General features: G+C 41.5%; 2 protein-coding genes across 3 annotated transcripts; both read right to left on the reverse strand.

Annotated features, from left to right (window-relative positions):
• Positions 1-14,070: 14,070 nt before the first annotated feature.
• Positions 14,071-242,981, reverse strand: caap1 (caspase activity and apoptosis inhibitor 1). Of its 2 annotated transcripts, none has more exons than XM_079580405.1 (7): positions 242,972-242,981; positions 16,119-16,237; positions 15,527-15,721; positions 15,292-15,376; positions 15,167-15,218; positions 15,035-15,099; positions 14,071-14,948 (listed from the first exon to the last, which is right to left on the reverse strand). In XM_079580405.1, the coding sequence occupies exons 2-7, from the start codon at positions 16,221-16,223 to the stop codon at positions 14,515-14,517; spliced, it is 936 nt and encodes a 311-aa protein (XP_079436531.1). In that variant the 5' UTR covers positions 16,224-16,237; positions 242,972-242,981; the 3' UTR covers positions 14,071-14,514. The 2 variants fall into 2 exon arrangements, with proteins under 2 accessions (XP_079436531.1, XP_079436532.1); XM_079580406.1 differs by having other exon boundaries at positions 14,074-14,948; positions 15,527-15,718.
• LOC306980995 (phospholipid-transporting ATPase ABCA1) lies at positions 62,672-239,104 on the reverse strand (the record flags this gene model as incomplete). The annotated part of the gene is made up of 49 exons (XM_079580541.1): positions 238,992-239,104; positions 234,171-234,264; positions 233,942-234,083; positions 232,613-232,740; positions 230,333-230,454; positions 229,672-229,869; positions 225,747-225,833; positions 225,468-225,657; positions 220,057-220,196; positions 219,841-219,957; positions 216,110-216,307; positions 212,552-212,757; positions 211,750-211,926; positions 200,949-201,171; positions 197,202-197,423; positions 192,745-192,949; positions 191,799-191,915; positions 191,001-191,172; positions 189,101-189,232; positions 188,201-188,340; positions 186,604-186,741; positions 178,425-178,633; positions 176,542-176,629; positions 172,603-172,805; positions 170,781-170,829; positions 169,018-169,119; positions 168,894-168,926; positions 167,160-167,299; positions 161,553-161,680; positions 159,489-159,590; positions 158,837-159,026; positions 145,051-145,145; positions 142,992-143,097; positions 136,204-136,278; positions 131,254-131,423; positions 125,279-125,456; positions 123,923-124,038; positions 122,607-122,751; positions 114,667-114,790; positions 109,509-109,638; positions 108,893-109,013; positions 96,190-96,252; positions 93,475-93,581; positions 91,688-91,829; positions 90,167-90,301; positions 87,305-87,408; positions 84,738-84,830; positions 66,464-66,707; positions 62,672-62,788 (listed from the first exon to the last, which is right to left on the reverse strand). The coding sequence occupies exons 1-49, from the start codon at positions 239,055-239,057 to the stop codon at positions 62,672-62,674; spliced, it is 6,723 nt and encodes a 2,240-aa protein (XP_079436667.1). The 5' UTR covers positions 239,058-239,104.
• Positions 242,982-288,358: the final 45,377 nt, after the last annotated feature.

Raw genomic sequence — 288,358 nt, forward strand, 5'->3', positions numbered from 1 at the left:
ACCCACTTTTGAGTCTAGAATCCCCGTTTTACATTACATAATATGACCAAGACACTGTTTCTCACATTTTTAGGTTGCTTTAACAGGTATTTGATCTCTTATTTACATAATACTATTTCTCAAAATCGTGGTGGGCCAGAGGTTCTGTGCTGGAGGGTCGGATTTGGCCCCCGGGCCTGACGTTGCCTTCCCCTGCTTTAATGGAACAGGCCACCGTCTTTACATACTGAGATATATTCTTACCTGAGCTTAGACGAGTTGATGTGTATCTGTTATATATGAATATAGTGGGAGAGGCCAAATGCTAACAACATCTTTGATCCACCTGCACATTGTGGCTGCACCTCCACAGACTTGCAACCCAAAGGAAGTGATCTAGCTGAACACGGAATGTTGGCCGCCTGTAGATGTATCTCGATGTATCAGACTGTTTCACGGTGCGCAGAACAAACACATTTACTGCAAACAAATAGCCAAAGCCCCATAATGAATATAGTATATGTACAATCGCTTTGGCTGAAACAACTGCATTGGAAAGAGACTTTACACTTAAAGAATACAAATGTGACTTGTCTCTTCACAAACAGGTTTTATTTTCCTCGATCAGCACCTCTGAGCGTGTGCTACTCTCTCGGCAGAGGTACAATTCATCCAATCAAATTGCAAAATGAAAGACGAAGAGCTAACTACGCGGTGGCGGCTGGGGAAAGGGGAAGGGAGATGAGCGCTCCCCGCCTTGGCTGCGTGTGATATGACGGCTTTAGTCCTGTGCGGCTGAGTTTTATCCAACACACTCCGCGCTATAATCGTCATTCGCCACTAAGCACCGGCTCCCCAGAGAGCGCCATCGAGCTGTGCCGGCGCCGCCTTGGCCACGTTACCACGGCAACGCTCCTGTGCCATAGCCCATTACAGAAGCAGACGAGTACACATCACTTTGGAGAAGAAGGGGGGGGGGGGGGGGGGGATTTACAGAGTGCTTAAACTTGAGGGTTAGTGATTTGGAGAAAGTGGACCAAGTCGTCTCCACAGGATTTTGGAGACTGTTAATGGCATTTTTTAAATCCATATGTTGAAGTGGTTTACGGTTATGATCGTCTTAAAGGCGTATCTGTCTTTTTTTTTGGTTCTATTTGGCATAGCAGTTACAGTATTAAATATGACAGACTACAGGAACATGGGCAAATGAAACATCCCACCAGTCCAGGTATGTTTAAGATGAGGACCAAACATGACTCTTCCACGTTTTCCCTATTTAAATACAGTTAAAACGTCAAAAGTTACACAATGTAGCTTCACAAATTTCAACATGTCGATTTTGTAAGCGGATAAAAAGGGGTACTATATTGTAAGGCGTAATAACACCTTAGGAGCACTTCGACTTCAAGAGACTAGCTACATTTTATACTCACTACTGCCGCCTCAGGTCTTACGTGTAACTGCAGCTTCTATATTAGGCTTGTGCATGACGGCACTTCTGACCCGAAGCAACAACTTTTTGAGTGACAGTGCAGGATTTTAGGGGCGGTTTATGGCGTCAGATAACTATCTTTAAGTTGAGGGCGCAAATAAAACATCAACGCGCGCATTACACAGGGATCGAGGGCGCATGCACTAAAAGTGAGCACAAAAACTATAACAGAGCACTTATGTGTCTTCATACGCCCGGGGTTTGCATTTCAGCACATTGTTTTCAGCCCACTGCGCCCTCTCTCTTCCAAAGTTTGACCGCTCGGTTTTCTTCTTCATTCAGCACGTTACGTCATCAGAATAAGGCTGACCAGTCGATCACAGATATAGGAAACAACAGTACAGTCTGTACTGAACAGATATATTTGACCTAATACGTTGCCTCAAAATATAAAAGTAGTAAATAAATATTATAAATAAAATGTGAAAAAATAGATGCTGCTACTACTACTGCTACTACTACTACTACTACTAGCCTACTACTAAAAATAATAATACAAATAATACAAATAATGATAATAAATGATGATGACAATGATGATGACGATGATGACGATGACGATAGGACAAAAAAAGGAAGTCCATGTTCTGCAATCTGATTGGCCAGTGCGAGCAGAGCAGTGTGATTGAACAGATTTGCTCAAACAAAGCTATATATTATAAGGATTAAATATTAAAATGAAATATTCTTAACTACTCCTCGCCTACAATACGTAGTTGTTGTAATAAAGCCTTTTTTGTGAGTAAAAAATCCAGTATGTTTGCGTGTTCAGTCCATAGACTGTATCTGCATTGTATATCTGTGATCGACTGGTCAGCCTTATTCTGATGACGTAACGTGCTGAATGAAGAAGAAAACCGAGCGGTCAAACTTTGGAAGAGAGAGGGCGCAGTGGGCTGAAAACAGAGCGCTGAAATGCAAACCCCGGGTGTATGAAGACACATAAGCGCTCTGTTATAGTTTTTGTGCTCACTTTTAGTGCCTGCGCCCTCGATCCCTGTGTAATGCGCGCGTTGATGTTTTATTTGCGCCCTCAACTTAAAGTCGTCTGAATGAAACAAATCCCAAAATATTAACTCTCTAGAAAGGGCCTTAAATTAAAGACTTTTCATGTGGGAAGAAAAAAACTTGACATTTGTGCGTAATTGACCTTTTTTTGACCCAATGCCGGTATGGGTGGTCAGCTCGGCGCCTTTACTTTTGGTCACGGTGGCCTCGACAACGCTCCATAATCAATAGTTTGTAGGTTTTCTTGTGAAAGGGTCCATCCGCAGTGAAAACCTTGTAAACAATTGATCCCGGAGCATCCTAGAGACCACTATGATGTAAAGTAAAGGCGCCATGCTGACCTCTCACAGCCAATTGGTCACTACAAGGTAAAATACGCACTAACATCAACTTTTTTTTTGCATGAAAAGTTACATAATGCAGCTTTAAGTTACTATAATACTAAGGACTGTCAAATAGCAAGTCATGGGATGGAATTTAATATCTAAACACAGTATACAAATCCGTCCTTGAGATAACAGTAGGCACGTAACTAAAAGAGAAGCTCGCGAAGCCCTGAAGTAATTAGCGCGTCTACATATAAACTGTTGTGTCATTTAATCAAGCGCGAATGAAAAGGATTAACAAAACAGCTCCCTGGCAGCCCCTCTCGTGCAGGCGCGCATGTCCTCCATCACCCAAACGAGCACCCTGATGAGGTTAAGCATGGCACTCAGACCTTCCTATTGTTCCCCCGCACGACATTTGACAGTGGGGGGCCGTTTCAAGTCTGCCCGCTTTTGATTAAGTCCGGTTTTTATGGCGACAGGCGCGCCAGGTAACGAGGCTGGCGTGAGCGCGATAAGGCTCCTGCTACATGGACTTGCTAAATTTGAAAAAAAATAAAAAAAATCAAAAATGGATAAAATGATCAAATAAAGCTGGTGATACTTACACATATGAGAAAGTCAGGTATATAGATACAGACGGCATCTCTGGAATCGCCCATATATGGTCATGCTTGAAAACAGTTAAGGGGGAAAACAATTGGCTTGTTGCACAATGTGGCTACGCTAGTTCCTCTGAGCTGAAGTTGTGGGCGCCAGTACTTCCTGTTCGTATTAACTTCCATTAAGATTAGCTTAGACACGTTCGAATCATCGTATTTCCTAAAGATTCTGTGGTGGACAGTGAGTTCCTGGTAGATGATCACTTCCTGCAGGTTAAAGAGTTGCTGTACAGTGTAAATATTTCCGTAGAGGAGACGTCTAACATTAATTTCATGCATTATACAATTTGAAATAGTGCTTTTTATTCCATTTTTTGATAGCATGTTAGCCTTTAGCTTCAAGACAAACTATCAATCCTTTATGATCACAGGCGTCTCCTCTGAACTCGTTACACACAGTAAATGATCATCTACCGGGAACTCACTTCCCACAACGTAATCTTTAGAAAATGTGATTATTATTCCATGAAAAGAACAGACAGGAAGTACTGGCGCTCACAACTTCAGGTCAGAGGAACTAGCATAGCCATACCGTGCAACAAGCCAATTTGGAGAAAAATCTAAACTTTCTCTAATTACTCAGAAACTACTCTATTTATAATTCAGCATTTGCTATAGCTTTCTAATAATAAAGAAACAAAGACATGGAGAGGAGCAAAGTTGTTCAACAGCCCATAAATACATAAAAAAAAACGGAGAATGCTAACTTGATGCTACATGTTAGCGTCGGGCTAATGCTAATGGTTAGCTAGCACGAGCTACAACTGCCGTTTTTTTCACTTGTACAGAAAAATTGGCTGTGAGAGAATATCCATAGGGCCCGCTTTACACCTGACTTTATTCATGTGTCATAAATGAGTTCATATTCCACCAGAAAATGGCTTAAAAGAGGGAAAATTGTGTTTCTCTAAAGATTCTATTTTCCCCCTCGGCGAAGCCACGCCCCCTTCTATGACGAGATGCCGTCTGTATCTATCGGTGCTGAAGTGCCTATAGCTCACAGCGCTTCAGCAGTAGAAGAAACATGACCCAAGTACTTCTCCTCCAGGTATGTTTCTGACAAGCCAACAATGTCATATCATGGTTTAACGCTCCCAGAAAGTTGACTCTGAATGAGACGGGGCCTGTAAACACCAGCACATCGCTCACAGTTGTACACGAGTGGCGTTGCTCTTGCCCGCGCACATTAGTTTCGGTGACAGATTGAGCCGAGTTGAGGTTATCAATATTGACGAGCGCTATAACGGGCGACCTTTGCCGCTGCTCTCCGCCTGAGTCATGATGGATCCTTTTGAAGTTTTGATTTTTTAAGTGACTCATCTCTTCTTGGATGACCTTTAATTGCGCGGCGCTGGTCTTAAGGGGCTCTGATTAGTTTGGGCTGGACAGGATCAGGCGACCGCTCGAGGAGACTGTTGATTAATGTTGGCGCCAAACTCACCTTGATGAATGCCTTTTGAAGTCATAATTAGGACGTCTGCAAAGACAAATACTTGACAAATTTTCCACAGGTAATGCGCTTGGCATTTTCAGGGCTAGAGTATTTGCACAACTCGGAGGCATGTGTGGAGTTGCTCTGGTGGACTTTGGAGAGTTGGACTGTTGTGCAGGATTGTTTCAGCCAATTTTCTAACCAAAATGCAAGATAGTGATGAAGACGTGGCATTATGTGTTACCAACGTGTCTGGTTTAGTTTAGACATGGTTAAAGCAGTACGAAGTAACTCATGCCCCTAGAGGCCATAAGCGCCACTGCAGGTGTCGTAGCATGTGACGTTTTTTAACTAATTAATTGTCTGTGAGAGTAAATACTACGCTGACAGAAAAGACAAAGGGACAGAGGGATATTGTACATCCAATTACACAATGGAAATCATTTTTTTCACTTAAACTTGGCTGTAAATACTGTTTAAGTTGCGCTCGCCCGCAGTTAGCTTTGCCTGTTAGCCTGTTAGCTTCTTCTTCGTGATTCCATTAGTGTGTATTGGGGCCTCCGACCCGGTGCAGGGAAAGCTGCAAGTGTGGTTTTCTCACCAGTGATAAAAGAACCCCATTCATCCCATTAACACGTGTATTACCCCCCAGAAGGACTACGTTAAGGATTTATTAAGGTAAACAAGTTACTTAGTACTGCTTTAACACCCAGTTTAGAAACAATTTACTTCACTTTAGAACTATTTTTGAGCCAATGTAATCCGGAATTGATTTTGATCTAGGCCTAGTGGTACTTGGAATATATAGTTAGTTCCCAAAGTGTGGGTTGGGACCCCTCGGGGGGTCGCGAGGCCTTGTGTTGGGGTCCACTGATGATTTTATTATGAAGTAGAATTACATTTGTCACTATATTTTTGAGTGTAAAACAGCATATAATTTGTCAAATCCTTTCAAATAGTCAAAATAAAAACACGCTAATCTGATTTTAAATTTTTTTTTCTGTCCTAAAGTTGCATTAGAAGGAAAAACATTGTGTAATGGGGGTCCCGAGTTGTTTATGCGTCCATTTTTGGGGGCCTAGCCAAAAAAGTTTGGGAACCCCTGGTATAGACGACTTGTAATACCAATACATACTGCATATAATATGAAAGGCATGCGACATAACCCAACATGCAGAATCACTCCCGTGCATATTAGAAAGTAAGATTGCCCCGTGCGAACTGGGAGCAGCAGGACAGCTCTAGTGCTTGAAGAAACTTGGACACGCCATCTTGCCGCCTCCCCATTCGCAGACTCCATTTCCCAGCAGGCCACGCCAACACCTGTTCCTGCTGCGGCACACATCAGAAGTGACATTTTAGCATCTGTCCGCCGTTCTCCCGTACGCTCTTGGCGCACATGATGACTTCACTTCCAAAGGCACAAGTTGAGAGCTTCATTAATTAGGCGAGCAAAATAGCCATCATTACCCGAGTATGAAAAATGTTGTCACGGTGAAGGGCACGCTGATCACATTGGAGACTACGCTGCTGACTGCTCGGGAATATGACTATAAACAGCTAATGAGGGACACCGATACTTGGACAATACTGCTAACAGCTGTTATGCTGGGTATGATTTGGTTTGTAGAATTTGGGATATCAAAAACACAGGACTTGCTTTTGTAAGTTTAGGGCAAAATGTTGTACAAATAGGTTTTTATAATCCATTAAACCTATTACATAACAATCATCGATCCAACTCCCTCAGAATGAAAGAGGACAGTATGGATGGACAATAAAGCAAGGCCAGTGCAGGAGAAGGCCTTCAAGTGTCTAAGCATCTTCAAACACATGAACTTTTATGTTTGTGTTCAAATTCTGACACCACAATGCACCATAAGGTACGAAAATAGATATAATCAAACAAGTCGCCCCGTAAAACCAAGTAAAAGAACATAAAAAGCTATATCCTCCTCTCCTGACAACCCTTTGACGATTACTTACGTAACACAATCACTCGCCAGCTGGTGGTTGGAAGCAATGTGACACTTTTATCACAACTCCGACGAAAGTAATTTACTCGGTTCAGTCCTTTTGTGCCTTCGCGGGGAAATAAATCATCCAAATAAAAATAAATAAAAGGGCGTCCCGCGTGGATGTGACACTGCAATGTCTTCGACAGCCCCAGCGTCGGATGGGGTTGACTTCACCGCCGCGTCATATAAAGAGGACTATTGACGGGACGGGCGCAGCGATCCATCATCCGTGCGCGGGACACTTCGGTGGTCTTAGGCGGCTCCTGGGACAGCTGGGACCGGAGAGGGGCAGCTGCTTAAAAGCTCTGCTCTTAACGTGATCAGGTTTGGTAATGAGGGATGGAGAGAGTACGGCCATATGGATATGACTGTAGACTGTATTCTAAACCCACTGCTTTAGGTGGCGAAAGATGAGTCTCTCGACATTGTGCTGCGATCGGCCAAGGTTCCTGAAAGGTTGCTCCAGCAGGATTGAAAGATGAGTCAAATGTTGAAATGGTAAAGGGATATTTCAGGATTTTTGACATAGGATAACTAGGAAATGAGGCCCTAAGTGTTGCTGATTTCTGGAGATATTTCTTTTTTGTCATTCATGCAGTCCTTATATTTGAAGAGGTACGTGACGCTAGGCTAGTGCAAGGCTAGCGCATTTCTATGGTATCAGCTAGCCTGCATTAAAAACAGTCTGACCCGCTCCACAGTGCACCTGACAGAGACAAATCACTTCTAACGCCAGACTAACCATATAAATGTCTGTGTCGATAATAATAATAACCATTTTGCATTTAAAATACCTTATATTTGAGCAGCATCAGCTTCGTGGTTGTAAGCTACGGAGCGGCGGAGTGATCTGCTAGAAAATAGTCCCGATCATTCATGTGATGCGAGGTCAGTTCTATTCCAAAAATGATCGACACAGACATTTATATGGTCAATCTGGCGTTATAAGTGATTTGCCTCAGGTGCTCTGTGGAGTGGGTCAGACTGTTTTTAATGCAGGCTAGCTGTTACCGTAGAAATGTGCTAGCCTTGCACTAGCCTAGCGCCACGTAACTTTTAAAATATAAGAACTGCATGAACTAGAAAAAAAAAAAAAAATCCTGAAATCAACAACACTCTGGATAACTAGGAAATGAGGCCCCATGTCAAAAATCCTGAAATATCCCTTTAATGACAAATATCCATATGTGAGCAATACATTACACATTAACTAACTAGAAATGAATTGCCATGACTTTTCATTTGTGAACCTGGTCAGTCCGACTCCTTGTTGTATCCACATTGAGTGTAGAATTTCCTTGGGCACAGGGAACAGATGCATCTAGAAAACAGTCGTACTCCACAGTTTAATCGCACATTTTCTTGCATTGGATTCTGCTCTCCTAGGGCTCTATCCTTTGTTACCCGCTCCCTTACAATTATGCACTGCAGGACAATAGCACTTGGAAACACCCCTTGTCTGGCAAACTGACAAAGTCAAGATGAAAAATAAGAAGCATATATCAAGAGTGACTTCCCTTTTTTTCATTCTTTTATAAGCATTTTTGGCTCTTGTCACTTTTGTTTACTGAATTTGTCCCGACACTAAACGGATTACTAGCATGAAACATGTAGCCTGGCTAGCATACCCGGAGTGTTTACTGGTCTGACGCTGAGCAGAGATTACACTGAGCCACCCTGTATGGTTTAACACACAGCGTATATGCATTCAGCCATCATGGGAAAATACTGTCTTGTTCATGTCGCAGCAGCTTAAATGTCTAAAGTCAAATTTACTCATTATTATGTACATCGGCCATTCAAGCAGTCTCAATAAGGCTAAGATAGTACCACATCATTTGAATGCAACAACAGCAAACGAGTGTTGTGCAATGCAAATGCTAAAACTGTGGAGGAATGAGTGAATGTGAAGGATGGTGAGAGCATTTATTTTCTAAATAACTCCCTCAATCACCCTCTCTGAGCTTGAAAAGGCATCATAGGTTCCCGATAACTGCAGGAAGAAAAAGACAAGTGTTTGGAGACAAAAGTGAAGAGAAAAAAATTAACAGATGTGAGGCACACCACAACCTGCTATTTCACATTCTCAAAGATCCGTGGACAACTTAAGTACTTCTTAAAAAGGTTTGCACTTAGGACTATTATGCTACACTATAGAAAATGACTGCTCACCTCTGCTTCTATAGGAACGAAATCAAGACATTTTCAACTGCGTTATAAAACGTGGCAAAACCGTTTGAATGGTATAGTACTGCATTCTAAAAGCAAAGCTGAACACTAGATATCAGGATAGTAGTAGACATTAACAACATGGTTTCCAGTCAGTTTAGTGGTTATTTTTCTCTACTGGAGTGAAATTGTTATGGGTTTGATTCCATACCACATGGGCAAACATCTCCTCGCCTAAACCAACTGAATACATTGTCACTTCATAGTAAGAAGGTCCCATTTGATTCTGTATGGAGTTTACATGTTATCCCATCAATCTCAAGAACCTCCAGCTGAATACTGACCATAAACCCCCCCATATGGAGATAGATAGGTCCCTGATTATGCTCCATACAAGCAGCCTTAGACATTTCAACCCGGAAAGACTCACAGAAACAGAGTGGAGTTTGGAAGGTTTTACTGGACATGAATCATAATGGGGCTCAGACCCCGGTGGAAGACTGTATAAACAGTAAGCGGATACAGATAGACGTATCGGTTACAAATAGCATTACTAGTTAGCGATATGTCAAACTCACGACGTTCTGGATCTTTTCTTACAGTAGGAAATGTGATGAGTACGCATGGTGGCTCGCATATACAACACTGTGAGGTTCCTTTATTGCACTGGACATACAAAACTTTTCCATAGACTGACTAAGCCTACGTGGACAGTCGCACTGCAATGGAGAATGAATGTGAACCTGGCAAATCGCCGTAAAACCACTTTAAGCGACGTTATAGTCACTAAATAACCGGTTGGTCTACTATGATAGTATGGTTTTAATGGGCTTTGTTGACTGAACTTTGAACTTTGACCGGAACATTACCGCGCATGCGTACTGACAATGCTGATTTGGCTTATATGATGATGATGAACGTTAGACAGAGTCTTGACCTGGAGCCTGGACACTGGTGGTGGTAGAGGATGAGACCCGGGGCAGCCAGTTGACAACGATGAGCAGAGCCTAGGGGAGGCCGGGCGGAGGAGGGTCGCAGCACAGCTGGGAAACAGCCGAGGGATGGACGAGGAGGCTTCGGAAGAGGATCCTTGGAGATGAATGGCTGAAGCAGGAATGAGAAGCTGCCGTGATTGGCTGTTGTGTACGTGCGGCTTGAGATGGGACTGTGATTGGATGACTGGTGAAGGGCTGCCAGTTATGCGGCAATGAATGAGTGCTACAGGTAGGTCTTCCAGGGTGAATCTGCGCTGAAGCTTAATATTACAAATATAATCATGAACAGGGTGGTTTTGCAAGAAATGAACTAATTTCTTGCAAAACACGTTCTTTTATTTAGAAATATAAATGTTTCATATTCAACTCGCACTTCTTCTTATGCTACCTTGAAAAAAACGTGTGGGATTGTCATTTCAAAGGAATCATCTGCGACCTCGTATTTTGTTGGCTACTTTTAATAAATACAAAAAGCACTGCTCACACAGGCCTGTCTGTTTTACATTTCTCGGTAAAACTCGAACATCTGAAAGTTGGAGAATATGGATGTGTCCGATGAGTCACTGCTTGAGGAAATCAATTCATTTAGTCATACAGAGGTGCCAAGTTATTTATTGCCTGTCAGTAGAGCTGTTAGTTCAATTTAATTTTGGCTGGCGGAAAGAAAGAAAAAAGAAGAAACAGATGCCACGGAGGAAATGTGAAGAGAATGACTTTATTTATGCAACAGGATGCGTTCGTGTGTCATCTGCATTTTTCAACATCGCTTTCCCTCTCACAGCCTAACACCTACAACATATTTTATCTCGGACTGACAGGTTATGTTCTCCACAATAGAGAAGACGCTTTGACTTCCTGCATCTGGAGGAGATTAAAAAAAAACTTGTGTCATGCTAATGAGCATCAAGGTCTCGGTCATAAATTTAGCAGCAAACAGCAAACAAAGAAAGTTTAGTATACTCATAGTACTTAGATAATGTGTGATAATTGTATTTGTTAGTGTTGTGTATTAAAAATCTGTGTGTAACATCTTGATACATCTGTAAATCTTTTGACTGAGGAGTGTTTCGTGTGGGCCCCAAGAAGTGTCGATTTTGTTACGAAAATGGCTTATTTGTAATGGCGTCATGGCGACGTGTAAACAGGCAGCAACCTCCCTCTCTCTTGGTACAGCTGCATTTTTCTGCAAGCTGCATTTTTTGTCTCTGTGTTCCACATTGTTTTACTGGATGCTTTTGTACGTCTTTGCCGTGTTTTTATGGGGTTCAGTGGATTGTTTTACTTTGAGAGTCCATAATTGTCCCGAAGAAAGCAGCTTTTTATGAGTAAACAAACAGCTAGCTTATGAGCTAAACCCATTTCAGACCTACAAATTTCTTCTTCTTCTGAGACACTGAAGAGGCACCAAGAGCCCCCCCACACCTGCAGCACAGTGGAGGCGTCACAAGAGGTGCTACAGAACAGAAAAAAGGGGCAAACAAGGAGGTATCCGGGAAAGACTCACAGCTAAGCCACACAATTTGAATGTTTTAATCTGCTCAAATCAAACCTCATAATACTTTAGTTACTAGTTAGTGCCAGAAAAACACGCGTTCCTCAATGAAAATGGTTCCAGAGCCCACATTGGGTTCCCGGCCCACCTGTTGAGAGCCATTTATAAACATATATCTGAAAAATCGAAACTTCTTCGATATCACGCTGTTGAGAATCATACCTTGCGGCGAATTCTAAACAGCAAATGGATTCTGCATTGTTGCCATTCTACCCCTCACTTCACCTATCCAAACTAGACTTTTAGCAGAACACATCTCTTGTTTACACTCTCGAACATCAAAGTTTTTCTTTTTTATCAGAAAAATATCTATTCCCAAAGTGAGAAAAGTAAAACAAGTCTCAAAGTCAACATAAGAGAAGACCGCTGAAGCTATTACATCGCTCCCACTTCACCAAAACAGTCCACAATATAACCTTGCAACAATCTCACGAGGACCCAAACTTTGCCAAAAACGCCATTAGACTCTCCTTTGGGCCTTGTGCTGATTGCTTAGCTACAGTAGAATTGAGCATTTGGGACTAAATAGTTTTGGCTATTTCCAGCTGTTGTGGGGAGGCTAATCCCTCTCTACTGCGTAATCTTGTTTTTGCCAACTGAAAAAGGTTTTGCCTCCAGATTTCCACGTCAGGTCAAACGTGTCATCCTTAAAAGTCATTTGGAAAGAAAACTTTTGCTTCAACATTGTGCATTCTCATCCCGTGTGCCCTTAAGTATTTGTACCTGGCTTTGTTTAGGGATGGTGTATTTCGGGGATTTTAGGCACATTCTTCTAACCAGACTTTTTTTTTTTTTTTGCCTTTTCAACACTTTGTCCTCAGGGGCCACCGTATCAACTGCAGTGTTTACCGCTCTGATGGCAGGCACTGTTTAAATGTAGCAAGAAGTTGTTGTGTTTTTGCAGCCAAGCTAAGTGCACTTCCATTACCCACGGAGGACTGTGACAGGCATTTCAAACCGCATTGTCGGGGAGAATAAAAGTATTTTCTGGGGACAGCAGTATTTTATATAATGTCGGGAAAGGTGACACGAGGCCAACGAGCCAAAATTTCGAAGGACTGTTGCATGCACTTGAATCATAGTTCCCTCCAGCTCAGCCAGTGTGCTCCATTCCAAAAAATTCCAACATGCCCCTCTTATCATTCAGATCACACTTTACCAACACAAGTGTCGTCTCACCTCGGAGTCTCTTTTTAGTGGAAAAAGCAGTTTATCTGCTCACAGCCCATAATAATTGCCTTTCTAAAAGCCCTAAATGACAGATAATACCCCACACTTCACCATCTTTGTATCTCCGCGCCTAAAGTGGACCCTTTCCTCTCGAAATTATCAATGATACCTGCAGGTAAAGCCGTGAATAAGTGACACGGTTAACCCGAGCCTCTTATGAAACGGAGCTCTTAGATGCAAAATACCCAGAAGGGAACAGTGTCTTATCACAGCTTTTATTGTTTCCCTTGGGCTTGTGGGTAGGAGCGCCGCATCTGCATATAATAACACACGATGTAAGCTCAGGCGGATCATACAGGCACAAGAACAAATGGAAGCAGATGATGTCAAGCCGAGAAGATGGCAGTAATTTAGACGAAAGTGTCAGGTGCCCAAAAGCTGAATTAGACAGCTGGTTTTAGGGATGGATTTAGGTTCCGCGCCAGAATACAGTCTACGTGGAAATGCAGAGAAGAACTTTTTATATATAGGGAGAGAAGAGAGTCTCACAACTGTAGTTAGAAAGACAGCGTTTGACACATTAACAATCTGCAGCAAAATGTAATGTGTCAGATAAAACAACTAATTCAATATCGCTACTGGCGGGGGGGGCATTTACTAAGCGTTTGCTCCAACATGCCCACAAAATGGCTTTAATTAATAGCACATTTAGCAACTGTCTTGAGAAATGAGCCGGTCTATGTGTTTGGGAGCGCTGCAATACTTCAGTCAAGTGTTATATAGCCTACATCACCTACATTAGGCACTCAAAGCGCTTTACAGCAAGAGTGAAGTGTCTTGGTTTGGTTTTCTTTCTGTGGCCAACAAAAATTGTCTGATGAAGTCGGTCAAAGTAGCAGGTAAAATCACTGGTAAAAGACTCAGCTGCAAGACCTCTACAGCCAAAGGGTCGTATGTAAAGCCCAACACATAATGGAGTGTCCTGACTATCCACTTTTTAAGGAGTTTAAAATTTAATTCCCTGTACTGGAACCGTCGGGCCAGGGCATCTTTTATTCCAGAGGCTGTTGCTGAGATAAATGATCTTAGAAAGGAAGCAGCAACACCTCAGGCCTTGTCCGATTTCCTGCTGATTGGCTCTCAGCTTCAGAGCCGGACTGATGATCTTTGTCCTCAACACAATCGTTGTCTTGCTGTGTAGTACGCAAGAATGAGCTCGAATTCATGCCGTTTACCGAGCCCACCAGTTGAAAATGTTCATAATTTGGGAGTTTCTTAATATTTATAGTAATATTAGGTAAGGTAAAAAGGTGAATTAAGTAAAAAACTGGATTGTGGATTTAGTTGCATTTTTAATAAATCATTAAAGTTATTATGTTTGCTGAAATGAATCCTGGAATCCAATCATTTTCCTCTTGGTCGTGTTGCAAACAAACAACATCAATCTTCAACACTGTCCCCATTTCTTTTAAAGAGGCTTTGTTATCATATTCCCAACATCTTCACTGTCGGTAACAACATTTACAAACCACATTAGGACTAAACTGTTATGAAAGAAGATGATCCCCTTTTGTGCGTCAGTTTCCAGCTGGTAAACCGTAGTGCAATACTGCCATCTAGTGACCGAAGACAAGAATGCACCTTGAAAACAGCCATAACAAAAACACTGGAGAATGAAAATGTATACAGTCTCTTGTTGCCCAAATGAAAGTCAGTCCGTGGTCTTTTTGCTCGCTTTCATTAGGGCTTTGATCGCTCGTGCTCTCATCTCCAGCTCCAACAGTTCCAGTTGTTGAATCGAAGGCTGGCAAACCGCTCCCGTGGCTGGGACACTCTGGGCGGCTCCGGTGGCCTGCGTTTGGTCCACACTTGGCGCTGTGGGTCCCGCTGCTGAGAACGACAATATCTCGCTCACGCTCTTGTCAATGTCACTTTGAATGTCCTTCTTCGGTTCTTTGGGCAGGGGCACGACAGGGGGTTCTGGGACTGGCTCAGGTTTTACCGCCGCGTTTTCACTTGGGGCCTCTTTGTTCGAATCGACAGTGGTTTTCACCGTTTTTTCGTCTTTGGGTGCCTCTATGTCGCTGTCGTAAGTGTCCGCGTTTATGCTGAGGACGTCGCTTTCTTCACTTGAAACTCCGACTTCTGTAACAAAGACATGGAGACATTTTGCCTTATTTACTTACAAGTTACAGAATACGCATTTTCACAAGCCATTATATTGATATTACCTTTCGTGTCCTCATTTTTCATGGCATCTTTGAGGCAAGATGTTGAATCCACAATGTTATCTTGTCTAAATTTAAAAGAATAAATGTTAAAGTGCATTATAGACACTCAAATAAATCGCATAATCCACTTACTGGCTTTCCACAGTCTCCTCTGGGGTTTCTTTCGAAGATGTCTGCTCCTCACCTGGTCATAGATTAGTAAAAAATGGACATTTGCACACAGAGCTTTTTATGGCCTAATTCAGAAGAGGATTTACCTGTTAAAATCTGGAGGAGGTTTCTCTCAGATATTGATTCCAGTTGCTCCCAGCACAACTTTTTGATATCTTCTAAGCCACAATCCTGTAAAGAAAAATGTTTCATACACACACTTTACATATTTGTCTCATGTTAAGCCTACACTCAACTAATATTACACTGCCGTCCCGGAAAACAGTTCTCTAATTGGAGTGATTTAAAACTCTAGGCCATACATGATCGATTTTACTGTACCTTCAGTTCATCTGGCAGCATCTTGCGTAGTTTCCTCTCCCCCAGGACCTGGAAGCATTGCTGAAGCATCTCTCTCTTTTCGGAGACGTAGGCTGTGATCGGCTGGAACTGAACGGTGAGGTCGAGTCCTCCTTCTTCTATGTCACTGCCGATTCTGTCCAGCTCGGCGTCAGCGAGGTCATCTTTGGACTCCTGCTTTACCAGGCGAAGACACAAAAGGTTACACGTGGGGTATCCATGTAGCAAAATATAGTGCAGTCTGTCACCTACGCTTATGTATTTATTTATTTATTTGCATGCTCAGGTTTTTCTTAAACACAAATATAAAGGATAAAACGGTGCACGAATTATTTTCGAATCTACGAGGGAGAATCACACAAAACAAGCTTATACTTAGGGATATCGAGTCTGGAACTGTTTATTAGGAATATTGTGGATGTGTGAGTGTCAAATCAAAACTCTATAAATCGCCTCCCTTTCCGTTACTTTTAATGTATATATTTTATCTGTGTGAGCTTTAGAGATGGATATTTCCCCGAGACGAATCTGTAAACAAACAAACGAGACAGTCGTATCGAAAACAAAATCTCACCTCTAATGTAGTTTCGGTGCTTCTCCGCTTCCGGATTTCATGCTTTTCCTCCGCTGGAACATGTTTTCTTTTCTTATCCGAACTGCTCGACTTCTTTTTCAGCATTTTGAAGCTTTTTTCACTGGTGAAAGCCAGATATGTAAAATGTGTCGCGGTTATATGACGTCACACACGCGTCGCCTTCTTCGTGGGATAAGGTGGTCGTTTTGGTTTTTACTGCCCCCTGCTGTTCTCTTGGTTTCATCAAACGAAATCATGAAACAAAGTGTGTTGTTTATTTTATTCAATATATCGATATAAAATGTGTATAGTTGGAAATATGTTTTATATTTTCTTTTAACCGTCTTGCCCACAATTATTTTCTTCCAAATTTTCACATCCACTCCATCCTAAAGCCCCAACAGCATAACAATGAGTAAAATGAGGATTTTAAACCTTGTACAAGCTGTTGAAATTATCAAATAGTATAGGTAGGCCGATGCTATTTTCGGAAACAGACGTTAAGAGATTAAAGTCAACTAGTGTCACATTCTTGTTACCGCCTTTCTAGTGCCTTGAGTCAATCACCGATCACTTTGATTGATAGGCGTCACCTGACTTGGCATCAAAATGGTGACCACCGGAAGCAGCCGCTAATCACATGTCTAAAGATGACATAGGCCTAAGCTATGTCCATGAAAACATTCTGTTGCAAAACTATACAATACAATATTTGTCAGTGATGTTTAAAAACGGCTAAGTAAGAAGATAACACTTGTTTAGAGTATAATGATGATCACCCACATAGCCAAACAACCTTTATTGGTAAAAAACATAGGCCAATCCTTCAGCCAGAAGGCTACAAGTGATTTTGACTATTATAGCCTGGCCAGACATCTGAAAATGAGGTTATTTGCTGATTAATGCCTTTGTGAGTAAATATCAGATCAGGCAGACGTCAACATCAGAGACCCCACTGGCCATGCATAAACCTATTCAAAATGCATGAAATATCAGAAATTGCACAATACAGAATCCATGCATAAAGTCGATTACACAGTTGTGCTGAGCAGTAAAAAAAGAAAAGAAAAAAAGAACATTGTTGTAACCTCTTAAATTGTATGCATCATTTTACACTTCAAAGCCCTGCTCAGAATCCAAGTGACAGTCAATCACACCTCCTCACAAGCTTCACGCGGTCACGCCTTCACCTCTTTTCCATCTGCTTCTTCAAACACTGTATTATATTCATAATCTTTGATGCTTCAGATATGGCATCTGGGACAGAAGCGTCACAGTATCGGGCTTTCATGGAAATCAACGCATATCAAGTGCCTCACTGAAGATACATGGGGTCGCACATGTTTACACAATATTGTAACATATATAACCTATCCCTGTGTTCAAGACTCTTATCTAAGCTGTGGATTTTTGGAGAATTAAGTTGACATATGTGAAACAATCAAATGCATCTCCTGTAAGTACCTCGGTTTGGTCTTTCACAGTAACTTCAAGTGGAGTGACCACGTGGACTGTTTGTGTGGAAACTAGCTCAAAGGCTACACCTCCTGGGACGCCTATGGCTGTTTGGAGTCAGTGCTAGGATCATGTCTGTGTTCTATAACGCCATCTTGGAGAGCTGTCCAACATATGGCATTGCGGTTTGGTTCGGAGCGCTCTCTGCAAAAGACAAATCAAAAATATAGAGACTTGTTGCAATGAAAACAGTTGGATCTGCTGAGATTTCATCACTCCAAGTGGTTTATGAGAAGACAGTCTTGGCACTGTCCAGGAAGATCACCTGTGACCCACACCATGTGCTGCACGGAGAATACGAAGCGTTGCTGCCGGGAAGGCGATTCAGAGCCGTCAGGACAGTACAAACCGCTTGAAGAACTCCTTTGTCCCAACTTCTGTTTCACTTCTCAACCATATATAACTCTTTTAAGTAGGACGCTGCTTTGGGACACTTTTTAAACAAATGTAATGGAGACGCGCAGGTCTTCATGCACCTTTTCATCTGGACCACAGCCTCCCTGCCTTCAACTAGAAATGCCAATAGCATCATGGCAACAGCTGTTTACCTAATGCCTTGTTGTTATCCTGATGCCCTTCTTCATATTATTCTGCAGACATGGCAGACATCACCTTAACGTCAAGATGTGTTTTCTTTGCCACCTGTTCTTCCATGTGTGAATCAAGAGTGGCTTGTTAACCATCTTAGGGTTATTTTCCCTAATCATGTGTGTCCAAATCTCAAAGTGTATTGACCGGAGAGCTTACAGCCAATATACCGGTGTGAGACCTCATTTGAAAGCCTTAAAGACCTTCTCGTTTCTAAAACTATTTGTAAGATCTGTGTGGGTGAAACACAACTTACATCACATTTGCCGTTCCTAGTCATAATCCTAACCCCTGACCCTAAACCCAACCTCCTGATCGTGGGAGTTAAAAAGGCCAAAGGGTGGAGATGGCGCTGTTGGGGGGGATTGGAGAGCTGTGAACAGTATGGGTTAGCAAATCTTGTCTCAAAAACATCTGTTGCACTATATAACGTGCAATTACCTTTGCTCGTTGTTCTATGTACTATGTAAAATATCTAACTTAAAGTGTTAAACCTTACTTTATTTCATCTAGACTTCCTTATTCCAAGTGGCGTAGGCACCAGGAAGCTCTTTCTGTCTGAACATGCTTAAAGATGTGTACAAACATAGTAAGTGCCTCAGAAATCAGGACTGCCCAGCTCAGGTTATAAAGAAGTACTCTAATCATATTCATTAATAAACATCGGCGAAAAAATCCAATATATACATTTCTTGAAACTGGTTTGGATCAGGAGTCAGTCTATTTGTAGACTCCTTCACTTTGATAAACAGCCTGAGGTTTAAACACAGAACATGCCAATAAATGCATTGAGTTTAAGTGTTGATTAGGCCCTGGCACATACACCTTATCCACCTGTCGGTGAGGCGCAAAAATCTACAGGAAACGTGTGGGTGCAATAAGCACTGAGCCATGGGGGTTTGAGGCGCTACTGCTTTTTGTGTGAAAATAATTATTGCTTTGAAAATTGAAAATGTCACAAAAACTTCTGCTTCATTCACTGTAATTATGGCCTAATAATGATTCAGCGCTGCAACAAATGAGTATAATTGCAATCACATTACGTGGAGCTGAACACAGAGAGAAATGGATTGGGACTTGTGTGAGTGTTAAATGAAAAAAAAAAAAAAAAAGTAACAAATATTTATTATTCTGACATCTTTCATGAGGTTCATTTTAAACATTGCAGCTACGTGTTATGAAGCCACTGTCGGCCCCTCTCCGAAACGGAAGCAATTTCAGCCCAGTAAGTGGGATATCATAGCAGGACACAGTTGTGCCCATAGATTAAAGCTATTAAAGGGTTGAATGCAATCATGTTTTGCATGTAAATAGAGCCGTCTCAAATGGGTATATTTTCCCTTATGTGCTTGATAGACTTGTTTGTTCTCCCTTCCAACTTTTGAGAAGGTGGACACTGCACAAATGAATCACAGTTCATACACTTAACATATCTCAACATCCCCTCGACGGCCAAATTAAACACCATGATACTGGCCTCCCCAGCCAGTATTAGGTCAACTAAAGCAAGGACAGTAGAAAGGTGTGGACTCTCTGTAACCAACAGCACAATAAGCCGAATGCTCATCTCGACTGTGCATGTGCATGTGGATCTCTATGGTCACAATAATAAGAACAAAGATTTTGTTTACTGTCCACTTCCTTATTGACAAAAAAAAAGAAAAACAGAAGGATTCTATGTTTTTATTTTTCATTCCAGTTTAAATGTATTGAATGTCGGCCACAGTTTCAGAACCGGGACTTTGTTCAAGGGTCAGAAATGTTTTTCTCACATAGTTGGGAAAATTATGTGAACAAGGACTGGACGTCACTTTTGAAGCATCTCTAATGACCGTTCAGTTTTTTCAGTTTCTGTCTATCTCTGTGCCGCAGCCCTGGTTGTAAAAATAGACTTTAGGCTAATATTGTAACAAGCTCCACGGCAACGGCTACGGCCGCGGCTAACTATCAATGTTTGGTAGTCAAAAGATTCCATTTGACAAAACTGACCAACGCACAGATTGTTCCAAACTTGAATTTAAATGTGTGATGATCTGGTTCAAGGTTACATGCTTGATCTATTTAGCCACAAAGTTCATATCTTGCAAATGAAAACATAAAAAACTGCAAATTGTACAGTGGTTGTTTGGGTTTATTGAGTCCCTTGTCGCAATGAATGCTTCCAGATGCAGATAAAAATCATAGATCAATGACTGCATACTATGATAATTTGTTGTTTGAAATACTGTATACACAGCCCGATAGGAATTAATAGTACAACTACATCTAATGGGTTTAAAACACCCATCACTTAGTTCAACTCAAAACCTCCCCATTACCTGCTAGGCTGCGATTGCTGTTAAACTTCAACAACCATTGTTCCCAGTGACACGGAGGTTCTTTCTGAACCAAATTAAGGCCTGCATGTACTCTGTCAATACAGAATAATGGAAGCTTGTGGTGTCTATTAAAAGTCTGTGTGTCATCTCGCGCTGACGTCTGGAAGCAGTGGGCCATAACGTGATGTGGAGACATCCTGCATGAGAGGAGATGGACAGAGAAATAGTTGGTAAAAGTTTTGGGGAACTACAAAAAGTCAAGCAGAGTCATAGTTAAAATCAGTGGGTTTAGGCAATGTACAGGGAGCAGACATTTGGATTGACATGCATATTGGAAAGCAAAAGAATCCCCAGACCTAGAATACCAAAAAAAACACTGGATATATTGAAATAAAAATGTAAGAAAGTACATTTATTTAAATATTTGGAGCTTCTTGGTATGAAATCCCCAATAGTTTAGCACCTCTTAAACAGTCAGTATAAGAAACCCTCTCGCGGATCCATCCACAGAGCAGCTGAGCAGAACAACTGAAAATGACAAAGACACAACTCAAACACGACGCACAGATTTCAGGAAGACACCGGGTGACAGCAGCTCAGGAAATAGAGCCGTTTGTCCAATATCCGGAAGGTGTCCTCAGGCAAGGCACTGAACCCTCCCTCACCTACCACCCCCGTGTTTATGACACATGCAAAAGAACTTTATTTGTGAATGCTGCCTTACTTGTATTAGATGGATTTTTCACATGATGTATTAATCTATTAGTGTGCGCATGTGTTGCATTATAAACAAGACATTAAATCACCGTTACATTTCGGGTTAGTTTCCATTTGCATAAAAACTAACCAACAAACCATAGTCAAAATAACCTCCATGATGAATAGTCACACCTAGAGCATATTCATAAGCAAGACATTGTTATACAGTGATAAGCAACAGCTTTGAGCTTCGGTCTCAAAGCTGCCTCCTCCTCATCCATGTTGCATAACCATTTTTGACAAGAACTTTTCTGAGTGACAGAAACTCAACGCCTCAAAAGTAGCATGTGCCTTCACTTTTTGTGGCTTTAGATCCAACTTAGGCTCGTTTTAAGACTTCATCCCTCTCCTCGTGAGAACCAGTGCACTTTTCAGCTTCATCTCTCCATCCTTTGCTAAAAATCGTCAAGAGAATATCTGTCTTTGCCTTATATTCCGCACTTTAGGAAAAAAAAAAAAATCTTTTTCACAGTTGACGTACTTCACATAAACCAGTCAAACGATGTCAGTCATATTCATATTGCAGATGGAGCCTCGGCTGGGGATAAGCCTCTCACACTTCTTAGCCCGTATAAGCCCGAGAAATTGTTTGGTAAATAACAAGATAAAAAGTGCATTCCTTCTCAGGATGATAACGTGGGATGTGGGAAAAAATGGAGGGGGGGGAAGTTACGTGTTTCATCTGCACATCTCCAGATGGGAAGAGAAGTGCGCAACATGTGGGGAGAGTGAGAAAATCTTTCACTACAGCAGAGAATGTCAATAGCTTTTCAGAATTTCCTGACTATATCATTTTGCATTAGCGACACACTACAAGGCTATATATAGTTTTGTTTTTTAATATAAATATATGATTATTTTCTAAATTACGCCCTCATGTGAATTCAATGCATTATGTTACAGGTACAATGTTCATGCTAATAATAATAATAATAAAAAAATCATGCATGAACTGTATATAATAATCACCTTTCTACCCTAATAGGTAAAATTGATGAAGAGATAGGATAATGATAAAATTGCTTTATCTAAATTCTTAAAACAAGTAGCCCTAGGATGCAGCCTTGTGGAACCCCTTGGTTTACATTCATGAAGTTGTTTGTTTGTTTGGTTTTTATTACGTTTTTGTTTGTTTTACACAATCAAGCTAATCTACTGACTGTTTTTTTTTTTATAGATGAAAAAACATTTAATTGCTTTTATATTTAGAGTATAAACCAAGAAGTTTATAAGCACCGAGTAAGTTTGTGCGAAAAGGTAAAAGATGTCAAAAGTCATCCTCATCACCAAAGAGCAATGAACTTTGAAGCTTCCCTGGAAAGCAACCAAGAGCTGGAATCCCTGGAGTGGTGCCTGGGCTGCATCCGAGCTGACGGGAAACAGACGCCGGATAGTTGGATTTGGTCTTCCTTTCGCTTTTGATTCAGTAATTGAGGGCTAAAATTGGGAAGCAAACCGACAGGCAGCGGACCCCCGGGGCCCACCCCAGCACAAAAGGGTTGTGGCCCCATACGTTTCTCATTTAAGGGGGAACAGAAGCCGGAGGGATGAGTTCATTGTTATCAGCTTGCTCTGGGATTGTCTAAGGCTGTACTTACCAGCTGGCCCTCTGTCTGCGGGAGCCAGAGTCTGAGAGAACGGGCTGAGAACACGGCGATCAGTTCAGACAGGGCAGAGCAAGGGAGACGAGAAACTGGTTCAATGACTCAAACTTTTGCAAACACTAGACTAAACTAACTAAACTTTATATTTTGATCAATGTATCTACATATCTATCTTTCTGACTTTAACTGTGTTTCCCACATCTCGTCTGGAAGATGATTTAAAGCAGCACTATGTAACTTGTGAACCTTAATAAAGCCTTTTCTTTGTCCCTCTAGGGGTAATACAAGTGTTGATGGGATGATTGGGGGGTATTTCATCTCCCCCTGATATCCTTGGCCAGAAAACCATACTTGCAGCTTTCCCTGCTCCGACCCGGAGGCCCCAATACACACTAATGGAATCACGAAGAAGAAGCTAACAGGCTAACAGGCAAAGCTAGCTGCGGGCTAGCACCACTTAAACAGTATTTACACCCAAGTTTATCTCCATTGTGTAATTGGATGTACAATATCCCTCTCTCCCTTTGTCTTTTCTGTCAGCGTAGTATTTACTCTCACGGACAATTCATGAGTAAAAAAACGTAACATGCTACGGCACCTGCAGTGGCACTTATGGCCTCTAGAGGCATCAGTTACTTAGTTCTGCTTTAATCACGCATTCATTCTTTACACATTGTGTCTACAGACAGCACATAATATAGGGTACAGTGTTAAATATTTGTTTTGACGCTTGATATTTGATGGGTCTGTTTGTAATATAAATTATGCAAGCTTATTATACGGCTATTCACAACGTAAGTAGAACGCTCCAATGATTTGAATGGGATTTCCCAACGTTCTACCGGTCATTATTTTCTGATAAAGGACCTCTGAAAAAAATAATGACCGCTGCCAATGGCAACGGAGTTCGTCCTTTCATATCACTCCGCACGTACGTATAGCAGACACTATCTGTCCCTGTCACTGCGAGAGAAGTTGGGGGAATTGCTCGTGAAGTTAGCGTGAGTCTGACTTTCAACTTACCCAGAGATTCACCACCATTCCTCCAACTGCGCCTTCAACTAAGTAGCTAGGCTAGCTACTAGCCTTGCTGCTTCTAGCCTAGCAAAACGCTTCCGAGCAACGCGCAAACATTTGGGAACCTTCAACCTTGTCGGTGCTTATTTTCCCGATAATGACCAGCGTTCTATACATTATCCCTTACACATAACATGATATAGACGACGAGAGCAAAATGTATGCAATTATTTGGAAAAAAATTATACGTATTTTCTTCTTCCCTCTCCTTTTCAAGCTGTTTTGTATAAAAAAACGTATTTGATACCTATACCTGGTTTTGTATGACCAGGTGATTCTGAAAAATTGTACATAAATGTATAAATGTTAATGCTTGAATTACCTGAAACTAAAACAAACAGGGCAGGAAATGCTGTATCCTTCAAAAACTTGAAAATAGCTCTTGCATTAAAGGCAATATACCGTTTTTTCTTTTCCTTTTTGACAAAATAACTTAGCGAAATCCAAATTTTCAATATGATCAGGTAATTTCCCGTCACGGTTGTCAAATCTAATATATATCTCTTTTTTATTGGAGATTGACAGTTTGGGTTGACCGTACACAACATTATCACAAGGCATTTCCTTACCTGGTTCATCTGTACCCAGACTCAGCACTACGTCCATTATTTCATAGTGTATGTGTGTGTGTATGGCTGCGTGTGTGTGTGTGGCTGCGTGTGTGTGTGTGGCTGTGTGTGTGTGTGTGTGTGCGTGTGTGTGTGTGGCTATGGGGAGGGGGGTGGGGAGAGCAGTGTTGTCTGTTTGGAAGAGTGGGTGGTTGGGTGGGCGGGAACTGCTTTTAATCTGTAAAGCACTTTGTGTTACAACTCTGTATGAAAAGCGCTTTATAAATAAAGTTTTGATTGATTGATTGATTGAACACGATGCAGTCTGGTCACAACAGGATTGTTTTTATAACATACTATTATGGGGCAAAAAGAAAAACGTCAGGTATACGGCTTCTAAATAAGATATACAGCAAAACAACACCACCTTTGGCTTTAAAAGTTCATGTACAAACGTGGAAAAACAGAGACGCTAGTCCCATAATAACTAGCTGTTATCAACATGAATTATATGTCTTGGGAAACTCGCAGCTACAGCTTTTGCTTTTAGCTTCTGGATGTACTAAATTTATAATTATCTCTCTCTTTTTAAATTTAATTACTCATTTTTTATTCCATTCGGTGGATGGATGCTGGAGGTGAAAGCTGAACGGTTCTCATCAGTCACAATGTTTATACTCTATATCAAGTACTAATTTGCATATCACAAAAACAATTTCTTTGCACGATTATGCTCCACGTCAGCTACGGCGAAAGTCATACAGTATGTTCACCAGGGTAACTAGTCATTCAGCACTCAGCTTCTGATCCATTACGGAGTTTTAAATCCCTCACGTTCTTAAGCGCAGTGCTGATAGTAGAAGCGCAGTTTGGTGGATCTGGAGGTAGCTTTTGAAACGAACAAGTCTTTAAGCATGAGTGACAGCAGCCAGCCTTGACATATTAGTGCCATTTCAATCTGACAGAGGGATATTTACGGCCACATAAGCCCCTGGATTTAACCACGACTAATTTCAAAACAGCAATTCTCCCTTCTCACTCTCCTCCAAATCCTGCAAGTCTGATGACACCGACTAAACAGCACATTTAGCCATCAATAAGCAAAAACATCACTGCTGGTCCTTCAGTGTAAATGGATGCTGGATGCGTTGGGCCTCTCCATAGATGGTGCTGTTTCATTGCAGAACGAGAACGCAGGAAGTTTGCTGCCTAGAAACAACAGTGCGGATGGAGTGTGTGTGATGTCATGTTGAGAGGGACGTGGCCCGGTCCAGGGGTCCCACCTGTGGACAGTTAAGATGAATTTGGTCCAGATGAACAGGTCTGGAAAATAGAGCATCGCATAATAGCCGCAATTTATAAAGATGAGCCACGCATGGGTTATACTCAAGAGTACAGCACTGTGGCTTAAATCATAGACATTTAGAGATAGGTGTAAAATAATTGAATACTTTGATAGTGAATGTTCAGTGTTTGGCCTTAAAGACTGTTAAACATAAAATGTGCAACAACAGCCTATGAAAAAAAACACGCAACGCTAATTTTTCATTTGAAGCATTTTCTTAGTGCTGTTTGTTTTATAGCACTTAACTCCAAATAGAAGCAACCTTGAAGAAGCTGTGCATTTATTAAGACTCCTTATTTATCATGGCCTTATTTCCATGCACCATGCATATATATATAGAAGTAGTTTGCACTATGTAGGTCAAAGCGAAGGGGCAAACATCAGAGAAAAAAGGCCAGATGTTTGTGCATTACAGAGGCGTCCTTGAGTGAGGTACGAAAAAGTACAGTATGCATACATTTATATAAGAAGACAATAATGTATGGTTGTATCAAAAAATAACTTGCAAAAATGGTATTTATCTTTTTTTAAAATTGCTGGCATTGACTATTTTACAATACAAATAGTTCATAGGAACATGTTGTTCTTGAACATCTAAAGACAGCAAAAACTAATCATCTAATCGACAGCTGATTGACAGTGGCCTTTTTATGCACTCGTAATCAATGCTCAAGAAGATAACAGTAAAAACACGGCCCCAGAGACGCATGTTTATGTGAAGAAACCGGCAAGTCAATGTTTAAGCTGCTCAAGACGTTATCATGCTACCGGTTAGCATTTAGCTTCAACAGCTCAGCTCTGACTCCAAGAGAAAGCCCTGAACCTGATTGATGATGGTTGCTAACCGGTAGCATGCTAACATCTTGTGCAGCTTAAACACTGACTAGGACTGAGACTATGTTAACATGACAAACTATAAAAATCACAGAGAAAGGTTTTCTGTTTCCTCTTTGATGTGTTCATTTAGCCTGAGAAGTGAAGCAGATCTTTAGTAAATCCTGCTGTAGCTCGACAGACAGTGTCTGTGCCACATTTGCTGGTTATATCACATAAACGTGCGTCTCTGGGGCCATGTTTTAACTGTTATCTTCTTGAGCAATGATTACAATTGCAAAAAAATGCCACTGTCAGTCAGTGTAGAGATATGGTTACCTAACTACTTTGGTATTCAAAGTGGCCGCCGGTACTATGCATGTTGTCATTGGAAGCATATGTATTCCTGGATTTTGTTTTATTATTTTTACAGACAAGGAAAGAGATCCAGTAAAGTAAATTGTTACTTGTGATTCGAGTTCATTCAACTTTCCAAACACATTTTTTTCACAGCTTGCAGGGTCACTTTTCAGGGTCACTGTCACAGAAATGTTAGAAAACTAGCCTCCATGTTGTTACAAATGTTGCTCCCCTCGCAAAAACAAGTCAAGTACTGTCTGGCTTATAGAAAATGTACCCACTTCACAATGTGTCTGGATTTTCAACCACGAAGCCAGGAAAAGTAAAGAATCTGTTCTTGACTGTAGGGTTTGTCAAAATGCACATCAACTGACTTGCCCATTCAAATTCACAGCACATAACACTTGTGCAGACGGTTGTATGCACTTCCACCTTTAACAGGAAAAAAAAATGTTACTGATGAAGAATGAGTGGTGCTTGTTCCGCACTGCCTTAGACACACCGCCGCGCACCGTCAATCACACAACTACTTTGAGGCCTTGAGTGAGCCGCCCCAAGACCGATTATACACGACAATGATCATTTCATAAAAGCTCTTTGCAGTAAATTTGACAAAGCATTTCATCTGGCCTTTTGCGACTTTGCGCCCAATCATAACTGCTGCGAAAGTGCAACACACAATGTGTCAACTACCCTTTTAACTATTGATGTTCCCGTGTCATTGCCTGGGCTCCATCTATCACGGGCTAGTACCTGCCTCCTCTCTCTCCACCGCGCACCTGTACCGCTTTACAAATGAGGTCCCACGGTGCGTCCCGTCTATCCGGCCGACATCAGCGCTTTTGCTCCATTCCTCACAGTCGACCCCAAAGAGTTGCAAAAGCTCAATATCCACAGCACATCGGCCCGATCGATAGCTCTGGGAAGGATATGAATGCATGATTATTGGGGCTACCATGGGGGGGGGGGGGGGGGGGGGATGAGGAGGGCATGGTAAAACTTATGGACATTTTGTAGTTCCAGATTTGGTTGAGAAAGTCAAGGAAAGTTTGTATTTAAAACAAAAAAATGGGTCTGGTAATGCAAGGATACATTTCTGTGTCTGTTTCAGATTTGTCTCTTTGTATCCACATGGTTGCACACCGTTGAGCTATAAGCCACCAGGGGTGTTGGGTGGTAGGTATGGGGTAAAGGTACCCAAGGCCCAGTGCAGGAAGGGCCCTCAATGAGCCATTAGTGACAGTCGACTGATCAAGAAACTGGCTTCTGCTGCTGAAACATTGCCACAGGCACATTTTAAAACTGGTCAAGTAGAGAATGAATTTCCCTACAGGCACAATTATGTCCACTAGTCTACTCACGATTAAACAAAAACTCCAAATTCCCAGTTTGCCTGGGATGGACAAATCCTCCTTGGAGTGAGATGTGAAGGGGTCAACACTGACCTTAGGATATCCTGCTGCGATACGTGCCCACATGCTGAAAGACTAAGAATTCAGTGACCAATTTGGACGGCCATTAGAGCAACAGCAAGGTGTAAAATGCAGATGTCTTTGGTGTGAAAACGGTTCTGGCAGGCACACGCCCCGAAGGCTCTTCCTGTGTTACCCTGACATCTCTCTCACTCACACCAACACCAAGTATGATGCCAGATCTACTGATGCATCCTCCAGGACTTTCTACTGGGACCAAATCCACATCGCAGCTACGCGTTTGATGCACTATATATTTTCTTCTTCCCAACCCACGTCGGTTCTGCCTCTCGCTGGACATTTACGGGGAGAAAGATTCTGTACAAACTTGAACTGGCTAAACTTAGTACATCAGTTTTGAGCAATGGCTATGTGGGAAAATGTCGACCAATAGATGAGAGTTGGCAAGCATCTAAAATATTGCTAAATGTTAATGTTTTCTTGTTTCTTTATTTTGACAAAATGCTCTGCTTCAGATGAATGTGGAAACATGCAGGCTTTGAAAAAGGAAGTACATTTGGATTTACTGGTATCACAATGTTGCAATAGTGGTTCCCAAGCTTACATAGACTGTGGATTTCTTTAAATGAGAGACATAGACTCAGGAAACATGTTGATTTTCTTGACGTTAGCTGTAAAACGCATAATTGTTGCACCCATTCCTAGCATACTATCTGACAGGACTGGATTTGTTGCCGTTCCGCTTGGATTGTATGGATCTTTGTTCACATTAAAGTTTAACAGTAGCTTCTCCATTCCCTACCTCACCGCGTATCTGTTTACTTCCTCTACTGTATGTCCCTATGCAGCACCGCGAGACATGATTGCATTTGACAGCCTGACAACTTTGGCATTTTGAGGCCACGGTTTGTTTGCAACAGACGGACGGATGGCATACACTCCAATCATCTGCAACAGGACAACACGCCAGCGACCAGTAGCCTATAAGCGCATATCATAACAAGAGCCAAGAGGAGCAGATGGGCGTGGCTCGACTCGCCTGACATGTCACGCGGCGTTTTGATGAAACAACTTGACCCGCGTGCCCGTGTCCTATAGGCCATTTGGCTGGACCCGCTCATTAGCAGCTTTGAGGGTCCTGAACCGCGCCATCTGTCCCGAGCTCAAGGTTCACTGCGGGGCCCACTGCTCCACAATGGGGCGCTGTGGACCCTCGCCCCGTCCCAAGAAGCAGAAGGTGACATTCCTAGTGAAAGTTTGCTATTGGGGATGTTCTGGGGAAAGATCCAAGCCTTTCATCACTGTAAGAGTGCGGTGTATGTGTTTACTTTGCTTACAATAGCTGGGTTCAGTGTATTCAAAGGGTGGTGGCATTGGTAACTTTGTAGGAAAATAGAGACTTTGTTGACTTGATTTAAAAATTGTAGGCTGGGTTTTTGACTTTTTAACTAGAGTGAGCGTCAATGGTTGAACTCTCTGACCAGTGCACTGTTTCGACAGGCTCACCCCAAGGTTCTGTTCTCTCACCCTTGTTGTTTATATTGTACACTAGCATGTGTCAGAGTGCCCATGAAAACAGAATCATCTTGAAATACGCAGAGGACTCAGTTATTGTACGGCTACTTCACAAAAATTAAAGTCAGCATGGCCCAGTTGTTGAGGACAAAACGCCCTGAATCAGCTGGTCAAGTGGTCAAGTACAGTCATCGGACAGCCTCAGACCAGTTTGGACTTTCTGTAACTTTGTATAGGAGAATAGAGACTTTGTTGACTTGATTTAAACATTGTAGGCTGGGTTTTTGACTTTATAACTAGAGTGAGCGTCAATGGTTGAACTCTCTGACCAGTGCGCTGTTTCGACAGGCTCACCCCAAGGTTCTGTTCTCTCACCCTTGTTGTTTATATTGTACACTAGCATGTGTCAGAGTGCCCATGAAAACAGAATCATCTTGAAATACGCAGAGGACTCAGTTATTGTAAGGCTACTTCACAAAAATGAAAGTCAGCATGGCCCAGTTGTTGAGGACAATACGCCCTGAATCAGCTGGTCAAGCGGTCAAGCACAGTCATCGGACAGCCTCAGACCAGTTTGGACTTTCTGCATAATAGACATGTTCCCGCTGCCGTTTCCTTGATGAACAAGAAGGATCTAATCGCCCCTGACACAGCTCTTTTATCTTTGTTACTGTCCAGTGGCTTAAATTTCTGCCGTATCTTTAGCCTTTGGTACATCTTGTTAGTATCTGGAGCACTTACAAGCTTTACACTTATCTTTGTATAATGTGTTCTAATGTTTTGACTAGTTCTTATAATAGCAAGACAAACCTAACCTAACCTTGCTGGTGTCTGGAAGGTTTAGGTATACAGGACTTGACAGAACGGGTGGAAAGTCATACCCAAGAATCGTGATCGTCAAATTCAATGATGAAAGAGAAATCAAGTTCAACTGTCAGCAACTAAACAGAACGAAGAATGCTGTAGAAGTCATTAAATATTGGCTTTATCTAAGTCCAGCATCCAAACCCATCAAAAAGCAGATGTAAAACTTAGTTAATAACATAAGCCTGAACTCATATTGGGTTGCTGTTGTTTTTTTTAATCTGTCAGGTCTATCGCATCGCTTCAAATCGCGTCCAAGAATTGTATTATGGTAAGCTTGGGACAACAAAGAGATGTTCCAATTTCTCTGGCGTGTTTGTTTTCTTTACTTACGATATGGAAAACACGCAGCTCCCGACTTTGAATACGTCGCCGTGCCCCTCACAAAAAAAAAGGTGCGAGGACGGTGTTGAAAATAAGTTGCTTTCTTCCCATTCTGTCGCTTCAAACGCCTCCCTCAAGCCGCCATCGATACTTGATAGAGTTGAGTCTGGCGCGGCATGACAATGTTCCGACTTGCGTTGTACAAATACATAGCGGGGGTATGGGGGAAGCTTTATATTGTGCACCGTCGCCGCCTGAAGCCACACTCGCACACCCTCCCATGTGTCACCCGGTGTGCAAATTAAAAATCTACAGCCAGTGTCTATAGCAAACTGTTAGCGCTCATAAATGAATTTTTGCCGCTTAATCACTTTTACTCGCTCGCTTCTCCAGAGGTACTGCTCCCTTCAGCCATTTTTCAGCCGCAAATAGATTGGATAAAGACTGATGTGTGTCCAAGGAAGAAAAAAAAAAGGAAAAAAAAAAAGCCTGGTTTAATTTCACCTGCTATTAGTTCTGATGGGAATAATTTATGTTTTGTAATGAAGGAGTTTGGTGTATAATTTTCTACAGACTTCCAGTAATTGCTTGTCATAATAAGACAAACATAAACAAGGCAAGGCTCTCTATTCATCCAGGTTTGGGGCTGGCACCAAGCAGAATTGCATTTGTTATGATGCTCGAATAGGGCTGCACAAAACAGTGTGCAAGTAAAGTTTTTCAGCCATGATTCTCCCAATTTCATTCAAATTTAGCCAAAGTTTTGATTGCCATTTATTATGATATTAAAGGTGCATTACGCAACTTTTTATGCCGGAAAAAAAAGCTGATATTTGTGCCTATTTGACCTTGTAGTGACTCAGCAGCTGTATGACTGTCAGCATGGCGCCTTTACTTTCCATCACTGTGGTCTCTACAATGCTCCAGGATTTACTGTTTTGTAGGTTTTCTGGTGAGAGGCTCCGTCAGCAGCGAAAACCTTCCAAACAATTGATTCTGGAGCGTCCTAGAGACCACCGTGATGGAAAGTAAAGCCGGCATGCTGACAGTCATACAGCTGCTGAGTCACTACAAGGTCAAATACGCACAAAGATGAACTTTTTTTTCTTCACATAACAAGTTACATAGTGCAGCTTTAAACTGTTTTGCGATAATTTGATGAAATAACAAAAAAAACACACACACACACACACATTTATTCACCCTCCAACCAGGCCGACATTTCAGAGCTCACTGAAGTACACACTATGTCCCTGACCTCCCCCTGTCCGATTGTGACTGTGGTCTATGCAGGAAGTGCATGCGGGGTAAAGACCTTCCAAAGCTAGAACCATGAACCAGCCAGGACTAGAACGGGAGCAAGTCAAAAGGCATTCAATTATTTTTGGTGGTGTTTTGTCAAAAATAGCTATAAAAAAAAAAAAAAAATGGGCTGTTTTGAGACATTTCTGACAAGCCCTAATCGCCTGTGCCCTGCCCTGTCTCTTATCTTTCTTTTTTTTGGCTTTTACACTCTACAAACCCCTCACACCAGCCAAGCAAGCGCAAAAAAACACACGCAAGTCCTACACGAGCTTCAAAGTCGTCTTTCAAGCCACGTCACGGCTTTAAAGATGACTCACTCACTCACTAACCTTTCTCCATTCTTCACTTGTCTGTTTAAAACCGTTGCTGTTGCACACTCCCCACTTCCCCCCCTCCACCACTAGGGGCCAGTATTGACACACACCGCCCCATCCTGCCCCCCTGCTTCCTCTCTCTTCCATAACAGTATGTACTCTGGCACGGTGCTCACAGCGGGACACATCCCCCCAAAACATGCTATTTCCAAAGTGATTAAGTGAAATATACAAAAGGCACAGTGAAGGCAGGGGATGTTCTGCGGATGGCTAATACTTGTAATTTATGGCCCAATCCTGCCGCTAATCTCATTGCAAACAATGCGCTGTCTGCTTCAATATTTACGACACACTCCCGCTAAAGGAAGCGATCCCCATCTCTGCAGGCTGGCATTGTGCGGGACGAATGCTGCGATCGGGGGTGGGGGGGGGGAAGGACAAGCGCGATAGACACCGAAAAGAAACCACATGCATTAGCGTCGTATCGTAAATAAGTCTTTCTTTGATGCCTGCAACGTTCTCCCTCACCCTCCTGTTTTTTTTAATTTTTATTTTGCCTCCGATGACAAACTCCAGCCCAAGTCCTATATGTGAGGTTTCTATAGCAACCGTCTCAGCAGTGAACTCATCAGTTAATTTCCCCATAGACTGACGAAGAAAAAGAGGAGAAGGCGTCATCGGGCTGACAGCGTGTGGGTGAAGTTTGGGACTATGCAATGTTTATGAAAAAGGTGTTAATGGTAAAGAGAATGGAGGTGGGCGAGATCGGGGTGCAATGCTGGGGGGAAAAAAACTTGCGATGTTCAACCATCAACTATCTTGAATATTGTGATGTCATTGCAGTTCTTCTCTTGGACATTTTTCAGACTGTACGTTTTATCAAATTAAAACGTTCTGCTTCAAACATTTAGCTTACTTACTGAAAACCTCAGCGATACGGTGCTATTGTAGGGGTTCATGTGATATAACTATTGCATTTGGTGGTATATTGTCCTGGGTGCCATTTTTCCATACTGAGATATGTTCTTACCTGAGTTTAGACGAGTTGATGGGTCCCTGTCTGGTCTTTGTGCGTGCGCTCAGTCACCCACAACGACCAAAGACGTTGCATTTGGCCTCTCCCAGCATATTCCTATGGCTCCAAACGGGGGTGAAGTTGGAAGCTACCAAGATCTTCCATGGGCACGCAAAAAGACCAGACAGGTACACATCAACTCGTCTAAGCTCAGGTAAGAACATATCACAGTATGGAAAAATGGTGGCCTGTTCCTTTAAGCGTGACACGAAATACCATTATACAGAAGAAAATGGGAATTCAAATGCTATTATGAATGCTTATTTTAATGGATGGGAGCGCTTCCATTCACTACATACTACGGTATACTCTTTTCCCATCGGCAAGGACACAACGATTGTGAATGTAGAAGCTGCGGCAACAACACTAAATAAAACGAGAGCGTGCTCAGGCCTCTCCGAAAAATCAATGCCAAAAAGCATCATAGGTTTTCTTTTTGGATTCACCATTGTTAGAACCGAGCCCACTAATGGAAATGCGGAGCGACACTGAACCTACTCCAAAGAAAACAAAAGAGAAAGCCGCATTGAGACTGAACATGTTTTTAATAAGTGTGAACTGTACCAATCACTCACCCTGTCGTCCAAGTCGTAATAACGGTAACTGAGAGTTTTGGTCACATGAAGGTAATATTTCCTCATAATTGGAGGTTGAAGGAAAGTCTAGGCCTTATTTCTTTGACATTCATCAAATCATGTCTAAAATTGCAGATGGTGTGTTGTTTTTGCTACTAAACTGACAGTTTACTGCTTCAGGATCTAAAGAAAGAGCCGTAGTGGTAGATGCTGCCTGGGTGAGTGCGAGTGCAGAGGACAGGGCACAACCTGCCTTGTTAATGTCTCTGTGTCAGCGGGGGAAGGCCTAATGTGGGAGGAACACACGCCGCCCTGGCATTGATGGGCATTCGAGGGGGTCGCTCCCACAGCATGAAATCCGGCAGCTTTTAGGCTCTGGCTGTGGCTCCAGAGGCCCTTGGAAATGTCAATCATGTGGCCCCGGGACGCACGCTGGGACTCGGGTTTACAGCTCACTCAGTCCGGCACTTCACCTGTCTTCACGCTCACAGGGTTTTGGCATCTTCACTTTACATTAACTTAAAAGCAATTCTCAGTTAATGTTAAAGTATGGAAAGTCAAAGTGCAGGTGTGAGCTTGGTCTGAAGTTGTTAAATTGTAAAGTGAAGGAATAAAACACGTGCTTAATATAGAAGGTGCAGTAACACGAATGACCTGAGATGGCAGTAGTGAGTATAAAATGGCAAACTTGCATCTAGCCCCTTTAAGCTCGTGCATGACGGCACTCCGGACCCGAAGTAACAACTTTTTGAGTGACAGTGCAGGATTTTAGAGGCAGTTGTGGTTAACAGGTCTGGGCTCATTCTACACATTGGGACATGGCTGGAACATGTACGGGGATGAAAATACATCGTTTTAACATTTTTAAACTCCGTCTAGTCCCTTTAAGGTAAACGAGTTACTTGAAAATATGACGATTCCATTTTCAATGGCAAACCAAAAATAATATGCCCTTGACTGCCTTAGAAAATAAAAAGTCATATTGCATCGCTATATAGAGTTCAGGATGATTTCAGTTATCATGGAGATCCGCCATGTTTGTAGCTGTTAGCATACATTTCAAAAGACTAACATTAGCCAAAAGCAGAATAAAAAGTGGAGAAAAAAAACTGTGGAAAAACTACTGAGTTACTGCTGGCAAATACTGTGGTGTCCAAGTGTGTTCGTGTGAACATTACTGTAACGCCAGTATTTTTACTTTTAAAATCTCCATTACTTTATAATTGCTGCTAATCCCATGACATCACATTCCCGAACTCTATAGGCTACTACACTGCCTGACCAAAAAAGAGGCTGTGTAATTTCACTGAACTGCCTATAGCTTTAAAGGAATAGACCACAGTTTTTCCATACTGAGATATGTTCTTACCTTAGCTTAGACGAGTTCATTTGTACCTGTCTGGTCTTCACGCGTGCCCTCAGTCACGTAAACACAGCACAGACGGCGTTAGCATTTAGCCTCTCCCCCTCTCCTCTATAGCTCCAAATGAAGTGAAGATAGAAGCTACCAAGCTCTTCCATGTTTTCCCTATTTAAATATGATTACGTGAAGTGACAAAGTAATGATAACGATAAAGTATAATTACACAAAATTAAACAATGTGGATTTTCTAAGCGGATTAAAAGGGGAACTATATTGAAAGGCGTAACAATACCAGGGGTAGTTCGACACAGTAAAGTGAAAATATTACTGTGCAGATGTCGAACTACAAACACAAAGGGGTTCATCACAGCAAGCATTGGCTGTGGCATTGTTTCAGTAAGCTTCTGCAATGTCAAAAGATACAATGCTGCATTCATTTTTCACCAGGATCTTGTATTGATGATGGGAGAGTGTGACCACTCTGCAAATCCTGACATTGTCATCAACACTCCCGTCTCATTCTCATTCTTTGGGCACATAATGCTAGCCAGAATGACGAAGAATACAGCAGTTGACAAAACCAAAAGACATAAAGAAGAAACAACGCTTCTATAATAAAAACAGCTATTCCGCAGTTTACATAAGCGTGCAGCAATCACAATTACATAACCATAAAAAATAAAAGGTACTTTCAAACTCGGCTCTGTAATAAAGTCTACCTGTAAAACCTCAGCAAAGTGGCTGTCAAACCCAAATCGCTCCAATAACCAAAACACAAATGCATCTCGCGCTGTTGTATCGATTCAACCTTGTCGTATATTCGTTTGAGCCACATCCCATTTTCCCATTTCCCCGAAGCCGACGAGAGCGAACGTTCATTTGGCCTTGGCTAATCAAAAAGCCGTCCATTTCCTTTGCTCATAATACAACCTGCGGTAACGAGATTAAATGCAACTCAATCATTTTATCTTTGCGTGTAAACATTTTTAAAGATCTGAGAAAGGGTTGTCAAACCAGGTGCGGGTCTAATAAGTTCAGGTGCAGCAGCCGGACGCCCCGACCAAGACATCGATTCGTGCTTCTAGTAAACAGCGCGGCTAAACGTTTGAGTGAAAAGAGCAAAGAGGGTTATTACAGCGGCCTCAATGAGAAGGGCTTTTACGGATGATATTTTCATATGGGAGATATAAACCGGGAAATATTGAAGGTCAAAATCACCCCAAAAAAGTTTAAGAATATGAATAAATAAAAAATAAATAATCCAATTCCAAGAACTTATATGAGTATTTTAGTGTGGAAAAAAATGACCAAAATGGAAGTTGTTTTTAATTGAATTTGCAAGAAAGAAATTGAGTTTGGGGCCACTATAAATGGACATAATACAGTGCAAGATTAGAACAATGCCTTGGCAGAGGTCTAGACTTGCAGAAGTGCTTACATTCAAGTACAATTGAAATGTCGTATTTTTTAAGTACATTGATAGAGTATCATTGCCATACATGCCTTTCAACAGTTAACCAATTTAAAGGATACTGGAAAAAATACGATATCGGGTATCGGCTACAAATATCCGATACCGAACCAATACCAGTTTTGGCTCTCAGCTTTTTACCACCTAAATCCTGAAAACCTGAATATGGGCATGCTGTATGTCATGGTAAAGCTAAGAACCAGGAGAATTCAATCGCTGAGATAGTTTTAGCCTTAGCAAATGTATTTTTGATCGCCGTGCAAAATTCTGCGGTTAGCAATAGCATGCTAAAGCTAGCGGGAGCATGCTAATACTAATGAAAACTAATCAAGGCTGGGGTCAGAAACTTTGATAGAAATACCAAAAATAACCTAATAAAATGAAATAACCACTGCTGAAGCCAAGGGTTTTATCTTAGTTTAAGAAATAACTGATCTCACGTATTTCTTAATGTGAGTTTTATTAATGTAACCCACGGATAATTAGTGTACAAAAGCCATTGTAGTGTCATGCTCTTCAACGTGAACATGAACAGCTACTAGCTACCAAAAGAAATCTTCGACGCGTTGTTGTTTGTTGGCATAAGTCGATACATAAGAAAATAGTCTTCCAGCCATAGATCCGTGTGAAAGTATATCCGAAGCTTTATTAATACAATTCGTTTAACCAATAAAATCCAGTGAATCCAACGTTAAAAGTTCATTAAAAATGTACCAAGGCCTATTTAACCCGCCTACAGGTGATGGTGCCCACACCCCCCCTGGTGGTAGAAAGCACCAAGCAAAACAAAAGGTACATAAATTGAGACCCGATCTGGCTCTAAAAGCCATCCTTGTTAAATGTTTATCCAAGAGTTTATCAATAGATATAATTCATAAATGATCTGTAACATGACAATAAAATATGAGTTTATTCATCTTACAATGAAGAAGACTCAATTAAAAGTCAATTTTAAGAAAGTCTCATTGGTATCGGTAAATATCGGATATCGGCAGATACTCAAACCCCAGTATCGGTATCAAAGAGCTGGATCGGTGCATCTCTACCAATTTATTTTTCTAATAACAGCTAAGCCCTTCGAGGCCTTTGTCAATCTATTTCACTTGTCAGGACATCCTTGACAGCCTCTCTTTGGGACTACAGAAGAAAAAACTAAAAGATTCACATCAATCTCATTGTGGGCAATCAAATGGAATTCAGTTTCAAAACCAAAAAGTGTAAATACAGTTTCATGCGAATCTACGCTGGTACAACTTTTCAACATCCATTCTCCTCGCTTGTTATTCCCACCTGTTTACCCTAGCAGCTCTCTTTTATAATAAATGGGCTCTTGTCACACCGCACCAATTAGTAAAAGCCTCGGTTCAGAGAGAGGCCAAGTCTGCCATTCATCTTCGGCACCGGTCTCTCTTTCAAAAGTAAATCAAGTCTATTTAGAGGGTGCTTTCAGGTCTGCCTCACCAGAGCTGGGAAAGGGGTCCTGTACAATCATGTTGGGCCATAACAGTCTGTGAAACTAAAAGAAAAACAGGACAAAGTGATTATACAGGGACAAGAATTCATCTGAATATTCTGTTTTACAGGAGCGTATATCTCTGATTTAAAGGAGGCAAAGGCACATTCGACATTTTAGAGCTGTTATGTGATATTATTCTGTCACAAAAAAACATAACTGGAGTCGTTTCATTTACGCAGTTACTCGTTTTGAGTAAAATCCATAATCCATCATAAGTGTGTTCATCACAGCGCCATTGTTTTTGCTAGAATGCCATTAGCTGAAAGTAAAAGATTGCTGTCACCATTTTCTACTGCATTCGAAATCCTGACCAGCCCAGTCTCTCACTCTTTAATGTCTATATTTTACACAAATTAATAAAGTCTTAAAGGGACTATACGGAGTTTAAAAATGTTAAAATTAAGTATTTTCCTCCCCCTACATGTTCCAACAATGTCCTAATGTGTAGAATGAGCCCAGACACATTCGCCACAACTGCCTCTAAAATCCTGCACTGTCACTAAAAACGGTGCACGAGCTTAATATAGAAGGTGCAGTTACATGTATGACCTGAGGTGGCAGTAGTGAGTATAAAATGGCTAACTTGCGTCTAGCCCCTTTAACCCATCATTATGTTTACTTTAACAACTTTCAAAATGAAAACCAAACAAGGAACTGATGAACTAATCACGTCCAAATGAAGTGCATATTATATATTGTTTATCAAAATTAATATGCACAACGATGTCAACAATACTGGAAAATGTAGTAAAGAAATCTGCTGTTACTACTTGTATTTGGTTTGATCCAGTTCAAATTGTTTTTATTCTAATTGAAATGTCTTTGTAAAGTGCGGCATAACAAGCTGAAGTCAAAATTCTGTCAGGGAGAAAAAACACTTCGAAACTTTTGATAACTTTCTGATAAAAAGAGGGACTCCAATATAATTGCATCCAGCCTTGACAGTCCTTCAACACCAAAAAGTAGGAATGACATCAATAATAATGTGCAGAAAGCTTCTTAAATTTACATTCAAATTCCAGCTATTTCATCAGAGCTCATTGGAGCCCGGGTCGCTCCAGGTAAACGCTCTGACATTGTCACTGGGTGATGAGAATATAAACAGGCGGCGCATGGCCGTGACACTGTCATCTCTATCAGTCGGACTGTGGATGGAGCTGCCACTCAGAGCGGCGCCACCTGTCAGTCACGCGAGGCAGCGACACATTAATGACCCTCATTAAGTATCGGGCCCATATGGCAAACGCGCCCGCACACACCGCTGTCCCGCCCCTGAGGCAGACTGCACCACAGACGAGGCCGGGCCCCGGTCACCGCCACGACCCGCTCATTGCCGCGGCGACGATGACAGAGGAAATATGGCCGCCGCGCTGGGGGCAACAATAATGGACTCTGTGCATCTGCTTCCAATGTCCTCCCAGACGTCCCCTTCTGTCCAGCACGGGGCGATGAGCAGTGAGGAAGACGAAGCGCAGCTCACTCATTGCTCCGGGGCTCTGCGGGGTTCTGCGTCATAATCCGAGCAGCCGGCAATCATCAATCTGTTATTCCTGTTAGATCCTCACGCTTTTATTTCGACTTCAATATGTGACTTCAATGTGACCTGTGTGTAAATGAATCCACGTCACAGGAACAACTATAAGCTTCCATGTTGCTTGTGCAGTGCTACTATATTAATCACACTTAAATAGATGCTGTTGTGATTTCAATTTAGATGGTGATTCAAAATGATTAGCAACTTCAACTTTTCTAATTTTAACCTGGACAAACAGATCATGCTCAATTCGAAATATTGATCTCTGCTCTAACAGTGTAATTGCTTGGGACACTTATTTATGTATTAAAGGTTTGAAAGCATGAGAAAAAAAACTGGACATACTGTTCCGTTCACGTATTATTGCACGGTACATTAAATAAAAAAAAAGAGAAGAAAGTAAATAAAATCAATTGCTTTAAAATTCATCTGATAAAAATTTGACAAAAAAATGACAAAAATGTGACCAAAAATGACAAAAATATGACAACAAATTGACAAAAAAATGACAAAAAATGGACCAAAAAATGACAAAAATGTGATAAAAAATTGACGAAAAAATGTCAAAAATATGACCAAAAATTACAAAAATATGAAAAAAAATGACCAAAAAAAAATGACAAAAAAGTTCCAAAAATGAGTTGAATACCCAACAAAAAAATGATGAAAAAAAAAAAATGACGTGAGGAAAAAGATCCTCTCGGTTCAGCCGGGAGTTAAGAGGTTAAAGTTCTTTTACCTTTTGTAAGCCCTAAAACGGGATAGTTTACCCATGTTACGCAATCACGTGACAGCCATTTGTAAGTTCCATAATGTCCCTGCATTTGTGATAAAGGCTGTTCTGCAATGTTAGACTAATGCGTACTCCCAGCCCCATTGTGTGCCAAGTCTGCTTCACGCTTTTAAAGAGAACGCTTCCATTTTAGATTTTCCCATCCCCTCACCGAGACCGGAAACCAAATGTTTTTCTTCCTTTTGGATGGAAAGCAGACAAAAATGTGTCAAAGCACATATACGACGCCACCTTCTTTTTTTTTTTTTACGTTCAATCGAGTGATAGAAGCGCCATGTCTGTCTGTCTGTCTGTCTGTCTGTCTGCCAACTCGGTGTTTATTTTGTGAAAAAGGGGGAGCTGCAGCTGAAATCCTGGCACACACCTCGGTTCCGCTTGCCACGTTTTGTTATTTCATTGAAGCTTCCTGACACTAATATTTAATTATATTCAACTTCTACATTCAGACGGAGCCAGGTTGTGCTGTGATTTGCACACAATGTTCAGCTTAGGGTGATAGTGGTTGGTCTATTTTTAGACTCTGTAATGAGTCCTCTCTGTGTCCTCCGATGGCCATATCATAGACCAAGGTAAAATACTGCATAACATTCAAACTGAAATGAATTACTTAGGCTTTATTCAATTCTTTTTAGGATTGTTTGTCATATTATTACTTTATTTTCTTTTTTCTAAAGTAGACAAGTGGCACAAGAATAAGAGTGCACAGTTCAAGTAGAAGTTGTGAAGGGTTAACAATGGAGGTCAACTGTCTCACCCACCTCGAAATACACTCTGCTTCTGGATGTAAAATCCCTATTTGGAGTAAAAAATGCATTCAGATTCTCCCCTTTCGGAGTTTAACCATCATTTGACAAGTCTATGATGGTAACCAAGCGCAGGCCCAATAGTCTTTATGGGGTCCGAAGCGGAATTTGACTCGTGGGCACTCACAACACCAGCGCTAATCGACTGTAACCATTAATAATTCACATTCCACCAAAGAAAAAGCCATGAAAACAAAGCAGTCTACATCTCAACTCAATATGTTTGCAGTACCAAATGCAACAAGACCCCTTCTAGAGGCAGAGATCACCTGGAAACATCACACTATCATCAGAAAGAAGAGGTTCCTCAACACCACAGCGCTGAAGGAACAAAGTAGAAACATCATTTATCATTGGCCACAGTCCAATATACGGTTTCATTTTAACAAAGCCTGTCTTCAAACCATCATGCCCTTTGTGTTTACCCCAGTGACGTTCATTCATTGTTCATTCATTCATTGTTCCAGTCCTCGTTATGAAAGTCCTTGGGTTCTTCTTCTTGGACATTGTGTTGGTCGAGGTTCGCGTGAATGAGCCCCAGGTGTTGCTTCGCTTCATGGGCTGAAAATGGCGAACAATCCAGTGTCCTCCACCCGGGGAACAATTGCTCATTCAAAACACTAGCTGAAAAAAAGTTCCTGAGAAAGGATGACGAACGTAATGAAATATATTTGCTTGATTCAAATACGTTTTATTGCTCCCAAAGGGTGTGAGGCTTTGGTTCAAAGTTGGGCTTGTTGGAGCTGGAACCAGAAGAGACAGCAGAGTCCTTGTCAATGGAGTTATTGGACGCCACAATAGCCCTGCATGAAGGCTCACAGATGCTTGGCCTGCTGGCTGAGCTGGCCCTAACTGTTCATGAAAAAAGGTTATTCTCAATGCACATTGTGCCGTAAGGAAAATCTCCATTTATCCTATCTAAAATCCTTCATCCAACTTCTAACACATAAATGTTTTGCTCCGAGTCCCAGGCGCCAAGAGCATTGAACTTGACACTCCTATTGATGCTCGGATTTGGGTCACAAAGCTAAAGTCACTTTCTCTGGCCTGGACTATCTCTTTTCCTGACTCTCTTGTTTCCTTCCAGGCTTAAAATGCGGAAAGACAGCTGGAGGGAGTAAGGCGTGCACAATCCAGACGTCCATGGAGCTCACTCATACTTGATCGGCCAGCTTTGAGGAGAGGGTTAGAGAGAGAGAGAGAGAGAGAGAGAGAGAGAGAGGAAGTACCCTTTGCCAAAATTCATCTAGTCTTCAAGAGCTCTCAGGCGAACATTTGGTTTGGGATGGTGGACAGTCTGCTGTGGCCGTGGACTCTGCTAGTGCGAATTCTCACAGTTCACGGCTCAGCTGATGCGGCCGTAAAAGACAGAAGGTGACAAAGGAGTATCGCGTCTTTGAAATAAGGGATGAAATCTGCTCTTTAAAAGCTGTCTGCGAGAGATAACACTCAGGATGTTATAATGTCTCTTTAGTTCTCAAGTGCCGGTTGCTTAAACCCGAGCTTCTCTCATTACAAGTATTGGAAGAGGAAGTGTTTTGGGGGTCAGTTAGGTGGTGATAATGTTATGGCTGATTATCGCAGAAAGCTGCTGTATTAAGTCTTATCCTGGAATGCCATACAAGCAGTCACAGAAGGCGAGGACAAGGAACGATTATACACAGTGATCTCGCCAAGCACTGGACATATCTGCCATATCGTCAAAAGGTATAGAAACGCCACAATACATCCCAGACTCTCGCTGTCAACTCCCAGCCAGGGCTCTCTATTTGGCCGCCTTAAGTATTCACAGTGCACTTCCTTCACTGTCAGGCTACAGAAGTGTTTTTGTCGTGGGCTTAGGCGGCGTGTCTGGCCCGGCGGACATTTGAATTCACAGGCTGGCGCGCGGAAGCCTACAGAGCATAAAGCAGCATAAAGCAGCACGCCCAAATGCTCTCTTTCACCAAAGCCGTTAAGCCCTCGCTGATCAATTGGCCTGGCCTTTTCACCGGCCGCGGACACACACACGAGCCGCCAGTGCAGCATTGTTCACAACACGACATGCTAAGTCGGAAAATGTCAAGCACGCGCAGCCACGCCGGCGTTTTTCCTCACGCGGACAGGTGAGTCGTTGGGAAAATCTGTCTTTCGTTTACACGGTTGCGTTTACCTTTTCGAAGAGAAAGCACTTGTTGTGGCTCCACCAGTTCACCCCATACTTTTTTTCCCCCTTTGTTTCTTTAAAAATGAACTTACTTTTAGCTTTCTCAAGTAATACTTTTGTTTCTATGGTGACCGGCGAAGCTGCCACATACGGCGCGAGTTAATCATACTACACTCGAGCTTTGCATCCACTTAAAACAGGAGCTCGTCCCCATAGCAACTATGTTAAGGCGGCTGTGTCAAAGCAGCTGCGACAAGTTCATTTTAAAAGGTCAGCTGTTGTGTTACCTGATGCCAGTTCTATACATTAAAATGCCACAGGACTTATTCTGTATTAAAACTGGCCAAAGGTGAAGTGTGAATGGGTATTTTGCATCTTAAAGCTATAATTACTGGGTAAAATGGATGGACAGAAGTCTAGCCAGAACCATTTACTTAAAGTTGGTCTGGAAAACATAATATTTAAAGTAGCTCATGCATAACTGTGGCTTATAAACTGTTTACGTGTTAAAACTCCAAATCATTTCTTAGTATGGAAAGGGACTTTATCACTAAACGCTATGTTGGTTCAAGTCTCTCAAAGTTTGCTGGCACCAGGTGGTATTGAACATGGTGAAATCAATGTACGAGACTTCATTTTAAGCAAAATGCATGCTACCCAATAGAAGGCGCCATGATAAAGACAAATTGAGTGCAGAACTGCTCTGCTGAGAGTTAATGAACTTTAAAAATGTGGAGGAATCTTTTACGCAATGAAAAGAAAGGAAAGACGTGACCAGGAACTGTGTGAATTAGGGCTGTGCAATTATTCGAAATTCAATTACGATTTCAATTATTACACTAAACAATTACAAAATTAGCATAAGAAAAAAAAAGTGATTTAATTATTCAAAAACAGAAAACAAGACATTTAGAATATTATAGAAAAATACGATTATTATGGATGCCCTCCCGCTTGTCCATCCGAAGCGATCTCACGAAGCAAAGCAAACTTGCATTATTTCATGGCGCTGGGATTATTTTCCCTTCGCATTTCACGTGCCGTGGCTCATGCTTTTGCCTGACATAAAAACAAACAGCGCTGTGTGATGATGTCATCAGGCCGCGCTGCTCAGTTTGCTTGTGCAGGTGTGAGGGCTGACCAGCAGGGGGCAGGTGTGAAACAGAGACCTCCCCTCTATCGAGGCATACTTGAAATCATTTGTATTTTTATGACTGTTCAGAAAACAGAGCATATTCAGCATAGTTCTTTGATTAATAAATAAATAAAATAAAGATAGACTTCTTTTTTTTTTTTTTTGTGAATTTTATTGTGACAATTACAAATAAAAAAAACAAGAACAACAGACATTACAAAGAACAGACAACAGATCTCACGTGACATTAAACCAGAAAACTTTTGAGAAGAATTTCATAGGCTGTATTGGTAGGCGTACTGGGCGGGTGTGTGTGAGCGCGTTTATGTGCGTGTGTGCATGTGAGAGCTTTCGTGTGTAATGGAAAAAAATAATAATAATAAAAGTAAAAAAAGACGATAGAAAAATTATATTCAATTCTAATCATTGTTGTCATTGTCATCATCAACATACACACACATACATATAGATATTAAGAACAACCCTGTTAATAATAGGATAATAATAATGCTAGTAGTAGTAGTAATAGTAATAGTAATAATAATAATAATAATATTCATAATCAATGTCATGTTCAATAGTCTTATGATCACGAAATTACTTATTTTGTATATATATATTTTTTTTTTATCCATTTGTTCTCCACCATTCTGCCCCTGATCTATATCTGTATTGTTGTTGTTGTTGTTTTACCCTAAAGTGGGCTAAGGTGCATTAAAAGGACAAGAAGTGCTCACCTGGGCAGAAATACTGTCCCTGTAAGCACCCTCCCACCGACCTGAGAGCTTGTGTATCATTTGTGTGTGTGTGTGTTTTTATTTATTTATTTATTTTTTTGTACTATTCCACTGTGATGCATTAAAAGACACAGAAATGGTGGGGACAGACAGAGGTTGAGTTAATATGCAATATGTTACTACCACTACTACTACCACAACACTTAAGGGGTGGTAAAAAAAAGATGGTGAGATAATAATGACAATAACAACAACAAAAAATACAAAAACAACTGCATGGAAATGGGTTAGGAGTGCGTGCATGTGTGTGTGTGTGTGTGTGCGTTATAAAGAATGGTGTGGAGAGGGGTTACAATGAGTTGGCTCTCAGACAGAGGATAGAAAAATCTGGGACAGAAGAGTAAGAGACGGAGCAAAAGAAATTAGTTTAAAGCAATATCAAATCAGAAAGGGTTGGATTGTAGGGTTCGGGTTCTGCTGAGTTACTGTAAGAGGGTTGTGTGTATTCCATTGTAATAAAGTCGGTTAGTAGATTTTTCCAATGATTAATATTGATGATATTTCGTTTTTTCCAGTTCATGAAAATAGATAGACTTCTTTTTTTAAAGGCAACGAATAATCCTGATTTCAATTATGACTAAAATAATCATTATTATTCGTGTGAATGAAGCAAAATACTGCAACAGATATGATTTTGAAGAGAGAGCATTATGCCTTTTCACTGTATATCCTTTTCACTGTATATCTTGATTGCTCTAGCCAACTGGAATGAGTTTGGTCTTGTGTCTATATTCTGCACGTCAAACCAGCGTGACAGGTAAACATTATATACATATTTTAAAAGTTAGGTTAAAAAACTGATAAAATGTGTAAAATGTTTTTCTGACATGATTGTTGCATTTAAATGTATTATAAATATGGTACCAACAATACTATGTACACAGTATTTACAAGAGTTCGATGGTTTGCAGATTGATTGTTTTTTTTCCCGGGAGCAAACTGTTTGAGCCCTTGCTCAGAAGTTTTGAATAAAGCGAAATGAAGTGAAGACATAGGCTGCGTGTCTCGCATTCATTTCTAGCTCAAAAGTCCCAGGTACCTCTCCCAAACTGTGGAGCAGAGGGCACAACATCACCAATAAAATAAATCCCTTGTGTCAAAAAAAGGACATACAAAAAAAAGCATATTTATGAGTTCAACATTTGGAGCCAGAATGTTACAGAGAATAAAAAGTAGCAGGTTTATGCATATAGGAATTAGCATGCTGAAAACAGTCCCAAAGTTGCGATTGGAAATCCATAGCATTTCAAACAGAGCCCTGGGAAAACTATCCGGCTTTTTTACTTTAACTTTGTATTGTCGCCCATGTCGCGTGCACAATGGAAAGCAAAGTCACCCTGCTTATCAATTCATATTTGCAAATAAGTGTTTCGGATTTAACGTTTTTTTGAAGGTCAGACTTGTCCTGGCTATTTTCTCCTGAATCTCGTGATAGTAAACACGCGCGACATTGCACGTTTCCCCGTTTCATTTTGAACCGTCTGCGCTTATCTGAGGCAGTGCAGGGAGCTGATACTGTTGGTTTGAAGCACTGCGCCGCACTATTCAGATTCGGGCTTTTCAAAACAGGGCCTATTCTGTATTCCGGTGGAGCTAAGGTCAAAGCTGAAAGAGAGAAAGACCCCCCTGCCCGTAGGAGCCGTATAGCGCTGGATTTGGCAGTTGTTTCATGAGGAGCTCGGGGACCGGAATGCTGGCAGGGCGGTTCTTCAAGCGCAGCCCTAAACGACTCCATCTCCATCAAAAATAAAGGCGCGAGTGAATCATCGGCCGCTCAATCACACGGCCTCATCGGTATGCACCTGCAGTCCAGCGTGTGCCGTGCATTAATAGGCTGCTCCCGCGCTCTCATTTTAACCCCTCACCCTGCAGTGCATAACAATTCCGACTTAATTACACTTTTTTTGGTCCTGTTTGGCTCCGAAACATAAGACTTTAAATTGGGGTTAGCTTTGGTCGAAGTTTTGCGCAAAGTTTCAAGCAGAGATATCCTTAAGAATGAAATTAGTAGTTCCTACATCTGTCAAGGTCGCAGTTTGATTAAAAGTTGTTTGAACAGAACATACTGACTGACAGGGTGCAATATGGGTCTCCAAGCTTATAATCATACAACCGAGAGCTGCGTCTGCTTTCAGCTGTTTCAGTATATGATGCTTAAGTGGAGTATACAGCTACCATTAACAGACATGTGAAGCTAAAGCACAAATTCAACCTGGAAGACCTGCCTGCAGCACTCATTCATTGCCTCGTCACCTGCAGCCCTTCACCAATCATCCAATCACAGTCCCATCTCAAGCCGCACCTTCGCGACAGCCAATCACTGCAGCTGCTCATTCCTGCTTCAGCCACTCATCGCCCAGGATCCCCTTCTTAAGCTTCCTCCTCCATCGCTCGACCGTTTCCTAGCTGTGCTGCGACCCTCCTCTGCCCCTCCTCCTTGTTAACTGGCCGCCCCGGGTCTCATCCTTTACCACCAACAGTCATGTATTTCCGGATCTGAGCCCCAATTATGATTGATGTCCAATAAAAGAGTATGGTCAGAGTTAGAGTTAGATGTAGTTATTGCAGCAATGTAAAGTGTAGTTCACAGTTATTGCAGAGTGGGGTATGGCTTACTGTCCATGGGAGGGGGTGAGAGAGGGGGAAAGGGCATCATTTAGCAGCCTTACTGCGTGAGGGTACAGCCTGTTAGCCAGTCTGGCTTTACTGGCGCCAATGGACCTGTACCTTCTCCCTGAGGGCGGCAGGTGGAACAGGTGAAGGGGTTGGTTGATGCCGGTCCCGCAGGATGTTGTGCACTCTCCTCAGACAGCGGGTGTTGAAAATGTAGGAACACTGAAAGGGCTGGAGAGCTACTGGAGATTCTGGCAGGAGACTTTCAACAAGATTACTGCAAGAAACACCTGCATGGATCTCCACAGTTTTTCATCCGGGATCCAAGTAGGGCCTTAAGCTTGTCGTGACTTCTTTTGCTCATGGAATGGAATGACACCTTCCTTTCCAGAAGTCAGCATTTCAAATTGGTCCATCCACACGTGTGTGGTTCCTCCTGCCGCCGTACATTTAGCTCATATTTATTGTAAGCCTGCAATTAAAAGCCCAACGTGAATGTGAAGTAAGGCAGCACCGGGATTGATTCTTTGTCACCCGGGCCATAGTTTGGACACCACACATGCAAATGCATCAACTTCAGTCACACGCTCAAATAACAAATTGGTTTAAACAGTTTGAAAAGGCAGCCGTTTTGGCAGTGATTGACAGTAACACATCAGATGGCGCTGCTTTACAGACTGTTTGATTCAGTCTGACAATGACTGACTCACGGCCCCATCAAAGTTGGAGTTTCAAAATTGTATCTTGCTTTCTCGCTTGTTTGGCATTTTGAAATCAAACACAAACATGAAGTGTGTTCCAATAGTCGAGTACATGCATGTCAGCATCGTGAGTTTGCTGAATGTCTCTCCTGCTCTTCATCTCCTTTCACCATGTAATGTCCAGTCAACATTGTCATTGTATTCTTATCTTAGTATTCCTGTAGGTCTGCCTCTGTCACCCTAATTGTCTCCATGTTTATTTACAGCATCCTTCCACTCCTCAGTCTGTAACGGTAACTAAGCCAGCCTCACAACGCGGCCGGGTGTCGCCGCGAGGTCACCAAACCCTGTCAGAGTGAATAATGAGGCGCTCTGCAGGCCCCAGCCGCTGCCAGACCAGGTAGGTGACGTGCTGAGGGCAAGGCATGCTGGGAAACGGCACGCTTCCGTCTAACGGGCGCCGCGGCTCTCCGTCATCTGCCAAGCTGACTCGTGTGTGTGTGTGTGTGTGTGTGAGCTCATCAGAGAAGAAGTTAAAACTCCGCGCCATGTTGGGGAAAACAGTGTGTGGAAGCTAAGTCTGCCCGGCGACCAAACAGATTGTGAACCGTTAGGAGGTATGAGAGGGAGGCTTTCAGGGGCGGCTTCTGGTGGGACGAGCAAAGGAGACAGATTTTATTTTGAGAGATGCTAGATTTCAATTTCATAAGGATTTTCTGTTTTCAAGAGGCCTGTCGTTTGAAAGCTTGGTGATACACAGAAGAACACAGGAATGATACAGTGTGTGGCAAGGAGGCCTTCGATTCCCAGGCCAAGTGGAGCCTTTCTGTGTAAAGCTGCTCAGAGAATGTCCTTTGAAACAGCTCTGCCTGTGCACAAGTCCCTTCATAGTCTAGAACCAAAGCACATCTCAGAGCCATATAGTTAGACGGCATATAATCATAGAAGGGGGCGGGCTTTGCCGAGGTGGAAGTCGGAATCTTTGGGAAGCACAATTTTTCACTCTTTTTAGCCATTTTCTGGTGGAATATGAACTTGTTTATGACACATAAATAAAGTCAAGTCTAAACCGGGTCCATGTGGATATTTTTTTCACAGCAGATGGTTCAGTAGAAGCGAAAAAGCGGCAGTCATAGCTAGCGCTGGCTAGTGTTAGCATGTAGCATGATGCTAATATAAAGCATCATGTTAGTATTCTGTTATTTATGTAATTATGGGCTGTTAAACCACTTTGCTCCTCTCCATGTCTTTGTATCTTTATTAGGTAGAAAACAAATTGGAGAAAGTTTTGTTTTGTTTTCCCCCTTAACTGTTTCAAACATGACCATATTGGGTGATTACAGGGATGCCGTCTGTATCTATACCTTCTCAGGCTCTGTGAACCTCTGGGAGAGGTTTCCTGGTGGTGCCCAGAGTAAGGAGTAAACACGGAGAGGCTGTGTTTTAGTCCTCAACTCTGTCAATATTGAAATTCAGGATGAAAGTTGTAATTAAGTGCAGATTATTTGACTCGTCTTCTTGAAATTGTATTGTGAATTTGTATTTTAAGTACTTTGGATGGCTCGAGCATGAATTTTACTCTTCAAAAAATTGCCTGAAGTTTACATGTTCTCCCTGTGTCTGTTTAGGTTTCGTCAGGCAGTTTCCCCTCGCACTAAAACATGTATACTTGGCTGCGTGTTTTTGGTGGCACTTCATCCATTGTGTCATAAACACATGTTAATTAAACCAAGGGAAATGCTAAAGATTGTAGATATGCACTGTATTCTCACACAAAGATCCATTTCAGAATGTCCTCCAAGCGCATCTGGAACAGATGGAAATCGGAGGAGATGGGACATGACACCTGGCAGTCGCCGGGTCTTTTAAGGTAACTCTTGTAAACAGAAAAACCAGACAGTCAAAATTATTTTGTTTTCTTCACCCCAGCATACATTTCCGCTGAATGTAAATGACAGAAGGGTCTTAAGTAGTTCCCCTCCCGCTCCTCCAGGCGCACCGGAGCTACTGAAGAGCTGCCTCTTGAACCGACCCATTAGGCAGGACGGCTTCTGAAGTGGCGCGAGACAGCCAGAGACGCCTTGTTATTTTCTCCTTCTTCTATTGTCAACAGGAATCGCCGGTGCCCTTTCAAAGCAAGTGTGAGGCTTTCCAAGACAAGATCATGTACAAAGACGGAGGCGCGCTGTTGAGACTTCAAGGCACCCCCCCTCCCCCTTCACAGACAAGGCACAACAATAAAACAAACCAACTCTCTGAGCCGCAGGAGATGGGAAGTGGGAGGGAAGAAGATATCATATGGTAAAAAAAATAAAAAGAGAATCGGAGCAATGGTGAGACATGTATTATTTGCACTGCTTTAAATTGGAGAGGGGCACCGATGGATTTCTCAGCTGATGTCCGGATTCTCTATGGCACATGATGCGAGATTGGACTTTTTACAGTTTGGGGAGAAAGTAGAGCCCGGTAGTGTTTGTGGACCAGCATAGGTTATCTGTGCCGATCCGCTTTCTTGAGCTCCCGATCCGATATTTTGACACTTCATGCTGGCTGATACCGATCCGATACCAATCTGATACAGTCTTTTTGTATTATTATGTTTTTATATAATACATAGGCTATCATCATATATTATAGCCAATGGATATTACAGTAGTTTCACCAGTTGGCTTTTTTGTCTTAAGCTTTGAATTTTAAATTAGAAAGTTTTTAAGAAGCTGGTGTTAGCGGCAGGTTAGCTATAGTAGCCTAGCTTAGCGATAGCACAAAATCTGGGAATCTGTGGTCCTGGATCTGCAGCGGCTCCAGTCTGCAGATCTCCCACTGTGCTGCGATAGACCTCATGGCCATCTTTTGCATCGGACCCCAACCAGTTATTAAATCTGATCCGATACTCTCAAAATGCCCGGATCGGCTACCGATTCCGATACTGAAAATATCGTTTTGGCACATCCCTAGTAATTGGTATAAGTGAGGGGAATGAGCATTGTAACCAGTAAAGCAATGTGAATACTTTTACGGCCAGCTGTATTCAAAAGTAGGTCAATATACAATAGTCCAGTATACAAGTACCAGAATAAATCTTTGATTACCACAGAGTAGGATATCAGTCCAGACCAGCTCTTCTGACAACTCTGAAAATCCAGGTCAAAAGCCATTTCCTTCACATCATTAAATATTTCACATATGGTAAATGGCTGTGTGTGCCACTATAACCTGCCACTATAGTCTTTTAAAACTATACCTTCAGCAGGGGTCAAAAGGTTGCACTCAGAGCTGTGCTTGATATAGAAATCCGCTGCAAGACAGCGACGCATCTCTTCCCGTGAGAAAGATTTGAAAAGCAGGTTAACACAAGCAATAGGCTGTAAATGCAAGCCCAGTCACAACGCTGACGCTGTTACGTCACAACTGCGAAAAATGAGGGAAAAGGACACACAGAGGGTAATATTTCAAGACCTTAAATCAAAGCAGGACAAGAGACGGAGACTTGGCTCGCTGTGTAAAAGTGTCAACAAAGGCAATTAACAGGAGGAAGAGGGAAAGCGTTTCCCTCAAGGCGAAATCAAGTCAGTGGGTGATTCCTACGCCAAGCTGGAGACGGGGTCATGCACCGGGGGGCGTCAGCGAGCCAGGGAGTCGACCTGCTCTGCAAGAAAAGTGCACAATGGAGAGACCCGAGCCAAGAAGTCGTAGCCAAAGTAGTTACAGAAGGAGCTGCTGACGTGTGCTCTGAATGAAACATGATACGCTGATGTAAGTGCGGACGGTGAAGGATACAGTGGTCGCATATTTTAAAGCAACTACAACTACATAAGTCGCAGCATGAACGGTAAATCAAACACTCACCAAGATATTGTGTAATTCAACTAAATATTTCTTCTTAATTTAGTGTCGGGAAGCATAATGTCCTTGCTTCAGGCAGTGGGAAATCATAATTGGTTCATGGGGATTTAATTGAACATGAAAATCCATCTTTGCACAGGATGTTTTCCCCTTTCATATCTCTTGTTACCTGGTATGCCCTCAAAACTATTTAGTCAATCGATACGAGCAACATGTCTTCACCACCAGCAAAAATACACAAGTTGCTTTAATAAAATTGCATATAAAGGCTTGTGCAAATGAAGACATGACCGCCCGTAGACAAGCCTCTGAGCAGTGGCTAACGTTCGCTGCAGAACAAAGCCACTGTACCAATTACTCCTCGTGCTAGGCTGCTTTAGCGTTAGCCTGGAGCCAGAGCAGCTAAATCTGAGCGCCGAGATTATGGGCTGAAATCATGCCAGCAGCTCACCTGTCGAGCACATCACTGGGATCTTTCCGTCTAATCTCCGCCATTCCCACTGACAATGCCTTTGATTGTACTCCCGCTCTGGCAACCTGTCAAGTCGCGGGAGGGGAGCGGGATTGTTAGGACTGTGGGTATCAGCACATTACAGGATAGGCAGGGTTGTTTTTGCGGATCTAGCTCCAGGCGAGAGAGACTGGAAGAAAGTGAAACGAGCGTTGATGAAGAGAAGTTTGTGTAGCATAAACAAGAGAAAAGTAGCGTCTGCGGCGGCCACTTGGTAGGGATGGGTATCACAGATCTGCCTGTGGTAAGGAAGTGCGATTCCAGATTACTGTATTTTCCCGGACAATAGGTCGCACTTTTTTTTGTCATAGTTTGGCTGGGGGTGCGACTTATACTCAGGTGCGACTTATATATCAAAATATATAATTTCACATGTTTGTTATTTTCACACGGTAATCGAGCAGCAGAAAGAAAGTTTGGAGTGAGCGAGAAACTTGTGAGGGACTGGCGAAAAGCTTAGGTTACTCTTGCTGCAGTGAAGAAAACATAAAAAACGAATCGCGGGCTAAAAGCTGGATGGCCACAGCTAGAGGAACGAGTTCACAAATGAGAGCTTGAACAACGTGCTGCCGGGAGAGGCTTGTCAACAGTGCAGTTACGGCTCCATGCCCAGGTAGTTGCCAAGGCTGGTGCGACTTATACTTCGGAGTGACTTATTTATGTTTTTTCCTCTCTATTTTGCATTTTTTGAAGAGGAAAAATATGTCTATATAATATAAGTCCACTATAAGCCATACTATAAGTCGCACTATAAGTCGTACTATAAGTCGCACTATAAGTCGCACTATACGTTGTACAATAAGTCGTGCAATAAGTCATACAATAAGTCGTACTATAAGCCGCCCTATAAGCCGCGCTATAAGTCGTACTATAAGCCGCGCTATAAGTCGACTTTTAGCAATTCCAAGGCTGGTATTTCAAGCCATTAGAGAAAAGGTATTACATCGAGGGTAGGAGTACGTAATACTGTTCATGTTTTTACTTCTTAGGCTTCTTCTAGATTTGCATTGACATTGCTATATACTGTATATACGGTTCCTCAATAAATGGACTGAACTGAGAGATGTGTGACTGAACAAACGGGCAGTGTGTGGTGCATAATATCCCATGATATCGTCCACCAGTGTTCAGTGTCTAGGCATTTTTATGAACCTGTACTAAAGACAGAGCTCTAGGAAGCTGATCAGTGCCAACGTGAGACCAACACTGGAGGAATAATGGAACAATGTGGTAAGTAATCTTACCTTAATCTCAGGCTTTTATGGAGGCTTCTCAAAGTCCCATCTGGTGCAGTGGCTCACAGACTGATGCTCTAACGAAGGCAGGCGGGATTTAGGATGAAAAGACAAACATGAACTCTGGAAAAATTTAATCAATTCTCAATTGAAGACTTGTCGTGCATTGATATGTGGAGTAGTGTAGTGGAGTCTCCAACGTTTTACTGCTTACTGTCTTGAAACAACTCGGAAGCATCGAGTCACATTTGTAGATGCATTTTCACTTCATACTATATCAATATCAACTGCTCATGGTGTGATGTGCTTAGGATCGATAGTTATTCAAGTGTTGTACAAGTAGCTCAGAGGGAAGACAGATGGGAGACTCCTGCTTTAGAAACAGCGATTGGCTCTAGCCTGATCCAGCACATATGAACTTTAATCTTATGAAGCGCAATCGCATGTGCAGTTCCAGTTAACCTTTTCCCACCAACCATTTGTGGTCTATGGAAGCGTGATATATACACTTACATTCTCCGTCAATGATTACGTTGGATCGGGTTTATCTCGTGACATGTCATCACCATTTGGAAGCTATATCCCTGTTTTCCGTGCGAAAAAGAGTTCCATTCGTCGTCGCTATTTTAATTTCTGAGCCATTAGGCACTGTGCGCAGCCCCCACGTGTCCATCCACCCAGCGACGGGTCTCTATAGACCACTCCTGTGTAACCCGTGCTTATGCTTCATGCTCAACAAGAACTAATGACTGAAAGATCCGCCTTTGTTTTGTTTTGTATCATTGTCATGAGCTACGGTTAAATACGTGTTCTCCAGTGGAGATTTATTTTGGTTCTGATTAGAATGACAGTCGGACTGAGAGAGAAAAGTTATTATTATGTTTCCTTCAAGTAATAAATGAAAGAAAAGTAGTTCACTTGTGTGATAAATATTGTAGCTAATTAATGTACTAAATTAAGCCTTAAAATAATTGCTACAATTAATATAATGTAAAACATTACATTAGTGCTTGTGCTTCACAGCTAGAAGGTCCGGGTTCGATTCCCACCAAGGACGGGGCCTTTCTGTGTGGAGTTTGCATGTTCTCCCCGTGTCTGCGTAGGTTTCCTCTGGGTACTCCGGTTTCCCCTACCACTAAAAACATGTACAATAGGCCAGGATGTATGAGTGTGTTTGAGAGTGCGCATGGGGGACGACAGATGGAAATTGGCCTAAGGCTACAATCCGGTGTGGCTTGTTCATTAACTTGCACTGTCCCTACCAAATAAACCATAAATAATAAATAATATTTAATAACCATGATAAATTAATGAATTAATATTACAAACATACAAGTTTAATATGAAAGCAGAAAGTACAAGCTGTAAAAGTAAAATATGTGGTATATAATTTTGAAGTGCATTGCTAACCACTAAGTTGTATAACCTATAATGTTAAAAGTTTTTTACCTGCTGGTGACAGCACCAGCCGTGCAGTGACTGAAAACTACAATTGGAGCGGCCCCATGCCTGAGTAAAGTCCTGCAGTAAGGCCTGTAACACAGGCCACCCTAAACAGTGCGGGGGTCTGCAGCTCCTTAAAGGCATTAACATGTCGTGGATGCTGGCCTTCCAGACAATGGGCTCACTCCTTTCTGCAAGTCACAGTGACAACACACAGAGAGGAGAAAGAAGAGGGAAAGTGCAACATTGCACTTGACTATAGCGTACTACAGTGGTTCCTAACCTGGGCCCAGAGCTTTGTCTGGTCACAGGGTCAGGTCATATATTTATTATTTGAGAAAAATAATATCATCAAATATGACTACAGAGAAAGGACTACAGATGCATTAAACACTCCCATTTCAGTTAATTTGTTTGAAAGACTAGTTACAGTTAGTAAAGGTTTAACATAAGCACTGACCATTGGTCACAGGGCTGCAAGTAGGTCAGCTTCAGATGGCAAGCTTTCCATCATTGACTATGGTAAATTTAGAATTCGACACAAAGGGGTCTGGGAAACTATGAGACTGGAAATGGAAACTTCTAGTAAGGCTTCTGTTCTGTCCCTTTATGAAAAATATGTTGTAATTGAACCATTTCTTAAGAACCATTTGACAAGAGGAACAATATCCACAAAATACATCTTACATACATTGCCATTTAGATTTCAACACATCTACCCTTTTTAAGAAAAAGAAATGCAGTGAATATTTTAAGTTTTGATTTTCCATTCCACACTTGACAGGGCTATTGGACTTTGCTATATGAAGAATCTAAACCATGCCTTAATCTAATGTGGCACTCCAGAGTACAGAGAAAATGCCCTATATATAAAATAAAATTGAGAAAACAATTGGTTGAACCGCAGGCGCACCAGGAGTGTAGATTTTCGTAAAAAGCAGAATAAATATAATAGAATTCAAAGCTGCAGTAAGAAAAGCCGTGTGATAGTTTGACAAGAAAATGAATTTATAGTGCGAGGCATCTGGCAGACAAAATGACTCGTTCTTATAAAGAGTTAGACACTCGAGCTAATAGGAAAAAGAAAAGCTTACTCACAGTGCTGCGGTCTGTGTTATGGAGTCCCACAGTCTCTATCAAAACAGGGACTGGTCTATGAAGCTGAAAGTAAAAACTGCACTCAATCTAACAGAAATAGAACCGTATGAATCGTAAAAATAGCTGAGGGAATAAGGATTTTCTTTGTGTAAAGCCACACACTTGGTGAAAGTTACTTCTGCAGCCACAGCTGTCCTGGGGTTGACTGGCTGCTCATCACAATTACACAAGCAAGACGTGACTTTCCTATGGACACAAAAACAGTATGAACTGGTCAGAGCAGGTGATGTATGACCTTCCAGATACATATATGACATGTTTTGAGTCTCTTGAGGGTCTGCAGTAACTGTTCAGTCCAGATCAGTTCAGTTCACATGGAAAGAACATACAAAGAATCCAAATTACAATACACTGGTGCTTGGTGCAGTATCTCCCTCTGAGATTACCCCGTCCACAGTCCAGCTTGATGTCCAAAGTGTGCAAGGACAGGTGGCTTGTGTGGCTGTTGCATGTACGATATATACTGTATCACAACAATATATCTCGGACGCAAAGCAAGAAGGGCCTGGTTGGTTTTTGGATGAGAGACTTGGTGGTACAGGCTTTTAAAGAGGGGGTATTATGCTTTTTTCAATCACATAGCACCAGTCTATATCACACTACAATGATGACCAAACCTTCTGTTGGTCTGTAAATGCAGTAAATTAGTTAATTAGCTGTAGTGAATGTTTTGAAATAAGCCTCTGTCTCTTTAAGAACCTCTGACCCTTTCAGACACGCCCCCTCCACACGCTGTCTGTGGCATCAGTGGGGAGGGGGTTCTGCTGAGGATTTTTTTTTTTTACAAATACACCACATGTAACACAGTATACTACAGCTTGACAGCTTATTATTTTTATTTTAAAACAGCCAGAGGTGATACATGGCACGAGGCCTTTCTGCTGAGGAGCAGTGGTTGGTTACTCGGCTGGTGACGAAAGCTCGGAGGCGTCTCCAGGAGGTGGGGGCGTTCCTAGGAGGACTCAGGCAAACCTATCCCTAAAATGGCCGCCATCAGAGTTTTTACAGATTACTCAAAAATACGTGAATGTGCCAAGGCAACACTTCAGACATGTTTTTAATTAGAGAATGACATAATAACATGATGTAAAGCTTGAAAAAGTCGATTTTGCATAATACCCCCCCTTTAAAGCGCAATACCGCACAAGTGTAAGCCATTACTATTATTAACAGTACGTTATCAAGCTGATAGTAGTTGCACAGTGACCTTTTTTTTTCCGTGACACTTTTCTAATGTCGAGTAGAGCATCATATTGACAATAACACTGTAAATCATGATTTCATATCCTGTCATTTAAAGGAACAGGCCACCGTTTTCCCATACGTTACACCTTCCATATGTTCTTACCTGAGCTTAGACGAGTTGATGCGTACCTGTCTGGTCTTTGTGTGTGCCCCTGGAGGAGCGTGGTGGCTTCCAACTTCACCCCCGTTTGGAGCTATAGGAATACATTGGGAGAGGCCAAATGTGAACAACATCTTTGGTCGTTTTGCATGACTGAGGGCACATACAAAGACCACACAGGTATGCATCAACTCGTCTAAGCTCAGATAAGAACATATCTTAGTGTGGAAAAACGGTGGCCTGTTCCTTTAAGAAGTAATCGGTTGACTAACATTAAAAAAAAAGAAAGAAATCACCAGTGCCCATTAAATAAACATATCTAAGTGACGATCTGCCTGTGAGGACTGCAGAAAATGTAACAATCTACGCCATATACTGCTTCACTGCAGCACATTGAAATCCACACAACTTCTCACAAACCGCAGCGCTTTGATTGGTCTGACACTAAGTGGGCATCGCAGAGTGCAAAGTGCTGGGTTTATGGTGGTTCTCTCGGCCCGGGCAGAGAGCTCAAACTGACATGTTCCGTGTGAGTCCAGGCGCTGACGCTTCTTCGCCCCCCGGTCTGTCGAAGCTTCAGTTCATCCACATGCGCCCTGTAGCCCGCCGCCCCACTCCTGTTTGTTTTACAAGTCCAGCCAAAATAACCAGAGGCCATTCTGCGCTCCCACATTCATTATATCATCTTTATGCCGTGTTTTTACAAGGCGTCGGCAAAAGACCGCGAGCAATTGGGGGAAGGGAATCTACGGTTGACTCAAAATACAAGTCAAGGGGTAAAAGCTCTGTCCATATAGAGATACTTGTCCTGCTTGCCATAGAGCAGGAGTAGAAGGACTAGTATTCAATATAGCAACTTTAGCTGCAGCAGTAGTGTAGTTGTAGTTGTAGTTGTTTTACTTGTAACCTGTGATGTACGTAATGATGTCATACTTCGTGACAACTTAAATTGGAGTAATTTCACGTTGAAGTACCTTTCCCTGGAGCCTGAACTTGCAAATCAACCGTAGCCACCGAGTTTTCCAACAATGCCGTTCTGACGAAGAGCGCTTGTAATTCTCGCACTTGACAGCGGCCTATCGGAGCTAGCCAACCATGCTAAACTCATCCTCTTCGCCTCTCACAGTGTTGGCTCTATGTATTTACCCAGCCATCCATTCACCACACCAGCGTCACGCGCCATTGCCGCTGAGTGGCATTTCCTTAATACCAGATGGATACAGCATTAATTACATTACAGAGGCAGCATTTGGGTGTTTATTTGAAGTCCATCGAGGCAGAACGGGGGAGGGGAAGGACGCCGAATCATCCAATTAACCTCTGCCGGCTATCGCCAAAGTTCTGAACAATGTTAAAGACTGTCACATGTCTGCTGACCAAGTGGATAACGCTTCGGCCCAGGCGCTGACTTTGAGATGTCCTTCAAAGAACTGATGGAGAACAACAGTGGTAGCTCTGAGCTCTGGTATATGGTAATGATATGCGTCAAACTAAACTTAAAGTGGACAGATCAGGTATAACCCTTTACAGGGCAAGTGAATATTTTTGGCCACACTGCTGCACATCAGTAAGGCAGCATGTAGTCCTCACTCTGAATTCTCTGAAGTCTAACAAAGACCCAAGTCTGTCTAAATTCATAGTACATTTCTTTACATAACTTGAAAACTAACCCTGGAAAGTTGATGAAACTCACACATTTTATTGGTGAATAATTGTGCTGTGTGATGATATATGTGCTACAGAGTGGAAAAGGCAGGCACCATATTTGATCATCCGAGGCTCGCCGCGGTCTCTGGACAACCGGACGTACGGGTGACACGGAGTCTGACAACACGAGGACGTTTGAGGACAGAGATGGAAGTGACAGGAGAGATATGGAGTTGGCAGTGACGCATATGGAGGAGAAGAAGGACTCACGAAGACATCAATGGTGAGTAATGCTTTGGTGTCTGTTGTTGTGAGTAAAATGGCGATAACCTAGCGTACCCATATCATATAATATAATATGAGAGCGGTAAATTGTGGCTGCTGCTGCGGTTGGGGAAGTGTGATGCGCATTGGCGCAGTGCGCGCTTGGAGAGCCTTTGGCACAGCTGGACGTTCAGTTCCTCCACAGGTGTGGCAGGGCTGAAGACCTGGGACTGCTATTTGCCTGAACATATATTGCAATTGGGGCTAATTTTGCAAGTTAGTGATTCATTTCTTTGCGTTTGACTTTTGAAATTGTCGTCAAATCGTTGGTCAGATACACTACGTAAAATAAAGCCGTTTCTGAATTGGGTTAAATGTAATGCACATACCCTCAATGGGAGCTTGGGGGCGCTGTTTTCATAGACGTCTTATAAGGTCGTAATTCAGGGATAAGACAAACGACCACTTGTGTCGTTTTCTATTGGAGGACAGTCTCAATTTTTTAGGCAAACAATATTGGAGGCGACTGACCCCACCCAATAAAAACTCTCGCCTATGACAGATCATTAAAACACCAACATCACAAAACAAAACGTCTCCTGAATACCAGCATTATGCATACCTTTTGTATTTTTAGTGTACCCCTTAAAGGACAATGGGCTAACTTTGTTTACAGTAAAACATTTTTACCACTTTAGGAAAAGGAACCGAATATGGTAACTTCGCTCACATTGATTTTCTGCACGGTAATGGAACATTTTGAAAATGTTAAAACGGAACTAAACATGTGTTTTGTCCCACAACAACACTTACTACAAAGTATTTCAGTGAGTGCCCTATAGGCTTAAACACATTCATTTGGGTAACTTACTATCACTGTTTCAAGTTTTTTTTTTTTAAAGTGGGTCACATTCAAATGATCGGGGGGCGAAAGTGGGTCAATCAGACCAGTGGAGAACCACTTGCTGAGCCAAAAGCTTCCATAAGACAGGGACATTCATTATGAAATACTAATTTTAAACACAGTTCTTTTACAATATGATGAACGTAAAAGTTGTGCAACTAAATGCACTGCCCCAGAAATGTGTAATCTTACCTCCCGTTTGACATTTCTCAGGATGTAGCAACAAAAATGTCTTATTCCCCAAAGACCCAGACGCTTCACTTAATAACCCACTGTGTCTGTCTGCTTTGTGGCGTCCCGTGGCTTCGATGCCGCGTTGAGGATTTTTAAAGTTGAAAGACAAAAGTTAAGCGACGTGACATCGACCAAAAGATTGAATATCAACACACAAATAAAACGTTAGGCATTTATTAAATTGTTTTATATAATGTGTTGTTAAAAATATAATCAGGTATATGACTTAGATATTTAAATGTATTTACATTAGCAGCATAGATTCCATTTTGGCCATTATTATGCAAATACTATAATTCAGCAAAAGCATTGTGAAGTATGCAGGTATCTTAAAAAGGATGCAAATATAAACATATCGATATTTTCAGTACAGTATACAGTATATGAGATATTGCACATCATAACAAGTGTCATTTTCAATAGAGTGTTTTTTTATCATCATTTTGGTTACAAGGACTATATATACCATCGACATTTATAAAAAAATATTCTTGGTCAGTTAAAAAAATCCATCGTCATTTGAAACATATAAAATCTAAAACTATTTTGAGATTACATTTGTAAAAGAAAGTAGACAAAATAGCTGGCCTGAGCTACCCACAGAACTCACAGTAATTTGTTTGCTTCATGTCAGATGTAAACAAGGTTAAATTGCTGGGAGTCGTACTTTGGGGTCAGCTTGAAATGAACTTTGTAAACTAAAATGCTGAATCGAGTGCAGAGGAGATGGGGAGGGGGTGGAAGCTGTTTTTCTTCTGAGCGCTAGACCCTCTCCACATGTTTACCCTCCATAGGTTCCAAGGGCAGTTCATCTGAAGTGTCCACCACATTGTTATAAGCGGCGTCTTCATGCTGGTCCTTGGCGAAGTTCACAAAGACCTGCACAAGCAAACAGAGTTGTGTTTTAGAATGACACATGAATGAGAGAGTCGCTTAGTTTTCATTAACCTCTTAACACACCATTTAACCAAGTGCTTGTTCTCCAGTTCAGCTTTACCCAAATCTACAAAACTCATTTGAATGGATAATTTTTCCTGTGTTGCTGTATTGTAATACTTATTTCTATGTTTTTTAAAGTGTTTTCATCACATTTTGGCGACATTTTCATTGCTTTTTGTCTCTTTTTCATAATTTTTTTGTCACTTTTACATCACTTTTTTGTTACTTTACTTTTACATCACTTTTTTGTCACTTTTTTCATCACTTAGTTGTCACTTTTTCATTACTTTTTTGTCATTTTTCTATCAGTTTTTCATTGCTCTTTGTCACTTTTTTGTTGCTCTTTAATGGATTTTTTGTTTTTTTCATAATTTTTTTGTCACTTTTACATCACTTTTTTTGGTCACTTTTTGGTAATTTTTTTGTCGCTTTTCCATCACTTTTTCACCCCTTTGTTGTCACTTTTTCACATTTTTTGTCACTTTTCCATCACTTTTTCATCGCTGTGTCATCACTTTTTTGTCATTTTTTCATCCGTTTTTTGTCACTTTTTCATAATTTTTTTGTCACTTTGTTGTCACTTTTTCATAATTTTTCCCATCACTTTTTTTGTCACTTTTCCATCACTTTGTCACTTTTACGTTTTTTTTCCCCATCACTTTTTCATCAGTTTTTCTGTCACTTTTCTGTTTCTCTTTTGCTGTGTTTTTTTTATCACCAATTTTGCTCACATTTTCATCAAGCCTTTTCGCTCTATTGTAGCATTTTCATACTCGTTTTAATCTCAATCTCTGCTCTATTTTGACACTTTTTTTCAAGCAGCCTTTAGACAAACTGGAGAAAATGTGCCCCGTTAAACATCCTTAAAAGTAACATCCTGGAACAAAACATTCTCCCTCCACCATTCATCCAGGCTGGGCACATACACAACCCAAAAGCTTTTCCAAGTATCAATCCCACTTTATAGTTATGTCGACATGGGGCAGGGTTATTTTCTAGGGGGGGGCAAAACAAACTTTGTCCAAATTTAAACTTGTAATTGTCATCTCTACCTGTACCACTGTGTTTTCTCCCCCTTTGTTTTTGCCCCCGCCCTGAGCTCGTCTGGACCATCAGCTCTGGCCTGCTGTGGATCAATAGTAATTGTGGAGCAGGTCTGCTGTTGTACTATAGGTCAAGCCTCTTCTCTATAAATCACTGGCCGAAAGGTGACGCTCCAGTCTTCACGGGTTTCTCACGGCGCCCTCTGGATTTTAATACGCTGTCCAGCCCCGCACCGCAAATGATTTATTTACTGCCTGGATCTGGTAAACATTGACCACTAGCACAGACGGGGCAACGTGTCCTGTCCTTTAACTAAAAGTTACCAAGAGGCCGGAGCTTGGATGCCAGCGACTATAAACTCCAGCAGCTACTACTATGCAAATGTTGCGTGTGTGCAATTAGAAATGGGGAAACATTTGAGTGGGAGCGATTGTTGAAGTTCGCCGAGTTGTAACAGCCAAGGCTCCTGATCCGAAACTTGTTGAGGGAAAAAAAAAACAATCATTGACACAGGCCACTGGGTCGCTGGGGTTATCGCGGAGGAGGCAGGCTGCTTCCAAAAACCACTGTGCCGGGTATCAATGCGGGGAGAACGAGGTGCGCCGGAAAGGTGGACAAATAACGTCAAAAACGAAAAGAAACAACTGCTTTTTCCTGGCTTAGAGAATGGACTTTATGCACCAGGAGGTACAGAATGTTATGCGCCGTGTTCCCTCTGGTGTAACTCGGGCAAGTATTGGACCGATGCTCACTGATCCGCGAGGTTGTTTTCCTCATCATATTCAGAAAGCAGGGGATTCTGAGCGGGACGGCTCGCTTTTGGGAGCGCGGTGCGGAGATAGTGTCGGGTGAAGCGCCATTAGAAGGATTTGCGCACACACAGAGCTAGCACTGTACAATCGGGGTGCAATTTAGAGGATTAGTGATAGTCCGTGCCATTACAGCTGACCTAAAAAAAATACAACTAGTTTTAATTAGAATCTCTCGGCTGTGTTACTTCGCTGGCTTGAATTTCAGACTGTGTTGCGTTTGTTGGAAGAGTTTTGGCGCGCGCATTGTCTGCCCTCGAGCTTCTTTAATTTGCAGCGTGTAAAATCGATATCCAATGTTTTATTTATTTATTTTCAGCAAAAAGTAATGGCACGTTTTGAATTTAATAGCAGCGACCAATCTCAGAAGCTGGAGTGGAGACGACGAAGTGAAATGATATTCAGTCATCATCAGTCGTTTGTATGTTCTGTTCTCAAAAACACTCTGACGTCATGACTCTTACGATGGTCTCAGGTCAGCCCCGCCCTGTCGCTGGTCTTGCTGAGCTAACGCTGAGCTAAGGGGCAGCCGGCAGCACCTGCTCTCATGTGAAAGAACATGATTACATCAGGTCCCTGGGGTCGTTGGAGAAACAGCAGCAGCTCTGTGGTAAGCAGGTTTATCTCACCGACCAGGGTCTGGGCCGAGCACCAATAAGGCAGGGACCAATCTCAGTCTAGACTGATGCGGGCGGAGATCAGGGCTGAATATCTACAGCACTGGGCTGGACAGTGGTTAGTCTGGAATACGAATTAGATAACCTTTAATCTAAAAAAAACATCTTCAAGTTATATTAAAGTGGACATATCACACATCAGGCTCATAAACCTGCTTTTGGACACCTCAGCATTGATATTTTAGGTTTTAAAACTTAAAAAAAAAAAATTCTCATAATTTCTGTGTATGAAGGAGACACTTTATAACCACTGATCTAGTTTTGTATCTCTGCAGGCTTTCACTTTTAGCTAACAACATACTAACAAATCTAAAGCAATAACATTTAATTCCAGAATGAGACATTTGAAACCGCTGAGATGACCATTTCAAGTCTTAAACATTGTGAAGCTTTTGCCATTACAAATCTAACATTGATTTCCCACAGGTAATCTTTCATCAATCAGCACAGTGCACAGATTGAAATCCGATGGTTTTGCAGCCCTTCCACGCTTCAGGACTGTGGATAAGCCGACCTACGTGAACATATCAAAACAAATGCTTCATCTAAAAGGCACACTGCGCAACATTTTGGATTATACTGTTGCCAGGAATGCAACACATGCTCCTAATGCCCAGCTCAACGCAGAGAATGCCATTTTTGCAGAGGATAAACAAAGTATGGATTTGGAGGAGAACCTAACCTATTTAAACCTATATTGGGCTGCCTTTAGTCAATATCTCCATGGAGACGAGTTGGATGCACATGTTTGTTTGGTATTTGTAGGTATTTTGCAGTGATAAACATATCTGTAATGCAATAAATTCTTGTATTTTGTTCTATTTATCTAGCAAAAATGTTGCATGGTGTGCCTTTAAAGGGCATTGTGTTTTTTTAATAAGCTACATTTTACTTAAAGCATATAGCACATGATAAAAAAAAAAAAGTGTTCTTCTTGTGAACATAACCACCTAACAACCTTAACAAGTGCTTTGGGAAACACCACATTTGCATTCATGTAATTTGCAGACTTAAATCAGTCCAGTTTGGAGATAATGAGGCTCCCTGCGACACAGTTCAGCTCTAAATCGGTCTCTGGCTCTCACCTGGTCCAGCGTGGTCTGGGACACGGAGTAGTCGTCGATGGCCAGCCTGTGTTGGTGCACTGTCAGCTGGCTGAAGATGTTGGCCAGGGCCCCGGGGGAGCGCGGGAGCTGGTACTGCAGAGTGTTGTGGTGTTTCTCCTTTAGGAGGCTGCCCGGGAAGGACTGCGAAACAAAGTCTTCGACGGGCTTCACGGACGGGGGGGAGCCGCCCACACGCACTATCAACGTGTAGCCGTCGCCAAATCTGGAACAAGAGGAGAGCGCGTCGTCAAAGTCGGCACACGTGAAGGTCACGACACGCAGACACAGGTAGAGAAGGGTATTACAGAAATAGTAGCTCGCGGTCTTACTTCTTTCAGTGTCAAAGAACTGACTCAAAATAGCCAGTTATGCCTGCGTACATGCCTTCTCTGCAGCTCGACCTTTCGTTTTTCATAGTTAAAAAGTTTTCTATACAAGTTTGGCAATGAACAGACTCTAGTTTCAGTCATAAATAGTTCTATTCAATTGTACAGAATAAAACATACAACATCTCTGCATTGTGAGCTCAGCATCCAACAGTTGTTTGTAGGTCTGATGAACAGTGTGTGGTCTGCTGCCGAACAGACTAATATTATTTTCCCACATATTGACGGCGTACGCTGTGATTATGTGTAATTCAGAATGCGAGACAGGATGGACTGCTGGATGTCATCAGCCCAGCTCGGTCCCCCTCAGCTGCGGCTTTGCTGTTTTGATTTCTGTTGAGTTTGCTCTCGCTGTGCTCGCTCGTTTCCAACAGCAGCAGGCAGCGTTTGAGACCGAAAGACAAACTGAGGACTCCACTAAACTGATAAAATATGCGCTCAAACTCCACAACACAAATAATGGAAAGTGGCAGAAACAAAAAAAACAGCATATACTGATCAGAGAGACTGAACCAACTGCAGTACTTTTAATTAGAGTTATTGTTTATTTTGTTATTTAGCAGAATTTTAAGTTCTGTTTTGGGAGGAGAACTTAACGCAGCACTAAGTAACTTGTTTACCTTCAAAAATCCTTTTCGTAGTCCCTCTGGGAGTAATACAAGTGTTAATGGATGATTGGGGGGTCTTTCATCTCCCCTGGTGCCTCTATTCACTCTCACGGAAAATTAATGAGTAAAAAAACGTAACATGCTACGACACCTGCAGTGGTGCTTATGGCCTTTAGTGGTATGAGTTACTTAGTACTGCTTTAAAAAAAAGTCACCATTCCTTTTATTACTGCTTTCTACATTAACTATTCTGAATATTACTATGAATTTCAAAAAAGCAACACGTCTCGGGCAATTCAGGACAAGGCAACAACAAATGTGGAAATACTGTGAAAATACAAACAGGTATGGAGTGTCTCCAAGCTTTTTTGTGCTAGTATCAGAGGGGGCTGCAAGGCTTTCGGCGGGAACTTTTATCTCTTTTTGCTCTGCAAAACTGTGCAACAGATTGATAGGTAAAGAAAGAGCTTCCTGGTTACGAAGTGAGAAGAGCTTGAGATAAACTGGAGGTGACATGTTTTGATTAGGGAACAACATTGAAACATGATAAAATAGTTTTTAATGTCTAGATTCCATGCTGTTTCCATCAATTTTGAACATCTGTAAATAAGTTTTAATAAGTTCACCATGTTTTGGTGGTAGAACATTATTTGCACCGTATATATTTTGTCTAACAAGGCCATAGCTTAAGTGTAAAGCTAATTAGCATTCTGCATCCTCCCAGCTGTACGGCATGTCTGCTGAGCGCCAAATAGGCGCGCGTGCCTTGTTATTCTGTCGTTAGCACTCTTATGACCCATTGTTTTCCGCCTAATTAATTCCCTAATGTTGGATTTACTCAATGAAATGTCCATTGTGGGCTCGTGCACCACTACATGCAACGCGTGCCGGAGCCTCCCTTAGTGGCAATTAGAGATATGGTGAATAAGCTACAGGCCTACTCCATCCCATTGGGAGGAGGAGGAAGTTACTGCAGCTATGTGCCACAGCTGAGAAACAGAATGAATAGACCCCATGGGTAGCACAGTCCCCTTTAGTTAAAACACTTCAAAATGAAGAGTCACCGTGCAAAAATAGTCTAAGTTTGCATAAGGGAGGATGCTATATGAGAGGTGCATAATAAGCAGTCGCTCCTTTAAGGCAGCACAGATGTGACTAGGAGACGAGCATCATTTTAAGGCTCATTAGCTGCAAGAGGTCTGAACCTTATTCAAATTTGGCATCGCATACAATGCTAATGGCACCAAGCTCATGTCAATAATGAAGTGGAGGCTTGTTTTCCAAGAATTTCTTTTATAACCTCAGCCACGAAGGTTCATTTTCTGCTGTTTGTGGGATTGTTTCTAATGCGGAGAAATGTTCATATTTGAAAGTTTCCAAAAGGCCTCAGAGCAAGAAAAACATAATTACATATAGCTTGTATATTGTGGCACAATGTGTGGATCCAAAATTATAATGATCCACGTTCATAACACAACCATTTCTACTTCTCAAAGCTTAGGACTGACACAATCAGTGACTTTATAAACTGTGTGTGTGGACTTTCCCAAAACTGAAGGCAGGAAGATTATTTTTGCTAGTGTGAGATTTAAAGGCTTTATGACTCAATTGATGACGGATTTACCCCTGAACTACTGTACCTAGATGGGTCAAGATGCTTTTATTGTATCTTTTGCCCATTTTTCCAATTCACTGCCACTCTTTACCATTATTTTCCGCGAGGACAAGCCCATTTCGGCGGGACATGATGAAACGCGCCCCTGCTTTCCTTCCATATTCCCACCTGCCGCAAACCAAAATGGAGGATCTGAAAGCATGTCTTCCCTGTTATCTCCCGAGGGGCTGCACAGTATGGGTGATCAAAGGCATCCCCATGAAACTGCAGGCCTCGCTTTGTACTGTGGATATTGTGCAAACGGCTACAGGTGCCCTGCCACAATAGGCTTATTAATGCTCCGTTGGGTGTGCGCCCTCTAGCCCTAACCCCCAGCCAGGGCTGTCCGAGATGATGCACCATGGGATTCTGGGGAAATGCTGCTCTGCTCGGCTCTATCTAGAAATGGACACACATTAAACTTCATTAGCTAGAAGACACATTGTGTTCTGTGGGTGGTATAAAGCAGAAATGTATGGAAGTGTGATTGCCCTTTTAAACAGTTATGCTTCGTTACAACCAGCTATTAGCGCTGCTTTAAAATAATGTATACAGTTAGTGCTTAAAATGGCTGTAATTGAGACATTCATATGAACTGCTTACGTCTATGACTTGCAGAGGCTGAAATTCACCCCCAGTTGCTTTAATTGAGACGAGTCGTCCTTGGACTTTGCCAGTGTTAACTCTCTGGATGCAAATGCTGAGAGACACAGCCATTTTTAAGTCAAAACAATTTAGTTCATTTTTTTCACCTCGACTCATGTTTGGACACAACTATGACATGCATATGAGAGAGACTGCAATTCTTAAATTCGAATTAGCTTATGATTAGGTCACAGCCTGAAGTAAAGCTGCCTTAGGAGAAACACTGCTGTGGGAAGTACAGTAGACTGAGCACTATCCTCTTGTTCTTCTTGCTGCAGACTTTGTCCTATTATGCTACAAGTTTTCTTTTTAGTCTATTCATTACTATTCACATGGTGTCCCCTGTGAAGTGCCTGCCTAGATTGAACGGAGGAACCCGGTCCGAATGGAGGATCCCCGCCTACAGGGTTTGGACAAGAGGAACTGGAGCTCCAACAAGGACTGGACGTTCTGTGATCTTGGTCTGTCTTCGTAGGGACTCCCATCGGCCCTGGGTCTCTATAGCCTGTCCGTCCATGGGAGTGGATCTCTCTAAGGACAGGCGCCCACTTGAACAACACAGAGAAAAGTGAAGTGCGGACAAACGTTGGGGCACACGAGTTTTACAAGGTGCTCATTCCCCTACAAAGAGAGAGACGCTCTGCGCACTAATCATCAGCTGTGCCACACGGATCATCGCCTTTTTCTGGGCAAACAGCCGCCTGAGCCACACTCAGCACTAGGGCCAGGGTAGGATCTCCTCCAGGTGGGAAATACCAGCAGGACTGTGTACAAATAAGTACCTCTTCTCAAATGAGCTGTCTGGCAGCCATCTGATTGTGCATGTTTGTAAATGGCTTATGAGTCCTGAAACCCACACCGCGTATCATTTCCCCCAATAAATGGAATAGATATTTTTACTGATGAAAACGATCTAAAAAACAAACGTGTGTGTGCTGGGAGCGCCACATCTCTCCTAAGAACTAACATTTTACTGGGAGTGGGACGCCTCCAGCTCGTCGCCATGGAGGTGTTGACCAAAGGCAGCCAAATATGACATTTATCCATATCCAAGTCCAGTCTTTGATTATCTACTACAAAAACAGCATTTTCTGTGTCTAGCTGGTCATTAGTATCCCTTTCGTAGTCCCTCTGGGGGTAATACAAGTGTTAATGGGATGATTAGGGGGTCTTTCATCTCCCCCCGGTGTCTCTGGCCAGAAAACCACAGTTGCAACTTCACTGCCTCCAGGTAGGGGCCACCAATACACACTAATGGAATCACGAAGAAGAAGCTAACAGGCTAACGGGCAAAGCTAACTGTTGGCTAGCACCATTTAAACAGTATTTACAGCCACATTTGAGTGAAAAATAATCTCTCCATTGTGTAATTGGATGAGCAATATCGTTCTCTCCCTTTGTTTTTTCTGCCAGCGTAGTATTTACTCTCACGGAAAATAAATGAGTAAAAAACCGTAACATGCTACGACATTTGCAGTGACGCTTACGGCCTCTCTGGGCATGAGTTAGTACTGCTTTAACATGTAGTTTAAACTAAATGACATTATAATCATATACCAGTAGAGCAGCACTGCCTGTACTTAGAGGTCATGTAGCTGCTCCCACGCAACTCGCAACGCCGTTTGACCTTCCATCCTGCAATCAAAATGCATCGTCGATCTTGAAACAGAGCCTCGCCTTCCTTCACAAATCCTAATCTCCTCAGAAACAACACACAGCATCTGCGGCCAGCAAAGCTTCCCCCACAGTGTGAGGCAGTTTATTATCATTTTGATTCCATTCCCCCAGTCTGCTATCAAGGAAACAAAAAGCACAAACTCGCATCACGCTTAATTCATCATCCAATCAAGTCCGTAACTGTAATCCCCTCGGTGTTTTATTATGGCTGTCGGCGCAAGAAATATGTCTCGCCTCAGGATTGCCAGGCACGACCAAAATGCAAAACACTGTTGTAAAAAAAATAAATAAAAAAAAGGCCTTTTAAAAAAATCCAATAAGAGGAGGATGCTTGTTTGGTGCTATGGTTCGGGGCGTCTGTGTGCAATGAAATGTAGCTTGTCGCTGGCAGTTATCAATTAGCCTATCCCCATTCATTCACACCGATTTTATTTTCTTACATTCCTCGCGGGCTCCGGGCGTCACTTTGGGGAAAATATCATCCTTTCAAATTCATCATTTTTATTCTGTATTTACAACAGCCAGAGTTCTTTCAGCTTTGATTTAGCTGCTGTCTTGGGCTCTCCTCAAATAAACCCTGGCGGTGCGGGGAAAGGTAGGAGGCTGTAAAGTAAAGTAAAGAGATGGGGATAATGCAAAAAGGCGTAAAATACTACAGTAGATGGCTGAACAAAATTGAATCGGTAACTACGTATGTGTGAGGATATATATACTGTTATAGCACATGGTACAGTTCTCATGCAATGTTAAAAGTTATTGTCCTTAACCTCTTAACCCCCAACATAACCCAGTGCATTTTGTCCAGTTTTACCCAAGTCTAAAAGTTTCTCGACTGGAGCTCACCGCCTACTGGCCAGGGTAACCCCTCATGTGAAAGCTAACACCTACGAGGAGGTACCCGGACGAGACTCACAGCTAAGCCACACATGCCTTCTATCGTTCTGACTGATGAACATTCACAGGGGAATAAAACAGATTAACCAACACGTCCCAGAAGATGGTGAAAGACTGTTGTGGAGCGGAGGGAGCTGCACAGGGGGAAGAGGAAGAAGAAGGTGGAGCTGACCAGTGCAGGACACCACGCTCTGAAACAGGTACAAACCCAGGAGGTGGTGCACCGTTTCAGAGGATCAAAGGAGCACTTAAGGCAGCCAGGTTTCCTCCGGGTGCTACGGTTTCCCCGAACTCCAAGAACATGCTCAGGTTGACCCACAGTGGTGGCACGGTTCAGTCGCAGCGGCTCAGGACTAACACCTGAACACTATTTCGTTGTATGCTTGTACAATGACAAATAAAGCACTTACTTACGAAACTGATTTAAACAGATATTTTTCCACGCATTGTTGCTGTGTTTTTGTTGTTGATTGTTGGTTTTTCATCTTTTTTTCATTATTTTTTCATCACTTTTCCACCACATTTTTTCTGGCTTTTTATTCTTTTTTTGTTGCATTTTCAGCGCATTTTCGTTGGTCTTTTGCAGCTTTTTTGTCACTTTTTCATTGCACGTTGTCACTTTTTTGTTTTCATCCTCATTTTCATTGTTGTTTAGACTCTTTTAGACGTGGGTAAAGCCAAACTGGAGAAAATGAGCTTGGTTCAGGTGGGGGTTGAAAGGCTAAAAAAGATATAGTCAATTTTGTAAAAGGCAAAATAACACCAAATACATCCAAGGAAATCCACACTTCACTTTGTCCATATCCCCATTTTGTGTCCAGCTTTATAAAAGACGTAATTGAATGAAAATGTGCACATAAAATAAAAGAGATTTATGTGATTTGCTATCACCATGTTCCAGTCTTTTTTTTGTTCCATTATTGTTTCACTAAAACACTATGTAATAATAAAGCAGATTTATTAAATTGCTTTTGCAAATGGACGGTTTAAAACAATTACTTTTATTGTCCGTCACTGACTCTGAAATTAATCACTTCGACGAGTTTAACAAAGTGCAGAATCCAATATATTATTCAAACTAAAATAACAATTGCTCGTAAGCCGGTAACAATGCCCTCTTTGAAGAAACTGTTCAATGTTTTATGTGTGAAGCCAGTGCCACAAAGTCACTACTGCTCCTTTTATAATATTTTACATAAAGAGATACGATATAACGACTCAGCAGCATTGTAAAGTTCCCTTTCTTTTCTCCGTTTTCATTATTCTCTCTACGTCCGACGACTCCCCCGCCTCGCTCGTGTCTTGCCATGAAATTTAAAACAAACAAGAGCCAGACGCAGATAAGGCTGTGGCAAGCAGAAAATTATTTGGCAGGCTTCCGAAACATCTGAGAGAACGCGGAAAGGTCACTCTCGCCGCTTCCAAACTCTTGTATTTGTGTCCATGGGGGAGAGGCTAACCGGGGCAATAGGTCACAGAGCGCACCGGGCGGTCCAGCGGCTTTGATCAGGCAGGAAGTCTTCAGCAGGTTATGAATGAGAGATGACTTGTCGGTTTTTCTGGGGGGGTGGAGAGCGGCTCACAGGGACTTTAAAAGTGGGATTTGCCCGTCGGGATCAAGAGCGGAGAGATTGGACTTCAGCCAATAAGCGGCAGCGAGCGGAGAATAGACTTTTATTGAACGCTTTGTGAACTTGTTTCCACTAAAAATGAGAAAGCGGAGCATAATTTGGTTTGTTTATATGCACAGAAGAAGCCATTTTTTACTCACTGAAGTGGCTATTTCAATACATTAAAGATAAAAAGTAGTTATTATGTTCCAAATTGGAAGTCTAAATTGATGGACTGCAACCGTCAAAAACTGAAAATTACTGTTTTGCAAACAGGGAATACACTGAAGCCGTATTAACTATTGTGAATGCTAATGTGTTTTGGATATTTAGGCAGCAGTATCGCTGTCGGTACAAAGACATTTACAAACCCATCTACTGATCGGCTGTTTCGATCTTTACTGCAATGCACTCTGACAATGCAAGGCCTTTCTCTCACCTTGTCGGCTTTAAATCCATGTGACTGAGATTGTGTTACTGGTGGTGCGAGGGGCTGCAGGGGCATATTTGGAAGTCATGCTTCTGTCTGTTTGCCCAAAAGCAGCTGTGGCAACAGAATTCAATTCAACCTGGATAGACTCAAACAGACAAAAGCAGCGATTAGGAAGATTTATTGATTTTATGTATTTTAGTTTAGGCGATCAGACCCCGGAAGTAGACATCGATGTATGAAAGTCAGTATGGATGAACAGCTTGAGCCTGGACACTGGTGGTGGTATGGAAGACCCGTGAAGATCCAGCAGGGAGAAGCCGTGGACGGAAGAGGCGGAGATGGGGTGGAGGTGGGTCGCAACACAACTGGGAAGCGAACAAACCATGATTCCTGAGGCTTAAAAGCGTCTTGAAGATTAATTTCAATTCAAAAGAATTATTGTCAATTCTCATCAGAATCCATCCATGCATTTTCTTCAACTTCTCGGTTGCCGGTCGTGGAGCTGCCCACATCATATTGCACCAGCCCCTTATGGCTCCTCCTGCAGGTGGATTCAAACCGTTCCTGTTGGTCTCTCATAAGGGGCTTCATCAGAATCGACATATCAATATCTCTCAGGTCCTTGGTCTGGGGCGGGGGTTGACGGGTGGAAGCACAGGGAAGGGAGGGGGTTCAGCCTCCTATTAGCCTGGTGGATAAAGCTGGACCTGGCCCACAGTCTCCTCCCTGAAGGCATTACCTTGAAGAGACTGTGTGATGGGTGCGTAGGGTCCCTGGTGATTCTGATGGCGTTGCGGGTGAGACGGGTGGAGTACATGTCCTTAATGGAGGGGAGAGGGGCTCTGCAGATCTTCTCCACTGCTCTCATGATGCGCTGGAGGATGCTTTCTATAGTCCCTCTGTAGAAGTTGGACATAATGGAGGCTGGGACTCTGGCTCTTCTCAACTTGTGGAGAAAGTAGAGAAGCTGCTTACATTTCTTGACCAGTGATGTAGCGTACATGGCCCAGGATGTGCACGCTCAGTGCTGGTCACCCTCTCCACTGCAGCACCGTTGATTGTTAGAGCAGCATGCTGGATCTTCGAAAGTCCACAACAATCTCCTTTGTCTTCTCCACATATAGAGTGAGATTGTTCTGTGTGCGCCATACATAAACCGTACAGTTGCAATCCACACAGAAATCAATTATTAGCCAAGATTCAAGTGCTCACATATTATTCAGAGATTTGCCAATGAGGACAAGAAAACAAATAAGAAAAGAGCAAATACAGTCACATGACAAGTGACATCAATGTAACAGACATTGAACAGCATCAGCAGTTCTCCTGACAAACTCATTAGTTTCAAGAATCACATTGAGCTCCCAAGTCTGTCCATTAGATATAACTGCACCTTTAAGACTCTACTTAGCGTCCTTGGGCAAACAGGGCCCAAATAAAACAGTAACTATGCTTTTGAATGATTAGCGCTGCCTCTTTGCCGCAGTGCCAGCCCATATTTACAAGGCGTTAGCGTGCGATATTATGTTCCAAAAGCAATCTAACATGAAGGCCATCATCAGCCCTGTAAAAGTTATGACCGGGGGAAGTCGCGGCTGTGCATAGTTCATTTTCGACCTAATAAAATACTCTGAGTTGCGGTGTGATTGCTGCAGTCCACAGGGGCACTAATGCGGATGCCGCTTTTTGCTTGGGTGGTAATGAGGAATGATAACCTAGATGCGTGCAAAATGTAATACGTTAAGACTAATAAGGAAGGGTATATTGTTAATGACAAAGGAAGAACTCAATTTGTTGGTATATAAGTAATAGTAGAATAAAAAAGTGCCCTAAATAGATTAGTCAGATAGGAACTACCTGAATGTAAAGTAGATAATGTGATTGATAATGTGGATTCTGTTTCTAATGCGGTATTTGGCTTATGTTTTACATTGGCCACAAAGGCTCCGATATTTATCATCAAATGACTGTTGTGGCAATAATAGGGGATGCAATCGCCCTGTCCTAAGAAGCCACAATCAGACAGACATCTGCACATCTTTTGCTGAAGGTGGATTCACACCAATTAAACACCCTGATGCTGTTTGAGGGCACAGAGCGACTACTTGTCTACTCAGGTTTCCTCTCGTCTACCCCCGTCTCACCTGCTAAGAGCAGCCCAAACCCCAGACCGAGCGCCAAAGCTGCACAGTGCGTGTGTACATGATGTCATGGCTCTATGTGGAACGTTTACAATGCGTGTCTAGCTGTGAGTTATCCCTTGTCCCTGTTCAAACACCGTGCGGCGGCAGTCTCTGGGAGCGTGTGAATTGTGTTCTCAGAGAGTCCCGTCGCCTTTTTATCTCTCATTTGGTCACAAAGAAGTTTGTACATCAGGTTTACCAATTGAATGAGCGTGTGTTGCTATATTAGGGCCCCAAATCTGATACGTAGATGTGAGAATGCTACGTGAGGAAATCATGCACAAATAGGACTACGGATGGAAATTAGCATAGTGCTAAATCTGGTGCAGCCATCTTTTTTATTGTAACTGCACGTTTTCCTTCCATAAAAAACGAAAACAAAACAAAATGACATTGAGCGAACGTCAAAGCTCAAAACTGCAATACATCCAGAACTCTGCTGCCCGCCTCCTCACCCACACCCGGTCCAGAGAACACATCACCCCCGTCCTCCAACAGCTCCACTGGCTCCCCGTTCAATATCGCATTCAATACAAGCTCCTCCTCCTCACCTCACAAATCCCTCCATAACCTGGCCCCGCCCCACCTCACCGAGCTCCTGCAACGACACCAACCCACCCACCATCTTCCACTCAGCCGACTCCAACCGCCTCACTCCCATCAGCCACACTAATCGTGAGTCTTAACACGGTCTTCAATAAAAGGCCACAGTTACTCAATATATGCAAAAGTTCAGTTGAAGTCATGGTTCTGATAAAGTCTTTTTTCCTCTCATAAAAGGTTTGTCTGGAACCCCGTACAGTCAGAAGGTAAACAACTAACATCCACAGTGATCCTGTTTAAAGTACATTTTACAACCATTCATCTTCACCACTGACACACAAACATAGTCATCTACAGTATTTACTTAAAGCTACCTGCACTGCTGCTGCTGCTGCTGAGTTGCACTTTATTGGACTTGCCCTGTCAACTTCAAGGGACTGATCCAAACTTTTTGACAACAGTCTTGTAAAAAAAAAAACTCTTCCAGCTCTCACACCACATTGCCTTAATGCATTAAAGGCACTTTGGAGCCCGCTTTTATAACATGGCGCACTTTAAGAAGGGAGAAAATAAGACTCAGGGCTGCCGGGATATGAACGACATCAATCTGAAAAAACGGGCTAGTAGGTGTCCTTGCTAACTGACAAGATTATAGGGAGCTTTGAAGCTTCTTTTATTGGCTCCCGCACTTCATTTGGGTTTGCTTAGCGCCCGGGAGCTCGCACGTAGCCGCGCCGCTGTATTAAAGTGCTATTTACAACCTTATCCACTTTTTACGGTGATATTTTTTTTGTCAGCCACTCGCAAAATCCATGATTGATTTGAATGGGGCCGAACCACGACAGGTAAAGAGAGGCTTGTTATGAGCAGAAGTAAGAGATGATTAAAGGAACAGTGCTCAATGTTTTCCAACTTCGAGAAACAGCGGAATGTGGGGAATATGATTACATGGGGGAAAAAATAATACTTACGCTGGTTTTCAAAATTATTTAAACAAGCGAAGATGAATTTTTTCTGAGTAGAGTGTGATAAATGCATTGTGGCATAAATTCTACGGTTGCATCCGGAACCTATGCATGATCTGAATACGGACATTGTTATGACAGATGCCCTTGTCAGCATGTCAGTCTGAAGTCTACACATTCTCCCCTGTTTGCAGAGGTTTCTTCCGGTTGCTCTGGTTTCCCCTACCACTACAATCATGTGCGACAGGCTACCATGAAACAGAGTGTGTTCGTGGGAACACGGATGGAAATGAGCCCATGAATACAATCATTAGCATGTCCCGAACAAATAAACCACAAAATAAAAAGAAAGAAAATGAAAAATTATACTCTGTTCTTTTTTGGATACTGAAGATGAATCCAGATAAAACCAACAATAGTTTTTTATTAGGGATGTACCGATACAATACTGGTATCGGATATCGGAGCCACTACTGAAAAAAATACGATATCGGGCATTGGCTACAAATATTCAATACCGCAGTGGTTCTCAACCTTTTGGAGCCACGACCCCCATTATAACAGGTAAAGGGGTTTGTGACCCCCCGCACGGGTTTTACCGTGAAAAATAGGAACATTAGCCTTCATAATTCTTAAAAAACAAAGAAAAAAACAAATGAAATAAAATTCATCAAACTATGATCAAATAATGGTACTCTGGTAGAGTAGCAAACACATGCTACAATAAAACATTTGATTATATGCTAATGAAAATATGTATATTTTATCTAAAGGATCTGGCGACCCCCCAAATTTGTCTCGCGACCCCCTTGGGGGTCCCGACCCCCAGGTTGAGAACCACTGCAATACCGAACCGATGCCAGTTTTGGCTCTCAACCTTACGCCTTAAAAATACAACTTTTACCACCTAAACCTAAGTGAATATGGGTATACTGTATGTCATTGTGAAGCTAAGAACCTGGAGAATTCAATCGCTGAGTTAGTCTAAACCTCCGCACCTCCGCATTTTTGAGCGCTGCGCAAAATGCCGCGGTTAGCATCAGTATGCTAAGGAAACTAATCAAAGCTGGGTCAAGAAGCCTAATAAAATAAAATCGAATACTGCTGAAGCCAAGTGTATTTTAGTTCAAGAAATAACTGATCTAACATTAATAATGTTCAGATCACTTAAAGGGACAGAGTTTAAAAATGCTAAAATTATGTATTTTCCTCCCCCACATGTTCCAGCAATGTCCTAAGTTGTAGAATGAGCCCAGACCTGTTCACCACAACTGCCGCTAAAATCCTGCACTGTCACTCAAAAAGTTGTTAATTCGGTCCGAAGTGCCTCATGCACGAGCTTAATAGCCTATAAAATCTGCAGTTACGCGTAAGACCTGAGGTGGCAGTACTGAATATAAAATGCCCAAATGGATCTAGTCACTTTAATGTGAGTTGTTTACATAAATGAAACCTAAAACCTGTCTTATACCCAAGGATATTTACTGTAGAAAAGTCCAGTGATCTTTGTTACATGTTTATCCAAGGGTTTATCAATAGCAATATAATTGATAATTGATCCGTAATATCATGACAGTAAAATATGACTTTATTGACCTTAAAAAGGAATAAAAGAGTCAATTCAATTTTTTACTCAGAGAAAAACACTTTTTCAATGTTTTATTGATTTTACTAATGAAATTGCATAGCTAGTGAAATGCGCTAAAACATTGAGAAAGCTAGCAGTGTGTTTTCACAAGCCTAAAGGTAGAATATAGAATTAAGTGTGCTCACACATTAAAGGCAGGGTAGCCATTTTGACCGATACAATTCAATTTGGTGGCGGGGGTTTAAGATTCTCCTCTCTGCTGAAAACCACCACCTTTATTGCCCATAAAACTGTCCTCTCCAGTGGTTTAAACAGCCTATTTTGGCTCATTTGGCCGTGATTGATACACAGAGGCCGGCCTGTTAAAAGTGGCAGAAGGGGCGCGGGGGTGATAAAGACTGGGTCAGGCGGCGAACTAAAGGGGGCACTGCTAACAAGCGCTTGGAACGGCCGGGGCTGGAAGTGTGTTAGAGCCACCAGAGAGAGAAGCGGTGGGAGGAATAAATAAAGCGGAATATGGAGGGAGAGGGGGGGGTGATTGCAAGAAAAAAAAAAAAAAAGGGGTTGTGAGCTGTAGGGGGTCGGGACGTGAAGGCTGCGGCGCATGTGGAGGGGCTCAGAGCCGAGTCGGGACGTCCTGTGATGAAAAAGAGATGAAGATGTTGAGGGGAAAGTGCACAGCCGGAGAGGAGCGGGTCAGCCGAACATGCGGCGCGACAATTGCAGCATCCCCCACTTCAAAGACTGATGGAATTCTTCGGCAAAAGTGGAGCTTGTGTGTGTGTGTGTGTGTGTGTGTGTGGATAGGCTTACTGTAGGGAAATATATTTTTATGTGAATGCTACAAACGTAATAAATATCTATGCTTCAAATGTATGGTAATCCCTGCTATATTAAACATTAAAAGAATAAAATGGCATGGAGGTCTTACAGAATGTCGGCTGCACTGATTCATTTACTACGACTGTTGATGCTGTTTCAACCAAGCGCTTTGAAATGAAGGCAATTATAAGAGCTTCAACCATAATGGGACATATTAAAACTAGGCAGTTATGTTGGAAGCATCTGTAGGTTCATTTATTGGTTATGTTTATGCAGAAAGAAGTTAAATTAAATTAAAACACACCAGAAAAATTAAACAAAAACTTACTCAAAAGTAGTTTCAGACATTATTGGAACAAATGAAATGACTGAAAACACATACGACTGAGAAGAGGGTCCATGCGCAGAAAACACTTCCATTTCAGTTGATGTCAGTGCTTATTAGCCATTATTTGTATGTTTGATGCATTTGTGTGAGCCATGTTTTTGGACTGGGGAGGTGCTCGGCCTGACGCTAACACATACAAGAGAGGCTTCAAGGAAGAAAGTTTAGGAAACACTGCATTACATAATAGTTTATTTAACTTCACTCATAAATAGAGCTGGGAACCTTTCAATGTTCTGGGGGATACAAGCAACCTCCCTCTCTCTTGGTACAGCAGCACATTTTGCCTTTTTCTGTGAACTGCATTTGTAGTTTCTGTGTTGTCTCCACATCATTTTACTGGATACTTTTGGACATGGCTGTGTTTTTGTGAGGATCAGTGGACTAGCCATAAAGGACCCAGTTCTTTTCTGAAGTAAACAAACAGCTAGCTTATGAGCGACAGACATTAGAGACCTACAAATGCCTTCTTCTGAAAAACTGAAGAGGCACCAAAAGCCCCCCACACCTGCAGCACAGTGGAGGCGTCACAAGAGGCACTACAGGAAACAAAAAAGGGACAAACGACGAGGTATCCGGGCAAGACTCGCAGCTAAGCAACACAAGCCTTCTAACCCTACAACTACTAATGTTCGTTCACAGATTATACTCATCTGCTACGCTCTTCCTAGAAGATGGTGATGGTGCTATTCTGAAGCAGAGGGAGCGGAGGGAGCTGCGGAGGAAGGACGGGGTGGAGGAGCTGACCAATGAGGGACACCACGCTCTGAAACAGGGACAAACCCAGGAGGGGGTGCACCGTTTCAGAGGAGCACCGAAGCAGTACTCCAGTTTCAGGGTGGCCCACAATGGTGCACATACTTACATACTCTTTGAGCAAAACTAGTACATTTATCATTATTAATTATTTGACGTGGGACAACCAAGTAACAGTCTTTGGTGTTGACTCAGGCCCCCCCAGGCAACAATAGCTGATTAACCCTTTTTCTGCTCCACACCGGTATGTGATTTATTAACCAATATATATTGCTACTGAGATCTTACTTCCTTGCCATTTGCTATTTCTAATAAGCTTTTGGAGGTGTCTTTTGATTACGATTGTGTCATTTTTGTAAACACATTTTTGCCTTCCAATCCATTTTTACCATCAACACAAGAGTCGCTGCACAAACACGCAAAAAGAAAGTGACAAGAAAGGAAAACAGAGACGGCAGTCCTTAATTGCCTTTTCAGTCATTAACAGGGTCCCACACCTCATGAAACATTAATTACACTGAGCGCGGCGGAGATAGGGACGCTTAATTAGAAATTATTCACTGCGTGGCGAGAGCTGAAAGATAGCATTTCGTCGCCGTGTAAATCGAGATCTAAAAGAAGTGCCGTAGACGAATCTGTGTTGATGCCGCGCTTATCTGGCTTCCCCATTACCGCCTTGTGAAGTTCCTTTTCACCTGATAGCATGTTGAGTCAAGTAGGACACGTTTTAACCCTTTTCACGCCCCATCCCCCTGCTCCTATTTAATTCCCCCCCCCTTGATGGTTTTATAAATTATTTACACAGTCCTGGATCTCCCCCAGCAGACAGGATGTAATCGACACGCAGAATCTGTCAATTACCCAAACGTCTGTGAGGGACGGATTGCTCCATCGCTCTTTCGCGCACGCCCTGCCCCGTTCTAAACTCCCACACGTGTTTGGAGCTGCTATCTACAAATCTGTAATCGCTGCAGTGCTTTTGAGCAACAGTGGTTCACAATGTGACGCACTGAGGGTTTGAGAGTTAGTCTTGGTTTGGTCTTATTTGGCTGTGGTTTGTCCTGATTTTATTTTTCCCTTCAGTTTCACCCCCTGATATTTTCTGAGGCGGTACATGGCGTGAGTGCGCCTGGAAACCAGCGCTCCAACAGCCCCATCGATGATAGGACATTACCACTCCTGATTGGACATACCCTTGACACTATTGCCCCGACTTTGCCGATGCAGGCCTCTCCCCTAATCCCCTCGCTGCACTTGAAAAATGGTCCGCCCCACCCCTCATCCCAGGTGTATCGATCTCTCCCTCCACCCCCGCGTTCAAGCTCTTCTGCGTGTGTGCAAAACGCCCTTCCATGCGGGGGTGGGGTGATCACACAATGGAGTGCTAATAGTGTCAGCGCACCGTACCTCGGGTAATGGATCGGCCTCGATGTAACGCGTGTGGGGCGACCGGCGTGAGTGCCCCGGCCTTGGGAAATGTCCAATGAATATTGCAGAGGAGGGGGTGGGGGGGGTGACATGGAGAAGCCCGACTAATGCTATGTGGGAGGATGTGGATGGATGGAAGAGAATTTATAGGTCTACAAAGAAAATGGAAGGTAATTGCGATATGTTGGGGCCGCTAATCTGCGACCCAACAGACCGACGCTAGCACATTTGCCTTATAAATTGATCAGTCAGCATATGGGATCGATACCGCTGTATTGATGAGATCGCCCCGGGACAATCTTTGGCTAATAAATAAGCCTTAACTGGGTCCATTAAGTGAAATCCAATGTGTAAGCAAAACTAACACGGAAATGTATCAGGCATTATAAAAGTTGCCCTGTTTTAAGCAGCTTGAATGTGGTGGTAAAAACTGTTATACTTCAAGGCTGAACGCTAAACTAGGGGTTAGTATGGTATCATGCAAAACATTTCCATCCATCCGTTTTCTCCCGCTTCAATAGCAGAGATTCCCAGACACACCTCCTCCAGCTGTTTTGGGGGGACCCCGAGGCGACACCAGGACACAGAGACATAGTCCCTCCAGCGTGTCCTGGGTCTATCCCGAGGCCTCCTCCCAATAGAACACGCCTGGAACACCTCCCGAGGCAGGCAAACAGGAGCCGTCCAAATCGGATGCCCGAGCCACCTCAGCTGGCTCCTTTTCGACATGAAGGAGCAGCGACTCTACTTTGAGCTCCACCTGGGTGACAGAGCTCCTCAACCTATCTCGCAGAACATTTCCATCATCTACAAATTGACCAGCGACCTGCCGTCCACCACTTAGCTTTCAAATGAGGCATTATACCGGCTTATAGGCTGTAAACAGAAACACAATGAAAACATGACAAAAAAAAAGGCTGAAAATACGACAAAAACGTGACAAAAATAAGTTTGGATCAGTCTTGTACGTCTTAGCTTTCAAATGAGAAGCTTTTAGATTTGGGTGAAGCCAAACATCCATGCGGTTAAGGTGGGGTAAGGTGGGCGTAGTAGTTACAGCTCTTCCTGGGCATTTCTGTGCAGAGTTTGCAGGTCCTCCCGGGTGCTCTGGTTTCCCTGGCTCCATAACAGGTGGGGAAACCGAGCCATTGACCAACTAATTGAGACTGACACTGGGTTTTAGGTATTGACCTTGATACAGACTAACTACATTCAATTCCAGACCAATCAATCTATTGCTGTGGCAGAAGGGGCACATCTTTGAAGCTAACGGACAAAGGCAAGTGGTCTATCACGGACATCAACTGTCTGTCCTGGAAGGAGACCGTAAAGTCAATAGTCCAGACCTCAATCACTTACGGCTTACGATTCACCCACAAGTGAACATAAATAGCTCTGGGCCACAATCATACAAGCTCTAAAAGGCATTCACCCCAAAAACAAACATCATTTTGCAATATTAGAAAGCATGATAGATACAGTGGATTGTTAGATGGTTAGTCCTTTTTTGTTTATGAGTTGGTTCAGCCTTTTCTTTCACACAGCAGTGAGTTAAAGCTTACAACAGCGCTCGAAAAGGAACCAGCTGCTTCGTGCGGGGGTTTGTTGATCTTTATTTAAACCAGTTTAGGGATCTCTTTTGTTGCATTACGCACTCAGAAAGCAAGCGCTCTTACCTGTTCTTCAGATGCTGTATGCTCCCCAGGCACTTGAAGCGTCCATTCACCATGATGGCCATGCGTGTGCATAACGCCTCGCACTCCTCCATACTGTCAGAAAAACAAAAATGTTGTTATAGCAGACATAAAGCGCTTCAGCAAACAGACCTCAGTTAACACAGGACTATTTTTACAGGTCTACTTTGACTCTGCAAATGGACGACTAATCTGTTAATTACGCAGAAAGGAAGGGGCCATCTGTAGCTCTTATTATCTCTTCATTTTTTGGGCCGGAGCGGGGATCATTTGTAGCCGAGCCGAGAACCTGTGAAGCCTTTCTGAGGAATGGCACAATTAGGATTATGACTTTGTAAAACCGGCAGAATGTGCCACTTAACAAAACAGTACCACCTGGTCGTGCCATGAACCATTGGACGCAGCATGGGCCGCCCACAACAACGCAGCCTTTTTTATTTCTCCTGAAGGCAGCACATGTAACAAGGGTAATGTATTCCAAAAGAAAATAAGATTATTCACATCCACTGCCAGGGGTGCACATGATTCAGTACCAACACCAAATTTGAGATATGAATTATTTAGCGTCTGGATCGGAGAGTCTATGTATGTGTCTCGCTGGCCACTGTCCAGAGTGCGCACCGCCTAAGGCCCGAAGAGCAGCTTTACAAAAATATAAACACTTTTTAAGAAGCTACCCATGTCATAATGTTGTTCCCTCATGAATAAAAACAAACCTTGACTTGTGTTTTCATTCATGCATGTCCGGGTCTGTTGCTTCTACACAAAAAGTTCAAAACGCTCTGTTGCATGTGTCGATGTCATGGGGTGGTGCTCAACGGTCCATAAACAAAGTCCGATGAATCGATTCAGCTGGACATTTCTTGATTCAGACCTCTTTAAAGAGACTATATCTGACTTTGAACCATTTTAGACAAAATATGGCGAAATGGGTCTTTTTACCGTTTGGCATAGGGTCTTATTTCCTAGTTATCCAGAGTGTTGTTGATTTTTGGAGGTTTTAATTCATGCAGTCCTTATATTTGAAGAGTTTAGTGGTGCTAGGCTAGTGCTAGGCTAGCGCATGTCTATGGTAACTAGTAGCCAGCATTAAAAACCTCTTCAAAATCATCGGGTAGTCCTCCAAACGTTGCCAAATCTGATATGTAGAAAGCTCTTTTGTGAATTCCACGTGTAATAATACCGGCCGCAGGTAAACAAACTACAGTAGATCCGGTAAGCAGATCACTCCGCCCTGTGTAGCTTACAACCAGAAAGCTGATGCTGCTCAAATAAAAGTTCTTTTACATGCAAAATGGTTATATTTCAAAAATTATTCAGTCAACACAGACATTTATATCGGTAGTCTGGTGTTATAAGTGCCTCAGGTGCACTGTGCTTGGGTCAGACTGTTTTTAATGCAGGCTACTAGTTACCATAGACATGCACTAGCCTAGCATCACAAAACTCTTCAACTATAAGGACTGCATGAATTTAAAAATATATATATCTCCAGAAATCAACAACACTAGGAAATGAGTTCCTATGTCAAAAATCCTGAAATATCCCTTTAAGGTCTGTAACTGAGCTCCCACAAGAATGTAAAGTGGCCAGACATCTTCACCAGAATTGCTGTACCTCCATTAATAATATTTTATGACATAATGGTAATAAGGCATTGTTTTAAGATTGTGTAAAGGACCTCAGTCTCCGGTGCCAGCATGGGATAGGTCTTGGCGTTTTGTGGGCTCGTTAATTAAGGAGACTTACTTTAATTCTAACCAGGGAACAATAAAGTCTGTAGAATTATCAACCTAGGACCTTTAAGCAAAGCATGAATGATAATAAATAGATATTGATAAGAGAGATCTTCTTGAACAGCGACAAAACAAAGTGCCCCTTTTGTTCACAGTTACAACAAAATAATTTAAAATAGCCATATATTGCACTTGACTCTAAAGTAAACCTCCCTCCCATTTTGATAATTTGCATCATTGTGAACGCTACAATACAACACCACACTGCCTCAAACCGTTTCCCCCATAACACCTAGCTAACTTTCCCTGAAAATCTAACTATAACTTTTTGCAAACTCCTTAACCATTTAGATGAACCAACCTTCTCTGGGAAGGTTACAAAATAAAGTTACACAGAAAGTGTTAAATGTTCCCTATTGACTTGCAGTGAGCTTTGAGTAAAAACCGGCATATATTTTCTCAGAGAAATAGTCAGCCACGCAACTTAAGACAACTTCAGTGTGCTCCGGGAAGTCTTGATAATGAAAAGGCTGCAGCAAACTTATCGACACGGTCTGTTTTAGAAAAGAATAAGCTCCCGTCAGTCAATACGCCCTTGTGCTTCATGAAATCTTTATAGCAGCCAGTGAGCTTGTGGCTGCCAATATTACCTGCCACACAGGAAACAATACCTCTGAGCTAAAGCGGAAAACCAAATCAATTATAATCACTAAATGTGCTGCTCACAACCCGGGCTGTTTTGTTCCTTCTCTTTCAATAGAGTCTGGCCACAACTTAGCGCACTCGTGGAGCGGTAATAAAAACAATAAATACCTGTGAGAAGTGAGGATGACCGAGCGTCCCTCCTTAATAACACTAAGTATACAGTCCCAAAGGAAGCGGCGGGCTTTAGGGTCCATTCCTGTTGTGGGCTCGTCCTGCAAAAACAAAACAACAATACTCAACTTTTTTCTTTCTTTGTCAACAATGTCAAGTTTTGCTGAGGGTTATTTAGTTTACTTTTTTTATTTGTAGCTTTGACTGTTGTGATGTTTGTTTCTAAATCCATGCTAAGTTTTTCAGGATTCTTCACAAGAAAGAGCCTGTTATTCAAACACTAACTTCCCAGAAAATGACCAGATAAGTAACAAAACAGATTAAATATTGCTATCATTCTGGATCCTTACCGTATTTTCCAAACTATAAGTCACACTTTCTTTCATAGTTTGACTTATATATACTCAGGTGCAGGGCTGGGTACTGTTAAACGATACCAGTATGGTATCGAAAAAGGAGGTTTAGGTACTGAAAAGAAATATAAAATCTTTATATTCAAATTTTGAGGCTGTTGGTCATCCGAATTTAAAAGAAAAAAAAGTGAAAGGCATAGAAAAAAATAATGAAAAATATGGGAAAATATTTGGTGAAATATGGGAAAAACGTAGGGAATAAAAAAAAAGAAAAATAATGTGGAATAAAATCAAAACAATTGGGTCCCCCCCAATTAGGAAGAAATTGAACATTTTGGGGAAATTGTGGGAAAACATGAAAAAAAAAAAATAGAAAAAAAAAATACCCTAAAAAAAAAAAAGACAAAAGACAAAAATGGAAAAGGAAAAGGAATGAATTAACATTATTCATCTGTTTTATGGTTCTAAATGACAAATAATTTAGTATAGGTATCGAAAAAAGTATCGTTCAGGTATCGGTATTGAAAACCAAGTATCGTTAAAATACCGGTATCGAAAAAAAAATAACGAAACCCAGCCCTACTCAGGTGTGACTTCACATGTGTGTTATTTTCACACTGGCAGCTACTAGAGGGCGCTCTAGGCTTGCGTACCAGTATCTGCTACTCTTGTACCACTGAAGATCTAAAAAACAGTAATCGAGCAGCAGAAAGAAAATTTGGAGTGAGCGAGAAACTTGTGAGGGACTGGCGAAAAGCGGAGGTTACTCTTACTGCAATGAAGAAAACAAAAAAAGCTAATCTCGGGCTAAAAGCTAGATGACCACAGCTAGAATGAACAAGTCCATAAATGGGTGCTTGAACAACGTGATGCCGGGAGAGGCTTGTTAAACATTACAGTTACGCCTCAGTGCCCAGGTAGTTGCCAAGGCTGGTGCGACTTATACTTCGGAGCAACTTCTATATGTTTTTTTCTTCTTCATTATGCATTTTTTGGCCGGTGCGACTTATATTCCAGAAAATACGGTATGTATTTTCGGTGTATGAAGTAGTGTCTTGATGTTTTTGATAAAATTTTGTATATGAATCTAGATTTATCTTCATTAAAATGAGCAATTATACAGTCGGGATGTTTGCAAAACCATAGCTGTGAAATAGCAAGCAACATCTTACTCTGTAATTAAATCAATTTGTTATTAAAAACTCCACGGCCCAGAACAAGAATTTGCCCATAAAACTGTAAGCCATTTTCAGCAGTCTCCGCAGAGGACCCAGACAGACACTTTGGTGACATTCTTCTTCCGTCCGTCCTTGGGGCCAGTCTGTCCGTGGCCGATTAGAGAATGACAGTACTCAGTCCATTGGCCGGTTCTCTGCTCCTCTTCCCCCTCCGCAGCAGACTCCTACAAATCCCACGGGCTATTTTTTCACCGTCACCACCGTGCCCAAAGTGTCCCAGTGCAGAGCCGGCGCGGCACTGCCTGAAGGCTGCTTGGGCCTCTCCGGGCCAGAGCACAATACTCAAACTGACACACAAAGTGACAACACATTATCCCACTGCCGCAGAGTGAGAGCGGCCTGGCACACTCCAGTAAATACAGGCGGCTCCAATAGTGCACTCCCTCAGCTCTTGTATCACACGCACAAAGGGGGAGTTTAGAGGTTTGGGCAAACATTGCAACAAAGTGGGTCCGTGAACACGAATCTTGATGGTCTGCTTATGGAAAATGAGATGCAGCGTGTGCCTTTTTTTTCTCTAATCTTGGGCAACTTTTGGTATTGCAACTAAACAGAAGCACTCATACAGAATTCTAAGAACCTGTAAAGAAGAACTGCAGCTTGATCCAATGTTTTTCCAGTTCAGGGGTTTGGGATTTTTTTTAATAGCAGAAGTAAATATCTTACAAAGTGTCTGTGTATCTCAGCAATTGTCCATAAACTATTTCATCAAAGTGCTCAGAAAGCGACAATGGAAAACTAATCATTCATCTTTATGTAAATCAAGTTTTTAACCTGAAATTGAGGCCAGATTAGTTATAAACACAATCTGAAGTGCTTTTCTTGAAAGCATATGATGTAGTTAATTCTGAGTCATGCCTCCATTAATCTTCCATCTGTGAGATGGGCCCTCGCCTTCTCTTTTAAGTTCAGATGAACAGAACTTTAATATGGGCAAACACAGAGCTATGTGCCTTACATTTTTCAAAAGAAATTAGTTCCTCGTAAAAAGAATTAAAACCCGGCCTGTGGCTGACCCTGAAATAGGCACGCTTCTCATCTTCAAGTAATGCTTTTGTAATCCCTTGAGGAGCTGGGGATTTGCCATTGTGATCCTTCAACAAGCCTTTCCATTTTGAAAAAAAAAAAAAAAAAAAAAAAAGGGGGAAAAAAAGAATAATATTTGTCGTATCTTGAAATACAAACCCACTGCATCTTGGTCACAGCATCAATGCTTTTAGATAATTCAATTAGACAAAAAAAAAACATGGTTATTATGAGAATCTCACCAGAAAAATGACTGGGGGACAGCCGATCAGAGCCATCGCCGTGGAGAGTTTGCGCTTGTTTCCTCCGCTGTACGTCCCCGCGGGCTTGTTGGCATATTTGACCAGCCCCAGCTTCTGGATCCCCCACTCGGCCACCTTTGAAGACCGTAAACAGTGAGCAAAAATAGTACTCATAATGTAGTACTTTGTCACTACAGAGCTGGCATGATGGATGATTGGCTTTGATCTCCTGTGTATTTGTGTTGTGCTTGTTTCAAGGACATTATGTGACAGCTGCCATCACTGTAGGCTCTTAACAACTGACTGCTGCTATTTTCACACAAGAAATCACACAACCTTGGTAAAGGAGTGACAGACAGAGAACGCGGTAGTTTGTGATCAGATATTTGCAAACACTGCTAAAGCATTCAAGTGACAATTCCAGTGTCTGATAAACATTCCACAAAGACACACGTGCTTGTTGAACTGTATGGGCATTTAAAACAAAAGATGGCCATTTTCACATATTAATAAGTATGTGAAAAGCAATGAATAAAATAAAAACTGTCTTATGATTTATGATGATACAATAATAGTATGGTAGTTAGATTGAAATGGAATGGTACCTAGAAGTGCATGGTACATGGTTATAGTGATCACACACCTATTTTATAGTAATATGACTTATCGAAATGTTGAATGAAGTGAATGTTAATACCGTAGATTACCAGTAAATATGGATATAATAGTCTTAGTAATAATATTCAAACAGGGCGTGCATTGTTGCCATGGCAATTCCCTCCTATTACCTTGTTATTACTGTGCTGTAAAGAAAAGTGCAACCCACGATTCTCCTGTTCCTTTCCCGACAGGTTTTGGCACATCACATAGCTCTACTCTGATGTTTACTCAATGTTGAATCATGTAAACTTGAAGCAGCACGCAGCCTTGAATGCTAATTTTCTCCTGAACAAAGGCTTCCAGTTCGCGCTACAATCTTATGGGACTGTAGTCAAATTAGACATTACTCTATTTGTTTTATTATGCAAATACGAAGCCACCAGGGCTCGGTCTGGACAACATTTTTTCTTCCATCACAATAGACCGCGGTCAAATGAGGAGTGCTGGGAGCGTGCGAGGGGGGCCCTTTGCTCTGCTGCGAAGAGATCAAAGTCCTGGCGCTGGTCTGAGCCCCACGGAAGCCGGCAGCCACTTCCTCGTTTGATGTTGCCGCTGGTGCACGCGGCCGCACAGCGCTGACCACACCACTGGGTATGGTGAATAATGTAGAGCCATAACCCGCAGCTGCTGCCTGCTCCACCACTGGCCATTTTTCATTATGTATGGCCTCTCCCATTGAGGTTATGCATCACTCAGACACACTTCAGCTTGCCCTACATGCACTTCTATATATAAAGGTATTTTGATGAAGATGTGGGAGAAATCTAACTGGGAAGTAAACATATGGTAGGCTACATAGGGGGAAAATAGAATGAAGTAACTCCTGGCAAGGATAAAAGTTGCAAAGGATGTTGTGGTTACCATGACAACTTCATTTTCGGGTACTCCTCTGAGGCGGGCGTAAAACTCGAGGTGCTCCTGTCCGGTGAGGAGCTCGTTGATGGCGTCAAACTGAGGGCAGTAGCCCAAGTTCTGATGGACGTCTCTCATCTCTGTGCGTATGCTGCAACATACAACAAATGAACAAAAAAAGAGCATTATGATGGGTGATTTTTTTTTGTCTTTGCATGGCACGACGTGGGGATAGTAAAATCGTGAGCTGCAATCGTCTCCACTCAAAGAGATAATCATCGCTACGATCAAAGTTTTGTCGTAGCAGTTTCAGGCTTCGGAAGGCGTGTCTGTAGCCAAGGTGAGCGCAACACGCTAGCAGGGTTTTTTTCGGCGGAAAAGTCCCTAGATGGTCCTGTAAGCTGCAGAGTCAGACCGGTTCATGCCTGACCTCTGTTGACTGTGACTCTGGTGGCGTGCGGTGTGTGGTGGAGACGCTTCACTGCCTGATGTCGGTCGTGGGTTGTCTATGGTCGTACGACGGTTCTATTTTAAATCTTTGTCCCTGTCTCACTGTATGACCTAAGACCTACGATTTTCAGCTACGACTTAACATTTTTCTCACGAGTGACCGTATCGCACAGTGTACACCCGCCTATGTCAAAACTAAAGAGTGACGGTAGAGAATCTCAGTGGTAGATCTTGCTGGACACCATTTAGCTGAGGGAACCCAATAAATACTGTGACAGAAGGAGACAACATGGTGAAGCGTCTTGACAAACTTGAACACCCGGTTGAATGGAATGTCCTTCAATGGGGGTACGAACCACTTAGCCCATGGTTGGGATACAAATTCTGATAATAAAGCCGTGTGCAACTTTACTCTCAGATCTATTGCTTTTATAACTCATTTATACCCCCTACTTCTGGAGTGTTGACTATTACTTAGAAAGTGATCCGCTGAAACTCCAATTCATTAGCAAAATAGTCAATGTACCCTTGGTTGGGAAACACTGCTGCACAGAATGGTAATAAACTAGAGGCAATTTCAACAAACGTCCATCAATAAAACTCTCTTCGACGCTGAAAAAAGAGGAACAAGCTGAACATGGAACAGTGGGCGTTGTTACATCCACTCTCCTTTCTTTATACATTTCCATTTGCCTAAAGGTCTTGGGGAGCTTTCTTTGATCTCTCCAAGAGACATTAATCAACATTAACGCTGTAGCGTAGGACCATGTTCCGTTCAGCTGCAAACACAAAGTCAATTACAGCATGTATACTAACTGTACATAGCAACGACTTCAACAACTGCGCTAACAACCGAGCGCGCGAGCTAACGCAGAGACCCAAGGATGCAAAAGCGGAGAGTATGTTTGCTCCTAAAAATAATGAAGTGGCTGCCTGGCTTTCCAACAAGTTTTTTCATATTGCTGGTGTCGAAGTTTTTTGGCAGGTACGACGGTTTCTTTTGACTGATTTTGTAAGGCTGAGGGGGGGGGGGGGGGGGGGGAGAAGCAGCAAGGTACAGGGTGAAGAAGTGAAAAGGAATGAGATATGTGCTACAAGAAACAGTGCATTTCTGAGAATAGAGTTTGTAAGAAGACATCACAGGGATAAAGTTGAAACGACCGGGAGGAAATATAGAAACTGGCAGAACGTACACAGGAGAGGCAGAGAGATGGAGAAAGCAGCAGGAATAGAGACTAGGACAAAAAGAAAAAAAAAAACCCGGGCACCATCCCCATCAGGGAGGCCATCTTGGGTGGCTAATTATGATGAGTTGCAGGGTGCTCTATGGGGAGTTAGCGGCTCACCTGTATCCATTTAGGAAGGCCTCGCCGGCGGAGACCGGAATGTCTCCTGTCAGCATCTTGAACGTGGTGGTTTTTCCAGCTCCATTGATCCCCAACAAACCGAAACACTGGCAAACACGAGAGGAATAAGATTTAATCTGATAGATACTCGGAGACTGCAAAAGACACCATGATTTGTACTAACGAAATGTGTTTCTTTGTTCTGGGTACAATATAGGTCCTAGTTTAGTCATTCTTTAGGAGATTCAAAAGACAATTTAGTCCTTGACTGACCTTGAGCAAGTTTTTGCCATTTTGACCTGATTTAGTCACCCATTTGTCTTGCATTAGTACATAATGGTTTCTTTCAATCGATTGAAAGTGGTGCTTGAGAACGGCCCGACCAGCCAGAATAGCTGTTTCCCATTTCCTACCCTATCTCAGATGAATGTGACTCAACCCAGGGTCCATTAATATCAAAACAAACATGGCGACTAAAAAAAAGAAAGAGAAAATGTCTTCCACATTTAGAGCAGAACAAAGTAACTCATGCCCCAGACGCCATGAGTGCTACTGCAGGTGTCATAGCATGTTGCGTTTTCTACTCATTAATTGTCCGTGAGAGTAAATACTACGGTGACAGAAAAGACAAAGGGAGAGATGGATATTGTACATCCAATTACACAATGGAGATCATTTTTTTCACTCAAACTTGGCTGTAAATACTGTTTAAGTGGCGCTAGCCCGCAATTAGCTTTGCCTGTTCTTCATGATTCCATTAGTGTGTATTGGTGGCTCCGACCTGGTGGCAGGAAAAGCATTGTTTTCTGGCCAGAGACACCATTAACACTTGTATTACCCCCAGACGGACTACGAAAAGGATTTTTTTAAGGTAAACACTTAGTTCTGCTTTAAGCAATGCACTACAGGTAAATGGTTGGGGTTGGACCATCCAAAAATCAGACAATGGAAATGATTTTCTATGGGTTTCTATTGGAATGTGTTTAACAAGAAAATAGCAGTGACAGGTTCGCAAGGCTAGCTCACACTTTTCTGATTCAGTATCTGTTGAAATGTTTCTAAATCCCGGCATCTCAGATGAAAACAAAACAAATCTAATATTGATTAAAGTATAAAAATATGCTGCTGATTTGAACCACAGCCAAAACCAACACTACAGTCATGGCGCTGTAAATGCTTCAAACTCCCCAGTGTTCCCTGCAGAATTTTGTATGTCAAGTATAACTAACAAACAACATTGTGCGCTCCTGCCTCTCGCTCTCCCTTTCCGGTGAGCCCATTGCAGTCATGTGACCTCCCGGCTCAGGTGGCTCCGACATAAATATTTGATTGCCGTCATTCATTGATCCCTGCTTGTTTGTGACCCGGATATGCAGAGGCAGCCGGAGTGCCATGTAAATGAATGGAAATGTGGCGTGTGTGTGTCTCCTCCCTGGCATTTACATTGGGCTTTGGGTAAACAGCGGTGGGCAGGATTGGGGGGGGGGGCTTTATACCAGAGCAAAGCCGACGGAGCACAGCCGCCTGTCAGTGCTGGAGATTATGTCTTAAATCAAATTTGCAGCAGCGCGGCGCGATAGGCGCAATCGGGGATATCGCAAACCTGACAGGAGATCGATGCAACACTAATGTTTCCTTGTCTAAATGTGAAAGGTGTTTGCTTGGTTTTCCCGCTGCCACTGAAGTCAACATTTTCTTGTTCTTATAGATCATGCTTCTGGGGGCTTGGCAGTATCGTGTTACAGCAGTGGATAGCTAGACTAACATGGAAAGGGACTTCCACCTCCTTTGCCTTGTTACGCCAACGGCAAAATCAGTAAACACGGCCTTGCAATGTGAATCTTCTGTTAAAATGGTTGATGACGGGGTCTCCAACCTGTCGCTCGGAAGCAAACAGTCGTTCTTCCTATATGGGAGGAAAAAGTGAGTACACTGTTTGGACTTTCTCACATTTCGGACAAAGTTGAATAGTTTGGGAGGAACACTCATCATGTGTGGGGGAAAAGTGGAACAGCACATTAACATCAAAACCCTATCTCCACTGTGAAGTATGGTCCATGAAGAATCATGGCGCGGGGCTGTTTTACTGCCTCAGGGCCTGGACAACATGCTAGCATCAATAGAAAAATTAATTCACAAGTTTCGCAAGATACTTTGCAGAAAAACCTGAGGCATTCAGAACAGTGTGGAATAAGTAAGTGAACCCCTGTATTAAATAGGGCTGACCCTGCTTTTGCAGCAATAGCTGATATTTTGGAGTTGCAGATCGCTCACAACGATCAGAATGAACCTTAGACCATTGTTCTTTACAAAACTGCTGCAGTTCAGCAAGATTCAGGGGGTGTACTTACTCATTCCTCCCTGTCCTGTGAATGTTTAAATGTTATGGTCAACAAAATATGATCAAATGTAAATGTTTGGATGGTATTAGTTCAAGCAGACACTGTTTACTCATTATTGTGATTTTAATAAAGATCAGACCACATCTTAAGACCAATTTAGGCAGAAATGTAAGAAATTCCAAGTATTTTAGCCCGAGTATTTTGTGTTCAGAATGAACACAAAAAGACTTGTCTGAGCAACAATGATTTTCCAAACTGACAAAACACTAAATATATTGCGCAAATATTTTCCGCCACGTTTGAAAACTTGCCTGCGACAAATATTACAAAGGTTTGGGGAGTTTGAAAAGACTGCGGCGCGATCCCGGCTCACCTCAGCGGCAGGTACGCCCACACAGAGCCTGGCCACAGCAGGGGTGGTCTTCCGAGGGTACACCTGGTGAGAACACACAGTAAAATGAATCAGTGAGCGCAGAGAAAGGGAGGAAGACGGAGAGAGAGGGAGAGAGAGCGCCCACAGAGAGAAAGATAAAGCGCGGATGAAGATAGCACAGGAAAAATATGGAGCGATAGACCAAAGCGGTGGGGGAGAGGCGCGAGCTACGGGCAGGTGGCGAAGATTTTAGCAAGGAAGGATCATTTGCAACATTTAGAGGGCACCAGATGGGAAAAGGTGAAAAAACACAGGTATTTCCGCGGGGAAGACAGAAGGACAGGCGATGCTATGTGTGGCTTCTATAGTGACAGGCATCAGGAGGGAATCCATCCATGACTTTGAACACCACTTCAAGCCTTAATAACCTTCAAAGCATGATATCAGCAGTGGGAGAAGTCGTCACAGCAAAGTATGATGTGAAAAACAGAGAAATGCTCTTGAACACATGTCTGGTTGACCGATAGGAACAGAAAGAACGTGATAACTACCAAATGTTGATTGCTACTGATGCTTCTACATAACACATCAACTGCAATGTCTACCACAAAGCTATTATCTTCCACTGTTGCGGCTATCACTGCTAAAAACACGTGACTCTAACTGCATTCACTACTGCTTGTATTAATATAAAACCTGTTGCCATTGTAATAAAACCAACGTAGAAGTAATTCGTTTTTGTGTGTCTTTCATACCCCCTCGACTGACTTTTTCCACATTTAAAAACAGTTCATTTTAATTGCCATGTGCTGCTCAAACACCTCGGTCTCCTGTCCAGCTGTGCTTTGGAAATCTGTCTTGGGGGGCTTTAAAAAAAAAAAAAAAAAGATCTGCTTCTGTTATTAAATGTTTCAGTCAGCCAGAATGTTCTGAATTTCAAACCCCAAGAAACAGTCAGGTTTAATTCACAATGCTGGGATGCATGAGGTGCGGAAAATGTACATCCACTGACAGTTTTCTGACATCGGTGCACAGTCACAGGAGATCTTCTAGTTCAGGGGTACATACTTTGTCAGTCCAAGCTCAACATCACTTTTTTTTTTTATCCCACTCATGAAAAGTGTTTTTTTTTCTTGTTTACTAGTAAGAAAGAGGAGTTGTTTTTACAAAAGCCCCCACAGAGAAGGATGCAACTTTTTCCAGGAGAGAAAGGTATAGCAAGGTGTATAACGCAGGCCCCGCTCTCACTTGTATCTTCCTTATACTTCATCTGCATCCTCCCCCACTGACCAGCCTCATCCATAAACATTCGCACTCCACATCTACATCCCGCGAAAGTCCATAGTCCGAGATAAGGCTCCGAAAAGTGAACGGCAATGACATCGAAATATCAACTTGAGAGTTTGATGACAGTTTGGAAACTGCACTCTGTTGTTGAGCCATGAGACAAGCCAAGGCCTTTGTTGCGATGACAGCCGAGACATTTCACATCCAAAATTCAAGGACATAGCTGTACGCTTTTGAGGCACTGGCTTTGAAAAATTTTGAAAACAAACTTCACAAATCCTTGCCTTTTGGTGACGGAGATTGAAACATTGCAAACTTTCCGGCAGGAAAGAAAAGAGGGAGCGAGCAAAAGGTCTGGGCTGACCAGTTAATGACATTTTAACACAGCTTACCAGAATAGATTTGGCATTAGCCTTGTCAAAAGCTAAAACATATTTTATAATTGGCTGTAGCACTTTTCATCAGGAGGCCCTGTCCATACGAAGTCAAGCTGAGAACCAAATGCAAAGATATTTTATCAATCCAGTCCATACGAGCCCGGCGTTTTGGGGGTCTGTAAAAAAACATTTTCCAAACTAGCTCCCAGAGTGGAAAGATCTCAAAACGCTGTTCACGTGGCGCCGTTGTTACAACGTCTCCGAAACTTTTACTAAAACGATGACATCACAGCCCCAGAGTGGTGTCTGTTATCCATAATCTAATGACCTTAAAATGAGTTTTACTCATGGATCTATGATGATTTTACTCCGCTCCTCTTTGCTCCACTGCAGTCCGCAAGCCACAGGTGACAAGTAGAAAAACACGGGCGAGTCAGTCTGTGTTTTTGGACTGACAGTAAAAGTCTGGTCACTGACAGGTTTTTAGTCCTGTTCAAATGTTTAGAGTGATGGTACGCAAGTTTTGCTTGATCGCAAGGCAATTTTTCCGATAAAATGCAGACTGAGCCTCTCAAAATGATTTACAAATAGTAGCATTATATGTAGGGGGTTTCCAACTCAGGTAAAATGTAAACCTATTTAGCTATGAAGTTGTTATAATTCTTTGTCCTGTCAAAAAAGCACTAACTGAGAGTGAGCCTCTGAAGAACCAAGTAGCTTCTAGAACATATGTGAGACCTCACATGACATCAATGGGGTGGCAAGACCTTTAATAGGGGTGGCAACTGTCACCTCGTGCCACCCCTCTAGATCCACCCCTGGTCCTGTTACGTCTGAAGAATAAACTCTCCTCCTCATCTCTTCTGTAAATCCTTGAATCAAATTCATTTTCACTGTTTACATTCCAGAAAGGTTTACTGCACATGCGCCCTCTACATCTTGTTCTATTATCTGTGTTAGCGTCACAGCGCCTCACACAGGCCTGGAAGATGAACTGCGCCATTTTCACAGACCTGAGTCGACACATGTGGACGCAAACATTTACTAAGCTAGCTTCTGCTTATTAACAAAGTTTCCGAAAAAAAGTGTTTTGTCTTCATGTGGATATAGCCTGATTATAAATAAAACAATATCACGTATTTCTCACGTATTTGACAGCATCATTATTAAGTCAAAGATCTCAAACATAGGTCTATTTCACATGAGTAAATGTACTTTACTTGTTGCTCTTGGTTATAACAGCACTATATATACATCTGTGTCTAAATATCATCCACTGCCCAATAATGGCCATCTCCCACCAAGACACGGACAGTTGCCAGAGTCTTCCACACAAATCAAAAGCATAAATTTCGAAGTGCCACTTGAAGGCTGACAAACAATGGCGATACATTTATGGCGTTGAGATGACACTATAAAAGCCGTTCGATAAAAGAGGAGCTGCATCACTCTCTCCGTGCCTCCTGACAGCCCCACTCAGTACTTATCAACTTGGATTACGCATAGCACTTTTTGGTGATAGTTTGCCATGCTAACGCTACATCAAAGCGCCAGATACATGCGTGGAGGAAGGCAATTAAAGCGTAATTCCCCTCTGACTGGAGCGGCACAGCATCTGTCACGATAAGCAAGGCCCACATTTGATCAGAGCAGACAGCAGAGAGAATGCACTCACAGAAACCTTCAGCTTTGTAACCTTAAAATATAGATAGGGCTGCCTTTGATCGGGTGATTGTGAGGCCTTAAGTGGCTAGACATGATGTGAGGAAATGTCTAGGCTTACACATTTTTCGGGTCATCTTGTGATGGGAGTCGGCCAATCAAAAGAGCACAAGGTCATCTGCGCTTGTGGTTGCTACTAGCTGTGCAGTAATGATGCCAAAGGGGCAGCAACAAATATTTTTCTCAACTTTTGCTGCCAAGATTTTTGGACTTTCCATGGTAAACAGGAACTTTTTATATTCACTATTCAGAAAGAACATAATATTGATCCATACCAATCACAAGTATAGACTCGACCCATTTTTTATGAGCTGAACTAGACAGGTTTTCTATACAGGTGGAACTCGGAAAATTGGAATATTGTGGAAAAAGTTCATTTATTTCTGTTATTCAACTTAAAATGTGAAACCGATATGATGTAGACTCATTACATGCAAAGTGACACATGTCAAGCCTTTTAATTTTGATGATTTTGGCTCAAAGCTTGTAAAAACCCCAAATTCAAAATCTCAGAAGATTTACATGAAATCAATAAAAAAGGATTTTAAACAGAGAAAGGTCGGCCCTCTCAAAACTATACTCATGCATATGTACCTTTTGCTTGAATGACTGATTTAATGCGGTGTGGCATGGATGCTCTCAGCCTGTGGCACTGCTGAGGTGTTACGGAAGACCAGGGTGTTTCAACCAGAGAAATATGACATCTGAAGCCCAAGTCCAGGATCCGTCTGTGTAATGCACTGACTCCAGCAATGTGAAGGTCCCACACATTTTTGAATGGCCTTTTCCTGACAATCCTGCGCTTGTGCAGCTTTTTCTTCCACACTTTTCCTTTTCACTTTCTATTAATGTGCTTTGATACAGCACTTTGAGGACATCCAACTTCTTCTGCTGCTTTTGAGGCTTTCCCTCCTTGTTCAGGGTGTCAATGATGGTTTTCTGCACAACTGTCAGGTCAGAAGTCTTCCCCATGATGGTGAATTCTACTGAACCACTGAGAGACCATTTAAAGTCTCAGGGACACATTTGGTGTTTTGGATTCCATAACTGATGAAAGGGTGACACTTCGAGCCTCCAATATAGTCCCTTTTCACAATATTCTAATCTTCTGAGATTCTAAGATTTTGAATGTGTGTTTTTTTTTACAAGCTGTAAGCCAAAATCATCATGCAAAGTGAGATTTATCAAGCCTTTATTTGTTATAAATTTGATAATTATGGCTCAAAGCTTGCAAAAACCCCAAATAAAACATCTCAGAAAATTAGAATATTTTGAAAAAGTACTGAACAAACAAAGGCTTGACATATGTCACTTTGCATGTTATGAGTCTATATCATACATTAGTTTCACATTTTACAGGAATACTTTTTCACGATATTGTAATTTTCTGAGTTTCACCTGTAATGACTGTTCACAAATCTGTCTAATATGAGATAGATGTCTTGGTTACTGACTGGTTTTCTGCCCCCCCCCCCCCCCCAGATCTCCCCAATAAAGCAAAGCTGAATTTCAGATTTACCTTTTATTGTGGCCAGCCTAAGGCACACCTGTGCTACAATATTTACTACAATATTTACTACAATAGTTGAGAGAAATGGGTCTTTAGTGAACGTAAATAGAAATGTTTAATATCTTTGAGTTCAGCGCATGATAAATGGGAGAAAAAACGTTGATTTTTTTGTTGTTGTGTGTGGTGCTACAAGGAAATTTGTCTTGCAATAAATCTCCACAGTCCCTTGTGCTTAATATGTTCAGGCCTATCTCACAATGGCGCAGTGTTTGAACAAGAAAATTGAGTCTAATAAGAGAAGTCAGCTATTCATTGGCCACCTCCTAAACTTTTGCTCTTTGTTCAAACTCCATGGCAGCTGAGTAAGTAAGTTCAGCAAAGTGAACATGACAGCAGGGTCTCGAAGTTGCTCTCGGCAAGTCAAACTTCTCCATCGATTCCCGCACAACGCTAACGCTGTGGCAGAGCGGAGGCCAGCAGGTGTGTCCCTGTTCAGAGCGGTGGGGAAAGGAAAAGGGAGGAGCACCGACGTGACAGGAGATTGATGGACTGTCGATCGCTTCAGAGGCGTGCGCCCAGATTTATGACGCGCTGCAGACTGTGGCCACCGGAGCCGCGCTACTCATTGATCAATTTGTTGTGTGTGCCCCTCGAACGGATGGGGCACAGCTGCGGTGGGAGTCAATGAGGGCATTGTAGGAAGAATTCCTTCTGCCACAGAGCTGCTGCTGTGGAGCCATGATGGGCCATGTGTCTCATTACAGAGATATACAGTCTGCCAGGAGCGAGCATTGAGGAGCTGCTATTGTGTTGCCATGCACTGCAACACAAGTGTAAACTAGACAATTTGCAGAAGTAGTTCTAACACACCGTATTTCCTACTTAAGTAATCTTTTAAACATTACCTTCCCACTGTAAGGGCCAAATCCGGCCCGCGGGATGATTCAATCCAGCCCCTGTCTTACAGAGCACACGTTCCTGAGCATGTAAAAAAAAAAAAAATTAAAGCCGCAAGCGGCGATGAAGGCCCTCGCCCTTGGGGACTCGTCCCTTGCAACCGCCCCCGCTCGCTCTCATCCTTTGCGGCCACCTCCGGTCACTCTCATGCCTTGCGACCACTCTTCATCACACTAGGTCCTTGCGAGCCCCACAATTGAACTCTCTCATCTTGATGCGAAAGTCCCTTTAAGTTGCATTACAGTGCATTATATGCGAAAGTCATTTTAGTTGCATTACAGTGCATTTTATGCGAAAGTCCCTTTAAGTTGCATTACAGTACATTATATGCGAAAGTCATTTTAGTTGCATTACAGTGCATTTCATGCGAAAGTCCCTTTAAGTTGCATTACAGTGCATTATATGCGAAAGTCATTTTAGTTGCATTACAGTGCTTTTTATGCGAAAGTCCCTTTAAGTTGCATTACAGTACATTATATGCAAAAGTGCCTTGAAGTTGCAATACAGTGCATTATATGCGAAAGTCCCTTTAAGTTGCATTACAGTGCATTATATGCGAAAGTGCCTTTAAGTTGCATTACAGTGCATTATATGCGAAAGTCCCTTTAAGTCGCATTACAGTTTATTATATGCGAAAGTGCCTTGAAGTTGCATTACAGTGCATTTCATGCGAAAGTCCCTTTAAGTTGCATTACAGTGCATTTCATGCGAAAGTCCGTTTCAGTTGCATTACAGTTTATTATATGCGAAAGTGCCTTGAAGTTGCATTACAGTGCATTTTATGCGAAAGTCCCTTTAAGTCGCATTACAGTGCATTTTATGCGAAAGTCCCTATTCACCTTATTCTGCCCCACCCACTGTTGCCCATTCATTTTAACGGAGAACGAGGGAAAATATTCTCCGCTCAAATCTGATGTTTAGCCGATTGATTTTTGTAAAATGTCCGATGTTCATTTGCACCGACAAATAAACAGCAGCGTTTCTCTGCGCGGCCTGAAAACGGCTTTGTTTTCGTGTAGAGACTGATTTTATGTGGACTTCTCCAGCCCCATGTTAACACATAGGAGAAAAGGGGCGGGCACAATTTATGGTGGCGCCCACGCAAACGTGCGGAATAAGGTGAATTAAGTTACATGTTATGCGAAAGTCCCTATTAAGTTGCATTACAGTGCTATTGTGAAAATCTCTATGTAGTTGCATAATTGTGTTGTAGTTGCAAAAATCCCTATTTTGTTGCAGAAACTGTAAAAACTGTTGAAATCACTGACAGACTTCACTGTATCAGAAATCCTATTAAAATGCCGGCAAGAAAAGAGAAAGCATAAGATAAGTGTCACAGCCATATTTGAACTGGCAACCTCCTACACCAAAGACAATTACACTATCCCTGAGCTATAGCTCCTTGCTTATTAAGGCCTGATTTGGGCTACTTTCCTGTAAATTATCGGGCAGTGTTGCCTCAATTGTTTCCCTATCCCCCCATTTCTGTCTCTTTCGTGGCTTATATTTACAAAGCGTTTTTCATGAGGGTGGGATTAAAGGCGCAGTGAAGAAAAAGAATAAAGAAAGAAAAAGAAAGAAATAAGGTCAGAATTGAACCAGCACTCTTATGGTTAAAATCCCAACACTCAAGCTATGACACTACGCAGGCACAACAAATCTGGTGAAATGCCTTGGACTCATGTGTTTTAGGCTGTGACAATGTGTGCAGCAGCCCATGTAAAAGGTGAAAGCAATAGAAAAGTGTCAAGGCTGTGTTTGGACTAGCAACCTCCTTCACTTGAAACATGGGCCTGATGATGGCTTGGTTTCTCTAAATTCCCAGGCTGAAATTTGGTCGCAGCAACACATTGGAGGAGAGATATTTCCCTGTTTTTAGTGAGTTCTTCCTGGAAGGTGCTGAGTCCAAAACAAAAAGGAAATAAAAGCCAATGTTAGGATTTGATCCAGCAACCTCCTGTACACTAGTTCAGCTCTCTACCAATGGAGCTACTTCAACTGAGTGAATTAAACAGCAGATGTGAAATTAATTTCATGACAGGACCCCGCACTTGTGTGTTTGCAGGAAACAGATTTACAGTTTAGAATTCTTCAGGTCATGCCCCCCCCCCGGAACATTTCCCCGATAGTTTTCAACATTTTCCCCCAGTGATTCCTCAACTGTCTCCCCACTATCCCCCCATTTCATTCTCTTTAGTGACGCATATTTTGAAAGCGTTTTTCATGAGGGTGGGACCATAAGCGCGGTTAATAAAAAGAAAAAAAAAGTTGAAGTCAGAAATAGTCAATATTGATCCAGCAACCTAATGGTTGGGAATCTAACGCTCAAGCTGTGATGCCACACAGGCACAGGAACTTCTAGGAAACGTCCTGAACTCATGGCACTCGCAACACACTGGAGGGGTCATTTCCCTGTTTTTAATGAGTGTGGAACCGTCGGCGATGATGCACTTTCTTCCCAGAAAATGATGTGTCCAAAAGAAAAAAAGATGAAAAAGAGTCTTGGTTGGGATTTGATCCAGCAACCTCCTGCACATTAACCCAGCTCTCTACCAATGGAGCTACTTAGGCTGAGAAAACAAGCAGCGGATGTGAAATAAATCTCATGAGAGACCCTGCACTTGTGTATTTGCAGGAAACGGATTAACAGTTTAGAAAATAATATATTCTCTCATATTGTAATTGGGGTAAATTCCTGGCTGCCCAAAGAAACGTTGAGAGAGGGTTTCAGCCCTGCAGCACCCTCGATATTGAAGCAATATTTTGGAAAGACCCATATAGTACGAGGAGCACACAGAGAGACGGACAGGAAACAGACGAACTAAACTTCCTGTGATTGTACTGTTGAGAAAAACGTGAATTTGGAGGCAAAAACGTCCAAATTAAAGCTTCTGTCTGTGACATAGGGGTAGTATAAGTACCTATGAGTCCAAAAGTGTGGCTTTTGTGAAGAAAGGGAGAAATTTGGAAAATTGGCGAATTTCAGGAGACAGAGGCCTCTGACAGAGGCTAGTATGCAGCTAGGCTAAGACCTCTGGCTATTTTCACGGAGGATGGGCGGGCCACTTACAAGCCAATTGAAGCCAAGATGGCCGCCTCCCTGTGCGAGTGGGCGTGGCGCTCCAAGTGAGTTTTGGGCTTGTCCTGATGTCCCCTCTCACTGTGCCGAGTGATTCGGGCGTACGCCCAAAAACGCCCCGATTTTTTTGAATTGGGGTCCGCTTCCAGAGGGCGCTGTGGAGCCATTTTGTTGTGGGCGTGTCCCATTCGTCCAATATCATAAATTTTTTCGCTGCCTCATTGCCTCCGCCAATTTTGGGGAGCTTTCACCCACGTTTAGCGGGTCAAAAACGCAATCCTTTCCGGAGAAAAAAAAAAATAATAATAATAATAATAAGAAACCACCCAAAAACAATAGTCCCTTGCCAGGACTGCGTCCGGCTCGGGCCTAAAAAGTCTCTAGCCCATTCCTGTGCAGAGTTATGGATTTTTAAAGAAATAGCCAGAATGCTCACTCCAGCCACTAGGGGGCAGCATAAAGAAAGAAATGAAAGAATTCCACACGTGTCCAGCAGAGGGAACTGACATAAGAAGAGATCAGGATATAATCAACACATTAAAATCACGTGGTAAATGGACAGTCTGCCCCTGGGCGGCTGTGGCTACAATAGTAGCATACCACCACCAAGTGCAGAGTGAATGAATAATGACTACAGTGGTGCAGAGACTTGAGACAGAGGCTTGTTTAGTGCAATAGGCTATATGCACAGTTTCCCCACGTGACGTCTTCCTGGACAGTCAGCCAGACGCAGCACTTCCTGTCGCTGGTCGTTTACGTTCACAATTAGCAGGTTCCCACACAAAAATAGCGATAGCTCAGGATCTGGTTAAGGACAACGAGTTACTGATGGAGTCACAGCAACGTATTACAAACATCATGTTCACTGTGAATCCTGCACCCAAAGGAAACGCCAGCTGTCGTAAGGGGCGGAGCTTTTATCTTAGAGCTAAAGGCTAGTGTTGAAAAATGATAATATAACATGTAAACAAGTAAATATTATTTAAACTACTAACAGGACGATTCTTTTTTGCGCAGGCTCGTTCTAAACTTTGCGCTAGTTTTATTTTTTATTTTGTGTTAGCCGCGTTAGCTTCAAGACAAAAACATCCACCGTTATGAACACGGAGGTTTCCTCCAGTGAAGTCGTTGCGTCTCACGTAATATTTTCTAACCTGCTCCAGCCACATCCGAACTTTTACTCGCTGTCCTTTACCAAATCTTAAGCTATTGCTTCATTTCTGTGGGACCTGCTAATTTTTAATGGGAAGAGATAACGGACAGGAAGGACAGCCTCTGGCTGACTGTCCAGGCGGAAATCACGTGGGGTCAGGCTCATTATTATTCATTTATTGAAAAAAGTTTCCTCAATAGTATTATAATATAATATTCCCAATCAAAACCTATTATACGGGAGATTTTGTTTATGGACCCCGGCAAAGCATACAAATAAATTTACTGGGAGACCCCTGTAATAGAGAAACAACTGTGTCTGCTGAGGTGACATGGACCTTTTTCAGATATTTAGATGTGTAATTCACAAAAAAGGCATGCTTTTAATACTGAATAAAAGACGACGAAAAGAAGATTACTGTACAGTTTATATTTCTTGTATTTATATCTATTTCATTTCAAAATAATAGGTTATTCTAAAGATATTCTCTATATCTACATATATCTCTATTGGGGTCAGCATTTTGTAGCTCGAGCCCAACAGTAGCTCTTCATCTCTTTCCAAGGAACTCCCCAAAGGGTTTCTAAATTTCTACAGCTTGATGAGATACACATATTTATATTTAATGTACCAAATAACCGAGCTATGATTAACCCAATCTGTAAACATTTATGGCAATACAGTTAAATTGTAATTGAGGAAACTTATTAGTCTTCCTAAATCTCATAATGACATGTTATTCTGTATGCTATATCCACAAATTAGGTTCCTCAAACTCAATGATTTTCAAAGTAATTGTGATAGTATCTTCTGTAATGTAAATTTCACTAACCCAGCTGTTTGGCCCAGCAGTCTTTGCGGTAATTAGCGAGCGTTGTGAGCAACAAGTGAGAAATGGAGTGTAAAAGTGTGGGGCAGGGGGAGCCGCTGCAGATGTCTCTAACACAGGCTGCTGCAGTGACACTTCCTGCTGCCAGCCGCCCGCCGAGTCCCAACATCTGCCCACAGACCCGGGCTTAATCTCAGAGGCAGCGGAGCAACCAGTCAGTTACCTACCGCAAAGAGGGGAGGGCCAGAGCAGCATGGACCACAGATGCAACAACAATGCGGTGTCATTTGTTTTGGGTTTCCCGGTCGTTCCTGTGAATATGTGGCTCCACAGCTAGCTACCCAGAGAGAGGCCTGTCTGGGTTCGCCGTGGGCTAATCCTTAGGCTAGGTAGTCCTGGTCAAAGCTAGGTTTTAGTGGAAGGGAGATCTACTTCAAGTCCACTTAACCTCTTACGTCTGAGTGCATGCACAAAGACCAGACAGGTACGCATCAACTCGTCTAAGCTCAGCTTCCTTTAAGCGAACGCATTTTCTCCAGTTTGGCTTTACCCAAGTACAAAAACTTCTGGACTAGAGAGCTATAGGCCAGTGTAACACCTCATTTGAAAGTAAGACCAATAAAACTGATCTAAACGGGTCTTTTTCCTTGCGTTGTTGCTGTATTTTTGTCACTGTTTTGTTTTCATTGCATTTTTGCCACGTTTTCCATCTCTTTTTTGTGGCTTTTTGTTGCTCTTTTTATTTTATTTTCAGCTTTTTTGTCTAATTTTTGACACTTTTTTGTCGCTCTTTTGTAGCTTTTTGTCACATTTTTTACTTTTTTCCAGTCAGGGTTAAGATGTTTAAGGCCTCATACTTGACATTTTGGGGTAACACGTTATTTTACAGTACCGTTGATACACTGTACCTATAACTAAATTTAGTACAATGTAATGTGCTCTGAAACTATCTGTAATAACTTGTACCTATGGGTTAGATACACAATGGATTAATCTGTCTTTGTAGTTTGTCGGTACATAATGTAATAAGACATTACTCTAACCCTAACCATAAGGGTCTGGTGTCCTATTACATCATGTACCTACAAAGTACTAATACAAGTTATTCCTTTGTGTATGTAACTCAAGTTATAACAGATTGTTACAGAGCACATTACATTGTACTAAATTTAGTATGGTACAATGTATCAAGGTAGTGTAAAATAAAGTGATACCATTTTGTGTTTCTAACATCACAATTCTTATATAGATTAATAAATACTCACAACTTTCAGGGAGCAATACTGGCACCGTAATGCCAGTGACAACAACTAGCATTCTAGTTCACGATCGATACAAATGTTTTATAATTAGATGCACAACATATTTTCTAACTTATTTTATGGATCTTTGTATGAATTGTGCCTTTAAGCCTCCACAATAAGATTACTTAAAGGCACTATATAAAAATGTTAAAACTAAGTATTTTCATCACCCTACATGTTCCAGCCATGTCCTAATGTGTAGAATGACCTATTCACCACAACTGCCTCTAAAATCCTGCACTGTCACTCAAAAAGGTGCTACTTCCGGGCTTATTATAGAGACTGCAGTTGCATGTAAGACCAGAGGCGGCAGTAATGAGCATAAAATGACCAACTTGCCTCTACTCTCTTGAAGATCTTTAAAATTCTGTGGCAGAAAGTGTACATTACATTTGCACTTGAATGCTAAAATAATGTGTCTGACAGCTCAACCATAAAAGCAGGGAAAAAGCAAAGAAGTGTAATCACAGCTAGGGATTGTGTACCTTGGTCAAGTCACAGATTCTCAGCAGGTCCTTCTGTGCTTTGTCACTGTAGATCCTCTCCCTCTCCTTTGCAACGTCGATATCCTCCTCCTCGCCCGATACAGAGTTGCACGTCACGAGCCTGCCAGAGTCACAAGTCAGCTCCGCCCTTTCATTAGAGTTAACATCGCACCACATTATAAATTATAATGGTTAAAGTTTAAGTTCGGGGGCCAGCAATCTTCGCAATTTTCATAAATAGTACTAAGAGCTTTGGGCATTAGTAGTCATAGCAACCTGCTGCGAGTAAACACCAAAAACGACCAAAGAGGGATTTCATTTGGCAAACAAAAATCACAACGCCGCAGATGTTTTATATATGAAACGGCTCTACAGTATATTACCAATTTAAATGGTGACAAATGGGAAGGGATATCTTTACTTGACGCTCAATAACACACACAAAAAAAAAAAGCGACAACAAAAAAACAGATGGGAGCGAGAATAAAAGAATACAAATCAGAAGAGGCAGCGAATAATGGCGGATCAAAGGGAGATGTGACTGAAGTGAGATGAAAGAGCGGATTGACGGCAGAGTGTTTTGTGAAGTCGGCACAGTCTGGTGGATGGTTGGCACCTTGGTTTGCAGAAGAACTTGTACTGGATGAGGATGGTGAGGGCGAACATCACAGCCCCCTGGATGCACATGGCGCACAGGTTTTTGCCCACCATGTCCCAGCCCAGTGGGTTTTTGAATCGGTCCTCCCCTGTAACACGGAGGGCATTATTACAATCAGTCATTCACAAAATTGGGGTCACCGAAACTTCCCAGCATGTGCCCTTCACAGCTTCTGAAAAAAAAAAAAGACTGAGTTGATTTTAATATGCCATCCTTTATATTGAAAGGATCGTTAAGGAGGATGTATCATACAAAATTCATAATTCAGTCATTACATTTAAATGACGGTCTAGGAAAGAAGCAGAATTGCTGAGAACATAGAGCTGCTTAAAAAAAAATCTTGCAAAATATTTTCTTTGGACCGTTAAAAAAAAAAAAAAAGTCCAAATTATAATATCCTACCGTTTCTAAACTAATCCTCTATTAGAGACATCCCTGGCTCACCTGCCCCCTGCTGGCCAGCCCTCACACCTGCCCAAGCAAACCAAGCTGCGCGGCCTGATGACGTCATCACACAGCGCAGTTTGTTTATGTCGGACCATGTGCCGGTAGCATGTGAAACGCGAAGAGCACAGAAACAATCGTCATAGTGAAATGATGAAATAACACACTTGAGCTGCGTTTGTGAGCCCTGCTCCTCTGAAGAGTTTTAGACTTTTCTGCAACAACCAGCCCAGAGCAAAGGATACAGAGGCTTCTAAACTTCGGTTCTGCTTTCAGTAAAAGGTGAGCACTTATCAGTAGCGTTATCTCAAGAGCTACGTATAAAAATGATTACTATTATATTACACTGCGCAGGACAGACTTTCTGCGCTTTGGATGGACAAGCGGGAGGGCATCCTTAAAGGGACTATACGGAGTTTAAACATGCTAAAATGATGTATTTTTTTTACATGTTCCAGCAATGTCCTAAAATAGACTTTTTGGTTTCTTTTTAAAAGACACTAGGTTGAAACAAACAAAAGCTGTTCAATTACCTTACGCGTTTTGACGGACAAGGGAACTACTTCCGTCTTCGTCAGAGGCGTCTCCCGTCGTGCATGATGCGTCTCTTATTGGGATGTTGTAGTTCCCAGGCGTGGCCACACTGACATAAGCAATAAACCTGTCAGTGTGGCCACGCCTTCCGCCGAGTGCTGGTTAGTGGAGAAGTGCGTCCCATGTGTGCGCCAGGGTAAAGGCGCCCTCATCTCTGTTGATGGATCTTATTCCTCATTCCTCCATTGCGCACAAACTTTCAGTAGTCAGGACTTTATTCGAACGAATCAATATAATTACAGACGGCGAGGATAGACTCAAAGAGGAGAGACACATCACACAGGCGCTAAAACAATGCCAATACCCGAAATGGGCCATACAGAAGGGGAGACAGCAGGTCAAGAATAAACACAAAAAACAAGAAAAGGACAAAAAACCACCCAGAACAGAAGAGGGAAAAAATAGAGACATGGTCACACTACCTTACCTGCGAGGAGTCACGGAAAAAATAACAAGAGCTTTCAAAAAGCACAACATCAACGCAATAATTAAACCACACACCAAGTTAAGACAGTTACTCGTACACCCCAAGGACAAAATTCAACCCGATCACAAATGCAACGTAATCTATGAAATTCCATGCAAAACTTGCAATAAAACATATATTGGTGAAACAGGACGGACTTTCAATACACGCAAACGGGAACATCAAAAGGAGTGCGAAAAGGAGACAGAGGGACGTTTAAGAGCAATAAAACAAAAGGCCACACAAGAAAACCTCAAATCCGCAATATCAGACCACTGCAAAAGGGAAAATCATATCATGGACTGGGAGGGGGCGAGGATCGTGGGCACGGAAGAGCACAAATACAAGCGCTGGATCCGGGAGGCCATAGAGATCAGAAAGCGAGGAAAAAGATCCATCAACAGAGATGAGGGCGCCTTTACCCTGGCGCACACATGGGACGCACTTCTCCACTAACCAGCACTCGGCGGAAGGCGTGGCCACACTGACAGGTTTATTGCTTATGTCAGTGTGGCCACGCCTGGGAACTACAACATCCCAATAAGAGATGCATCATGCACGTCGGGAGACGCCTCTGACGAAGACGGAAGTAGTTCCCTTGTCCGTCGAAACGCGTAAGGTAATTGAACAGCTTTTGTTTGTTTCAACCTAGTGTCTTTTAAAAAGAAACCAAAAAGTCTATCACTCAAGAAGACACAATACATGTAATAAAAGAATGTCCTAAAATGTAGAATGAGCCCAGACCTATTCACCACAACTGCATCTAAAATCCTGTACTGTCACTCAAAACGTTGTTACTTCGGGTCCGAATTGCCGTCATGCACGAGCTTAATATAGAAGGTGCAGTTACATGTATGACCTGAGGCGGCAGTAGTGAGTATAAAACGGCCAACTTGCATCTAGCCTCTTTAATAATCGTTTTTTCTCGATTATGCCATTTTTGTAATCGTCTAGAGTAATGATCAAAATCGTAATCGAATTTTGATTAATTGCACACCCTATTAGAACATGTCTGATGAGATCCTGCATACTTATCTGGTATAACATACAATTTACACAGTAAAGAAGAGAATTATGTTAATCGCACACGCTAGTTGTGCGATTAACATAATACGATCCAGTCAGATGAGTTCAGAGTCCAGTCTTTTCCTCCAATGACAACCAACATGAGGACAACTGATGAAAACTAATTCAAAAATCATTATGCGGAACTGAATTACATGTGTAGAGGTGCTTTAGTACTGTAAATACCTCTACAAACATTTTCCCTGACATTACAGATGTGAACTGCACCAGAAAACAGTTGGCAAAACATCTTACTCGCTCATAATTTCTCAGATGCTAATGCTAAATTAGCATAAATGCCCATTCTCAATAAAAATATGACTGAAGCTTCTGACACCATTCATCAGTAATAACACAGATGTTCTTTTACTGGCACTAAAATGGCCTATAAAGCCCATATCTGTGTTCTCAGATGGTGATTTAAAATGCCTCGGCTCCAAACAAGAAGGATTTACAAGACGTGTGTTCCTTTCATGAAAGCCAAATATGAAAGTTTACCTCATATTTTGTCAGCTTTTTGATGTGTTTTGGAAAGCTGCTGTGAACGCTGCCTAAATGCCACTTAAAAGTGTGAGAGAATAAACAAGACGTCACCTGTGTCATGAGAGTAGCAGTGTCTGGCATCCCGTACTTGGAGTGGAAGCCCTGTTTTGGCTAATGAAGGCATAAGTAAAGAGTTTGACAGCCCTATACTCCAGCGTGAGGGGCGGCGGTGCGCAGACAGGAAAAACGAAAGTGCTTTGAGCCTCATTCTGTGGTAAATAGCCCCCTCTTCACGCCGGCTCTTTTAACTTGTGATTGCTTTTCTGTTCGTCGCCGCCGCCGCTGCCACAAATGATTCCTCAAACCACTATTTCCTGCTTCATCTCTTCACAGATAAGACTGCTCTTCCTCTCATGTGCCTCTTCACCTCTCGATTGGCCTACTCAACCTGCGCTGTCTTTAAGCAGGGCTAAATATAATGCAGGTGGAGAGGAGTGCAGCAGACTGAGGGCTGAGGGCTTGTGTGTTCCTGGTCAAATATTCCACAGCGTGTCGGAGGTGGTGATGCCGGTGGGCTGCAGTTTACACGAGTGCATAGGAGAGCACTTCCCAACAAGTGTTTGCTCCTTTAGCAGCTGATTTATGACGAAAAAGGGTCCGTTTGCTTTGTCTGAGTGGATGTTGTGATAAGTGTACATGCTTTACTGTACAATATTATGCGTAAATTTAAAGCAGAACACGGTAGGTGTCGTAGCATGTTGCATTTTTCACAAAGGGATATTACATTCTGCCACAACTCAAAGACACAATGGAGACTTGGCTGTAAACACTGCTAAAGTGGCGCTAGCCCGCAGTTAGCTTTGTCCGTTAGCCTGTGAGCTTCTTCTTCGTGATTCTATTAGTGTGTATTGTGCCTGCGACCCGGAGGCAGGGACGTTGAAAGGATGGTTTTCTGGACAGAGACACCAGGAGGAGATGAAAGACGCCCCAATCATCCCATTACATACATAACATTTGTATTTCCCCCAGAGGGACTATGGAAAGGATTTATTAAGGTAAACAAGTTACTTAGTTCTGCTTTAATCTGCTTTGTTAAAGGGGGGGTATTATGCAAAATCGACTTTTTCAAGCTTTACATCATGTTATCATGTCATTCTCTCATTAAAAACATGCCTGAAGTGTTGCCTTGGCACATTCACATATTTTTGAGTAATCTGTAAAAACTCTGATGGCGGCCATTTTAGGGATAGGTTTGCCTGAGTCCTCCTTGGAACGCCCCCACCTCCTGGAGACGCCTCCGAGCTTTCGTCACCAGCCGAGTAACCAACCACTGCTCCTCAGCAGAACCCCCTCCCCACTGATGCCACAGACAGTGTGTGGAGGGGGCGTGTCGGAAAGGGTCAGAGGTTCTTAAAGAGACAGAGGCCTATTTCAAGACATTCGCTACGGCCATTTTGAGAGAGCAATTTTATAGGCAGTTATTCTAATTTACTGCATTTACAGACCAACAGAAGGTTTCGTCATCATTGTAGTGTGCTATAGACTGGTGCTATGTGATTGAAAAAAGCATAATACCCCCTCTTTAACAGTTGAAAACTTGATTCCTTCAATCATTTACAAACTGCATATTATAGAGAAAAGTTCAAATGTAATGTTAGACAGAAGATGGCGGAATTAATATCAAATACCGATGACCCACTGACCATAGACCCACTGGTATTTCAGAGAGCATAAGAAACCACGGAGCTAAGTTTTGTTTGAAGTTCAGAACTCATCCTACCTGACGATAATGCTCTCATAAGGTTGTATAAATAGGTGTACTTCGAGCTTATTATTAGAAATTAGTTGCTCTCCTGCAATTACCACTTTCAAAGCTGTACATGACAGAGTGTTACGGAGAAAATATCAAACATTCAGTTGTCGTTGTAAACATTATTCAGTTAACACTTTTATGCAGACTGTCGCACTTGCAGAACAGCTCTGTAGCGTAGATTTTCAAAGCTACTAATTAAAGTATGTGACCTTAAACGCTGACGTTGTTGTGCAAAACAGTTGGCGGCTTACCGAATCCACTAAAGATCGTGGCCATGGCTTGGTTCTTGGCCATGTCGATTAGCCCTCTGCCCAGACAGAAATGGGGGAAGATGAGCAGCACCTGCTTCAGTATGTCGTTGACGTGGCTGATGTCCTGTTGAAGGGACGCACAAACACAGACCAATTAGAAATGAGCCGTGACCGGGAATTGGCCATCAGATGCCTAATATGTCGCATCTGGGTTCAGCGGGGCCCGGGCCAAAGAAAGAGATGAGGTGGTTTGAGATGAGGTGATGGAAGTGCATTGTCAGTAACAGTAAACAGCAAAGATTCTGGCTGAAGTGGAGTGAGGGAGGCTTCATCGGCAACACACAGTTTTTAACAACAGGCTGGGCTAAGAGCAAATAGTAGTTGAGCTGCCGATACTAAGGGAGTCATTTACGCATTGTTTAACCTCCTACTCCCCCGCCTGAACCGAGCACATTTTCTCAAGATGATCGGAACTTTGTTATCACGTTGTTGTCACGTTGTTGTCATGTTGTTGTCACGTTGTTGTCATGTTGTTGTCACGTTGTTGTCATGTCGTTTGTTTGTTTATTAGATCCCCATTAGCTACTCAATTAAAGGGATACAGTGTTAAAATGTGAAAATGATGTGTTTTCCTCCCCCTACATGTTCCAGCCATGTCTTAATGTGTAGAATGAGCTCAGACCTGTTCACCACAACTGCCTCTAAAATCCTGCGCTGTCGCTCAAAAAGGTGTTAATTCGTGCCGTCGTGCATGAGCTTAAAATAGAACCTGCAGTTGCGCGTAAGACCTGAGGTGGCAGTGGCGGGTATAAAAATGACCAACTTGCATCTAGTCCCTTTGACCTCTTACTCCCCCGTCTGAACCGAGCACATTTTCTCCAATTTGGTTTACCCAAATATAAAAGCTTCTCGACTGGAGAGCAACATTGTAATGTCAAAAAAATTTTTTCACTTTGTTGTCACGTTGTTTGTTTATTTACATCCCCATTAGCTACTCAATTAAGCCATAACTATTCTTTCTGGGGCCATGTTTTTGATGCGTTTTTGTCTTTTTTGTTTTTGTTGGGGTTTTTTGTCACATTTTCGCCACATTTTTTGTTGCATTTTTGTCACTTTCTTGTCAAGTTTTTCATCCTCGTCGCTTTTTCAAGAAGCTTTTGGGTAAAGCCAAACTGGAGAAAATGTGCTCAGTTCAGGTGGGGGTTAAGAGGTTAAATCCCACAGCATCCTCCCATTCACATATCAGATTTGGGCCTAAACCTTTCATATGGGCAAATTCAAATGCTAAGGTGCAACACGGCCACAAATAGCTACAGTATATGCTATTTACCAGCTTACACCTGTCTTGACAAATGACTCCAGTGCTTTACTTGTGTAAACCTTGACAAACAAATCATGACTTGAAAGTAGCTTCCACTAATAACTAACATTGCCAAAAAAAAAAAAAAAATGAGGGTGTGAAGTATAAAACATTCAACTCCCATACAACGTTTGCAACATAACTTTTTTTCTCATTAGCTTCGTCAAAATATGCCAAACTTACTGCATCCAGGTAGACCTAGCTATTTTTGTCGAATGCTGCGGTGCATTTTACTTCTTGTTTATGTTTGATTTTGAAAGGCACTCTGGAGAAACCCGGCTAAACAGATGTTCATTTTTAGGATTTCAAGGAGCACCTAGGGAGGAGAGGAAACACTGCCTAGAGAAAGAACTGTGTCTACAAGCTCTGTGTGTTTCTGAATACCACAGCATTTTTACAAGAATCACATAAAAAGACTAGTCTTATCTCGACAGGATACTTTTTGGCTACATTCTTCCTCGTGGATTGTTCGTGTCGTCTCACTTCCATCTCCCCGAGGCTGCACAAAAGTGATTTTTAATTAATAAGACAATGCAGGCGACTGGCGCAGGTTCGAAGTAAGTAAGTACAGTACACGGTGATAGAAGTGGAGAAAAGGATTCAAAATATTGCTACACTTGGTTCAAAAAGCAAGTTCATGTTTTATGCATGGGGGCTCATTGCAGCAGTCTTCAAAGCATCCACAGTGAAGGACTGCGAATTCACAATCGTATCTTTTTTCGGGCAGAGATTAGTAAATAGCTGGCGCATGTTGTCAAAAATGTAAGAATTTTGTGATGAAACCTATTATCGTCGCAGATATCATTCACGCTTGAGTGTAATTGTTGCCGTGTGATTTGCCGGAGCGGAGCCGCAGCCAGATGCTCCTGTCTGTCATCAGATGTTTTTGTCAAATAATTGTGACTAAATGTTGGCACAAAAAAAAGGAAAAAAAAAAAAAAGATAAGAGACAAACAGAAACAGGTAGAGGGAGGGGAAAGGCATTCAAAAAGGTGTTATGTTTAAAATCAAACATGGGACGCTAGTGTGAAGGAGTTGCCCTGTTTTCTCGTGCGCAGGACAAGCAAACAAAAAGATATGAATATAATAAGCAAATCAACCAATACAGAGATAAAGAAACCATATTTGTGCCTTAAATCATAAGAAAATGTTCCTTTTACTCTGCAGAAACTGTCCCAAAGTCTGAGGCACTCTGATGAGACTCTCAAAATCCCCCAATGTGTTTTGACCAGTTAAATGGTACACGAGTTTGCTTGGTAGTCTGCCGATTTTTTTCTCAATCAATACAGTGGGAAGAAAAAGCAAGAAAAAGCACATTTCTGTCTAAATTGGTCACTAAATGTGGTCTAATCTTTCTTAAAATCATAAGAATGAATAAACAGTGTCTGCTTAAACTAATACCACTACTATTATATTCAACTTCGGTTTGTGAAAGAGCTCTTGGATGCTCCACTATAAACATACTGTGGACTATATACCTACAGTTGAATATTTTGGGAGGAACACACAACGTCATGTGTGGAGGACAAATGGAACAGCACATCAACATCAAAACCCTATCCCCACAGTGAAGTATGGTACAGGGAAAATCATGGTGCGGGGCTGTTTTGTTGCCTTAGGGCCTTGACAACATGCTGTCATCAATTTTATTTTATTTTCCTAAGAAACTTTGCAGAAACAACTTAGACATTCACAACAGCATGGAATAAGTACGTGAAACCTTGTATTAAATATCTGGCTGATCCTTCTTTTGATCAGGATGAATCTTAGACCATCCCTCTTTACAAAACTGCTGCAGTTCAGTGAGATTAAGGCGGTGTACTTACTTATTCCACACTGTCCTGTGAATGTTTACAAATTATGGCCAATAAAAATATGCTTAAATGTAAATGTTTGGGTGGCATTAGTTTAAGCAGACACTGTTTACTCATTCTTATGTTTTTAATAAAGATCAGACCACATTTTAAGACCAATTTAGGCAGATTTAGGTGTACTTACTTTTTCTTCCCACTGTAGATGGACTTTCTAATACTCGTCTTGTACATCATGTGGGTCTGACATTTTTAAGGGAATGGGCAATAATTTCAGTATTTTTGGAATACTTTTGATCATTGTAGTGTATAATTAGATTCCTCAAAATCATCTTGGGGATATACATATGCTTGAGGGCCAGTTATATCCTCCCCTTGTGTTTTGGGTGAGTAGTTTCGGAAAGCTTTGGTGAGCTATTTCCTTTTGATTAGAAAACAATGACATAAATTCCTATCGCTCAAATGGGATGAAAGGTTTCATGAGAATATTCAAAACAAGTCTTTTCATTTTTGTGCAGTTACTTTCCAGACCATTAGACTGAAGCGATGCATTTCCACGCCAACTTTATTACCTCTTTAGGTATGAGAGAAAACGTGTAACACAGATGTTTTTGTCCAATGTGACTAAACGCTGGCACAAAAAAAAAAAGATGAGAAAAGAGAGGAGGGAAAGGCAGTGGGTAAGCTGTCTTCGGTACATCTCTGTAATATTAAAGATCAAACATGGACGCTGGCATATGGAGGATGATTTTGCACTTGAGTAGGTGGTGGACACTGGCGTCCTGTTCTCTCGGGCGCAGATAGGATGAAAAGGCTTCATTGATCAAGATGTCAGAGGGAACCTTCAGATGTCCGCAAATGTGTTCGACAATAATTCATCACAGCTTTTATCTGCATTTACACGTTTTCCCCCGGACCAAAGGCACACCGACATGGAATTGCATAACTAAAAAAAAAAACACACACACAAAAATAAACAAAAACAAACAAAAAATCTGTAAAATTCTGTTAAAGTGTCATAAGGCAATAACCTAACAATAATGTAAAAATGTGCTTCTTGTATAATGGTCGAAACGAAATGGAAAACAATAGCATTGACCTTGGCTCTAAAAAGCCAGTGCCTGCAGCGGAAACAGCCGCAGACCTCATTTGTGATCGATCTGTAAAATAAGGCTTCTCTCTCGAGTGGGTGTTCATCAGGCAGATCTAAGGGACTCTTAGTTGCAGGGCCATGATGAAAAGCTGGACAATTTCCCCCCTTATGTTTGCGCTCCCCGCCCATAAATCATTCTCAAATGCCTGTGAAGGTGGTGTGCCGTGCGCGTGGTGCTTATCTGACCCATATCGCTGGCTGCGCTTATTCCCAGCGCGGGGCTTCATTCATAACGCCTGGAATCACAATGAGGGAGCAGACACTGGTATTGTCCAGGAGCCATGTTAGATATGCAGCGTGGATCTGTTTCACGTCGAAGCACTTTGCCTTTACAATGAAAGAGGACACAAAAGCAGCAAGTTTGTGAAGGTTCACGGCAACCACAAAAGCTACCGGTACTACAGCTACAGCCACTACATTTTCAACTCTTCTCGAATGAACGTGATATCGTAGGATTACCGACACATATTCAAGCGAAACTTTTAAGAATCGCACCCAAAGAGTACATCCTCTTCGTGTTTCCTGTACCTGGTTACAATGCCAGGCTGGCGGGTGTAATCTCACGGATCTATATTGCCTGTGGTTATCTGAGAGTGGCACGTGGAGGGGTATTGACCCAGACAGGGCTTTGAGGCAGAAGGGGATTGATGTAGTCTGCTGGGAGCTGGACCGTCCTGAGGGGAACACACTCTCGGCGCTCGGAAGCCAGACGAAAGTGGGGCACAAAGTCTGCACCGCACCACTTTTACTCTTTCCGGAGACAATGCAGTGTGCCAAAATGTATTCGCAATTTATTACACGGAAAAAGACACAGCAGTTTTTCTTGCTCGCTGATGTATTGGTTATAGGTTTTACTGGGGAGAAGTAGGAACCGAGGTGCAAAATGAGTTTTACATGCTGAACAGCTTGCGTACCATTTAAAGGGCTCATTGGTATGGATGTTATTCCAGTGAACACATGAGGGAATACAGTTTGAGTGCCAAGTTGGTTGGTGGTCAGGTAAAAGTAAAACACTATCACAACTTTGCATCCGCCATTGCTTAGTTTGTGTTTTCGTAAGTCACACAACCCCACACAGCACATAATACGACGCAGTAAAAATAGCAAGGACTTTCTCTTTTTAAATAGGACATGCTGGGACATCGTCACATCTCCGTGACAGATTGCGGAAAGTTGGTCGATATATTCCTTCTGTATCTCAGAGCTTTACCATTTGGCATGAGGCCCTGATTGATGTGGACCCACTGAGTTCGGTATCAGCAGTGGGATCGAGTCAGATTAGGGGCATTATCCGGGACGGTCGCCTCAGTCAAGTCACAGAGCGGCCTGAGATGAACTCCCTATCTCCCGCTAATGCTTTGGACCAGAAATATGTAAGAAGTTAGTCAATAAAGCACATTCATATAGCGACAATACATCTCGGGGATTTTTGAAAGCTAATATGCTCCGAGCCAGAAAAAAATGAACTATGGCTGTGACTGAGCGTGGGATCTAATGGCCTTCAGGGGGGGACACAGATTGGATAGCGTGGCTTCTAATGTATGGAAGGATACAGTCAGCTATACAGTATGCTGAGTTCAGATTTGGACGCATTGGAGAAAGAGCTTGCACGCAAACTGAAGAATAAACAATTGGCCAATAATTTTCTCTCCAACACAAACAAGCCAATATTTGTATGACTTATTTGCTGAATGCAGCAGGTACAAGAGTCTTTGCTAATAGTGTGTACACAAGTACTCCGTGTGGTGGCCATCTGGCATTTCATGATTAAATTGAACATAAATATCGATGGAGGGGAGGAAAGAAGCTTCTATGGACAAGTGGAATCCACACCGGCGATGACGTTTGGTTTAACGTTTGCAGAATTGATGTGGCGGTCTATGCAGAATGGTGTTTCACAAAGATAAAGCCTATATTCTGTAGCTCATCTAAGGAAGTACAAACTAATAATCAGTTCCAAACAAGTCTTACTTATTTACCAAAGTTGCCATTGGTCACCAGTGCTGGCGCTCCTAAGCCTTGACAAATAAAGCTACATCAAGAATGACTTAAAGCATAGGCAGATCAGTGGACTCCATCTGGCTACTGAAGGAAAGCTCCTGCACTTGTACTTTGTCTCCTCCTTGAGTGCACGACTGACGGCTCAAGACGCTGACCGACTGCACCGGGCTCTCTGTAGCGACGCGGGCACATGTTGCTGGTTCACCTCGTGGCAGCGGGGGGAAACAGAGTGTGTCGGGACAGACTGAAAAGTGAGTCAGCAAGCGGACTGTCACATCAGAGCGCCGGGACACCCTGGAATGGCACTTCAGATGTAGCAGCAGCTTGTTTCGGACGGCTTCAAACGTCCAGTCCGCTCAAGTGCAATCACTGATCAGTGCCAAGATAATACAACTGAATACTGGTTATGCCACCTCCATGTCATTGTAATTGGAGCTCTTTTTTGTCAGTGTTGCACTCCTAAAAACAAGGAAACAGCCAAAGCATACTGTACTTTCCGGACTATAAGTCGCATTTTTTTCATAAATTGACTGGGGGTGCGACTTAAAATCAGGTGCGACTTAAATATCAAACTATGTAATTTCACATTTTTGTTACTTTCACACTGACAGCTGCCAGAGGGCGCTCTAGGCTTGTGTACTAGTATCTGCAACTCCTGTACCACTGAAGATTCAAATAACGGGAATCGAGCACAAAGGAAAGTTTAGAGTGAGTGAGACACTTGTGAGGGACTGGTGAAAAGCGGAGGAAACAAAAACAGCTAATCGTGTGCTAAAAGCTAGATGGTCACAGTTAGAGGGATGAGTTCGCAAAAAAATGAGTTCGGGAGAGGCTTGTCAACGGTGCAGTTACACCTTCATGCCTAGGTAGTTGCCAAGGCTGTTGCGACTTATACTCCGGAGCGACTTATACCTGTTTTTTTCTTCCTCATTATGCATTTTTTGGCTGGTGCGACTTGTACTCCGGAGCGACTTATAGTCTGGAAAATAAGTCACACACAGAATGGGGCAAATGGAGCAAAAGTAAGAGACAGTTATTATCATTATTATTACAATAGTTTCCATCTTAAGGGTTCAATACTGCAGCACATTTTCCCACTTTTTAGAACATAAAAAGCTTTAAATCCAAATGAAAAGCCCACTGAGTGACAGTCAACAGCTCTGTCCCAGCCTCCCTCTCCACGCTAAGCTCTCCATTCCTTATTTAGCTCCCTTTTTGGTGTCTTTGTCTTTTGATTCCCTCGAGACCCGAAGCAGCTCGCAGTTTTAAAATGAACACTTGCTGAAAGATGGATGAGGGAAAGTTCTCCCAAGACCCAATTCTCCCGAAAAGTGATTAAACATTAAGGGGAATCGAGAAATTTACCGCTTCTGAGAAATCCTTCAGAGAATAAAGGAAATAGATTGCAAATTACACCAGGTGGGCACATAATCCATCCATTTATGACTGCCGTTCTTTTTCTTACACAACACTCTTTGCCTGTTCATTTGAGTTATTAGCCGTTCCCTGCAATAAAGTTGCCAGATACAAAAGCACTACGGGGAGCGCTTTGAAATCTTCATATAGGTATAATGTAGTATAGTTCAGTCTGAAAGTGGGCACGGCTGTCACTCACTTCATTGTCCAACAGCTCCAGGACGAAAGTGGCCACGCTGCCGTTGATGCCGATGAAGAGGTTGACGCAGGTCAGCACCACGTAGGCTGTGCTGGGGACGCTGAAGACGAAGGAGGCGGGGTACATCATGGGAGTAATGGCCCACCTATGAAGGAATATGCACAAGTACTGTATTATGAATGCAGAGCTAATGCATCTTTAGTCTCATTTGCATTATTTACAACCTTTTCATTTCCTAGAAGATTTTACATTTTAGATGTGATTTTCAATATTTTGACATCACTTGACAACACAGTAATCACATGGCGGAAGGAAAGGCATTTACTTGTATCTAAAAAAAGTTATAACATGGCGCGCCAATAAGAGCATTTTGGTCCAAAGGATGTTCCAACTTATCTCGCCTAAAACATTTTCCTCATGGAGACATTGTAATAATCCAGAAATGAAAATGAGCTGGTAAACGTTTGCACAACAACGGCAAAACAAAAAGTGAGCGGCGTGTACTCCAGCAGCTCTGAGCGTGTTTGTTTTTCTGAGTGAGCAGCATGTGAGCAGCAGCAGCAGCAGCATGGGAGATTTTGTATTTCTATTTAAAAAAAAAAAAAACTATTCACAATATGGAAGACAGATGTGCACTATAACATCATGAACACTTTTAAAAAAACATGATTCACGTGAGAGAGCTGTGCTTTTCCTGGGTATGTAGGTGCACAGAGGTTTCCAGAGCAAGGCAGGGCAGAACAGGATTCCTCAGACATGAATGCGTGAATCGATCAGACACCCACTCCAGGTACTATACAGGAAAACCACTCTTGCCAGCTTAAAAGCTCACAAAAGTTAATTTAACATAATATGTCCCATAATAACAAGTGACGTCCGCTAATCCCTGATTGTTTTATTTCACTGACAATCTGTGCGCGTTCAAACTGCTCCAATTGCTCCATTACCAGACTAACATCCCTGCGTGGAATGGACAGGGAACAGTATGGCAGAAGTCAGGCAACGGAATTGCGTGGTCTCTGCTAATTCAATGCGTGGCATGACCTAAAAAAGATAACCTCCCACCCACATTTGCACTAGATCTTAAAGTGGCTTTTAACAGTATTGCTGCATACAACCCTTAGCCCTCCTAAAACCGGTGGTCACAATATTAAAATCAATGTTTGCGGCTTGTGCGCAATCAATTTGGCTGCACTTAGGTTTACTCAAGTGATTTTGGTGTTGCTAATGGCGACAGCAGGGCAATAATAAATTGAAAACATGCATGTGTAAAAAAATAACGAACACGCCAATGATACAGGATGCGGTTTACTTACCCGTAGAAAATGAGGAGCAAAATTAACGCAGGCAGGTTGGGAGGGGAGACGTACGCTTTCGTTTGGAAGCAGAGGAAGATTATAATGACGATGAGGCATGGAACAATGTAGTTGCACTGTAAAAAAAAAAAGACACAAAGAAGGATCAGCTATGCAGTAGGTGACACATTAGAACAAAATGTGTCGTGTGGGGATCCTTCTGGTCCTCCTGTAGGCTTAATAGTTAGTAATATAAGTTGAGACCATTTACAATTTAATAGTATTCAGTAGGGCTGTGCAATTAATCGAAATTTGATTACAATTTCGATTATTACACTAAACGATTACAAAATTAGCATAATCGGAAAAAAAAGATATATAAAAAAGAAATAATAATATATGTTTTTTTTATTTATTTAAGAATTGTTTTTTTTTTTTTTGCAACGCACACTTGCATTATTTCATGGCGCTGGGATTATTTTCCCTTCGCATTTCACGTGCCATGGCTCATGCTTTTGCCTCACATAAAAACAAACAGTGCTGTGTGATGATGTCATCAGGCCACGCTGCTCAGTTTTCTTGTGCAGGTGTGAGGGCTGACCAGCAGGGGGCAGGTGTGAAAAAGAGACCTCTCCTTAATCGAGGCGTACTTGAAATCATTTGTACTTTTACGACTGTTCAGGAAACAGAAAATATTCAGTAGTTTTTTTTAATTATTAAATATATAAATAAAATAAAGACTTTTTAAAAAAAAAGGCGATTATTATTTTTTCAATAATCGAGCAGCCCTAGTATTCAGCCAAAATAGTTAAGGTTCAACATGTTTAGATTTTCTGTTTAGATATTTAAAACTGTAGATTGAACAAGAACCAAACCTGTGAGTTTCAGTCACATGACGTTTTCCTATTATGCGTGATACAGATGTTTACTTACCCTTCAAAGTAAACATTCAAGCAGCTTTCGACCTGCATTATACTAAACACTATTGTCTATGGCTGCAGGGTAAAATCATTACGTTTGCTTCTTGAGTGTGTTTGTTTTGCACACAGAGACACCTTTACCCACCATAATGATGAGCACCATGGTGCTGCTTTTTGACTGAAAGAAGCTGATGAAATGTTTACTTCCATTACGCCGGAGGGGAATGACCTATAAGCCGGTTGAGCACCACCAGCCAGGGGATAGGTGGTGCCGATAATTATGCCATGGCCAACACCTACTGATTTTTTTTCCAGGCATCCTCAGTCTCAAAGCTGCATGGCCTATTACAGTAAAACGAGATTTTTACACATAGCCTCGGGGATGAAAAAAAAAAAAAAACAGTGGGGATAAATGATCAAACAAGGATCTTATAAGGTTTTTGGTGCTGGGGTTTACCATGTCCCAGGCGAAGTTGGCGAGCCAGTAGATGGTAGGGTTGACCCCGCTGACGAACTGCAGGTGCTTGGCTTTGGAGACGCGCTCCTGGATGAGGAACAGGACGAAACTGGCCGGGATGAAGGACATGGCGAAGATGACGCAGATGGATACCACGACATCGTTGGCCGTGGCCGCCCTGGGAATCAGACGGATTTTTAAACACATTTTATTTGCTCTAATAGGCATACTGTGTACTTTTTATTTACTCCATCATTAATAAAAATAGACACGATTATTTGGATGTAGCTGAAACCGAATCAAGGCATACATTTGAGTGTCTCCTCTTGCATGTAATCAAGCTAAATATAAACAAACAGCTGAATAAGACAGCCCATGAAACTCCCTCCTCAAACACTAAAACACTGCTCCTCGCAGCACTTTTTAGACAAATCTACCCGTATGAAAGGCAATAAGGAGATTTAGCTCAAATGAAATCTTAAACGAAATGGTCTCCTGCTTTCAATGAACCTGATTAAACTTCCTGGGTAATATTCACTTCATTCACATTTATTTCTAAGGGAATACTGCCACCGCTTCATTTTCCAATTCAGTGCGCCCCAGTCACTGCCAGTGTGTACCAAAGGATTCGCATTAAGTTGTTTAAGAAGTAGTGATAATTTTCAAAGTGACACTAGTGAGCAAAATACTAGGTAAGGACATGCGGGTGCTGGAAATTAATATGCAACTTTTTCTTTTCTTGTGCTTTGGGGAAAGGGTGTAAATGCCCTTTGCCCAACTCTGCTTGTGGGGATACAAAACAACTTGGATTTGTCTTTGGTGAGAAATTGTTCAAAGTCAGGAATGCTTAATTAGTGACAGACAGCGCAGAGGCGTATCCTTTAACCCCCATCGCCGTCCAATGCCCAAGATAATGTGCAGAAGATGCCCCGCAGTGTCATTAGCATGTTAAATAAGTTACAGTGCGAGGCGAGGCTGGTTTGTATCCGTGAGTGGCAACCAGGCGCAATTAGGAGACAAAAATTAACTCGCCGTGCTTTACACAGTGGGAGGGTGTTTCAGCGGGGTTCGAGGACTGCGTGGGCTTGTAGGGCAAAGGACAAACTCGCAAAGATTTAACCCCGAATGTCTGAAGATAATTAGTGTAAATTATAGGCTAAACGGTGAGCTAATTAGCATTTATAAAAGAGCAAGAGCAATGACAAGACAGACACATGCACGTTGTTTCAAACTTTAAGACTTCATACAAGGCTTAAAGAAACTACTGAATGATTATATTAGAGGAAAAGGCCACCGCTTTTCCATACTGAGATATGTTCTTACCTGACCTTGTTGATACGTACCTGTCTGGTCTTTGTGTGTGCCCGTGGAAGAGTGTGGTAGCTTCCATCTTCACCCCTATTTGGAGCCATAGGACTACACTGGGAGAGGCTAAACGCTAACAACATCTTTGGTTGTTTTCCGTGACTGAGTGCACGCACAAAGACCAGCCAGGTACGGATCAACTCGTCTAAGCTCAGGCAAGAACATGTCTCAGTATATAAAAATGGTGGCCCGTTCCTTTAAAAGGACTATATGGAGTTTAAAAATCTTATGTATTTTCCTCCCCCTACATGTTCCAGCAATGTGCGACCTAAGGTGTAGAAAAAGCTCAGACCTGTTCACCACAATTGCCTCTAAAATCCTGCACTGTCACTCAAAAAGGTGTCACTTCGGGTCCGAATTGCCTCATGAAAGGGGTTTAATATAGAAGCTGCAGTTACACGTATGACCTGAGGTGGCAGTAGTGAGTATAAAATGGCTAATTTGCACCTAGCCACTTTAACAACATTCAGTTCAGGATCGTGCAAAAGTTATTCAAGTTTACATTTCTCTTTTTGTTTTGGTTCCTGGGGCAGTCTATGAATAAAAAATAGTTGACGGCAACAAAAACAATGCCGACAGCTGTTAACATTTCTTCAACAAAGATCAAGGTCAGCATTATTGTAGAGCTCAACTTGTTTGGATTAAATGAAGAGAAATGTCCAAAATATATGCACAATTTGAATGCGGGTAGAGGGAGGAGGAACGGAGGGCAGAGTTCAGCTTTATGGCAACCCATGAAACTGCAAGTAATGTTAACTCAAACAGCTTGACAAATGTGCCCTTAAAGTCATGATTTATCTAACAGACAAATACACCAATGAGCAAAACATGTCTTTTTGTATCAACACCACTTTCTTTGGCAGACGACTTTATTTTCCCTCAGTATGTTTTCCAGAAGTAAGACAATTTTCAAGACTGATTACGGCTAAATTATCCCTCAAATTCACCAGAGTGGAATGAGCACGGGTTTTTTTCGTCAGCTGCCAAGCTGACATATCGTGACAATCAAGACGCAATACAGACATCTGCATAATCAAATGGTGCCAAAGTCTGACATTTGAGAAGATGACATGAAAATTGGGAAGCGCTAAAACATTGCATGTACTAATTGGGGAAAGGGAGTAAACACAAAACTTCCCGGTGCTTTTCTGTTATTCGAGAGGCGGGCCGAGGAGCGGGTTGCAATTTCAGAGCCAAAAAAAGCCCCCAAAAAAGAAAACTGTAAAGGAAACAAGCCGTTCGTAGCGATTCGTGTGATCGATGGGACTGCGCTGGCAATTATGACAAACACCTCCACTAATTCTCCCCGTGACATTAACAAAGTGTCACCAAGTAAAATACTCAAAATGTGCCACTCGATGAAAATCACTTACGCTTAAAGAAAGTACGGGACAAAGAAGAAGTTGAATGAAAGTTATATTAATTAAGTTGAAATGGCTTCCCTAAAATATGCACTGAATCAAGTAATCATCAGATCTGCTGTAATTACTGGATTTTCACATTTTATTCTTAATTCCAAGTACAAAATAAGTCAAAATTAATGTCTCAAAGCCCACCATTAGCTCTGATTTGGTCGGACAGATGAATGCAATGGCAGTGTTAGTAGTGAAGCTTAGTAGACAGAAACTATGCTAAATATGCTAAATATTGAAAAGGGATGAGCTGTGGGGGAACTACCTGCTCTGGAGAACTGAGCTAATGCTGAGACCAAGTAAAAGCTAATCAAGGTATTTTCCTGACTATAAGTCACACTTTTTTTTCATAGTGTGGCTGTCTTATACTCCGGAGCGACTAATATGTGATTTTTTTATTTATTTGGAGTAAGCGAGAAAGCAGAGGTTACTCTTACTGCAATGAAGTAAACAAAAAAAGCTAATCACGGACTAAAAACTAGATGGCCAAAGCTAGAGGAACGAGTTTGCAAATGAGAGCTTGAAAAACGTGCTGCCGGGAGAGGCGTGTCAACGGTGCAGTTGCCAAGGCGATTGATTTGGAGTGTTTGGTATGTTCCTATAGTTATCTGAACTGTTTATGTGACGTGCACATACCAGACACCTATTTAGTTCATTGGTTATGCTTCATGTGCTAGGTTAGCATACCGTACGCGTCTTCTTCTTCTTCTTCTTATACTCCCGAGCAACTTATAGTCTGGGAAATACAGTAATGATAAATGTATGATTTATTCTGGAATAATTCTCTTCCTCTTGAGAGAGGAGGTTTGAAGCAGCTGGACCTTATCTCTCCTACGCCGTCAACACTTTCCCTTCAAGGCCAAGCCATGGAGCTAAACCAGATAAGCACTGAGCTCTCTGGGTCATATTTTGCAAAGCACTGACTTTCAGGATTGTAAACCACTGCACACACAAACCCCGTCCCAGTCATTCGGCGTCAGCCTCAACACGTTTCCTCAGCCCCACCCCCAGGTAAATGGCCGGTCGTCCTTCTTGTCCCCAAGAAAAAATTCCTACACTGTTTACTGTGTATTTCCCATGTCTTATGCTTTGCCTAATTTCGCATAATATCTTCTTGAATAAATATGCCTTTCCTTGCCTTCCTCAGGAGTTGGCAGATATTGAATGTATATATTGATGTAAGATATTGTTAATAAATAAGTGTTAAAATCGCAATTCACCTTTTAACGTTATTGCAGCTTCATCACATTTAGTTCTCGACAAATGATCACCATAACTAATGTCCGCACTTCCTAAGTTTGAAGTATCTGGCTCCTAATCTCAAAAGCAGTCCACGCAGAAGATAGATCCATATGTTATGAGGCAGTATGTTGTGATTTAGCACGTCGTTAATCTCCGACTCTCGTGGGGAGCTGTTCTCTTTCTGAGCCCTGGGATAAGGAAGAAGTAAAAAAAAAAAAGCTATATCCTCCACAGTGGCTCCCAGGGGACCCGAAATCTGTGCATACTCAAACAAATCCCCCATCTATCTATCTGTCTCATATGCTAGCCTTTTTTTTATTGTCTCGCAGTCATCTGGTCCCTGCTCATTGTTCCGACTTCATTGTTCTGTCCTTGCTTGGCGAACAATCAGTCTTCCTCCTTTGCATAAATCTGTATTGTAAAAAATGTGCTGAATGCATATTTCTCATTTTAAAGGCCACAGTCGCCTTGTTTTTGAGAGCCAGATTACAACAAGACACAAAAGACAGGAAATGAGCCCAGGATGATAAAATATCCAAGAAAGGGCTCGGATTTTGGTAAGGTGCTGGATATGAACTCAGTGCTGAATAGTCGTATTAAACACATAGGATGACTTTTTTTTTTGCTTTTTTTTTTTAGGGGTAAACGCTGTCATATTGAAACAAGAAGAAGTCGGGAGGTCCAAGTCCAAATTAAAATGTGTTTGTTTTATTGTTGTTTGACAGGATGACTCGCGGGTAAAGACATGGGACATCAGTGTCAGGTAGGGTGACCATACGTCCCGAAATTGAGGCTTTTGTCCCAAAACCCTAGATTCCGGTTTGTCGGGAAATGATCCTGGATCAGCAGCAGTATCTGCATGATTAAAGCCAGACAAGCACCAAACGCCACTGTTAGGACAGGTTATTATTGTCATAGAGACCGGCAGAGCACACATGGGTGTACGGTGACGCACTCCGGTCTGCAAGGCTGCAGACGCGCCGGCACGGGTCATTTCTGGTCTGGAATTGTGACTGACACAGGGATCGCTGTAAACTTTGAGAACAAAGACGAGAGCTGCAGTACAGAGAGAACACCAAATGTGCCCTGTCCCGAATATCAGACCATGTCATGTGGCCAACCAACCAAACAAACACAAATGTAAGAATAGTTAAAGGGGCTAGACGCAAGTTAGCCATTTTATACTCACTACTGCCACCTCAGGTCATACGTGTAACTGCACCTTCTATATTAAGCTTGTGCATGACGGCACTTCGGACCCGAAGTAACACCGTTTTTAGTGACAGTGCAGGATTTTAGAGGCAGTTGTGGTGAACAGGTCTGGGCTCATTCGACACATTAGGACATTGTTGGAACATGTAGGGGGAGGAAAATACTTAATTTTAAAATGTTTAAACTCTGTACTGTATAGTCCCTTTAACACTATACAGAGATAACTATCAAACACAAAAGGGGACAACAGAGGGAAAGTGCAGGGGGAGGCATGACCAAAACTTAAAGACCACTTATAAGAACTATCGTGTTTTTAATGCACCAAAAGAGAGTTCTGGGAGAGCCTCTCAAGGCACTGACAATATTTCAGTATTTCTGGGGTAGTTAAACAGGTACTTCATCTCTGTTGTGTGAAATTCTATTTCTCGAAAATCAGAGAATAGCCAGAGAATATGCATGATGGCTGGATTTTGCCCCCGGACCTGACATTGCCTGCCCCTGGCTAGTGGTTGAACTTACAAACGGTACATAGACTTGGCCAGTATTGCCTCATGGGTTTCTTTTGGGGTTCTTTTAGCAGATTTATCAAATTGTCTTCCCCATGCAAATAAGAACTTGAAAATGACATGCTACACATTATGTAGCAGAACTAATATACAAAAGAAGCCTCCTTTCCTGTTTTCTCACACATAAACGTACTCCCACTGAACCATTATCCCGGCGTTTTCAAAAACTCGTACTCACATTGCCACGAAGTTGAGCTGCTCCTTGGTCAGGTTCAGGGGGTGGCTGGACACTGAGATCCCGTAGCTGCGGGGGTCCTGTCCTGCTGGCAGATTGCCCCTCAGGATGGCGTTGTTGGCCACATTTAAAAAGGACACCACGCCGTGCCAGGCCAAGTTATAGAACCACACCTGCCGAGGGTCACAGCACATATTGCCGTGTGAAAAACATACCACGTGATTCCCCTTAGCAACCAACATAAATATATCCACTATGACACATCCTCTTTCGAATATTTACAGATAATTTACACCTTACTGCCGTCGACAAAAGGTGGCTTTCTTTTCGAAGTTTACTCAGCAATTAGAGCTGACCCCGCCGTGCCCCCGTTTTTCAAAGCACCACTCTGTGACAACTGGTGTCATCCCAGTTTGAGATGTTTGTTTCTTTATTTGGCTCTGAGCGCGAGATAACAAACGGCGGACGCAGGTGGCAAAAAGGGTTCAAAGCCACATAATTGCTAGTGTCTGCCTGGTGTGTTGTGATAGCTGGCTTGATGTAATCAGGTGTTGTTAAAGGCTCTAAAGAGCGCCGTGCAGCCAATAGTGCCCAGTGAATGGATGCTACAAAGCCGGCGACAAACAGGTTTTTCCCCGGTGCAGAGAGACGCGCTGCAATTTTGAGCTGGTCCGTGTTAAAAAATAACTGCATGTGATACGTCTATGTATTAAAAATAAGGCTTGCTTTTATCTTTAAAGATCAAACGACACTAAATGATTTCATAGAATCAACCTTTCTCCCTAGTTTTATACGAGAAACTGTAAAATCCAACATCTCCGTTTGAAGACATAAACGTTCTCAAAATGGATGCAATTTTGGTGACTTCTACATATGTCCAAAGTGCGGCCCGGGGGCCAAATGCGGCCATCAGACCAATTTTTGGTGGCCCTCTGCCTTTTTGCTGAATCGGGACACATCATCAGAGATAGTCCTTTATATTTGAAATGTAATCATTGTACACAATTCTAACCTGACAACTAACCTTTTACTGTGAAACAGAGCTGGCATGAAGGTTTTGAGCATAAATAAAGGTGTGGGGCACAATTTAAACCTCTGCTAGTCAAAGGTTTTGCGGCACTAACTACCGATCTATGGCCCTTCACCCTGTGTACGCTTCAGTATGCGGCCCCCCATGAAAAAAGTTTGGACACCCCTGCTCTAGGTAATCTGGGTTGCGTTCATGTGTGAAATTCTTGGTGGTAACTATGGAACTGTCAAAATGCAGATTTTGAAGTCTTGTTTTTTGGTTAGCCTCTTACCCCCTGCCTTAACCAAGTGTATTTTCTCCAGTTCAGCTTTACCCAAATCGACTGGAGCTTACAGCAGCGGCACGTTAGCGCAGCGCTGTTCTCCCCGTATCTGTGTAGGTTTCCTCCGGGCTTCTCTGGTTTCCCCTACCACTAAAAACATGTACAATAGGCCAGGATGAATGAGAGTGTGTTTGAGAGAGAGCGCATGGGGTGGGAACATGCATGAGACCCATATATGTTCATCAACATACACTGTCTGTTTCGCCTCCATCCTTTTTGTGTATTTGCTTGTGTGGCCAAAACTGTCCTTTCGCTCCATGGAAATCTGGCTGTGCGAGCTCTGGCCTGCGATTGGAGGACCGGATTCAAGCTCGGTTCTGGTTGGCTGCGCGTCCCTGGTCCTGATTGGTGCGGCATCTCAACACCTGGCCCACTCAACCACCTGCTGCAGCCTCACATGTGTGTTTTCTTCTGTGTCACTTGTTGTGTAGGCCTTTATGTGACACTCGTGCTTTGAGACACGAGTTTTTGTCTTAGTAACTTTGCCTTGGTTCACTTTTGTACATATTGTAAATAGCCTTTGTTTGGGTTATTTTTTGTTATAAATCTTTTGTCAAGTTTACCCTTTACATCCCTTTTATTAAATTACAACTTTATTTATCCATTTTACATCTTGGTTTTTGTTACTTCCTTTAACCTAGCGGAGCCGGGTTGTAGCACTGTCCCATCAAATAAACCAATAAATAAATTTGAAAGCTAAGAACTACAAAGCTGATCCTAACCTTTTTGTTGCCGCATTTTTGTCATGTTTTTGTCATGGGTTTTTTGCTTTTTTGACATGGTTTTGCCACATTTGTGTTACTTTTTTGTGGCTTTAAAACAAAAATGTTGTGTTTTCGTCATGTGTTCATCACCTTTTTGTCTCTATTTTGTTGTATTGCTGGGTTGCAGGTGACATCACAGCATTCTAAAGGCCTATACTATTATATAGAGGAACAATTATTCTGTTTTTGTTTTTGTTTTTTCTGTTAGCTATAATGTAATGCTGTTAATAGGAAAAACTGGCTCCTGCCCCCCTCTGGGTCTGATGACATCATCATATTCTACAACCTGCAACCCAGCAATAATTATAGCTTTTCTGGCACGTTTTTGCCGCTAATCTATTGCTTTTTTGTCGCTCTTTTGTTGTCTTTTTGCTTTTTAATAGAAGCTTTAAGATTGAGGTAAATTCATACTTGAGAAAATGTGCTCCGGTTATGAGGTTAATATCTCTTTCATTACTAGAACAATCCACATGAATGGTCACGAAGTTCCGTATACTGTAACTAAGGTCCAGATATGTTCCCATAATTCACTTTGATTGAAAAGGTCTATAATTTCTTTGTTGTGGTTTGTATAATTAGCCTTCATTAGAATGCATTCTCACTTTCTCTCGTGGCAATTAATTCAATAACCAACGGGACTCCCTCCCTCAACCATTATAGTAAAGCCCATAACGTTCCTCCACTGATGAGTCTCTTCATCTTAGCCCATTAAACAACATCCAAAAAGCCCTTTCAACAATTAACAGCAAAAATGACTACAGCTCAGTATTTTCTAAGAACACCAAGCTGCAGTGACAAACACAACTTTTGATTCAATAGGAGACAAAGCCTTTTGTGTGACTGGTGATATCCCATATGTGTCAGATTGAAAGAAAAATAGTATTTTACAGTCTTTCTTTTTAATGTACGGGATCCTTTGAGCGTGTGGTGTCTGGGGCGCGCAGAAGAAAAGGATGAAAGAGAGTGGGGCTCCCCGCTGATAGTGCGACGCTAATTAAGCCGGGATGGTGTTTGAGTGTCAGTCGAACAGAGCGGCTGCGCATCACAGAAAGACACAGCCACACGCCACAGAGATTCACAACAGCTGATATTATTTCCCCCCGCCAGACTGCCTTTTATCTTAAAGTTTCTCAAAGGTGGAGAGCTCGGGGTTTGATTCATAAAAACACAAAAACATTTTGGTTTAATATACATATGTGCCTTTATTGCCAGAAAACTAGGAACACTTTCAATCTTTCAATCTGAAAACTTAATAAAGAAGTTTCTACAAAGTGTGGCAAGTATATATTACTCGCTTCGAAGGCATCAGTCAGAGTATCACCAGAATCTACTTGATTAAGGAAGTCTACACACAGAGAACAGGAAAATGGAACACTGGGGGAAATAATTGTAGCTGACCAAAGTGACATATGGATCTATGCCGGGGTGTCCAAACTACGGCCCACGGGCCAACTGCGGCCCGCGGCCCACTTTTAACTGGCCCACTGCAAATTCGAAAAACATTTTTTTATATACAGTATATAATTTATTATATAAAACATACATGAAAATCCATTAATAGAAGTGTAGCCCTTATTTGAAAACGGATCTTATACCTCCCTTAACTGTGGTGTTGTCGTCTCTTGAGGAATGATTAGGTGCCTTTTTTTCCCCCCCAGTACATGTTTGACACTTTTGTCACCTTTTCATTGCTTTTATTTTTATTTTTTTTGGCATTTTTATTTTTTTTGGCACTCTTTTGTTGACTTTTTGTGGCTTTTCTGTGGCTTTTTTTGTCACTCTTTCGTTGCGTTTTCATCCTCTTTTTTTGTCAAGTTTTTGTCACTGCTTCGTTGCCTTTAGTTAGTTTATTCTTGTTGGTTCTCTTCTGGGGTGTTTTAGTCGCTATTCTGATGCTTTGTTCAACAAGCTTTTAGATATGGGTAATGCCAAACTGGCAAAAATGTGGTCGGTTCAGGTGGGGAGTTAAGAGGTTAAAGGGACTATACGGAGTTTAAAAATGTTAAAATGATGTATTTTCCTCCCCCTACATGTTCCAGCCATGTCCTGATGTGTAGAATGAGCCCAGACCTGTTCACCACAACTGCCTCTAAAATCCTGCACTGTCGCTCAAAGGTGTTAATTCGGCTCCGAAGTGCCGTCATGCATGAGCTTGATATAGAACAGTAACGCGTAAGACCTGCGGTGGCAGTAGTGAGTATAACAATGACCAACTTCCATCTAGTCCCTTTAACAAAGGTTTTGAAAACGAGTAGTAATTGGGATCAGGATCTTTAGTTAAATCCGTTTCATCGCTCATTAACTCGTGACGCCTTCTTGAAAGATATGAAACCACAACAGAAAACATACTGTACATCTGCAAAATATCCATGACAACCACGGCAGAAATAAGATCTCATTATAAACATAATACCATTAGTTTCACAAAGCGTGACACAAAATCATACAAACTCATTATTTTTCTATCAAATACTTACGGTGCAACCTATTTTTTTCATATTACAACTGTTTTTATACCAAGACGGAAGGAATCTCTAATTCAACCTAGTGAGTGAACTCAGAAGTTGAGAATCACAGATCATGAAAGAGCGTGAAGGAGTGCAGTTGAAAGCAAGACAGAGTAATTAATCTTTTCACTGAGTTATATTGGAAATTTTAATAGGTGGGAATTAATTCCAGTCGAAAAAGTTTTCATCCTTGTGCGTATGAGACCGGTTGTGTGCACTTTGCTCCTCCTGTTTTGTTCAGCCTTCCCTAAACCCTCAGACCTAATTGCGCCCCCCTTATTTCTTGATCTGACCGGACACCGTGCCCCCAAAACCCCCTTGAACCCTTACCTTCAGATTGTCCCTGGTCCCAAGCTTCTTCAGCAGAACCTCAGCCCTCTGCAGAATCTCGTGCGTCACATTTTCCTGATAGAAAAAAAAAAAAACGTGTGAGGAAAAACATATTTGGAGAGCTGGAGAGTTAATTGGACACACTTGGAATACCCCCAGCGCTCTTTGAAATGCAAAACATCAAGAAGAAGAGGCCGACAAGAATTAAGACTTTTTGGAGAACATTTGGGTCCACAGAGCCACTTACTTCCCACCGAGTTGGAGGGGAAAGTGTGGCCCTGTTAGCTCCAATCCTTGCCGTTTTTGACATCTCTGTTTAATTCAGCGCTGAGGAATAATTAAAAGCTGAGCAGGGGAGCAGAAACATGGGCCTAAATTTGCAAGTGATGTAGAATATGGCTTAATATATTATGTATCGGTGCATATAAGCACTAATGTATGGCAAATGCCTTACTGTTTTGCACTGTGTGTTATTTGTTTCTATTTATGAACATTATTTTCTTCTTCTGATCGCAATAATACAATACCCACATACAGCAATGTGTCCGTGCTTTCTGATTTCATTTGTCTTATCAAACATGACTTGATTGCCTCCAAATATTGCCGTTTAATGTCTTTGACAACCATTCGTTCAGCAGTCAGCGGCGCTTATTGCAGTGTGCAGCATATGGATAATACTAATGATAAAGCCTAAGGCATCCTCGAGTCTCATTGTACAACATTTCATTATTTCCCAAAAAATCCACAGGCAAGTGAGTTGACAAGTTTCTGAAAGTTCTGCCCAATAGTCGTTACTTAGTCACTGATAGTAAAATACAACCACCCACTCAAACTAGAGGGCGAAGTGTCTCGCCCAAGGACACACTAATCGTCTGCACCAGGATCCGTGGAAGAACGCTTTTTACCAACTTAGCCAGTGCCGGCTACACAGTTATCTTCACTTGCGATAATTTGGGTCATAATGGTCCCATGTTACAGAAAAGGGTTTGTTTTAAAAAGGCAAATAATCCTTCAATACTGGCACAATAATAATAAGAAGAGAGTTTTTCTGCAAATAGCTCCATTAGGGCTGGCCAAATGAATTCATCAAGTGAATTCAAATAATTCATGCTTTTGAAAACAGACGATATGGAAAATGGCTAAATCGTAAAATCGCGTCCGCCGCTCCTTGTCCCCTACACGTGCGGCCAATTTAGCAGCGTTTTAGACGCTCCAAAGCGAAATGACACCAGCGGAGAAGCCAGCAACTTTCTGATGATCTCTGCTGCTTTGCTAAAGCCTCCATGGAGACGTCTGTCAATCACAGCAGAGAGCCATGATGACGATAAAACTAAAACGCTTTTGAAAACGCCATGGCTTATTAACACATTGAGTGCCGCGCTGTTTTGGGGATTTAGCTGTAGAGTGCCAACAATCTGGACCATTTTTCATGATATTTGTAGCACCACAGCGTATTCTATGTTGTAGCTATGGACACATGCTATGGGGGGAGCCTTTAAGCTCTCCTTAGGTGAAAACAGTTTAATTCTACGTGCCTCGGTTCCTGAGAAATCTAAGCTAAACAGAGGCTAGTTTTGTTCAAAATCACAGATTTTTTTGTAGAAACGGAGATATCACGTGTTTTATGAAACACTCTCCTTTCTGATTAACTCCTCTCTCCTCCTCTCATGCACTAACGTTATGAGAAGAGGCAAATGCATAAATATCTCCATTTCAAGTCAGGTTTCAATGCCAACATTGTTGACACGTTTTGAAACACTGCATGATCGCTTTTTGTGGCATGTGCATTTAAACAGCCTGGTTCTCGGACTGAAGACTTTAACAGGATGTTTCTCAGCCGTCCTTGGACCGATTGTAACCATTTAAAAACTAATAGAAATGTTAAAATCTCAACTGTTTCGATCTTTCCAGAGAGCGAGAGAGAAGTGTTGACTTTACAGCTGTTTGCTATGCAACACCACGTCCTCATGGACTAAAAAAGGAAAAGAAAAAAAAAATGAAATGTCCAGATTGTGACTATTAACAAGTTTTTGATCGTCATTTATTTAACTTCTGTTTACAGAGCTAACAAAATCACACATATGGTGAATTGTCTGGTCCAATAAATAAAAGCAATAAATAAATAAAGGGTTATCTTATCTTAATGGGCCTAATTGTATTAATGAGCAGTTTTCTTCATATGAAAGATCAGGAGACTTCTTTAAGTAAAAAGAAAATTTTTATTTTATTTTTCGGCCATATCGCCCAGCCCTAAGTTCCATTGTGGCAACATGACAAGACGAGGAGATCTGAAAGAAGCCAGAGTGGACATTTAAAGCGGCATTGCACTCAGCTCATGCTTTATGTCAAATGAAGCTTGGGATGAAAGTTCGAGATGACAGGCGTGCGATTTTCCCCCAAAGTGTCACGTCAATACCGCACGCTGCTTATGGCCTCCATAAAAAAAAGGAAAAAAAAACCACACTGAGCACATTACGCTTGGGTGATATAAATGCAAATGTGCCTCCTGGTGGCCGCAGCCTTCATCATCACGGGGAGGAAGAAGAGGATTGGGAGGTGGGGGGTTGAAGAGCGGTGACAACAGGAGAAAAGGCAGGAGGTGGAGAAATGAGAGGGGAGAAATCAAGAGAGACATCTGCGTGTGCTCAGGTGTGTGGAGGAGAGCAGCCTATATGCCTGTAGCCCCCAGACAGGTTCCTAAAAAGATCATAGCGCGCCTCTGTGGTGCCTGTCCCACAATCCTTCACTCCCAACGCCAACACCGCGCTGCTCTGTGGCACATGATAAATTTGGAAACATTTTAAGAATATACTCTGAGCCTCCCTTTGCTCCGTCTCAGGTGCTGCCTGCGCCTTTACCATAACACAACCTACTACACAGCCTGGAGAACGTCTCTTTTTGTATGTACACCCACAGATGGAGAAGTCAGCCATACCACGAAGCGGGAGGAATAAAATAATGTTCAAAAAAGCCTCTGCGCGCTGGATGTTGGTTTCTAAATTCATCCGTATGTCTTCCTTCACTGGGCCAATATGACTCCTATTGTTCCCCTGAAAGAGCAGCGGTCCGAGTGGTGTAAACGGATGTTGCTGCAATAGTGGGCAAGTGCAAGTGTGGCACCAACAAGCAGAATTGGTGGGGATTAGTGGTGGCTAAACCCAGATGAGGAGCGAGCCAGCGGACGTCTGCATCTAATCCTTGTCAAACTCATCCGTGCTCAAGGACAATGAACGAGCCTGCGGTGGCCCCCGTCGACCTGCTCGGGCCCAGGGCAGCGGGATGACAAGGAAACTCAAGAGTGGCCGACTAATCCACAACCAGATTAGTTTAGTTTATGTGCCGCTTGTGTGGAAATGGCAGACGTTCTTAGACATCCAGGTCAAGACAACCAAGAGCAGGTGCTTACTGACTGCATTGTTAAATGTTGAATCTGTATCCAAACTGGGTCACATTGTTTCCCTTTAAAAAACTGACAATATAGTTGAGCCAGGTTTGGTTCTAGCTCTGCTTTTGCAAATGTGATCTTTTTTTAGGGCTGGGAGACATATCGGATTTGGATACTTTGTGCTGATGTATATGTTTATTCGTTTATTTGTTCGGGACAGTGTATGTTAAAGGAACAGGCCACCGTTTTTCCATACTGAGATATGTTCTTACCAGAGCTTAGACGAGTTGATGCGTACCTGTCTGGTCTTTGTGCGTGCCCTCAGTCACGCGAAAAGACGAAAGATGTTGTTAGCATTTGGCCTCTCCCAATGTATTCCTATAGCTCCAAACGGGGTGAAGTTGGAAGCTACTATGCTCTTCCAAGGGCAAGCACAAAGACCAGACAGGTACGCATCAACTCGTCTAAGCTCAGGTAAGAACATATCTCAGTATGTAAAAACGGTGAACTATTCCTTTAATGAACATACATGGGTCTCATTCATGTAAACAAGCCACACCGAACACACTCTCATTCATCCTAGCCTATTGTACATGTTTTTAGTGGTAGGGGAAACCGGAGTACCCTGAGGAAACCTACGCACACACGGGGATAACATGCAAATTCCACACAGAAAAGCCCCGTCCAGGTGGGAATTGAACCCGGGACCTTCTTGCTATGAAGCACGAGCGCTAAACGCTGTACTACTGTGCCACCCCAAGTATTGAATACTTTCAATGCTTGTGTTTGGAGGCATTTTTATCACAAACTCCTTTTTTTCAGTAACAGCCCTTTGTTATATTTTGTGTTAATGTATTTTTCAATCTTAACACTTCAATAAATGTCAAATGGCCTTTGGTTCCTAAACTTTGGACACATGACTGCTTTCTTTTTACACATTTTAACATAAACAAATTACTTATCATAAATACTTATTGAATCGAGATACGGATCGGATCGGCCCCTGAGTATCGTGATGCGTATCGGATCATCCCAGCCCTTTGAGTGTCATTGTAATAATTAACAATAATCATCATCTTTCAAAAATAAAAAGGGCCCTTTTTGGACAGAGATGGCAATTAGATAGCAATATGGAAGAAGACTGTGGTGACCCCTGAGAAAAGAAGAGCTTTTCTACAGCCACAGCCAGTACATGTAAAAAACGTTCTATAACTAAATAATTATCATTACCAGTGCGCTTTTTCCAATTATGTGGCTGCTTTTTGACACAATAGTTTACCAGTCTTGTCAGCTGTGCCTCTTTGAACAAAAAGCTGTTTGCGACTTAATGTAAAAAACACAATTAAAGTTAACTTCACAAACCTAATTAGCTGCTTCTACATTTAGCATGTCCTGCATATCACCCACAGGATGTTGTCATCCACTTTGTCCAGAATGACTCAGATAAAGAAATGAACGACTGCTTTTTTGATGGGGCTACAAAAACATCCCAGGAAATATAAACAAGAGTCTCCATAATAACACAGTGTCACTTGAGATTTGTTTGGCCTTAATTACAGGTTTTCAGCCTCTTGAATTTTTCTTATTCTTCCCATCATGTCTTGCAACACAAAGCCCTCATTTTTACCTGTGAGACGGGGCCTGCAATTAAAGGGACATTTTCAGAGCCTTTTGCCTGGTCCGGGCAGGTGCGAAAAAGCAAGTGGTTCTCATCAAAATGCGGTTGCAAGGCCGGCTCTTCCTAGGGACAGCGTGAAGCTTTAATAACGAGGTATGCATAGCCGGGTTGGCTCATGCCGTTAGGGTTACACTGCTGCTGTTGTAGGAATTAAAGCCATATTAGCAGCAGACAGCAGAAGTCCCCGCAGAAAGGAAAAGAGAGATGAGAGCGAAGAAGCCGGAGGGCAGTGCAATGTGCTGATCTCACTGTGTCCAAAATCTGTGATGTTAATGAGTGGATGTGAGAGGGGGCAGGGGACATGGTACAGTAGCACCGGTGGATATGGACACAGAAAGGTGCAGAGGCAATGAGATGTGAGCAATATATTGTCTACAAGCTAATATTAACACACGACCTTAAACTAAGACATTTTAGCACATATTTGAGGGTTTGTATAAATGTTGCTGAATTATGAATAATTTGGACATGTAACAATACTTGCCAATATCACCTACTCTTTCTGATTATTTGCAGAGGCAGTGACGTGCAACCTTAGACTCTTTCATTCACTCACAACCTCTGCAATCTGGCGTACGGAGGAGTGAGTACCAAAGCCTCGACAAGTACTTCATTTAGACAGGTAGCTTTGTTCATCTCAGAACTAATTCAAACACCAACACGCATTCACACTGATTTTCTTTCCACTATGAATAATTCAGACACCAATCATCCTTCTCAAACATGAACGCAGCGACACAGGGACAACTTGAAGACCTTCACCTAGCAGTAAACGGTACGGTGTTGGTTGGCAAAGACTCATAACCCCTGTTTCTTTTCCTTGAATGCCGTCCTATGGATTTCTGAGGAGAGAGCACTTTCGTCTTCCAACATGTCCTTCCTCCCTTTTATTTGCTATGAACACTGGTATCTTGTTGTCTTCAAACGGACCACTCTTCCATTTTGGCCGGTAAAGATTAAAAAATGCTTTGCAGCGTGACAGTTTAAAAGGTGAACATTTGCCGAATGCCCTGGACCTTGTGTTTATCCTCTCGTTTTGCAATGAAACCCAAGGTGGGTCCATTTACTCAAAGCGATGCTGGTTGCCATGGTCACTCCACAGATCCCATTTTGAGAATTTAACCATGCCTCTTTCTTTTCTTTTCTTTTTTTCTTCTTCTTTTTTTTTTAACCATTATTCTCCCAACTCCAATCTTTCAAGTCTTCAGCAGGGGCTCCGCCGCAAGCATCCTCACCTGTATCCAAGGCACAAAGCTTGGCGGACAAAGAACGCCACGGTCCATTTGGAAGAGACGACCAGGAAACCGCGGGCTCGACAGGGGAATAATAGGGGCCTCAACAACCGATTGGTGCAGGGATAAAGTAAGGAGTTTTAATAAGCGACCAGAAGTTGGCAAATGCCACAACCCAAATGTCATAACAATAGTAATGATGACTTGCTTGGTCTTTAATTTTTGACATTTAACACAGGAGGCTGAGTCAGAAAGCAATCAGACGATATTCACATTCAAATATGTTTAAAATGATAGCCACTCATTTTGCATTACTATTCCCACTAGTATAAATCGACTATTTTAACTCTCACTGTGGTTTCTGCTCCTGCTACAGCTTCTACTACAACCACTACATGTACTACAAATGCGAAAACTGAACAGGTTTTTCGTACAACCTCTAACCTATCCCACACAACTGTACCATTCTCTCTAGGAGGAATTCTGCACCTACCTGAAGTGAACGGAGAGTGTCTTTGAGTTCAGTGAAGGCAACTTCGATCTCTGCCTCAGTCAGCCGAACCTGGGAGTTGACTCCTCCAACTGAGATGCCTCCAAATCTGGATAGGTCAGAAACAACAACAAGCAGGTTCAAGGGAAGTCTACATGTACCAGAGAAAAGCAGTGGGTAGATAGTCAAAGTCTATGCATGTTTCTTACTTTATTTTAGGGAGTCAGTCATGGAAAAATGTTACTTTCCCCGGTTATGGTAGTAGTATATATTTCACCCAAAAACATATACAGTAAGCTAAAACCTCCAGCCAAGAATCCTGACCAAGAATCTGGCTCAAGATCTGGGGATGGGGTCCAAGGCACGGCTGTTTTTTAAATCTTTTTTTCTTTTCTTTTAACCCCCGCCTAAACTGAGCACATTTTCTCCAGTTCGACTTTACCCAAATCTAAAAGCTTCTTGAAAAATGTTCGACATGCCTTTCAGTCATGTGACTTTTGTTGTTATGGCCGCCATTTTGCATACCGAAGTAGAATTATGCAGTACTACAACAAGTAACAATATCTCTACTCAGGATATAAATGAAAGACAACTGATTGACAGTGGCATTTTTATCTACTCGAAATCATTGCTCAAGAAGATAACAGTAAAAAAAAAACAGTGAATCAGTGTTTAAGCTGCTCAAGACGTTAGCATGCTATCAGTTAGCATTTAGCTTCAACAGCTCAGCTCTAACCTCTCCAAGAGAAAGCCCTGAACCACACTCCAAACCTTGGCTACAACATGAGCCGCTCATGTGTTGAAGCAACTGTTAATGTTTGACAGTTGCAAACTGGTAGCATGCTACTGTCTTGAGCACACTGACTCAGACTGAGACTCTGTTGACAAGACACACTGTAAAAATCACAGAGAAAAGTTTTCTGTTTCCTCTTTGAAGTGTTAATTTAGTCTGAGGAGTGAAGCAGATCTTCCTCCTGTAGCTAGAAGGACAGAGCTGCTACGTCTGTGCCACATTTATTGGTTATATCACATAAACGTGCGTCTCTGGGGCCGTGTTTTAACTGATGCCACTGTCAATCAGTTGTCGTTCCTTTTCATCCTGAGTAGAGCTATTGTTGCAGTACTGCATAATTGTACTTCGGTATTCAAAATGGCCGCCGGAACTATGCGTAGTGTCATTGGAAACGCATGGATAAAAAAAGAGACCAAAACGCAACAAAGACAGTGACAAAAACAGATTGAGTAAAACAGGCAACAAAAAAGTGATAACATAGCACCAAAATGAATAAGTGATGACAACACAAGGAAAACTCTTACAACGGTTTTGTCTCAGCTTTCAAATGAGTCGAGAAGCTTTTCGATTTGGGTAAAGCTGAACTGGAGAAAATGTGCTCAGGCTTCAGAGATTAAAGCTTCATGGTATGTGTAGTAGAAGTGATTTTAACTGTAGTCTGTAGTAGTTCACTTAAAGTTAACTTTCAAAACCGTCTTTTGTATTTTGGTCATTTGCATCCATATTCTGCACAGTATTTTTGCTGCTACATGTTACTGTACTTTACGTTCAGTACTGATTATTTTGTTATGCCCCTGCACACCGCCGAAAGAAAAGTAGTGAATTAGACAAAGCACATCCACACACTCGCTCATTCACACCACCCAAACACTTAACTATTAATCATTTTTTGGGAGACAGTGGCAGTGAGTGTGCTCATGGCGTAAAATGACAGGTTAAAGGGAGCGTATCTAAGAGAAGCCCGGCAGGATTTGTCTGAGTGTGACAAGAGTAACTTGTGGAGACGAAAATGGCAACACGCCATGCACCGCGGTGTCTATTCATTCATATGAGGATCGCCTGACCTTCTCAAAGTGGATGCACAATGGTAACCAAGCTCGTCATTTCTGCCCTCTCATGTGAGACCAAAACCTTTTAGAAAATAATTCTCAGAAATACCACAGAAGCTCAAGGTGCTGGGGCTAAAACACATTTTTCTTTGTTCAAAGAGTGGCACCGTATCAAAGACATATTATCTTGTAAATGGCACGAGATTGAAAGTGACATTACCTCCTTTTACCGTGATGCTGGAAGGTTTTGATCAAGAAGTCTGTCATGTTTCTGCCCGTCAGGTCCTGCAGGGTGTCTGTTGTGTTCTGGACTCTCTAGATTAAAGAGGAAACACAATGTAGATTTAATTCTCTGTAATTTTGCAACAGTGGCTATACCAAGGAAAAAGAAAACTAAACACAAAACATTTATACAGGCCCAGTGGCAGCTGTGGCCATAATAGTGGCTTACCATCATATGGTGTGAAGGAATAAAATTGTAAAGCGACTTTCAGCATCTGGAAAAGCACTCTATAAGACTAATGCGTTACTATTATTATTATCTATTTATTTTATTATTTTACTACTACCCTGCCCTGGAACCCTGCAAACCCTGTAAACTGTCTTTTAGGCATATCCTATTTTCTATAACGACAAAAGTTTAGACTTAATGGCTTAACATAAAGACCTGGGGTTCACAGCATCCTGTGGCCTTACAACTGTGAGACTCAGCCCTGGTCAGTACAACTTTTATAGAACCTTTGCTACCATGTAGTATTTAGCTGCCTGTCAGTCATCTGCCTGGAGGACTGACAGCTTACCTATATACTACATGATACATATCACAGTTTTGTGACTGCATGGTAGACATCGCAGGATAAAGACAAAGGTTCAACATCTGAAAACACTGATCTCATTTACTTTTGAACTAAGAAATACACTCTTTGCAAGTTGTGGCATATCCATGTTTAACATAAATATATTGTGATATATAATATTGCAAATAAGGCTGACCTGTTAGGTCTCAAGAGACTTTGAGGCTAAGTGTAGCTTCCGTTCTGCATGTAGTTTCCAAGTAAAGTTTTACTGTATGCAGAACTTAACAAACTTTGCATACTTTCTTATTAAATGTGGCAGGATTACAAAAGAAAACTTTTTTTTTTTCTAGCATCCAACACAAGTTTTCTGTTGTCTTTGTGCTATGCAACTTCATGAGCTTACAGGCTAACCACAAGTGCAGCCCAGCCACCCATAAAAACGTGATGCCAAAATCAACTCCAATTCAAGACATGTACATTTTGCAGGTGATACGCTGTGAAGCATACTCTCTCAGCCCTATCATAATAGTCAATTAGGCCTGGCTATGGGAGGCCCTGCTCAAATTCAGACCCCTGCCATAGCTTTCCAAGTAACGTGTAATGCAGAAGAGGCTTAATTAGATGGCCTTCTGAGGATAAATGGGTGCGTTCAAACATCCAATTAAGAGAGCACCAACACTCGGCAGCGTGTGGAGGGATACAGGCCGTAAATACACAGCGGCGGTGTCTGCTTGGAGAGGTAACACACTGGTAATTAGCAGAGTGATCCTTGATAAAGAGGCACTAAAACCCCCGGCTCCGACGCCATCTACGAGAGACCCCCTGGTTATGATGCACTGGTTTACATGGGAAGAATGGTGTCGAGTTTGGCAGGCAGTTTGCAGGGAGTTATTGAGTGGAAAAAGGGCAGAAAAGTCATGCTGAGACCATACACTAGGCTTCTACAGCTACCCCATACACCATAGTCTTGATATTGTTTTGTAGTTTAACCTGAAATACTGTAACATGTCCAGAAAATATCCTTAGACGATGACGCACAGCTTCCATTTGTAAACTGGTGATGAAAGAGCCAAAAAAAAGAAGTGTGCCGGCAAGCATGCAATTCAGCGCCGGAAAGAGAGCTTGACCACAAATACGATCAGAACAAACTTCGATGAAGGTGTTTAGAGACTATAAAGCGCAGAAGAGCTTCATGGGCATCTCTGCGTGAAGTACACCAGAGTGTGGGCAGGCATTTTGAGCAGGCTTACTGAAGCGTATGAATGAAACAACACACTGCTCCATTAGGGATTTTAGAGTGGAGGATCTAAAAATAAAGATTACAGACGTGAGAACAGACAATTAGTTCTTAGCTTTTATGAATTACAATTTGCAAAAACGTATGCGATGCCTATTTACAGCAGTTGTCAATTCAACCACAAGCAAAGAACAGAGAACCACGTGACTGTCAAACCCTTATAACCAGGGGTGTCCAAACTTTTTTCAGTCAGGGCCACATACAGAAAAATATACAAACAACTGGGCCGCACTCAGTAGAGGTCAGATATATTTCTTCACCTCTATTGTATTAAAGTTAGCAAAAAAAAAATGAACATAAGCTTGTAAGTTTCTCTTTGCGATGTTGTTCATTATCAGATCTGTTTCAGTGCCATAGAAAATAGAAAGTTACTTAAAGCAGTACTAACTTGTTACCTTAATAAATCTTTTTCGTAGTCCTTCTGGGGCTAATACAAGTGTAAATGGGATGATTGGGGGGTCTTTCATCTCCCCCTGGTGTCACTGGCCAGAAAACCACAATTGCAACATCCCTGCCACCGGGTCGGAGTCACCAATACACACTAATGGAATCACGAAGAAGAAGCTAACAGGCTAACGATTAAAGCTAACTGCAGGATAGCACCACTTAAACAGTATTTACAGTCAAGTTTGAGTGAAAAAAATGATCTCCAATGTGTAATTGGATGTACAATATCCCTCTCTCCCTTTGTCTTTTCTATCAGCGTAGTATTTACTCTCACGTACAATTAAAGAGTAAAAAAAAACGTAAAATGCTACGACACCTGCAGAGGCGCTAATTAGTACTGCTTTGATCAAATACACTAGTTTCGCAAGTGGTATCTAGAATACAGTAACAGATATCAAAAACTATGCTTTTGCAAATGAACTCTTCATTTATAAATATACAAAGAGAGAGGCATGCATATGATGTCACAGAACGGTAACAGCATGGCAAAACTCAGAAATGTGTGTGTCATTTGTTTTGACTCTCACTGGATACATTGAGGCTTCTGTTTAAAATGACAATGATTTAAGTGAATACCTTCTATAGTCCTATTACATGGGCTAATATCATATTGGTCCCTCGCCATAAATGTGAGATAGAACCACATTCTTTATGATTGCAAATTGGAATTCCTACACTATGGTTGCTGTCCTTTGTGGTACATAATTACAGGAATTGCGCTGGAGTACAAACATAGCACACAGTAAACAGACGAATGAATAAAAATAGCGAATCCTGAAGAAATGTATGAAACAGACGAGACGCGATAAAAAAAACATGCAGGGAACAAACAGTGGTAGAAGGAAGTGGAAGCTGAGCCCCCATCTGGCTTATGAATCGCAGATAGCACAGACGAACAGCACAGCAGCCCTGGCTTATCTCTGGATAAACATACTTTCCTTTCACAAGGCAAAAAAAAAAAAGAACAACTAACCAAAAAAAATAAAATAAAACAAGAAAAAATGTGTGCCTTTAGACTGGCATGATGAGTACAATGCCAATGATTGCCGTTCGCACCAATTTAGTTATCTTGGCTTTGCTCCATATCCTCAATCAACAAAACAAAAATAAAGACTGAAAAAGGCACATTGCATGACAGTGTGATGAGCAGGTCTTTCTTCTTCGTTATCTTTGCTGTGTTTGGGATTCAGTGCCTGACATGAGTTCTTGGGCACACAGCAGTAGCCTGATAGCTGGCGAAGCAAACAGGGGTGAGGGAAATGTAAACTAAGGAGTAATCAAATGGGGTGAATGAGTTGGCATGCTCCGGCACTGCAGAGATAAGAGACTGCGGCGTGTTCATATAAAACCTGGCATGCATTTTATCGCTCGCAACCTCCAAGGTAAATGTTATCTTGGGCATGTACACAAAGCAAAGCAAGCTGCAGTGAAAAATCCCTCATAATTAGGGTGTCCTTTACCAAATTACAGGTATACTTCATTTAATTTATAACGCCAATGATTTCATGAGGAAAATCGATGCTGCGGTTCAGGTTTTGAGTCATTCAACAGGGTGTCTGTGCATAATGTTGATACTGCCAGTGCATGACTTACAATATTTACCAATGAATTAATTTCCTACTTATCGGGCTTCATGAGGCCCTGGGGCTGGAACCTGTTTTGGGCAAAAAAAACTGTTGCAGTGTTACAAGACAAGTGCAGTACGCATATTGATTCTCAATTGTCCGCATATATATATTTTTTTTTACCAGCTTCATCCATGTCGCTTATCTGTTTAACCACTGCCCCCTTGTGCGTGAAGTTGTTATCTTTGGCTCTATCTTGTGACGCCGATAAAGTATGCCATAAATTCAACACAGGAATACCTATTACCGTATTTTCTGGACGATAAGTCGAACTGTTTTTCATAGTTCGGCTGGGGGTGCGACTTATACTCAGGTGCGACGTATCTGCTACTCCTGTACCATTGAAAATTTAAAAAACGGTAATCGAGCACCAGAAAGAAAGTTTGGAGGGAGCGAGAAACTTGTGAGGGACTGGCGAAAAGCGGAGGTTTCTCTCACTACAATGAAGAAAATAATAAAAGCTAATCTTGGGGGCTAAAAGCTCGTTGGCCACAGCTAGAGGAACGAGTTCGCAAATGAGAGCTTGAACAACGTGGTGCCGGGAGAGGCTTGTCAACGATGCAGTTACGCCTCCGTGCCCAGGCAGTTGCCAAGGCTGGTGCGACTTATACTCCGGTACAGCAACAATAACAGAATTAAAAGCAACAAACACACTTGAGAAAACGCCAATTGAGAAAACGCAGCAACAATACAACCAAAAATGTACGTTTTGTAGGTCTTAGCTTTCAAATTAAGTGGGTGCTTTTAGAGTTGGGTAAAGCTGAACTGGAGAAAATGCGCTCGGATTTAAGTGGTAAAAGGTTTATTGGTAAAAGGCAACTGAACCATTTTTGACTAAGGCAACCAACTTTTCGAAAATCCTTCAATTTTCCTCATCAGGGCTAAGGATGTGAAGTCCCATCGGAGAGCAGAGTGGGCGGTGATCACTGCAGTGCGACAGGTGTTGCACAATCACATGGCAAACGTGGCAAACTCTTGTTAAATTACAAAGGAATAAGTAAAGGGGGTAAGTTGAGTTGCTCATCTTGTTTAACATTGTGCCTGTCCCACGGCGCATGTCCAGACTGTGGTAAGGACGCATTGACAATATGCTGTGTAACCCCAGTGGGTAACCAATCAACAGCTGTGTACCACAATTAAAACAGCTCTAACTACTCGGCTGCCGATAATGAGCAACCAAGCCACATATATCTGCGTTCAATGGCTGCCTTCAACCACACGCCTTCTGCTGTGTTTAGATACAACACTGGCAAAGCGACTGCCCTCAATCCATTCTCCACACCCCGCTACCTCATCCGTACCTTTTGTGTTTTTCCACCGCAGTGCCTTGAGAGGACGCTTCTGGACAGATTGTGTTACGACCAAAAGGATGCGCGAGTTTTGGGGGAGTTGCGGTGACAGCTTAAAAGAGTGGAGCAGGGGAAGGATGTGTCAGCCAGTTGGGGCTGTGCGGCTCTCCGGTGCAGAGACGCACTGCACTTAGCTGGGTATGTTGTCGGGGAGAGAGAAAAATGTTCTCCAACTTAAGGTTTACACATTCATTATCATTTCATTGACTTGCATGAATAAATGATAACATAAGACAGCAATAATCTGTCAGCGCTGCTGATTCGACGCTGGGAATCTCAATGAAGGCGCCATGCGCAGAAAAGTGCATAAAACAGCCTTGGGATTGTACTCTCTATAAATCAACTTTTCCTTGTCTGCAAAACTCCAGTGCTTAGACAGTTTCCGCTGCTACTTTTAAACACTAATGCTCATTCTATGTATGACTTATCGGTGTTTGCAGTGAGCGAGCATAAGGTTACACCCACTATACTGTTATTTGTTTGGAATTATATATTTATAACAACACTGTAATATGCATTCCCATTCAATACTGTAAGTCTGATGCCATTATTTCAAAACTGAGTGATAATAAAGTGATAATGAGCAACATTCATTCACTTGTCAGTGGTCGTAATGTTTTGCCTGATGTACATGCTTGCTCACTGAACAATAAAGACATCACTGGTAAATGTGGGGATGTGAATTCCTCAGCACACTAGTAGCACCATTCATCTCAGGAGGCTAATATTGCTGCTGAACAGGCATCAATACATGGGAATTGATAACGGGTGTACCGTTGCCTATTTCCATGGCAACAATGATCTGTCTTCCCCTCCTGTGGCGCTACGTCCACGATTTCTTCTCCTTCTGTTCTGCCGCTTCTCAAGGGCATACTGCGAGGATGGCCGGGATAAGGGATGAAAAGGAGCGGTACACTTTGTCATGATTAATTCAAAGTGGAGAAAGGCTTTCGGGTCAAAGGGAACGCACCCCCCACAATGCACTCACGTAGGTGGGCCCTCTCTAATTTCCCAATGCAAAACGATAAAAAATGTATGTTTCCTATAGCACACGGGCAACGTCTAAGTGCATACACAGAGCTTCTATTCATGCAGTGTGTGACCGTTTCTGGAGTTGATCGGCAAATATGGCCCCTCTTTAGATTTTATATAGGAAGAGTGTTCAATATTACATGAAAGATGTATATATAAAAATACTTTTCTTAAAGCAGGGACGACACCGGCAAGCTGAGTGATATAAATCTTTCAAAGTGTTGCCAATGATGAAACATACGGTCGTGAAGCGCTCTGCCTCCTCGCGTGTGGGAAAAAGAAAAAAAAAGGAGAATTATGCCCAGAGTAACAACAGATGAGCCGCGCAGTTTACACTAACGGCATTGACTTTCTATTGTTAATTTAGCGACGTTTGGAGAGGGCTGGAGATTACAATTCATGTCCTCAAGGTTGTTGCCATGCAAGGAGGAAGACGGTCTATTTACTTTTACAGCATCCGGATTGAGACTAAATACAGATCTTGTAAATACACCACAAATGATGCAAGTGGAAGTAACACGGCGTACGCACAGAGCAGCTTTTTGTAATGGACACACAAAGAGGGTGAGTGCACCTAAAGCAGCATCCATTTACCTACCACATGACCCATATAATATTAGAGACTGTGATGAAAAAAGATGGTAGCACTTTGTAATAACTACACCTTATTTAGCCTTAATAAATAATGAGTAAACGCTTAATTAATCATGAACAATTCATTAGTTAAAGGCACACTGGGGAACATTTTGGATTATACTGTTGCTATCAACACAAAGCATGCTCCCAATGATGAGCTAGACCCAGAAAATGCCATTTTTGCTATTGGTACCGTATTTTCCGGACTATAAAATCACACTTGTTTCATAGTTTGGCTGAGGGTGCAACTTATACTCAGCTGCGACTTATATATCAAAACATATAATTTCACTAGTTCGTTATTTTCACACTGACAGCCGCTAGAGGGGGCTCTAGGCTTGTGCACGAGTATCTTCTAAGACTGAACACAAATGCCTGAAAAGAGGTTACTCTTACTGCAATGACGAAAGCAGAAAAAGCTTATCGCGGGCTAAAATGTAGGAGGCCAGAGCGAGAACGAGTTTGCAAATTGGTGCTTAAACAACGTGCTGCCGGGAGAGGCTTGTCAACCCCAGGAAGGCTGGTGCAACTTATATACTTCGGAGTGACTTATATTTGTTTTTTGTTTTTTTGATCATTATGCATTTTTTTGGCTGGTGCGACTTATATACTCCGCAGTGACTTATATATGTTTTTTTTCTTCTTCATTATGCATGTTTTGGCTGGTGCGACTTATATACTCTGCAGTGACTTATATATGTTTTTTTCTTCTTCATTATGCATGTTTTGGTTGGTGCAATTTATACTCCGGAGCAAATTATAGTCTGGAAAATATGGTAATCAAAAAATTGATTTCTGTGAGGACCTAACCTATTCAAATCTCATTTGTGGCTGCCTTTAGTCAACATCTCCATGGAAACGAGCTGTAAAATTACACTGAGGTCTTAGCCACTCACAGCAAAGACACGTGTTTGGCTATTTTTAAGGTAAATGCTTGTATTTTAATCTATTTATTGGGTGAAATGTTACACGGTGTGTCTTTAAGTGAATGTATAAGTAAAGTATGTGAAGAACTATTCATTATAAGTGTTCATCATGCTTAACTAATGCATTGTTAATGGTGAATTCATCATTAATTAAGGTGTAAGTAAGGTGTAGTTATCATAAAGTGCTACCCATGAAAGATATGCGAAAGTTCTGTTTTTTTCCACCCCAACCACATGGCTCATTTTGTACAGTATGTCAACAAAGTTACACACTTTATTTAGGCTGCTCTAGTGATTGCAACTTAACTGCCAACAACTTACTATAAAATGCATCTCCAACATTTTCTGAACATTCCACATATTTTCCATATAGTTAGTATATGGTTGTCTCCGCATGTCTTTTAATGTCAGCACTTCGTCCATGGTGTATACTGCCCAAGTCCCCCAGTAAATGGAAATTATGAATCTAGAAATAACCACACCTTCAAATATAATGCTACACATTACCAAGTAAGTCTGACCTACTACATTCATGCAAGCCGATTCAACTTTTCCCTGCTTTTAGTGTAAATGAGGTTTAGATTCAGCAAAGTTAAAACGCAGCAGCGATTCATGAAGGCCTATTTCAAATTAGGCTAGTTGTGCAAGAGAAGAGGATGAAAACAAAAAAAGGAGGTCAGGTCAGACTAATAGCTGGAGCGCGGCAGCAGTGAAGATGCGAGAGATATGACTCGAGTCTGAACAAATGGGAGATTTCTTGACAGCGCTGTCACGAGCCAGAGCCGGGGCGTCAGGTAAGGGAAAAGGTTACACAAAGGGCGCCGCTCTTGTTGGACTGACTCGACAATCACTCTCTAATATGATACCTGGACAGTTGCTTCTTCAAAGTGGCGGCGGATGGCCCTGTCGCCGGGTAGAGCGCGTAGCGAGATCAACGAGGCATTGCGGATCCGTGGGGAGTGTGAAATGGGACATTATATTGTGTAGCGCTTTGCTGCAGGAAGATGTGAGCGGAAGGAAAGGGGGGGAGAGAAAAAGCAAAAAAAAAAAGCAAATGATGAGGTCTTTAGATGATGTTTGTGCCCTGGTTTTGAAAGATGTTGGCTCTAAGTCTCCTGAATATGTCCCGCATAAGAAAAGGGGATGACAACTAGGGATCGGACTGTGCAGACCCAGGCCAAGCTATTGTTTGAATATTACAATGACAAAGATAAAGTTCACACACTGACAAACTAGACATATCAGGTGTTCTGTTTCAAGGGTAAATACTCAAGACATTAAAACAGAAATAACCTTCAGGGGTGAAGAGTGAAGTATTTTGTTCCATTACCGAACACTTGTCGACGAGACAGTGGGGCAGCAGTAGCTCAGTGGCTACCATACCATAGCAAGTTTATTTATAAAGCACTAAATGTGGCAAAAATAGAATAAAAACGTGCCGGAAAAGCAATGAAAAAGCAAAAAAAAAAAAAAAAAAAGACAAAAAAAAAAAAAAGTGACTGAAAACAGGACAAAAAAGCAACAAAAAAGCGATAAAAACATGACAAAAATACTTGTGTCCAAAAAAGTCTTGATCACTTTTGAGGTCTCAGCTTTCAAACGAGGCATTTCACGAGAAGTTTTTAGATTTGGGTGAAGTCGAACTGGAGAAAAGGCACGGTACAGGCTGGGTGGGGGGGGGGGGGGGGGGGGTATGAGGCTAACTTTAAATTTGACCAAGGTGGCATACACAAATCATACAACAACGGGAAAATGCAAAGTACATCCATCGTCATAAAAAAAACAAATTAAAATCTGATGCAAACTATGTCATCTGAAACACGTCTGATTCAGTGTGAAGAAGCGTGTCTTCAGAACAGGCTGAAACTGAGCCTGTCTGACTTTTAAATGTAACTGGCTCCACAGCTTTGGGGCAGCAACAGAAAAGGCACTTCCCACCCATCTTCCTTTTAAGTTTTTGGAAGCTGATTTGCTGAACCTGAGTGCTCGCGTGGGGGCATAAGAGTGGATCAGGCCAGAGAGGTTAGAGCATCCAGAGCATCCGTGGATCCAAAGAACAGCAGTTCAAATTCCAGGTTCTGACTGGTACTGTCAGTGTGTCCTTGAGCAAGACACTCACCTTGCCTGTGCATGCATGTGGCTTTTGAGTGACTGGCAGTGATCAAAGGAGTAGACCAAAATCCAAAAGTACATCTATCAGTAACTATGAGACAAGGCAGATATTTCACCAATCAAGTACACCACCTTAAATTATACTCATACACTATCTTATATTCGTACGCATTAACTATCCAACTAACTTTTATGCACACTTGAACAAAAAACACAAAATAGCTTAGGAGACGAAACACGGAAAGTTTATCATGGCCTCCAGTGATTACCGTTCCCCATTGAAGTGTCATTTCACAACTTAATTCAGTAAAAGGGCTTCAGGCTGTGGAACGCGTCAAGTAAGACATGCCATCTGTGATCTGAAATGTCAGCAGAAGGTCAAAACTGTCTTTCCCTATGTTAAATACATTATAACCGGGGCTTAATATGTGTAGCAGCAGCCGACTCGAATCAATGGAGTTACATAAGCGTTAAATTTGCACACATTTGTATTCTGCAGCAAAATAAAGCGCGTCAGTCAGCGCCGCCTTCATAAGTTGCCGTACGCGCGCACAGGCTTGTTAGAAATGCTATGAAGAATTTAAATGAAATGAAAAAGAAAACAGCAACTCAATGATAAATAATGTATCATTTTTAGGTTGTTCCTTTCCTCCTGTCAAAAGTTGCTACAGCAAGTCAGTCAAATGGTGATATGGCAAATTCTTCGACTGCATTCCCTTCCTGATGCAGCCGGTTTCAAGCTGGCCGGCTGCCTTCAGTCTCCTCCGATCCTCCGAAAGTTAAACGGTGCACCGCCTCCTGGGTTTGTCCGCGTTTCAGAGCGTGGCGTCCTGCACTGGTCCGCTCCATCTCCTTCTTCCTCTTCCTCCTGCGCAGCTCCCTCCGCTCCACAACAGTCTTTCATCATCTTCTGGAAAGAGCTTAGCAGTTAATCTATTTCACTCTCCAGTGAACGTCCATTAGCCAGAACAATAGAAGGCATGTGTGGCTTAGCTGTGAGTCTTGCCTGGATACCTCCTTGTTTGTCCCTTTTTTTTTCTTGTAGCTCCTCTTGTGACGCCTCCACTGTGCTGCAGGTGGAGTAGGGGGCTCTTGGTGCCTCTTCAGTGTCTCAGAAGAAGAAATGTGTAGGTCTCAGAAGGGATTAGCTCATAAGCTAGCTGTTTACTTACTTACTTAAAAAACTGCTTTCTTCAGGACTACTACAGATCCTTTGCAGTAAAAAAAAAAATCCACCGCTCCCCACCAACACGGCAAAGACGTACAAAGTATCCAGTAAAACAATGTGGAAGAAGTGTGGAAGAAAAGGTAAAAAATGCAGCTGTACCGAGAGAGAGGGAGGTTGCTGCTTGTTTACACGTCGTCATGATCTGCCCCTACACCAAAGCATGCATTTTTCTATGGCCATTTCCTACATTTTCCCGCACAACAATCAAGAAAAATACATAATGTTCTGCATTGTACAAAAAGTTTGTTGAAATGTGCCGACACGTTCGCGTTAAAGCCTGCCAGACTAAAAGGACAAGCCTAGATTGAATGGTATATGTACACTTCTATTGAACGCTTTTATAGTATGCAGCAGCATGCCGCAAAAACCTGAGCAAACAGACAAAGCCATCTCCGGTACAATGACATTGAAACGCAGGTGGCGCCGTCATTATTGCAGTGGCACTGGTGCAAAGCATTTAGCTCCAAATGAGACTTTCTCCGTGCATTAGAGCGGCAGATGGCAGGATCCAGCTTTCTCTAAGTTTCTGATCGATCCGGCGCTATATGAACTCTTCCCCCCCCTGGTCAGTGCACAACACCGTCTCTATAGTCGCATTTGGGTATGTCTATTGTTAAAGTAATGGGCCCTTCAGTGGTGCGTGATTGGTATTGACCGAAGATGAGACGCACAAAACCTGTAAAGTCTCTCCTGACAAAATCCTAAAGGTGCGACAAGGTGAAAGCGGATCAGAGCGAGTATATCGGATTTTATTAGCAGTGGGGGATGTGCTAAATATTGCCAATGACCAGTAAAGAGTATTCTCGGCGGAATCAGTTCTTTTTTTTTTCCTCTCTTGGCCCAGCATGCGCGCTATTTCACAAAAGGGAAGCAGCACAAAGGGCTGATTTACATTTTGCAGCGCGATGCAAATTCCTTGTTAGTAAGTACCTTTACAATTTCAAATCAAAATGGTGCTGACTTGGACGTTCCGGCTGGGAGCCAAAAGCTTCCATGATAAGCATTTTTATTGTACTGTTGTGTCACCAATTTATTTCTTATTTTTCGCTGCTTTTCACAACCAGCCCATAGTCTCCCCCCCCTTTACGACACACACACCGTCTGCGTCTGTGCAATTCACCCGAGACCATATAAAGGATGATCGTTACATCACGGAGCAGTTTGTGAAGGGTAATTTTGAAACCTTGAGAATAAGTGAAGGCAACAAAAGAATGAAACGCATTTGAACAAAAGGGCAAGGTTGATGTTGCTGGACACTGCTAAACTACGGTGAGAACAAAATCAAAATCAAGACTCTTCACAAAGGCCTTGCGGTAACTAGTATGTGGCAGGTTACAGTCCATGGGAGAAAAGGTCTTCTTCCCGAGCCAACGAATGCACCGGTGTAACGTTTTCGGGTTGTGTCGCCAATGGTGTTCGAAAGGAACCGAATTCCTTAAATGATACCACACTCTATTCCACCTCCACACCGAAACTAATCATTGTGCCATTACTTACCTGCAAGAGATTCCATCAAAACCATTACTTTTTGAGCTATCGTACACACCCACACAATCCTATCTAAAGGACCTACTGGCCGAGCACATAACTTCCTTGGCTGAAGTAGTAATAAAAGCAACGTAAGGTATTTTCTACAGATACTGGCTCTACTACCCAAGGGAGTTAGCAGTAGTGTGCTGGGTGCAGAAATAGAAATTTAAAAGGCTTAAAAATATATATGATAAAAATAAAATTTCATTGTGAAAGAAATATTTAGATCCTGTAAAACCCCGTTATTGTGTTGTTCTTCATATAACGTTCATATGATCTTAGGTTAGTGGTAATTCCTTTCATTGCCCATGATAAAGACAGGTATATATAAGCCTGAGAGTACATTTTGTTTAAAGGAACAGGCCACCATTTTTACATGCTGAGATATGCTCTTGCCTGAGCTTAGACGAGTTGAAGCGTACCTGTCTGGTCTTTGTGCGTGCCCTCAGTCACGCAAAACGACCAAAGATGTTGTAAGCCTCTCCCAGCATATTCCTATAGCTCTAAACGGGGTGAAGTTAGAAGTGACCAAGCTCTTCCACGGGCACGCACAAAGACCAGACAGGTACGTATCAACTTGTCTAATCTCAGGTAAGAACATATCTCCGTATGGAAAACAATGGCCTATTCCTTTAAAGAATAAAAAAAGATATTAATAATGATAATAAATGAATACTTTCAGCACTAGACTTCAGCCTCATGAGTTGGATAGTTGAAATAGAGTTGAATTACTTCTTTGTGAACCCAGTGTAGCAAAGATCTTTCTGAAAATGATGGTTTGGCAGTCGATCTCGTTTGAAAGAAATACAAGTGAAAATTAACTAGACTACTGTCCAACCCTCCAGTTAACGACTATACAAGCTATTGCCAACAAAACCCTGCTGACTTTTTATGTGGTGGGCCTCACTGAGAAGAAATACACTGCCCAGGATTGTTAGATGACACCAGTGCACACTGATACGTCCTCCCGGTGCAGCTTAAAAAGCTGTGCACTGTCACAGGCAGAAGCGCCGGTCCCAGCACTCACCTGAGGCGGAGGAAGGCCCCCTGCTCCCGGCGGACAGTCCGGTAACATAATGGGGCGTTTAGGAGTGCTGCACTGACACGCGGGAGAGGGATTAGCCATGCTCCAGTTCCCGTTGAGGAAGATGTCACTGACCGACTGATCCACGGACGGTGTGAGCCAATCTGAGGCGCCCTGGGAACAAGGCAGCTTCCTGGGGGAAAACAATTAGCGCTATGTGAGTATTTCAAAAGGTAAACACCAGCCACTCGCCTCAAAGAGAAGCCGACTTTCAATTAGCGCCCGCAGTTGTTCATCCCAATCATCGCACACAAATAGGTATTCATTATTCATCCTGTTCTGATTAGCAGACACCTTGAAAAGCTTATTGTGTATTGATTAAACTCGCTCCCTGAAAAGGCTTGTTAAAATCACGCTGCGCAGAGAAGTACAGTGAGGCAGCTGGGTCTTTTCAATGCCTTGGCCCAAATCTATTAAAGCAAAGCAATACATGATACAGAAAAAGAAAATATCTTAGCCGTGTGTACTTACAGGCATGTGAATCATTGTTCAGGTAGTTTATTTACATAGTCTTGCCTCGACTCATAACCAGAAAAGTCCACTGATAGACCGCAAAGGTTGCACTGTGTTGTATCAGGAACAATAAAATACTTACGGTATCGGGTCTCCATACATGCAGCGGGTGCCAAAGCCGGGGTTATTGACTAAAGTATCCACCACGCGAGAAACCTCTGTATTATTAACCGGCCCATCGTTGCTGTAAAAACATAAAGGTTGCACAAGTTAAAGTTTCATGCACAGAAAAAAGCGAGCGCCAAAGAACTGGAAGGCCAGTAAAAAGAAACGACTAGTGGTGGGGGTGAGAGTAAGTCTTGCTCCAGCATTGATTGGTTCAAGGAGAGTTTGACTGCTGGGTCACACAACTCACTGAACTGAACTCACTGGAACACGGCTTTAGCAAAACAAAAAGGAAGTCAACATTCAGAGGCAAGTTCGAGTCTGCAGCATCAGCGGAACAACGGCTTTCTGACATTATGCAAAGTTAGTTATTATACCGTGGGAAATATATGTTTCTGTGCAAAATGATGCAGGCTGATAGCAATAGACAAAACATTAGGCAAAATATTGTTGTTGAAAGAAAAGCGCTTTTGCATCCCACAGATCTATTCTGTTGGAGCCACCGACTCAGGGCAGGGTCCACTCAGGCCTGAGTCAGGTTTAAACAATCCTCCACTCTAATTTGATTCTCATTACAGCCCACACAGCAATGCCCTTTATCTTAAGGCTACTGCGGGACTTAAAACACAGCGCTTCATAAAGACCGGGGAGATGGCAGAGAGCCAGCGCGCTCACAGCCAACAGTTTGGACTAATTCACTGTTCATTGTCTCTCTGAGAGGCGTCTCTGTGAAGGTCAGTCGGTCATTTCCTCGGCCACCACTGAGCGGGATTCAAGAGGCATGATAGTAAAAATGTATTATGTGCAGCCATCTGTTTTGCAATTAACAAAGGCTGGACTTGCACCTTATTCAAGATAATAAAACTATTGGATGGTCCTGCAGTGTAGATGGGTGCACACACTCTGAAGAAGTGGAACTAATGAATAGTTATCACAGCGGATCACCAGCAGAAGAGCTAAGACCGTGACGATATCAGGAGACAAAGTAGCACCAAGTATGAAGAATGATATGCAAATAACCCATGGCATTATACCACTCTAAAGTGACTTTATTATTCCATTAATAAAATCTAATGTGGCCATTTGTGCTGGTTCCATAATTTTAGGTACGGAAAGTCATCAAAACTTCCAAACGGCATGTATCATTATTAAACATTCAGGCTTGAAAATATAATAAGGGTTTATGATGTATGCAGTGAAGCTCTTTCTCCAAAGAGCAGAAGTTACACAAGCTCAGTGCTTTTAGTCACACGCCTGTCACCGAGTAAAACGACTGTAACAAAGTCGCTCGAGAGAAAAGGCAGTGCGCGGTAATTGGCCCGTGGGAACGTCAAGAAGGTATCAGGAAAGGATTCTCGGTTTTAAAAAATACATGCCCAGAAATTGTACAAAGTTTATTTGGAGGAATTATTCACGTTTCCTTTAAGTGTTTGCTCTCAGTCATCCAGGAGTGTTACAACTCAAGTTTCCAGATGAGAGGATTCTGAGAACTGAGGAAGCTTGGATGAGATGAATTTACTCTGGATTTCTGGCAATAACATAGCACTTTCAAGAGGGGTGCATTTCAGCACCATGGACAGAGCCACTAACCATCGTCCTGCTTGTGAGTTGTATTGGGTTACAATTAAAGATAAGTATCAAAACATTCTTAAATAATTAATCTCCAATCTAGGAATTAACAGGCACCGGCAATAATCCCAGCAACTTTGGGCCTTAAGCGGGGTGCACGTCCTCACGACGCAGAGAAGCATTTTCCACTTTTATTTACAAGCACTCCGCTGCATTTTCTGTAGACTGTACAGCCAGCACTTCCTCACACATTCTGTTTGTAATTTTCACCAGCCGAATGTGAAACTGCAGGCTAAGGAGAGCCCGGGTACAGAGACTGATGACCTCAGCAACAGCCACAGATTAGATATAATGTTATTGCAGTTTAATTTTCGGGGGCCGGTACATACGCCGTTATGTTTCTTCGTGCTACTTATTCATTTGCACTTGCTGCTGCTGATGCCAGGGGTCCTGTAGCCCTGTCTGTGCTTACCTGTAAAATGTGTTCTGAGGCAGGCCGTACATCCAGGGCTGCAGCTCCAGACTCGGGTATTCGCTGAACGGAGGCACGATGAGGGAGAAGATGAGAGACAGGCAGACGAACAGAGCGGGCAAAACAACCTGCAAAGGCGAAAACAACAAGGTTACAATTAGGTCAGTATTCATACGAGGTGATGCCCTGCCTTTGGCAATAACTGTGTCGACAACATTGTGGCGAAAAGTAGGCGTCTGACATGTGGCTATAGCTAACATGACAGCAGATTATCGTATTTCCCAGACTATAAGTCGCACCAGCTAAAAAATGCCAAATAAAGTTGCACTAGCCTTGGCAACTACCTGGGCATGGAGGCGTAACTGCACCATTGACAAGCCTCTCCTGGCAGCACATTGTTCAAGCTCTCATTTGCGAACTGATTCCTCTAGCTTTTAGCCTGCGATTAGCTTTTTTTGTTTTCTTTGTCTTTTCCCTCACAAGTTTATCGCACACTCCAAGCTCTCTTTCTGCTGCTCGATTTTTTAAATCTTCAGTGGTAGAGGGGTAGCAGATACTGGTACACAAGTCTAGAGCGCCCTCTAGTGGCTGTCAGTGTGAAACTACATTGTGGGAATATTTATTTTGATATATAAGTCACACCTAAGTATAAGTCGCACCCCAAGCCAAACTATGAAAAAAAAGTGCGACTTATAGTCCGGGAAATACAATATATTGTATTATGGAACATTGTCAGGCAGGTTTTGTAATTTGATCTGAATGACCAGCCACTTTTGATTAAGCATTTACCCCTAATCTTGAAAATCCAGAACTCTGCGATCTTTCCCAATGTGAGAGATGGCTGCCTCTGTTTGTGCTTCGAGTTGAACTATTATACTCCATTGTGAGTGGTGCGCTTTCTGTGCTCGAGCGCGACGGCAGACTACATTTCATCTTGAATCAAGCTCTTTGCCGTCATTACAAAAGGAACTGATGCAATCATCACAACATGCACACATTAATATGCGCACCGCTGACTAGTTTAGGCGCCGCTTTGTGCTTTATGAGCTTGATTAAACATTTCCGACAATGCCGTCATCATTGTGGGACTCAATATAATTACTCCCCTGCCCTTTCTTTGTGCTATTTTTAATACCAGACAGAAATACCAACCTAGTCCAAGTCTGTTTCCAAGCAATTCCCCATCCATTGTTCGAACATTGGGTATCTTTTATGTTTAATCATTGGTAGGCTTTGGGAGGTTTGCATACACTTGATTAATTGCGTAGCGTGCAATTGGTGAGGACAATTGAAGAAGCTCGGATTGGGGAAAAAAAAAAAAAGCGCTACAGTAATGCACTCAGAAGGGAAAGATAAAGCATAGCAATGGGATTGAATAGGTAAGAAAGAACAATCCATTCTGTGTTTCCCCAGAGTTTCTTTCTCTCACGGTAATTGCAGGTGACAGCTGCTACTTCTTCCATTGGAGGGGAGGAAAAAAAACACACAAAAAACAGGCAGAAGTCATTACAAAGCCAAAGTGCTCCCATGAACAATGCATGAGTTTATTGCTTTTGCGACTTCGAAGGGGATTAAGAAGAATAGGAACGGATTACGTGCAAAACAACCAAAGCAATTAAGCCATGTTTTATTCTAAACAACACTCCAACGGCTCGTTAGATGAAATTTGTTATCCCGACAAACAAGTATATCTTAGGTTTCAATAATGGCCATTTTTTTCTCACCTTAAAGTATGTGTTCTTACAAAAAAAAACAACAGCAACGAAAGGAAAAGACGAAAGGCAGTGTGGCAACAGCCCCTCCGAGCACTATGTATAAATACATAGGACAAAGCACTGAATTGGCCTGTCTCAAAAGGCAAGAGCTGCATACTCTCTTTTTATTGTGACATTGCCAAAGCCCCGCCTGTCTCCAACTTTCATCCCCATAAATCACTCCTTTTTGTGTCCCCTGCCATAATCGCTTTTATATTGGCCCTAACCGCTTGTATTGGCGCAGATTACCTCAGCGGCCGCACCATCATATCTGCCGACAATGGGAGGTGTTGACATGACGCCGACAGAAAAACCTTGAAGCGAAAATGAATACAGAAGGAAGAGCAAAATGAAGGGTAGGTGCGTCCTTGTACAAGCAGCAAGATCCTCTCCGTGTCCCGCTGAAGAGGGGCGTCCCGGGATTGACAGTGACTAATGGGGATCGGGACTGCAGCAAATTACAAGAGGAGAATGGACACTTGGCTAAAGGTGATGCAGTGTGCTTTCATGTATGCTGGATAGGGTTGTCAAAAAAAGCAAGAACGAAAGAAACAAGAAATCAAAACCCAGATACTATTTGACAAAAAAACCACAGTGTTTTCCGGGCCATAAGTCTCTTCAGAGTATAAGTCACACCAGCCAAAAAATGCATAATGAAGAAGAAAAAAACATATATGAGTCGCTCTGGAGTATAAGTCAGACCAGCCTTGGCAACTACCTGGGCATTGAGGCGCATTGCACCATTAACAAGCCTCTCCCGGCATCACACTGTCCAAGCTCTCATTTGCAAACTCGTTTCTCGAGCTGTAGCCATCTAGTTTTTAGCCCGCGATTAGCATCTCTTCATTGCAGTAACCTCCATCAAGTTTCTTGCTCACTCCAAACTTTCTTTATGCTGCTTGATTACCATTTTTTAAACCTTCAGTGGTACAGAAGTAGCAGATACTGGTACACAAGCCTAGAGCGCCCTCTAGCGGCTGTCAGTTGGAAAATAACACACATATGAAATGATATACTTTGATATATAAGTCACACCTGAGTATAAGTTGCATCCCCAGCCAAACTATGAAAAAAGTGCGACTTACAGTGTGGAAAATACGGTAGTTTACAAACATAAGCACTACTTTGCTGTCTTACTAAATCAGAGATTTTATGAATCATTTTGAAAATGGTCTTTAGCTTAAAGGGGCTAGATGCAAGTTGGCCATTTTATACTCACTACTGCCACCTCAGGTCGTAACTGCACCAATTCGGACCCGAAGTAACAACTTTTTGAGTGACAGTGTAGGATTTTAGAGGCAGTTGTGGTGAACAGGTCTGAGCTCAGTCTACACCTTAAGACATTGCTGGAACACGTAGGGGGAGGAATATACATAATTTTAAACTCCGTATAGTCCCTTTAAGTAAATCAATACTACATATTCTGTTTAAATTTCAATAGACGGTAATGGATGGTATAGGAGACAGGAGTTCACAAATAGACCTATGTCAATGTACCTTGGTCTAGTTTTACATTTTTGTGTTGAGGAAACTCTTCTGGATAAGTAGCATGTTGTATTATAAAGTACTCAATGTTGCTTCTGCGCGAAGTATGAACTCCTCCTGGTGGTGGTGAACAGGTTTACTTCAGCATTGTACAACTAGTTTAGTTAAGCTCACTCTAATTATACTCACGTTCACTCATAATAGCATCTGTCATAACAAACAGCCAAACATGACATTTATATTAAAAAATCAATTTCATTTACAAGTTATGTTGCTGAACTTTTCGGATTAAATTGCTATCCGCATTAATTGCTTCTGACTCATTCAATTAGAATTATCTATTGATTTTGACTTCCAGGATTATGTTGGCACCAAATAAAATAATACAGACACAATTTCAATGGCAGCGTGACGTCCTTGTAATTGTTGTGCGATCAGGTTTGATACAAAGATAATGAAAAGACATGATTAGCATGCGGCTATCGTGAAGGGGAAGCTAATCACAGGTGTCAGTTTTCGATGCTGGCGTCAATCACACAAACCAGGTGACAGGATTTAACAGCATCAGGCCGCGGCAAAGGCGCTACATGTGTCTGAAACGACTTCGGGAGAGAGACAAAGCTGGAGACGGTGAGAAGTGCGATTTTCAGTTGGAGGTAAAGTTTAGTGCAGTGGGTTTGTGCTAAATACATTCACAACAAACCCTGCAATACTGTATGTTAACTCCGAATATCACGAACATTGTACAGATAAGCATGATAAAAAAAAAATATTTAAAATGCAATTAAGTGTTTTTTATTCTTTGCTCTGACAGTCACACACCCAAAGTCGATTTCCTCGATTGCTCACGTGGTATTTTCCAAATAAATATCCAGAAGGTAAAAACACAAATGCTAAACGAGATTTGCATAAGTGACAAGGATCTTGAACTTGCCCCACACAAATCAGAAAAATATCAATAAGAACTAAGAGCTGGGTAGCGATAAACGATACCAGTCTGATGTCGAAAAATAGGTTTAGGTACCACTGGTATCGAAAGGCAGGTACCAAAAACAAATTAAAAATGTAAAAAATGTTTCTATTAAAGTTTTAATGCTGTTGGTCATCAATATAAAATAAATAAATAATTAAAAAAAAACAAGTTAAACACAATTTGAAGTTCTTTTCAAAACATTGGGAAAAACAAGTGGAAAAGTGGGGGGGGATTGAAAATAACTAAATAAATAAATGGGAAAAAAAACAGGAGAAAATTTGGAGGAAAACTGGAAAAGACACTTGAAAAAAAAAGGGGAAATATTTGAAAATTTGGGGAAGAAAAATGAAAAAAAAAAATTGGGAATGAAAAAAAAAAAGGTTTTAAAATGGGGGGAAAAATAAGAAAAACTTGTTTTTGTTTCACCTCAAACAAATAATACAAATGCAAAAGAAAAATAAATGGAAGGATAAAGGAATACATTTACATTATTAATCTGTTTTCTGGTTCTATATGACAAATTATTTAGTATAGGTATTGAAAAAATCATTTAGGTATCGGTATCAAAAAATATTAAACCCAGCCCTAATGAGAACTGTACCTACCTTAGTCTCTGCTGAAGATTATAAGCTCACATAATGTTGTGATGTCACCAGCAATGCCAATCAATCATTTGTGTAATAAAACTGATCATTTTAAAGGGGCTAGTTGCAAGTTGGCCATTTTATACTCACTACTGCCACCTCAGGTCTTATGCGTAACTGCAGCTTCTATATTAAGCTCGTGCATGACAGCACTTGGGACCTGAATTAACAAGTTATTGAGTGACAGTGCAGGATTTTAGAGACAGTTGTGGTGAATATGTCTGGGCTCATTCTACACATTAGGACATGGCTGGAACATGTAGGGGGAGGAAAATACATCATTTTAACATTTTTAAACTCTGTATAGTCCCTTTAACCCCAAATAACTGCAAAATGAAGACAATAAATTGTAAATCGTTGCCCATTACGTAGCATAATCCTGTAGCTGTCAGTGATTTGCACACAAACCTCACTTCTCCTGTTAATTGTGGCTTGGGCGAGCGCTGCACTTCTGTTGTGGCTTTACAATATCAAACAACTTTTTCTCCTCTCCCACATAATTCACAGATACATATTTTAGTTTCCGCACAATTCTTTTTTTTTTTTTTTCACTTCAACCATCGACCTAGCCCAAGATGGATGGTATGACTTGTTCCCCCGCAGGTCTCAAATTAGCTTACTCGATCATACGTGTCATTAATTGATTTTGAAAAGCCAACGCGTATTCGGTACAACAGTACAGTGATCCTCGGCGGAGCGGCCGTAGCCTAAGCCCTCAGATTCATCACGCTGACAGGACGGGGGCCATTACCTGCGCGATGAGTCCCTTGCGGCTCCTGCGGGCGTGGTGGAAGCGCTTGACGAACAACGCCAGGAACTGCCTCCTGATCAGGCTCCACCCGGTGATGGTCACGGAGCCCCGCCCACTCGCGCACTCCTGCCTCGGGAGGTCTGCGGCGGACATTAAGGCGAGTGAATCGATCATTTGTACACGTGTTTAAGACAGATAATGACTGCTCCTAAGTAATGCGGAGCGGTGAATGTGTCAGCAGAATGGTTTCACCCCACTCTATGTGAGGCCGTAAAGGAATTAGTATGTCTTAACCTCTTAACCCCCACCTGAACCGGGCATAATTTACCCAAATCTAAAAGCTTCTTGAAAATAGCATCAGATTTGTCTCAAAATTGTCTCATGTAAAGCGCCTTGTGACTGTGACTGTGAAAGGTGTGATATAAATCTTTTTCTTCTTCTCCTCCTTCATAAGTTCTTCATCTCCTTCTTCATAAGTTCTTCTTCTCCTCCTTCATAAGTTCTTCTCCTTCTTCTTCTCCTTCATAAGTTCTTCTTCATAAGATCTTCAAAAGTTCTTCTTCATATGTTCTTCTTCATAAGTTCTTCTTCTTCTTCTTCTCCTTCATAAGTTCTTCTTCTCCTTCTTCATAAGTTCTTCTTCTTCTTCATATGTTCTTCTTCATAAGTTCTTCTTCTTCTTCTTCTCCTTCATAAGTTCTTCTTCTTCATAAGATCTTCAAAAGTTCTTCTTCATAAGTTCTTCTTCTTCTTCTTCTCCTTCATAAGTTCTTCTTCTTCATAAGATCTTCAAAAGTTCTCCTTCATAAGTTCTTCTTCTTCATAAGATCTTCAAAAGTTCTTCTTCATAAGTTCTTCTTCTTCTTCATAAGTTCTTCTTCTTCATATGTTCTTCTTGTTCATAAATTCTTGTTCATAAGTTCTTCTTTATAAGTTCTTCTTCATATGTTCTTCTTCATCATAAGTTCTTCATAAGTTCTTCTTCTTCTTCATCAAAAGTTCTTCTTTTTCTTCTTCTTCAATAAAGTTCTTATTCTACTTCTTCCATAAAGTTCTTCTTCAAAATAATGACAAGACAAGGATGAAAACGCAAAACACTATTAAAAAGTGACAAAAACACAACAAAAAAGCGTCAAAAAAGTGATGGAAAATGCAACAAAAAAACATGGGAAAACAACAACAACAAAAACATGGCAAAAAAGCGACATAAACGCGGCAAAAAAAAAAAAAATCTGTTTGGTAGGCCTTAGCTGTTAAATCGGCCATTACACTGATGCTCTGCAGTCAAGAAGCTTCTGGATTTGGGCAAAGCCAAACTGGAGAAAATGCGCTCTGTAAAGGCAGAATTACAGCATAGAAGCTCAGTAGACTTATTAGTAGAGTATTTCAAAAATCCTGTACTGCATTCAAATAATGTTTTACTTCTTAATCTTAATGACAGCTCCCACAGAAACAACACAAAACACCAAATTTGTTGGTACGTCTAAACATGGCAAATTAGTGGTGGAAAAATAAGTCCAAAACTAAGATAGCATTTTTATGCATTTTTGATCTTCAGTAGTGCAAGAATGCTTTGAATTAGCAGAACTTTCATGCAAGATTTCAAAGTTTCCAAGCCGAGAAATAAAGACGATAAACAAGAAACACTTCTTCTTTTAAAATTGCGTACAGAATTTCACTGGGGGGGGAAAAAAACCCACACTTGGCATCACTGCAATATTTATCTTTACCTACCTTCAACTTTGCCTGAAAACTTTTCCTTTAGACCTAAACAAGACAAAACACAGACAGCTATAGGTCAACACGTCTCATAGAAAATACATCGCTTTCCTGTCAATAAAAATGTGCTTGGACTTGCCGCTCAATCCGTTCTGTTCGTTGCTGCGGACGGTGGCCACGCTGTTCCGTTTGAATTCACGCGAGCTCCTCTTCCAATCTCGCACCAGCGGCGGCTCCTCCGCTGCGGTGGGAATTACAAATAAGATATGTTGTTTTGGCCTGACCCAATTTGGGGTTTATAAATAACAATAGAAATACCTGCGATGCCATATTATTCGACGTGAAAAAAAAAAAAAAAAAAGAAAAGGAAAGGGAAAAAAAAAGGCAGGTGTTTAAAAAAAAAAAAAAGCGGAAAAGGTATTCAGTGGTAAAACTCGAGCGTTATTTACAACTGAAAGGAATATAGGGAGCGTAAAATACGGGAGCCGGCTATTCGTCTGCCGAGGGTCAATCGATAAACAACAAAAACACAGTGTATGATGTGCAAGTGCAGGGAGAGGCGGCGGAATAAAACAGATCACCAAAAGCATTAGGGCTAATTTATAGGGCCGTACTTTGTGCATGCTAAAATAATATAGTAAATACACAGTGATAGGATGTAAATAGGATGGTAATACAAGGACAACTGCAGTACTGATTCCATAGTATCACCCCAAAAAATAAACCCTTTTACAGTCTGAATACTGAGTTATGATCGGGATGAGTGCCATATTAGGTGCGTGTCCTGTTTCCATGTAATTGCACTTTCAAGTACACTGCTATTTCCAGCCTGTGACCGTGCTATTCCTGTGCTGTATTACTGTGTTCCTCTTTTGGAATACCAAGCTTTAGAACATCTGTAATCAAAACACAAACTACATGCAAAAATAATAAACCATTTATCAATAGGACATGAAGTATAGAAATGGATCAAGGGAACTGCAGTTGTAGTTTTTCGATCATTCTTAAAGGAATAGGCCACCGTTTTTTAACAGACTGAGATATGTTCCTACCTTAGCTTAGACGAGTTGATGTGTCACTGTCTGGTCTTTACGCATGCGCTCAGTCACGTAAACAGAGCACAGACGGCGTTAGCATATAGCCTTAGCTTAGAAAATCGACATGTTTAATTTTACGTGACTATACTTGGATCGTGTAAAGCAGGGGTGTCAAACATTCCTGTGCGGAGTTATGATTTTTTTTAAAGAATAACCACAATGCTCATTCTCGCCACTAGGGGGCCTTAAGAAGAAGGAAGAGCTTGGTCGCTTTTTACTTCACCCCCGTTTGGCTCCAAAGAGGAGAAGAGGGGAGGCTATATGCTAACACCGTCTGTGCTCTGTTTCACGTGACTGAGCCCACGCATAAAGACCAGATAGCTACACATCAACTCGTCTAAGCTAAAGTAACAACATATCTCAGTATTCAAAAACGATGGCCTATTCCTTTAACAAGGCTGACATGTTATCTATTTTATCTAATACTTGCTTACTTTGGGTGTTGGGTCAATAAGAATAGGAAAAAAAACAGTAGTAAAGGATGATAAGAATGAATTCAATCATAATCCCAGTTTGGATGGTCGCATATAGAAAATCACGCAAGCTGGGGTTTTGTGGGATGTCACTTGCAAACAGCAACAAACTTTAGGGATTTTGCTACTTCCTGTAGTAATCCTTGTAGTTCTGGACTTAAACATTAAGTGTGTGATTGGAATAGGAAAACTTTTACTTCTGAAAATGCTCAGCCCTAAATAGGAGCAGTAAAAAACAAATAAATGCAATGCTCTGAGGTCAATCATGCCGGTCACCATTTTTTTTTCCTCCCCACATCAAAGCAAGAGTGTGCAACTTATGTGTAACTCACTCGCTGCTTGTGCATCCACCCCGGTGTCTTCTGCTACTTTCAGAAAAATCTGTAAAAAAAAGAAGAAAAAAAAAAGAAAATAAACAAATGATGAGTGCGTGGGCACGGAGTCACCGGGCATCATTATACAGGCACCCTCGCATTCCATTCAATTTTGCAAAATGTTGACTTGTATTCTGACTTTTTCCCTTCGCACCGGTCAAAATCGGAGTGCAATTCGGAATAATGAAAGTTAAAAATCGCCCGCTGAGACGCTGCAACCTTTGCTTGAGCATCTGCTAACTGGTCCCTCAGAAAGCAATTCCCACTTCGGATTTATTTATTAAATTTGGACCACATGTCAAAATAATCATATCACCCTAACCTTCCTGTGTTTGAATATTTTTCCCCCCCGCATCTGTACAGAGTTCTTTAAAAACACCTGACCAATGCAATTTTCTTTGGGGACCTTAGTGCAGCAAGAAGAAGACACAGAAGAAGAAAAAAAATCCAAATGCCTCGATTCGGGGAAGCCATCTATTTATAAAACGAATGTGCTCCTCGTGTAAACATCCTCGATTTGCTGTGACATAATGCAAAAACGAATTAGTTCTTGTTGTGTCAATTAGAAAACTATTGGACTTCAAAGATAAACATGGGAGCGGACTGGGAGAAGCGCTGTCTAGTTGGGGGTTTGGCATTCAGGAGGAATTAGCCACATCGCCCGGGGCCTGCCAGTGTCTGAATCATGTCTGCCTTACAAGCGCCGCATTAGCCAACAGTCACTCAGCTTCATACTGCGGCGCCCGTCCGCATGCCAAGCGCGGCCAATGACTCAGGGCTACGGCACAAATAGAAAGACTGTATCCATAATGATAACTACGGCGTGACTAACACAAATATCCGCCTGCGCTGTGTGACTAAGGAAGTGCATTGTAAAAATAGGAGCTTACGTTACAGTATGGGCCTAATTATTTAGCGTGATATGTCAAAGTAGAGGGAAAGCAAAAGGGAAAACGAGAACATTTGCCTTGCAGCTTAGTCGAGGTATAGTGGGTTTAGGAAGTATTCATTTCACATCCTTTTATTTCTTGTTGTTATGTTGAAATCTGATACTCAGTTGGTTCCTTTATTTATTCTTAAACACATTGCATAGACACTCTACCTTTTTCTTACGATCTAAAGAGATAGAACAGCTATAACTGAGAGCAATGGGCGCGGTGGTAGTAAATGGTCTGACTTTTTTTTTTCTTTTCTTCGACACGACTATTGAATTTCCATTATGACAATAAAAGGGTTTAAAAGAGGTCTGAAAACTTTCTGAACCCACGGTAAATGTTGTCTGCTTACTTTTCGACCAAATGTATGACGCAAGAACATGAAATTGAAGCTCAGGGCTAAATAATAAAGTGGTCTAATGTGAACAACTTTAACTGGCTGCCAGGGGATATAGTGGCCTTAGTTGTTGACTCAATATCATGTTTATCTTATGTGCTGAAATTAAAATGCACATAAAGACCCATGAGTATTGCAATGCAAGAGTAAAAAGTCTCTGTTTGTATATGAAAGCTGTGTATAAAATCGAGATATTTGCATAATTCGACCTGACATGACGGTTCAATGTAGATGATTGTTTGTCTAGTGCATTCGTTTGCCTTGTTATTTCCTCAAATGTATGGAAAATATTCTTTGTCCTCATGAATTAAAGAATACACTTCTCTGGCTCTGTATCCGGTGGCTAAATCCTATATAAAATAAGAAACTCGTGACCTCTCCGTGTCCCTCTATATGGGAGCGCCGGTGCTAATCTCTGGCGGGCCTGCGGACGCCACACTCAGCCCACCTCCTCCAGCGTGGTGTCAGAGATGCCGTAGCTGGTCAGCCCGAGGTCAGCCAGTGCCGAGTCCAGTTGCTGAAAGAGCAGGCCAAAGGTGCCGTCGCGGGCGCCGGAGTAGGGCAGGATGTATGTGATCTCCTGACCGATGCTCTCTAAGAAGACAGCCTCCGGGACGTGGCGCTGCACCAGCTGACTCACTGCTGTCAAGTCTGCCAAACAAGAAATATACATCGATAAGGCTGCGGGACAGGGAACGGCAGGGTGGTTTCAAACTCTGCTCTCGTCTGTGAATGAAGTGAATTTGAAGTGAATTTGGTTGTGTACCGAGAACCGAGAAGTAGCATAATTTCTGGGATAAAAGCGTACTCTTTCATTTGAATGAGCACATTAAGACTATATGGTTGGTCTTCAATAAAGGTTCTTGAGTCATCTTCTGTACTCTGGAGTTGAACGTTTCGCCTCTCATCCAAAAGGCTTCGTCAGCTCGCTGAAGTTTGAGCGCAGTACGCAGACCAGATAAAGACCACAGGGAGGAGTTCAGCTTGGCTCAGTCCCTCCCCTCTATTAACAGCTACTCTCACCTGTAGGTAAACCTCTTTAGTTATGAGTCTTTGCAGTTCTAAGCCCTAATGACCTAACTCATACCTGAGATTCAGTCTGAACAGCCCTACTCTCAGCTGATCACTGCTAATTACAAGGGATGCACCAATCTGATACTGGTATCGGATATCGGAGCCGATACTGGAAAAAATACGATGTCGGGTATCGGCTACATATATCCGATTCTAAACCGATGCTAGTTTTGTCTCTCAACGCCTTAAAAATACAACTTTTACCACCCACATCTAAGTCAATATGGGTGTGCTGTATGTCACTGTAAAGCTAAGAACCTGGAGAATTCATAAACCTTCACAAATATATTTTGATTGCCGCTCAAAATTCTGTGGTTTGTAATGGCATGCTAAAGCTAGCGGGAGCATGCTAATGCTAGCAAAAACAAATCAAGTCTGGGACAGTAGCCAAAAAAATAAAATCGGCCAAAGCTGTCAAGTCTTTGTATTTAAGAAATGACAGATCTAACACATCAAATAATGTGACTTAATGTGAGTTGTTTATATTAATGTAACCTAAAGCCTGTCATACACCCAAGGATTTTTAGTGTAGAAAAGTCATCCATCTTGCAATGGAGAAAGAGTCAATACATTTTTTTCACTCTGAGAATGCCACTTTTAAGAAAGTCTCTTGGTATCGGTAAATATCGGATATTGGCAGAAACACAAACCCCAGTATCGGTATCGGTAGCAATAAAGCTGGATCGGGGAATCCCTAGTAATTACCTGCCTATTGATATGGCCTGAGCTGAGTTTTAGCCTCAATAGCATGACGGAGCACTCCAGGCCTGGGCCAGAGGAGGTTACTGTACAGTGGAGACAGGTGAAATCTCAGTCCACCGTTCCTATTCATCGACAGATTTTCTTTCTTCACAAAGATTGCTTCTTTGACTCCTCTTTCGAACCAACGTTTTTCTTTAGCTACAGGTGAGAGTAGCCGTTGATAGAGGGGAGGGACTGAGCCAAGCTTAACTCCTCTTTGTGGTCTTTATCTGGTCTGCAGATGGAGCTGAAACTTCAGTGCGCTGATGTCAACATGCCAGATTTAGTGGCTGATTTGCTTCTGCCATCTCACGTTTGCAATCACAAACACACTCTCATTCATACACCGGTGTGCACAGACTCTGGAGGCAAGGCGGGGGAAAGAGTCTTACCCAAGGCCACAACAACCGTAAACATCCAACCTTTTGTATCCGTGGATGAATGTTCTAAGTCAGGAGTTTCCAAACATTTTGGGCTGCGACCGCCCAAATATTGTCTGAAATAATCCCGCGACCCCCTCATCAGTTTTCCGCAACCCCCTGGGGAGTCCACCATCACCCAATTTTCACACATACAGTAACTCAGCATTCATAAAGATATAAACTCATGTGCTTCTCATCCTTCACACTTCTGAATCTTTCTGAGATGTGTGTAGAAGTTGGACCATTACATTCTCAGTCATCTTGACACCTCACGCATCAACAAACCAGCCCAGCCAAAACACAACGCTCCTCAGTAAATGACAGTGCCATGATTGAATAAGCCCGTGGAGCACATTGCACACACTTCGTCCCTGTTACTTGCGCAGCTTCAATCACTCTGCAATCAGCGCACACCTGTCCTGACCTTTAAGCACAGAAGATCCCATCAGTGGACATAATTCTTCAGCCTCATCTGTTCCTGAGCCCAGCCTCACAATGAATCAGTCTGGACAGTGTTGCAGGACTCACCGCGTCCATTATTGATCCCCGAGCTCTCATATATAATTACTTTGCTTTGCATTGCCTTAACAACCAGCGGCTTTGGGGAATTTATAAAGAAGTGAAATGGATTCGCGCCACACATCGGGTTGAATTATTTGCAAACAAAGAGCTATGTGCCGTCTGTAGTGTAGATAGGACATCCTAAATCTGCTCAATATGCTTGAGATAAAAAGTAATTTTGATCTGAACTTGTGTGACTGTAAATATACATGAATTATAAAAAAAAATCTGAAATGTACAGGATATGCTCATGTCTAATGCAGAAATACCAGCACGAGCATAAAACTCTACAACTCCAGGTCTAGTTACATCTTGTTTGCTCAATGATGATTCACAAATTCCACTCGACAGATTGATGCATGATGTTATTCATTATAAATCCAAGCGCACTGCACGGACGTCTTCTCAGACAAACCTACAGAAGATTGCTTTCGCTTTATGTGACTGGCTGACGGATTCACAATGACAAAGAGAAAGAGTAAACTGCGGGTGCAGACAAATTCTATATACAGTATGACAAGTAATATTCAAAGGCAAATAATCAAAATCATACATATTTCAATAGCTATGTAGGTGCTCATCATTCCAGCATACGGCATATTTATCTGCAACATAAATTTCCTTCACTTGCCTTGGTCCTTGGTATATGTGGCTGCAGTTGGCTAGGGCATGCTACATCAATATGGGAATTTAACTAACTTGTGACAAAGTTAAAAAAGACTTTTGTTTGTGTCAGCTATCGGGAATCTATCCTCCAAAGAAGCACCGGAGCATAAGTTGCACCAGCCAAAAAATGCATCATGATGAAGAAAAGGACATATAAGTCACACCAGAGTATAAGTCACACCGGCCAAAAAATGCATCATGAAGAAGAAAAAGACAAATATTAGTCGCACCAGAGTTTAAGTCACACCGGCCAAAAAATGCATCATGATGAAGAAAAGGACATATATAAGTCACACCAGAGTATGAGTCACACCGGCCAAAAAATGCATCATGAAGAAGAAAAAGACAAATATTAGTCGCACCAGAGTTTAAGTCACACCGGCCAAAAAATGCATCATGAAGAAGAAAAAGACAAATATTAGTCGCACCAGAGTTTAAGTCACACCGGCCAAAAAATGCATCATGAAGAAGAAAAAGACATATATAAGTAGCTCCAGAGTATAAGTCGCACCAGCCTTGGCAATTACATGGGCATGGAGTTGTAACTGCACCTTTTACACATGGTTCAAGCTCTCTAGCTGTAGCCATCTAGCCTTCAGCCTCACTCCACACTTTTTTTCTGCTGCTCGATTACCGTTTTTTAAACCTTCATTGGTTCAGGAGTAGCAGATACTGGTACACAAGCCCAGAGTGCCCTCTAGCAGCTGTCCGGATGAAAATAACAAACAGGTGCGACTTATATATCAAAATACATAATTTCACATGAGTATAAGTCGCACCCCCTGGCAAACTATGAAAAAAGTGCGACTTTTAGTCCGGAAAATACGGCAGTCAACTTGTTTTGATCAATTTTTCCATGTTTTTCTATTGTTGCTTTTGGCCCGTCTGTATTCAAGTGTGCGAGTCTGTAACTTATTCCTCACCAGTTGCACCTGAAGGATCGTCTGGGCTCCAGCACTGGCTCCCGATGCCGTCGTCTGGACTGCCGCTCCTCAAAGGACACATCTCCTCCTGTTAATCGCAATAGGATTAGAAATGCTTTTCCACTTACCATGATGAACAGGGCCCTCCTTGACAACTACCGAGTCGCATTAATCAAATAATGGAAGCCGTCCAAAAGGTTTGATGTAATTGTCTTAAATAAAGCCGTATGCATGCCATGACAGATAATGTGGTTAAACCTGGTGCTACAATCTGTTGAAAGTCCTTCCCTTGTCTAGACAATAAAGACGCCCTCATTTGAGAAGGGATAAAAAGAAGATTAATGTTTATTGTTACACAGGTTTAGAGAGACAAATTGTAATGTAGCTTGAGTACATTTTTATTATTTTTTTAAATCACTTTTCTGAGTCATCATAGAATTCACCTTTACCCGAGTACATTACAGAGTGAATTTCTACAATTGTGGTTTAAACATGCATTTTTTTGCGGTAACCTCTTTATAGACACGCCACAGGGGAATCTTAAATGCTGCGCAAAATTCTGTCTGATCCGAAACATCACCATAATCAAGTCTGAAAACAACAGCGGCGCGTTCTTGATCTGACGTTTAACGCGGGCAAAAGCCTGCAAAGATCCGAGTGCTCCTACCACTGCCGGTTGTGATGTCATTTAAAAGCGACCTATTACGATGGGAGTAAAGTAAAGATTCATTTTTATGCTCGTACATGAGGTTTAATGAGAGGGGAATAAAATCGTGTCCAGCCGCGTCCGTCTCAATTACAAAGTCATAACAGTTTGAGGTGCCCATCCACCTTCCCCCAAAAGAAGGTGTTTATTTATCCCTTGGAAACGACTGACTCCTCTCACCTCAAAGAGCCGACGGACTAATGGTAATTGCTCTGGCCCTGCTGGCATTAGTGCTTCTTGTTCATTTGCTCCTATTGATTAAAACGAAGTGTGTGTGAGGCACCGCTGGCAAGCCCAAGTCAGAATCTCCCCTCTCCCCTGCGACAATTAGTATCATCCAGCACGTAGGCGCTTGCCAATTCTCATGCTGGGAGAGACTAAACACGGATCATTATAGGGGAGGGCAATCCGCAGTGGAAAAGCTGCTAGGCAAAGTCGGTGAGAGCCATGTTTAATCATTGGCTAGATTTGGATGAGAATAGCGTTCTGCTTTCATTGATGGTTAACTGTCTAATGTGATGCTTCATCTACACCTACGCATCGCATTTTCATTTCATTCCCCGCTAACAAAGAAGGAAGTCAGGCGGTTTGAACAATTCTGAAAGTAATAGTGGTCAGCAGAATGATCACCGAGTGTAACACGCCATAGGCTACGTAATATGTTGCCAAGCTGTGGAGTGATATAGGCACGGCGTCCTAATCAGCAAATGTTGTGTTAATCTCCACGCAACGAAAGCCCACACATGCATTTCTGCGCTAAATGCTATGGAGCTGTGCATTATTAAAGAAGGGGCAATGAAAGTCTTTCTCCAATGAAAGAAAGACGAAGGAATCACAGTATCAGCTAAATGCCCCAATTAAGGGTAATGTCTATTCTGTAAATCATTAATGTAGCAAAAAGGGATCCCCTCCAGAGCGCTGCCTATCTGTTTAGGCTGAGTGATAATGCCGGGCTTCACTTTTCTGAGATACATGGTCCAGCTCTGTTGGGTAGAAAGCACTTTTTTGTGTGTTTTTGTTTTGTTTTTCTAAAATTCACAACAGTTTCAGTCGAGGGTATTCCATTCATTGACCCTGATACACAAAGGCTTCTATTTTGCTTAAATTACAAATTGCTTGCTTAAAGCCCTCTTGTGGTTACTTCCAAATGCCTCATTATTATCTTTTTTTTTTTTACCTCTTTAGTCTGTACCATCCCTGTCCGTTGGGTGGTCATCTTCTCATTTCCATTTCGAACCAAAGTGAGATAGTAGCCGCTCCCGAACCGTTTCTTGAGGAAGAGCGAAGAGCCGCAGCAACGCATCTTTCCCTGGGAGATGATGGCAATGCGGTCACCCAGTATGTCCGCCTCGTCCATGTGGTGCGTGGACAGTATGATGGTGCGACCTGGTGGGAAAAAGATACATTTATTTCATTTGTCATTTTGAAAAGGTTATTTAAACAAAAAAAAAACTGCCCCAAGTAGATTTGTAGGCTATCTCCTTTAAAGCAGAACTAAGTAACTCATGCCCCTAGAGGCCATAAGCGCCACTGCAGGTGTCGTAGCATGTTGTCATTGTTTACTCATTAATTGTCCGTGAGAGTAAATACTACGCTGACAGAAAAGACAAAAGGAGAGAGGGATATTGTACATCCAATTACACAATGAAGATACATTTTTTTCACTCAAACTTGGCTGTAAACTGTTTACAGTTTGCGCCAGTCCGCAGTTAGCTTTCCCCTGTTAGCCTGCTAGCTTTTCTTCATGATTCCATTAGTGTGTACTGGTGACTCCGACCTGGTGCAGGCAAAGTTGCAACTGTGGTTTTCCGGCCAGAGACACGCATTTAGCCCTAGAGGGACTACGAAAAGGATTTATTAAGGTAAACAAGTTACTTCATACTGCTTTAAAGCAGAACTAAGTAACTCATGCCCCTAGAGGCCATAAGCACCACTGCAGGTGTCATAGCATGTTTTTTACTTATTAATTGTCCGTGAGAGTAAATACTACACTGACAGAAAAGACACAGGGAGAGAGGGATATTGTACATTGTGCCACAACCCAATTACACAATGGAGATATTTTTATTCACTCACTTGGCTGTAAACACTGCTAAAGTGGCGCTAACCCACCGTTAGCTTTGCCTGTTAGCCTGTTAGCTTCTTGTTCGTGATACTGGCCGGAGACACCAGGGAAAGAACAAAAACAATCACATCATTAACACTTGCATTACCGCCAGAGGGACTACGGAAGGGATTTATTAAGTTCTTCTTTAAGGTGGAAGTATCTTTTACCTTAATCACAGTAGTAATTAATCAGAAATAAAACTTGCTGGAATTAATATTTGATTCAATACATTTTATTCCAACATGTTCACTTCTGGTAACTATATCCAACACACTGTAGTGTGCACCATCACATGATGTATTTTCAACCTTTGGCAATAATTGGAGCTAGAACAGAAAGAAAACCTATAGGTCCTTGGTGCATGACTGAATTCAGTAATGTAAAAAATAAAACAAAAAGATGGTTCATTAAAACCAGTTCTTCCCAAGCTATCAATGACAGTAATAATAGACTTCTAGAAAGTCTGTGATTTGATTTGTCGAACAGCGACAAGAGAAGCTGCCCCACTTTCAAATAATCCAATATAGCAATATAACAATGTGTCTCTGTGCGCCTCCCTCTTATTGCTGACAATGTAGCTGTTGCTGTATTTTTTATTTAACGCTTATCCTCATGGCAAAAAGCAACTCCAGAGAATGATGTGGGTGGAAATCTGGGACAAAATTAAAATCATGATCAAGGCCCGACTCCAAGCCTTTTTTCCCCAGTGTTGCTTATCAGACTATGTTCTCTGCTCTTTTTTTCAAGAGGCGGCGAACTGAACACCATTGTAGCAGTAGCTTCGCCGGCAACGCACCGGGGTTATTCACAGGTGCCTAATCCTTTTATTGCATGCTGGATCAGATAAGGAATATTAATTATCACATGGCAAAAAGATCAAATGGGGTAAAAAATAGTGGCGGGATGTGTGGTAAAGTCGCAGCGTGGTCATGTCCCCGGAGTGTGCAAGAAAGAAGCTCACAGACGTGTACCAACGCACAAACTGTTTAACACTTTTATAAATCAGGGCTGGAAATGGAGAGACCTGCTTACAAGTCAGATAAATAACGGCAGCTTCAAATTAATGCAGTGATAATAAACCAAAGGCAAAATGAACAGTGGGATATGAAAGGCTAAAAAGGGCAAGGCATTGGCATCATTCTTTTATAGTATTTATAGAGAAAAAGTAGTGAACTATTAGGAAGGAGGAGGAGGACAGGTAATTTCTTCATATATCTAGTATGTATTCTCAATATCCTCTTAACCCCTGCCTTAACCTAGTGCATGTTCACCAGTTGAGCATTGCAGTGAAACACCTTATTTGAAAAGCTAAGACCTTATGATCGTGATGGTTTCGTCCTTTTTGTGCTATCACGTTTTAGTAGCTTTTTTTGACATGTTTTGGCCACGGTTTTGTGGCTTGATCACAGTTACATTACACTCTAAAAATCAAAATGTGGCCAAAACAGCATCAAAAAAGCGTAACATAAAAAGCTGAAAAAGTGTCAAAAAAATAAAAAAAAAGTGACAAAAACTTTAACAGGGGACAAAAAAGTGGCAAAAGGGGACAAAAAATGGACAGAAGTGTTGAAAAAGTGTAAAAAAAACTGTTAATAAAAAGGACCAAAAAAAAGCGGCAAAAAAGTGACAAAAAGTGCTGAAAAAATGTCCCCAAAAAAGGGGACAAAACAGTGCTGAAATAGAACATAAAAAAAAGAAAAATGTTTAAAAGGCGGACAAAAAAGCGGCAAAAAGGGACAAAAAAGTCCCGAAAAGGTGCCAAAAAATGTACAAAAAAGGGACAAAGAAGTGGCAAAAATGGGACGAAAAATGTAAAAAAAAAAAAAAAAAAAAAAGGGGCTAAAAAAGGGCCAAAACTGATGAAAAAGCATCAAAAAACACACACAAATGCTTGTTTTTTTAAAAAGGGACAAGCGTCAATAAAGCGACAAAAAAGCTATTAAAACATGACAATAATGTGACAAAAACGACTATGTGATAACAAAAGTAAGGAAGAAGCTTAGATGAGTTTTATAGGTCATAGGTTTCAATTGAGGCATTACACTTAGCCTATTGGCTGTAAGCTCCAGCTCGAGAAACATTTAGATTTGGGTAAAACTGGAGAAAACGTGTTCAGTTAACGGATAAAGTAAAGTCATTTGAACGGAAAACTGTGACTGTGTTTATTTTTCTGTATAACAAGGTTTTGATGCCTGGTGTTGGAGTGTACAAGTCTGGTCACAGCAGCACCAGCTTTGAACAATTACAGTAAGGGCAAAGACCAAACTAAATTTGACCCCTCACTTTTTAAGTGCAAAAATGGCATTGGCAAATGGATTTTTTAGTCTTTCCTCCACTATTGTCTAGTGTTTACAGCAAAAGGTCAGGTGCCCTGTCTGGCAGTGGCTGAGGTAGTTAAATGTTGTATCCTCACCGGTCGCATTAGCCCAGGTACAAGGACACGCTCGGAGGTCATTAAACCGCAGTCCGATGCGGCCCATTTTGCTTGGCCCACAATTTCAGCTAAATCCTTTTCCAGGTCAGTATTGCAGCCTCATGCTACGCCAATCGAATCTCCTGCTCGGACTGAATTCAGTGCTCAATTCCTAGTGTTTTCCTCCCTCCTTTATGCTACTCTCGCATCTACATGACCACCAACCAACAAGCCTTTTTATATGAAAGATTCAAACACTGCGAGGTCGTGATTGAGAGCAAAGCAACGGGCCTGGAATAGTTGCACCCATGGGTTTCAGATAATGTAAAAGCAGGACCGTTTCAACAGCGGGGTGCCGTTTTAGTTGATGCTTCACGAAGTGCAGAAATGAGCGGATTTTTTCCTCGAGACCTGTTGTGGTTTACAAGGGAGAGAAATACTAATCAAAACACAGTGAATCACGGCCGAGTCGGGGGTAGAATAAATTTGTTTGGACCGCAGATGGCCCACAAAGGTATTCTGATTTATAGCGAGTAGCAGTGCATTACAGCTCTAAGTGATATATCAAATAAAGGCGCGGCGCGTTGGGGTAAATTGGTCGTACTTTGAGGCCTGGAAAAACCTGCTTTGTGTTATTCCGCTTCCTCTCCTAAATCTACTTGATAGGAATGAATTTCACAGCAGTTGATTAAGCCCGGACAGATTGTAGATTTATGGTAAGTTCTGCGCTTTTTCTCTCTTTAAACAATCCGTGTTAACTGCTGCCTGTGTATAGCTGAAGTCATTTCAGATTGATACTTCTTAAATAATGTCTCGGAACGGAAAGGCTTCGTAGCTGGGAGCAAGTATTAAAAACATTTCTGGAAGAAGTGCAGGAAATGTTGGTTTGAAGGCTTCTAAGCAAGAAAATAACAGATTCTGCAGTGAAAAGCACCCCATAACAAAAATATGTAAATTCATAAAAGGGATTGTCACAAGTAATTATTGTAATTACTATTCAATGTCACATAAATAAAACTAAATTTTTAGGGGCTCAAACATGAAACAAATGCTAATGTGCCTTTTGTACAGAAAGAATGGCTTCAGCACCATCATTCATTTGTTATTTTGTGAAATATTCATAAAGCATGGCAACTTCAATATTTCACAAATGAACAAAAGAACATAACAGGAATTTTATGGAGTTGAATGCTTGTGTACGCTCCAGTCGTCAAGCTTCTTGGAGTCCAGACTACTTTCTGAAACCTTTTGCTAAGTTAAAGGATCTGTCTCATGCTATTTCGGCCATTCCAAAGCAAAGTATAGGCATTTATATGATATATTGTACCACTACCACTATGGAACACTATTTTTTGTGATAAATCTTAGTATTTTCTGGAGGTAATTTTCCAACCCGGAAGATAAAACGATTGGATTCTGTTAACTCTGCCCCCGCTCTCCGCTCATACAACTTTAACAGTAGTAGAAATATAAATACCACAGTAAAAAGTGAAGTTAATAACGGCTTCATAAATGGCTAACACGCTTTTTGATTGACTCACCACTCTGTCCTGGCCGCTCCACCGGGTGTTTTTATTGTGGGTCTCGCGTTGGTTATAAAAGTGAATCCACTTTGGTTCTGGCCAAGATTGACCAAACATCCATCAGTGACAGTCACAGACAAACACTATATTGGCTGACAGTCGCCGAATCCTGGAGAGAAATTCCAACTTCTGGCGAGTGGCCCTTTTAGGAAGGTTGAATAAAGTCCTGTCCTCGTAGCCAAACGCGCTTTTCTTCGTGACATTATCGTTAGGTAAGAAAAAAGAACAGGTGTCCAGAGTAGGTTAGAAAGAGCTCCTTCTTCACAACTTTTGGTGCAAACATGACATCTGTTCAGACGCTCAGGGGGTGCATTTGTTTTTTTCTCTAGAGCAGGCTTCAGGAGGATTGCTGAGAACTGCGTGAATGAAGCAAAAGCTACTCAGGGGGTGTTTTTGGTAAGGAAATAGCACAGCAACATGGTTAAAAGCCCCAAAAAGTCGATTTTGCTTGATATAGGACCTTTAAAATTAGTTCTTAAATAATAGAAAGAAGTCAACATGCGTATTCTTTGCGAAGTACACAGAGGTGCAGAGGATCTGCCCATAATGTGCAGTGTATAGCAATTTGAAGGAGCAGGTTTATATGAATCAGTCTCATAACTGCTAATTAAACCCTGATTACTAACTTGGGGGATATTAATGCTTTTACTCTCAGTCATTATCCTCCTATTGACGCCAGATGCTCCACTGAATGAACCCAGAACGTAGCAGGCTTTACATACTAAAAATATGGATGTGTGTCTGACTGATGTGTTGTGAAACGAAGGTATAGTTTTGTATTTTGATCAGTCTCAAACGATGCACATTTAAGATTCAGGATTCCAAAAAAATTGTGAATAACACATTGCAGAAGGAATAACACATTTAACATCCCTGTTTTCCATTTTCCGAGAAAAACAAACTATAATTTCCTGTTACAGTCTTTATATTCGGTTAGGGTCAAAATGAACCGTAATACAATGAAATTAACCAGGCGTGTGTCCTGTTTCTACGTAATTGCTATAATTACCACCATATTATACTATGATATTATTTCCATCATATTCCCATGTTACTCGTTTTCTGTTTAGACATGTGCTACAGGGAAGCAAAAAGAACATGATTTTTATAAAACTGAAATGACTTACATTGTATCTCAAACGATCGCGGAGACTCCAAATTGGGTAATTTTGTGTCATCAACTTTAAAGTCATTTCTTTTGCTCACTAAATAACATCAGTATTATTTCAACAAAACACACCAAATGGCGTGCACTTTATGCAAAGTTTAGAATACAATACTTAAGCATTTATGTACTGTAATGCCCACTTTCATCATAATGATCAAAATACAAGTTTGTTCACCTTGAGAACAACTGAACAGCAGCCAAATACATAAGCGAATCAAAACAACACCCACTTATGCCAGTCTGGTCCCCGCGTCTGAGCTTGAATCCTGCTCATTTAATTGCTTCTGACTAACCACAAGAAGTCTAGCCCTTCATATAAATAAATCCACTGGCTTTTCTTTTCTCTCGCCTAATGACAAACCTCGCTAGCACTGCGGTACAAATACGAGCTGAGAGGCACAAAACACTAGTCATTCACGCGGCACAATGTGGGAGTTCTCATTAGAAGCGAGTTATCTGCAGCTCCCAGTCGCGGTGAACGGGCTTGATTAGACGGAGAGCGGCTAATGGCAACAGCGAGGGCGAGGTGTCACTCAATGCACATTAAAGATTTAGACGCGTGTGTGTGCACTGAGAATGTGTTAGTACCATGTGCAAGCAACTCGCGGCCGTGGCAGTGAATCGGGCCGTGAAGTGACAGGCGAAGTGATAGGGAGTACAATTAAAAGGACTCTAGAAAGGAGTTGTGTCAGTTATAGCCTGCAGTGCCGTGCGTTCCGGGGTAAAGGATTGGCTTCCCACGCCCACTTACATGTCAATAGCCGAGGTTCATGTCTTTACACTTTTGGTTTTACACAGCATTTACCAGATCAAACTGCTATAAGAGACTTGGGCCCAATCTCAATTCTCCACCTAAGCCCTTCCCTTCTGTTTCAACAAGAGAACATCGCTCACTATTGCGGTCCAAACCACTGTAATACATAAAGACGTTTTTGTCAATCCAGGGACAGAGCCAGCGTTGGCCCACTCTGCAGTCGAGTGCTACACTAGAGAGCTTGCTAAGCTAAGTAGAGCTAAGTAAGAAAACATTAGCAAATTCTGAGTATTAAGAAGGGGTGGGCCAAGACACAAATCCCATAAGACGAGATTTATTTTTGACATACTTTGTAATATTACAAATTACCTTTTAATATTACCTTTCACTGAATGATATGAAAATCAATTTAAAAGTGCAAACTAATATATTATGTAAACATTGGTGGGCATATCAGAGGCAGCTCAGTATAATAAAAAAAAATCTTGTGGGATCTCGTGGCTTTTAAATCTCACAAGTTCTTTTTGGACGAGATCATGGCCCATCCCTAGTATTTAGCCATCTCACCATGCACATAAGCCATATCGCATATGCTTAGGCTTAATCTATTATCTTCCTACCTTCCTTCCTATTTATCTGTCTAGATCTTTCAATCCATCATTCAATCAATCAGTCATCTGTCTGTCTGTTTAATGTCTAGCCATCAAACTAAAGACAACTTCTTGAATTGTTGCAGAAGCAAATTTATAAAAGTATCTAAATATTATATACCGTATATTCCGGACAAAGTCGCACTTTTATTCATAGTTTGGCTGGGGATGCGACTTATACTCAGGTGTGACTTATATATCAAAATACATAATGTCACGTTTGCTATTTTCCCACTGACAGCCGCTAGAGGGCGCTCTAGACTTGTGTATCAGTATCTGCTACTGCTGAACCACTGAAGGTTTAAAAAACTGTAAAGTTTGGAGTGAGCAAGAAACTTGTGAGGGACTGGAGAAAAGCAGAGGTTGCTCTTACTGCAATGAAGAAAAAAAAAGCTATTTGCAGGCTAAAAGTTAAGATGGCCACAGCTAGAGGAACGAGTTTGCAAATGGGTACTTGAACAACGTGATGCCTGGAGAGGCTTGTCAACGGTGCAGTTACGCCTCCATGCCCAGGTATTTGCCAAAGCTGGTGTGACTTATAGACCGGAGTGACTTATAGTCCGGAAAATACGGTACAAAAAATGTAATAATTAAATTAAAATATACAAAAATTTATATATTGTATATATTGGATTTTATCTTGTATATTGTATTGTAGTTTTGTTTAGAGCCAGCTTTTACCTTCTTTATACTTTAGCAGCAGCTCCCAGATTCCTCTTCTTGCATAAGGATCCACTCCAGCTGTCGGCTCGTCCAAGATCACTATTTTGGAGCCTCCAACAAACGCTATGGCGACTGACAGCTTCCTCTGCATGCCACCTAGAAAACATCATCTGTTTGAGTCAGGTGGCGTAAAGTAGATGCCCGTCTTGTCTTAAAAATTTCCACAAGACATCTGTCCACATTTGCTTAATACAGCAGCGATACTCGGAGGCGATTATACCATAAATGTGCCAAAATGCACCTCCATGTTTTATCGTCTGCGGTGTAAAATGATTGATGGGGCACAATGGATGTATTACTGGGGTGATTTGAGTCGCGTCACAGGGTCTTCAGAATGCATCCGATGTACTGCTAATGTAGTGGAAATGTCAGCATAGATCAACCTTGAAAGTCATATTTCAGTGGTTTCTCTCACAAGCAACCCGTGACTGGACAATTTATCAAGCAGGAGTTGCTCATGGCCTGCACACAATGAATAACTATCTCTGCAACACCAGGTACAAGGGACGTGCCAGTGTCTCGATGCCTATGTGCATGTAAATACGACACAATTAGGTTGGACATATAATCGAACAGTTCTGTGTCACTGCAATTTGAAATGTCAGTAAGAACTTGTTCTCTTAACCTGAACCAAGGATATTTCTCCAGTTTGGCCAAATCCACCCAAATCTAAAAGCTCCTTGAAAAAAAGAAAACTAGGATGAAGACGCAAAAAAAACAGGGACAAAAATGTAACGAAAACACGACGAAAAGAAACGAAAGAAAGCTACAAAAACAACAACAAAGCAGCGACTAAAGAGCGACCAAAACGTGCCAGAAAGCAATAATAAAAGTGACAAAAACGTGGCAAAAGAGGAACAAAAATGTGGCATAAACATGACAAAAAAAATGCAAAAACACAACAAAAAGACAACAAAGCAGTAACTAAAGAGCGACAAAAAGAAAAGACAGCAACAATAGCACAACAAAAGAGTGACAAAAATATGATGAAAACACGACAAAGAAGTGTCAAAAATGACAAAGCAGCAACTAAAGATTGGCAAAAACAATAACGCACTAAAAAAGTGACAAAAACATGGCAAAAGAGCTACAAAAAATTGAAAAAAAGTTTGTCAAAAACACGACAAAGAAGTGACCAAAAATCCTACAAAAAGTGCCATAAAAATCGGCAAAAACACTTTCAAAATGTGACAAAACTGCGCCAACAAAGCAACAAGAGAGTTGCAATCAGTTTTCTTTCAAATGAGCATTACACTGTTGCTCTCCTGTCAAGAAGCGTTTGGATTTGGCAAACTGGAGAGAACATCCTCGCTTAAGGCGGGAGGTAAGAGGTTAATGGGTTTATATGGACATAACAATGATTGAAGCAACACATCTCAAAAAGAACCATAGCCAGAAATCAGTTTTGTAACAATTTGTATTGGCCATTGTGGCTCAGTTGGTAAACCGTTGGCTCGCTGATCAAAAGGCTGGCGGTTTGAGAGCCCATTGGAGGTCAAAAAGCCTTGAGTAGTTACATGTTGAATAATGTTTCTATCCTTAAACCAAAACATACCCGACAAGTTCTTGGCCATTTCCTTCCTCTTGTGCGGTAACCCGACATCCTTAATCATCTGTTCCATCTCCTCTTTCACCTCCTCCTTACTGCATCCTTTCAGTCGGGCATAAAAGTAAATGTGCTCCTCCACTGTTAGCCTGTAATGGGGGGAATAATACCAGAGACACAGTCAGGGTAGCAGGTCAAAGGGAAGCTCCACGGACAAATACTTGCAGCATAACAGCATTTTATCATGGATGTCAGACATTACTGATACGTTTGTTAGAAATGTGTGGCAATGTACTTAGTTTGTTTCATTGTTTTATAGACTTTATTTTCTGCAAATGATCAGGAAAGACATCTACTCAGTACTCAGGCGGATTCGTATTGCAGGAAGAAATTCAAGTTCTGTGATGTTCATATTTTGTGTCATTGTTTTTAAAATGTTATTTTTTTGTTCTAAGCAACAGATCAAAACGCTAAAACAACAAAGGGAATTTTTGTCTTTTCTTTTTTTCCTCATATTTTCCAAGGATGCCAATATTAGCAGAGGGCACTGTGTTTAACCCTTCCTAATTCGGATGCCTTCACTGTCCGGAATTAATATTAATGAAAGTAATTTGCAGGTGCTTGGGCATAATTATGATGTAGGACTAGTGTCGAGCTGCAGGTAATCAGTTTGGGGAGGGAGAGCGATAGAGGGGACGCTAAGGTGAAATAAAATAGTTGCAAATGGCGTTATTATGAGTTTTTTTTTTCAGGGGAGTGGGTGAGCAAAGTTGAAATAGGAAGAGGATAATGATGTGTTGATGGGGAACATAAGCCAACACCCAGCCCTCATTATGAGTGTTGTTAGGCTGAAGAGTGATTTCTCATTCGTTTTATTGGGAGGCAGGACTAGACAAAAAAAGAACTCACTCGCTGAAGAGGACATTGTGCTGCGGGCACATTCCCAGATACTTGCGGATGGTGTCCATGTCGGAGTGGATGTCGTAGCCGTTGATGAGCGCAGAGCCGGAGGTCGGAGGGAACAGCCCAGTCAGAATGGACCTAGCACAGGGAAACAGATTTGAATTGAAAAGTTGTTTTGATTACCGTATTTTCCGGATTACGAATTGCTCTGGAGTATAAGTCGCACCAGCCAAAAAATGCATAATGAAGAAAAAAAAAACATATATAAGTCGCTCTGGAGAATAAGTCACACCAACCTTGGCAACAACCTGGGCATGGAGGTGTAGCTGCACTGTTGACTAGCCTCTCCCGGCAGCACGTTGTTCAAGCTTTTTTGTTTTCTTCATTGCAGTAAGAGTAACCACCACTTTTTGCCAGTCCCTCATAAGTTTCTCGCTCACACCAAACTTTCTTTCTACTGCTCAATTACCATTTTTTAAATCATCAGTGGTACAGGAGTAGCAGATACATAAGCCTAGAGTGGCCTCTTGCGGCTGTCAGTGTGAAAATAACAAACATATGGAATTATATATTTTGATATATAAGTCGCACCTGAGTTTAAGTCGCACCCCAAGGCAATCGAAAAGAAAAAAGGGCAACTTAAAGTCCGGGAAATACGGTAGACATTTAATTTAATTGGGTGATTTGCTTGTTCCAGTCTTTTACAAAGACTATAGCTGTCAGATTTAAACAGTTTAAAGTGTTAAACAAATGTTAATGACCCAATCTAAAGTGCAACTTTAATTGGACTAAATGTTCTTTAAAAAGTGGAGTGGAGTAAAAATGAACAAATTAACTGACTAATAAATTACTTTTTTTTTATCTTTTCAGAGAAGTAATGCATGTGTGTGTTCTTTTTTATGTACTTATTTCTCACTTACTGTATTGCCTGTAGTTAAAGGAATAGGCCACCGTTTTTACATACTGAGATATGTTCTTACCTTAGCTTTGACGAGTTCTTTAGTACCTGTCTGATCTTCACCCGTGCCCTCAATCACGTAAACACAGCGCAGACGGCATTAGCATTTAGCCTCTCCCTCTCTCCACTATAGCTCCAAAACAGGTCAAGATAGAAGCTACCGAGCTCTTCCCCGTTTTCCCTATTTAAATATGTGTTACAGTGTTACACTACAAAGTATCATTACACAAAATTAAACAATGTCGATTTTCAAAGTGGATAAAAGGGGGACTTATATTGTAAGGCGTAATAATGCCAGGAGTAGTTTGGCATCCGCACAGTAAAGTGAAGACAGACAGGTCCTAAAGAACTCGTCAAAGCTAAGGTAAGAACATATCTCAGTATGTAAAAACGGTGGTGGTGTTAAAACACTGCTACTCCAACATATTACTGAACAATTTGAGCTTATAGCAACCTACCTTAAATTACTAGCATCCCGATGTTAAGTCCTGCCAAAGCAAGAGTTTTCCAACATTGTACTGTGTAAAAATGTAGCATTTCTGACACTGGAGTCTTCTCCCTGCCCTACCCAGTTGTTGTGCTCCGTTATGTTTTGTTACAGTTACCCAGAGCTTCCCCTGGGCCCTTAGTTTTGCATCACTAGCTTTCTCCTGCTCATTCTATCCAGGCCAGTGGTTTCCATTTATTTCTTGTCATCCCCCGAACCTTTCTCCCAACTTCCTTTTTTTAAAAACAGCAATTAGATAACTCCCAGTGTAGCCTCACCAGCTGACTGTGTGTGATAAATGTCCTCCCTAAGAAGTCAGTCTTTGAAAGCAGTGACCTCTGAATTAATACGGCCCCAGTGCAGTCGGCATTGTGTACCGCTTAGATTAGGTTGTGCTGGTGAAATTACACACGGGCCGGGGCAAGAGTCTCGGCATGGCAGAGGTAGATACGGCTACATACATGGTGGTGGTCTTCCCTGCGCCGTTGTGGCCCAGGAAGGACGTGATCTGATTTTCGTAGAAGTCGACGCTCAAGCCGTCCACAGCCAGTTTCTTCCCGGTCTTGTAGATTTTGACAAGATTTCGGACAGATACGCCGGCTTTCACGTTGGGAGGCGGTTTCTCAAGGTACTCTGGAGGAGAGATAACATGTATTTATGTAGGGCATTCTGGACAATGCTTAGAGTCAAAGATTGCAGTGGTTTGAAGTGAAGAGCATTCTGCAATAACTGGAACGTTGGCATTCAATTCCACCATGTGTCCTTAGGTAAGACATTTCAACCACTTCGTCACCACTGTCGGTGTAAAAGTAGAACTGTGTAGTCTACTAGAAGGAGAACTAACTTGTTGCTCAATCCACAATTAGTTGTATTTAGAGAAGAGCAAAAGGTTTGTTGTCTTATTAGTTAGTTGTCATGGTCTGAGTCCTTCTTTATGTGAGGAAAGAGCGCACCAAGTTTACAATGAATCACATTATCAAGGTGTGTTTAAGTCAGAACTGCCCAAGTAAACAATATACTATACTGATTCCAAAACACTGTCTTGAGCGACTCCCTTGAAAGCTAATTGTAAATAGTTTTCCCCTCATATGCCTCCAGCACTATTATCACCCCGCCTGAAAAAAACAATGTGCTAATTCTTATTTGTGACCCATCCCAATTAGGTCGCAGATGTTCTTTGAAGCGCGAGATCCCTTCAGACCACAACAAGAATGTAACAAATACAGGGAGGTGAAAATTGAAATCACAAGACATTTTACCGTTGTGTTCACAGGAGTCTTTGATTAAATCGGGATCACTGGCTGACACCGCGTTCCTCCCGCACCAGTAGGTGGAAGTGAAGGGGAAGTAGAACGGTTTTGGGATGCCGTATTGTCCTGAAGGCACAGAAAGAACAAAAGGCTTAGGGTAAACGTAACATACGAAATATCTGCATTTTTGAGTCAGGAAGGTCAGTTCTTTCGATTGATCAGACTTCATGATTGTCCCAGCTTTGATTAGTTGCCGTTAGTATTAGCATCCTGCCGTTAGCTGTAGCATGCTGCCGTTAGCATTAGCATCCTGCCCTGAGCATTAGTATCCTGCCGTTTGCATTAGTATCCTGCCGTTTGCATCAACATGCTGCCATTAGCATACTGTTGCTAGCCCCGGCAAATTGTGTGGTTATCAGAAATACAAGTGCACAGGTTAAAACTAACTCAGTGATTTAATTCTCCAGGTTCTGTGCTTCAAAATGACATGCAGCATGTTCATATTCTCTGAGGTTTAGTCAAATTTATAGCTAACCATTTTTCAATGCAATGTTTCTCCGTTGTGAGAGGACTTGTTTTAAATCCCCACATTTGCTAATGAAAAAACTGAAGTCTCTATCACTTTCGGTCCCGGAGATATTGGCTTTTATCGGTGCTATAAAAATCGGTGCTATAAAATTCCCAAATATTGGCCCAATACATCGGCTGGCCTATATATCTGTCAACCTCTATTATAAACTGACTTAGATGTTTTAGGATTTCTGTTCACGTGAGATATGAGATATAATGATGTTGGTACGCAAACTAAAATATCCCACTCATTAAAATGACTCTGTATTTCTAATGCAGAAGAGATTACCGCATCAATAATGAATGTTAACATCTGAAACCAATTTACTGAACAATACAATTCACTGTCAACAGGAAAAAGATAGCCGTATAAAAAAGTTCAAACCTGGAAAGACATTCTCGATGTACCAGGTGAGTAGCCAGTACAGAACTGCATCAAGGAGCATCATCAAAATGGACACAATGAAGGTGTAGCTCTCCCCTTCTTCTGGACTGATGGCAATGTTGCTCCACTGGATGCCAATTCCCTGTTCTTCATACTTGGAAAAGTTCTCACATCCATATCCGAAGGCCACACATGACAATAGGCTCTGAGAAGAAATGAAACATTGACATTTTCAACAGGTCCATAAAGCACAACAGAAAGGAAGATGTTTAAGTTATTACCTTGACTTAAACATTCAGAGAAACTTGTGTTAACTATGGGGAATTTTACTAGGGTGTTATCAAGAAAAAAAGCTTGCAATCTTCAGTAATAGCAATCTGGAATCATATTTTATCTACGACGTCTGAGAGAATCCTCTAAGCGAGTTTTTTTACGCGTAATTTCTTCTTGAAGCCGATATGATAAAAACATAACCTCCTTGCCAGGTAATTAAAAATAATAATGAACTTCTGCAAATGAGAATGTGCGGAAGGGCTCATCCAACAGGAAATCACAAATGACACAGCCAACATCATCTGCCACAGACTATCACTCTGTTTGTCGTGTTGCCTGCCAGCTGTTTCTTCACGCCTCATTTGGCTACACCGCTTTAAGTCAACCACAATCATTTGCCGAATCTTCACAGCGAAACCATAGCGGAGAGTGGCGATGGGATTTTTGAGGAGCCTTTCGTTTCAAAGAGCCGTCCCAAGAAACATACAATACGCCTGTTTGTCATTCAAAAAACTACTTGCTGTTTCTTGTATTCATGTAAAGTACACTGCAGGGCTAAACAAAAAGGGGGTCACGCACACATACAGCTTTGCTTACATCACACATTTGCCGTGGCGTTGTGATAAAGCACTGCTCGAAAGATCACATTCAGCCATCGCTACACTAGCCTAGCGATAGTTTTATGTCTCTCTTCCAACAATCTCTGCAGTGACAGCAGAGCATAACTTCCTGTCTCATCTTGTGCTGCCCGTCTAGTGCCAAGCAATCAGCGGTCAGCCGGCAGATGAGGAGAGACAGAGGGCCACAGACTGGGCACCCATCCTTGACCTCTGTATGAGCGGCTGACAATACGACAGGCTTGTTCCAGTTCGGGAGGGGAAGAAAAAAAAAACACACACACAAGGATGTTTGGGAGGTGCTCAAAAACAAGCCACTATTGAAGTCAACAACACACAATCAGGGGCAATTTCGACTGGCGGGGGACAGAGGATGCTATTTAAAAAGACAGTGATCACAGTGTGCCCCCATCTAAAGAAATCGCTTTGCCACAAGTGAGATTTCGAGAGTAATAGGCCGTCTTTCATTTTTTTTTAAGAAAAAAACAAAGTAATTATTCCATTCAAATGAAAATGTCAAAATGTGAACAAAAGCCCTCTGTACCCTCTAGGTCACGTGTCGCTAATTTGGCTAAAGTAATCTTTGAAAAGTTCACTCGCTGAAAGGTCATTTTTTACGATTCTCCCAAAATTAATTTCAGAATGTAAAGGACTTGTGTTGGAGCCGCACGGCACGACATTTCAGTTCTATGTTGCTTTTTCGCAGGAGCAGCTAAACTGGAGAGAGCTTTGTCCACTAACCGTACATACAGTGGGAGGCAAAGTGAGTTCACCCATTGGAATTTCTCACATTTCTGCTTTAATGGCTCATAAAATGTGGTATGATCTTTATTTAAATCACAAGAATGAGTAAACAGTGTCTGCTTAACTAATACCACCCAAACAATTACATGTTATCATATTTTTGATTGGCCCTAACATGTAAACATTCACAGGACAGCGAGGAATAAGTGAGTACACCCTTGGATTCAGTAGCTGGTTGACCTTCCTTTGGCAGCAATAACTTCATCTAGACGTTTTCTGTAGTCACATGAATCACATGTTTTTTTCCGGGTATTTCTCTCCAATAAAATATAAATATCAAATTGATCATTGTGTTCTATTCTGCTTATTGGGAAAAATGCTACTTATGTTGGCTAAAATCCTAATCAAAACAAGTCAAACAGTCCCAGTTGTCAGTATCTATCCTTTAGGCAATGCAGTCGCGATCAGAAAGATATAAATTCAGGTGATCTTTTGTCATTTGTCTGTGATTAGAGATGTTATCAAGGACAAAGTGAAGGGGAGAATTTGTATGCCTTGGCACAATGCATTTGGACTAGGAGCTGCTGCGGAAAGCAAAGCGAAGAGAGAAAAATCTTTGCACAACCACATCTGATAAAGTGCAGGGATGAAGAGGATAGTGGTTTGGTCAGAGGAACATTGCTCATGCTAATTAGAAGGCTGGAGGGCTATCTATCTAGTGGGAGCGGCTGGGGAAAAAAAAGAAAAAAAAAAAAAACCTAAAGAGGCAAGGGAGAAGTGAGCGGTGGCACGAAAGATTAAATAAGGTTTGGCCTGCTTTAGATGTAAAATGCTTTAACCTGCACTGGGAAGAAATGAGGTTTATTTTTAAGTGAACTTTCAAAGGCAAAATTTGCACTGAAAAAGTTAGCGGTGCCAAGTCAAAATACCGTGTTAGGCACAGGGGTTAAGAAAACACGCTTTACAGAATGGCCCAGGTGGAGCTCTCTGCGCGGTAAGAGGAGCATGGGTGGTTCAATGACAGGTACTGCAAACCATAGTGTGGATGAAATCGTCTTTGAATTTCATGGTAGCGGTGCTGTGTAGCTAGTGGTGGTTCAAGAGATCATTAATGCAGGACAACATGACGAGTTTTAAGCAAATAAACAGTATTGAATGATCAAAATTGCTTCAAAATGTAAAAGCCCTGTACAAAAAACGGAGCTTGTTATGGTGTTGTGGTTAGTTAACTTATTCCTAACTTTTGCAATGCATTCCTAACATCGGATTCTTGACAAGAACGCACAGTGACCCGTTTATATATCGACATAAATAGCCTACACCAGGGTAATTGTTTTCAGCGTCATTCTACCTCTAGGTTTGCGATCGCTCAAGATTATGCTGCAAACATGACGCAATGCAAACACAATGTACTGCCACAGGGAAAAATGGATTTCACTTTACAATGAGTAATAAAAAATATGGTACAGCTCCTTTAACGTTTTTACAAAATTAATTTATTCAAATTACTTTATCATGTACGTTTCAGAATAGGGATGTACCAATCCGATATTCAGTATCGATGTCGGTAGCCGATCAGGCTTTTTCAGAGTATCGGATTTGATGACTGGACGGGTCCGATACAAGACGTACAAGCCTGCAGGTTTACCGCACCGCAGCGCTTCGAGGTTTATCGCAGAACAGCGGTAAACCAGACTGGAGCCGCTGCAGATCCAGGACCACAGATTCACGGCCTTCATGCTATCCCTAGCCTAGGATACTGATTGGATTTTTTGTTATTATTGTGGCTCACAAGACACATTTCAAAACAGAATTCAGATGGCTGCCAAAATAAAATCACAGAAACTGTACAATCAATCATAACAGAACAACATCCACATCACAGAGGAGGATATACATTAATTTGCCTACTAACACCTGCTTCAAATTCAGAGCTAAAGCCAAAACTGGTAACACTACTGTAATATCCATAGGCAATAATATACAATGATACATGTTATATAAAAATATAATAATACAAAAAGACGGTATCGGATCGGTATCGGCCAGATGAAGTGTCAAAAATATCGGATCGGGAGCTCGAAAAAGCAGATCGGTACATCCCTAATTCAGATCAGAAACTTATTTTAGTATATATGGGTTTCTAGTGCCGCAAAATTAGGACAAATACATCTATCTTTTGAATGGTCAAACAACTTAAAAAAAAAGTGAAACCGATGAACACATCAGAGAGATGGAGAACCAGAGATCAGTGCGTGGTCTCATGTGATCCAACCCAGCATTTTCTGATACTGTGATAAATTTGCATGCTGCCGCCGTAACGTCTCATCTTGTGCTTTTTAGGGCAGATGACTTTACCTGACCTGATACAGTCTCGTCACGGAGCACAAACAAGAAAACAGGGCTTTATTAGAATTCTGGGAAAGCCGCAGTTGGACACAGAACAGCAGAGATCGGAGATTTTGTGCGTCTTTGTCCGTGAAACTGGACAGCTCGAGGACAAATGATAGCAGCGCCACTATAAAGGTCACACCGAAAGGCTACACTGAGAGTTGAGCAATGGTACACTATTTATCTTTATCCTTTAGAGGAGGCCGGAAAATCCCAAAGTCCCTCGCTGCTTTGGGGACTTTAAGGTGTGGATCTCGCATGTCACTCATGTTAGATATGAGAGCACGGCAAAAGTGTGGCTTTAAAATGAGTCCATAATGTGCATACTACCTAACTAGTAAATACAAAGCTCCATAAGTAAGACATGATGTGCACACTGGACGAATAATCAACCCGACCCGATTGGAACGCTTTAATGGGTCTCTCTCTTACCGCCAGTATCTTGGTGCCGAAACTCATGACCTCCCTCCAGGCGTAGCACAGCACGTGGGGCAGGTAGAGGACGAAGTAGAGGAGGCCCCCACACGCCGCGGCCAGGTTGGCTTTGGAGAAGAAGACGCTGATGAAGAAGCACTGTGCGATGGTGGACACGCAGAAGACCAGCAGGAACACGAAGATCACCGATGGGTCGCTGTACTGGAGAACTTTACCGTACTGCGCCGGGGAGACAAAAGTAGTTTAAATGTTCTCTTATGGATGGACTTGGAAGGCAGGGCAAGATTGGAAACTGATTGTGATTATTATTGGAGTCTGTAAAAAGGACCGAGCTTCATGTTTGACAGTACTGTATGAGCAAACATATTGCAAATGTGTGAATTTATCTCTGTGAGGTTTGATGGGCATGTCTGGCAGCCATATTAACCAACAAGAAAAATGCAAGGTAGCTTACCCAAGTCTGAAGACATTGGAAAAAATGTGCCAAACCACTATATTCTGTTATTTACAGGCGTAAGAAGTTATACAGTTTGTTTTGAATGACAAGACTGTGCGCATTGTTTCATATTGAACAAAAACATTTGTGATTAGCACTGCCATTTTTTAGATTTAAGTATTAAATAATGTATGCAATTATGACACATTATTATACACAGCAAGTGCTTATAAAATCGGATTGAATTGTTGTTCAAGTGTCCCTAACATGATTGCAAATTGTCAATCAACTTAGTTAAATAATTGCAATATTTAAGTGTCAGGCAAAATGGTGAGAGCGCCGCGCATACAATGAAGCTGGGTCCTCCTTGAATCAGACTGAAATCATTGTGAAATCACCTTCATGATCAGAGCAAGCAACAAAGAGCTGAGAGCCAGGGGCAGAAAGGACGACACTGCCCAGCTCAGCCAATAGATGGAGCTCCTCAGGCCCATGATTCTGACGGTCTCCTTTAGCCGCGCCTCCTTCTCCGCCACAATGCTCTTTACTATCATGGCCACCGAGTACACCCAAGCTAGCGTCATGAACAACGGGAGCGAGCGGGCGAGGCTTCGGAGAAACCTAAGGGGCGATTGGATCGGATCAAACAAATATAGTTATAATAGCTGTTAGCATTAGCGCAAACCAAATGCAAGTATTAAACAGTCACAGATCCAACCCGTATCCAACAAGACAATCTGCAGTATAGCGTCACATTTGACCAGTACTGCAATAATCTTATATACAAAAGATTGATCTGATTTTAGATCATGTTTTAGATCCAATTTGCGCAGACAGAGAAAAACAATGTAAGCCACGACGTACAACAAATCTATTCATAAATGCACTGAGAAGTTTGGGCTAAGTTGAAAAGCAGTGATCATAAACAAAAGCCCCTCTGAGTGTTAGATTGAAAAGTATAATGATGTGATGTGCTTCATTAATTAGCAGCAGACAGGCTGATTGCGCAGACAGAACCTTCTCCAGAAGCATATGTTTTGGTTCAAGATAATTTCTCACAGCTTTTGTTTTGTTTGTCTGGCTCTAATTAAAGCGCTTCTGCCTCACATGTTGATCTGCACCGATCTTACTCCTGTTGTTCTGCTGTAGTGAGGTGACATTTAGGGATGATTACACGCCACGATATATACACTGTAAAATGAGACGACACTCTCACTGTGTAATACATTGTTTTACGTTATCAATGATTAATAAAAACGTATTAACTTCATAAAAAAGCAGTACTAAGTAACTTGTTTACCTCTGGGGGTAATACAAGTGTTAATGGGATGATTGGAGGGGTCTTTCATCTACCCCTGGTGTCTATGGCCAGAAAACCACAATTGCAACTTCGCTGCCAATGGGTCAGAGGCCCCGATACACACTAACAGAATCACAAAGAAGAAGCAAACAGGCTAACCGTCAAAGCTAACTGCGGGCTAGCGCCACTTAAACAGTATTTACAGCCAAGTTTGGGTGAAAAAAATGATCTCCATTGTGTAATTGGATGTACAATATCCCTCTCTCCCTTTGTCTTTTCTGTCAGCGTAGTATTTACTCTCACGGACAATTAATGAGTAAAAAATTGCAACATGCTACGACACCTGCAGTGGCACTTATGGCCTCTAGGGGTATGAGTTACTTAGTACTGCTTTAATTAATTCCTAACACAAATACTGAAACAGCCACTTCATAAACATAGATGTAATACACTAATGATGACCACGAAAGACTTCAAATCAACCAGGATAAAAACTACCACTGCATTTAGTATTGTGAGTCCAAGAACAGAACTTCAACTCAATAACATAAAATATAACTTCTATTGCTACATTTCTTCTTCTGACACACTGAAGAAGCACCAAGAGCCCACCACACCTGCAGTGGAGGCGTCGCAAGAGTCGAGAAGGAAACAAGGAAGGGACAAACGAGGAGGTATCCAGGCAAGCCTCACACCTCAGCCACACAAATGTTCTATTGTTCCGGCTAATGGACGTTCACTATTGAATAAAAACAGACTAGCTGCTAGACTCTTCTCAGAATATAGCTTTAATACTATTAAAGCTGAAGTCTTTGAAAAAGTACACATTGATAAGAAATAATCAATGTATTTTCCCACACAAAACCTTCATTAAACAATACTCCCGGCCGCCGGATATTAACATGCACTCTCTCAGCCATAATGGGAGCCTAGACAAGCGTAAAGTGGCAGAGGGCTCAGGTGCAGATGACAAACCCGATTGTTGTCACCCCTAATCCGCACGCAGTGTCATGATAATCACGATTTGATTTGCTATTATTATTAATGCGCCGAAAATGCCTGTGAAATTATCATTTAGAGCAGGGGCCCGTGATGTGCGCGCCGTAACGCACCACTCCTCCAGGGCACTTCGCTAACTCAATTTATTGTTATTAATGTTTACAAATTGTCGATGGCTTGCAAACACATTAGGCTGATGGGGAAATTGCGTTTCGCCCAGCTGTTCAAATATCACTTTTTATTTACCGCCGCCATTTCCCAATTAAGCTGCAAAAAATTGATTAGCGCTATGCAAAATAACAATCCCTTTTTTTTTTTTTTTGACGGCATTGGTGTCAGGCAGAACAGGGGAAGTCAAAGGATGTGGCGTGTTTACATGGGGGAGCTAATGGCGGCCGCATCGCGATCAAAACTGCTTTAAATCATTGTCCGTGATGAGGTTTGTAACATCAATGCATTCTCAACAATTGCCACTGATCATGCCATTCTTTCGCTTCTGGCCGTCGCCCCGGCTATTACACGCGACGTGGTGTAAAACGGTCTGCAGACGGCGAACTCCATTCATTATCATCACACCGATTCAAGCGTGCATTGAGCTTTCCTTGTTTCGAACGGAGAAGGAGAGGGCGTGGGGTGACGCAACGGCAAGGAAATAAAGGCCACATACTGCTTGGCGTGACTTTAATTTGAGTTAATTGCCGTTTTGGTTAGATGCACACTTAATTAGGCACTGAAAGCTGATTTAACAAATTATGGGTAATGATTAGATTCAGTGCTCCTTTATTAGCGATGATAAACAGGAGCGAAAATACCAAAACGCAGAAGCAAGAACCCTTTGACTTAATGACCGACGTGATTATTTGGTCGGGTGAATGCGTTGACACTTGTTTTCTTGTAGGGAATTAATTGTTTCACCCCAAAAAAAAATCAGTTTTTACGAAGATTTCACAGGCTTGTCTTGCTTTGCGTTTTGGAGATTCTTTTTTTTTTTTTTTAGGGATCTACCGACCTTTAGGCAGACGCTCAAAAGGGCAGTGGGGATAATGAGGATAAGCATGCGTTCGGTAAACGTGGTAATCCACAGGGCGCCATTTTGGACGCCGATGGCACGGAGGATTTCCTTGAGCCGGAGCTCCTTCTCCAGCACGAGGTCTTTGATGGTCATGCACACTGTGTAAATGAAAGCCAGGACAAGGAACATGGGCAGGATGGCGCCGATGCTGGACGTGAATCTGAAGGGGAAGGCACACATTAGTTAGCGGTGGATAAAGGTGACAGGAACCCCAAAAAACTCACGGTTTGGTGCAGGTATAGGCCTGGGTCAGTCCTCACATTCACAGAAAACATTTTCAATGAAAACTGGTTGGGCTCTTTGTGAAGAACTGGCTCTTAGAATTCAAGAAGTTGCCGACCCCTGACTTATTCCAACAGTATTATTGCATATTTTTAACCTCTCTTTTCACCAGTTCAGTTTTACCCAAATCCATAAGATCACAGCCTATAGGCCAGTGTAACGCCTCGTTTGAAAGCTAAGCCGACAAAACTCCTCTAAATAGATCTATTTCCTCGTGTTGTCGTCACATTTAAAAAAAAAATTCCCATCACTTTTATATTGGGTTTTCATCACGTTTTTGCCAAATTTTCATCGCATTGTGTTACTTTTTTGACACTTTGTCATCACTTTTTTGTCACTTTACTGTTGCTCTTTTTTTGGCTTTTTAAAAAACTTTTTTGTCACATTTTTGTTGCTCTTTTTTGGCTTTTTTGTCACTTTTTTGTCAATTTTTTGTCAATTTTTCAGCACTTTTTTGTCCCTTTTTTGTTGCTCTTTTTTGGCTTTTTTGGTCACTTTTTCATCACTTTTCTGATGCTCTTTTTTGGCGTTTTTGTTGCATTTCTCTAATTTTTTTGTTGCATTTTCGTCACTCTTTGGTGGCTTTTATGTCACACTGTCACTTTTTCTTCACTTTTTTGTCACTTTACTGTTGCTTTTTGGGCTTTTTTGTCAATTTTTCGTCACAATTTTGCCACTTTTTCACCGCTTTTTCGTCACATTTTTGCCGCTCCTTTGTTGCGTTTTCATTGCTGTTTTGACAGCTTTTAGATTTTAGATTTCTTATTTGGGTAAAGCCAAACTGGAGGAAATGTGCTCCGTTCAGGCGGGGGTTTAAGAAGTTAATGGAAAGCTTGGTTGTGTTTATGCTTCGTCACTGGGGCCATAGCAGAGCTGTCTTTTTAAAGTTAAAGATTAAGTAGAATGGTCAGAAAAGAAACCCGCACCAGTACACAAACAAACAATTAGCATTGAAAGACTCATCATGACGCTATTGAGCGCTTCTTTCTTAACGCCACAATCCAGAACTCTACAATACAATAGATTCCATTTATTTATCCTGTGGTTTCATAATCTACCAACGCCCGTGTCTCAATTTGTTCACAGACGAGGGTATGATCAGGCGCTTTATGTCGGAGCTACTTTTCATTTTCCACTGAGCTAACCTTCATAAACCTTGCGCAACAGTTCAGTCAAGCCACTTTAATGCTGCGCCTAATGCCAGGGATGATGTACGATTTGATGCCGTTACAACACAATAACCCATTATTAAAGCACCTTCATAATGCCACCCAAATGCCATGTCGATAGTGTCTCCAGCGCCAATATAACAAAGTGCTTCCTTCGCTTTTATTAGACAGTGAGGGAGGGATATCTAATAGATTTTGACAATGTATGGATTTTGCATAGCTCTTAAGGCCTCATAAATACAGGTGAAATAATGCGTGGCAAGCACGGCTCAGGTTAGACACATGGATGGAGAGCAAATTGAATATGAAGCAATTTCCCTCATTCTCTGACGGTCTTTTATATAACAAATTGATCGATACACTTTCGGCACATTTGAGCATAATGAGCTTCTTTTGAACCAGAGTTATATTTAAAAACGGTCTTACTAAATCACTGCCAGAGAACATCTCACTCAGAGCACTTAAAACATACTTGCTAGCACTTAAGTAAAGAAGACTTTTTAATGTGGATCAGGATTGTTGTTTTCTTCCTTTTCTTAGTTCTAATAGACACAGACGGCATCTCGGGAATCGCCCATATGTGGTCATGTTTGAAAACAGTTAAGGGGGAAAACAAATTTGAGAAAAATCTAAAGAAAAGGCCTTTAACAAATGCTGAATTATGAATATAGTTTTCTACTAAATAAAGATACAAAGACATGGGGAGGAACAAAGTGGTTCAACAGCCCATAATGACGGCCATAACGGAGTGCTAATGCTAACGCTAGCTACGACTGTCGTTTTTTTTCGCTTCTACGGAACAATCTGCTGTGAATAAACATCCATATGGACCAGATTTAGACTTGACTTTATTTGTATGTGATAAAAAAAGTTTTTATTTCACCAGAAAATGGTTAAAACGAGTAAAAAATGGTGTTTCCCAAAATATTCTGTTTTCCCCCTCGGCGAGGCCACGCCCCCTTCTATGATGGGATGCCGTCTGTATCTATGGCAGTCAGATATTACTCCATACAATAATCTACAATTAAAATAAAAACGGCTCAGTATTAAAGGTTACACGAGGACTCGGAGCAGAGATAGTGACTCCACGCCTCTCGGGAAGGTTCAATTTTCAAAGGCGACACTGGCGAGCAATTGTTCCTTAAAGTTCAGACAAGATTACGTCAATATGAATAGCCCGGAAATAAAGCGGAGTGACACAGTGGAGCCTCAAAGACAACGTTTTTTTTTTTTTCCTCTTCCCTGAGCCGCTGACAACAACTACTGCGAGGCGAACTCAAGTCCACGCCACCAAAATGCTTCTGAATAATACATCCGTTCATCGATCGGAGAGGTGCTTAAGTAATAGGACTCCAGACAGGGCTCGGTTACGGCGACGGAGTGACCTAAATTTAGGGAAGACTGATTCCCGGGTAAATGGAGAGAGCGCGGCGGGCTCCCCTGAGGTTGCGGGGGCTATATTAAAAGAAGCTCCGGGAGTCATCTGGAGCAAATATATCACAGGGGTTGGAAATGAGCTATTCATTTAAGGATATATAACTGGAGCCGGAATATTTCAGCGCTAGTACAAATGCTTGTTTAAGGACATATGAAACTCTGTGCGTTTTTTATGCCAGGGAAGCTACGTCGCCTCATGAATTATGTCTTTGATTTTATAGCCACGGCCGGCGCTGCAAGAACTAATGGGATCATTTGTGATTAATCGTTCACTGAAATAAATTTAAATGTGTTATTAACTGATGACGGTTTTCATGAGTCGAAAACCTGCCATGTGCGGAGAGATTTTATATCACCAAAATAATGTCCAGGGGTTTGCCCAAACTGCTTTGATGAAGACACAGTGTCCAAACATCTTGTCAATAATTCAATAGCGGACTTTGGGCCAAGACGGTAGTAAAGTATCCACCATCCTAACTTTTAAAAGTGATTCATTTTTAAATAGCTTTCACTGCCTACACACCGACAGAGTGACGATTGCGATTATTACATTCAAATCAGAATATAAAAGTTCAGGGCTATGAATCACCCCTTTGTGAGAAAAGGCAAAAGCAGGTCCTGGCTCCTGGCTGTTCTAATACAAATTGCACAAAGTTTTTTTTTTTTTTTTTTCCTTTCCCGTGGTCTTCCTCTAAAGGCCAAACAATGTGAGCGCCCCAGTAGCAGCAGCAGTGTTTTATGTTCAGGGATACATCATGTTTGAATGGGGTAACATCTGCCGCTGGGCTCGGTCCGGTGCTCCACAGTGGCAGCTCTTGTTAAGTGTCACCGCAGACACAACAAATGAAAAAACACACCACATTAATGCACTGCTATTACCACGCACTCAGCGAAAGCACTAACGACCGGGTTTATTGGCCCCATGCTTTGGTGGAGCGCTGGCTGTGAATACCCAAATAGTGGTCAATAAAAAAAAATAAAAAAAAAGATATCAAAACAGTTTCACACATTTTCCAGATAAACAGATAATACAATGAATGAGATAATGCAAAAGGAAGCGTTTTGTTTTTTTCCCTCCAAACTTTTACAGGTGAATGCTATGTGGAATGTGAAACAAGAGTCATTGGTTTGTAGCCCTATAGTCCAACAAGAGAGGCCTGCGATGGGGAGCGTGAGATGGCACAGGGGCAGCTGATAAAGGGAGCCGTTTACGTGCTATCAGGTCCAGCAGGGGTCAAGCCTTTATCCAGCGGCATCATCACAATAGGAAAGCATACACACACACACACACGCGGGGGAGATTTAATACAGTTTGGTTATCTGCGGTTCAAAATGCCAACAGGTCAGCGCCGGCAGAGAGTGTTCACCGATTGTGGCGCGAAGAGAAAAGAAAGAAAAGTAGAAAAATATAGTTTGGATCTAAAGCTTGAAAGGACTGGTTTCAAGAAAGAAACATTTTTCCTGCTTTTTTTCTTCTCGACAAAATGGACGATTTCTGAAGACATGATTGCGGATTTCAAAGCCAGGTAAGCTTTGTGGTATATACCGGATTTAAAAATAAATATGAACAAAATGAATACCGTATTTTCCGGGCTAGAAGTCACCGTTTTTGTTCATAGTTTGCCTGGGGGTGCGACTTATACTCAGGTGCGACTTATACATGTTGTTTCTTCTTCATTGTGCATTTTTTGTCTGGTGCGACTTATACTCCAGAGCGACTTGTGGTTTTATTCTTCTTCATTATGCATTTTTTGGGCTAGTGCTACTTATACTCCGGAGCGACTTATATATGTTTTTTCTTCTTCATGATGCATCTTTTGGCAGGTGTGACTTATACTCGGGTGCGACTTATGCATGTTTTTTTTTCTTCATTATGCATTTCTTTTGTCTGGTGCGACTTATACTCCGGAGCGGCTTAAAAATACGGTAGATAATGTACTTCTGTCCCTTATAACACATTGTTTATGGCTTACATTTATCAAAAGTAACAATTTTCTTATCTTTGAACATAACCTAACATTTAGCTTTTCTTCTTAATATGTCATTACATTTGATTAGGAATAATTATCTTGGATTAAACATAAGGTGCCACAAGTTTGACTATCCATGGAATACATCATTACACACAAATATGAATTCATTCAAAATTTGCTTTGTTTAGTATTATTTTGTCAAATGGACTGCTTAATGTGATACTCTGCAGTACAATTTAGTTTTTCTATCATTTAGGAGAGTATTTGACAGTTATGCAGTCTATTAGCTCAGTCCTTGGTAAAGCTCTGTTTTGGACCGGATTTTGATCAAATGTCGAGCTTGTACAGTGATGTTGCACCATTGCAGGTTTAGAAAGCTCCACTTTTCAAAGGTTGATTGCTTTTTGTGGATGTTGATCAACCACAGCTTTAATTGTCTTTTCATACCATAATAACCCTGAAACAAAGATTGCATTCTCTTCTGTGACTCAAGGCCATTATAGAGAGCAATTATAGGTAAAAAAGTGACCACCAACGCAACGTTTCTGTCACAGCAAATAACCCTGCATTGATTTCCTTTACAAGAATATGTCTTTTAACTCTTCATTGCACTCCTGAATGTGCCTAGCGCCTGAAGTTTTCCGTAAATGGCAATTTAAAGCGAGATTTCCACTAAGCTGCGAAACACTTAACGCCGGCGTGTTCATCTGAATGCACAATGTTCTCCCTCCTTCCCTTCGGCCGGCGTCACGACAAGATGAAAATAATTAACGTCAAGGTTCTTTCCCATCATGCGTCTGTGCGTTGTAGAGCATCTCCTCCCCTTTGTGTGATCCCCCCCCCAAGCTCAATAATTTATGAATGGAATAGCAGTTTTGAAGTGTTAATAATTTACGGGAATGCCCAAATGGCTAGGCGGGCGAAGGACTAAATGGTGAGGGTATTGCGCTGCTTTATGGCCTCCATTTATCATGAGTAATTATTAATTCTTTGTTTTAGGAGAAGCAATGGGGTCGGAATTTGAAATGAAAATATGTAATTGAAATCAGTTACATATTTGTTTTTATCTATATATTTGTAGTTAATATTTAAAAATCAGACAATATCTACTTTGAAACTGGTTGACCAAATATTACACTTTGAGGCTTTCAGGGTGTCATCACAAATCACAGAAACAATGTCGTGAGTATGTAATAATTTTTTTAGTTTGTTTTGTCGATTGACTTTGAAGGAAGTTTTGTGCAACATTGTGTTTAAGATAGGAATGTGCCGATCCGCTTATATCGATCCGATACCAATCCGATACAGTCTTTTTGTATCATTATATCTATATATAATATATATCATTAAATATAGCCTATGGATATTACAGTAGTAGGCTTTTTTTTATAAACATGCAAGAAGTTTTGTCTTTAGCTTTGAATTTTAAATTAGAACGTTTTTAAGAAGCCGGTGTTAGCGGCTTAGCCTAGCTTAGCGATAGCATGAAAGCCGTGAACCTGCGGTCCTGGATCTGCATCTGCTCCTGTCTGCAGGTTTACCACTGTGCTGCGATAAACCTCGAAGCAGAATTTTTATCACTTACACAAGAAATGATCTTGAATCATTTCTTGTTCTAGAAAAGCAGTGGCTTATGAAAGTGTAATAGTGTAAAAGGTCAGAGGGCGTCACCCACATGCGTTAATTTTTTTAGAGTCCAATTGCAGTATGATGTTTTGAAGGCAAATTGTTTATCGGCTAAAAAATCGCAGTATTACCTTCAACATCCATTCAATTACAAGTTGAAATGATCCTTGCGGCGGATAAGGCACCACTAAGTGCACCCTCTTTGGTAGTTAAATGCTTGTAAAACATGGAACCGAAGCCAGGTGCACTAATGCAACAGCAAAAAGAGTAAAGATGCATTTAAGCTCAGGGCCGCAATGTGAATACGAATCAGGGACGTTTTATGGAACGCCAATAAAAATGCAATCTGATAAGGAGTAAATCACAAAATCCACTTGAAAAATGTGGCTTTTCCTCAGTAAATCCATGCCCCACCCGGACCTATTTTTATTGTTATTATTATTGGACAAGTAATGGAAGTTTGTTAAATTTACTTTTTTACCACATGAAGAACAAGGATAAGCTATATGCGAATGAATTGCATTTTGATTTGGCAAATGTTTTTAAACTCTTAAAACCGAGCACATTTTCTCCAGTTCGGCTTTACCTAAATCTAAAAGGTCACAGATTATAGGCCAGTGTGACGCCTCATTTGAAAGCTAAGGCCTACAAAACTGACTTTTTTGGTGCATTTTTGTCTTTTTTCTTTTTTTGTGTGTGTTTTGGTCACTTTTTTGAGGCTCTTTTGTGGCTTTGTTGTTCACTCTTCACTCTTTAGTGGTGTTTTTGCCACTTTTTTGTTGTCTTATTGTTGCTTTTCCAGCACGTTTGTCACATTTTGTCAATGTTTTCGTCACTTTTTCATAACATTTTCGTCATTCCAAACTGGGGAAAATGCGCTCGGTTAAAGTGATAGTCTGCAAGTTTGCAAAGTGAGGAAAGATAGATTGGCATTTGAAATTTTGAACCAGAAAGCCCTTCCTAGTTTGCAAAATGAGGAGAGCAGGAACCGAATTTACATAAATAAACGATCAAGCTCCTCCCCCTCCCTTCTGATTGGACCTGACAGGCTGGTTCACAGAAAAAGCTTGTCTCATTGGTCAACGCGGGGGGATACGAGACTCTGATTAGCTGCTGAGATCATGGAAGGAGGGACTTTGCAAAAATAATAAAATACTTATTACTTACTTCACATCAAAATGCATGACAAGGTGGTCAATTTTGCACATTTGATAAATTTTGTAAAACATTTAGACTTCCAGACTATCACTTTAAGAGGGTACATGAGTGCCCTTCCCGCCATTAGAGTAGTTATACAACTCAATGTAGTTTGACTGATTTGTTGTTGTTTCTTTCAACGTCTAGGTCCTTGATAACTTTTCATGCTCTCTAAAGTTACGTGCTGTTGGTTAGTATTTAGTTCATTATGTGCTTGTCTTACAGCAGGTCATCAGACTCTTGTTTACGGCTGACATGCTATTTCACGATGTGCTAGGGAATACTGTATGCATTTTCCAAACCTGTGCATCTTTGCGTCGCCCAGTGGAAAATCCAATATCTCGTCAAAATGTTCCCCAGGGCAATTCAAATCATGCTCAGCTCGCTTGACCTCGATGCTAACAGACAAACCTTTGATCAGAACTTACTTTGTAGTGTTAAAAGCGTGTACATCTCGCACTCGTGTTGGCTGCCACTCCGCTGAACAAATCTCCGCGTCTCTTCCCAAGTATTACTTCGTGTCTCGTAAATGTCTGTATTGTAATGCTCGTCTTAAATCTCCCGGGTAATCATGCTCTCTCTCTCTCTCTCTCTCTCACTGCCATTGCGGATCTCTTTCTTTATTAATGGGGATGATAATGTTGTGTGGAAGCGGGCTATTTCTAAGACGCAGAGGAAATCTTGTCTGCGGAAGATTCATAGTGATATTTGGGTCCCTAAGGTTCAACGATCTAACATGATAGAAGCCGGAGCTGTCAGGAGATACAGATGTAACGCAGGTGGAGTGCTGCTATCAATCGCTCTACCTGATTGGGCTCGCTCTGAGTAGGAGGAAATACAAGGAAGCAGGCAGCTCCTTGTGGCGGCGGTGGCTTTAATAATTCAGCATCCATCCGCTATTCAAGAATTTCCTGTGGTTTGACTATAATCAATAGTGTCTTCTTTGGCTGTTCCCCGGCTGGCCCGTTGTTTGTGATTAAATGCATCCTCAAGGAGGTCACATGTTTATGTTATTGACTTTTGCCATTGGGTTTCAGAGCAAAGGACCCATACTCCTCTGCCTTGATGTAACTATTAGTCATATTAGAAGAGGTGAAAAGAAAAAAAAAAAGGCAGTGTAAATGATAAATGAGCACTTCTTGCCTGGGGTTTGAAGCAGCAAGGTAAACAAGTAACTTTCTTGTGAACAACATAATTATAATATCTTGAGAGGCGGAAAGGTTTCAATTAATATTTCTTTGTGAAATATGGCTTAGTAATAAGTAATATCTGCAGATATTGTTTATATCATGAGTAAAAGAAGGAATAGGATGTTTTTGTGGTCTATAGCAGTGTTTCCCAAACAGGGTTACGGGGGCACCAGAGAGCACTTAGCAGTGGGGTACTGGGAATCATTTCAGGTCTAAAAATAATGTGAAACTGAACAGTATTTCCTTATTTTTAATGATGTTTTTCGGTTTATTATACTCGTTGGTTTATTTTGAACACACCACACAACTAAATGCTAATAAATCTGAGTTTAGCGGATCATTTTCAAAATAATTGGCTACACTCTCGAGGAAAGGGGTATTTTGGGTAGAAATGAAAGACTCAAAGGGTAGGCAAGACAAAAAAGGTTGTGAACCACTGGTCGAAAGGACAAATCATCAGTGCAATATTGTATTTGGTATAGCTGGCACATTAGTATTCATTAGAGGGCAACCGATATGGGTTTTCTAAGGCCGATGCCGATTTTTGGGGAATTGTATTGGCCGATGCACGCAGCCAATACTTTTGAGCAATATTTAAGGGCTATTTTTCGAAATGTCTGGTCTATAATCTTGTAAAAACATAAAAACTTGGCCACTAATTTTATCTCTTTAGGTGATTCAATCATTATGTCAGACCCAGCCTTGATTGGTTGGTGTTAGCATTAACATTCTGCTGCGAGTTTTAGCATGCTATTGCTAACTACGCCATTTTGCGTGGCGATCAAAAAATACATTTGCTGAGGCTACAGCTAACTCTAAGCAATTTAATTTTCCAGGTCCTGTCCTTCAAAATGAGGTACAGCATGCCCATATTCACTTACATTTAGTCGGTTAAAGTTGTGTTTTAAATGCGTAAGAACTAAAACTGGTAGCGGTTCTGTATCATATATTTGTAGCCGATACCCGATATCGTCTGTTTTTTTTCTGTATTGGCTCCGATATCTGATATCGGATCAGTGCATGTGCATCCCTAGGAACCACTGGACTAAAGGATAAATCATCAGTGCAATATCGTATTAGGTATATTAGGAGTGCCATTAGAGGTCGACCAATATGTTTTTTTCTAAGGCCGATGACGATTTTTGGGGATTATTATTGGTTGATGCCAATACGCTCAGTCGATACTTTTAGGCAGATTTTTCCAAATGATAATATATAATATATAATCCTGTAAAATCATGAATACTTAGCCACTCAAGCAGTGACCAACTTTATTTCTTTAAGTGATTCCATCATTGTTTCTGATGCCGGCTTGATTGGTTGCTGTTAGCATAAGTATACTGCTGCTAACCGTGGCATTTTGCACAGTGATTAAAAATACATTTGCGAAGGTTAAAACTAACTCAGTGATTGAATTCAATTGGTTCTGCCAAATTCGATTGGTAGAGCATTCTCATATTCATAGATTTAGTCGGTTAAAGTTGTGTTTTTAAAGCGTAAGAGATGATATCTATGATATATATCATATGTTTTTCCGTTTCGGCTCAGATATCTGAAACCATTATCAGATCGGTGCATCAAAAAGAACCACTGGTCTAAAGGACAAATTGTCAGTGCAATATCGAGTTATAGCAGGAGTGTTGGTACATTAGTATTCATAGTCAAAACACATGAAGTGATAGGAAATATATTTCACCTTCCTGATATTATTGACATTAATACATGTGACCATCTTATTCACAGCAGGTATTATGTTGGCTATACGTAAAAGTTGTGCATGCCTTACCAAGTACAAACACAATTTCCCGGTCCCTACACATCATCTCACCTCAATTCTGTCATGGGCGAGCAATGCTATACTCACCCATCATCCACGTAGCAGGGGAAGGGCATCTGCTGCGCGTACACCCCGAGCGGCTGTGTCTTGGACGTGTGCAGTCGAATAATGGCGTGGTCTATCATGTCCTGCAGGTAGGAGAAGCCGCCCCATATATAGCGCAGGTCGTTAAAGCCGTTGTCCCGCGCCCCAGGAGCCCATGACCTTATTAAAAGTAGACACAATGGGATCTGTCTTAGCAAATGCCAGGTAAAAAAACTACGTGCGCCGTGGTACAAAAAAACATAAAAATACTGGCGGGATAACACAGCAGTTTTTCTAAGGTCATATTTTCACACGGTTACGTTTAAATGACCGTTAAAAAGATCACTTCCCTTTGGATAGGGAGGGTATTAAAGGTCAAAAGGCTGGAGAAACAATTATAGATTTATATGGACATTTGTTTTTAGTCCTATTTTGATGAAGGAGCTGTATATTGTGATTACAAGCACGGAAACAACATAAAATGTACTGTAGTTAAAATAGATATGAAGTAAAATAGAGAAATAAATGTTATTCTAGCCTAAAAAGTACCAACTTGTTATTATTTTTTACAGGTTATGTTTCAGAATTGACTGTGAGGCAAGTCTGTTCATCTATTTATTGGATGATCTAACCAATAAAAAACATTCAACAAAGCGCAGACTATTTTCTTGAAGGCCAGTCTATCACAAATTGCAAGCAAGCGCCTGACTCAGTCCTTTAATAAATTCCACAAATCAGTCTTAAGTATTTTCTGTCTTTGTGCCAATTCATTAGTATCCGTTGACAATGTAAATGTGTCATGTACCTCTCTTTAATTTTGTTGGTCCGCTCCACATCGTTTATGTCCATCCGGAGCTTGTACTTCATGTAAGCCGGCAGTTCAGTGGAGTTCGTGGTGATGGTCTCGAAGACGATACCAGCCCAATACGTCTCATTATCCAGAAGATCCAATGCTCGAGTCACCAAATGTCCTTCTGTTGGCATCGCCTCAAACTTATTTAGGTCCAAGCACTGTGAAGTACGTGAAAAAGACAAGGGGAAAAAAAGTAAGTAACTGGAAGCAACAGGAAAGCAAAAATGTCCTCCGTATAAACAGACCTATGATAAATGATAAAGAATCAAACTTTTCAAGGAGGCAATTCCTGCTTCTCGACTAAAATGCTGTCTTTATTAACAAACTTACTTAGCGTAAAATCCACTCAATGATATTGCATTAAAGGAACAGGCCACTGATTTCCATACTGAGATATGTTCTTACCTGAGCTTAGACGAGTTGATGCGTACCTGTCTGGTCTTTGTGCATACGCTCAGTCACGCAAAAAGACTAAAGATGTTGTTAGCATTTAGCCTCTCCTCCTCTCCAATATGGGGCTAAACGGGGATGAAGTTAGAAGCGAAAACTCTTCCATGGTTTCCCTATTTAAATACGGTTACGTGAGTAGTTACACGATCCAAGTATAGTTACACAAAATTAAACATGTCGATTTTCTAAGCCGATAAAAGGGGTTCTATATAGTAAGGCGTAGTAACACCTTAGGAGCACTTCGATGTCCGCGCAGTAATATCTTCACTCCTAAAGATACTACTGTGTTTTTTTTGTGTAGCTTGGATACTTGGTACTTGGATCGTGTAACTAATCACATAACCATATTTAGCCACTCTAGCAGTGGCCGACTTTATTTCTATAGGTGATTCAATCATCGTTTCTGACCCAGCCTTGATTGGTTGCTGTTAGCATTAGCATGCTGCCGTTTGCTTTAGCCTGTTGTTGCTAACCGTGGCATTTTGCACGCCAATTAAAAATACATTTGCGGAGGTTAAAACTAACTGAGCGACTGAATTCTCCAGGTTCTGCCCTTCAAAATGATGAATATTCACTTAGATTGTGTTAGTTAAAAAACTGCCAAAACTGGTATTATCTCCGTGTTGGATCACCACTTCGACGTCTGCGCAGTATTATCTTCACTCCTAAAGATACTACTTCGTGGACATCGTAGTGGTGTTATTCTGCGTAACTATACTTGGATCGTGTAACTAATCACATAACCGTATTTAAATAGGGAAAACGTGGAAGAGCTTGGTCGCTTCTAACTTCACCCCAGGAGAAGCTAAATGCTAACAACATCTTGGGTCTTTTTGCGTGACTGAGCGCACGCACAAAGACCAGACAGGTACGCATCAACTCGTCTGAGCTCAGATAAGAACATATCTCAGTATGGAAAAACTGTGGCCTGTTCCTTTAACGCGTGACTGCGTTTGTGCAGCCCTCGCCAGTTTATTACTGAAGCCATTACCGTTACCAATCATTTCACTAGTCTCACAAACCAGCCAAAAAAGTCCAATAAAAAAAGAAACAATGAACCAACCATAATGGGTCTAACCAAAACGAGAGACTCCGAACATGTAATAATGACATGATACACTGGCAGATGGATACTTAGCAAATAGCACCACTAACCCACCAGCGTAGTTCAAAATGATGAGGTGGTGCCAGAGGGAGAGGGGGGGGGGGGGGGGGGGGGGGTGTTTTGGGCCCTGGCACAGACACACTTAAATGAGATACAGCACTCCCTCCTCTGTACCCCCTTCCTGCCATTCATGAGGCGCTAATGAGCTTGGCGTCCCGGGAGCCAGTCACTCCTGACAGCTGTCCGCACATCACACTGCTGCAACTGTTTTGCCATTCCAAAATTCACAAGCTATTATTGTGTTACACGGGTTTTGGTGGAAACAACTAAATTGCATTTGTTTTGTGGGCCGTTGAGGATGTAATGGCGGGCAAACGGCGGGTGGGGTAGGGGTGGGGATGGAACGAGATACGGATGCCTGGCACAAGGTTCGACATTTCGCGCGACTTTACAAAAGACAGACAATGTTTTAAGGGATAATGAAAAACGTAAGGATACATTTGGTGAACACTTCTGAAGTTTGGACATTTAAGTGGAAAGCATTCATTTGTTGTTTAAGCTGAGGTTTAATCTGAAAACTTATTAGCAAAATCCATGTTTGTCTTTCGCTCTACCACAAAACAAATGAAAAAAAAAAAGTGAATCAAGGTGGATCGATATGAGAGGAGTAAAAAAAAAAACTCGCCCAGCCCTTTTAGAATAAGTTTGAGGTATGCAATGATAATTTGAAATAATAAAAACAGAGAGAGAGAGAAAAGTGCGTCTGGGTAATAAAATATCGAGCATTCTGACGAGTGAAGGACTGGGCACAGCCTAATTTGCGGAGATATCTGAGCAGCACAGGCAGCGGTGCAGTCATGGTTGCATCACGCCGTGTTGGCCAGTGAGTGATAGCAGAGGCATGCGGTTATAGTAGAATCTCATTATGAACACGCAATGATACGGCCCAGACATGAGTTTGTGCCAGAGATTATGTAACCTATAAAGAAAGCGGATGTATTTCTGTCTACTGGGGGGGAGGTGGGGGGGGGGGGGCAAGAGGGGTCAGCGGACTTCAAAACACTGTCAGGCATCAACAGAAGCGGGATGGACGTGTGTTTGACAAGGACAAGAACTTTCTAAAACCAATATTGTCTGCCCCTTTCACTCAGCGGCTGACGCAACAGTCTCCTCTGCACCGACCGGCATCCTTAACTTTTAATGTGGACAACAGCGAAGTAACAAAAGATATTCTCAGGGCAGGTCTGCGGGGGGAGAAGAAGAATGTGTGGAGTGTGGAGTCAATCTGATCGGATGTAAATAAAGAAACATCTTAGCTCAGATTATCACAGTTGAAGGTACTAGTGCACCGACTATTGTTACTTATATAAACTGCTAGTCACATAGAGTTTCCTGTATCGTATCCGCTGTCCTGTTTCCTCAGAGACTGTAGCTATAATGCTATGATGTGCATGTGCCTCTACCCTAATGTCTGTTTCCCTTTCTATACACTCATCTGAGCTTAGAAAGCGCCGACCTATGATGTATATGCCCATTGTCCATGCATTTGATCACACATTGTAGAGAAAAGGGGATTTGATCAGGAATAATCCCAACTTTGGCTGTCCAAAGACCAGAAAAGGGAGGGAAACGCCACCATTCATAATTGATAAGGAGTGGTAATAACAATCTATGCCCAGTGACACTTACTGTTATTGAAACAAAATGTGCTTAATACAATGTGTCACGTGTAATTGCCGTAGACTGTTTTGGGGTAGTTGCATATTAAGACTGAATAATCAGTAGTCTTGATTTCTTCAGAATGATAACTGAGACGAGACTTGCCTTGCACGGACAGAATTTCTGACTCAAAAGCAGACACTTCAGAAAAGAACAGTCAACTGCCTCTTTCCACATTATCATTATTATCTGAAGAGTAAAGGTTCCCAAAAAAAAGTGATAACACAATGTCTTACCCCGAGAAATTTTGAGAAGAGCTTAAGCATCTGCGTAACACTTTGGTATAGATCCCTCCAGTCATTGTTCGGCATGTTGGGAGGACGGTCTTCTGGGCGGCCATTGTACAGGAAGTTCGCAATGAGCTTGGCATTCCATCCATTACGACCGAGTTGCTGGTTCAGCAGTGCCTCAAAGACTGGGTTCTCCAGCAATGTCTGTTTAAAAGGGGAAAAAAACACTGTTATACACAACACAAACCTTACTATCCTTGTTTTATGCTTGAAAAACAAAATGGTTGTTTTTATGCACAGTTAATTGAGTCCAATGGAGATGGATGGTGTTTTTATTCAAAGGACACACCGCTTTTACAAAACAGTGTTTAGCTTTATCATGATAATTTATTAGGAGAAACCCCAGAAGAAAAGCCAAACAGAAAAAAAAAAAAAGAATAAAGCTCTCCCTTTTCCTCAGCCTTGCCTTGATGTGGTTACAATCATGTACGGCACCCCAGTAAATGTGAGGTTGGAGGATCAAACTGCAATTGCACTAATCATGTGATAAATAATTGAAGTAGACGCCGATGTGGGGCAAATAAGACCTCAGAATCGCTGGAAAATATACGGAATACAAGGAAAATGCTTTGGCCGCAAGAAATAAACGTTTTCGAGATCAGTACGCATTAGCTTTTGCATAATAAGCTAATCTCACTCCTACTTGTTGGTTAAATGTGTTGCCCTCCATTTAGTAGCCACAACCATTCCCATTACTCCCACTCTGTATTTGCATAGCTGCCTCCAGCGACGGAATGAACGCCCAAGTAATGTTGGGGCTTTGTCGCAGTAATACAGTATCATTATATATGCTCAAATTAACCGTGGTAATCGAGCTGGTGAGTAGATTCGAATCAAGACAAATGCTTGCATTTTCTAATAGATTGTGTGTTGCGGCAATGCCAACGCTGTGGGGCAATGCATGTGGGAGAAGATGGGCAGAGGTCCACCATCTTGGCTGAATAAAAATGGCAAAGATTAATATTTATGCACACTACTGAGGAGAATAGAGCTGATGAATATCAATCAAAGGCTTCATGTCGGGAGAATAAACAACATTCTCCACACCACTAGCAGTAAACTCAACTTGTTGAAAGGTTGCATAATTTTGAATAACTAATTGTTTTAATTGTTTTTTTGGTTGTTTTCCTGTCCATACTGGATTTATTTTATGCTTTAGTTCCTTGTACAAACTTGTGACAAGAAAGTGTTACCATTAAAACGCACCACACAATTTTTTGTTTTTCTTTCCTCCCTATCTCATTTCAAGGGACTTTACGGAGTTTAAAAAATGCTAAAACTAAGTATTTTCATCCCCCTACATGTTCCAGCCATGTCCTAATGTGTAGAATGAAACCACCCTGTTCACCACTGCCTCTAAAATCCTGCACTGTCACTCAAAAAGGTGCTAATATAGAAGCTGCAGTTACACGATACGTAAGACCTGAGGTGGCAGTAGTGAAGATAAAATGACCAACTTGCATCTAGTCTCTTTAAATAAAAAAGAGAACAAAAAAGAATACATTTGGGAGTAGCATGCCTGCCATACTGTAGGAGGCAAAACACACTAATCCATACTTCCTTTGACTCCTACACATAATGCAGCATTACCGTATTTTTTCGGAGTATAAGTCGCTCCGGAGTACAAGTCGCACCAGTCAAAAAATGCAGAGTGAAACATATATAAGTTGCTCCGCAGTATAAGTCGCACCATCCTTGGAACTTCCTGGGTATGGACGTACGTGCACCATTGACGAGCCTCTCCTGGCAGCACGTTGTTCAAGCTCTAACTGTGGCCATCTCCACTTTTCGCCAGTCCCTCACAAGTTTCTCGCTCACCCCAAACTTTCCCCGTTTTTGAATTTTCAGTGGTACAGCACGTGAAAATAACATATCATATTTTGATATATAAGTTGCACCCCCAGCCAAACTCTGAAAAAAGTGTGAGTTATAGTCCAGAAAATACGGTATTCATTCACTCTTAGTCTCTAAGGTACTTTTTTGCAGTCACAGCTGTTCTGGGGCTGAATGATGAGTATGTGTCTGCCAATCTGCAAGAGCGGCCTCTCTGACAATGACACCCACTGACAGTGTTCATGTCGACCACTACCACCTGAATCCTTCCTCCACCTGGGCTGATTTGTAACATACAAATAAAGATATTGCAAGGTCTAATGATACAGCTGTCTTGCAATCTCTCTCTAGCAAAATGTCCTTCTCCTCTCCCCATGTCTTCCTCATCTTCTGTTCCCTATCTCCGATCGGGTCGTTGTTGTGATGGTAATTGGACCATCAACGTAAAACGTGTCTGCAACCTTGAAGGACCTCTGGAGATGATGGACCGTTGGGAGCTGAGCGGAGGTTGGGAGAGCGGAGTGGGGAGAGAGAGAGAGTGAGACCGAGGCAGGGAAAATGAAGACAAAAGAGGACTGGCGGCCTATTTGTGTAAAGGTTAGGGCTAGGGTAATGAATACCCGGGCTGTACGGAGCGGCCGGTGTCTGCTCCCCTCCAGCTGCTGCCTATAAGCTCATTTGGAGTGACACCGGAGTAATGTCAGTGTCAAGGAAATACAGAGAGAGGCAGGCAGAAGGCAGGGAAGTGTCCATGTCCTCTACTTGTGCAGATAATCCCTTCTGCCGCCGCCAAAATTATCCTGCACTTATCCATAATTACCTCCCCCTGCTGTTTTTGCGTATAACGGCAAGTGGCACAAATTAATATACATAATGTGTGCACTATATCCTCACACGCACTCGGCTGTTTGTGTATGCAAGGTCACTTAGTTAACAGCAATAGCAATGTGTATGTAAAGCTGCTGTATAAAAGCGTTAGTCTCATAGCATTGATAAAGATGTGGTGCCCTTGAACTTGTGATCCTCTTGTTTAGCAGTAGGAGCTTTATCCATGGAGTCTCTGTAACTAGAGATGGACATCACTAAATCTGTCTTGTAGTTGTTGTTGTTGTTGTTGGAGTTTTTTGGTCATAGTTTGCTTCAGTATATATATTAAAAAAAAATGTCTAAATCGGGAGGTTCAGCCCAGTGTCTCTTGACCCTTTTCTTCCAGTTTGGCTTTACCCAAATCTAAAAGTTTCTTGAAAAATGCGTCACAATAGCGACAAAAATGAGGATGTAACACACTAATCCAATAAACAAGTGAACAAAAACACGACCAAAAAGTGATGAAAAAGCCATAAAAGAGCCACAAAAAAGTGACAAAAAAGGGACGAAAATGTGACGAAAAAGTGACAAAAAATAGCAACAAAAAATACAAAAATGGGACAAAAAAGAGACAAAAAAGATACGAAAACACAACAAAAACGTGACAAAACTGGCAGAAACGTGGCGACAACATGACAAAAAAAGGTACAATCGGTTTTGTCGGCCTTAGATTTCAAATGAGGCCTTACACTGGCCTATAGGCTATAGATAGATTGATAGATAGATTCTTTATTGAGTACAGTCAGGGGAGGGGGGTAGTGGGGTTAGAGTGAAGCAGACTCAGAGGGAGGGGGTAGGTTAGGGGTGGGTCATTTTGTGTTATGCTCAGTATGAGGCTCTTCACAGAGACCTTAGAACTTGTTTATGTTGTTTGAGCCCGGCGTCAGATAGGGTAAAGTCAAACTGGAGAAAATGTGTTTGATTCAGGTTCAGGTTAACAAGAAACATTAAAGGCCATAATAGACACCGACTCTTACCCGGATTGCATTGACTTGGGTGCCATTTTGAAGGAAGCCGTAGAGACGTGGTCCAGCGTCATCCCATAAATCCGCCAGCTCTCTCAACATGGCCAAGGCGTGAAATGTGCTGTTTGCCTGAAGATCGACAGAAATAAATTTAGCAACTTTCTCCTTTTCAATTTCTTATTAGGTTCCTGGGGGGGGATGGGGTTGATTTGTTCTCCACAAGCTTACCTCTTGCACCATGAGGCGAGCAGCAGGTGTGTCGGGCGTGAAGAGGACCTTTCCTTGCACTAGCGGCTTTACGGTGCTCCAAATGTAGCGCAGCTGCGACGTGCCCTCTAAGGTTTCAATCAGGTTCTGGCAAAAGGCGTCTGACAATAGAGAAAAGGAACAAGCAATGTACAAAAAAATCGAGATGCTTCAGTTTTCAGAGACGGTTGAAAATAAAGTTTTGTTTTTGGCTCATTATATAAAACACTTTTTTGATATCGTACTTTTTAACCCTGGTTTGGGACTTGCACTGCAGCCACAAAGGTTCAGTAAAGTTGTGAGAAGTCTTTACCCCTGAACTGACAGATAACCAGTTTAACACCGGCTGTGTCGCCATATCTTTGCCGTTGTGAAACATGGGCACAGCCTTGGCGAAGACAAACATGCAGAATATTGCTTATTTAACAAAACACTGTCAAAGTGCAGAGACAAGTCTTTGCGGGCGCAAACCCAAGCAGTGCACTCGGAGCATTATTAATTCAGCCTATCTGCCAGCGCGAATATTGTCGGGTTGGGAGAGCACAGAAAAGGTTAAACGAGGACCTGAGTAGCTGGGAATGGGGATTGCAGTCAGTTATTTGATTGCAAGGGGGCTTGTTCTGACTAATAATGTGCCATCCTTTCAAAGTCTGTCAGACGGTGCTGTTCAGAGGCATGTGGCAAACAATATCTGCCGTTTCTCATCTCTTCCCAATAGCCCCACCTGTCATTACATCAAACACCCTTTTTTTCTTTAGTGCTTCTTTCTCATTTTGCCGAGCCACCATTTTCTCACCATCAGGGAGATTTTAGAGGCCATTTTCGGTGCAATTAAATGTTAGCCTTTCTGCCTGCTGGCCGTCTTTCTCAGGTGCTCCTGGGAGGTCTGTGTGCAGCGAGCTAATGGCTAGCCTTTACTCTGAGCCTGACCAGCTGTTCCCTCCAGCCGACTACACACAAGACGCTTCCTGCCAGCGACATACAAAAAGATTCATTGTAAAATAATCAAATCAATTACCAAAATAATCGTCACTTGCAGTCGTAAAAGCCTATACTTGTTTCACATGCATAATTTTATAGCCAGTTCCACTTCCACTCCTGAACCTACTGAAGGACAAAACATTGAAGTTATATTTCTTCTCTTCAGATCACGCTGGGTCAAATAAAGTCATGCCCAATATGTGCCGTTTTTTTCCCTTCCTTCCATCCTTCCTGCCTTTTTTTTTATTTATTTTTTTACGTCACTCAAAGACGCTGGTGTGAGTCACGAGAACAACCGCTTCTGAGCTCGACGGCGGATTCAGCCGCAGTCAAATAATTGCTTGGAGCCTCCGGTCTGGCCCTCAACTTACCTGGCAAATTTAATCAATTTGAGTCGCGCCCTGGAGACGGGCTCATCTCAGAGGCTGCCAGACAACACCACGGATGCAAAGACAACCAATCTACACAAGTTACTCACACACGAAAAATGACACCAGCCGACAGCATGAGCACAGACTAGGAGGCGGTAATATTAAAGGTCTGATAAGGTCCCATCTTATTCAAGCTTCTTAAAACTACTTTGAACACGCCAGCCTTGATATTTCTTGTAATATAACTTTGAATAATGCATGTCTCTAAAAAACATGAGACAAAGTTTTGAAGAATTCAAGATAAAATCGGCTGCAGAGTGCGCAAGATCTGGTAAATAGTGGAAAATAAAACTCAAAATTAAGATAACAAGCATGATGAAGTGGGCCACGGACAAGATCAAAATAAGTCTGTGAAGGTGTGAGAGAGAATTAAAGCACAGTGATGTCTGCAAAGGGGTCTGTGCAGGCGTTTGGAGAGTGGAACAGGGATAAGATACAGACGCCATTGTGTCATAGAAGGAGACGTGGGCTCACCGATGGGGAAGGAAGTATGTTTTGGGAAACACCATTTTTCACTCTTTTCAGCCATTTTCATGGTATAATATAAACGTATTTATCAAACACAAATAAAGTCAAGCCTAAATCGGGTCCATGTGGATGTTTTTTCACAGCAGATTGTTCAGTAGAAACAAAAAAACGGCAGCCGTAGCTAGCGTTAGCATGAAGCATCATGTTAGCATTCACTGTTTTTTATGTAATTATGAGCTATCGAAACACTTTGTTCCGCCCCATGTCTTTTTATCTTTATCTAGTAGAAAACTATATTTATAATTTAGTATTTGTTAAAGTCGTTTTTGAATAATTGGAGAAAGTTTCGATTTTTCTCTGCTTTGTTTTCCCCTCTGCTTCAAAACATTACAATATTTGGGCGATCCTAGAGATGCCGTCTGTATCTATCACAGGATGTATTCAGGATAACTGAAACATATACTACAAATGAAACTGAACACCACTCCAGGAGTATATTCGGTATTAGGGGTTTGAACCTCTGGGTACCTCACGATTCGATACGATACGTGATACTTGGCTTACGATAACGTTTATCTCACGATACTGCGATATATTGCACAAAAATAACCTACGATACATCACAATAAAAAAACATGCTACATTTAACCTTAAAGTTAAGATACCACATATTATTCATCATTAAAATTTCTTCTCATGTGCTTTGTACCCCTTTTTTTTCTGTGTCTATAAATGATCCCTGACTTACACACTGAAATCATCATTAAAAGTCGTTTTTTTGGTGTGACTGTAGTGCTGCCCCCTGCTGTCCTAACTGAATTATTGATCATTGTTGGCCTCTATTGACTGTGAAAACACTGAAGCACTACTCCCTCTTTAATATGCATGGTGTCGCTCATTAATATGCATGGCGTCATTAAAAGTATCGATATCGGAATAAAAAGTATTGGTATCGTATCGTCCCGCTAAACATCGAGATATATCGGAAAGTCGATGTATTGTCACACTCCAAATCGATCTCACTGACATACTTGTTTCAGCATCAGTGAAGCTATGTGACAGCTTATCGAAGCTTGTGACGTCACATCATATGACCTTGCAGGCTCCACAGTGTGATTTTAAAATCCGTGTTAAACTACAAGCGTCATTCCTGCATCTTTTTCCTCCATATGCATCAAATCAAGTGTTGCAGTAGAATTATGTGAAGTGAGACAAGTCCCCACTCAACACGCAACTGCAGGCTCCGGGGACGCTGCGCTTGAATTTCAAAACAAAGGCAACAAAAGACTAATTATTCAAAGAGACACCCAAAGGCAAATACTCAGAGGATGACAGTGCGAGCGCAGAGATGATTAGGAAATGTTATGGGTGATATCAGGGGAGAGTCACACCAGGAAAATGGGCCCATATAAATGAGCAGGGCGGCTGTTTTGACAACATAATGTGAAAAGCAGTGGGAGCAAATCTCAGCAACTGCAGTTAAATGGAAGTGGTAATAAAATAGTATGGTGCATAGTTTTGTTTTATTTTACTGAGCCAGAGTGGAACAGTTGGACAACTGTAAAATGAAGTTTTCTGGGATTAATTGGAGTAAGGGACAGTTCTAAACCTTTTTAGAAAACTCTTGTCTCTATTATGGCCACTTTACTATTCCTTTGAGTGCTTTCCCACTTACAAAGGACTTGTAATTGGCCATTACGCAGACATGCTGCATTGTCAACATTTATTTTAACTCTATATCCACCAACTCAATGAGATGCCACAGCAAATCCAAAACAGCTATTAGCATGCTAACTGACGTGTTATTGCGTATTTTGCATAGATGACACAGTGTTTCTGCTAATTCAAGCAGGCACTGGCATGTGATTCTACTTCACAGAACAGTGTTATTTCCTGGGAATAGAAGTGTCTTATTAAGATGTAATTTTGTGCCGTTTTCTCTGAAGAACAGACAGTTAATGAAATGGCATAGGCTTAATGAGGACAGTGCTGTGATAACTTCCCAAACACAAATTCTGGAGCATCTTACTCTGCAACCACATCTAACTCTATAATCAGAAACAACTGCTTTTACTCACATTGCTATGTCTCATTGTATCATATACATATAAATATATTCTAAATTAGCAAAAAGAAAAACATAGGTTGATACTAAAACCAGAGTTCGAGAACAAAGCAAAGCTTAAGAAGTTGTTTATCCCCATGTGGAAACACTCGTTTTCATAAAACTAAATATAGATCCAGGTGAAAATGATTAAAAGTTCTTGGACTTGGCGGGAACATGCTCATGCATCAGCATCAGAGACTTGGCCTGGGCTTGTTTTTAACCATTCAGGTGCATGGTGATCATGTATAACCTTCCAGGGGGCACATCTGGATGCAGATGGGGCAACATTGTTGGATTTATTATTTTTTACCTGACATTTTTTAGTTTAGGTCAGTAAACAAGGCAAAGAAAATCCTTGCAGATCCTTCTCACTCCATGCATGGGCAGTTTAAGTGCTTTACCTTTTTCTTGGTTACTACACTGTATATGAATTATGATGTATTTTCCGCATTTTATCTTCAATGAAAGTCTTTGAGTCATCTTCTGTACTCAGTAGTTGGAGAGGTTGGCCAACCCCAACCCCAACTTATCTAAGCTGCTGGCTGAACTGAACCTTAGTTCGCTGACGCAGTCTTTTGGATGAGAGGTGAAACGTTCGAGACTCCAACTACTGAGTACAGAAGACGACTCAAAGAACTTCATTGAAGATGGACAACTCCTGTACTTACACAGACATTTCTACATTTTAGTGGTGTTTTTGTTTCTATTGGTCACATGTTCCATCGTTGACTGTATGATAGTGTATGTTGTATGTTCCTGCTGGCTGCAAACACATTACTGAATTGAAAGGAAAACAAAATATTATGTAAAAAAAAAGTGTGTCCTGTCATTGATAAACTTCAGATGACTACTGAGAAATGCACTTTGCCAGGAAGTTTCATCAGATAGAGGAGTCTAATGAATCAGCTGGTTTAAAAACACTTGCATGACATCGAGGTATGTATATATACTGTGATTGTGAAATTATTATTCCTGGAATAAAACTGAACATTTTACCCACAATTTGTAACTGCTGACAATAGAGCCCTGAACTCATCACTGTGGGAGTTGTTACTTAAAACAGGGAGGGTGGTTGTAAATTTAATCAAGCGCTCCTGTGCTGTGGAGACGCATCTTACTTTGACTAGCTACTGTAAAATGTCGTAGTGATGAATGAGGCTAAGGGCAGTCACACTTCTTCACGAAGCACTCACCCACACTCTCACAGCCATTAGTTCCCATCATTTTGTTTTTCTCCTCTTAACTTTTCTTTTAACTGTACTTATTTTCAACAATCCTGAGTTCTATTAGTCATTCAGTGTCACCAGACCATTACACTATAGAGAGAAATCTGCATTTTTAAAGAAAGCGACTAGGACTGATGCCAACCCCTGTAATAGATTTTCTTCTGAGGGGGACGGCCTTACCTGAACCATTGTTTGAACTGGAGATTAGCTCCTCGTCTGCCCTCAGACTGCTGGAGCGTGAAGTGACAGTGCCATTGGTGGAGTTGGACTGTTTTCCGCACAGCAGCATGTTGACACTGCCAATCATGTCTTGACGGAAATCCAAGGACCGGGCGGCCTGTACATCTGGAGAATTCTGGAACACTCTCAACTATGTACAACAAACAGGACATACAGCAAATAAGTGCGCTTGAAACATGATTTACATCCAATATACTGACATGTAACATTGCAACTTACAGCCTCAATAACGGGCAACGCATTTGCAGAAGTGCTCTGAAACAGACGAGCTGTGGCCAATGGGTCCTGACCTGTGGCTGATGGTACCTGCAAAAGGAGATCATTTAGAAGCAGTTGTATAAATTAATGTAGGATTTTTACTAAGAGAAATACGTTACATACAGTGCCTCTTGAAAGTACTAATACACCTTGAACTTTTGCAATTTTGTCATGTTTACAACCATTAACATAAAGATTTTATTTTGAATTTTTTACTGAAAGTTCACACACAAGAAACAGACAACGGTGAGGTGAAAGCAAAATGATACATGATTCTGTTATTTTTCCAAAAATAGAAAAGTGAAAAGTGGGGCATGCATAAGTATTCTGCGTAATCTACTCCTAGTACAATTACAGCTGTGAGGGCCTCAGAGCTATGGTCACTAAGCAACATCATGAAGGCCAAGGAGCACCAGAGCGGTCAAGGACAAAGTTGTGGAGAAGTTTAAATCAGCATTAAGTTATACAAATATTTCCCAAGATTTGAACATCTCACGGAGCTCTGTTCAATCCATCATTCAGAAATGGAAAGAGTAAAGCACCACTGCAAACTTACCAAGACACGGCCATCCACCTAAACTAACAGACCGAACAAGGAGAGCACTGGTAAAAAATGCCACCAAGTGCCCTAAGATAACTCTGGAGGAACTGCGAAGTACTCTACACAAATCCGGCCTTCATGGACGAGTGGCAAGAAGAAAGACATTATTGAAAGGAGGCCATAAAAAATCCCTTTTTGAAGTTTGTAGAAGTCATTTGGAGGACACAGCTCCATGTGGAAGAAGGAGCTTTGGTCAGATGAGACAAAAATGTAACTTTTTGGCCCTAATGCTCATCGCCCTGAGTGCACCATCCTCAGTGTCAAATATACAGGGGGGGGCCTCATGCTGTGGGGCTGCTTTTCCTCAGCGGGGACTGGGAAGATTGTAAGAATAGTTGGGAAGATGGATGGCTGGGGCGGAGATTCACCTTCCAACAGGACAATGACCCTAAACAGAAAGCTAAATCTATGATGGAATGGTTTAAAAAACAAACATATTAATGTGTTAGAATGGCCCAGTCAAAGTCCTGACCTAAATCATATTGAAAATCTGTGGAAAGACCTGAAAACTGCTGTTCACAAACAATTACTTTGTACTTTTATGACTGAACAGAAAATATTCAGCATCGTTTTTTTATGAATAAATATATGAATAAAATAAATACTTTTTTTAAAGGCAACAAATAATCCTTTGAATAATTGTGATTTCAATTATGAAAAAAAAAAATCGTAATTATTATTTTTTCAATAATCGAGCAGCCCTACTTGTGTGTGAACTTTCAGTAAAAAATTCAAAATAAAACCTTCATGTTAATGGTTGGAAACATGACAGAATGTGCAAAAGTTCAAGGTGTATTAGTACTTTCGAGAGGCACTGTAATTTTAGTATTACTCCGCGACATAAAAACATAGAACTAATCAAAGGAAGTCCATCTGAAAACTTTGTGAACCCACTATAGATTCCAAACCCCCTCTGCCGTGTGAGCAGTGAAATGATTTATAGAAAAAAGATGGCAGAACACACGTCTAAATCACCACTGAGAGTCGAAGCGATAAACTCTGACGCCTCTCTGTCCGTTCCCTTTATGCCGCTGTTGTTGTTATCACAATCGTTCTGCCACCGTCAAGCCGTAAGTGTGAAGGCTTGATGTTCTTTCTCATCCATTTGCTTGAGGCGCTGAGCAGATTTTTTCTTTTTCTTTTTTTTCCCCCTCCGTAGCGTATCTTGTCTGCGCCGTTTCTTCTCCTGTGTTTGAAAATGCCTGTGGGCTTAAATTGTTCAAATGCTCTCCTCTAGTCTACGAACTTCCTGCCTTATCACTTATTTATTGGATTTTCTGTCCCATATATTTTCTCTCAAAGATAAACTCAAAGGAAAGTGCGCTGGCTTTCATCATCGCCAAAAGGGGATGGGAGATTTTAAAAAAGAATTTGAGAAAACATTGGTACTAATAATTTATTCCTAGCATTCTAGTAAAATCAGTGTACTGCTCAAGCTAGAATAATTTTGGCTGAAAACTGCCATGATCTATGTGGGGAAATGCAAAAGTAATAGCGCCTGCTTGTATAGACATTCTTTCTTCTTCTTGGGTATGTCAAATAGCATTTCACTTATAAATGGGCTGGAGCAGGAAATCAGTGTAATTGCATTTAATTTATTGTGAGCCCTCAGAGATTAGCAGTAGAGTGTCAACCTCCAGTGCTTCATTATTCTGGGCGAAAAGATTCATTTTACTGTATAATTCTATTATATTCATGCAGTAAATTACATTGTGCGTTTGCCTTAGCAATGAATAGTCCCCAAGCTACAGCTGAGTGGAGGAAAAGAGGAAGAAAACTTTGGTAATACTGTCCACCCTAATCACCTGATACCTGACATTATTTTCTTTTTGTAGGGTAAAAAAGTAGTAATTTGTGAAAAAATCTGTTTGCATCATGATGATTTGTTGATGTTGTGTATGGTCAACCCAAAGAGTCAATATGTGATGAAAAGTGGTTTACCTTTTCGCCTCTGAAGGATGACCGTCAAGGTAAAAAATGTGTATAATTTCATCACATTTTGACTAAAGGTTCAAAATAAGGTATAGCAGTGGTCTTTAGGGGGAGTTATGGGTTATATTTGATTTTTTTTAAGGCTTTTACAACTACCATAATGTCCGGACTATCGAGCATACTTGAATATATATTTATAGACCATCCTCAGTCATGTGACTTTTGGTTGGCAATTAGCTGTTTGGAACTGTGCCTATTTGTGACCCATCACGAGAACGGGGGACACAACTTTGGGGCATTTTGAGCGGGACATAGCTTGTGAAAGTGTCGTCTCCAAGGTTTCCAACAACGTGTAACACATGGAAATCTGATAATATTTGGAGAAGATGTGGCATGTTGAATTTAGGAACTGTCAAAGTGAGGGCTTGGCGAAGAGAACTTGGGCTGCCCCCACAGAATGGACAACTCAGTTAATAACATAAGGCACTCTGTAGGGGTGGGTTGAGTTTCAAACAGCTTATTGCTAGTTAGTTAGTTAGTTATTTTATTGTTTATTGAAACAGGGACACTGTACAAAACCATTAGTCTTTACAAAAGAACAGATGATTTGTACCAGATTTAGCTAAGTAGCTATTTTCCATCTGCAGTCCCTGGACAGGTGAGTACACAAAACAGTACAATTATAATCAACAAATCATAACTACAATAAAATCGCTATATAAGTAAAGTGTATACAAAAAAACTAAACATTCCATTCATCAATGCAGACATGATGATCCAAAAATGTACTTGCCAACCAAAAGTCACAAGACCGAGAATGGTCTATAGGTCTTCAGGCGCACAAATAAGTTATTAAAAACATGTGCAATAAGGATATAATATAATACCATGGTGAAACGCTTGAATTTGTCCCATTTGAGCTTCATACTTATAAGCCCGTTGATTAATGAGTACATGTATTCTGATGACAAAAGCAATGGCTGCAATAGTAATAACAGTAGCAGTATTGACAGTATTAACTTAAGTAGTTCAAGTTGAATTAAGAGCTTTTGCTGTACGTATTACTCTTGGGTAACAGTACTGTAGAGTGAGGTTGAAAATTTACTGATATACGTATTTAACAGATGCACCATAATTATCACGTCCATATTCCGTTTATGTCCAAAATTTGAGATCCCATATGTTTTTGTAGATGGTCGGATTTAACAATGACAAGCTGGAGAGAGGAGAGGAAAAAAAGACAGACTGCAAACACGCCACACTTCGTGCCGAAACATTTCATCTAAGTTTCAAAGTCTGGGAGCATTGACGTGTTGTGTGAGATGAGCTTGTTGCAACAAAGATGGGCCTTACCTCGAAGAGCACTTTTCTGGCGTCCAGGTTCCGCAGCAGCACTTGTTGTGTGTTAATCAGCTGCTGCGGAGACAGGGAGCAGCTGACGTTCTGAAAGGCCTTTTTCTCCGCCGCCAGGCTAAATTGGATGTATTCGTCCAACCCCGTCCCCTCGCACAGGACACGTCTCAGATTCTCCGGAGTTTGGACGGCCATCATCTGAGAATTACACAAGATGATTTGCAATGGATGGAAACAAGAAAGGTTCTGGATCGAATGTTACGAATGAAATGTTGGCGAACCCCTGAAATCTTAGAAGCTTGACAAATGTTCACAAATTTGCAATCATTATCATTATATTTACACAACTACAAACGAAAATATAACAGTAACAGGTTGGTGACACAAGAGAAGAGAAATGATCTAGTGTTTTGTCATGGGACAATAGGACATTTTATAATTAATCCCACAGTATTACAATGATCGAGAAGTTACCCTGGGAATTTCACTTGTTATCCTGTTTTATGATGACAGGAAAAAGCCTTGTGACTTTTCCGATAAAAAACATAAACCCTGGTGGCCGAGGCGCCCTGGGTTTGGTATAGGGAAAGTTGCAGTATTCTTGAAAACAGATATTTGTATGCATTAAATTGTATCAGAAGATTTGAGAAAAGCTACTCACTGGATTGATCCTTGCCTTCAGGAGGCTTCGGATGACGGTTGGAGGAACAGACAGACTGTCTCTCAGGTGTGTTGAGAAAGTCTCATTCTCTCGGAGGATATTACTCAGGATCACCGGCTGAGCTGAAGACAAGAACAAAGCAATCTCACTTCTTAGAGCCAAAACAACTGCTGTGGCTGTATGTGTAACACACCAGAGTTACTTCCATTATTCAGTGTTTGGACTATGCCTGCATTTAGATTTAATAAGGTAAATTGTTATCCATTCATTTTGGACTGAATGCCTACAGCAGGGGTGTCCAAACCTTTTTCACTGAGAAAAATACAAACAACTGGGCCACACTCAGTAGAGGTCAGATATATGACTTCACCTCTATTGTATTAAAGTTAGCAAATTCAATAAAATGTTAACTATGCTTTTTAAATGAAAATGCTTAAAGTAAAAAACAGCCATCATCACAGCTTTCTATCAATGGATTTTCATTTTCAAAGATTCAAAAGATTCAAAGTTTTTTTATTTGTCAAACCATTTGGAATGATTTGAAATTATATTTCTCTCATCCTTGATTGTGGAACGGGGGGGTGGGCAGTGAGGGTTGGGAGCACAGAGAGGGTAGGGAGGGCAGGGAGGGCAGAGAGTTCAGCTTCCTGATGACCTGGTGTATGAAACTGTTCTTCAGTCGACTGGAACTGGCCCGTGGATTCCAGTCTCTTTATTCCATATATATATATTATATTTTTAGAATTAAAAGTGGGCCGCAGTTGACTCGCGGGCCGTTGTTTGGACACCCCTGGCCTACAGTATCATACCATGAGCTTGCGTCATGTCATAGAAGTAGAAACTTCAAATAAAACTGCCCATCTGTTTTAATTTCTGTAACTGACAATGGTTCATGTCGTCAGTGTCTTCAAACTAAACTAACTAAAAGCAGCACACAGTGTGTCAGTCAGGTTTACAGCATATGGGTCAACTCTTCACCAGTAGTAAGTGTGAATGAACTTCATTGTAACTGGAATGGTTCACCAAATGTACTCCATAACACACAGCTTAAGAACCACTGCTATCTTTATTTCCTTAGCTGTTGATTGTTGAGAGTAAAGCCTCCTCCTGCCCACCGTCTCTCCTCAGACTGATAGAACGACGGCTTCTTATAATAGGGGTTCATCTACAAGTGCCATGACAGAGGCGTTGTTTAATTCCATTAGCCTTTTGCAGATGTAATAAATGGAAATCAGTCCACTATTAGGATGGGACGTGGAAGCGGCTCACGACGACGAGTTATTCAGGGTGAAGATGAACAAGCATTGTCTAGAATTAATAATGCCTCTGATATATTGCTCGCAGACCTTCTGATCCAAACATGTGTTATTATTATTGCTCTATAGAAGGGAACGGGGGGTTACTCCTCTTCCTAATTGAAATGACCACCTAAGTCTTTTAATCAACCTTTGGCAAAAACAAAAGGAGGGCTCGACAATCACCCCTGCCATTCTAGCGGCACTCCATTCCCTATTCTCTCCGTGACCTTTACTTCTTCAACCACAGACAAAGTCCCATTAATTATGCCCAGGCTTTGATCTTTGATGGATTTAATCTTGTATATTACCAGCCGGCGACCCCGAAAATGCAAATTCACCGCGAGGCGTTTGTCCAACAGCGCCGCGCCGACCAACCGCAGACCGGACCCCTCCCCTTCCTCCTACTTTGCAAATTAAACTCCGTATGAAAATCTGAATATCATCAGACTAAATGAGCCTAATGCAAAGGAGCAGCTTATCAAGACAAACGATCTGTCAGTCCGAGCGGCGGATTGCATCATAAATAATCCCGTGGCATTGTTTTTGAGAAATAACAAATCCTCCGACTTGTCAGCGGCGTGAAGGGGATACTTTTGTTGATGGAGGGCACTTAACAAAGACATAGCGGAGTGATCGTTACACTGGTACAGCAATTATTATCAGAGCATGACTCAGCAGTGATGTGAAAAGTGATAGAAAACTCTTTGACCCTGTTGCTGTTATGAGGTAGTTGTCCTTCACTTTTATTTCTATCCCTCCACCGCAGCCGCATCAGAAAAGTGCAAATGGCTTCACTAAAAACTGTATTGAGCAATAGAACTTTGAGATTGCGCCGGCACAAGCGCGTCGATTCAACGGGGTCCGTTTCAAAACAAGAGCTATGGATTGCTTTGTTGCTTGTAACAGAATGGCTTTTCGATGGACATAATATAGCAGGGGTATGTGTCTTTGACCAGTGTGTGCTCCGACAGTAAAACCTTACCATTGTTGGGGTCTGTTTGTGACAGCAGCACATTCCACTCGTCCATGTCGTCAGCCAGCAACTTCACCTTACTCAAGATAGAATCTCTCACCACGAGGTTCTGCAACTCAATCAGGACACCAGCAATTCTACAAGGGACACAAACGTATCATGCAGCGGGTTCAGAAAGAAGTCATGCCCCACCAAGTCATTAAAGCAGTAACTCTTCCCCCTAGAGGCCATAAGCGCCACTGCAGGTGTCGTAGCATGTTGCATTTTTTTTTACTCATTACTTGTCCCTGAGAGTAAATACTACGCTGACAGAAAAGACAAAGGGAGAGAGGGATATTGTACATCCAATTACACCAGTGGTTCTCAACCTTTTGGAGCCGTGACCCCCATTATAACAGGTAAAGGGGTTCGTGACCCCCCGCCCGGGTCACACTATGAGAAATAGGATTCATTAGCCTACATAATTCTGAAAAAACAAAGAAAAGAAACAAATGGCTGAAATAAAATTCATGAAACTACGAACAAATAATGGCACTCTGGTACACTAGCAAACACATGCCACAATAAAACAATTAGATTATTTGCTAATGAAAATATGTATATTTTATCTAAATGATCTGGCGACCCCCCAAATTTGTCTCACGACCCCCATGAGGGTCCCGACCCCCAGGTTGAGAACCACTGAATTACACAATGGATATAATTTTTTTCACTCATACTTTGCTGTAAATACTGTTTAAGTGGTGCTAGCCCGCAGTTAGCCTTGCCTGTTAGCCTGTTAGCTTCTTCTTCGTGATTCTATTAGTGTGTGCCTCCGACCCGGAGCAGGGAAAGTTGCAAGCATGGTTTTCTGGCCAGAGCCACCGTGGGGTGATGAACGACCCCCCAATCATCCCATTAACACTTGTAATACCCCCAGAAGGACTACAAAAATGATTTATTAAGGTAAACAAGTTACTTAGTACTGCTTTAAGTTACATTTTTATACTGATTTTGATTATACTTAATATTAATTTACTTAATTTACATAAACTCTTGAATATTCAAAACAGCACAACTATGACTGAGAGCAGTGGAATTATCACTGGAGTTATCAATTGTTGGGTGTGAATGGTTATGCCACAATGACATTTTAGTCCCCCCCCCCCCCCCCCCCACACACACACACACACACACACACAAAATTCAAAGCATCACTAAGATAATCAATGTAGATCAATGATTTGCTTTTCATTGTGATATAAGGAGTCATTAAAAGAGGTCTGAAAACTTTCTGGAGCAACTGCGTTTAGATTTGACTCAATATGCCACACACTTTCATCCGGAGAGATGCCTTACATAGAGTTGTCGTAGTTGTTGACTTGCCCAGGAGCCTCCCCTGGAGTTGGGGAGTTCAAGCAGGGATTTTCAATGTTGCACATCATCCCTTGAATCCATGGTAACACTCCGGCTGAAGGCATGGGTTTATTCAGGTAGTGGCCTGGTAAAAAAAAAATATATATATACAAATTCCACTTTTATCTGTCAGTGAAAAGAGTCAAAATATACTTTTTAGAAAATGACTTACATTGGCCTTTGTTGTCTGGCTGATTAGTGGAGCGCACCCAAACCAGTATGACGAAGAGGAAGAGTGGCCATATTATCTCAATTGCAAGTCGCAACTGAAATGTAAAATATACCAAAGTGTTAACTCCTCCCACAATAGATCATTTAAAACACATTGTATTGTATTGTATTTGTTGTTGATGTTTTATTATGCCCGGTATTTTTTATATACCTGGATTTTTATTATCTATTTTATGTGAAGCACTTTGGGCAGCCGTGGTTGTTGTAACTGCGCTATAGAAATAGAAAAGTTGACCTTGACCTTGACCTATTATAGATAAGGTGTTTAATTCATTTTGGATAAAGAAATTTACTGGCAATGGCTACTTATTGTCCGGGGTTTCAGAAGCACTTTGGCATTTTTATTTAGCCTCAAGAGGGGGGTAAAGGTTAGAGTCTTGTTTGTTGTTTCCTTTGTGTATAAATCTAATATGTGATTTAATAATTCCTTTTTGATTTACTATGGAACAATAGCAGGAGGTCAGGGCACAAGAAAAAAAAAAAAAAATCACGACATCTCGACATTGAAGAAAAACCTAGTGCCGTTGGAATACAGCTACTTTGAGGTCAAGGCTGCTCGTGCTCCCGATCACAAAAGGCCCTACTTCCTGTGAGTGCTGCTGAAGTGACTCGCTCCTCTTGCCGCGTTTTAGTGGCAGAGTCGGTATAATACCTGCTAGCAGCCTGTGTCCCATGCAGCGCGCCAGGCTCCTCTGTATTTGAACCCCAGGGAATGGAGAGCACAGAGGTTTGAATGGGTGCTCGCGAAGCTTTATTTGGTTGCTAGGTTATGCCTCCCATTTCCCAGCTGCTGGCCTTGAGCGATATTCTAGCAACAAGGCTTTTTTTTCTCTTTTTTTTCTCCTCAATGCACAGTACACCTCAAACTCTCAAGCATTTTCCTCACCTTTTTTTATTTTTCTTTTGCAAATGTGTGGCTTCTTAACATGAGTGCCGTGGCTCGGTTTAGATTTGGCATTAAAAGAAAGGGCAACCCAAACACTTGATTAAGCTCATTCATTTCAGTTGTTTGCAGCCGGGAGTCTTCTTTCAAGGACGACTTTCCATATTACAATGCATGGGCTGGCCTTTGCTTGACTTTTTGCACAACCCCTTAACCCTCCAGACTCACCTCAACTAACCCTGCAAGCCGATATAAGTTCTTGCTTCCAACTAGAGATGCACCGATCCAGCTTTTTTGCTGCCGATACCGATATACTTAATATCCTTGGGTGTATGACAGGCTTTAGGTTACATTACCATAAACAACTCCAATGAAGTGATCTGGTCACTACAAATATGTTAGATCAGTTATTTCTTAACCTCTTAACCTTTACCAGGTGCATTTTCTCCAGTACAGCTTTACCCAAATCTAAAAGCTTCTCAACTGGAGAGCAACAGTGTAATGCTTCATTTGAAAGCTAAGGCCTACAAAAGTGATTGTTGGGTACTTTCTTTTTTGTCGGCATGTTTTTTCCAAGTTTTTGTTGCGTTTTAGTTGCTTTTCTGGCACGTTTTTGTCGCTCTTTTGTCACATTTTTGCTGAGTTTTCATCCTCGTTTTTGTCACTATATCAAAGCTCTTTTTTTTTTCTTCTTTGTAGATTTGGGTAATGCCAAACTGGAGAAAATGTGCTTGGTTAAGAGGTTAAACTAAAGAACAAACGCTTGGCTTCAGCAGTGGTTATTTTATTTTGTCAGGCTACTTTAGGTATTTCTAGTTTCTGACCCAGCCTTGATTAGTTTTCATTAGCATTAGCATGCTCCCGCTAGCATTTTGCGCAGACATGCATTTATGAAGGTTAAAACGAACTTAGCGATTGAATTCTCTTGGTTCTTAGCTTTCAAAAAATATATAGCATACCCATATTCACTTCGATTTAGGTGGCAAAAGTTGTGTTTTTAAGGCGTTGAGAGCCAAAACTAGTATCGGTTCAGTATTGGATATTTGTAGCAAATACCTGATGTCGTATTTTTTCCAGTATCGGCCTCGATATCCGATATTGCATCAGATTGGTGCATCCCTAGTTCCAACTACTGTATGTTTCTACCTACCTATCTATCTATCTTCCCACCTGCCTATACCAACTAATCCATCCATCCATCTTATAATCTCTATATAGTTAAGACATTGTTCAAAAAGCTATACTGTACTTCCTTGCGAGTTTTCCAGTCAGGGGCCCCTACAATCGTGTGTCTCTGTGCTCTCAGATAATAGAATTTGAAGGTTGTAAATGAAGACGGAAGACCGGTGCGGGTGAGGAAAGCACCATGGAAAGCACCAGGAAATCACAGATCCATCGAGTGAGGTGTAAATTGCCACATTCACACTACATATTTCATAGAACCTATAGGAATTTGAATAATTTTCGACCCTCCCCCCCCCCAGTGCATTTGTCAAAGAGAATGTGGTTCCGCGGAGAGCTGGAATTATCATAATGTATTCCAATGAAAAGGGATGGAGAAGAGGAAGACACACATCAGGGGGACTTTCTCAGTGTCTGGCTCCCCAGGCATTTGCCATCGGACAGAGGCGTCTTTGTGAGCAGATAATCTCCCCCCTATGAAATTATGGGAAATACTGGACCATAAAATCTGTTTCATGCCTGTTATAAAATGTTCGAATGCTTGGTGAGGCATTCATATAATTGGTCATTAACCTCCGTGAGCCCTCTAAAACCACCATTGTCCTTGTCCGACTCCCACTGGTTTAGTCTAAGAGCAGTATTTCATATTGACATATTAGTGACATCTGTTAGTCACGGTCTCCAAAAATGCAAGGCTCTGTGAAAGTACACACATTTTCTATGAACTATTTAACAAAATAAATCCCACCTGTTATTTGTGCACGACTGCGCTTATAATAAACACATTCCACTTGCAAATTAAGACGGTGTATACAGAATAACATCGCATTGAATTTGAATTTTGTTGATTGAATTCTGACCATGTTTTTTAGCAACACATAATTACAGTAAAAGTGAAATAAAACATACCAAGGTCTAAACTTGATGTTTATTAAAAAGCAAGAGCATGCAGCTAATATGAATGTTTGCCAGGAGAAGCAAATTAAAATGAATAGTTTTAGAGACTGTAGCAGAGTCTAGTCAAAAATTCAAATTCTTTTAATCTTACAACCTGGAAAACATCCATATGCAACAAATGAAAAAGTTGATTTTATCCTGAACTCTGATGCTTTCCCCTCCTCTGTTCTTTTAGGTATCACAGAATCCGAACTTTAGTCCTGAACCTGTCACAAAACACAAGTGGCTGCGTTTGAGCCCTGTCATTTCTGAATCAAAGAACACGGTGTGATTTCACAATGGCTCACAAATGGCCGTTTACTCTGTGACAACTTGTGCAGCTCCGGACTGCCGCTGAGGCACTGGGTGTGACTATTACCTTGTCACGTGACCTCTCACTCCGAGGCTGGGAAACCTTAGTCATTATATGATCAATGGATTATGAGAAGGCTTTCCGTCTGTGTTTGTGTCTGTGGAGACGTCTCGTGACTTTTTTGTGCTTTAAAACTGTGATACAACGATGCCCCCTTGTCACGAACATGCTATTATGAGAAGTATATTTGATACATTCACGCAGTTTGGAGTCAGTCTGTTTACTTTCTCACTCCGTATTTCCTGAATTTTATTCTGTCATAGAGGGACCACAGAACTGTCCTCCACATCCATCTCTAGACCTGTTATGGGCTGGAAAATATGCAGGGGCCGCTGGCTCTGCTTTTTGGCAACAACACTAAGGGCCGCCAAATAGCCGCTAGTCTCCCATTGAAATGCATTGGACTTTAGACATGTGAACAACAACTTTAGAGCCTGGTCCCTAATTTTCTTAAACTTTCTACAACCAAGATATTTCTCCTGTGATAATGCTGGGTTAGTTACAATTAAGAAGACCAGGCTGGTTTTCGTGAGAAAATTTGAAAAAATCTCGTACTAATGAGGGTTGAACTGCTAGCATTGGAGCAGAGCAAACTACATGTCACGCAAGGGCCGAGTCTACATCGAAGATCCCGCCCTTATGCCCTTTTAGGCACATGCTTCGTCAGAGCTGGGGAGTGGGGGGGGTCTGTAAACCTGCCATGATTTCCCCCTCAAGCCTAGTCATTGTGGCAATTGGGGAGGAGTGAGAAGGAGATGTCTATTCTTTTAAACGGGTTATGAAAATATGCTATTTATAGCACCATTGATTTGCTAGCATGAGCTGAAAGTGAAAGCTTGTTTTCACTGATTTATAACACATCACTCCTACTACTATCTGAAGAGTCTTTGACTCCTTACTGTCTTTTCTTCTTTTTAAAATGTAAAATATCAATGCTGAGGTAATGATAAAACCATTATATGTCCACTTTAAAGTTAATTACTATAAAATAAGATTAGATATCTTTCAGAATATTCATCCGAACTTCAGGAAAGTAGTATTTGCCCTTCAGAGTAAACATTTGCTGCCACTGGTCCCTTTATAAGGCTTTGTTAGAACCAAGACACTGACTATGTGACATAACACGCACAAGAGACAGATCTCCAGAAATTGAAGGTGACACTTGGAATTGGTCTGCATTAGGCTCAGATTGTTCTCCTTTGTCTAGGGGGAGTCTTAACGGCAGCTTACATCCATAGGCGGCCGTTTTCGGAGTATATCCCTCGCTTTCCCTCCCATGAATAACTTAAGTTGCCCTTGATAATGCCACAGAGGGACCAGCGCAGCCTCATTTTGCGCGTCCAATTTGCCCTCAGACAAGCACTGCTGACTGGCGGCCGGTGCCGTACCTTCTGTCTCTTCCGGAGAGTGAAGTTCTTCCACAGGAGCAGAGCGAGTTGCGTCGAGAGACCCATTATGCCTGATCCCCGGCAATATCCTGCCAGCGCACGCGTCGCTATGGCAACCCGGCCCACTTAATAACAAAGCCTGTAGGGAATAAAGAAAGGCAGAGTTTGGTTTTAATACAGAGGTGCCATGCATCTTGAAGGGGTGTGCCACTAATCATTCACTTCCAGCCGGCCTTGGGGCTCGTGGCGCGGCACCTGTTTCAAAGAATTATTATCACCTGCACTCGGCAGAACTATGGCTCAGCATGGGGACACTGCTCAGTCCATGTACGCTTTCATATTTTAAGGCAAGCCACTGCAGGTGAATAGAGAAAAAACATATTACATTTAGGAGATAACTTTTCATGTAGTTAGCTGACATAATCTGAGGAAAAAGTATTGACCCTGACCCTCCACTTTGGGACTTGGAAATGCATAATTGCTAACCTTAAATAAACTAATAGTCAGTACAACAACAACAACAACAAAAAACAAAAAAAAGATTCCAATTACACCCTGTTTGGGATTAAAAGTTTAATAAATAAGGCTCGGTATTAGATAGGTATTGGAAAATCCTTCCGAAAAAAATCTTGAAAATCTTGTTGAAGCAGAACTAAGTAACTCATGCCCCTAGAGGCCATAAGCGTCACTGCAGGTGTCGTAGCATGTTACGTTTTTCTTTTACTCGTTAATTGTCCGTGAGAGTAAATACTACGCTGACAGAAAAGACAAGGGAGAGAGGAATATTGTACAATGTGCAACAACCCAATTACACAATGGAAATATTTTTTTTCACTCAAACTTGGCCGTTAACACTGCTTAAGTGGCGCTAGCCCAAAGTTAGCGTTGCCCGTTAGCCTGTAAGCTTTGCAATACGTTTGTTAAGTGTGACGTCACGACTTCCGCTCTTTGGTCGTAGCATACCGGCTAAAATGCGAGAAAAAAACAAAACATAAAAAACTCTTTAATACAACAATTAATATTTCTGAAACAGAGAGTGACTGAACCTACTTATTTCTCAGAAAAATGCCGCACCTACTGCTAAAAAAGTAATATTTACCAAAGTCGGTACTTCCGGGGTTAGCGTAGCTGCTGCGCCGTTAGCATTTATCTACGCTAAACCAGAAGTACAGATTTTGGTAAATATTACTTATATAGTAGTAGGTTCAGCATTTTTGGCTAATAAATAAGTATGTTCAGTAACTCTCTGTTGAGTTTCAGAAATATTGATTGTGGTATTAAGGAGTTTTTTGTAGTTTCTTGCACATCTACGACCCTGGAAGTAGAGCTATGATGTCACCACTTAACAAACGTATAGAGTTCGGGAAAATCGACAGCTCCCATGGAGATCCGCCATCTTTGCAGCTGTTAGCATATATTTCCATTGACTAAAACTAGCTAAAAACAGTATAAAAAGTGGAGAAAATAGCTGTGGGACAACTCCGTTAGCTGCTGAGTTACTGCTGGTAAATACATCTAACTCACTGTGGTGCCCAAGTGTTTCTTGTGGTACTCCAGTATTTTAACTTTTAATACTCCATTAGTTTACAATTGCTGCTAATACCATAATGCTTAGCGATATGGCATCACATTCCTGAACTTTATAGTGGTTTTCTGGCCAGAGACACCAGGGGGAGATGAAGGACCCCCCCAATCACCCCATTAACACTTGTATTACCCCCAGAGGAACAACAAAAAGGATGTAGTAAGGTAAACAAGTTACTTTGTACTGCTTTAAGTACATAACTGTTAAACATGGTGCCTGGTGCTATTCAGAGTGCAGATGCCACAATGTGAGAAAATCCACTTTGAGGAAAATGAGCCTTGAAGTAACAATTTCCATGTAGGTCTTTGAATAACTGGTGACTCATTGCGAGATTTAAACAACTTATTGTGAAAATCAAGAGGCTCAGAATTCATTCATTCAGGCCTATTTATACAAGCCTAGATGAGAGATGGCAGTGGAAAAACCTTGTGCGTTTTCAAATAATAATGATTTGAGAGACCAAAGGATGTTGAGTGGACATCATTTTACAATTCAGTTGATATTCACAATGTTCAATGAGCATGAATACAATTGAATTTGAATCGATCCAACCACAGCTGGATTTAACACTTTGACACCACTAAGACCAATATTTTTTTATTTTTTTATAAACCGGCACAAGTTAAATAAACGACGACGTACTTTTAGCCGTGAAGCATTTACTGCAGCTTTTACTAGCCACTGAACCAAGATTACACTGGCCCTAAACAAATACATCCACCATGACATTTTTACACTCGTGCATCAAATATGACCTTTAGTAAAGACTCCGCAGCGCTGCACTGACGACAAGACACACTCACTTTCCAACAGAGATCCAGATCACTCCCGAGTAACTGGGGGAACTCTTTACTTAGGTTTACAACATGCATTAATATCAGTAAATGCTCGCAAAAACTGCAATAATGGCTGCAGCTCAATTATTACTGCGCTGCGCTTGTTTCCGGTAGAGTTTAAAGGTTACATCGTAATTCATGGTGGTTTTTCTGCTCTCCATACGGCCGTGTTATCTCTGGACAGTGTGAACATTCCATTGAATAATTGTCATTTAAAAAGCAATTACATATTTCACAAATGCCACTGTAATGATTTGCAAACCACAGAATTAATTTATAAGTTGTATTCATTTTTGGTGTATGTAGTCAGACGATAAAACTAGCCTATATACCATATGTGGACTGTCTATATATCAGGGGTGGGCAATTCATTTTCATAAGGGGCCACATGAGAAGCCTGAATTGAGTCAAAGGGCCGCACCAACAATAACTCAAACTTATTCTGCTCAACTTTGTGTATTTTGAATAGCCTATACCTACTTTTATTTAGTAGGACTATTATTTTCTGTAAATATTTAGCCATGTCAAGCCAAGACTATCCATTTCCCACTTGACTACAACGTGTTGTTTATATCCTGATCTTTCATTATGTCAGTGCCCTCTGCTGGACACCTGTGGAATTATTTCATTGTATTTTTATTTAAGCTGCCCTCTAGTGGCTGGAGTGAGCATTCTGGCGATTTCTTTAAAAAATATCATAACTCAACACAGGAATGGGCTAGAGACTTACTTATTTTGGACATGCTTATGAATTTATGCCCTACAAGTCGTGGGCCGGACTGAATCATGGGATCAGGACTTCTGCTCGTCTGCCATATATGGCCAGGTCTGCCATATATATCAGACCTGGACCTTTCGCCAGGTCTGCTATATATGGTTTGTGTAGGCTAGTTTTATTGCTGGAAAAAAAAAAAGGCTACAGAAATTAAAAGTCTCTGATATTACAGCATGCATTCGTTGTTTGTTGCTTTAACAAACGACTGCAAAGTACCGAGATTGACTTACGTCTAGTCTCGCAAAGCTCTTGTGTTGATTATTAGAGAGTTGGACCACTACGCCTTCTCAAGCACAACCCGAAAGTACCACTCCTTTACAATTTGACCATGATTATTCCAAGCACTGCCATCTTGAAATATGCCCGTGCCATGAGGTAAGAAAAAGATTGATTTCAGGAATAATAGTCAGCTTACCATATAATGGCAGTGAATCTACTGACCAACTGCAACTGATTGGTGGTAAAAATGTTTCCTCTGGCAAGGCATGGATTATTTCGCATCATAAATCCTGTTCAAACCACATCACTTTTAAAGAAAACAAATGGAGGTATAAAACGGATATTGCTGTTTTGAGGCAGGCCAGCTGTCCTGGTGGTGTTTAAAACGTTTTGTGCAGTAAATGGGCTGCCGGTCCACAGAGGCCTCAGAGGAGAGTGCGTGCAGAGGTGGGGCAGGTAGATGCACTGTTTAGCCCAAGGGGAAGTCCTGACAAATGCGGCACCCTTTAACGCTCCGTTTCCTCTCACTGGACAGCGGCCATCTTTCTTCTGCGAGTTTACATTATTTACTGGTGCTTCATGGATGTTTCATTTGCCATAATGGATACAATTTCCAGCAGGGACAAATGTCGACAACTAAGCCTGTGCAGCTGCGCTTGGAAGAGTATGGATGGAAAAATCCAGAGTAAATCACGTTTGTACAGGTCTAAATCAGTGCTTATGGTCTAGAGCAGGGGTGTCCAAACTTTTTTCATGGGGGGCCGCATATTGAAGTGTACACGGGGTGAAGGGCCGTAGATCAGTAGTTAGTGCCGCAAAACCTTCGACTAGCAGAGGTTTAAATTGTGCCCCATACCTCTATTTAAGCTTAAAACCTTCATGCCAGCTCTGTCTCACAATAAAATGTTAGTTGTTAGGTTAGAATTGTATAGAATTATTACATTTCAAATAAAAAGGTCCATCTCTGGTGATGTGTACCGATACAGCAAGAGGCCGAGGGCCACCATAAATTGGTCTGAGGGCCGCATTTGGCCCCCGGGCCGCACTTTGGACACCCCTGGTCTAGAGGGTCTCGTTTAAGTGAATTTTGGGGGACTTTTGATTGTCTGCCATATGATCAATGTTTTTATTGGATATAAAGTAAAACACAGTCAACCTGCAAACTGTTCTGGTCTAAACTACAATGTCAAAGTTTTTACATAATACATTGAGATTTGAGGAGGACATAATATATTACTTTTCTAAATGTGCCTGTTGATATTGTTGTAATACTATTGCAACTCTTGCATGTTTTGAAATAATAACAAAACAAAAAAGTTCTTCTGTATAACTGGTTACATAACATTCTTGGCGCTATGCCCATGAGTCTACCCTGACCCGTCTCCTTACATTGGTTCCCTACACACGAACCAACACTAGACTCGATCTTGTATAATTGAGAATGCACTGCATTTGTAAACACAGCTTTCAAACCTGGGCTTTTGTAAGGCACTGGAGAGGGACGGCTCAGAACCACCTCCACTCTCAAATCACATCAACCATGAAGGATAAACAACATCTCAGACTGCACCTCGGTACTGTGCACCGGACCGTATCTGCCTCTTGGATTTCTTACACTTTTACAAGTTAGTCACAATTTAAAACAAAAATAATAATAATTCTTTACCAGTAAACAGTTGATTCATAAGAAGGGGAAGAAGGGGGTGGAGGACCAGTGCAGGACACCATGCTCTGGGACAAACCCAGAAGGCACTGCATCGTTTCAGAGGAACAGAGGAGCACTGAAGGCAGCCAGGCAGGTTTCTTTCGGGTGCTACAGTTTCCCCTACCTCCAAAAACATGCTGGTCAGGTTAACCCACAGTGGTGGTGCGGCTCAGTCATAGTGGCTCAGGACTAACACCTGAACACAATTTTGTTGTATCATTGTACAATGACAAATAAAGCACTTACTTAGTTATGCTCATGTATTCTCTTGAGCAGACATGATCTTGACTAACTTTCTCCCATATATTACACTTTTGTCCAGTCATGTATTTTTCCTCAGTATATGGCACTGAAGAGGCCTTTGTGTTGAGTCTTAATGCACTCCTTAAAAAAGCATGTAATAATACCTAATCTTATAATATGCTACAACATTTGTCGTGACGTCATGGAGAGGTCAGTTTTGAAGAGATTATACTCTTCTTCGGAATACTTTTCTGAAACAAAACAAAATTTGCAACTTGATATTGCTCCAAATTCATTCGTATTACTGCCACATTCCAAAGGAGTAAGGTTTAAAAAGTTTAGTTTAACAACAGTTATTCACACTGGCTGAAATTCAATGGCCCATGGTCCATGTAGTTTTCTCTGCTGCATTAAAGCAATGTGTTTAGGCAAAGGAGTATGTAATTATACTGTGTGTAATATACTGCATTACACAGTTATGTTTACATCCACTCTCCTCAAGTGTGCATGCATGTGGTGCTATAAGGTGATTCACTGACTCTGATTGACTTTGACTGACTAAACATATACTGCACAATTAATAATACAAAACATGTCTCTATCCAAGGCATAAAAACCCCCACAAAGGTGCAAACCGGCGCCGTGTGCAGAGCTTATATGTGAATGTGTGCGCGAGTGGGCGAGAATGCTGTAAACCACCGGTTCAAGGATTGTTTTGCACTTCCAAGATAACAAGTAACAACAGAGGCTCTGATTACAATTTGCATTGAAGTTGGAGTGTGAGAGAAACACAATGAATCCAGTCCTCAAGAGAGAAAGAACACATCGGGGCGACGATTTTCCCCATCATCATTTTCCTCTCGACATAGAGTAACATATTATTGAAATTACTTCTTTCTACTCAAGTGGAAAGGAAGAAAAAAGATTACTCAAACATGTGTGTATAGACCTAAGAAAAACGACTCTAGGAAGGATTTTGAAGGATGAAAATCAGTGTTACATGGTAGAAAGCTCTATTCTTTGACAATTATTGCAAAAAAGTTTTAATCACTATAATTCTGCTCAAACATTTTAGCTCGTTTTGCGTCGTCAATTATGACACTAAAAGACTAAAAGACCAAGGCCAAGAAGGAAAGTGCATTAGTGAATACATGAACTAAATTATACTACTCAAAAAGTAAAATTGTCTTGCAAATTGGCTGATTATTGCCCTCAAAAATGATTTCTGAATGTGTAATTAGTTGAACTCTTCCCGAGTTTTATTCTTCCTTTGGTTATCAAGAGTTGTCATCAGCTTTTTCGGCATCATTAGTTCCACAGAAAAGCCCAAGAAACTAGTGTGGCCACAGAAAAAAAAAAAAAAAGAGAGAGAAACTACAGAAGTGCTGATGCATGTCTGGCATTTGGGGACTGGGAACAACACAGTGCATTATTTCAGCCCCGAGGATGATGGAAAGAGATATTTGTCTTACAGTATGAGAGCAGAGGACGGCACTGAAAAACCTGCCACATTCGTTACAAAGGGCCGCTGTAGTTCTCTGAAGGGTATAATGCTCCCAGTGCACCGGCTTTCAATTTGTCTTTTCCCTCTGTCGGCCTCTGTCATAAGCCCCTCACAAGAACAACAGTGACGCAGCAGCTCCGAATGGACGTGTCCTGGAAGGCACCTTCAGCTCGCTCTGTTTGTGCGGTCGCTCTCAGTAACGGAACAGAGGAACACTTGGCAGAGCAGTTAGCAGACAAACAAACAGCAGACAGCTCCCTGCTGAGGGGCCAAAGCTTAGAACTTCACCTCAACCAAGTGCTTTTACTGGCTCTGATATGTGACACTTAACATATGCATTACCATTATATTCAATCATGAATATTTGAATAAATCAGTGTATCAACTGTAACCTGATTTCTCCTGGACATCACGAAGTAAGTGCACATATAAATGATGCTCTGTAGAATAAAAAGTGGGAACATAATGCTTTAAAGCAATTGTTTTGTGGTAAAGAAGTCAGTATGTACATTTTTGACAGTCCTGTCTAAGGTCACCTTTAGACTGTAAATAATTCACATATATTCACATTATATTTAGAGATGTATAATTAGTCTAAAAATGCAGCTACTTTAAAGTTTTTAATCTATTCTTACTATAATGACTATTATGACTATCTGTCAAAATGAAGTCAAATCATTATATAAAGCCACATGATGTGGGTACTTCTTAATTGTTTAATTTAATGACATTTTTGTTTCAGTGTCTATGATTTATATCAATATATTTATTAGTACAGTATCATTTTCCATTTTTTTTTAACTAGATATCTCTTTTTAAAAGACTGCTATTTTCAATTTGATGGGAATTTGATTGACAACTCTTTGCAAAAGTTTTCAAATCTACAATGTTTTTTCTTGTAGAAGGCTTAGCGTTTTTATATTGTTTGTTATAATAACTTTTTGTATTTATATATTTTTCTGACTTGGAGCTTAATGCATTCATTTCATCCATCGTTCTCTCTGAAAAGCAATGCATCATCTTGCTATGCGTTATACTTCTGAGACTGGCAGGGTCGCCGACCTATAATTACTTATTTAGAAAAGAAATGATGTCATGCTTGAGCCGCCAGACGATGTGAGAACATTATGCAGGTGCACGCTGTTGTCAGCAGAGCTGACACTTGTTGTGCTGATGTTAGCTCCAGGGATAACAAATAAATTACTGAATCTGAGCATTTAGATTCACCGGCAGAAGAAATGCTTTTGTTAAACAGACTTTCTTGCTTGTTTACTTTGTGAGGAAGGTTCCTCCACAGTTTGTGGGACATGTGAGAAAATGTTTTGTGATGTTCAGACTCCATTATAGGGTTTTGCAGATAAGTATATTAAAGTCTCTGGTTTTAATTCTCAGTTATTTACAGTATGTTGGACGGTTACACTTTTATTTGTACTTGTTATTTTCTTGATATGAAACCTTTTGCCGCTCATCCCACTGTCTCTCTGGGCTTGTACAACACGATGAATGATTGAAGGACCTTGACCTTTGTGTGACCTCTTATTTATGCTGCTGTAAAACTTGGATTTTACCTGCCATACAGCTGTATTCATCAGAATGTTTTTGGTGTTTTTTGTTCAATAATATGTTGCACTTTGCAGCACAGTAATTTGCAGCACTGTAACAGGACGATTTCAAAATAATTTCTGAGAAAGTACTGTACAGTGTACATGTGTTCTTTATACTGGGTGAGAGTGAGGGTTGTAAATCATGTGAAATAAATAAGGTGTGTCATTTTTCTATGTAATTACAAGAATGACCAGGTTACTAGGGCAGAAAAAAATCAAAATTCAAAATCCCAGCCTTCCACTGCAGTAATAAAGACCAAGTGGACACTTTTCACAGCCTTGTAGTCAACAGTGTCAATACTGTGTTTATTTAATATTACTAAAGAGGAAATGAAATAGTGCCTTTATCATCTTCAATCAGGACTCATCAAGGCTTTCTTTTTAAAGAGTTACCTCTTGTTCAACTTTCCTGCCTAATCACAAACAGCAGCGTATCCACCGAGCTATCACCTGATATTAAATCAGTCATTGCAGGTAATTAGATTTAGAAAAATAATACTTAAACCGCGGCTGCCTGGCGTCCTGTCAATCACTTTTAGAGGCTAATTCTCTCTTCATTAAAAAGAAATGAATGTGATAAATAAAAAGCGATAGAATGAATGCTGCCACTTAATCGAGCATTACCAGGTGTCATTCAAAATGTCAGCCATCACTGCGTACATGTGTGTTACGAAGGTGGATGCGAAAAGTTGCATTGAGTTTATGTGAGCATTATGTGATTTATGTGAGCTTTGTAAATGATTGGCTGAGAGAGTGTTTCCCGGCAGGGGTTAAAGATTACCCATGACTCAGCAAACACTCATAACTGGCCCTAACTGTGAATAAGCATTTTTATTTTGTACTTTGTTTATCCTGTACGGGTTCCGCCATGTATATTTGTATTATTTTATGTATATCTTTTTTCCTCAATGGTGAAAGCTTGACTGAAGAATTGTATAACTCCACAACAATTACACAGGGTTATTATACGGCTATTATAAAGCTTAGGTCAAAAATTAAAGTAAAGAGAAGTTTTGACAATGGGGCAGACTTTCCCTTGTGTGGGGGCTTTATCATTTATTATGCCATGGTCTGGGTGAATCCTCAATTCTGATTGGCTGGAGGGTGTCTGTTAAAAAGTGATAATGTACACCTAGCCCGGCAACAGTTAAATAATAGGTAAATAACGTTACTGCAGCTGTTTCCATAGTAATGATAAGCAATTGAGCTGGAACTAGTTTCAGGTGAAACTGATTGAAAAGCGAAATAACTCCTGCCAGAAAAAAAAGCACACAGGTCCCAATGAACAGTTTCAGTTTTGTGGGACCATGGTATAAGCGGGATAATGCAGTCCGAGGTCACCATTATCAGAATAACTGGACTCCGCGTCGGACGGTTCACGCCTCCGCGTCGTCCAGTTATTTCTGATAATGGACACCTCGTCGCGCATTGTCCCTTACTTTATTTATGCATTTATGTAAGTAGGGACAGTACATATTAGTGAACATATAACCTTATGTAAATATGACAGATGTTGTCCCGAGACAGGCTGATGTAAAACTGAAGGAAACACTGTATTTTAAACTAGCCTTGATACATTGTACCTAACTAAATTTAGTACAATGCAATGTGCTCTGTAGCATCTTCACTTGTACCTATGGGTTAGATACACAATGGAATGACATGTATTTGTAGTTTGTTCATCTTATGTCCTGTTACATTATCTACCTCCAAAGTACTAATACACATTACTCCATTGTTTATGCACTACATAGGTACAAGTTATTACAGATTGTTACAAAGCAGATGACATTGCTCTATATTTAGTTACGTACAATGTATCAAGGTCGTGTAAAATAATGTGTTACCAAACATCAAAGTCATAAAACAATCCAGGAAACAGGACGACTACAGGACAAGGAACAACGGGACCACAAGATACACTGACATTCACATATACCGTACAAAGCACATTCGGGATCTCAGGCAACTAAGTGAGACTGGACAGAAATGAGGACAGAGAAGGGTCTTCCACAAACCCAGGGGAAGTCAGTCCATGTATATTTACCGAATTCATTAATTGCAACAACTATATTAAAATTCAAAAAGATTAACGTTACATTTCATGAAGCTCTATGTTTCCTTTACAAAAAAAATAACTTATTTAAAGTGCTGTGGTGCACTTGACATGTGATTGATCAAGTATGTTGACAAGTTCGGGTTGATCTGAGCCACTCTTCTATGTGACTTTTAAATGATTGCTAATGTAAGGCTTACAGTAGTATTATTTTCAGGCAGGCTTTAGTGACACAAGCCATTTCGTAATTTGAGAAACTGACTTAAAAAAAGTATAGAGTTTTTCATAGTTTACATCAAAGTGATTCGGGTTGGAGAGACGTGAAGACAACATGAACGCCGGAACCTTAACAGAAGCTGGCCTCTGGAGTCCAACAAACAGCTTAAAAAGCACATCACCGGAATCCAAACTACAAACGCGTAAACATCAGCCTACCTGCTCCCGGATCGTCAGCTTCTGCACATCGCGAGGATACGACCACAGAACACCGGCCTCTCCGACTCTCACACGCGTGTCGCTCTCCACTGCCGCTGCTGCCTTTTACCTGCAATCATAAAACATGCAAATAGGCCTCCCGTGAGCCTATGGTGGCGACAGTAGCTACAGTGATGGCCCGGCCAGGGAGCACAGGTGGTGTGAATTACACAATGTGCCAGAGCGTGCACATGTCCCAGTCACCTGACCGGGGTGAACAGGAGCACTGCCCTACAGCGCACTGACCTGCTTTGAGCATTTGTTTGGACTATGTAAGGGCCTTTTTTTTAAGGTTAGCCTCGGGAATACATTTGCATATAGTGTCAATAAGGCCAGACACACACACGCACCTTAAAGTGAAAGTAAACATGTACACATTTAAAGAGGCAGTGCTTAAGGTATTTGACCCTCATTTCCAGGCCTCTTTTTTATAATTGAGCTTATTAAGCAGGCTAATATAATGTACTTATAAATACTTTAAGTACTTGTAAATAGACCGAGGGCTGAAGCGGCTGATTATTATCCCAAAGTAAAGCACAACACTGGAAACATGACCGTCTTAAATTAGATAAATTACTTAAAATTGCTTGTTCTTCTATGAATTTCTCTTCTCTGGAATTTGAGTCGGTTTGAGCTAATCCAAGATACAAATGCTGGCGCCAATGGAACAAGAATAAAACCCACTTGAAATCAGACAGTTGTTTTTCAATTGAAATGACCCAAAATTATCTGAATTAAGATAATAACTACTACTAGAGGTTTTATCTCATCTAAGACCAGACCAAATCTACTCAAATCTCTTAATTCAAGTAGATTTATGTAATTTCTTCCTTAAAACGATTATTCTTTTTCCAGTGCACTTCCTTCAAATGCCAGTGTTGTACATAATATATGACCAAATTGGGTGTATTGACAGTATTTATACCTTTTTTTCTCCCATTTAACTCTAATAATGTGAAAAGTACTCTCTGATTTGTGTGATAATGTTTCTCAAAATCATCTTGAGGGCCAGAGGTTCTGAGCTGATGGGCCGGATTTGGCCCTCGGGCCTGACGTTGCCTACCCCTGCCCTAAAGTAAGGCATTCAAAATATCATCTGAATGTTCTGAAAAAAAATTAAAAAAACACCTGACTATTTTGGTCTTGGCTTTAAATGTTGATGATGCTGTTGTTTATCAAGTAACACAGGAGGGGAATCAACTAACCGCACAGACTGTTGAGGTTTTATAGCAACTATATAATTTGGCAACAAGGGGGAACGAGTTTATTATGTCAGGTAATAAAGAATAATACCATAGGTGCAGCGGGGAGGTGTAATTACTCAGATGAGAAGGATGTTTACAGGAGAGGGGAGGGAGAACAAACATGAGATTATGGTCAGGAATGTAGGCTTTGTCATTTAAACTGTGATGCTCAGGATGTCACCACAAGTGTTGCCAGATTTGAAGCAATGCAGTGAAATTAGGCGGTCTTTGGTGCATATCCGTGGGTTTTGACAGTGCTGTTTTCCATGTGAAATGTACTATTATTTAATTTGTCATAAAAATCCTATAAAATCCATAGCAATTTCCAAAGTCAAAACCTAAAGTCTAAAGCGGCGAGTTTGCATCATCATAGAAGTGCAGTCTACATTCTCGCAAATTGCATTTGAAACTATGGCCACGCTGACACACCTGTCATTCCAAATCATTCAATCGATCATCTCCCCCTGGTGTCTCTGGCCAGAAAACCACACTTGCAGCTTTCCCTGCTCCGACCCGGAGGCCACAATACACACTAATGGAATCATGGAGAAGAAGATAACAGGCTAACAGGCAAAGCTAACTGTGGGTTAGCGACACTTTGGCAGTATTTACAGCCAAGTTTGAGTGACAATATTTATCTCCATTGTGTAATTGGATGTACAATATCCCTCTTTCCCTTTGTCTTTTCTGTCAGCGTAGTATTTACTCTCACGGATGATTAATGAGTAAAAAAAACTAACATGCTACGACACCTTCAGTGGCACTTATGGCCTATAGGGGCATGAGTTACTTAGTTCTGCTTTAAGTAAAATGTTATACCTTGTGGTCTTAGGTATTTACTCTCCATATTTACAATTCATAGTTTGTATACACTAAAGTAAAGTATAATTTATTATCTCATATACAGTGTGGAAAAAAAGTATTTGGCCAAAATCCAATAGAATGTCTATGGGGAACTGACCAAATACTTTTTTCCCCCACTATAGATGTAATCAGATTTTTCCCGATCCTTCACCCTTGTCCGTGTGCTAAGCAGAAAAATATTGCAAAAAAGGCAAACTTATGTAACGAAACAGAAAAGATATAATAAAAAGAATGAATGCTTTAAATAAAATCCATCCATCCATTTTCTTCCACTTAAATAAAAAATCTCAGAAATTATCCATGAAATAATTCCCAAATGTGTTTAAAGAGTCAATATAATGTGGAGTAGTTAAGGCTGCTGCACATATGGCAGAACATTACTCTGTCCTCAGAGTTGTTGCTTCGAGTCCTGGCACCTCCTCTTCACCCTTATGTCCTAAAATAAGGATAAAACAAAGTTTGTGCAATTTGCATTTCATTTTGGTGAGACAACTACAATTACTAAAAAAAGAAAAGAAAAAAGAAAAGAACAGGTAAATGAATGTGAACCCAAGACCTTTTGAGATACTAAATCTGTGCTGTCTCCACGTGGCTGTCATGTACCACATGTAGACGTTTGACTCCGACTGGGAGGGAGCGATCATTTTCAGTCATCTTCACCTGGCTTTGCAGGTGGGGATGATTGAAGGGAGCGGTGTGGAGATGGCTCAGTTGCTCTCAAACTCCAAAACTGAACTGGCATAAGTAGAACCTGTTGTTTTGGATAATACAATTTTCGATGTGATTATAAACACACCCGTTATCTGATTTTTCTCCCCACGTAAACATAACCACTGTCATCGTAGTGAGGCTAAAACGTCGACTGGACTGGGTCTATTCAACTCAATCAACCCGGTCCAGTCGACGATTTAGCCTCACTAATAATAATAATAATGCATTGGTTTTATATAGCGCTTTTCTGGACACTCAAAGACGCTTTACATTGCATTATTCATTCACCCCATACTTGGTGGTGGTAAGCTACTATTGTAGCCACAGCTGCCCTGGGGTAGACTGACGGAAGCGAGGCAACCAGTCTGCGTCATCGGCCCCTCCGACCACCACCAACCACTCACTCACACTCTACATTCGCCACTAAGATGAATACTTCCTTTTCAGTGTAAGTTTGCTCTACTGCGTGTAAAATGTGACAATGGGAACTTTTTATTCTCACTCAATCCCAGCTGCCAGTTCAAATTCAACAATAATAAGCCCACCATTTTTTAAAAAGCACAGGATGAAATTTTAATGAGTCGAAAATACCAAAATTTGTCCCATATTTCAAACCGAACGCTGTGTTGCCAGCGCCAATCGCTCACGGGTCACAGTGGCGTGTTGGAGTTTGGGTTCGTGCTCTTAATTAGTTACCCACCCTCACATTCACGGAGCGCAGGTGAACCCTCGGCTGGCCAAAAGTAATTGCTTGGACTAATGAAGTGGTGCCGCTCCAAAGTGCCAACACGCTAGACTACACCTGCTGTTCCCAGGTCAGTAAAGCCCGTGTGGCGCTGGCTCTGCTGATGAAAAACAAGTGGCCTTTTTTTTTTGTTTGCTGCAGCGCTTTCTAATTTGTTTTTGAGCGTTCCTTGAGGAACAAGTGATAATGGGAACACACCCCTAACCTGTGGAAAATAAATGAGTCAAGGTCCATGAAATGAGAAGCTCTAGAGCAGTGTTTCTCAACCAGGGGTACGGGGACCCCTGGGGGTACTCGAGGACCTAGCAGGGGGTACTTGGAACTATTTCAGATTGAAAAAAGGGGAAAATGTAACATAATTTTTATAGGAAATGCTATATTTTTCAGTAAAATGTGTTGCTTTTGGAGAATCTAAGGTTTATTTTGACTGCAACATTGTCCTTTTTCTTACAAATACCACTTTTAAGTAATTACTTTCTAAATATGCTGTAACACCCTTGAGGTAGGGGGTACAAGGTTGACCACTGAAAGGCCAAAGGGGTACGAAAGACAAAAACGTTGGGAACCACTGCTCTAGAGTGAAATGAAGAATCCAAAAAGGAATATGGAAACAGTGTATAGACGTCAGCATTACAGCCTTTGGTTTGTTTTCAGTTTTTTTCTCGCTAACAGAGGGAACGCCCGCACACAATATTATCTATCAGCTGTTCTTTTCTTTAATCAAATTCACAAGTTTTGTGAAGTTACTGCTGTTATTGCATTGAAAAGAGCATTAGAACAGTCCCAAAGAGTAAGTAAAGGCGAAAGAAATAGCAGTGCTATTCAAACAAGATCCCGTATTTTCCGGACTAAAAAGTTGCACATTTTTCATAGTTTGGCTGGGGGTGCGACTTATTCTCAGGTGCGACTTATATATCAAAATATATTAGTTACGCGTCCATGCACAGGTTGTTGCTAAGGCTGGTGCGACTTGTACTCTGGAGCAACTTATATTATATATGTTTATTTCTTCTTCATTATGCATTTTTTGGCAGGTGTGACTTAAGGTGTATTCAGACCAGCACTGTTTGGTCCACTATAAACAGCCCAGGTTTTTTTCCGATCGCTGGTCCGGACCTTTTATGCAGGTGTGAATACACCAAACCAATCCTGGTGCGGATCAAAGAACTGGACCGAGACCCACTTTTTCAGGTGGTCTTGATCCGCTTCCAAACGGACTCTGGTCCAGTTCGCTTTAGGTGTGAATATAAACCACTGTTGATCCGAAACAACTCCTCCATTAAAGAAGTGTGGAGGAACAAGACCAAAAGTTTGTCCCGTGGGCATAACAGAAACAGACGACAAGCAGAAAACACCTCTTCCTCCAGCTACTTTTATTATCATAGTAAGCGTCAAATATTTTATTTATTTCGTTTGTTGTGGTCATTGCTGTCCAATGGGAGCATCGATCGTCGCACACGTGCATGTGTTTACAACATATAGTTCACTTTCAAAAAGTACAGTCTGAATGCGAACAGCACCAAATGAAAAAAAAAAAGTCTGCATTTGGTCCGGAGCAAACAAGGATACTTTTCTGGTCTGAATACACCATTTTACTCAGGAGCAACTTATAGTCCGGAAAATATGGTAACTAGCTTCCAAATAGTGACTTTTTGTAGACAATTTTGATTAATCAAGACTGACTTTTAAAATATGAAGAACACATTTCACATCTACAGTATATGCATGGGCTTCTTCTCATCATGTAGGCAAATGGATGATTGGTTAACAAGCTAGATGTATAAATGATTACAAGAGCGAGAAGAACTTTCTGAAAATAAGAGGCGAAGTCCAGTCGAAGTTATTTGAAAAACTATGATGGAAAAATTCCTGTATGATCGAGAGCCTACACAAACCAGACAGATCTAGATTAGATTTGTAAATCCACCATTCATGCTGCATCCTATTTTGAGATTTTCCAGAAAAAGAAAAAAAAATCCTAGTTTGTGAATGTACCTTCGCAGTGGCAATAAAACCTATTTTGATAAATATGTTCAAATAAAGAAACATCAGTGTTACAAAAAAAAAAAAAAACGATGTCAGAGGTGTCTTTACAGGGAGTTGCGGAGGAATGCTTGCTCCCCTTCTCTTTCTTACACCAGTCAGATCAGGCTGTCTCCACATGGCGGACAGCTGACAGGCTGCAGACAAGGACAAACATCCCAGGGCGTGTTCAGCTCGGGCCATTCGGAGCTCTGTCTCTGGCTCAGCGGGTGGAGAGTTGTCCTGGGGAGACAGAGAAAGCAGAAAAGTTGCAGAAAAATAAATAACAGGCTTTCCTCAACAGATGCTGTGGCTTATTCCTGACTGCCGGGCATGGCTACAATTGTGTTTGTTTAGACTGCAGCCAGTACTGCCCACACGCACTGAGCAGAGGCAGCGCAGCGAGTTTGGTGTGTAATGGTTTCTGACACCGGCGCTGTACTGCATGGACTGTGAGAAAACAACTGCTGAGAGACCTTGTACAGAATACAAACATTTTACATACTGTTGTTGAGAATGAGATGGCAAACGATATTTCGGTACAGCTAGCCCGGCCAGGCGACTCTTCTCCTCTTCTAGACGAAGAGTGTGGAGCCCTCTGGTCCGACTTATCCTCCTGAGGTCCAATTGGTAGATTAACAGGAGAGTGAGCCTGTCAAAAACGAATGCATAGTCAGTTCAACAAACGTGCCGCCTTGTGGACATGGTTTGTTGCAAGTCACCCTGGCATTTGTTCGCGTGAATTGTGCCCGCCCCTTTCCCCCTATCAGTTAAAGGAACAGGCCACCGTTTTTACATACTGAGATATGTTCTTACCTTAGCTGAGACGAGTTCATTTGTACCTGTCTGGTCATCATGCGTAATAACACCAGGAGTACTTCGGCATCAGTAAAGAGAAGATAGTTAGATAGATGTCGAAGTACTCCTGGTATCGTTATGCCTTACGATATAGTTCCCCTTTTTATCTGCTTAGAAAATCCACATTGTTGTGTAATTATACTTGGATTGTGTAACACACTTCACGTAACCATATTTAAATAGGGAAAACGTGAAGAGCTTGGTAGCTTCTATCTTGACCTCGTTTGGAGCTATAGAGGACAGGAGGAGAGGCTAAAGGCTAACGCCATCTGTTCTGTGTTTACTTGACTGAGGGCACGCGTGAAGACCAGACAGGTACAAATGAACTCGTCTAAGCTAAGGTAAGAACATATCTCAGTATGTAAAAAAAGGTGGCCTATCCCTTTAACATAGGACTGGAGAAGTCGAGATAAAATCACGAAGACAAAGACGATTTTAGGCAGCGCAGAGACACAAGAACAATTTCCCCTCATTCTTCGTGCTTTACCGGAAGTTTCAATACAACGGGAGTGCTAATCCAAAGCAAAAAGGTGCAAAAGTGGGCGGGGCAGAATAAGGTGAATGAGACGTTTTCAAAGAAAGTCTGTCAGTCACAGCTAAATCTGACTAATGTTGAAATCTACTCAAAGATTGTAGGAGACCAGCCCCTGGATTGGCAATGTGAGGTTGCATATTAGTAACAACACACTGTGGCTGGTGAGGAACTTCACCTCTGACCTTAGCCAAGTTATAATCGTTGAACTTGTGCCATTACCATCAGAGCACCACATTCGTTACCACCGCTCAAAAGTAACGTTGTACACACAGTTAACGACATGTACAGTATTCCAGTGGAGACTGTGCTGCTTCTTTGCTTTGTTAATGTGGACAGAGCGTGATCAATGAGTTAACAGGCTCTCACACCACAACCAGGTATGACACCTGCTGCTGCACTGGCCTCCACAAAACAAGACAAGAGCTTAGCCAACTGCGCCAGCTGCCAGCATATTGATGAAGCTCTGCTGTTACTACAGGCCAGCACTCTACATACATTATGCACTTCACACTGTGGCCTTTGAAAAATACTTTGTGCATGTGAATGATCGTTACCAATTAGGATGATGTTATGTTATTACAAAGGAGTGGAAAACCATCAAAGAAAAAAGAAAAGAAAAGCTCATTTTATGTTCAAAGAGAGGAGTCAAGAGATCTGCGTCATTTTCCCCACACATGTCAGAACAATATAGTAATACAACTGAAAAATGTGATCATCTTTCTGCGCTGTGCATATGATCACACTCACACAACTTCACTTCCAATTATCGGATTTACGGTATCTTTGATGCAAATTGAATGGGGGGTCTTTCTGCACACCTCAAAGCTTTTAATAGCCGGCCACGTGACTTCAAACCCTTTTTTCCGCCTCAACAGAGCATTAGATATGCATTAAGCTTGTGTATCTGGAGAGGGATCTGTCTTGTTCAAAGTAATTATTTTGGCTGTGAATGAGCCTGGACAAAGAAATGCCTGATTGATGATGATGATAGCACAGTTTTTATAGAGATCAAACGCTCTCGTGGTCTGCTCATCTGGACAATAAAAAGCCCACTTTGACATTGTGCCAGCTGCCATTTCAGGCCATTGAAGACAGATATTTGCCGAGCTGTAAGGTTGAAAATGTCAATAATAACAGCTGCTACCGAGGAGCATGTGAGGGTAATAAAATTTCAGTCAACTGCGGTGACACGTCTCGAATAGACTCATTTGTATTTTTTATTTTTTTTTCCCTCCTTGATGCAGTTTACATTCATCTATTGTGTGGTGGCGTTGGTTCAATATCTAATTATGGCAGCTTAAAAAAAAAGAGGGGTTTAGGCTGTATTGGAGCGAGTTTGCTGGGTTATCGACACTTTGATGGCTTTCCCTTTTTCCACATCAGAAGTGTCAACAAATGCCCATGAAACAGATTATGGTGAATGACTGAATGCTTTAAAAGGGCAAAATCGATAAAGGAGCTTCTTGGTAACACTGAGACAGGCATTGTTTGGATGGACGACGGATTTGCATGATGTAAAATAGAAGGTGCGGCACCAATAGTAAACACAAATTGAAATGCATTCGATACCGACACTGGTATGAAATGACCAGTATGGGTATTGATTTTTTTAAATGTGGTATCGGCCATTACTAGCTCTCGCAGTGAGCTAGGGCTTCAATATGGCAGCGCTTTATGATTTCTCGTCACAGGCTGTGGCAGGGTGCTAATGGTAGGCCCTGTTGCTCCAGTCAGCGCTGCAGAGACAGACACAAATAGGTGGGTATTAATGTCAATTACAGAAGCAGTCAAAACAAGAGGGAAACAAAAGCAAGGGCGATACTCTGGTGGCTGGTGGCGCTGGTTGTACGTTCTGTTGTCAATTTATTCACTGAAATGAACATTGACAAAATATAAATAAACAAGCTATGCCTCACGCAACAGTAATGAAGGAACACTAGGGCTGAAACAACTCATCGATTATTGAAATAGTTGTCAACTATGTATTTCAGTATTCAATTAAATGTTTTCTGGTTTACACAGACTGAAATACCCAAAAAAAAAATGACATGAAGATTTTGTATTTTTGATGAAAAACTACTGTACATTATACATTTCATGCACTAAAGCATCTGTCTGTGCCTCAGGACAATTATCAGAAAGCAGAATAAACTCCACTCTTATTGTTGCCGGTTCCTATAGTTTTACACCAGTTTTGGAAATAAACTTTGGAAATAAACTCAATTCCAGCTCTGTCCCCGATGAAGTCCCAGCCAGTGCCAGTGCAGCCTCCATTTGTTAAAGCTTTGAACTCTGGAGGTTCTTAGCTTTCAAATGAGGAATGCCCTGTTCACAGAAACTTGCTTGTGTTCATACAGCTTTGAGCAAACCAAGTTCAGCTGGAGGGACGTTTTCAAAGCGCTAAGAACCTCCCACAGATATTCACTTTCATTTTACTCCAACAACAGTTTTTCATGCGCCTTTAAAGCAGTACTAAGTAAGTCATGCACCCTAGAGGCCACAAGCGCCACTGCAGGTGTCGTAGCATGTTGCATTTTTTTTTTTACTTATTAATTGCCTATTAGAGTATATACTAGGCTGACAGAAACGACAACGGGAGAGCGGGATATAATACATCCAACTACACAATGGAGGTCAATTTCTTTTTCACTCAAACTTGGCTGTAAATACTGTTTAAATGGTGCTAGCCCGCTGTTAGCTTTGCCCGTACGCCTGTTAGCTTCTTCTTCGTGATTCCATTAGTGTGTATTGGTGACACCGCCCCGATGGGAGTGAAGTTGCAAGTGTGGTTTTCTAGACAGAGACACCAGGAGGAGATGAAAGACCTCGCAATCATCCCATTAACACTTGTATTACCCCCAGAGGGACTACAGAAAGGATTTATTAAGGTAAACAAGTTACTTAGTATTGCTTTAACAGCCAAGCGATTAATTTTCAAATAATTGGCAGATTAATTGATTAAATAATCGTCAGTTGCAGCCCTAAGGAGCACTACATTGGTGTTACAATAATGTCACATTATGTATATGGCATCATATATGTGATAATAAATACTAGTAAAACAGCTAGGATGATATTGTCAATCCTATAAAAAAATCTTTAAAGCAGTACTAAGTAACTCTTCCCCCTAGAGGCCATAAGCGCAACTGGAGGTGTAGTAGCAAGTTACGATTTTTTAACTTATTAATTGTCTTGGAGAGTAAATACTACGCTGACAGGAAAGGCGAAGGGAGAGAGGGTTACTGTGCATCCAATTATACAATGGAAATATTTTTTTTCACTCAAACTTGGCTGTAAATACAGTTTAAAGTGACGTTAGCCCGCAGTTAGCTTTGCCCGTTAGCATGTTAGCTTCTTCTTCGTGATTACATTAGTGTGTATTGCTTTCTCCGCACCGGTGGCAGTCAAGTTGCAAACATGGTTTTCTGGCCAGAGACACCAGGGGGAGATGAAAGACCCTCCAATCATCCCATAAACACTTGTATTACCACCAGAGGGACTACGGAGAGGATTTATTAAGGTAAACACGTTACTTAGTACTGCTTTAAAAGGAATACAAAATATATATACCCCAGCTTAGCAGTGGGTGCAAAAATAAATGAAAGTAATAATAATGAATAATATCACATTCTTTATGAGGATTTTGATTTTTTTATCACAATTGATGTACACTTTTAATTGATCAAGACAGGTGCTAAATAGAGAGTGAAAGTTGGAAAATAGCATTTGTGGGCATGTTGCACCAAATGTACCTGTAAATGACTCATTCCACTAATAAGTGCTCCTCATTATGCACATGAGCAAACACTTAGTAAATGGAACCTTTGTGTTGCCTGCACGGGGTAAGTAATGCGACCTTCTCTCTACAGTGTGGGAAAAGCAGAGATGCAGAAGGAAAAAAAAAACACTGAATTAAGACATGGCGAACTCACCAAAAAGATGGTTAAAGGGATCAGACGCCCAGCTCTGTAAAGGTAATAATACAGCAAAGTATTGCATTCTGCTATAGTATTAACATAAATGACCTTGTATATTCTCCAAAATGCGTTGCAGCATTTTGTTTCGATGGGGTTCATTGTTTATTCAAGGTTCGTGGAGTCTAAGTTTCAGCCTTGATACAAAAAAAAAGACTGTTTACTGCACTGAAAAGAAAAAAAAAACTGTACCAAACCTGTATTGCTTTCCACTTGTTCATCACAGGAGCATTATGTCAGACCTTGAAGTGCAGAGAACTGAACGTACTAATCTATGCAGCTTAAACGTTTCAACAAAATAAGTGAAGACAATGTCCCCACATTCGGTGCAAAGCGCAAGAGCACAAATCAGACTGAAGCCGTTCACATGTCGAGCTGTGATCAAAGCAGAAGCTAAATGAGCTCGAATGAAAGTCGTTTTGGACAAACTAATGGCCCCCCGGTTTATGAGGGTAGTAAAACTCACTTCCAAACACAACCGCGATTGCAATCCATTTTTGAAAATTAAAAGACATTAAAAAGGTTGGCACAGAAAATAATGAAGATGCTTTGTAATTCACGGGAAAGTGCATTGCGGAGAAGCTATTTCTGAGACAAATCGAACAGCACCAGAACTGTGCGTGATCCAGGAGGAAGCAACGAAAACTAATAACACGCAAATTAGAAATAAACAAGAAGACGCTAACTGCGAATACAAAGTGGCTAAAAAAAATAAATCTTGGGACCACACTCTGAGAACCAGTGGGCTGGCGTATGACACAAATTATGTAACACTGTATCTTAAAGCAGTACTAAGTAACTTGTTAACCTTAAAGCTGGGGTACCTGACTTTTTGTTACTACCACAGGGTTTGTTGTAAACACTGCAAAAAACAGACCTAGTTGGATGGTCTTCACTTCATTTCTTGTTGAGAGATGGAAGATGAGATAGAAGTACAATCTATTTTAGTGCAGTTTATTTTAGTTCAATTTGCCATTGCTCACAGCTGTACACAGGCTTGAAATGTGCATATAAACAATTAGTTTGAATAATTCGGACGTGAAGGAGGGAATTTGAGAGCTAGAAATGAGTTTAGGACGAGTCAAAAAAATGTCAGTTTGTGTAGGAAAAATCAGGTACTGCAGCTTTAGTAGTCCCTCTGGGTGCCATGACATTGGTCCGACAACCCATTAGTCCAACATTTCATTATTCCGAAAATGTACCATTGAGCAGAGGTGTCATTAGTCACATTTTATTTAAATTTCAAAGATTAAAAATAAATAATATGGACTTATTTAACATTAAAATAATCCACATATTTTCAAAATGATTAATACATTTAAATGGTTAATTCATAACTCCGATATCTCCGCTGTTCATGATCGACTTTTTTTCTGACAAGAGATGTCGGACTAATAGGATGATTGGGGGGGGTCTTTCATCTCCCTCTGGTGTCTGGTCAGAAAACCACAATTGCAGCTTTCCCTGCTCCGACCCGGAGCACCAAATACACACTAATGGAATCACGAAGAAGAAGCTAACAGGCTAACGAGCAAAGCTAATTTACCTGTAGTGCATCGCTTAAAGCAGAATACTAAGTGTTTATCTTAATCAATCCTGGCGTCTCTGGCCAGAAAGCAATGCTTGCAACTTTCACTGCCACCGGGTCGAAGCCACCAATACACACTAATGGAATCATGAAGAAGAAGCTAACAGGCAAAGCAAACTGCGGGCTAGCACCACTTAAACAGTATTTACAGCCAAGTTTGAGTGAATAAAAGTATCTCCATTGTGTCATTGGATGTAAAATATCCCTCTCTCCCTTTTTTTTTCTGTCAGTGTAGTATTTTCACTCACGGACGATTAATGAGTAAAAAAACGCAACATGATGCGACACCTGCAGTGGCACTTATGGCCTCTAGGGGCATGAGTTACTTAGTATTGCTTTAACCTGTTGGCCAGCGGAAACACAGGAGTTATAAATTGATCTGATGTTGCAGCCTTGAGCTCCGACTGACAATACAGGAAGCTGGCTGGTATCGTTTCATGCTGTATTTGAGAAAAAGCGCTTACCCTGATTCACCGCGCCGCGGAGAGAGAAAGTCGATAAGAGGTGGGCAAACTGGCTGGAGGACGAACGCGCGCGCCCCCACCACTGTCTGCTAATAACACAGCTTATTCCTTTTTTTGCCTGATACTAAAATCTGATTCATTTGAACATTTTCCGGTATCGGACTTACAATATAAGGACATGGAAATGGACAGACTATGCGAATGTTTCCTGAACCCACTGCACACTGCGCTTTCCCCGAGAGCAGAGTACACCACAGACTTCAAAAAGGTAAAGATAAGTCATCCCCTGTCATGTAAATATAGGGGATATCTGCAATGCACCACGGGACTACACTGCACCAGCCAGAGAGGAGAGCGCTACAGCATCCTCTGAAGACCACACCACTCATTCAGTTGGAGAAAGTGGGACTGATCCGCTTTCTTTACAGTCTTCAAGAGGGTCTGGTTTAACCTCGTATAACCCCCGCCTAAACCAAGCACATTTTCTCCCGTTTAGCTTTACCCGAATCTAAACGTTTCTTGAAAAAAAGCATCAAAATAGCGACATAAATGAGAAGAACACAAGGATGGAAAACTGTATGAAAAAGTTACTTAAAAAAGCAATAAGACTTGGGTAAAGCTAAACTGGAGAAAAGGCCATACCGCCTTTCCTCTGCCCTATCCTGTCAGACCTTGGAAGCTAAGCAGGGAAGGGCCTGGTCGGTACTTGGATGGGAGACTGTTTGGGAACACCAGGAAGCCTGGCGAATGTAGTGAATGAGTGAGTGAGTGGTGGTGGTCGGAGGGGCGGATGGCGCAGACTGGTTGCCTCGCTTCCCTCAGTCTACCCCTGGGCAGCTCTGGCTACAATAGTTGCTTACCACCACCGAGTATGGAGTGAACGAATAGTGCAATGTAAGGCGTCTATAGCGAGTGTCTACAGCGCTATATAAAACCAATGCATTATTATTATTAATAATAATTTAAAAAAAGAAACAAAAAAGCAGCAATAATATGACAAAAACTCAACAAAAAATCAACAAGAATGTGAGCAAAAAGCAACAAAACATTGAAAGTGCAGCAAAAAAAGTGACAAAAACTCAACTAAATAGTGGCAAAAATGAGATGAAAAAGAAAGGGAAAAAAAGTGACGACACAGCAACAACGCGAGGAAAAAGATCTGTTTAGAATACCTTTGTAGGTCTTTCAAATGAGGTGTTACACAGGCCTATAGGCTTTAAGCTCCAGTCTAGAAGCTTTTAGATTTGGTAAAGCTGAACTGGAGAAAAAGTGCTTGGTTAAGGTGGGGGTTAAGAGGTTAATGATGAGGATTATTTGAGCAAAGGCTAAGGACAAAATGTCCAATTGGATGTGAAATAGACCCCTGATTATACTGTGTTAGTATATTACACAACTTTATAATAGAACTAAAGGGTCAAGATATAAATGAACAAAAATCTCGATATCTGATTTGGCAAAATTGCAAAATCATAAGTTTGACAATCAAACCAATGGACCATGATCAATTTTCAATCATTCAAAATAAAACACTGGCATGCCTATAGCTCAATTTGAGAGAAAAACGTTGTTGAAAGCAAGAAGTGCAGACACTGGTTACCTTTCTCCCGAGAACCCCACGTGTATCAACATTACCCACATGCAGTTCTACAAATAGCTTCTTAACTCCTGTACAGTGAACTTTACAAATTACAGCCTTATGAGACAAATAAATAAGCCACAGTGGGCTCATAAACAAGCAGAAAGTACAAAACAAAAGGTCAGCACAATGTATTTTTACCATCCATTAGACACCGCGGTGCGCTTTGGTCCTGACACTTTTCTCCCACTGTAACGCTCGGGGTGACAAAAGGATTTTCTAAAAGCTTTGACCTTGGACGCACACCTCAGAGCGCAGATGGCTCGGGCTGATCCAAATGGCCCTGTGTTCGCAGTCTGATTGGCATTTCAAAAAACAGTCCATCGATTCACCGGGTTATTTCCTCCATTCTGACATGCTCTCAGGGCTGTTATCCCAGCAGGAAGACTTGCTCTGCGCGCTGTAAGAGCAGACAGCCAGCGCCCCCTGACTGCACCGTGTCACAACACTTGTCCGAAGTAAAAAAAAAAAAAAAAAAAAAACACAGGGCGAGGCCGGGCCGCACAACGCAGTCGCACGTTGTACCAAGGCATCATCACTCTCGACGTATGACACAGTGACAACAGTTCTGAGGCACATCAAACACATCTTAAAGGGATATTTCAGGATTTTTGACATAGTGCCTCATTTCCTAGTTATCCAGAGTGTTGTTGATTTCTGGAGGGATTGTTTTGTTAAATTCATGCAGTTCTTATATTTGAAGAGCTTAGTGGTGCTAGGCTAGTGCATGTCTATGGTATCAGCTAGCCTGCATTAAAAACAGTCTGACCCGCTCCACAGTGCACCTGAGGCAAATCCCTTATAACGCCAGACTAACCATATAAATGTCAGTGTTAATAGAATAATTATAACTGTAGCATTTATATTTGACCAGCTTCGTGGTTGTAAGCTATGCAGCGGCGGAGTGATCTGCTAGAAAATAGTCCCTCAAAATGCAGAAATTCATGTGATACAAGGTCAGTTATATTTAAAAAATGATTCTATCGACACAGACATTTATATGGTTAATCTGGTGTTATAAGTGATTTACCTCAGGTGCACTGTGGGGGCGGGTCAGACTGTTTTTAATGCAGGCTAGCTGATACCATAGACACGCACTAGCCTAGCACCACTAAGCTCTTCAAATATAAGGACTGCATGAATTACCAAAAAAAAAATCTCCAGAAATCAACAACACTCTGGATAACTAGGAAATGAGGCCCTATGTCAAAAATCCTGAAATACCCCTTTAATCTCCATCGTACATATTTTCTTGGCTAAAAATGCTATATTGAGCTAAAACTGCTCATTAAAATGTCTCATGTGTGATTTAAAGTTGACTGAGGGACTCACGCAGTTCTTTTATACCTAACAGAACACGAACACTATGGTCTACTACTCTTCTGTATGACTCAGGCCAACTCTGACAAATTTCTTCCTCCGTTTTAATGCCATTGACGCAGGCTGTGCACTGTGGATCTTTATCAGAACTCCAAGGACGGAACATCTAATCAGAGAGCTTGTCTTCTTGAAAATGCTTCTGACTTTAAACAATGCATAAGCTCCGCTGATGGACACTGACGCATTATCGTCAAACTTATGCATTATTCAGGCTTTTTAAAGGTACTATTTCACACGTTAGCATTGGTGTTTACAGTTTTAAAAGCTAAATGTATGAACCTAGATGTGAAGGTAAGAGTGGGTAACATATGGAAAACATTCCCGACTTTGATTTTATTACTATTAAACGACAAACATAGATGTTAATCATTTCTTGTGATTGTGATTATCACTCCCTCAGCACAATATGGAGGCTGGAAAATAAGAGTGGGTGGGGAGAAGAGTCATTTACTCTATAGTGGTGGTGGCGGAGCTTCGTATTTTGGGTGAGATGAGAAGATTAAAAGGAAGAGGCCACTGATTTTACACACTGAGTTATGTTCTTACCTTAGCTTAGACGAGTTGATGTGTAACTGTCTGGTCTTTGTGCGTGCGCTCAGTCACGCAAGTAACGTTAGAAGCTACCAAGCTGTTCCACGTTTCCCCCATTTAAATATAGTTACGTGAGCCTTTATATAATGCAATTCTTGACAAAATTAAACATGTCGGATAAAAAAGTGGCATTATATTGTAAGGCATAATAACCAGTGTGCGAAATACCCGTCAATATTCGGGGGGGTCCCCACCTCCGAATTGTTGACATTGAAATCCAGTTTCCGCTTTGTTATTTTCACTGTAGAGTTGGCAAATCACTCTACTCAAATTGTGGTAGTGTAGTAGGCCTACGTGCCATCTATGTTGACAGTATTTTCATACTGAGTCTGCACAATCCGCCCAATCCCTGCCCCAGCTCACATACACCGCTGGCAAGAGTGCATATGCGCTTGTGTCTGCATCTTTGCTCTATACTACCACGTTTGCCTTCGCCCTCAAGATCCGGCCCCAGGGGTATATTTCGCACATTGGTTAGAATACCTGGAACACGTTGAAGTCCGCACAGCAATATCGTCGATGTCAAGTGTTATTACGCCTCACAATATAGTGCCCCTTTCTATCCGCTTAGAAAATCGACATGTTTCCTTTTGTGTGACTGTTTACTTGGATCGTGTAACACTTCACGCAACTGTATTTAAATAGGGAAAACGTGCAACAGCTTGGTAGCTTCTAACTTCACCCCAGTTTGGAGCAATACCTTTGCTGGCAGAGGCTAAACGCTAACAATATTTGCATGACTAAGCACACGCACAAAGACCAGACAGGTACGCATCAACTCATCTAAGATCAGGCAAGAACAGATCTCAGTATATGAAAACGGTGGCCGGTTCCTTTAAAGGAATAGGCCACGACCAAGGATGTTGTTAGCATTTGGCCTCTCTCAGTATATTCACAGTATATTTATAGGTCCAAACGGGGGTGAAGTTGGAAGCTACCACGCTCTTCCATGGGCACAAAGACCAGGCAGGTACGTATGTATCAACTCATCTAAGCTCAGGTAAGAACATATCACAGTATGACAAAAACGGTGGCCCTGGACTCTGTGGAGGAGGTGAGGGACAGGAGGGTGTTAGCCAAGCTCACCTCCATCATGGACAACACCTCCCACCCACTGCACGGGACTGTAGAAGAGCTGTGCAGCTCTCTCAGTGGCAGACTGAGACACCCTCAGTGCAGGACGGAGCGCTACCGCAAAGCCTTCATCCCCACTGCTGTCAGACTGTACAATAAGACTGTGAAGTAACGCCGACTGTACCAAGTGAATTTCTCCTTTGTGAGATCAATAAAGGTTTATCTTATCTTATCTTATGTTCCTTTAAGCTCCTTCATTTTTTTTGCATGGGAACAAACACTATACTGTAAGCTTGTGCGCAATAAAGTTATTACTGTATAAAATGGCCCTTTAAGCTTCAGACTAATCTCCCACCACAATATATATACTTTCACCACATATTCAAGGTCATCAAAACATCTGTTACCATCACATTAAAAGATCACATATGCACAACAACTTCTTCTATTTGTCAGACAGTATTTTCATTTCAAATTGCTGCTTGAAACATTGAGTCTCCAAGGGTGACATTGCTCTGCCCCTCATCACTCTAATAGTTCTCGTGTCCCCCATTGTCCTCGTCAAGGGGAGCGCTACAGCATTTACCTAGAGTCCGACTAAGCACAATGCTGCGCTGAGAGCCAGGCCCAAATGAACCCTTCATCCACAACTCTTCACGGTAAAGCCGCTGGCCTGACAAAAATATTTAGCCCTGCCACTCTCCCCGATATTGGATATGTCACCCTCCATTGCCCGTACTATGGACCAATGTCAAACTCATTTTGCCAGTGGTGATTTTCTGTACCATGAGCAGCACAATAGCTTTTGAAGGAGATGATGCCGTCCATGAGGGGAATATCAAGAAAGGTAAATACATGGCCGGGGCTGGGGCAAACATAGCTCTGTGGTGACAATCCAAAGCAGTATTAATGACATGTTTATTTGGCTCTCACCTTTACGCATTTGCTTTGACCTCGACTGCTCATCTGCAACAATAGGTGCTTCGATGAAAAAGGAAATAAGGAGGAAATGTTTCAATGTAGCAGTTTTTGGCAGTAAAACTAAAAAACTAAAGCTAAATAAAATGCTTCCATTGAGTTTAAAGCAGAACAAAGTCACTTTTTTACCTTAATAAAATCCTTTTTGTAGTCCCTCTGGGGGTAATACAAGTGTTAACGGGATGATTGGGGGGTCTTTCATCTCCCCCTGGAGTCTCTGGCCTGAAAACCACACGTTCAACATTCCCTGCCTCCGACCCGGCATCCCCAATACATACCAATGGAAAACATCTCCCAGTCGTCTACAAAATTGGCTCAAATTTCTTAGGTTTACAACATAGTGGACAAGTCCCGACTGTATTCTGTCTACAGCTTTCGGTTTGTTAATGAACATTTTGCAAAACATTGTTATTTGGTTTAGCTTGATCGGAAGAAGCTAATGGGCAAAGCTAACTGTGGGCTAGTATCACTTTAGCAGTCTTTACAGCCAAGTTTGAGCGGAAATATAATTGTATAATTGGGCTGTGGCACAATGTACAATATCCCACGCTCCCCCTTTATCTTTTCTGTCAGCGTAGTATTTACGCGGACAATTAATGAGTAAAAATAACAGAACATGCCACGACAGCCGCAGTGGCGCTTGTGGCCTCTAGGGGCAAAATTTACCTAGTTCTGCTTTAACAGTATACACCAGTGATTTTATTACCTGTCAGCTGGCATCCTTAAATTGTTGTCTCTATTTTCTGTTAGATGCTTGTCAAGAGATTTGTTTTATGAATAAATAATTATAGTTTTTATAAGTTGGCAAATGTGTGATTTAGTCTATTGTTCCAGCTATACTGTTTTGGCTGGTGGTTGGATTTCAGCTTTCGCTAGGCAAACACAAATAAATAAGTAATTAAGTTGGCTTTGATTAGACGCACATCTTTAATTTCTGTCACCAGCAATTATTCTTTCATACAAATAAAAATTTCAATTACAGTCCCAGTAATAACAGGCCATGAAAGAATCCACTTCTCCTTTTAGCCAAAGTGCCGAGAAGCAAAGTCTGACGGGCAGAAAGAATAGAGACAGGACAACAAGGGAATTACACCCCAAACACTGTGACAATCGGTTTGACAAAAGCGCTCACACTGCGGTGGCTGCTACATGATATTTCACCCAGGGAAAGGAATTCTACATGAAGTGTCAGGGCCAACACTGACCGTGACAGGCTGACCATTGAAGTAATCCATTATAGTGTGGAAAAACGGTGTTCTTAAGGCCTCCACAATGGCTCAACGAGACTGCCCCCAACACTCGTGGGCCTTGGAGGTGGCGGCGTGACTGTGAATGATGCCAGTGATGATGGTGAAGATGAATGGGCTGTCCGACGAGCAAACTCCACACCACAGAGGGCGTAGTGTGAGGAGACACTTAGCGAAATATCTTTAAATATGTCCACATGTTAAGAGCTATGCAACTGCTAGAGGTAATGAATGACTTTGTAGGTTCAGTTTGCAGCCCTGTTTCTATATTGTTACCAAGAAAATATAGATTCAGGATCTATGGACTAACCCTTTAACCATCTAAGTCACTTTCTTGGACATGAGTAAATCAATTACTGGCATAAACAAGTACAATCATCTCATAAATTGTGACCTCAGCAGCATATAAGTAACTAACTTAAGCAAAGCGAAAAACAATACAGAACCTAGGGCTGCTCGATTATTGCAAAAATAATAATCACGATTATTTGAGTCATAATCGAAATCACGATTATTCGAACGATTATTTGTTGCCTTTTAAAAAAAGGATTTATTTTATTTATATATTTATTAATTTAAAAAAACTCTGAATGCTGAATATTTTCTGTTTTCTGAGCAGTCATAAAAGTACAAATGATTTCAAGTACGCCTTGATTAAGGAGAGGTCTCTGCTTCACACCTGCCCCCTGCTGGCCAGCCCTCACACCTGCGCAAGTAAACTGAGCAGCGCGGCCTGATGACATCATCACACAGCACTGTTTGTTTTTATGTCAGGCAAAAGCATGAGTCATGGCACGTGAAATGCGAAGGGAAAATAATCTCAGCGCCATGAAATAATGGAAGTCTGCGTTGCTTTTTTTCCCCGATTATGCTAATGTTGTAATAGTTTAGTGTAAGAATCGAAATTGTAATCGAATTTAAATTAATTGCACAGCCCTAACAGAACCATCTAAGACGTGCTTGTCTTTGGACTAAAGTCTTGCCTCCAAAGATTTCACAACATTTCGACAAGCTGAGCGCCACCCCTTGCAATTAAGCCGCACAAAGAAGAAGCCTCCAAATATTCATCAGGAAATAATACCTTATCTGCACCAGTACACTGTATTGTAGTACTGAATTTGTGAAGCAATTTATTGATGCCAAAAATGCCTTTACAAATCCTCACCCATGGAGCGATGGACTGTGGTAGACAAGCATTCACAGCAGATGGTTTCCCTTGGGCTTTTTGCACAGCAGCATCTGGTTAGTAAGCTACATTTGTCCTCACACATGACCAACAAAGGCAGATCCAAAAGGCTTATTTTTTTCCTCCACCACTGTTTAGCAAATCTCACAATTCACAGAGTACATCCAGCTCACCATTGTTCTTCCCAGCATTTCACTGAGACTCTCACTTTACACATTCATTTTGTCTGCCGCACACTTTCTGGCATTTTTTAGTGGTTTTATATGATGGAATCTGCCAATTGTTACCCCACAGAGATTAACTTCTACAAGTGTCAATTTGAAATAAACGGTGAAAGCTTTACACATTGGGGAGGCAGCACCAGTGTCAGAGCAGAGCTCAGTGACAAACAGGAAGGTTTTCTGAAGCTCTCTCTCAGTTCTAGCTGAAAACCTCTGCAGATTCAGGAATAAGTCGCTCCTTTTGTTCTCAAAAGCAGCCATTTTGGAACAAAGGTGTTTCATTTCAGTGCATTTATACAACGGATGATTGGAGGAGCCAACAACCAGTACATTTTAAAGTGCCACAGGAAGCTTAGGTGATGAAGGTTAATGAACCTAGCTTTTCCATCATCCCAGTGGGTGTTTTTACGGCGAAGAATTAATTACTTGTGACAAACACACCAACACTTGGACGAGCTGCCACTTCTGCCAGGCGGTCTGTGAACAAAAACATTTTTGCAGCAGTTATATTATCCATGAACGTGTCTAATCAGTGCCCTATGCACAAACTTATGTCAGAGCTCACAGAAACACAGAACCAAAGCAGATCCCCAGACTCGCTGACAAAACATGACAGGCCATAAAAAATGCAAAGTTCACAAGTGCCGATGCTGGCGGCTGGCTGCTTCCACAGTAAAACGCTGCACACTTTGTGCCATTATGGCGGCACTCTCTGGAGAAACAGTCCTGTGAAATGACAGACATTCTTTCTTTGGAGCATGGCTCTTTGTCTGCAGCTCCCTGCACTGGGAGGCTTTTTAAAGCACTACAGCAGGATGCTCCAAAATGCCAGTGCAATCGTTTGCTTCCATAGTTCCCATGAGCAATGCTATGATTAAAATGTCACGTTTTAGAGCCCCCCGTTAGCGGCATATTGACCCCATTAATCAGACACTAAATGCTGTTTCCTTTTGCCGATCGGTCAGTTTGATGAACTCTTCACAGGCTTCACGTGTCGCAGAGTGCCATGCTCTGAACGTGGATATTGAGCTAGTAAAGAATATGGAGTTTTAATAATTAAGATCATGCTGGCTTTTAATTGCCTCCCTTGCACAGAGCAGATACCAAGGAGACATGAGATTGCATATAAATGAGTCATTATCCGTATGGCTAAATAAATATAAAATGGGGACTTTAAAGACCAGTAGATGAACAGGGAAAACGATGTGAGCTTTTAAATGTGCTTTATGCATGCAAAGGAGCCTATCCAAAGTCCTTCATGCTGACCAATGAGAAAAGTCTCTTAAGAAGAGCATCATCTTCAGCTGAATGAAAGACAGAAGAGCATGGTTCTATGAAGGGTGAGAATTTGAAAAAAATTATATCTCGGACCGACAAATTACAATTCAATGAACCTGTGCTCATTATAGTGGGACGCTTGATTCGCTTTTTTATTTTCCATATCTTTGCTGTGCCATCCAGAACTCAAATTACCCAGAACACCTAAGTCATGAATAATGTATCTGATTCCTAACACCTAAAGTTCAATATAGCACCGGAAGGAACTGGGGGAAAAGTTTAAATATCAATGATTTCTTGAAATTTATACAGGTAAGAGGACTGAACTGTGTGAAATGTGTCTCATTACGGGATGATCTTATTTTTTAACTTTCGAATCATTAAAGAGAAAAATGCAGTCAGGACATAGGTCAAATACACATCGTCTTTTAGGTTAAGTTAAATATGTGACCCCTTTATAAGACGTTGAGGAGAAAGTATTTCCATGCTTTCTAACTGGGTTTAAATCTGATTGCAACATTTTTCCTTTACTCATCCAACAAACGTACATTTCCATCCATCCAGTCACCATCATTTTGGCCTGTTGGGACAATTTTAATTGACATTATTTGTGCAGGAGTGCAATATAAGCTGTGGCGTATATTGCCTTTAGGGTCGTCTTATTGGAACGCACATAATTATGGAAACACAGATGCTCGGGGTGATATGATAGAATCGGATGGCTCACTTAATTTAATGCAGCCTCATCATTTGTCCTGTGGGAGCTTTATCCTAATACAAGAGCTTATTGCAGATTTCGTTAGATGATAATTTCAGTCATCAGTCACTTATTGCCAGAACTTGTGCTGCATGTAAACAACTTTTGGTGTTAATTTCACTGACTAATGTATGTTGCCATAGCTTTGTCAAAGTAGTATTAATGGTAATACAAAAACAACTTAAGAACAAGTAAAAAAAAGCAAAGCATCCAAATATATATACAATGAAAATAACTATAATAAGTGAGTTTAAGCATGACAGTTTGTATTCAATTCGTTGTCATTTAAGGGACCCCAAACAAATCAAAGTCAGGTCCTTAGTAAAACTGTTGAAAACATAACATTTCAAATAAATATTTACTTAAAAGGCACACTGCGGAACATTATGGACTCCACTGTACAGTACAAAACATGCTCCTAATGAGCAGCACAACAAAGAAATGCTATTTTTGCAGTGGATAATCAAAGGATGGATTTGGATGACCTAACCTAAATCTTAAATTCTACTGACTTTAGTCACGTCTTCATGGAGACAAGCTGGAGACGTAGCCACTCCCAGTGAAGTTACAGTCATGTCGTAGGACAGCTGATCCGCTCGAGCACAGGCACATGTTTGTTTGAACATTTATGAGGTATTGTTCAATGATGAAAAAGTCTGTCATAAAATAAATTAATTTTTTGGGTAACATTTTATGCGGTGTGGCTTTGAAAGCAGCACTAAGTAACTTGTTTACCATAATAAATCCTTTTCATAGTCCTTCTGGGGGTAATACAAGAGTTAATGGGATGATTGGGGGATCTTTCATCTCCCCCTGGTGTCTCTGGCCAGAAAACCATAATTGCAACTTCGCTGACTCCGGGTCGGAGCTACCAATACACACAAATAGAATCACGAAGAAGAAGCTAACAGGCTAACGGGCAAAGCTAACTGCAGGATAGCACCACTTAAACAGTATTTACAGCCAAGTTTGAGTGAACAAAAATTAACTCTATCGTGTAATTGGATGTACACACAACCCAACACTCCCTTTGTCTTTTCTGTCAGCGTAGTATTTACTCTCACGGATAATTCCGTGAGCACAACATGCTACAACACCTGCAGTGGCGCTTATGGCCTCATGAGTTAGTACTGCTTTAAAGGAATAGGCCACCGTTTTTGCATACTGAGATATGTTCTTACCTTAGCTTAGACGAGTTCTTTAGGACCTGTCTGATCTTCCCCCGTGCCTTCAATCACGTAAACACAGCGCAGACGGCGTTAGCATTTAGCCTCTCCCCCTCTCCACTATAGCTCCAAAACAGGTCAAGATAGAAGCTACCAAGCTCTTCCACGTTTTCCCTATTTAAATATGGTTACGTGAAGTGTTACACTACAAAGTATAATTACACAAAATTAAACAATGTGGATTTTCTAAGCGGATAAAAGGGGGAACTATATTGTAAGGCGTAGTAATACCAGGAGTAGTTCGAAATCCGTGCATCCGCACAGTAAAGTGAAGATTACTGCGTAGTAAAGTGAAGATTATTGCGCGGATTTCGAACTACTCCTGGTATTATTACGCCTTACAATATAGTTCCCCCTTTTATCCGCTTAGAAAATCCACATTGTTTAATTTTGTGTATTATACTTTGTAGTGTAACACTTCACGTAACCATATTTAAATAGGGAAAACGTGGAAGAGCTTGGTAGCTTCTATCTTGACCTGTTTTGGAGCTATAGAGGAGAGAGGGAGAGGCTAAATGCTAACGCCGTCTGCGCTGTGTTTATGTGATAGAAGGCACGGGGGAAGACCAGAAAGGTCCTAAAGAACTCGTCAAAGCTAAGGTAAGAACATATCTCAGTATGTAAAAACGGTGGCCTATTCCTTTAAACTTAAAAATATATACAAATATTTTGTCAAAAGACAACAATTAACACTAGTGGCTTTCAAATAACAAGAAATGTTCTTTCTGACAGCTAGAAAGAATAGTGGCAGTGCCCTCTTGTCATTTGTTGCCACAAATTGCTCCCTGGACAAAGCCATTTGGTTCAGTCAACTATGCTCGAAATGGTTTGTTGTCAGAAATCTTGGGAGACTTGTCTTGGTTAGACCCCTCATGGGAGGAGAATACCACCACTGTCTATCTGATATAAATGGACGGGCAGAGGCCGTTCAGACGAACGGGGTACTGCCCTGAGAAAGCTTTGAGGTCATTACTTTAACTTAGATAGAAGAAAAAGGGATTTTGACTTAAGATCATATCTCAAGAGACAATTTCAGGTCATGGCAGCTGCACAGATGCCAGGGGTAACATGGAGTGAGTGGGCTTTTGTGAGGGGATGGAGCGAGCCGGCGCACTTTGGCGTGTAAAAGGAAAGTGGTCAGTGGTCTGTGCAAGAAAACATCTTTCAGACTGTGGATGATCTAACAAGGTCAAATACAGAACAATCAAACTGCCCACAACACTAAAGGAATCTGACTGAAGACGCTGTAAAAGATGCACAAAGATGTTCTTAGTTAGAATGGGAAGACACCTCTCCAGACTGGTTGGAAAAGTTCACTCTTAACATTGGGAATGCAGCACAAGGACTTAAGAAATACATGTGACGGTAGATTTCTCAGTTGCACCTCTTCATATTCTTTAACAATACTTTGGAATTTTGGTGCAAAGAAAATCTAAGGCTTTGGAGAATAACACAGTTTTTTTTAATCATTTCTGCAGCCAGCAAAAGAGGAGCTGGTGATCAGCACTTGAACAAACTCCGAATCTGAATTAGATTCGAACTGGAGATTTTGGCGTTGAAGTGTTTCACAATGGCTCACACCAATTAACATCGATAACATTCAAAGATAAAAGACATTCTGACACTTCACTTATCAGGTGAAATTAGTGTAAGTGAAGTTGAGTGGATTTGATGCAGAAGAAAGGATTTAACACGTGGTTTTCGTTTTTCAACTTTAGTAACACATAACTGGTTTAAACATGGTTTACACCCATTTTAAACATGATTTTGGTTAAGTTAGATCTATTTTAAATTGGTTTCAATCCGGACTTGAGCTTTATCTGGGCCTGGAACTACTGGGAAGGTGAAATATGATGCTACACTTGGCATGAAACATTTGTGAACCATCGACTTAAAGGTGCATTATGCAACTTTTTATGTGGAAAAAAAAAGTTGATATTTGTGCGTGTTTGACCTTGTAGTGACCCAGCGGCTGTATGAGTGGTCAGCATGGCGCCTTTACTTTGGATCACGATGGTCTTTACAACGGTCCAGGATCAATTGTTTTGTAGGTTCTCTGGTGAAGCGGTGAAAACCTTCCAAACAATTGATCCTGGAGTGTCCCAGAGACCACTGTGATGGAAAGCAAAGGCGCCATGCTGACCACACATACGCCCACTGGGTCACTACAAGCTGAAACACACACAAATATCACCTTTTTTTCCCCACAAAAAAAAGTTGCATAATGCACCTTTAACACACTAAAATACATTTGGTTGTTGAAACGATTTAACACGCCCCCCCCATGGCAATTTTCTGTTTTTGCAAATGAACTCTACATGACCATTCTGAACGGTCAATACAAAAAAGTAGCCAAAGCTTTTCAAAGGTTGTCAATTAGACTCGGATGAGGTTTGAATCTTCTTCATCCAAGAACATTTTTGCAATAGTTAAATGAAAAAAACAAAACAATTTCTTCCTTTGGCCGTTTCTTTCTTATTCTGAAAATGTTACCAAAATTCAATAGAGCTTCTCGGTTAACAGATAAACTTGAAACCTTCTTGGCAAGGGTAACTCAGTGTTTTGTTTGCACACTGTGACCCATTTGCTGGGTACATGTCCATCTAACAGCGCCTTTTCTTCAGTAATAGCTCTCTTGATCATATTTCCTTTGTGCAAATCTTTTACTGCTGTTGCTTCCACACAGAGCCATCATCTCACATTCTGTCACCGACACAACAGTTTGCCAGCTCAGGGCCAGAAACACTTTGCATCTTCTCTCCCCCAAACCGTGCATTTCTCCATGAATGACGTCCATTAAGTTTGACATTTGTACAAGCGGACCCTCGGCGTGGGGAAAGCGGCTGCGTTAAAAAGCGCCTTCTTCTTCTCGCATCTCCATCTGTCTGACAGTTCAATCTCCTGCGCGCGGCTTTAATTTGCTGCATCCTCTATGTACTGTATCAGTGATTCAGATCTCGCAAGGTCACACCGGAAAGAGCCGTGGCACAGATATGCATCGGAATCGTGATTTCTTATTTTACCCATGTGCTACTACGCCGTGCCCCCGGCAGAACAAAGCGTATTTACAGGAGGTCATTTTGTTCAGTATTTAGGGCAAAAATGAAGAAGCCTACGGGTATATTCGGTTTTGACAGGCGCTGCTTAAGAGAAAAAGTGGTCGACCTCAACACTTACTTAGAAAGCACATGAAATATCTGAAGGCCAAAGACTGTAACGCCGTCGGTGCTGATGGGAAAATGGATTAGTTTAAAGCAGGCATTATCAAAAAGCTCTAAACTCCAATCATTTTTCAATCAGTGCAGTGTGAATACCTTTTAAGATTTCCTTTTGCCACTTGAGTCTTTGAAAACAAATAAAACTCAGCGCTGGAGTTGAGTCATACTTTCACAAATGGCAGGTCGGAACAGAGAGGTGTATTATTATGAGTGCAGCTACATACATGGTAGATCGCAACCTAAAAAAAAAAATCAAAATCAAATTACCATTCAACATTTTAATGTTTTTTTATATACACTAACAACAGAGGGGTCTGGCAGTGACTGAAGAATGTACTTCATTATCATCACATTGTCTTTGTGATCTCTTAAAGATAAATCGGATGGAGTGGGGCTTCTCAAAATCTCTTTTGTGGAAAAAAAACTCAATTATAAAATAGGGTGGCTCAAAATAGTGTTTTTTTTTGTGTGGAAAAGTCAACCTTCCCATGTGGATCTGTGTTCCGTTTGGAGTAGAAATTCATGTGTTTTTTTTGAAGGATGTTTTCACATATATGAACATATATGAAAATACTAATAATAATTTTTGTGACAAATTCTTTATTATGGTCTTCAATTTACCTCAAACACAATTTACTCAGTTTATAGCATCTATGTGGAGGAACTAGACGTCTGTAAAAACCCATTTGCAGCAGTATATCCTCATGGTTTTCATATGCTTCAGGGACTGGACGAGCAATTGTTAAGATCAGTTGTAACATAACCTGGACACATGGACTACTGAGGGACTGCAACTTTAACTTTTAAAACAATCAGGTTGACCAAAGTGTACAAGGTAAAGACAATAAACTCAGTACACTTTGAACTCTATACATTTTGCAGATCAAATCAGACATGGATGATGGGCTTCATCTCTTGTCAGCTGGGCACAGTCTGTTCAACCAACGATGGCTGACTCGTCTTGTAGGATTTATTATTCACCTGAATGGACAATACTTTCTGAGTGCTCCATTGTCTGTAGCTGCACCACGTCATGATCAGAGCCTATGATATGACCTCAAGGAATACCGGCAATGGGATCATGAAATTGCAAGTGCTGCTCTTTCGAGCACGTCATCTCAGTTTGGTCCAGAGCTGGTGGTCTTTAGCCTCTTTGATGACTGTATTTCCCTTGAAGCACCACAGGTGATGGCAGTCACGCATAAGGATATGTTGCTGAAAATGGGTTTTACAGAGGTCTAGTAGATGGATGCTATAAATTGTGTTTATGAGGTAAATCAAAGACCAAAATGAAGACTGTGTAACATAAAATGGTTTCTTCCAATTTAGTAACTAAATATAAAGTGAAAATGACCATATTTACGCATACACTTTAGAATGGTAAAACTTTCTCCGCAACTTTCTCTGCAGTTTCTCTGAGCGAACTCTTAACATCTTTCAAAAATAGGATTTGCAAATATAAATTTTTACCCCAAAAGGAACATGGATCCACATGGGGAGGTTGACTTTAAAAAAAACAAAACATTATTTTGAGCCACCCTAATATCTGAGGAAAACAGTCATAACGCAATCATTTAAACTGTTGAAGATATAGGTCATTTCAAAGGGTTAAATCTGTTTTTGTTTACTTTATTGCCCATACTACATACTTATTAAATTTGGATATGAAAATGACCATGGCTTTAACAGTTTGCATAAAAAATTACAAAGCAGTGTCTATACCTTGATGAATAAATAATGGAAGCATGAACAGACTTTTCAAAGATGTTTTATATATCTGAGCCATCTTAGATTTGCTCTCATATAGACTTAACTCTAGAGTGGAGCGTTTCACTATAGATAATCCACAGCTTTATTTCCACAACAGCAGAAATATGACTGAAGGCTTCCATAGACATGATACAGTCACATAATGATTCCTGTGTTTTAATAGAAGACTTAAAATAGGCACAATAAAACATCACCTTCAAGGAGCTTCAAGGCGTTGGAACCTGAGGGCACACAAAGAGCACCCAGACGTGGTATATAGACCAAAAACACAAAAAGTGAACCCTGGGCCTTGAACTGTGAGGTTAAAGAGCAAGCCATTAGGGTTGTGTCAAAGATGAACAGCTCAGTAAAAGAAGTTTTATAATGGGTTTGCTATTAGAAACTTCCCATATGTAAAAAATCAGTTTGTTGGCAGCTATTTTTTATAAATGAATCCCAAGGAATAGCTGAGCAGATTTACACATATACTGTTTAAATATCCAAAAATGCAAAGACTTACATTTTATATGGAACGATTGGAAAGCTCTCAACTCACTGTGTCCAAGATGAATTTGCGTGTGGGAGTGGGTGTTGCATTAGTAACATTTGACTCGGCGTCTTTGCTCTAAAAGCCATTGATTTAAATTAAGCCAATTAGCAAAGTACAAGAAAAGCCGGGCAATTACCGTCCGTAGCTCTTTGTTTCACGCCTGAAATGAAACTTCTTAATCATCCCACAAATCCTCAGACTTCCCCAGTCGTGATCGAGAGACCGGCCATAGATTTGGTGAATGCGAAGCGATGCCAGCGTGCAGATTGGAGTCCATGCTTTGTAATGAGCGTAATAAATGAATCCATTACGGTCTGGAGATGGGAGCGTGATCGTCCTGTCACAGAATCTAATATTCTCGTGATGACTCAGATGATGGCAGGAAATGTTTGTATTTACATTATATTCAAGAGAGACACAGCTCATTTCCACCAGCTTCTGTCTCCTGTAAGTTTAACAACACATTTTTAATGGAGATGAACCAATCCAGCTTTTAGGCGACCGATACCGATACTGAGGTTTGAGTATCTGCCGATATTTACCGATACCAAGAGACTTTCTTAAAAGTGTCTTTCTCTGAGTGAAACATTTCATTGACTTCTCCATTTTAAGATGAATAAAGTCATATTTTATTGTCATGTAACAGATCAATTATCAATTGTATATATTGATTAGCTCTTGGATAAAAACACTTAACAAGGATCACTGGACTTTTGTAATATCCTTGGGTATATGACAGGCTTTGTTTGTTTGTTTGTTTGTTTGTTTGTTTGTTTGTTTGTTTGTTTGGTTGTATACTTCATTGTCCCTGTAGGGAAATTTGTCCTCTGCATTTAACCCATCCTTCGATGCCACTGGGGCAACCCGTATGGAGCAGTGGTCGACCGGGACCCATCTTCATGATGTGGAGCCAGGCTGATGGTCAGAATTACATGGCTGGAGGATTCACCTATTGCACATGTTTTTAGTGGTAGGGGCACCGGAGTACCCGGAGATAACCTAACCTACGCAGACACGGGGAGAACATGTAAACTCCACACAGAAAGGCCCCGTCCTGCTGGGAATCGAACCTAGCGGTGAAGCGGAGGCGCTAACCGCTGTGCTACCGTGCTGCTAGGTTAAATTAACTCACATGAAGTAATCTGATAATTACAAATATCCGTTTCTGTGGCCGATTATATTTTATTAGACTGCTTTAGTTATTTCCATCATAGTTTCTGATCCCGCCTTGATTAGTTTTTGTTAGCATCAGCATGCTCCCGCTAGCTTTAGCATGCTCCCGCTAGCTTTAGCATACTGATGCATTTTGCACGGCGATCAAAAAACATTTGCGGAGGTTAAAACTTACTCAGCGACTGAATTCTCCTGGTTCTGGGCTTTGAAATTATATATAGCATGCCAATATTCAATTGAGGTGTTGAGAGTCAAAACTGGCATCGGTTCAGTATCGGATATTTGTAGCCGATACCCGATAATGTATTTTTTCCTGTATTGGCTCCGATCCCTAATTTCTTATTTAGATTAAGTCAAATTACGTTTCTTTAGCCCAGTTCAAACAGTTAGTCAACTACCAGTATTACTATCAGTCATCAATATTAATACTGTTCCTTATATGAAGCCCTGTGGTCCGGACTTTTGAATCATGGCACTTTACAACTCCTTCACTCACATCAAACTGTGCACTTATGCTAGCACTAGCATCCAGCCATAACGGCACCTGAGAGGGAGCCAGATGTTTACACATTACTGAGAGCATCTCTTCAGGAGATCCTTTTAAAAAGCTTAATCACAGCGGAGACTAATCAACACTCCACATAGGACTCACACAGATTCCAAGGCTGCATTTATTCATGCTGTGGAATCTATGTCAAACCGTATCATATGTAGATGGTCTGACGACAATAATGGCTGGTATCCATTTATTTATTTTACTTTAAACATAATGGCAGCTTGTGTTATCTATATTTTATAAAAGATCAGAAGAGAAATAACAAATAAACCATTCTAAAACACATTCTAATTTCAGCCCCTTTGAAATGCACCACAAAAATTCTCCCAAAGATTACCGCGATGTCATGAGCAGGCAACTTATTAGCATTTTCTTTTCCCATTAGACATTGTAATGAGAGTCTTCTTGTGTTCTCAATGACATATAATGAAGCAAAGCTAATTGTTATCAAACAAGGTCAACAGATAAATGGATCAGTGGAATTATTTGAAACAACAATAACCGTGTGAACTCGCACTTAAGCGGCACTCTCCGCCAAAACGGAGCACAGATTTTGAAAGCTTTTAAAATTCCGGGGAGTCTCTAAAACCCACCCTACCGTGACACTATCGCCGACTTCAATCTACAATATGCTGATTCTATCATAATAAAGAAAATTGGCTGGGTCCCTGAGGACAGGGGCCTTAATAGAAAATAATCCTGCCCTTGAAACTCTCAGGGCCCGGCTTTGATTAGATGATGCTATCTTTGTTTAGACTTGAGCATCTGGGGCAGGCCCATGTGTTCATATATTTAATTAAAATACCATCATTCGCGCTCACAAAGGATACTTATCTTGTGGCGCTGCTCACCCTGGATTTTTTCTCTTAATTCAAAAGATTATCTGTGGTGATTGGCCGTAGAGGTGGGACAGACGGGGCCACGGGCGACTGCGTATAAATATATATATGGGCAGAGTACCTTGACTGCGGGCCAGACATCATCGAATAGTGCCATCTGGCTCCGGGACAGAACTATTTCTCCCTTATCGCCGCTTTTTGATCGTCTATCTATAGGTGTGGGAGAGCACAATTACAACATTGTTAGGCTTGTCACAATTCTCTTACAGCTGCATCCGTATCGCTGGCAAATTGACCTCTGTTTGGCACCGCAGCGGGCATCATAAAAACTGTTCTTTTGCTTTAGCATTACACAGACAGGAAACACCTGCTGAACTGCTATCTGAGAATACTTCACCGAGTTCAACATAACCTCCAATTAGACAAGATGAGTTATAATGAGAATAGGGCCAGAGGTGTGGAGCACTCAGCTACAGTACTCAAGCACATAACTGCATTTCTTCAAGTAATTTTTTTTAAATCACATAGTACTTTTTACTTTTACTAGAGCAGCTATTTCCAAAGTCTGGGACATCGTGGCCCCCTTAATGATCCAAAAATCTCTCGGGGCCCCCTAATAATAATATATCTACTCTGTTCAAAATAACTGTATATTTTACAGCTAGAATTACATTAGAAGTAACATCTAGCAATGACTGTAGCTTAAAGCCACACCGAATTTTACCCAATAAATAAAATTGAAATACAAGCATTTATTTTATGACAAATATTTTCACCATTGAAAAATACCCTATAAATGTACAAACAAACATTTATGAGGCTCACCCCTCCTAAGATATGACTGTAAACTTTACCAGGAGTGGGTACGTCTCCAGCTCGTTTCCATGGAGATGTGACGAAAGGCAGTAGATATAAACAGATAGGTTAGGTTCTCATCCAAATCCATTCTTTTATTACACACTGCAGTAATAGCATTCCCTATGTTGAGCTGGTCATTAGGAACATCTTTTGTTTTGACGGCAACAGTATAGTCCAAAATGTTGTGCAGTGTACCTTTAAATACAGGTTTAAAGTTATATAATAAAGCAAATAAATGTATACTTCCTTAAAAAATACATATATATATATATATACATTCAATGTACTTGTTTTGTAGACAAGCTCGGACCCCACTTTGGGAACCACTGTACAAGAGTAATACTAATACTCAACTGTGAGCAAATCTATATAACAAAAGTGTCATGAAACAACTCTATTAATTTAAACTTGAATACATTTTACTACATCTTATTAATCCTCTCATTTTAATGGTGCATTCTTTAGAAATATATGAATTGTCATCATTTTACCCACTACTATAGTAGCATTTTCACCAAGTACTTTTTTACTTTTATTCAAATTTGGACCACTACATTTTTCCCTCCACTTGAGTAGAACTGTTGTAAAGTAAACTTGCATCGGACCATTCTCGGATTTCATATTTCCTGCAATTAGAACATTCAACTACAGCAGAAATGTTCAACTGTTTGTCATATAGGAAACTTATTGAAAACATATTAGTACTTCAAACTTCCCCAGGATATTGTGTTACACATATTGATCTGATGAAAATGGTCTGTGGAGTCACACACCGTTGTAGCCTAAGCTGAAGGCCCACAATTCAACCAATTCAACCAATTGATTTACAGCTTTAACCTGCAGTACCTTCTGTACGCACCATTTCCAGACAGGAAACCATTGGCTGGAGCGTGACTGAGTTGTCTGGCCTTGCACTGCAGTAGACCCCTGTAAGTGAAAAAAGAATGAAACAGGGCTTTTCACAGCACTGGACACATTGCAACAAAGTTACGCCAATGTGTAGGACATGGATACAGTATTTAACATTTGGACACAAGCAAGACCTTCACATTGCATCTGTAGCATGAAGGTGATGCTGTACCATGCCGTCACTGTCTCCAAGGCCAAGCTCTCATGTCAGAACGACCTAACAGCGGTGTGGCCGAGAGAAGGATTAAGTAACAGGTGAAGTCCATAATACAGTAGGTATTGCACGCTTCACTGTGCAAACTCAAGCACACACAATTCCCAGAGCGTCCATTATTGCCTCCCTCACCGTGGTCTATGTACTTCTGGTGGATGTCACGTAACCGGTTTTGCCCGTGGCATTGCGCTCTTACTTGTTACTCCGAGGGGATGTTGTGATGACACAGTGGCGCATTAAAACGGTACGAGGGCGGCTCCTGCTTATCCCTCCTGTCATAAAAAAAAGCAAGGGCTGATGGGAAGAGTATTTATGTGTGACTGGAAAAAAACAAGGGCACCTGGGAGCAAATTTAAGATACAGCAATGAAGCGCAGCCTTATGAAAGAATGTTTACTATTGAGGTAAATGTGATTTAGGTGAATGCTCTCAGTGATACACAGCTTTATAGAATTACTATCAACAGAAGCAGAGGACGGGTGCATGCTATTTAGGACCGGGGTAGGCAAGCTAGTAAGGTGGCGGACTTTTTTTTTGTTCTTGTCGAAAGAAGAAAAATAATCTTTATAATTAAATTTACTATAAAGCCTACATTACTGATTTTCGTCTCATTTTATTCAGGGCCACCAACACAAAATACGTAACTTTTTCATTAGGCTAAATAAGCTGACTGGTGAGTGTTTAGCATAATTGATATGAATATTATATTGATATCAATAATTTGCCCCAGCTGAGGCCTTCATGTTAGCCTGGCCTTAGCTATGAACTCAGTGGCCGCGTTACATCGGTTGAATTTCTACCTACCAGTCAGTGAGTGGGGGAAGCGGGGGTTGTCGGTGACGTCAAGCATTTACGCCGCATTTGCTGGTTGTAGTTTGGCAATGGCGGCGGATATGAAAGTAATGGAAGCTCTTCAATCCGTTCTGGCTCGGCTCCCAAATATATAAAGGAATTAAAACTGAAGCCTTGTAATGCGCAAGGAATGCTCCCGAGTTATGATAGAGCAGGGGTGTCCAAACTTTTTTCATGGGGGGCCGCATATTGAAGCGTACACGGGGTGAAGGGCCGTAGATCGGTAGTTAGTGCCGCAAAACCTTCGACTAGCAGAGGTTTGAGTTGTGCCCCATACCTCTATTTAAGCTTAAAACCTTCATATCAGCTCTGTCTCACAGCAAAAGGTTAGTTGTTAGGTTAGAATTGTATAGAATTATTACATTTCAGATAAAAAGGTCCATCTCTGGTGATATGTACCGATACAGCAAGAGGCCGAGGGCCACCATAAATTGGTCTGAGGGCCGCATTTGGCCCCCGGGCCGCACTTTGGACACCCCTGTGATAGAGCTATGATAGAGCTTCACTCGCTTGGCCGCATTACATTATGTCACCACCAAACTCTAGCGAAAATCAGATCCAATCGCTTCAAAGGAGTTCACCCCACCCGATAACAGAGCTCAATGGGCTATATGCACAGTGACCCCACGTGATTTCCGCCTGGACAGTTAGCCAGACGCTATCCTTCCTGCCCGTTATCTCTTCCCATTAAAAATGAGCAGGTCCCACAGAAATGAAGCAATAGCTTAAGGTTTGGTAAAGGACAGTGAGTAAAAGTTTTATGTGACTGGAGCAGGTTAAAAAATATTACATGAGACGTAACGACTTCACTGGAGGAAACTCTGTGTTCATAACGGTGGATGTTTTTGTCTTGAAGCTAACGCGGCTAACAAAATAAAAAATAAAACTAGCGCAAAGTTTTGAACGAGCCTGCGCAAAAAAGAATCGCCCTGTTAGTAGTTTAAATTATATTTACTTGTGTACATGTTATATTATCATTTTTCAACACTAGCCTTTAGCTCTAAGATAAAAGCTTCCTTTGGGTGCAGGATTCACAGCGAACATGATGTTTGTAATACGTTGCTGTGACTCCATCAGTAACTCGTTGTCCTTAACCAGATCCTGAGCTATCTCTATATTTGTGTGGGAACCTGCTAATTGTGAATGTAAACGATCGCTGACAGGAAGTCCAGCGTCTGGCTGACTGTCCAGGAAGACTTGACTTGACTGTTGTAAAGTAAATAAACTTGCATCGGACCATTCTCGTATTTCATATTTCCTGCAATTAGAACATTCAACTATAGCAGAAATGTTGAACTGTTTGTCATATAGGGAACTTATTGAAAACATATTAGTACTTCAAACTTCCCCAGGATATTGTGTTACACATATTGATCTGATGAAAATGGTCTGTGGAGTCACACACCGTTATAGCCTGAGCTGAAGGCCCACAATTCAACCAATTCAACCAATTGATTTACAGCTTTAACCTGCAGTACCTTCTGTACGCACCATTTCCAGACAGGAAACCATTGGCTGGACGTCACGTGGGGAAACTGTGCTAGGAAAAAGGTGAATATCACCTTATTCCGGAGGCTTGCGTGGGCGCCGCCATGAATTTGCCCGCCCCTTTTTCTCCTATCTGTTAACATGGGGCTGGAGAAGTCCACATAAAATCAGTCACTACTAATACTACTAATTAGTCAGATCTGCTCAAATAAACAACTCATGATAGCAGTCCAATGCAAAGAGAATACGCTTTGTGAACGTCCATCTGCATAATAAATAACCGTAATGAAAGCCCAGTCTTACCTTTAGAAGACAGACTGTTTTAGCTGAACTCTTACAGGTGGGTGTCTCTGAGGCTCTGTTACAGATATGATTCTTACAGGCTATTGTCTGTGCTTTCCAAAGTGTCTAACAAACACTTCCATGTTCTGTGCTGTCATTGCAGCTTGTCAGGCTCTGTTCTGTCTGCAGTCCGCCTCATCTCAATCCGCAGAAGTTTGTTTCAATCCATAGTTACCGCTTTGTTTAGTTTGTATCGCATCTACGAGGCCAAACGGGGCACATGGCTCTCGTGCTCGTCGCCACTCGTGAGAAACCTCAATGACCGCGGCACAGGTGAGGTCACTGTCAGCCAACGCAGCCAGCCTTGTTCTTTTACTGCTCTGAAGCAGGAGAGCAGAAGTGTTCATTGTGTTTTAACCGAGCAGCGATGGTTGCGTTTCACACACCGTCCCCGGGATCCGCGTGTTTGTGTGGACGAGCACCACGTGAAGTAGGCCTACAAGGATGTGGTAAACCCAGGCTACCTTCACGTAGGCCTATCCTAATAATAATTTAGCAGATTGATTGTCCAAACTCACCTTGGAAGTGTTGCGCGTGCTTTGTAATCCTACATCAAGCCAAAGCAAAAGGCACATGGTTAGCTGTCTAGCATGGCGCAAGCACACGCTGCTCCGATGCCGAGTCATGTGACACAGATGAAAAAATCACAGTGATTGAAACCAGTCCATTGAATTAAACTGTATAGCAGTCCAGTCCTTGAAAAGAAATACATTGGTGCCTATAAGGACTCAGTCACGTCACAGGGCAGCAATAGGTCTTGACTTTTGTCAAGAAAAGTACTTCACTCACCTATTCCTAGCTTTTTGGCCAAGCCTCCCTGTCGTCAAAAGACCAAGGAACAAAGTAAGGCACCAGTACAGATGCCAGTGTTGTACATCATGCATGACTTAACTGTGTGTTCTGCTAAAAAAATGTAAAGGAATGAACTGTATTTTTCACATTTTTTTTCCACATTTTTGTGATGATCAAAATCATCTCGAGGGCCAGAGGTTCTATGGAAGGCCGGATTTGGCCACTGGGATATAACATGAATATTTTCA

This window comes from Gobius niger (genome assembly GCF_951799975.1).
Source record: "Gobius niger genome assembly, chromosome: 21".
Taxonomy (NCBI): domain Eukaryota; kingdom Metazoa; phylum Chordata; class Actinopteri; order Gobiiformes; family Gobiidae; genus Gobius; species Gobius niger.

Excerpts from the sequence above, each read along its gene's own strand:
- caap1 (XM_079580405.1), bottom strand. The coding sequence starts at position 16,223 with ATGCTGAAAAAGAAGTCGAGCAGTTCGGATAAGAAAAGAAAACATGTT. Across the intron at positions 15,722-16,118 it reads GCACCGAAACTACATTAGAG|CAGGAGTCCAAAGATGACCT; the intron begins GTGAGATTTTGT and ends CGCCTGGTAAAG. Across the intron at positions 14,949-15,034 it reads GAAAAATGAGGACACGAAAG|AAGTCGGAGTTTCAAGTGAA; the intron begins GTAATATCAATA and ends TCTTTGTTACAG.